Below are 244,703 nucleotides of genomic sequence, written 5' to 3'. Positions count from 1 at the left end.
CCACCAGGGTAGTCCCTCTTGCTCAAGCTTTTAAGTGATCATGATAAAGTGATTAACACAGAGTGGGCCACCACCAGTGATTACTTCTGATCGAGGCTGGGTGGCACATGGGCCAGCGGCAGTCAGGGAAACCCAGCTCAGTCTCGGCTTCACTGGACTTGGAAACGACAGTGGTTCTCAAACTCTGAAATGCATCTGAATCATGTAGGAGGCTGAGGGCCGATCTTGCCAGAACACAGGTTGCTGAGCCTCATACCCGGAGGTTCTGATTCAGCAGGTCTGGGCAGATGGAGGGGGTTAGCGGTGAGAATTTGCATTTCTCACAAGTTCCCAGGTGATGCTGGGAACACACATCGAAAGTCACTGATTTAGGAGATCGGTGGCCCCTGGAAGGAAGAGTAATCCAGTGTTAGTTTTTTTCTGCTTCCCTGAGGCCTTCACAGCAACAAAGACCTCTTGTCGTCTCCACAGTGTGTTGTGAACCCTTGGAAAAGCACAGAAGCGAAGATGTGAAACTATATAGAAAATGACATGCGATATCAACTTCATGCCCGTGGCATCTGGAGCTGTCACAGAGCACCTGCATGGCTGTCACATTGTCACAGCAGCCCTGAGGTGCAATTATCTTTGTTCTAGAGAATGAAATGGAAGTACCAGGCACCATGACTGTTGTCTAAACAGAAAACATATTGGAGGCAGTTTCTTTTTTTGGTCATGAAAATTTCCTAGTGTACACAAAAGTAGAGAATGTGGTGTCATGAATCCCCGAATGCTTCAGCTTTGGCAATGACTGGTTCTCAGACTTGAGCGTTCAGTAGAATCACCTGGCAGACTTGTCAAAGCAGAGATTTCATGAGTTATCTCTACGTTCTAGAATTATCAAAGGACTTCTCCAGTGGTCCTGTGGTTAAGATGCCAAGCTCCCACTTGGCAGGGGGCTTGGTAGGGGGCCTGGGATCTTAGTTGGGAACTAAGATTCTGCATACCACATGGTCCGACTGAAAAAAATTATCAGGACTTCACCACATTAACAGTTCTCTGATGACAGGATAGCGCTGGCATCCACTGATCTCATGAGGTAGGTTTTCGTGTTGTGTGGAAACATTTGGTGGTTTGATGAGTGATACCATCTCCTTTCAGTGATCCTGCTTGCTCATTTAAAAAATAACCCAGAACGCAGGAAACAGCATCTCTCTTGGATAGCGGTTTGACAGCTTCTTAAAGAGATAAACCTGTGCTCACTTTGTGACCCAGCAAACCCATTGATAGTTGCCCCCACACACAGAAATGAGAGCTTCTGTCCACCAAAAAAATTTCACCAGAATGTTCACAGCTTTATTGGGTCAAATGGGATTTATCTCGATGCATCCTGTCGAATGAAAGAAGCCAGAAACAAATGAAAATACTCTGTATTATGTCAAGTGTATCAAATCCGAGAAGAAGCAAAACGAATCTATAGCGACAGGAAGTGGGAAAGGAGCACGATGGAACTTTTCCCCCGTGGGCGGTGATTACACAGATGTACATTCACATACAGAACAATTAATAGAGCTGAACACGGAAGGTTTGGGCATTTCAGTGAGTGTAGTTTATACTTCAAGGGCCCTTAGCACACATCCGCAGCCTCGCCCACACCAGATCCCAGGAGGCTCAGACCAGCTGTGCCCGGCCTCGCCCACCTCGGAAAGGCTAATACTCGGGGCATCCGTTTCCTTCGCCCCCCTGCAGCCCAACTTCCGCGCCTCCCCGAGGGCGGAGGCTATAGCCGCCTTTCACTTGCTCACCGGCCAGTGCCGCCGAGGCTGGGTGGGCGTCCCCCGCGCGGACCCTGGGCGCGTGCGCCCCGCCCACCAAGGCCCCGCCCCTCCCCGAAAGGCCCCGCCCGCCCCACACAGGCCCCGCCCCTCTGGTACTGGCCCTTGCCCTCCGCCGGCGGAGGCGGCCCGCGGGCTAGGGCCGCGCGATGTCGCACGGAGCAGGTCTCGTCCGCACCACGTGCAGCAGCGGCAGCGCCCCGGGAGACGGGGTCGGCGCGGGGCCGCTGGGCTCGAGCTCCTCGGTGAGGCTGCTGGACCCCGTCTACCCCCGCACCCAGGCGGCGATGCTGAAGGTGGCGCAGATGGTAAGAGAGGCCAGGGCGCGGGCCAGGGTCCCGCGGGGTGACCGCGGAGGGCAGGGTCCGGGGAGGGGACGCGCCCGCGGCAGGAGCATCGCGCCCCGGGCGGGGTCGCGAGCCGCCCCAGTCAAGTTGGAGGGGGCTTCCTCCGGCGAGGAATTCGGCGCACCCCCCGGCCTGCTCCCCCGGCCCCTGCTCCGGGATCCCAAGTTTCTCCAGCCGCTCCGTGGTGTCGGCCTGCCTGGGACCGTAAGAAACCACGGCCAAAGTTCCGAGCGTCTTCCTTCCTCTTCTCTGGCCGCGCCGCTTCGGACCCGCGCAGGGGGTGGGGAGTGCCGGGGGGCGGCGCTCAGGCCGCGGAAGCCGACCTCTTCCAGCTCTCTGGCCGCCGCGTCTTCCTCGCAAACCCCGCACTGGGCTTCCTGCCATCGGAGCGGCCTCGCCCGAGCGCGGGGTCCACGGCCCGGCCTTCCCGGGGGCAAAAGGTGCGGGGACCCTTGGGGCAGCTGTCCCAGGCCCTGTGCCTCGACTCAAGGGAGGGCCGGCCCTCGGGGCCGCTGGACGGCAGTGGTCACTCGGGAGGCCTCTGCTCTGTGAGGAGCGGGCATCTCTGGAAAGGGAGCCTGGCGGGACGGAGGCCGGGGCCTCCAGCAGCGCAGACCTTGCTCCGCCTGTTCCCCATTCTTCTCTCTCTTCCCGTTTTTCTTCCTCACAATTTTTAAACCTGAAACACCTTTCCCATTTGTCTGATGTGTTTGGAAGCTCGGCCGGGCTCTTTGTGATTCCACTCCTGACAATGTTTGCAGCGAGAATGGTAGAGGGGAAAGTGGTAGTTTTGAAAGGAGGGAGGGATGGGGCTTATACACAAGGTCACAGACCCAGAGGCCGGGCTGCCTGGACACAGGGTGGGTGAGAGCCTCGCAGGCATCCACAGCTCGTTACTCCTGGGGCCAAGGGCGCGTGGAGGGGGCTCTGGCTTCCTGCTGAGGCCAGATCTGAAGGGAAGAGTTCCCTTTTCTCAAAGAAGAGCATCTAGATGGACTAAAAATTAGGAAGTGGAAGTATTTTAGCTACTAACCAAAATAAATCATGCACAGCTGTGTTGGCTTTGAGTAAGGCATTTTGGGGGATTCAGGCTAAGAGATCTGATCAGCCAAATAGAGGGGACCTACCTACCTCCCCATGCTTGAGAAAGATGAATGGGAGCCTTGGAAGGTGTATCAGGAGCTGAATGATGAGATTAGTGGACAAAGATTGGGGTCAGAGCCATCCATAAGTTTAATAGACACAGACAGTGGAGAAGAGAAACCACCCCTTCATTCTGCTCCTAAACTAGCCTCTTACCTTTGGCCCTTGGGCCAAGTTGCCGGTGACAGTGATGGCCCTATGCCCCAGAGAGAACAGAGATTTGGAGAATTGCATCTCTGTGTGCCCAGAGGGTTCTTACACCTTCTTCCTTCCCTGGGAACTGCCCTATGGATGCAGGCTGGTTTGAGCAGACCCCCTGGGCGTGAAGTTGCTGTTGCCATGGTCATATAACTACACAGAGACCATTTAGGGCTGATCTCCTCCTCCTTCTCCTCTTCTTTGGGCATCCCCCCAAATCCTCTACCCGAGGAAGGCTTTGTCCATCTGGATCCTCACAGAGTGTGAGCTAGAGCTGGGCCTCCTGGCATCATCTGTGTCCTTGAGGGGCCTGAGCTGGAAGGAGTGCCCTGGGCCCTGCAGGCATCCAGAGGGCCTTGCCTGGGGCTCCACCAGCACTCCTTATCATTTTGTTTGTTCATCAGACTTCGGTGAGTGCTGTGTTCACCTCTCTTTCTCCGGAAATAGATGGCTGTAACAAAGCCCTTGCCCTCAAGGATTCTGTGGTTTTGCTGAGAAGACAGACTTGTCCCCAAACTGCCTGGTTGAGGTGATGAAAGATCTGTGGTTGCCCGCATAAGGAAGGAAGGATGGAGGGAAGATTAAGGTGACATTTGAGTTGAATCTTGAGAGTTGAGTGTGGGTGTGTCGGGCTGGGCATGCCCTGTTGGCCTCCCAGTGACTTTATTCCGGTGATTCTAGGGAGGGGGGACACAGAAAGGAAGGAGACAGCGTGAGATGAGGGCCAGTGTTGGGCAGTTCTTCCTGACATTTAGAAATTGGTTTATCTCTCTTACTGAGCATCTGCTCTGTCCTTACTTCTGTGTAAGCCAAGCCTGTGGAGTACAGCCGTTCACAAGATAGAGCCTTTCAGCAGAGACTGTGACATTTGCAGAACCATAATAGGGAAGGAGAATCAGAATGTAGTTTAATAAGCAGTGAAGATGGAAATCTAAGTGTCTTCCAGAAGCTTCCTTTTTTTTTTTTAATTTTATTTTCAGTCACGCTGTGCAGCTTGTGGGATCTTAGTTCCTTAATCAGGGATTGAACCCAGGCACTCGGCAGTGAGAGCCCCGAGTTCTAACTACTGGACCACCAGAGAATTCCTAGAAGGTTCCTTTATTTACTCAGTAAATATAGAGCACCTGCTGTATGCTAGGACAGTGTGGAAGGCCCAGTGAACAAGGGGTCAGCCCCTGACCTCTTTATAGTGTAATTGGGAAAATAAACATTGAGTGGTTTTCAATATAAAATTGTACACGGGGACAAAAGTTACGAAGGAGAGGCCCATAGAGCAGCAGTCCCCAGCCTTTTGGCACCAGGCACCAGTTTCATGGAAGACAGTTTTTCCATGGACTGAAGGCGGGGGATGGTTCAGGATGATTCAAGTCCATTACATATATTGTGCACTTTATTTCTATTATTATTACATCAGCTCCATCTCAGATCATCAGGCATCAGATCCCAGAGGTTGGGGACCCCTGCCACAGGGAATTAACTGGGAGGCCTACCCTGTCGGGGAGGTAAGAAAGGGCTTTTCTGTGGAAGGGATATTTGGAGGATGAGGGAACAGCATAACCAGAAGAAGGAAGAGCACAGACAGGGGCTCAGTGACTAGAGGAAGGAGGAGTGATGATGGTTGGAGGGAAGGCAACAAGGCTGGGAATGGTGTGAGTGAGTCTGGAGAAATATGCCAGGACTAGCCCTTCCAGGGTCTGCCAGAGTGTGCTGAGAATACGGTGCTTGTTCTAAGATTATCCGGGAAGTAATCATCAGTATCAATCGAAGCGATGGTTCTCAACCTGGGACTGCACAGCCCTCTAGGGTCATTTTGGAACTTCATGGAAATTGTCTGTTGGCTGTCACTGGGATTAGGATCGTATTCAGGATGTGTTTCATTCATTTCAACAAAGTAACGAAGGCATTGCAAGTATTTAACTATCCTAAAGAGAGGTGTTATCAGGAATACTGTTGAAGGAGACTAAGTGGGTGTGAGAGTCTGGGGAGAGTGCCTGAGTTTTTCTGGCTTCCTAAAGACTTTCCAGGAGTTGGGGGCAAGTACAGGCTTCCCTTGGGTATTCACAGCCCACATCTCAGATGGAGTTAGACGGTGGGGGACCACAGCCTCTGATATAACCATGAAAAGACCTGTTAGTGGAGAATGAGCAAGCATAGCCCAGAATGGCTCACCCTTCATGTTCTGTCTCAGGTTTGTGTGGAAGGAGGAGCCCCAGTTAGGTTCCCAAATGCAGCCGGCACTCCCACGCCCTGTTTCGTGGCAGCTGGAGGGTTGAGGGCAGCAAAGAACCTCATGTCAAGAGTTTTTGACCCCTTGGGACTTCCCTGGTGGTCCAGTGGCTAATACTCCGAGTTCTCAGTGCAGGGGGCCTGGCTTCAATCCTTAGTCAGGGAACGAGATCCCATATGACACAACTAAGACCCGACCTAGCCAGAAAAAAGTCTTTCACCCCAGCCCAGTCCCAACCCAACAACAAGAAGCTGCTGTCCATCAATGGTCAAACAAGTAAAAATAATAAGACATCACTTACAGGCTTTATTCCTGATAACAGAAGTAATACTTGTTCATTGTAGAAACTTCGGGAAACCGAGAAAAAACTAGAGCCTCCCACTCCCTCTCCCCCTGGGTTTAATATTGAAAGTAAAATTTTACACTATTTCATAGGCGACATACAATTTGCAGTTGTTGGTTTTGTCTTATTTTTACAAAAGTAGGATGACACGCTAGAGTTTGTAAAGTGGTTTTATCTGCTTAACAGGTGATGGATGATTTCTCATGTCACCTAAGGTTTGCACGCAATGAGGTTTTCAACAGTGTGTTTGCAGCCAGTTATGAATGTACCATGGTTTGTGTGACCAGCCCCCTCCCCTTTTTTTGTGGCTCGAGGAGCTTTTGGTTCTGCCTGTTGATGAACAAGACAGTGATGAACTGCCCTGCAGAGAAGTTTTGGCGTGCAAAGCCATTAATACTTCCTTATGACCTTTCACAGAGAGAGAGATGGAGTGCGGCTTGCCCTGCTGAACGTGCGGGCCTTAAACAACTCTCTAGCCTTGTTAACGTCCAGAAATCAATGGTTGTCTCTGTATCATCCAGAAATTTCCAGGAGCCAAATGTTGTAGTAATAATTTTTTAAGTCACAGTCTTATTTTCAGTGTCTGATGGGTTAGAAAAGAAACAGGTGGACTAGAAGACTTTATAAGGGTTTTATTTTATTTTATTAAGAGCTTCATAAAAAAAGATTTATTTCTTCGGCGTTTTACATCAGTCATTGGTTGCTGGTATGAAAATATCTCTTTTTTAATTCTTTGGCTCAAGGGTGATACCGTTGGTCAGAGTAGTCACGTGTCCTTTTCAAAAGCAAGAGGTCTTGGAGAAATCTGTATGTCCAGAATGAAACAAGAACTGTGTCATGTCCACTGCAGCCTCTGTCTTTTATCACCTGCTTTTGACGTGGACCGTTTCTGAAGTCTTTATGGAATTTGTTACAGTGTTGCTTCTGTTTCTTATGTTTGGAGGCCTGTGGGATCTTAGTTCCCCGACCAGGGATCAAACCCACATCCCTCAATATTGGAAGGCAAAGTCTTAACCACTGACCCACCAGAGAAGTCCCTCTTTCCATCAAGTACTTTGAAAGGCAGATGTGTTTAAGCAATGGCAACAGCCTCCACGTACATCGGAAGGATGACAACACCCCATGGGTGTGAGGATTTGTTTATTCAGGCTGCAGATGATGTGGATTTCCTAACTACTGGCAAGAATTCCCCTTCAGGGCACCCCAAATAACTGTCCGCACCCCAATCAGGAGCCCCTGGCCAGAGGAGAGGGTCCTGATGAAAACAGCAGCTGAAAGGATCCACCAGGCTGGGGGATGAGGGTGGGGATTTGGGGGCTGTGCGTGTTCCCACGTGAGTCCAGACAGTCGCACAGGGTCCCTGGCATCACAGTGGATCCTGGAGACACTCCAGGACACCCTCCAGGACATTCCGAGACCGCCCTGTGTGGGTCAGCACATTCGTTTCAGTTCTTTCCTCCCTTCCTCCCAGGCTCATCCCCCGCTCTCCAGGCTGACGCTTCCTGCCTGGGGCCTCTGGCCGCCCATCTGTTTCCTCGCCCTGCCATCTGCCCGCGGCACCAGCCCAGGCCTGCTGCCCGGGAGCCTCCCGGTGACCCTCCGCCTGCCTCATGCTGTCCTCCTTTGTCACCAGTTTGGCTCAGAAGTTTCTTTGCCCGCTGCTCACTCCCAGGCATTCCTCTATCGGGTTCTTAGCAACCCCCTGGCACTGGGGGCCTGGCTCAGGGCCTGGCGCTGGCTGCCAGCCCTCCATCCCCTAGCCTTCCTGAGAGATGAGGGCTCGCAAGGAGAAGGGGACCTCTTCCCAGCACAGCCCCATCCTCTGGACCAGCAGCGGTCAACCTCCTGCTGAGAAAGCCTTTTACCTGGTCTGTGTTTTACTTGGCAGTGACAAGGCTCTTCCTTTCCCTGGGGCAGCCTTTTCCCTTTAAAGAAATAGGTGGACAGATTCATTGATAGAGAAAGAGAGAAATTGTCTGGAAAGTGGTTGCCACACATTACCCACAGAAAAGATTACTGTGAAATTTTCAGAGTAAAACGGGTGGAGGTAGAGACAGTGAAGGGAATTCAGAAGGGAATAGGAAAGGGAGAGGAGAAATTAAATAAATGCTTTTGGGCACAGAGTAAATTGGACCTTCTGAAATGCAGAGAGAGTAACTAAAGAGAGCATGACCTCCATACCTTTTTGCTCATTTCTTCCTTTTAGGTTCTCTTTATTCCCCTAGGGAGACGGCAACAATGCTAGTATTGTTTAAAGGGAAGTCTTTTTAAAACTTTTTCTCTCATATGATGAAAGTGATACTTAGCTAATAATAATAGAAATAATAGCGTTTATCATACAGTGAGTTCCTGTTAGGTGACAATGACTGGGCTAGGTGTTTTACATGTGTGGGCTTATTCAGTCCTCAAAATAGTTAGTTCCTATAATTATCTGCATCTTACAGATGAGGAAACGGAGAGAAATTTGGTAACTTGCCCAAAATCACAAAGCCATAAATAATGAAGCTGCATTTGGGGCAGTTTGAGTCTAGATCCTGAACTCGTAAAAGGACAACCTGGAGTCACTTTTTTTCATTATCAATATGCCATGAAGAGTTTCCCATGTCTTTAAACCTTTTTTTTTTTTCCTAATTACGTATTTATTTGGCCGTACTGGGTCTTAGTTGTAGCACACGCATCTTCAATCTTCTTTGCAGCATGCAAGATCTTTAGTTGCAGCATGGGGAGCTAGTTCCCAGACCGGGGATTGAACCCAGGCCCCCTGCCTTGGTAGTGCAGAGTCTTAGCCTCTAGACCACCTAGGAAGTCCCCTCATGTCATTACAGCTTACCTGGGGAGGATGCTGTGGTAACTACATACGAGTCCATTATTTGGTTAGAGGACCCCCCCCCCCCCCCCCCCCCCCCGCCCGGCTCCTCTTTGGTTGACAGGCAGTCGCAGATTTAGAAGGAGGTGCTCTGAGACGTGCCAGCAGGCGCTGGTGACAGTTTCACCTTTTGCCAGAAATGAACTCAGCCGAGTGGGGAAAATCCCTCCCTGGGGTATAGGGCAGACAGAGTGTGCCTACTTTAGAAAGCATTTCACGTTTTTCTCTCTGGGCCTCTGGAAGGCTTAAGAGGGAACCATTAGTAGGACTTCCCTGGCTCCCTGGTCAGAGAACTAAGATTCTGCGTGCCACACGGAGTGGCAAAAAAAAAAAAAGTTAAATCATTAGTATCATCCTTGTGTTATGTCCTAAGTTCCTCCCAAGAGAAGAACTAAAGTTCAGGTTTCTGCTTTGTCATGTCAGGCAATTTCACATGCAGTTTCCCTTTGGCTAATCCTTAATGACTATTCGTTAATTATTTCCCCCTTCTTTTGATTGAATGAAGGCTGAGAGATTTTGTCACTTGCACAAGGTTGGAAAATTCTATTAATTTCTGGAGCCAGCATGGGAACCTAAGTGCCATGGTCTAACCCTTTCCCCCACGGTGTACTGTCTCTCTGTGCGTGGCAGACAGGCTCCCGGGCTCCCACTCTGTGGCTGACACACCCTAGGGGGACCCCTCCCGTGAGTCACTTTGTTGTTCAGTCACTCAGTCACGTCTGACTCTTTGTGACCCCATGGGCTGCAGCACGCCAGGCTTCCCTGTCCATCACCAACTCCCGGAGCTTGCTTAAACTCATGTCCATCGAGTCGATGATGCCATCCAACCATCTCATCCTCTGTCATCCCCTTCTCCTCCTGCCTTCAATCTTTCCCAGCATCAGCATCTTTTCAAATGAGTCAGCTCTTCGAATCAAGTTGTCAAAGTTTTGGAGCTTCAGCTTCAGCATCAGTCCTTCAATGAATATTCAGGACTGATTTCCTTTAGGATGGACTGGTTGGATCTCCTTGCAGTCCAAGGGACTCTCAAGAGTCTTTTCCAACGCCACAGTTCTAAAGCATCAGTTCTTCGGCACTCAGCCTTCTTTACAGTCGAACTCTCACATCCATATATAACTACTGGAAAAACCATAGCTTTGATGAGATGGACTTTTGTTGGCAAAGTGATGTCTCATCCCATGAGTCACACCCAATGCAATTCCATCCTCTCAAGTGTGGACGGAACCTTCGACTTTTTCTAACCATTAAGGAATAGCAAAGGAGATGTGATGTCATTCCCATGGTTATGTCTTGTGCCTGGGCGAAGGGATGCTGCAGATGTAATTCAAGCTCCAAGTCAGTTGATTCTGAGTTGATCAAAAGGACGTTATATTCAGGTGAAAGTCCCTCAGTCACGTCCAACTCTTTTCGACCCCATGGACTGTAGCCCTCCAGGCTCCTCTGTCTATGAGATTCTCCAGGCAAGAATACTGCAATGGGTAGTCATTCCCTTCTCCAGGGGAGCTTTCCCATTCAGGGATTGAACCCGGGTCTTGTGCATTGCAGGTGGATTCTTTACCATCTGAGCCATCAGCCTGGCTTAATCAGGTGACAGTCCTTAAGAAAGATACTGGATCTTCCCAAAGGGACAGATTCTCTTGCTGACCCTGGAGAACTAACCTGCCTTGCTGGGCCCAGCAGAGGGCCACATGGGGCGCAGCTATGGGTCGTGTCTAGAAGCTGAGAGCAACTCTGAGCTGAAATCAACCAGAAAATAGGATCCCATAGTTGGAACAGCACGTGAGCGTGGTTGAAAACTCCAAGCCTCAAAGGAAACCCCAGGCAGGCCCCCACCTCGATTGCAGCCTCGTGAGACCCTGAGCAGAAGACTCTAGCCAGAGCTCCCAACTGCTGAAAACTGTGAGATTTTAAATGAATATCAGTTTAAGCTACCTACTTGGGGTAATTTGTTAGGCAGCAGGAGATATCTCATACACCCACAGAAACCCGTGTCTCCTGCATCAGATCTGGTGTTTTCATGGCTGCTCCTTAGCAAGAAAGGCTGGGGAGTAGAGGGTCAACAGCTGTGCAGGAGGCAGGAGGTACAGTGGCCATTTAAAAAATATATTTACTTTATTTGGCTGCATTGGATCTTGGTTATGGCTTGTGGGATCTCTGTTGTGGCACATGGGCTTACCCTACAGCATCTGGGATCTTAATTCCCAGACAGGGATCGAACCCATGTTCCCCACATTGCAAGGCAGATTCTTAACCACTTAGACCACCAAAAAAGTCCTTACAGTGGCCATAAGTTTTTATCTGGGCTGTGGTCATATGTCTTTTAATTCTTGTGCAGTCAATCTGTTGGTTGGAATCCTTGCTCTGGGCATTGTGCTAAATGCTTTAAAAGCCAAGAATTCACTCATCGTTAGGACCCGGGTTCAGATCTTCCTTGGTGGCTCAGACGGTAAAGCATCTGCCTATAATGCTGGTAGACCCCGGTTCAGTCCCTGGGTCGGGAAGATCCCCTGGAGAAGGAAATGGCAACCTACTCCAGTACTCTTGCCTGGGAAATCCCATGGACGGAGGCTGGCGGACTACAGTCCATGGGGTTGCAAAGAATCAGACTCGACTGAGGGATTTTCTCTTGAAGATAACATCCTTTTGATCAACTCAGAGTCAACTGATTTGGAGCTTTAATTACTTACCTCTGCAGCATCCCTTCACCCCCGAATGTGACATAACCATGGGAATGACATCACATCTCCTTTGCTATTTCTTACAGCGGTATTTCCACTTTACAGATGAGGAGACTGTGTGGGGAGTTTAAATACCTTCTGTGCAGAAGAATGGCCTCCACCGCCTGGCAGTCTCACTGTCCTCCAGGGTCTTTCCTAGAGCCATTCTAAAAAATGAAAATGCTGATGCTCACGGTAACTGTGGTTGTACAATTGTTAAAAATGTATTTCCTGTTTTTAAGTAAATAACATTCACATGATCAAGATTTTAAAAGTGCATAAACTCTTTCAGTTTCCACATTTCCTTCCTGGAGGCTCCCAGTGATAACTGTTTTCTTGTATGTCATTGCTACTGCTAAGTCACTTCAGTCGTGTCCGACTCTGTGTGACCTCATGGACGGCAGCCTACCAGACTCCCCCGTCCCTGGGATTCTCCAGGCAAGAACACTGGAGTGGGTTGCCATTTCCTTCTCCGATGCATGAAAGTGAAAAGTGAAAGTGAAGTCGCTCAGTCACGTCTGACTCTCGGTGACCCCATGGACTGCAGCCTACCAGGCTCTTCCATCCATGGGATTTTCCAGGCAAGAGTACTGGAGTGGGGTGCCATTGCCTTCTCCCTGCATGTCATTAGGAGTTATTAATATTTTATGTTTCTGTGTGTGTGTGTGTGTGTGTGTGTGTGTGTCTCTCTCCATTGGCTTTCCATCATTCTGTACGCATGCAGAATGTTCTCATTCTCCTCATGTTCCAATAACAGCTGCGTTGTGTCCCAGAGAATGGATTGACCATATTGTTTTTTAACCAATCCCCGACTGATGGGCACTTATGTTATTTCCCATCTTTTGTTATGTCGCAGTGCTGTAGTGGATACCATTTTACATATCATAGTTCTCTGTGTGTACAAGATTCTCAGAAGGAGAAATCCCTAAAGGTGGAATTCCTAGGCCCGCTAGCTGTTGCCTGCCCTTGGACATTTTTTCGTCTGTTCTGTAACTCAGAATCACAAACATCTCCTGTGATCTCCTCCCAGGGGGTGTCAGAGGTCTTCCGCATCCATTGTCATTGAGAGGCTCTACTTGGTGCTCAGGGTTCATAGTTCAAGCTCTCTAGACTCCTACTTGACTTGATTTAAGATGTTAAGGACCAGAAACATCTGGAGAACAAGCAGACCTGTGTGATCAGCATTGTTAGAATTTCCCAGAATCCATCACAGGGAGTGTTGAAGTCAAGCTTCTTAAAAATAGAGCTAGAAATGGGGATTCTTTTATTTATTTAATAATATTTCTTTCTACTGGAGTATAGTTGCTCTACAATGGTGCGCTAGTTTCTGCCGTATAGCAAGGTGAATCAGCTACATGTGTACATACACCCCTCTGTTTTTGATTTCCTTCCCATGTAGGTCACCACGGAGCACCGAGGTCATCAGTCATCTGTTGTATACACGCCAGTGTATATTTGTCGATCCCAGTCTCCCAGTCCATCCCACTCTCCCTTCCCCCTTGGTGTCCACGCTCTGGTTCTCTGCGTCTGTGTCTCCGTTTCTGCTTTGCAAATAAGATCACCTCTACCTTTTCTTTCTAGATTCCACATATATGCATTAACATACAGTATTTGTTTTTTGCTTTCTGATTTACTTCATTCACTCTGTTTGACCGTCTCTGGTTTCCTCCATGTGTCTGCATATGGCACAGTCTCGCGCCTTATTATGGCTAAGTAGTACTGCAGAAATTGCCTGAGTGAGGGCTGCAGTCAAGGGCAGGGGAGGACTAGACCATGGGTCTGAGAAGTCTAGCCTCAGCCTGATCTTGCCGGGAGCTCTGGAGAGTGAGCTGCCCCAAAGAGGTGCTCCCATTTGGGGCAGTGGACCTAGGCTTTTGTTCTGTTCATTGGCCACAGACCAGAGAAGGGGAGTCGATAAACTCGGGATGGGGGGCCTGTGAGCCAGACAGCTCCCACTGTGCAAGGAAAATCTTTAGAAGGTTGCGGGTGTGGTAGCTGGGATGTGTACACTGGCCTGATAAAGGGGAGCCCAGTGGAGTAGGGGGCTTCCTGGTGACTCAGTTGGTAAAGAATCTGCCTGCAACGCAGGAGACCCCCGTTTGACTCCTGAGTCAGGAAGATCCTCTGGAGAAGGGACAGGCTACCCACTCCAGTATTCTTGGGCTTCCCTGGGGTCTCAGCTGGTAAGGAATCTGCCTGCAGTGCTGGAGACCTGAGTTCGATCCCTGGGTTGGGAAGATCTCCTGGAGAAGGGAAAGGCTACCCACTCCAGTATTCTGGCCTGGAGAATTCCATGGACTGTGTAATCCATGAGGGGTCTAAAACAGTTGGACACGACTGAGCGATTTGGGAGTGACTTTCACTTTGACTTTTCACTCACTTTCAGTGGAGCAGGGAACCTGTGGAATAGCGCCTGCCTGTGTTTCTCAGGAGCCTTTGGAATGAATGGCCTTTCCTCTGGTTGATCTCTGCCGAGGCTCTAAGCTGGTGTGCTCTGGGGACAGGCAAATCTGACCGAAGCCTCCCTCCTCCTGCAGAACTGGTTTATCAGTATTCTTCCCTGGGGCACACCCTGGATCTGCAAGGCCAGTCTGCACCGAATTCGGATGTTACTTTCTGCTGTTCACTTAAGCAGTTTTATTATTTTTGTGTTCAACTCTCATTTGAAACAAGGGGAGATGAAAACAAATCAATATTTACTGAATGAAAAAATAAAATCAGTAGGAACCAAAATTATTTCTGTAACCTTTCAGGAAAGAATTGTGAGCAGTATCATGGTGGTATAAATAACTTGACCATATCTGTTTTAACTCCTTGGAGGGACCTAATGATTTCAGATTTGGGGGCCTTACTGCTATATCATGTTTGTTGTGAGTTTCACACGGGAAAGGTAAAAAGAAGCACCACTGACCTTGTTGTTGATAATGTGACATTGGTTTTCCAAGGGTCCTCAAGTGTCAGTCATTATGGAGAGTGTTTACTGACTGCCACTTTGAGGAGAGGAAAAACTGCAGTGTATACAGCAGGAATGAACACAACATTGTAACTCAAAGCAAAACTGCAGTGTAGGGACTTCCCTGGTGGTCCAGTGGTTAAGACTCCACCTGCCAATGCAGGGGGCATGAGTTCAATCCCTGACTGGGGAGTTAAGATCCCACGTGCCTCTGGGTGTGGCTGAAAAAAACACCCTGCATTGTAATATGCGTCCCCTAAACCTGATGGCGTCTTCTTGCTCATGGAAAGTCTGCTGTCACAGTTTGCTGTGTACGTTTGGTTCCAGGCCACCACGATAAAGTGAGTATCACAGTAAAATGAGACATATGAATTGTTTGGCTTCCCAGTGTTAAATAAAAATTATGTTTGTACTAATTGTAGTCTGTTACCTCTGCAATAGCATTATGTCTAAAAAATGTACACACCTTAATTGAAAAATATGCTATTGCTAAAAAAAATGCTAACCATCATCTGAGCCTTCATGTGTCTTTGTCTTTTTGCTACTAGAGGATCTGGCCTTGGTATTCGATGACTGCTGGCCGATCAGGGTGGTTATTGCTGAAGGTCGGGGCACCTATGGCAATTCCTTAAAATAGGACACTGGCAAAGTTTGCCGCATAGATTGGCTCTTCCTCGCGTGAACGACTTCTCTGCAGCCTGCAGTGCCGTTTGGCAGCACTTGATCAAACAGTGGAGAACTTCTTTCAAAATTGGAGTCAGTGCTTTCAAACCCTGCCACTGCGTTAGCACCTAAGTTTACCTAGTATTCTAAGTCCTTTGTTGTTATTTCAGCAAACTTCGTAACATTTTCACCAACAAACTTCACAACTCTGTCTCAAGACACCACTTCCTTGGCTCATCCGTAAGAAGCGACTTCTCATCCACTCAAGCTTTATCAGGAGAGGCAGCGATTCATTCCCATCTTCAGGGTCTTCTTCTAATTCTAGTTCTCTCGCTGTTTCTACCACATCTGCAGTTACTTCCTCTCCTGAAGTCTTGAAACCCCTCGAAATCATCTATGGGGGTTAAACTCAACTTCTTCAAAATTCCTGTTAATGTTGATATCTTGACCTCTTCATGTGAATTATGAATTTTCTTCACGGCAGCGACAATGGTGGATCCTTTCCAGAGGTTTTCAGTTAACTTTGTCCAGATCCATTAGAGGAACCCCTGTCTATGGCAACTATGTAGCGTTACAAAATGTATTTATTAAATAGTAAGACTTGGAAGTTGAAACGACTCCTTGATCCATGGGCTGCAGAATGAATGTTGTGTTGTGTGGTAAGTCGCTTCAGTCGTGTCCTAATATTTGTGACCCTATGGACTTAGCCCGCCAGGCTCCTCTGTCTGTGGGATTCTGTAGGCAAGAATACTGGAGTGGGTTGCCATGCCCTCCTCCAGGGGATCTTCCTGACCCAAGGATCAAACCATGTCTCTTATGTTTCCTGCATTGGCAGGCAGATTCTTTACCACCATAGCGCCCAGCTATGTAGCCTTACAAAATGAATTTATTAAATAATAAGACTTGAAAGTTGAAATGATCCGTGAGCTGCAGAATGACTGTTGTGTTAGCCAGCATGATAACATTGACTTTGTACATCTCCATCAGAGATCTTGGATGACCAGATGCCTTGTCAATGAGTGGTCAGATTTTGAAAGTAGTCCTTTTTCAGAGCAGTAGGTCTTAAAATATTTAATAAACAGTGTTGTAAACAGAATGTGCCGTCATCCAGGCTTTGTTGTTCCATTTTGAGAGTGTAGGCAGGGTAGATTTAGCATAATTCTTAAGGGCAGCAGGATTTTTGGAATGGTAAATAACCATTTAACATTGCAATAGCCCAAAACAAGAAAATCAGCCTGTCCTTTGAAGCCAGGCCTTGACTTTGTCTCCAGCTATGAAAGTCCTATAGAGCACCTTCTTCCCTTCATGCGTCCTCATTCACGTCCGACTTTTGCTACCCCATGGACTGTAGCCTGCCAGGCTCCTCGGTCCATGGGATTCTCCAGGCAAGAATACTGGAGTGGGTTGCCATTTCCTTCTCCAGGGATCTTTCCAACCCAGGGATCGAACCTGCATCTCCTGCATTGGCAGGTGGATTCTATACCACTGAGCCACCTGGGAAGCCTGCTATCTTATCTTCTTCCAGTAGAAGGGTATTTGTCTACACTGAGAACTTGTTTTATAGTGTTTTCCCCTTTGTGAAATTATCTTAACTAGTGAATTCTCTTAACTAGTTCTGGAGAACTTGCTGCAGCTCAGCATCTGCACTTTCTTCACCTTGCACTCTGATATTAAGGAGACGGCTTCTTTGCTTCAATTTCATGAACCAACCTCTGCCAACTTCAAACTTTTCTTCTGCAGCTTCCTCACCTCTCTCAGCCTTCCTGGAATGAGGAGAGTTAGGGCCTGGCTCTGGATTCGGTATTGGCTTAAGGGAATGCTGTGGCTGGTTTGGTCTGCTATCCAGGCCGCTGAAGCTTTCTCCACATCAGCAATAAGGCCATTTTGCTTTCTTATCATTACTTTTTTTTTTGCTGGAGCAGCACTTTTCATTTCCTTCAAGAATGTTCCCTTTGCATTCACAACTTGGCTAACTTTTGGCGCCAGAGGCCGAACTTTCAGTCTGCTTGGGCTTGACATGCCTTCCTCACTAAGCTTAATCATTTCTAGCTTTTGATTTAAAGTGAGAGACGTGCGACCCCTCCTTTCACTTGAACGAGTGGAGGCCATGGTAGGGTTATTGGTGGCCTAATTTCAGCATTGCTGTGTCTCAGGGAGCAGGGAGGCCTGCGGAGAGAGCGAATGACGCGAACGACTGGCCGGAAGACACAGTGCTCTTTGTCCCCACTGCTTGAGTGCACGTTTCCCAAGAAGGCCCTTCTCTTACAAAGCGCTGTGTAGTTCGCTCTTTCAAGAGGTCTGTGACATCAGTTCTGTGGCATCTAATCTCGCTGCCGTATTCAGGTTTCACCAGCTGACCACTAGCATCCTTTCTTTGGTCTAGCGTTGCCTTCAATGATTGTGTCTCCGCAGTCTCTTCAGTCTGGAATGGTCTGTCTTGTTTTGCATGACTTTGACATTCGTGAGGAGTCCAGGACAGAGCAGCCCTCTCACTGGATGTTCAAGTCTGTGTGGAAGGACCCTCTGACTCCCCGTGTTCCGTAGCCACCACGGAGGCAGGAGAGACAGAAAGGGAAGAACATGTATTTGGATCACGGTGACCTTACCTCCATTTTCCTACTTCTGTTTTCACAAAAGTCCCCTTTGCAGACTTCCTATGCAGAGTTAATAGTTCAGGTTGGACTTGATTGCATGTCCTATTAATAATAAAACACAACAGCTTAGCTCAAAGATAACATCCTTAGGGGACTTCCCTGGTGGTCCAGTGGTTAAGACTCTGTGCTTCCAATGCAGAGGGCACAGGTTCGATCCCTGGTTGGGGAACTTAAAGGTGGCATTCTTAGAAGAGTGGCTAAAATTGCTTGAGGGATTATCACCCACCACGTCCTGTTCTGTGAACTTGCCTGAATTACCTCACTTAACGCTCAGCAATGGCCCTATCCTCTACTACTACTACTACTACTAAGTCGCTTCAGTCGTGTCTGACTCTGTGCAACCCCACAGAGGGCAGCCCACCAGGCTCCCCAGTCCCTGGGATTCTCCAGGCAAGAACACTGGAGTGGGTTGCCATTTCCTTCTCCAATGCATGAAAGTGAAAAGTGAAAGTGAAGTCACTCAGTCGTGTCCGACTCTTCGCAACCCCATGGACTGCAGCCTACCAGGCTTCTCTGTCCATGGGATTTTCCAGACTATTATTTTTCATATTTTCAGCCAAGCACCCGAGTCCATAGTGATTACACCGTCAGATATGGAGTCCGGCACAGGTATTTAGCAGTTTCCCCAAACCCAGGCTGCTTCTCCCGGGCTGCAGGCTGGTTTCTGGTCGATAGCCGTGCAGAGGCAGCTCGTTGTCACCAATGGAGTGAGCGAGAAGGGCTGTTGGTTACTTCCTGTTTGAGGCTCTGCAGAGGCAGGATCCTCCACTCTTTTTTTCAAAGTCAGTTGAATGCAGGGGACTCCAAGCCCTAGATTGCATATTTAAAGATAAGGAATTGGAAACAATCCCGGGGCCTATAAATAGCCTGCTTCCCCTCCCTAAGGGCTTCCCCTCCCTAACCCCGCCCCCTCCAGCCTGGGAAGGATCTTTCCCAACACCCCCTCCAAGGTAGTCCCCCCACCCACCCCTGCCCGCTGATTCCACCCGACTGCTGCCCCCATCACCCTGTCCTGTAGCTCAGTTCTGCTTTCTTCCCAGCAGTTCTTCATCTGAAATCCCCTTTCTTACTTCTTCATCAGAAGTGGTGGTGGTCTTCTCCACCAGGACTCGACTGAACCGCAAGGGGGCAGTGGCCATCCTGCCTGGGTTGCCGCGGGTTGCCTGGGATTAGAAAGCACTCAAAATCTTTGTTGTTGCTGTTTGTTTTAGCTTTAAAAAAATTTTTTTTAATGAAAGTATAGTTGATTTGGGGCTTCCCGGGTAACTCAGTGGTAAAGACTCCACTTGTCAATGCAGGAGACGTGGGTTCGATCCCTTCATTGGGAAGATTCCCTGGGAAAGGAAATGGCAACCCTTTCCAGTATTCTTGGGCTGGAAAATCCCATGGATGGAGGAGCCTGGTGGGCCACAGTCTCTGGGGTCGCAAGAGTTGGACATGACTGAACGACCATACAACAGCTACAATAGTTGACTTACAATGTTGTATTCATTACTGCTGTACAACAGTTATACACATATATACGTTCTTTTTTAAAAAATGCTCTTTTCCTTGGGACTTCCCCAGAGGTCCATTGGTAAAGACCCTGTACTTCCAGTGCAGGAGGCCTGAGTTCTATCCCGAGTTGGGGATCTAAGATCCCATGTGCTATGGGGTGCAGTCACACAAAAACCTTTTTTTCCACTATGGTTTTTACAGGCTATGCATAGTTTCCTGTGCTATCCAGTAGGACCTTGTTGTTTATCCATCCTGTATATAGAAGCTTACACCTGCTAACCCCAGCCCCCCACTCCATCTCCCCCACCCCCTCCCCCCGGCATCCACAAATCTGTTCTCTTGTGTCCATTCAGAATCTTTTTTTTTTTTTTTTTCCTTGAATGAATGAAAGAAGATTTTCTTTACCAAAGCTTCTGTTAATAGCACTCGTTTCAGAAAAGTCAGCCTGGGTAAAGCGCTTGAGAGATATGGATCTTCTGAAGACCCAATACTAGTTATTAATTATGATCATGAACAGTGATAGCGAGGGCAGAGGGGTGACCTGGCTGTGGAAGGGCCCAAGGCAGTGGGGCCTGGAGGCCAGGAGGCAGAAGAGGGAGCCGGCGGGGAGAGGCTGAATGCCTGGCCTGGAGTTTCTGGTGGAGACACGGTTCTATGCTGGTGGCCAGTGTGGGAGAACCTTTCTTTTTTATTGAGTTGGGCTGACAGCTTTGCACTGACTCATACACTCAAAACAGGGGGTCCGATGCCAGAGCAAACAAAGATGAGCCGTGGGATAATAGAAGTGTCTGCCGGTCTGTCCAGCTGTCAGGACCGGGCTCCTAATTTAAAGCGTCACCAGCAAACACTGAACAGTTGCATTGCCATGGTGGATTAGAGACTGAGGGCACAGTGTGCCTGATGCGAGCACCTCACTCTCGACTTCGATTTCTGGCTTGAATGATGAGCCTGTGCGGTCCTGGTCGTGGCTCCTCACCCAGCAGAGGCTCAGCTTCAGGTCATGGTGTCAGAGGTTTATTTGGTGTCTCCTCTGTCCCAGCTGTTTGGGGGTACAGCAGTGAACAAGGCCGATCGTACCTTTCCCCGTGGGCAGAAGATGTAGAGGTGTTACACGTCATCACCCCCGAGGCCCCATTGTTTTAGGCACTGCTAGGAAAGGAAGCTGGTGTTAACTTTGTGAGGACACAAATCTCATATCACTTAGAAAATCTATGCTCATTGGAAGAATTCTTGTAGACTGAACTAAAGGGAAATTTTATATACTCTTGAAAGTAAAGTCACTCAGTTGTGTCCGACTCTTTGCAACCCCGTGGACTATACAGTCCATGGAATTCTCCAGGCCAGAATACTGGAGTGGGTAGCCTTTCCCTTCTTCAGGGGGTCTTCCCAACCCAGGGATGGAACCCAGGTCTCCCTCATTGCAGGCAGATTCTTTACCAGCTGAGCCACCAGGAAAGCCCAAGAACACTGGAGCCTATCCCGTCTCCAGAGGATCTTCCTGACTCAGGAATCGAACCAGGGTTTCCTGCATTGCAGACAAATTCTGTACCAGCTGAGCCACCAGGGAAGCCCTTTTACATACTCTTGTGAATACCTAAAAAGGAAAATTTTACTGCTCCAGGTCTTAGTTGCAGCACTCAGGCTCTTCAGTCTTTGAGGCAGTATGTGGGATCTAGTTCCCCGACCAGGGATCAAACTCAGGCTCCCTGCATCGGAGCACAGAATCTTAGCCACTGGCCCAGACCACCAGTGAAGTCCCTAAGGAGTCTTTTTTTTTTTTTTTAAGGAATCCTTTTTTAAGTATTTTCGCATACTCTGGTCCTCTGTGTCATCAAGAGTGTGAGCAGTGCAGCATTCCTTAGAAGAGTCCATGGAAGAAGTGATAGCCATCAGTGCTGGGCTCATAAGCCAGCTGGCTTTTGACTCCTGCTTCTGGGGATGATGCTACATGTGCCCGTCTCACCGTCTTGCCGTCTCCACCCCACAGCCTCTGGTTCCCAGGCTTTCAGAGAGCGCTGCGCTCTGGTCTCAGGGGTTTTTTTCTTATGCGTGCTATGACACCATTCCCAAGTTTTGAGTTGGCACATGGCAGGCAATGGTGGCTGCTCCACATCTGCTCTCTGCTCTCGCCAGCAGAAGGTGTAGACCCATCTCTGGCTGTAGGGAACTGGAAATGTGAGAGACAGAGCATCTCTGCATCAGTGAAGTGTGGTTAGTGTGAGGGCGGTGAGCCTGCTGCGGGAGGAGGCAGACAAGGACGTGATCTCAGGTACCCGGAGTCCTCCCAGCCTGCACTCACACCTGCTTGGGAGAGGAACCTGAGGCTGAGACCTGAGCCTGGGAAGAGAGTTCCGAAGGAGCCAACAGCCTGTGCAAAGGCGTAGAGTTGGAAAACATTCTTGGTCAGCTCCCAAGCTGGGCTGTAGGTAGTGGTGCGGTAAGGAAGCTCTGTTTGTTGTTGTTCTGTTGCTCAGTTGTGTCCGACTCTTTTTGACACCATGGACTGCCTGTCCTTCACTATCTTCCGGAGTTTGCTCAAACTCATCTCCTTTGAGTTGGTGATGCCATCCAACCATCTATCTTCTGTCGGCCCCTTCTCCTCCTAACCTTAAATCTTTCCCAACATCAGGGTCTTTCCCAATGAGTCGGCTTTTCACATCAGGTGGCCAAAGTAGTGGAGCTTCAGCATCAGTCCTTCCAAGGAAATCAGGACTGATTTCCTTTAGGATTGACTGGTTTGATCTCCTTGCAGATCAAGGGACTCTCGAGTCTTCTCTAACACCACAGTTCAAAAGCATCAGTTCTTTGGAGCTCATCCACCCAAAAAGCCTGCTGGGCTTTGATTGGGATTGTATTGAATCTATAAATCAATTTGGGGGATGGCATGTTAACTATATTGCATCTCCTTAGCCATCAAAATCGCTCCTTTTATTTAGGTGTTCTTTGATTTCTTTCATCAGTATTTTGTAGTTTTTAGCATACTATAAAGTTAGATTTATATCTATTTATATCTATTGGGGCTTATAAGTAATCTTGTTGTCAACAAAGAAAGCTGTTTGGGTGTTTTTTTTAATTATTTATTTATTTATTTGTCCATATGACATGTGGGATCTTAGTTCCCTGGCCAGGGATCAAAACTGTGCCCCCTGCACTGGAAGCACAGAGTCCCAAATAAAGTTTTATTTTTTCCTTTTCAATCTATATGCCTTTTATTTCTTTTTCTTACTGCAACCTCCAGAAGAACATGGACTATGAATGGTGAAAAAGGACATCTTTGTTGGCTTTCTTAGAGGGAAACCTGCAGTCTCTCACCATTAAGTATACTGATAGCTCTAGATTATTTTGATGTTGTTGTTCAGTCGCTCAGTCGTGTCCCATGAACTCTTTGCGACCCCATGAACTGCAACACACCAGGCCTCTCTGTCCTTCACCAGGTGATTTTGTAGATGGCCTTTATCTGGTCAAGGAAATTCCCTGCTATCCTGAAAGTTTTTATAATGAACAAATATTGAATTTTGTCAAATGCTTTTTCTGCGCCTACTGATAAGAATATTCAGGTTTTCTTCTGTCTGTTAATGGGCATACATTGATTTTCAAATGTTGAACCAGCTGTGGATTCCTGGGATAAACTTTAGTTAGTTGTTGAGCATTTATATTTTTATAGATTGTTGGAGTCAATATACCAATATATTTTTTAAAACATCTTCTATTTAAACTTTTTTTTCTAATTTGTGATGTATTTTTGGCTGAGTTGGGTCTTCAGTGCCGTCTGTGGGCTTTCCCTGGTTGCGGCAAGCAGGGGCTGTGCTTGGCTGCAGTCTGCAGGCTTGTCGTTGCAGGGGCTTCTCTTGTGGCTGGACGCAGGCTCTGGGTGCCCAGGCTTCGGCCGTTGCAGCTTGCAGGCCCCTTGGTGTGGCATTCAGGCCTTCGGGCACTAGGGCTTTAGTGATTGGGTGTGTGGGCTCAGATGTCCTGCAGCATGTGGAATCTTCCAGGGCCAGGGATCAAACCCATGTGCCCTGCACTGCAGGCAGATTCCTGTCCGCTGTACCACGTGGGAAGTCCTGTGTCCTTATTCTTTTGAGGGTTTTGACAGCCTGGAAGGAGTTGATCCAGCAGCTTCTAACGCTCCACCAAGACTTGGGCACACTGGTAGCCGAGCTCAGGTTCTTCTCTTTCCTCTTCTTGTGGCTGCAGCCCTTTGGGGTTTTGCCTGTGTCTCACTTCTGCACACACGTTAGAACAGGATAAAGTTGTGAAACTCAGTTCAGAAACAGGATGTAGGAGGAAGCACTTGACTCCCGTGGCTAGATCTAGGTTGACTCGCCTCACGTTGCTGAGGCTCTGCTAAGTGCCGCGCCTCAGGGCAGCCCTGGGGACCGTGTGTCCCTGCTGCATTCATCCCAGCGGGTCTCTTAGCAGGTGCTCAAGGGAGGCTTTGTTTAGCTGGAGCTTTTTGCTCCTGTCTCTGTCCTCCCGGTTTCTTCCAAAGGCATCGAGACCAGGGTGGAGGCAGGGCTGCTCCTTGGGGACAGAAAGGCTCTATGTCTTACCAGCAGGCAGCTTCCAGCAGCCAGGAGGCCTGGAGTGAGCCTGCAGGCCCAGGAAGGGGAAACGTAGGGAGGGGCTGGGCTGCAGCCTTACCGGAGTTGTTTTGTAAGCAGAGGCCAAGAGGGTGGGGAACTTTCTGAAGGAAAGTCTTTGTTTTCACCTGGCACACGGGTGATTTGAAAGTGAGTCAGGTAGAGTGAGGCATGGGAGAAAGGCCTGCTTTGGGGAGTGATGTCACTGAAGCTGGGGGCGCGGACCACAGTTAACTGTGCCTTTGAACCAAGGATGTGGTGGCTGGAGAGGGAAGTGGTCAGGGTCAAGGCATATACTTCTGCCCCGTGGTCTTATCCCCTCTGGGGAGTCATTTTCTAAAACCTGGCCAAAGAGCAGCAGAGGGGACGCTGACAGCGCGCTGGAGGCAGAGGGCCTGGCACATTTTTTTCTTTCATCCAGGGCTTTGTCTGTGCAAAGCTCTAGACAGACGGCTCTGCCAGCTGGTTTGGAGCCTGTGGTCAGCAGTCTGAGGAATCCGAGGCAGCCACCTCCCATTTGAGCTCACAGGGGGAGTTTCTCATCTGCCCCCGAGAGCTGTGATGCAGGAGGGGCTCCCCACATCACCCCAAAGCTCCCCCGAGACATCTGTGCCACCTGTCACCCTCCTCCCTTCCTCCCCGCCGCCTCTGCATTCCTCTGGCTGGATTCTGCTCCTTATCCCCCTGCCGGACCCAGGCTCCCCGCCTCTGAGCCTTGCTGCTTCTCCCCCATCTCCATGGCATGTGTTTTCCAAGCCTGAAGTGCCACTGTGGCTCTTCCTGCTCAGTGATCTTCACTGGCTCCCCACTGCCCGCCCCTGCCGTCTCCTTTCTCAGTCCAGGACCTGTTGCCCCCCTTTCCTGCACCAGCTTTTCCATAACACAGGGAGGGTTTGCTTACCGTGGACAGCTCACCTGCCCCCGAATACCTGCCCCATGCTTCTCCAGCCTCGCCTTCCCACCAGGTTCTTCTGCTGGAAGCCTTCTTCCCCTTCGTGTGCTCAAATCCTGCAGCCCCTGAGTCCACCCTGAACCAGTCCCACTCTTTACAGAGGACATGCCTGCCTTCCTGCGCTCCAGCAGCCCTCCTCACAGATGATACCTCCCTGATGTTATTGTCCTTTGTTTTCTTTTCTTAAAAAAAAAATTTATTTGAGCTGCGCTGGGGCTTAGTTGCAGCATGCGGGATCTTGAATCTTCATTTGGGCATGTGGGCTCTTTAGTTACGGCATGCAGGATCTAGTTCCCCGACCAGGGATCAAACCTGGGCCCCCTGCTCTGAGTCTTAACCACTGGGCCACCAGGGAAGCCCTCGTCCCCTTTTTCTTTTAACGTCTCCGTGTCTGGGTCTGAGGCCCCTTGTCCTTTGAGGCAGGGCCTGGGTATAAACTGTCCTTCTGGTGTGCTTACTGCCTGCTGACAACTCGCCGTGCTTAGATGAGCCACCGGTTAACCCTTGCTGTGTGCCAAGAGCTTCTCAAACATCATCCCGTGTGACTCTTCTCAGAATACACGTGCAGGGACTTTTAATACTTGCCCTTTGTCAAATGTTCACAAGAGCACTGCCAGCTGTTCTAAATGTTTTGCTCGAATCGTCTCATTTAATCTTCACATCAGCTCTTTGTGGTAGGTTTTCTTCTTACCCCATTTTAAAGATGAGGAGACTGAGGCCTAGCGAGGTTAACTGGCCCATTAGTACTTGTGTTAAGTGACTATTTGACCCACGGGGGTTGCTGGCATGCTTTACTGCTCCTTTCAGGCTCACTTGTTCCTACTGAAGACCAGCCTCTGGCTTACGCTCAGGCCTCCTTCTCCTCTCTCTGGGTGCCATACGACAATCGTGTACCCTTAATCACTGTGGCTTTCCATCAATGATACATGCTTAGAATCCGTCAGTGGCTCTTGTGTACTTGCTTTGTCATTTTTAATCCCAGACTAATTTCTTTTTCCCCCAGGCTGGCACTGAGTTGGCATCATGCTGCCTGGGTTTTTAATCAAGGCATCCCACACCCACATTGTCAAATCCAGCAGGCACTTACTTCTGGCAGGCGCCCAGGGCTGGATGCCAGGCCTCCTGCTGGGGCTGGGCCACACAGCTTCTCCAAATATTTACTTCACCAGGATCTGGGCAAAGCACTGAATGGCGTAACTCTCTCCCTCCTGAGTCAAGGTTTCCTCAGGATCACCCTTGGCAAAATGGAAACCAGCGTAACCTTGTGTTCCTAAGCAGGGCTGGGAACATCGTTAGGACTCAATAAATAATGACTGAATAAATAACTTTATTCTTCTTTCCACTGTAAAGACTGGGGTTGCCTGAATGGGAAACCAGGGAAGTTCTGAAAACAGATGCATCAGTTAGCTTATGCTGCATGACAAACGGTCCTAAAATCTTGGCGGCATCACCAGGTCTTCACTGCTCACGTGGTGGAGGTCAGCTGCGGTTGGCCCTGCTGATCATGACCCCGGCTTGCTTCTGTGTCTGGAGGCTGGCTTCTCGTCCGATCTGGACTGGGTTCATCTGGGGTAACTGAGTTTCAGCACTGTCTGAGTGTCTGCCACCAGACAGTTCCTTCTTAGATGCCACTGCAGGGGAGCCCAGACCTAGAGCTGGCGGAGGTAGCCTCTGAAACTGTCGGTGGCATTTTTTCATTTTTCTCAGCTGAGCCCAGAGCATCCAGACCCAGCAGTTGTCGCCCCAGCAGAGCCTCTCGTTGAGGTCCCTCCAGGTCAAGCATCTTTTTGGGGGTGTGACATGGGATGGAGGTGGGGATTTATGGAGCCGTCCTCAGCCATCCCCACTGCAGCCAGCGGCTATGCTGTGTAATCGTCGGCGACCGGGTTCTTGGAGGCAACAGCTGCCTTCTAGCTGAGCCGCCTGAGAGCCCTCGGCCAAGGGGCTGTGTCTACGCCAGGGTCCCAGGTGGGGACCCAGATGTGATCCCTCACCTGGGCCCCCCGCTGCCCTCTGAACGGACCTCAACTTCCCTTTGCACAAGAATCAAAACACGAAACCCAGAACAATGCATATGCAACTTTCAAAACAGGCCAGGCGGGACCTTTTTTTTTTTTTTTTTTCGGTTTAAGCGCCTGCTCCAGCTACTATGGTTGTACCGCAAATTACCGCTAAAGTTAGTGTGTGTAAAACAGCCATTGGCTAGGCTCACAGATTATTTGGGTCAGGAGTGTGGGCGGGACACGGTGAACAGGGCTTTGTCTTTGCTCCATGGTGACTGGGCAGCTGGGAGAACTTGAGAGCTGGTGCCTGAGGAGCGAAGGCTTTGCTTTCTCGTGTATTGAGCTAGGTGCTGACTGGTAACCCACCCTCAGCTGGGGCTTTGGCCAGACACCCACTCTCGGCCTCCCCAAGTGACCTGGTGGGAGAGCTCCAGGGGTGCATTCGCAGATGGGAGGGGGGCTCAGGGAAGTGGCATCAGGGTCCCTGACCCAGCCGTGGAAGGCCTGTGGTGTCACTTTGACCACCTGCCAGGAGGCCATTCAGGCAACCCAGGTTCAAGGCAGGGGATGCATTCTGCTTCTGGGTGAGGAGCGGCCAGGGTCTAGAAGAGCACAGGAGCCTGGAATTGTTGCTACGGCTATTCTCTGAAAGCGCAGTCAGCTGGCATGCAGCAAGGAGGGGTGAGATGTTCCTCCTACCCCTCACTGCTGAGGCCGAGGGCGTCAGAATATCTGGCTGCAGGGAGTTTAAGCTCTTGTGGAGTCCAGTCCCTCCTGTCTCCTACCCCAGACCACTGAGTCCTCAGGTAGAGCTTTATTAAAGCTTTGCCAGCGAGGTCATCTGCCCGGTCCCACATGCATGCGTGTTAAGTTGCTCCAGTCGTGTCTGACTCTTTCCAACCCCATGGACTGTAGCCACCGGGCTCCTGGGATTTTCCAGGCAAGAATACTGGAGTGGATTGCGATGCCCTCCTCCAGGGGATCTTCCAGACCCAGGGATCCAACCCACATCTCTTTCATCTCTTGCATTGGTAGGCAGGTTCTTTACCGCTGGGACCACCACCTGGGACCTCAGCCTGGGGAGGAAAAAAAAAAAAACATAAAAGGGGGCAGAAGCAGGGTTCTGTGATTAAGAACCAAACTGTGGAATTGGGTGGAAAAGACTGAATCCCGTCCTGGGCAAACAGTTCTATGGCCCGGGGCGGGCACTTCCCACATCTCCGTTTCCTCATCTGCCTAAGAGTACAACCTGGGGCCAGGCTCGTGGGCGGTACCTGATGAGCAGTAGGGATCCCTGAGAATAAGCTTCCTCATTTCAGCACTTTGTAGAAAGCTCACGTCCCAGCAAGGGCCGTTGACCCTGCCCCTGCACCCCCAGTCCTGGAGAAGATTCTCAGCAGTCTCTCTTATTTTCTTTTAATGATTCATCAGGGAACCTCTGAGAAACACTAGCTCCTACTCTTGAGTCAGACCCTGGGGGGGGGTCACACTGGGGGTGGGGGTCTTTTCATCCCATTCTCTAGGTTTTAGAATCTTTAAAAAAGAGAGAGAGAGCATTTCGTGTATTTTCTGTTTTCCCCCATTCTAAATTAATACTGTGGTTCCTCGGTTAAGGACTTCCTGTTTCAATAGGATAATTTAGTAAAAGTGACGTTACTGGATCAACAGATGTGCTAATTCTTTTTAGATACATGCCAGTTGGGTGTTAAATCTGGCAGTGCCTCCCAAGCGTGCTTAGTATTAATCCTCAGGCGTTAGTTCACTGCTAACTGTTACTTCTGGTTCACTGTGTGTATTTGGGGGTGAAGCACCAGGACGCTCTGTGTGTTACTGGAAGTTATTCTCATCGCATCTTTACCTGCGTTACCTGTGGCAGCAGTCACCACCAGCTCATGCCCAATCCTCCTTGATTTTTTTTTCCTGTACCTCGTGGCACATGGGATCTCAGTTTCCTGACCAGGGATGGAACCCTTGCCCCCTGCAGTGAAGCTTGGAGTCCTAACCTCTGCACCACCAGGGAATTCCTTCCATCCTCCTTGAACTATATCTTCACCTCCTTAGACTTCCCTTTGTGTTTTTAATAGCTTTGTTGATGTATCATGTACATACCGTAAAAGCTCCTCGTTTTAAGCGTACACTTCAGTAATTTTTAGTAAATTGACAGGGTTGTGCAACCATCACCGTAATCCCATTTTAGATTTTTTCCGTCATTCCCAAAATATCCCTCTTGCACACTTGCTCCCATATAATTCTTAAGAAGCCGCTGCTGTACTGCTGTGTTTATCTCATCCATAAATATTTCAGGGTGTGTGTGTGTGTCCTTTTTTTTTTTTTTTTGCTGCACCACATGGCATGCGGGATCTTATTTCCCCAGCTAGAGATTGAAACTGGGCCCCCTGCGTTGGAAAAGCAGAGTTTTAACCACTGGCCCACCGAGGAAGTCCCAGGGTGTGTCTCAGTCGCCCAGCACTCTACGTGCTTGCTGTGGTGGCCCCTACTAAGGCAGCACCCCTCCCGCTTGTGCCCCCAAAGCAAACCCCTGCGTTCAGTGCTAACTCCTGAAACCCAAGAGCTAAGGCCACGTGATTGCAGAGAAGAGGCTGCAGTCCACCCACAAGCCATGTTTACACTGGGGCGCTGGTGAGAATCCAGTTTTGCCCCAAATTCAGTCCTGCGCCCATCATCGAAGGCCCCCTCTGTGCTGGGCCCTGTGGGTGCAGCAAGGAATTGGTCCTGGGCCCTGCCCTTGTGCCCACCACTGAACTGCATACAGAGAAGAGTGCCCAGGGCGGGGGTGGCCGGCTGGTCACACACCACTGTGGCCTGATCCGCACCTGAATGTGTGTGTGTGTGTTTTGCAGAGCTTCCTGATGACCCCTTGTTTCTGGGGTCAGAGCCTGCACCTGTCTCAGAGGCACCAGAGAAGCCTGCACGCACCGGTCCCCTCCCATGTGTTAACAGTGGGGCCTGTCCCGGGCGATGCTTTCTCTCTCTCTCCCCTTCTCAGCATCAGGGAGCAAGAGCGTGGTCCTGCCGGGTGCCTGGAAGGTGGAAGGCCTCAGGAGTGGGTGGACTGTAAACTGTATTCATTCATTCCAACCAAAAACATTATCTGTGGAGAATCCACGTGCCATTCAAGGTCCTGACTTGGGAACACCGACAGTGAGCAAAACAGACCAAAACCCTCAGCATCATGGGGCTTACAGTCAGGGGTGACAGACGATAAAAACTAAACAGGTGAAAGATCTTGCTTGCTGGGGCTTGAAGCAGAATAAATGAGTGAGGAGAGACTACAAATGATAAAATACTCATCTTTTTAAAAAGCAGGGTATCAGGACTTCCCCGGTGGTCCAGTGGTCAGGATGCCGCTTTCCAGTGCAGGGGGCACAGGTTCCATCCCTGGTTAGGGAGTTAAGATCCCATAAGCCTCCTGGGCAAAAAAAAAAAAAAGACATAAAAAGAAACCAGAAGCGATATTGTAACAAATTCATTAAAGACTTTCAAGATGGTCCACATAAAAAAAAAAGCCTTCCAAAAAATGAAAAGTAGGGTATAAAACAAGGGGTCATCAGGAAGCTCTGCAAAACACACACACCAGGGTTTCCCTGGTGGCTCAGTGGTAAAAAAAATAAAAAAAAAAAAATCTGCCTGCCAGTGCAGGGGACACGGATTTGATCCCTGATCCTGGAAGATCCCACGTGCTGCAGAGCAACTCGGGCCATGTGCCACAGCTACTGAGCCTGCGCTCTAAAGCCACAGCTTCTGAAGCCTGCATGCCTAGAGCCCACGCTCTACAACAGGGAAGCCACTGCGATGAGAGGCCCGTGCACCACGTCTGGAGAGTAGCCCCCACTCACCGCAACTAGAGAAAAGCCCACGCGGCAACAATAAATAAGTAAAATTTATCTAGCGCAGCCAAAACTAAATAAAAATTATTTTAAACAACTGTATATAGCATGCAATCCAGTCTTTGAAAAGGAAAAATAATACTGCTGATGCTAAGTTACAGCAGTTGTGTCCGACTCTGTGTGACCCCATAGACGGCAGCCCACCAGGCTCCCCCGTCCCTGGGATTCTCCAGGCAAGAACACTGGAGTGGGTTGCCATTTCCTTCTCCAATGCATGAAAATGAAAGGTAGAAAGTGAAGTCGCTCAGTCATGTCCGACTCTTCGTGAGCCCATGGACTGTAGCCTACCAGGCTCCTCCGTCCATGGGATTTCCCAGGCAAGAGTACTGGAGTGGGTTGCCATTGCCTTCTCTGGAAAAATAATACATATGTGCTCAAAACATCCATATGTAGAAAGAAATACCCTAAACTCCAGAGGTGGTAGTTATCTCTGAGAAATGGGACTATGGGTGATTTTTTGTTTTTTTAGACACTTCATGAATTGATTTTCTATTCTGTGTATTTTAGAGTGACCCTATTATGTAAGCAGGATGCCTGACATGACTGTCATTTCTAAAGGGCCCCAACTTTCTGAGTCGGAGCCCCAGAGCCCTGCCTCCCAGTGTGAGAGCACTGGAGTCAAGGCAGGTTTCCTTTCTATTATCCAGGGTCCCACAGGTTGTTCTGTGCTTGCTCCCAGTGGGAAGCAGGCAGAGAGTTCAAGCCCTGGGCTGAAAACAGAGGCCAGGAGCCGGGAGAGGGGCCTGGAGAGACACAAGCAGGTCCCATGGGCTGGGCGGTGTGGTGGGGAGCAGGGGTGTGCAGCCATGTGCCGGGGCACAGCTGGCCCCACTGCCCTGCTGTGTGACGTTCAGCAAGTCGCTTAACCTCTCTGTGCCTTATTTTCCTTGTAAGAGGACAACAGGATTTGCCTCCTAGAGCACTTATCCCTGGGCCTGGGTAGAATGCCGTTAAAGATCTCCACGAGGTATCATAAAGCGCCTTTTACAACTTTGTATGGAATTTTTTTGGCGGGGGGGGGGGGGGGGGGAGGGGGCCAGTTCCATGCAGCTTGAGGGATCTTAGTTCCCTGACCAGGGATCGAACCTGTGCCCCCTGCAGTGGAAACGTGGAGTCCTAACCACTGGACTGCCAGGGAATTCCTCATATGTGATCTTTATAATACAAGAAAATAAAACAAATGAATTTTACCATGGAACAGTCCGTTGACACATGCCTTTCCATGAGCTGGCGCGGGCCCATTTTCTGGAGACTGGAGGAGGGGGTTTCACTGACAGGCAGGAGTGCGCATACGTGAGCCCAGGGCAGAGCTCAGCCGCAGCTGGAATATCGCAGTCTCCTGCTGTCCTCCCGCCCCCAGGCAGAGCCGCCGATGGGCCCGCTTACATCTACAGATACACTTCCCCATCACGGCATCATCAGCCACATCTCTGACTTTTTGAGCAAGCTCAGCTTTCATCTCCTGGGCTTTTCCAGAAAAGCCTCTTAGAGGGGGTCTGCGGCCTATTGATGTTGCCTTTCATCACTTACTTTCCCTCCTCCTGCCTGTGTCTCTCACTGAAACACTATTCCAAGGTCAGAAGGAAAGCCCTGCGAGAGGGTGGGGTGGTGACCTGCCGGCACCCAGCCCCGGCAGGCTCTCACACAAAGGTGCGTGGTGCCATCTGCAGCCAGACGTGAGCAGGGTGTTAGGGGACAGACCTGCTGGGGGGATGTCCCTGAGCAGTTCATCTCCTGAGCACCGCCTCTGGAAGCTTGTCCAGAAATTGTCTTAGACTTCAGATTTCCATTTGCTCTTTGAAGGAGACCCACCCAGCCTGAAAACCTGGGCCCACTGCCTGGCACAAGGCCATGGACCTCAGATCTGCCTGTATGAGTTTCCCAAGTTCTCAGAGGGTGACAGTCATTTCTCTCGGTGATGTTCAGTTGGTTTCATCTGCTGTGAAATTGAAACTCATGCTGCTTTCACAACACTCATCTCCTTTCTCATAGGAAGAATTCTGATAGCACGCAGTCAGAAAGAACTCCGTCTAGGGGAGAAGGAGTGGTTTCTCATCTGAGTGAAAGCCAGGCTGTCTCCAAACAGTGCCATGGCAGGTCCGAGAGACATGGCTTTGAGTTGAAGGTTCTTGCAACGTGACTTTTAAACCCCTGGACATTTATATTAGATGACTTATTTTCAACTTGCGTGACAGTTTGTTATAAAAGAACAGATTGGGAATTCCCTGATGGTTAAGACTCAGAGCCTTCACTGCCAGGACCTAGGTTCAGCCCACAAGCCGCATGGCACAGCCAAAAAAAAAGAAAAGACCTTTATGAGAGGATCTGGAGAATTCCCAGGGATGGGGGAGCTTGGTGGGCTGCCGTCTATGGGGTCGCACAGAGTCGGACACGACTGAAGCAACTTAGCAGCAGCAGCAGAGAATTCTATGAATAGAGGAGCCTGCTGAGCTACAGTCTGTGGGGTTGCAAAGAGTCGGATGTAACTGAGCAACTAACACACACACACACACACAGGAGGCTGCCAGAGAAACAAATGAGTCCTTTAGGTGGTATCACACTGATATTACTCTAAACAGAACCGATTGTGTCTTCCAGAAATTCTCCAGCCTGCTTCACTTCAGTTTCTCTGAGTTCAGACTTTTTTAACTGGGAACACGAACAGGTCCTAATAGATAAACAATAAGGACTTAACAGGGAACTATATTCAGTATCTTATAATAACCCATAATGGAAAAGAACCTGAAAAAGTATATATATATATAAAACTGGTATATATATCAGTTGTCCACATCCCAGCTCTTTTCTCTCCGCTGTCTGTTCTTTCTCTTGCTTCACCCTTCCGCATGCGCCCTGAGTGTCCGTCTGGAGGATTCAAGGCATTTGCAGAGGTTACTCACTGGCCCTGGAGGAGTTCCTGAAAAGCCTAGAATAAAGTACACTAGCTAAGATGCTGGCTGGCTAAAGTAGCAATGATGCCTCCTTGGGCAGAAAGGAAGCTTTTGGTAGCACGCACGAGTATACACCATCTGCCCTCTAAACGAGATTGGCCAGAATCGGGCTTTACGGAGAAGACTGCATGACTGGCGGCCTGAGACCCAGGGATGAGAATTCGGGAAGTCTTATTTCATAGTCAGGGTTCCCAGAGAAGATGGAGATGGGTTGGGGTCATAGAGCAATCGTGTGCTTCTCGGCTCAGCCCTGGGGCTCAGAGGGGAAAACCTGCCTGGGCCCCTTCTGTTGCTTGGGGAAACTTACCCGTGTGTCCGCAGACTCAGTCCCAGATAAAGACTGGTAAAAATGATTCTAATCTGTGCATTCAATGAGGTGCAAAATTGCTTCTCCACCTCGAAATCACACTGCATAATCCTGGGTTATTTGCATTTTAAGTGAATTAAACCACCCCAGCCTGTGTGAGAGGATCCATGCCAGGTGGAGGGACCCCCCACCTCACTCCCCAGATAGAAGAGGGCTGGAAATGGGGGGATGTTGATGGAGCAGCCGAGCTCTGACCATCAGGCACACTCCTAGGTGAAGCAAAGACTCCCTTTGGAGCTTTGAAACAGCCTCAAGGCGTGAATCATTATATCATCCGTGGCCAGTGGGCTGGAGAGGAACCGAAAAAATGAAAATCCTCAGGCTGCTCATTAGCGAAGGGAAATATGCAAACATTGAGGGTCTCCATGTGTCAGGGCCACATTCTTCTGCTTTGATCTGTTAAGTAGAACACTCTTCATGCCCACTTTAGGCCTCAAGCTGAACTGTTCTTTGCTGGCTGACGTCCCTGTAACCTAGGCCCCTGATAGAATGCTAGAATGAGGAGCTTTAGAAAACAGCGTTTTTAGCATTGGCCAGCCTTAGATTTCGTGATTGAATTCTCTTTATAGCTGCTCACTTTCTGCAGCGAGGTTTCCCCACGGCAGCACAGTAGCTTGAGGGCTACACTTGAAGCCAGATAGTTCTTTATTATGGGGACTGTCCTGTGCATGGAGGGGTGGCAGCATCCTCCCACCACACACACACACACACACACACACACACACACACACACACACACACACACACACACACACACACACACACACACACACACTGTGACCACCAGGAATGTCTGCAGACATCAACAACTGTCTCATAGAACACAACACGCCCTTGGACAGTCACTGTTCTGTAGGCCAGAGGCAGTAGGAAAGATTTAACCTTTGTCCTAAAGTGGTTGTGCTTTTAATATTGACCGAGACTTTACATACGTTTAACACCTGTGTGTTATCAGTTCATCCCCATTTGGGGTGAGCAAGACTTTGTTCTCTGTGAGTGGCCTTCACAGAAACTCAGCCTTCTCTTCCCTCTTCCAGTCTGCCCTCCCATGGTATTCTTTTTTTTTTGGCCATGCCGTGCAGCATGTGAGATCTTAGTTCCCCAACCAGGGATTGAACCTGGATCCCCTGCATGGGATGCATGTCGTCTTAACCGCTGGACCACCAGAGATGTCCCTCCCATAGTATTCTTATGTTGCTAATAATTGACCCAACCTGCTCATTCATTACTAGGTCACAAGTTTATTACTTCTGCACACTCATTCATTCAGGTAACAATATACTTAGTGAATTCTCATAGCAGGCCCCGGGATGCCGGGGGACGGGGCGTGGAGCAAGCAACACCTTGTAGCCGGGATCCCCACACGTTTGATGATGCGTCTGGCCTCCTCAGCTCATTTGTGGTCAGGGCTTACATTTTGGAGAGCAGAACTGCATCCAAAGTGGAGGTACATGATCCCTGGAATCAGACAGTCTTAGGATTCAGATCCCTCCTCCACTGCTTACAAACTGGGTGTTAGTCACTCAGTCGTGTCCAACTCTTTGCGACCCCATGGACTGTAGCTCACCAGGCTCCTCAGTCCATGGGATTCTCCAGGCAAGAATACTGGAGTGGGTAGCCATTTCCTTCTCCAGCGGATCTTCCCAACCCAGCTATTGAAACGGGTCTCCTGCATTGCAGGCAGATTGTTTACTGTCTGAGCCACCAGGAAAGCTCTAACTGGGTAGCCATGGGCTGATGATGGAGCCTGTCTGCCTGCATTTCCCCACAAGCAGACATGGGGGGGATTTTGCTGACTCGGCAGAGTTCTGGACCGTCGCAACGAGATCATGTACATCAGCCAGTCAGATCAGATCAGATCAGTCCCTTAGTTGTGTCCGACTCTTTGCGACGCCATGAATCACAGCACGCCAGGCCTCCCTGTCCATCACCAACTCCCAGAGTTCACTGAGACTCACGTCCATCGAGTCAGTGATGCCATCCAGCCATCTCATCCTCTGTCGTCCCCTTCTCCTCCTGCCCCCAATCCCTCCCAGCATCAGAGTCTTGTCCAATGAGTCAACTCTTCGCATGAGGTGGCCAAAGTACTGGAGTTTCAGCTTTAGCATCATCCCTTCCAAAGAAATCCCAGGGCTGATCTCCTTCAGAATGGACTGGTTGGATCTCCTTGCAGTCCAAGGGACTCTCAAGAGTCTTCTCTAACACCACAGTTCAAAAGCATCAATTCTTCGGGGCTCAGCCTTCTTCACAGTCCAACTCTCACATCCGTACATGACCACAGGAAAAACCATAGCCTTGACTAGACAAACCTTTGTTGGCAAAGTAATGTCTTTACTTTTGAATATGCTACCTAGGTTGGTCATAACTTTCCTTCCAAGGAGTAAGTGTCTTTTAATTTCACGGCTGCAGTCACCATCTGCAGTGATTTTGGAGCCCAGAAAAATAAAGTCTGACACTGTTTCCACTGTTTCCCCATCTATTTCCCATGAAGTGATGGGACCGGATGCCATGATCTTCGTTTTCTGAATGTTGAGCTTTAAGCCAACTTTTTCACTCTCGACTTTCACTTTCATCAAGAGGCTTTTGAGTTCCTCTTCACTTTCTGCCATAAGGGTGGTGTCATCTGCATATCTGAGGTTATTGCTATTTCTCCCAGCAATCTTGATTCCAGCTTGTGCTTCTTCCAGCCCAGGGTTTCTCATGATGTACTCTGCATATAAGTTAAATAAATAGGGTGACAATATATAGCCTTGACAAACTCCTTTTCCTATTAGGAACCAGTCTGTTGTTCCATGTCCAGTTCTAACTGTTGCTTCCTGACCTGCATACAGATTTCTCAAGAGGCAGATCAGGTGGTCTGGTATTCCCATCTCTTGAAGAATTTTCCACAGTTTATTGTGATCCACACAATCAAAGGCTTTGGCATAGTCAATAAAGCAGAAATAGATGCTTTTCTGGAACTCTCTTCCTTTTTCGATGATCCAGCGGATGTTGGCAACTTAATCTCTGGTTCCTCTGCCTTTTCTAAATCCAGCTTGAACATCAGAAAGTTCACGGTTCACATATTGCTGAAGCTTGGCTTGGGGAATTTTGAGCATTACTTTGCTAGCGTGTGAGATGAGTGCAATTGTGCAGTAGTTTGAGCATTCTTTAGCATTGCCTTTCTTTGGGATTGGAATGAAAAGTGACCTTTTCCAGTCCTGTGGCCACTGCTGAGTTTTCCAAATTTGCTGGCATATTGAGTGCAGCACTTTCACGGCATAATCTTTCAGGATTTGGAATAGCTCCACTGGAATTCCATCACCTCCACTAGCTTTGTTCGTAGTGATGCTTTCTAAGGCCCACTTGACTTCACATTCCAGGATGTCTGGCTCTAGGTCAGTGATCACACCATCGTGATTATCTGGGTCGTGAAGATCTTTTTTGTACAGTTCTTCTGTGTATTCTTGGCACCTCTTCTTAATATCTTCTGCTTCTGTTAGGTCCATACCATTTCTGTCCTTTAGCGAGCCCATCTTTGCATGAAATGTTCCCTTGGTATCTCTAATTTTCTTGAAGAGATCCCTAGTCTTTCCCATTCTGTTGTTTTCCTCTGTTTCTTTGCATTGATCGCTGAAGAAGGCTTTATCTCTTCTTGCTATTCTTTGGAACTCTGCATTCAGATGTTTATATCTTTCCTTTTCTCCTTTGCTTTTCGCTTCTCCTCTTTTCACAGCTATTTGTAAGGCCTCCCCGGACAGCCATTTTGCTTTTTTGCATTTCTTTTCCATGGGGATGGTCTTGATCCCTGTCTCCTATACAAGGTCACAAACCTCATTCCATAGTTCATCAGGCACTCTATCTGTCAGATCTAGGCCCTTAAATCTATTTCTCACTTCCACTGTATAATCATAAGGGATTTGATTTAGGTCATACCTGAATGGTCTAGTGGTTTTCCCTACTTTCTTCAATTTCAGTCAGAATTTGGTAATAAGGAGTTCATGATCTGAGCCACAGTCAGCTCCTGGTCTTGTTTTTGCTGACTGTATAGAGCTTCTCCATCTTTGGCTGCAAAGAATATAATCAATCTGATTTTGGTGTTGACCATCTGGTGATGTCCATGTGTAGACTCTTCTCTTGTGTTGTTGGAAGAAGGTGTTTGTTATGACCAGTGCATTTTCTTGTCAAAACTCTGTCAGTCTTTGCCCTGCTTCATTCCGTATCCCAAGGCCAAATTTGCCTGTTACTCCAGGTGTTTCTTGACTTCCTACTTTTGCATTCCAGTCCCCTGTAATGAAAAGGACATCTTTTTGGGGTGTTAGTTCTAAAAGGTCTTGTAAGTCTTCATAGAACCGTTCGACTTCAGCTTCTTCAGCGTTACTGGTTGGGACATAGGCTTGGATTACTTGGTCATGGTGGAGAGATCAACCAGTCAGTACACGATAACGATGGGGTAAATCTTCCATGGCAGAACAGTCAAACTGAGACAGAAGGAAAAAAAGCCAGCAGTAACTAAGGACATGGAGAAGGCAATGGCACCCGACTCCGGTACTTTTGCCTAGAAAATCCCGTGGATGGAGGAGCCTGGTGGGCTGCAGTCCATGGGGTTGCTAGAGTCAGACACGACTGAGCGACTTCACTTTCACGCATTGGAGAAGGAAATGGCAACCCACCCTAGTGTTCTTGCCTGGAGAATCCCAGGGATAGGGGAGCCTGGTGGGCTGCCATCTATGGGGTCGCACAGAGTCGGACACGACTGAAACCACGCAGCACTAGTAGCAGCGGCAACTAAGGACATGCCGCCTTCGTGGGCCTTTCCCAGAGTGCAGTGTGAGTCTATGTTATTCATTAACCAGACCTCCTCAAAGCAGAGAGATGGACTCAACCTTTGAGAAGAAGGCCTCTTTCTTCAGATTCTTTATAACTCTATGGTTAATATATTTCTTTTCCATCTCAAACAAGGGCCCACACTGACCAAAGGCTTATCTGTACATGCATAATTGAAAAAAACAAAAACACTTCAGCAAATTGTGTACTCAATGCTGACCTGTCAATATGATACATAATTTCTTTGTCTCAAAAATGTATGAAACCGCACCTCTGACTTCTGCTCAGTGGAGGAGTTCGCAGAGTTTCTGAGATTCTGTTTGCCAGGCTATCATCCTCAGCTTGACTCAAATAAAATTCTCTTATCTGTCTTCTTTGCTGGATTGTTATTTGATTTCCTGTCAACAGTAACTTACTGTCTGCCAGCTGGTAGGTTATTTGTATGAAGGGACATCTTGGTGGGTCAAAAATAGTCAAGTATTGGCAACTTTCTAGGTCAGCCTCACATGTAAACCTGGGGGCCACTATCTGACCGACTCTGGAGGTTGAGCAGATAAGAGGAGTGGTCCTGCCTGGCTCTCTCCAGAATTCCTGCCTTCTCTCTAAGGTTGCACCCTGCTGCTGCATAGACTCCTTAGAGCAGACATGCCACTCCCTCCCATCCTCAGTGTTCCCAGGGGCTTGTGCATCAAAGCCTTGTCCTGTGGGGAAACTGCTGTTCCTTGCCAATTTGTGAGGAAGTAACCTCAATTGTGGCAGCTCCTCAGTTCCCTGTGGTTGGTTGTGTTCCTGTTGTTTCGTTTTATAAATCTGTCTTATCCCTGTGTTCATTTTATCTTATTTTGTTTTTTTGGGCATGCGGGATGTTAGTTCCCTGACCAGGGATCGAACCCGAGCCCCCTGCAGTGGAAGTGCAGAGTCTTAACCATTGACCTCCAGGGAAGTCCCTGTTGTTTGGTCGTTCGTGCCCTGGGTGCCCATCTCGGGTGGGCGTTCCTCTGATGTCTCCGTGTTCCCACCCCAGGCCATGCTGCTGATCGCCTTCATCTGCGTGAGGAGCTCTCTGTGGACGAGCTACAGCGCCTACAGCTACTTTGAGGTGGTCACCATTTGCAACTTGATCATGATCCTCGCCTTCTACCTGGCGCACCTCTTCCGCCTGCCCCGCGTGCTCACCTGTATCAGCTGGCCCCTGTCGGTAAGGGAGTGGCCCGGCTGCGCTCCGCCCGCACGGGTCAGGACGCCGGCTGGGCGCTGGGGCCCGACGCCCTTCCAGCCTACCCGCCCCGCCTCCTTGGCTGCTTCAGCCCTGAATTTCCCACTGCTGGGTGGCCCTCTCTGCCTCCGGTCCTACTGGCCTCTAAAACTCACCTTCAAGCTGCAAGAAGGCTGTGCTTCTCATCTCAATGCTTCTTTTCTCAAATGACAGAAAATGGGCTGTGTGGCGGGTGGGGGGGTGATCTGGAGGCGGAACGTGGAAGGATAAAGCTGATAGAGGTGCTGGGTATTCACACTGTCGTACGTATAGGATCTGTCAGCTGAAGTGGACAGGCAGAGTCTGAAGAAAGATATCAGAAGTTGCTAAGGTTTCTTCTTCCCATTATATTATTTTTTAAACGGCTTTATTTACACCTTGGTGACATGTCATACAATTACCGATTGAAGTGTACAGTTCAGTGGATTTCCGTATGTTTTTAGACTTGTGCAACCGTCACCTCATTTTTAGAATATTTTCATCACCTCAAAAAGAAACCCTGTACCCTTTAGCTGTTACTTCCTACCCCGAATCTCCTCCAGTCCTGAGCTACTGCTAATTGACTTTCTGTCTCTATAACTTTTCCTGTTCTGGAGATTTCATGTAAGTAGACTCATATATGTGGTCTTCTGTAACTAGCTTCTTTCACTTAGTAGAGTGTGTATCGGTTTATCTATTTATAGCATATATCAGTACTTCATTGCTTTTTATAGCTAACAAATAATCCATGGAAAGGATATACCATATTTTGGTTTTTTGTTGATTTGTTTGTTTGCTGGGGGTGCACCATGTGGCATACGGGATCTTAGTTCCCTGACCAGGGATCGAACCCATGCCCCCTGCAGTGCAAGCACGGAGTCCTAACCACTCAATCACATTTTGTTTATCCATTTATCATTGATGGATATTTGGGTTGTTTCCACCTTTTGGCAATTGTGAATCCTGCTGCTGTGCACATTTGTATACAAGTTTTGTGTATGGACGTGTTTTTATTTCGCTTGGGAATATACCTAAGAGTGGGATTGCTGGGTCACATGGTAACTGTTTAATTGTTTGAGGAACTGCCCGGCTATTTTCCAAAGTGGATGTACCATGTTGTATTCCAGCAGTCTTCCCACTCGTTCTTTTTCAGGATTATTTTGAATTGTTGTAGTTCCACAAGAACTTTATAATCAGCTTTTCAGTTTCCACAAAGAAGTTAGCTGAGATTCTAATAAGAATGACATTGAATCTGTAGATAAATTTGGAGAGTCTTGCCATTTTAATAATAATATAAAGTCTTGTGATCCATGAGCATGGAAGGTTTTTCCATTTATTTAGATCTTCTAAAACTTCTTTCAACAATGTCAAGTAACTTTCAGAGTATGAGTTTTATACTATTTTTCTTCAGTGTGTTGCTAAGTGTCCTACCCTTTGTGATACTATTTCAAATGTAATTATTAATTTCATTTTCAGATTGTTCACTGCAAGTGGATAGAAATACAATTGATTTCTGTTTATTGATCTTGTATCCTCAATCGTGTTGAAATCATTTATTAGATCTAATAGACGGTTAGTGGACTCCTTAGCGTTTTCTATCTATGGGAGCATACTGTCTGTAAAGAGATAGTTTTACATTTGTTTGCAGTCTGGATGCTTTTTACTTCATTTTCTTGACTTATTGCAAGAAATTGAATGTTGAAGTGGCAAGAGCAGATATCATCTTGTTCCCAATCTTAGGAGGAGAGTATTAGGTTTTATCATTAAATGTAACATTAGCTGGGGTTTTTATAGATAAGTGTTAGTCACTCAGTCATGTCCAACTCTTTGCAACCCCATGGTTTGTAACCTGCCAGGCTCCTCTGTTCATGGAATTCCCCAGGCAAGAATACTGGAGTGGGTAGCCATTCCCCTCCTCCAGGGGATCTTCCTCATCCAGGGATCAAACCCAGGTCTCCTGCATTGCAGGCAAATTCTTTACTGTTTGAGCCACCAGAGATGATATTGATTTTCCAGGCAAGAGTACTGGAGTGGGGTGCCATTGCCTTCTCCCTCAAATAGAAGAAGTTACCTTTAATTCATTTGTCTATTAAGACAATCATGTAGGGTGATTAATCGCTTTAGGATTTTGTTATTGCACTGATTTTCATATGTGGAACTATCTTTGCATTCCTGGGGGAAATTCTGATTGGCTGTGATGTATAATTCAGTTTACATGTAGCTGGATTTGGTTTGCTAGTCTTTTGTTGAGCATTTTTGCATTGATATTCATAAGAAATATTATTGGTCTGTAGTTTTCTTGTGATGTCTTTGGTTTTGTTATCAAAAGTGTTTCCTTCTCTTATGTTTTTTAGAAAAGTCTGGGAAGAGTTGGTATTGATTCCTCTCCAAATGTTTGTAATTCTGCATGGAAGCCATCTGGTCTGGGCTTTTCCTGTGGGTAGTGTTTTTATTATTCATTCAGGTTCTACTATTTTAGATCTTATTCAGATTGAGTCATTTTCAGTAGCATGTCTTTCTAGGAATATCTCCATTTCATCTAACTTATCTAACTTATTGGTGTACAGCCTATCACAGTATTCTTTTAAAATCCTTTTTATTTCATCAGTAGTGATGTCTCCTCTTTCATTTCTGATTCTGGCCATTTGAATGTTTTTCCTCTCTTGTTTTTTTCCCCTTGGTCAGTCTAGCTAAAGTTTTCTTTATGTTGTTGATCGTTTCAAGGAACCAACTCTCGATTTCATGGCCTTTCTCTGTTGTTCTTTTCTCTGTATCATTCATTTCTGCAGTAATCTCTGTTTCCTTCTTTCTTCTTCTTGTGGGTTTTAGCTTGCTTTTCTTTCCCAGTGTCCTAAGGTGAAGGTTTAGCTTATTCGTTGGAAACCTCTCTTCACTTTTAATATATGCCCTAACAGCTACAAATGTCTCTGTAGAGCACAGTCCACTGTCGGTGGCCCTAAGCCCCAGTTCATCCTTCTGATCTGGTGTTGGTAGGGAAGGGGTGGCATGAGGAGAAGCATCCTCTTGTTGTCAAAAGACAGAGACCCCACCTCCTCCAGGACCTGCAAAGCCCGCATTTAATCGTGGAGAGTGAATGGGGCATAAAGAGATGGCCCTGTGGACCCAAGGGAAGCAAAGACGAGGTCAGCCCTTCCTGCTGACCCTCGGCAGTCTGGCCTGCAGGCATGTTTTCAACAGCCAAGAAGAGGGAAGAAAAAATGCGGGTAGAACTGGGAGGACTGTTGTCCACAGAATGGGGAGGCCCTCCAGGCAGCCATCAAAGCCAGCACGTTGCGAGCCCAGACCTTTCTCTGCAGCAGAAGCGAAGGCACACATCTCTCTAAGGAGCTTTGCTTCTCAGAGCTGGAACTGCACTGAAACACTCCAGCCTGGAAGTTGCAAGCAGCTCATTTGCTTGTTAGGAGCTTTAGCCAGAGGTCCAGGTAACCATGGACAGCCTGACCTCAGGAGTGCAGCCATCCTTAGGGGACCTGTCTGCTCACCTGAGAAGCATCTTTATCTTTGCCGCCTCTCTTCCTGCTTGCCTAGCGTCTTTTCTCTCCTGCTTGGCCTCATCCTGGCCAGCTGTCCTTTCTTGTTGCCTGTGAGCTCCACTGCTCCTGCTGGGGTGTTACCGGGAGAAGAAGTGTCTCCCTCTCCCCCCATCCTTCTCTTTTGAGAACCGGGAGTGGAGCTCCCTACCCACTGGTCTGCTTTGTTTCTGCCCCCAGGAACTCCTGCACTATTTAATTGGTACCCTGCTCCTCCTCATCGCCTCCATCGTGGCAGCTTCCAAGAGTTACAGCCAGAGCGGACTGGTGGCTGGAGCGGTGAGGACGTTTCCCAGGAGGCGGCAGGGAGGAATTCCTATTCTGAATGCCCACTTTCTTCCTCACAGGGCAGCAAAGGGATTGTTCTCTGGGGCCTTTCTTTCTCAGGATCAGTCTCCACCTTGATCCACCAGCAGCAGTCCCCAGAGAGCCTGAAACTTGGGCCCATGGCAGAGGGTTTCAGGTGGTGATGGGCAGGGCTGTGCAAACTCAAATGGCCCCAGTGGCCCAGACCTCTTTCTCTTACAGCCACTCCTTAAATCAGGGGATAAGTAGGTTTTAATTCTCATGCTTGCCCTGGTCATTCGCTCGGGGCTGCTTCAGCCCTGTGCAGGGAAGGGTTCTGAGGCACCTTTGGGGCCCAGGGAACAGTCCTGGGATCAGCTATCCACCAGGAGTCTCAGCTTTGCTATTCCTGACTATTCTCAGTATTCAGGCCAGGAAATAACACTCCTGTACCTTTCAGAGGTGAAGACTGCCCACTGGCTAACGTGAACAGAAGTAGCATGAAGTGGACAAAAATAGAGCACGGTGGGAGCTATGTGTATTTATCACCCAGAGACGCACAGATGTGTCTATGTGAGTGTGAGTCACTCAGTCATGTCTTGACTCTTTGCAACCCCATGACTGTAGCCTGCCAGGCTCCTCTGTCCATGGAATGAATTCTCCAGGCAAGAATACTGGAGTGGGTAGCCATTCCCTTCTCCAGGGTATCTTCCCAACCCAGGGACTGAACCCAGGTCTCCCACATTGTAGGCACATTCTTTACTGTCTGAGCCACCAGGGAACCCACATGTGTCTTAGAAGCCACATATGGGAAGCCTATTTTTTAAAAGATCTATAGGTTCCTGTCATCTGATTTCTGATTTAGCTTATTGTTTATAGTTTGGAAGCCTGTGGGTTACAACCGATTTGCCTCACTTTTCAAATGAGTTTGAGGAGAAGCTGTCTGTGTGATAGTCACTCACTTCCACATGGAACTCAAAATCTCTTGACTTCGGGCTGAGAGCCAGTGAGTGCCTGGGATCCACCAAGGGGTGGAGTCTGCAGGGGGCAGAAGGTCCCTGCAGAGGGGCAGCCAGACCTCTGAGCACTCACGCCACTTGAGCTTAGTCGTTCAGTCGTGGCCGACTCTTTGTGACCCCATGGACTGTAGCCTACAGGCTCCTCTGTCCATGGGTTTCTCAAGGCAAGAATACAGGAGTAGATTGCCATTTCCTGCTCCAGCGGATCTTCCTGACCCAGGGATGCAACCCTCGTCCCCTAAATTTGTGCCCCTTAAGCCCCTCCCATTCCCCTTCCCCACCGTGGAGGTTAGTTTCCAAGAGGAGGCATGTTTCCCACCTGCTCGCTGGCAGATGAAGCACAGAGGAGATTCGTGCCCACCGTGTTTCAAGACCACACGGGTAGAGTCCCACTGGGTTTTCTGATTCAGGTGGCACATGACAGTATTAGCCCTGGACTCCCAACAGCCCCCACTTGTCCTCCACCTGTCCTGTGGGAACCAGCATGGACCTGGAGAAGCCAGAAGAAGTGAAAAGATAAAGTCCGTGCTATATGAGAAAGTGATGCTCTTGCTTAGGAGGCCAGGGCTGTGAAACAATTAACACACAAGGCCCTGTCGTCCAGAAGCACATTATGTAGCCCTGTAATAAACTGTTCAATTATGCAGCGCGAACAGTTGGGGAGCAGGACAGTGTATAATGTGCTAATTGTGCAGAACAGACAATGAGAGGCTGGGACAGGCTGTAATAGGCTGATTATGTGGTGCAGACAATTGGTACAAAAGGAACCAGGGAGATGGACAAGGGGGAAGAGGAGGCTGACGGGGGCTGGGAGGGCAGCCACGTGTGGGAACCAGCAGGCAGGCAGGATAGTCCTGCGCGTGGGTTGGCTGCCCTGGGCCATTCCTGCTGGACCTCTGGGAGCCCCTGGCCATGCACTTTGGGGGGCCTGTGGACACCTGGGCAAGGTGAGCAGAGAGGAACCCTGGGCTCAGACCTCTGGTCTGGCCTGGCTGACTCCACTGCCCTGGCTTAAAGAGTTGACCTCCCGTTCCTGCTTTCTTGAACTGCAAAAACATGGGGGGGAAGGTAACAGCTGCGCTCCCATCTGGCAGAGCTGTGAGGCTAAAGGAAGCCATGCATCTGAAGGGCTTAGGACACTGCCTGGGATGAAGTAATGCTCCATCAGCATTAGCACTTGCTGCTGCAGTTGCTGTTAACCAGAGGTCCCCAACCTCTGAGATCTAATGGCTGATGACCTGAGGTGGAGCTGATGTAGTAATAATAGAAATAAATGTAATGTACTTGAATCATCCTGAAACCATCCCTCTTCCCTGGTTCGTGGAAAAATTGTCTTCTCTGAAGCCCAGCCCTGGTGCCAAAAAAGTTGGGGACCTCTGTGACAAGTCGCAAAAGGCTACAGGCTTCCAAGTTCCAGGCAGAGACACCTGAGTCTGTGTCTGCTTCTCACTCCATCATTTAATATTCCTCCGTGAGGTCCTTTAAAGTGTTAGTGAAATTGTTAGTCACTTGGTCATGTCCGCGGAGAAGGCAATGGCACCCCACTCCAGTACTCTTGCCTGGAAAATCCCATGGACAGAGGAGCCTGGTGGGCTGCAGTCCATGGGGTCGCTAAGAGTCAGACACGACTGAGCAACTTTACTTTCACTTCTCACTTTCATGTATTGGAGAAGGAAATGGCAACCCACTCCAATGTTCCTGCCTAGAGAATCCCAGGGACGGGGGAGCCTGGTAGGCTACCATCTATGGGGTCGCACAGAGTCGGACACGACTGAAGTGACTTAGCATAGCATAGCAAAGCATAGTCATGTCTGACTCTTTGTGACCCCATGGACTGTAGCCCTCCAGGCTCCTCTGTGAAATTCTCCAAGCAGGAATACGGGAGTGGGTAGCCATTTCTTTCTCCAGGGGATCTTGTGACCCCGGGATCGAACCTGGGTCTCCTGCATGGCAAGCAGATTCTTTACCATCTGGGATAGTGAAGAAGCTAAAGAACTTCCCCACCAGGGAAGCCCGGGAGGTCCTTTGCCTACCACAAATGAGAAGGCTGCACAGGGCTGGGTGCTCACAGCGGAACACAGGAAGGACAGGCACGCTGCTTGAACTTACTTCAGCCTAATGTTACTCAACTTCTGGCTCCAGGACAGCTGGGAAGCCAGACAGAACAGAAAGCCTTTGTGGATGAAGTGCATATGATGCTACCATACCAAGATCCATTTGAATACTGAATGTTAAGAACCCCAAATAAAATGTACTGTTCCTCCTTTTCCTCTCTTATTAGTCCAGGATAAAGAGCGGGGGCACGTAGTTGTCTGGAGAAGAGGTGAGGGGTGGTGCCCAGAGGCCTGGCTGCAACCCAGTTGCCGGCCTGACTGGGGCCAGGGCATCACCCCTCTGGCTGCGTGAGGACAGGTGGCCAGGTCAGATGAGTGCCTGGGCTCCCTCACGGCCACAGCCAGTACAGGAAGCAGGCACAGGGACGAGCCGCTGGAGGGGCTGCCTGCGTGACTGGCCCTTGCCCTGGGCACCTCCTGGCCCCTCTCTCTTGTGCAGGTCTTCGGCTTCCTGGCCACCTTCCTCTGCCTGGCGAGTGTGTGGCTGTCCTACAAGATCTCGTGCGTGACCCAGTCCACAGGTGAGTTCTGGTCTGAATACAGATGACCAAGAAGGTCCCTGTGCTCAGGAATGGGAGGACATGAGCTCAGGAGCTTGGCAGTAGGGGACCACTTACAGAGCACCATCCTGTCTCCATGGTGCCCAGGGTCACCCCAACATTCTCATTCTCTTGATGGCAAAGCATTTTCTTTAAATGAGTTTCCTAATGACAAAAATAAAAGGTAGTATATTTAGAAAATAGAAATAAGAAAAAAAAATTTTTTAATAAAAACCATTATCACACTACCGAGAAATAGCACCTGCTGGGTGTCTGTCCCTTCAGCATTTCCTTGCTCTGAATACACAAAGAGAGAGATGTGCCTCTGTTTTTTGGGCCATGCCATGCAGCTTACATGATCTTAGTTCCCTGACCTGGGATCAAAGCCAAGCCCCCTTCAGCGGGGGTGCAGAGTCCTAACCTCTGGACCGCCCGGAAAGTCCCAAGAGATGTGCATTTATTAAAGGATCAGACTTCGTGTATGATTTTGCAAACTGCTCCTCTGCTCCTACCCAGACCCTTATCGGTCACTTTCTCCACATTATTAAGTGTCCTGCTCTGGCATCCATCATGGCTCGGTGGTGTTGCACTGGCTCCTTTGCATGTCAGCATTGTAGTTTACTGAACTCGTCTCCTATTTGGGTACATTATATATATATTTTTTTTAATTAAAAATTCTTTCCTACTCAACAGTGCTGTAATGAACAAATGAACATCCTTGTAAATATACCCCCAGACACATAACCTAATGTTTTTTCACCTTTAGAATAAATTCCTAGAAATAGGATTGCTGGAAGTTGAACCAGTTATACTTTACTTCTTTCTTTGAATCAGCACTCTTTGCTCATTATTCTTTTCTTTGTTTTTAAAACATACATTAAAAATATCAAAGCACCTTAGAGAGTGCTTGCCACAGTAGAGCTGCAGTCTCCTTCTAATAGTCTGACTGGCAAAAAGCTAACAGAAGGCTGGGTGGACCGAGCCAGTCACCAAGGACCACGGGAGTAGGATTCCCTTTAGGGAAAATGTCCAGAATAGACAAATCCACAGACAGAGAGTGGAGTACCGGCTTAGGGCTGGGGGCAGGGGATACAGGAGTGACTGCGTATGTGTTTGGGGCTGCTTTTGGACACGATGAGACTGGCCTAAGATTGGATGGTTATACAATTCTGTGAATATAGTGAAAACCACGGAATTGCACACTTTAAATGAGTGAACTGTGTGGTAGATTAATTATATCCCTGTGAGGCTGTTTAAAGAAAGAATGAATGACGAAAAAAGAATGTGAGAAAGTTAATAGGTAATGTCTAAAAGTGATACATCAATCAACGTTGATATAAATATGTTAAATTTATGGAGGAAGACCCGAAAGAAATAGCTGAAGGAGCTAAAGTACCTCTGAGAAAGAAGCCTGGGGTGGGGAGGAGCGGGGAGGGGAATCTTTTATTTGGTTTTTACAAACGGACTAAAATAGCATAAAGTATTGGTGTGGGCAGAGGAACGCAGCGCATGCGCAGCCCTGGGGCAGCCCTGAGGACCCGGCCCCCTCAACCCTGCCCTTCCCTTCCCCCAGACGCCGCCTGACGCCCCCAGGGACCCCCAGCCCTGTAGGAGGCCCTGCAGGACGCGTGACCCCGCGGATGGAGGGTCATGAGCTGGCGACCCCAGAAGAAACCGGGGTCTCGGCCTCGCACCGGATCCCCCGGCTGGTAGGCGCGGGAAGGACTCTTCTTCCGGCTTCCAAGCGGGTCCAGCCTCTCTCTCCAGCCTTACACACTTCATCAGAGAATATTTCTCCCTGTCTGGGAAAGAAAAGCAACCGCCAGGAAAATCTGATCTCTTCCTCCAGCTTTAGAACTGCCTCAGGGACTGATGCCCGCCCCCCAACCCCACCCCCACAGCCGCACCCCCCCACCTTTAAGGTGATGGGGGGAGGGGATTCTGAATACTCCTGTGAAGCCTGTCCCTCTCTCCAGCCCTCGGGAGGAGCACTGCCTTAAATTCTCTTCGGACAACACAACCATCATCTAATTTATCTCGCTTGGAAATCCGGTCTTGAAGGCACCCTCTTCCTTGAAAGTGAAGCCTCGTGGTAGCACCATGCGGTCAGCCAGTCACCAGCTAGGAAGGTGTCACGGGCCCTTTCCCATTGTGTATGTGTGTTTTTAAATAAAATGTTGACTTGGCCAATTGCAGGAGTTCTTATTAAATTAGAAGAAGGCTGTCAAACCAGAGTGAAACACGTGCTACCTGGGGACCCACTAGGTTCTTATGCCCACCAGAGGGGAGAGGAGGAAAGAATGCATATCATCCTGGCCTCAGAAGACTTGTGTATCTTCAAAGTACACTGAGGGTGGAAACCAGCATAATTCACATAAGACTCAAAAGCAACTTGGGCAGCCTTAAGAAAGCAGGAAATTCTGACACATGGTACACCATGGATGAACCTTGAAGACATTATATTAAGTGAAGCGAGCCAGACATGAAAGGACAAAGACTGTATGATTTTAGTTACATGAGGTGCCTAGAGTAGGCAAAATTCACAGAGACAGAAAGTAAAATGGCGATTGGTTGCCTCCAGAGTCTGGAGGGCGGAATTGGGAGTATTTAATGGGTAGGTACAGTTTCTGTTTGGGAGGGTGAAAATATTCTGTTCTGGTTGGGTCTTCCTTGGTAGCCCAATGGGTAGGCTCTTTGCTTCCACTGCAGGGGCTGCAAGTTTGATTCCTGGTTGGGGAACTAAGAACTCACATGCCACCAAAAGAAAAAAAAATACATTCTGGAGATGGTGGTGACGGCTGCACATTAATCTGAATGTAATTAATGCCTAAAAATTGTTTAAATGGTTAGCTTTTCTGTTACGTATATCTCACCAAGAGTTTTTCTTCTCTTAAAGCAATGCAGGACCTTCTGTCTAAGGCTCCTAAGTAACTGACAAGCTTCTTGGGAAATGGAGAAAGACAGAGATGCCCACCTACAGCCCAGCAGAGGCAGCACCGTGTTCTAACAGCTAAGCCTTCTTGCAGGTCTAGAGAATACAGGTCTGTCATCTCAGGGGCAGTGCCCACAAGTAAGCCAAACTCTGCCCCCACCACCCCAGCTCCTAGTGCAGGGAGGTGACCCACCAAGCAGTCCCAGCCAGGCAGGACCAAGCGGAGATATGAGAGGAGGGACATTTGGACCCATAGTGGGAGGATGGTTAGGACTCCTCACTTCCACTTCAGGGGGCATGGGACCTGTGGGGACCTGCCCCAAGGACCAAGAGCCAGTTTTCACTCATCATGACCACTGCAGGCCTAGGAAAGGGTGTTGACACCAGGGACCCTGGGAGGTGAGACCAAAGTGGGTCGGCCCACATGGTCTCCCATGAACAAGCGGCAGAGCCCTGGGGAGGGACCTGGAAGGTGGGGTGGTGCCCTCCATTGGGCAGGCCTCTGCACAGACGTTTCTCACCATCCACAAGAAAAGACTTCTGCTCAGTGAGGCTCCCAGGTGTAGCCACAGAACTGGCCCTTCCTCCAGGGGCCCCATGAGGAAGCCCACCTGTCCCGAAGGCCGGGAGGAGGAGGGGGGAGACCCCAGGAGAAAGGCGAGGGCACATGAGGTCAGGGCTGGAGATGGGGTTTGAGTCCAGGTCCTCACCCTGGACCTGGAGGCTCAGCCTGGACTTGAAGGCTCTGTCCTCAGCCTGAGCCTTCAGTCAGGATACTCAGGTGACCCAAAGCTGGCCCACTCCCTGTGCCACCACCTCCCAAGCCTCGTCCCTAGCCTGGGTTGCTACCTTCTGTTGCCATGGAGATACTGCAGGCCTTTGGGTCCCACTTCTTCCCCACTGTAGGGTGGTTTCTGGACTGTAGCAGTGAACAGGGGCTCACAGAGGTCAATTTTTATTTTAAATTTTTTAAAGTTATCCTATTTTTTAAATTAACTCATTAATTTGGCTGGGTCAGGTCTTAGTTGAGGCACTAGGATCTTTTCCTTGTGCACTCGAACTCTATATTTGTGGCATCAAGGCTCAGTAGTTGCAGAACACAGGCTTAGTTGCCCAACCAGGGATTGAACCTACATTGCAAGGCAGAATGTTTACCACTGGGCCATCAACGAAGTCCCTGGATGTTGATGTTATGTGCAAAATATATATTAACATCTTAAGATGTACACTCCTCTGTTATTGATGACACTGACAGTGGGAACCCCGCCTCACACAGCCCTAGGAGAAGGCTGGCCTTACACCTTGGCTGGTCCAGGGAGACACCAGGAATGGGAGGTGAGCTTCTGAGAACCTTCCAGGATATCCTGGAAGAGCCAGGCTTCCTCCACCTCCAGCCACAAAAGCAGGTAGATGAATGAACAGAAGAGGCTACAGCCCCATTTAGCGCCTTCCTCCAATTGGCATGCTGTTCCAATTAACGTCATTACTCTTATAGACTGATTTCATTATAAGTGTTATAAATGTAAATGAATAATTTATATGGATGCCATATTTTCAGTTTTATATAATGGAATTTGATGTGGTTTCTATTGACAAGGGGGACTTCTCTGCTTTAAAAAAAAAGGCACCCCTGGAGCTGACGGGAGCTGCCAGGCTGCCCACTAGACACCAGACGAATGGACAGGGCGACCAGTCCAGGTTGGAGAAGGCAAAACAGCGGGAGAAACTTCCTCAGGAGGCCGTGGTGACCATACCTGATGCCTCTGAACCTTGTCCTAAGGAGACTGAGGCAACTGGTAGCTTGTTGGGGATTCACTGTCAAAAAGAGACCATGATTAACTCTATATAGAGTTGTACAGAAAAGGAAACGCTAGTATGAAGTGTTGCGCCGGATTCAGTTCTGAAGAGGGATTAAACAGTCAATAGCCAGAAAGCTATTGATCTGGTCGAAACTATCAAAAAAGGAAAAAGAAACACCAGGCCGGGGATGCACGTGGAGGGGCGGCCGCAAGCGCCGCCGGGGTCGCCAGAAGCCCCACGTGTCTGAGAGAAGCAGAAATCTGGATTTTCAGGCCAAACAAAACTTGCGTGGGCTGGCTGCAGCTGGTTTGCAGAGCACCCCCGACTCCTAGCGGCGGTCCTCGGGCAGGCAGGGGAGGGGCGGGGGCGCAGGAAGTCAGCGGCTTCCTGCGCCCGCTCGGGCGGAGCCCTCCCCGGGGAGCGCCTCTGGGCGTCGCCACTGCTCCCCGCGGGCTCGGTTTCCTTCTGCGGAGAAGCACCCGGCCCCGCCGGTGGCTGCTCGGCTCCCCGCGCCCGCAGCGCCGCCTTCTGGTGGCCGTGGGGAGCGCCGCTGCCAGGCCCGGAAAGCCGAGACATCCGAATCCAGGGTTCGGGATCAGAAAGAAGCACAACTTGCAGGTTTTCTTGGAACCTCAGGCACTCAGACGCATCATAATTCCCTAGTTAATGATGCTCACGCGCTGATCACCGGCTTCTGACCACATTTAACTACACGCCTCTCACCCCATCCCCGCTCCTAGTTCTCCTTTCTTTCGAAATCTCCATTCACCACACCTTTGCTTTTCTTACCGCATAATTCTAGTTTCACTCGATGTATTGCCTAAAAAGTGCAGATAAGTATGGCAGTTCTTTATAATTAAACGAAAAGGACCCCATGCCGTATGTCATCCTTTCATTGTGTTGCTGTAACAGACACACCACCCCCCGCCCCCACCTCCTTTCAGGCAACACTTAGCATCCTCTCGGCCCTTTTTCACACTATCTCTTAATCCAGACAAGGACCACGTGTCTGCCCCGCAAAGGCTGTGACCAGTTTCACTCCAGGGCAAGCAAACAGCTGGGCCGCAGGCTTCACTGACAGCTTTTGACTGCCACACCAGAGCTTTCCTGTGGACCCCGCCATGGGTGTGCAGCCCGCAGTTAGGAGAGTTCCTGCCCGTAGGGGGATGCTGGCTAATTGGACACAGCAGTCAGTGGGTACATTTGTCCTCCTCACCCGAGACAGACTGGCCTGTGTTTAGCTGCTCAGCCGACTCTTTGCGACCCTGTGGATTGTAGGCCGCCAGACTCCTCTATCCACGCCAGGCTCCTCTGTCCATGGGATTCTCCAGGCAAGAATACTGGAGTTGGTTGCCATGCCCTTCTCCAGGGGATCTTCCCAACCAGGCATGAAACCCAGGTCTCCTGCATTGCAGGTGGATTCTTTACCGTCTGAGCCACTAGGGAAGCCCAGACTGTCCTGAGGCAGATTTTATAGTGTCTCCCATGGGACCCTGCAAACGATCACACAGGGTGGTCCATTCGGCAGCTTCCTACTGGCTTCACTGCCCAGGTAGGTGGTCCATCTGGGTCTGTGAGTACAAGCCAAAAATAGGCCACAGCTGCACCAACTAACTGCCTTACTCAGGGGCGACCTTGGAAGACAGTAGGGAAGGTTGCTGACCCCAGTGGTTGGAGCTCGGAGCATCTGACTCTTCCAAGGAAAGAAAATAGCCTGGAGGGAGTGGTGAACGGCCAGGGACAACCCCCCAGGGCCCCTGCAAGAAGTGGGTGGGCGTAAAGCCACCAAGATTCTCAAACGAGCAAGTCGTTTGAACAAGAAGTGAGTCACCTTCCAAATAAAATTCCTGGGTAAGGAGGCCACTGAATGCCAGGAAGAAGGCAAACCCAGGAAAACTGCTACACAGATGAATCTATTTTACAATAGCCAAGACAGGTGATTGACAGAGTTAAAATGGGCGGGCAGAGCGGACCAGAGGAGTCGTGAGCCTGCCTGCGACACGAGAGCCTGGAGTGAGTCCTGCGTGCGAAGACCTACTCGGTGCGAGCTGACTCCCCTCAGACCAGGTGAACCAAAGCCATGGGACAAGCAGGGACAAAATTCAGGTATGGATCGTCTCTCCGGATTCACCCCACCCAGGGGGAAGCCCTGCATATTCCTGAACTTACGGAATACTAGCTGTAGTTTTGCGGGGGGTTCTTTGGTTGGCTTTGGTCTGGACTGTGCTTGCCTCTCTTTCGTAAGAACCTGCTAAGGGTCTTCTAAGGGTCACATGCAAGTTCCAGGATAGGCGTTTCCCTGTAAAGTTCGCCGAGCATAAATTTGAGACAGCGCCTTCTTCCTGGGAGAAGAAAGGGTGCACGGTCTTTTCACCTGAGGTTTTGGATGGCCAGGGGTGCAGCACGGAGTTTCCACGCTTCCTTGGGAGCTGCACCCCCTCTGTCAGGCCGATGAAAGCCGGGAGCTTTACTATGGACTCTGGGTGCTTAGGGAAGAAGGTGGCCTCGTTCATTTCTGCCACGCTCGACGCTTCCAACGTGGACGGAACTGCCACTTCCCTCATACCTGGCTCTTAGTCTTCAGTCTGAGGTATGGCCAACAGTTTATTTTTTAAGTGGGGGCGGGGGGTGGCGGCGAGTTTGCTTCTACCTGGCGTAGCGCACAATACACTCATGGCCCTGAATTCTCCAGTGAGAGAGCTTCAGTGTTTGGACACAACTTGTTATCATGTGAACTGTTGGTGGGTGTGCAGGCGTCTCTGTAACGGTTTCACAGGCCAAACGCTTTTGCTTAGTGACCCACGCTCCCCTCAGCTGCCTTCCAAGTAGCCATCTTAAGAGCTGCATCACAACTCAAAGAGACGTTTCACAATCAGTTAACAAGCAACTTGGTGGTAACCACAATTTATGGCAAAAATCCCAGCTCCACTGGCCCCTTTGCATATTGTCTAATTAGAGACAGTACATCCTACACCTGGGAATATTCCTGTAAGCTCCACCCCGAGACGTCAGACCTGTGGCCGTATTTGAATGAGGGCCCCGATACCCAATAATCTTGGAAGTGCTTTATGCACTGTACCCTAGCACCTCCTTCAGACCAGTGAGTAACAGGTGCCTGTTACTCATTGCACAGCTGATGGAGGCCTTTTACTATGACGGCTCCTCTGGTTCTCCTGGCCCTCTGAGCTGGTGGTGGTGTTTTAATAAAAAGTATAATAGACAATGGACGTGAGTCTCAGTGAACTCCAGAAGTTGGTGATGGACAGGGAGGCCTGGCGTGCTGCGATTCACGGGGTCAAAAAGAGTCGGACATGACCGAGCGGCTGATCTGATCTGACAAACCAGAAGAACATAGAGGTTGAAGAAATTTTGGCAAAAAATATAATAGACAAATAAAATGTTACATATTTAAAGGAGATAGTGTGGTGATTTGACATATGTCTACTGTGTGAATGATTACCACAGTCAGGTTAACACGTCCGTCACCTCACAGCTACCATTTTTTTTAACGTGTGTGGTTGAGCTTCTGATTTTGAGAATTTCCTCCTGCCATTGAGAAGCGACTGTGAACGTGACTAACCTCTGGTCAAAACAGCCTCCAACTTGACATCCTGCAAATCTGAGCTAAATTCCGTAGGTGGGATGAGCTCTAGGAAGTTCTGTCGTGAAAACACTATGGATCTTGCAATTAAGCCCAGTCCCTAAGCCTCTGACTTCACCCACAGGTGTCTTCCCTTATGGAGTACTAGTCTCATGAAAGCCAGCTGACAAGAATCAGTGAAGAAGCCCACCCTGCTCCAAGGTGAGCAGGTCCTCTATAATGCTAGAGCCTTTCAGTGAAGGCAAACGGTTGATGGCCTGCAGCAGTGGGTGTCCCATGTGATGAGCTGAATTTCACGTGGAACTTTCTAGTCAGTGCACTGCCCACCCCTGGTCTCCCAGGAATCAGTGAACAATATCTGTGTATCAGCTCATGGACTGTCACTTATGACCCAGCTTTAATGGTCAGGTCTTTGGGCCCCCCAGGACTGGACTCTTAAAGAGATCCCATATATTGGATGACCTCCCCTTGGAAACATAGCAGTTTTCAGATTCAACATTTACATTATATGTATAGTTATATGAAGTAACCACACCTAGAGAACAGTGTTGAGACAAACATATGTGGAAAAGCCAACACGTGTGGCCATTACCTCTTGCTGCTGTTTAGTCGCTAAGTTGCAAGCGACCCCATGGACTATAGCCTGCCAGGCTCCTCTGTCCATGGGTTTTCCCAGGCAAGAATACTGGAGTGGGTTGCCATTTCCTTCTCCAGGAGATCTTCCTGACCCAGGGATCAAACCCGGCTCTCCTGCATTGCAGGCGGAGCCATCACCTCTACTGCAGACCAGCGGACTGTGCTCAAGTCCACCATAGTTGTAATGGAACCACCATAAAGCTTGAGATGCCTAGTGAGGAATCGTGGAAGTAAGTCTTCACTGCAAAAACTTGTATCGTTGGTCCACTATCCTAGAGTCCTCAATGAGGACTCCCACAGGGCCACCTGGTCTGTCTTCACCTATTGGCAGCTTGCACAAGAGTGACTGGCCCCTCTGTCTACCTGAGCTCCTAGGCATTCAAGGGCTTTTGCACCTGCTTTGATCTCAGCAGGTGGATGGGTGGATGTTTCATTTTGTTCAAATCTACGTAGATAAACTTGACCACTTTGATCCAGATATTCTATGGTCACCCTCCCCTGCCCACTGTCTATGCCATTGAAAAGTAGCAATTCCTGGACCAGAAAGGAAGATGATTTGGATCATCCCTGATGTGGAGGTGACACATCTCAGCTGATCAGGTGTGAACATGGCTGACCCCAGAAGTGCACTGAGGTCCAGGGGAAATGAGTAACTCTTTTTTTCTCTTACAAACATGGACCAGCAGTTTCACATGTCCTTCCCCTAATATTCTAGTTCTCATGATGTTGAAAATCTCACCTTCACCTAACCTGCTGCAGGGTCCCAAGGGCCAGCGGCCAATCAAGACAAGCATGGAAGGTCCTGGAGGTTCATTTCTTCTTATTTTGGGAGCTTATTGGAGAAATGGCTCAAAAAGACTGCACAATAGAAAAATATACTGATTCTAGCTCCTGGGCTTTAAAAAATTTTTTTATTGGAGTATAGTTGCTTTACAATGTTGTATTAGTTTCTACTGTAAGCAAAGTGGATCAGCTATATACATATATACATATATTTTGTCTCTTTTTTTGCATTCCTTCCTATTTTAGGTCATCACATAGAATCGAGTAGAGTTCCATGAGCTATACAGTTCATTCTCATTCAGTTCAGTCGCTCAGTCGTGTCCAACTCTTTGTGACTCCATGAATTGCAGCATGCCAGGCCTCCCTGTCCATCACCAACTCCCGGAGTTCACTCAGACTCACGTCCATCGAGTCAGTGATGCCATCCAGCCATCTCATCCTCTGTCTTCCCCTTTTCCTCCTGCCCCCAATCCCTCCCAGCATCAGTCTTTTCCAATGAGTCAACTCTTTGCATGAGGTGGCCAAAGTACTGGAGTTTCAGCTTTAGCATCATTCCTTCCAAAGAACACCCAGGGCTGATCTCCTTTAGAATGGACTGGTTGGCTCTCCTTGCAGTCCAAGGGACTCTCAACAGTCTTCTCCAGCTACACAGTTCAAAAGCATCAATTCTTCGGCGCTCAGCTTTCTTCACAGTCCAACTCTCACATCCATACATGACCACTGGAAAAACCACAGCCTTGACTAGATGGACCTTTGTTGGCAAAGTAATGTCTCTGCTTTTCAATATGCTATCTAGGTTGGTCATAACTTTTCTTCCAAGGAGTAAGTGTCTTTTAATTTCATGGCTGCAGTCACCATCTGCAGTGATTTTGGAGCCCCCAAAAATAAAGTCTGACACTGTTTCCACTGTTTCCCCATCTATTTCCCATGAAGTGATGGGACCAGATGCCATGATCTTCGTTTTCTGAATGTTGAGCTTTAAGCCAACTTTTTCACTCTCCACTCACTTTCATCAGGAGGCTTTTGAGTTCCTCTTCACTTTCTGCCCTAAGGCTGGTGTCACCTGCATATCTGAGGTTATTGATATTTCTCCCAGCAATCTTGATTCCAGCTTGCGCTTCATCCAGCCCAGTGTTTCTCATGATGTACTCTGCATATAAGTTAAATAAGCGGGGTGACAATATACAGCCTTGACGGACTCCTTTTCCTATTTGGAACCAGTCTGTTGTTCCATGTCCAGTTCTAACTGTTGCTTCCTGACCTGCATATAGGTTTCTCAAGAGGCAGGTCAGGTGGTCTGGTATTCCCATCTCTTGAAGAATTTTCCACAGTTTCTTGTGATCCACACAGTCAAAGGCTTTGGCATAGTCAATAAAGCAGAAATAGATGTTTTTCTGGTACTCTCTTGCTTTTTCAATGATCCAGCAGATGTTGGCAATTTGATCTCTGGTTCCTCTGCCTTTTCTAAATCCACCTTGAACATCTGGAAGTTCACGGTTCACATATTGCTGAAGCCTGGCTTGGAGAATTTTGAGCATTACTTTACTAGCATGTGAGATGAGTGCAATTGTGCAGTAGTCTGAGCATTCTTTGGCATTGCCTTTCTTTGGGATTGGAATGAAAAGTGACCTTTTCCAGTCCTGTGGCCACTGCTGAGTTTTCCAAATTTGCTGGCATATTGAGTGCAGCACTTTCATAGCATCATCTTTCAGGATTTGAAATAGCTCCACTGGAATTCCATCACCTCCACTAGCTTTGTTCGTAGTGATGCTTTCTAAGGCCCACTTGACTTCACATTCCAGGCTGTCTGGCTCTAGATGAGTGATCACACCATCATGATTATCTTCGTCATGAAGATCTTTTTTGTACAGTTCTTCTCATTAGCTATCTGTTTTTTACCGAGTAGTGTGTATATGTTGACCCCAATCTCCCAATTCATCTCACCTCTTCCTCCCTTGGTAAAGATAAGTTTGTATTTTTACATTTGTGACTTTATTTCTGCTTTGCAAATAAGTTCATTTGTACCATTTTTTCTAGATTCCACAATATAAGCAGTATTATACATTTGTCTTTTTTGGACTTCACATTGTATGACAATCTTTTTTTTAATTTTATTTTAATTGGAGGCTAATTACTTTAAAATATTGTAGTGGTTTTTGTCATACATTGACATGAATCAGCCTTGGGTATACGTGTGTCCCCCATCCTGAACCTCCCTCCCCATCCCATCCCTCAGGGTCATCTCAGTGCACTGGCCCTGAGTGCCATCTCATGCATCAAACCTGAACTGGCAATCTATTTCACATATGGTAATACACATGTTTCAATGCTATTCTTTCAAATCATCCCACCCTCACCTTCTCCCACAGAGTCCAAAAGTCTGTTCTTTACATCTGTGTCTCTTCTACTGTCTCACATATAGGGTCATTGTTACCATCTTTCTAAATTCCATATATATGCATTAATATACTGTATTGGTGTTTTTCTTTCTGACTTATTTCACTCTGTATAATAGGCTCCAGTTTCATCCACCTCATTAGAACTGATTGGAATGCATTCTTTTTAATGGCTGAGTAATATTCCATTGTGTATATGTACGACAGCTTTCTTATCCACTCATCTGCTAATGGACATCTAGGTTGCTTCCATGTCCTGGCTATTGTAAACAGTGCTGCGATGAACATTGGGCTACACGTGTCTCTTTCAATTCTGGTTTCCTTGGTGTGTATGCCCAGCACTGGGATTGCTGGGTCGTATGGCAGTTCTATTTCCAGTTTTTTGAGGAATCTCCAGACTGTTCTCCATAGTGGCTGTACTAGTTTGCCTTCCCACCAACAGTATAAGAGTGTTGATTCCCTTTTCTCTGCACCCTCTCCAGCATTTATTCTTTGTAGACTTTTTGATAGCAGCCATTCTGACCAGCATGAGATGGTACCTCATTGTAGTTTTGATTTGCATTTCTCTGATAATGAGTGATGTTGAGCATCTTTTCATGTGTTTGTTAGCCATCTGTATGTCTTCTTTGGAGAAATGTCTGTTTAGTTCTTTGGCCCATTTTTTGATTGGGTAGTTTATTTTTCTGGAATTGAGCTGCAGGAGCTACTTGTATATTTTTGAGATTAATTCTTTGTCCATTGCTTCATTTGCTATTATTTTCTCCCATTCTGAACACTGTCTTTTCACAGCATTAGTTTCCTTCATTGTGCAAAAGTTTTAACTTTAATTAGGTCCGATTTGTTTATTTTACTTTTATTTCCATTACTCTGGGATGTGGGTCATAGAAGATGCTGCTGTGATTTATGTCAGAGAGTGTTTTGCCTATGTTTTCCTCTAGGAGTTTTTTAGTTTCTGGTCTTACATTTAGATCTTTAATCCATCTTGAGTTTATTTTTGTGTATGGTGTTAGAAAGTGTTCTAGTTTCATTCTTTTACAAGTGGTTGACCAGTTTTCCCAGCACCATTTGTTAAAGAGATTGTCTTTTCTCCATTGTATATTCTTGCCTCCTTTATCAAAGATAAGGTGTCCATAGGTGCATGGATTTATCTCTGGGCTTTCTATTTTGTTCCATTGATCTATATTTTTGTCTTTGTGCCAGTACCATACTGTCTTAATGACTGTAGTTTTGTAGTATAGTCTGAAGTTAGGCAGGTTGATTCCTCTAGTTCTATTCTTTCTCAAGATTGCTTTGGCTATTTGAGGTTTTTTGTATTTCCATACAAATTGTGAAATTATTTGTTCTAGTTCTCTGAAAAATACCATTGGTAGCTTGATAGGGATTGCATTGAATCTATACAGTGCTTTGGGTAGTATACTCATTTTCACTGTATTGATTCTTCCGATCCATGAACATGGTATATTTCTCCATCTATTTGTATCATCTTTGATTTCTTTCATCAGTGTTTTATGGTTTTCTATATGTCTTTGGTTTCTTTAAGTAGATTTATTGCTAAGTATTTTATTCTTTTCATTGCCATGGTGAATGGAATTGTTTCCTTAATTTCTCTTTCTGTTTTCTCATTGTTAGTGTATAGGAATCCAAGGGATTTCTGTGTGTTAATTTTATATCCTGCAACTTTACTATATTCATTGATTAGCTCTATTAATTTTCTGGTGGAGTCTTTAAGGTTTTCTATGTAGAGGATCATGTCATCTGCAAACAGAATTTTACCTCTTCTTTTTCCAATCTGGATTCCTTTTATTTCTTTTTCTTCTCTGATTGCTGTGGCTAAAACTTTCAAAACTATGTTGAATAGTAGTGGTGGGAGTGGGCACCCTTGTCTTGTTCCGGACTTTAGGGGAAATGCTTTTAATTTTTCACCATTGAGGATGTTTGCTGTGGGTTTATCATATATGGCTTTTATTATGTTGAGGTATGTTCCTTCTATGCCTGCTTTCTGGAGGGTTTTTATCATAAATGGATGTTGAATTTTGTCAAAGGCTTTCTCTGCATCTATTGAGATAATCATATGGGTTTTATCTTTCAATTTGTTAATGTGGTATATCACATTGATTGATTTGCAAATGTTGAAGAATCCTTGCATCCCTGGGATGAAGCCCACTTGGTCATGGTGTATGATCTTTTTAGTATGTTGTTGGATTCTGGTTGCTAGAATTTTGTTAAGGATTTTTGCATCTATGTTCATCAGTGATACTGGCCTGTAGTTTTCTTTTTTTGTGGCACCTTTGTCAGGTTTTGGTATTAGGGTGATGGTGGCCTCATAGAATGAGTTTGGCAGTTTACCTTCCTCTGCAATTTTCTGGAAGAGTTTGAGTAGGGTAGGTGTTAGCTCTTCTCTAAATTTTTGGTAGAATTCACCTCTGAAGCCATCTGGTCCTGGGCTTTTGTTCGTTGGAAGATCTCTGATATAGTTCCAATTTCTGTGCTTGTGATGGGTCTGTTAAGATTTTCTATTTCTTCCTGGTTCAGTTTTGGAAACTTATGCTTTTCTAAGAATTTGTCCAGTTCTTCCAAGTCATCCATTTTATTGGCATATAGTTGCTGATAGTATTCTCTTATGATCCTTTGTATTTCTGTGTTGTCTGTTGTGATTTCTCCATTTTCATTTCTAATTTTGTTGATTTGATTCTTCTCCCTTTTTTTCTTGATGAGTCTGGCTAATGGTCTGTCTATTCTATTTATCTTCTCAAAGAACCAGCTTTTAGTTTTGTTTATTTTTGCTATAGTCTCCTTTGTTTCTTTTTCATTTATTTCTTCCCTAATTTTTATGAGTTCTTTCCTTCTACTAACCCTGGGGTTCTTCATTTCTTCTTTTTCTAGTTGCTTTAGGTGTAAAGTTAGGTTATTTATTTGACGTTTCTCTTGTTTCTTGAGGTAAGCTTGTATTGCTATGAACCTTCCCCTTAGCTCTGCTTTTACTGAATCCCATAGGTTTTGGGTTGTTGTGTTTTCATTTTCATTTCTATGCATATTTTTGTTTCTTTTTGATTTCTTCTGTGATTTGTTGGTTATTCAGAAGCGTGTTGTTTAGCCTCTATATGTTTGTATTTTTAAGAGTTTTTTTTTCCTGTAGTTGACATCTAATCTTACTGCACTGTGATCAGAAAAGATGCTTGAAATGATTTCAATTTTTTTGAATTTACCAAAGCTAGATGTATGGCCCAGGATGTGATGTATCCTGGAGAATGTTCCGTGTGCACTTGAGAAAAAGGTGAAATTCATTGTTTTAGGGTGAAATGTCCTGTAGATATCAATTAGGTCTAAGTGGTCCATTGTATCATTTAAAATTTGTGTTTCCTTGCTGATTTTCTGTTTAGTTGATCTATCCACAGGTGTGAGTGGGGTATTAAAGTCTCCCACTATTATCGTGTTACTGTTAATTTCCCCTTTCATACTTGTTAGCATTTGCCTTGCATATTGTAGGGCTCCTATGTTGGGTGCATATATATTTATAATTGTTATATCTTCTTGGATTGACCCTTTGATCCTTATGTAGTGTCCTTTTTTGTCTCTTTTCATGGCCTTTATTTCAAAGTCTATTTTATCTGATATGAGTATTGCTACTCCTGCTTTCTTTTGGTTTCTATTTGCGTGAAATATCTTTTTCCAGCCCTTCACTTTCAGTCTGTGAGTGTCCCTTGTTTCGAGGTGGGTCTCTTGTAGACAGCATATATAGGGGTCTTGTTTTTGTATCCATTCAGCCAGTCTGTCTTTTGATTGGGGCATTCAACCCATTTACATTTAAGGTAATTTTTGAGAAGTATGATCCCGTTGCCATTTACTTTGTTGTTTTGGGTTCGAGTTTATACACCCTTTCTGTGTTTCGTGTCTAGAGAAGATCCTTTAGCATTTGTTGGAGAGCTGGTTTGGCGGTGCTGAATTCTCTCAGCTTTTGCTTGTCTGTGAAGCTTTTGATTTCTTCTTCATATTTGAATGAGATCCTTGCTGGATATAGTAATCAGGGTTGTAGGTTTTTCTCTTTCATCACTTTTAAGTGTGTCTGCCCATTCCCTTTTGGCCTGAGAGTGTCTGTTGAAAGATCAGCTGTTATCCTTATGGGAATCCCCTTGTGTGTTATTTGTTGCTTTGCTTTTCCCTTGATGCTTTTAATATTTGCTTTTTGTGTGTGTTCTTCATTAATTTGATTAATATGTGTCTTGGGGTGTTTCGCCTTGGGTTTATTCTGTTTGTAGCTGTCTGGGTTTCTTGGAACTCTCTGGGTTTCTTAAACTTGGGTGGCTATTTCCTTCCCCATTTTAGGGAATTTTTCAACTGTTATCTCCTCAAGTATTTTCTCATGGCCTTTCTTTTTGTCTTCTTCTGGGACTCCTATGATTCTAATGTTGCATTTAACATTGTCCCAAAGGTCTCTGAGGTTGTCCTCATTTATTTTAATTCTTTTTTCTTTTTTCCTCTCTGTTTCATTTATTTCCACCATTCTGTCTTCCACCTCACTTACCCTATCTTCTACCTCAGTTATTCTACTGTTGGTTCCCTCCAGAGTGCTTTTGATCTCAGTTATTGCATTATTCATTATTGATTTACTCTTTTTGTTTATATTTTATAGGTCCTTGTTAAACATTTCTTGCATCTTCTCCATCTTTGTCTCTAGTCTATTTATCTGTAACTCCATTTTGTTTTCAAGATTTTGGATCATCTTTACTATCACTAATCTGAATTCCTTTTCAGGTAGACACCCTATCTCCTCCTCTTTGGTTTGGTTTGGCAGGCATTTATCATGTTCCTTTACCTGCTGAGTATTTCTCTGTCTTTTTGTTTTGTTTATATTGCTGTGTTTGGGGTAGCCTTTCTGTAGGCTGGAAGTGTGTGGTTCCTCTTTATTGTGGAGCTTGCTCCCTTTGGGTGAGGTTGGATAAGTGGCTTGTCAGTGTTTCCTGATTAGGGGAGCTTGCATCTGTGTTCTGGTGGGTAGAGCTGTATCTCTTCTCTCTGGAGTGCAATGAAGTGTCCAGTAGTGAGTTTTTGGGTGTCTATGGGTTTGGCATGGCTTTGGGCAGCTTGTATTTTAATGCTCAGGGCTGTGTTCCTGGAGAATTAGCTGGAGAATTAGCATGGTATATCTTGCTCTGGAACTTGTTGGCTCTTGGGTGGAGCTTGGTTTCAGGGTAGGTATGGAGGCTTTTGGATGAGCTCTTGTCGATTAATATTCCCTGGAGTCAGGAGATTTCTGGTGACCTCAAGTTTTGGATTTAAGCCTCCTGCCTCTGGCTTTCAGTCTTATTCTTACAGTAGCCTCAAGACTTCTCCATCCATACAGCACCGATGACAAAACATCTAGGTTAATGATGAAAAGTTTCTCCACAGTGAGGGACACCCAGAGAGGTACACAGAGTTACATGGAGAAGAGAAGAGGGAGGAGGGAGATAGAGATGACCAGGAGGAGAAGAGGGGGAATCAAAGGGGAGAGAACAATCTAGCCAGTAATCAATTCCCTATGTGCTCTCCACAGTCTGGAACACTCAGAGACATTCACAGAGTTACACAGAGGAGAAAAGGGAGGAGAGAGAGAGAGAGAGGTGACCAGGAGAAGAGGGGAAGTCAAAAAGGGAGAGACCAATCTAACCAGCAATCAGTTCCCTAAGTGTTCTCCGCAGCCCAGAACACCCAGAGAGATTCACAGAGTTAAGTAGAGAAGCGAAGGGGGAGGGAGGAGATAGAGGTGACCTGGGGGAGAAAAAGAGTCAAAAGGGGGAGAGGGCAATCAAGCCAGTAATCACACTTCTAAGTAAAATTGGGTACTGAAGATTAGATTCTTAAAGGTACAAAACTGATAACAAATACCAAAAAGCAGAGATTACAAATCTAGGGTAGACGTTAGACTCTCAAAAATACAATATTAAAAAAACAAAACAAAATCAAAAAAATTATAAAATATATATATGAAGTTTGCTTTTAAAATAGGGTCTTTTTTTTTGCAAGGTAATAGGTTATAAAAATGAAAATTAAAGGAGTAATAGAGGACTTAATTAAAAAAAATTTTTTTAATGATAATAGTAAGAATATATCTAGGAATTTCTCTGGAGCTGTTGCAGGCAGTGTGGGGTCAGTTCAGTTTCAGATAGTTCCTTGTTCTACCTTATACGTCTCAAAATCTGTAGGCCTCTTCCATTGTAGTTGGTGCTAACTGCAGGGTTTTAATCTGTTGAACCTGTCACTTCCAAAGTGATTCCCTCTGTTTATTTCCTTCTGTTTGCTGGTCTCTTCAGTGTCTAATTTCTGCCCTGACACAAGGGGGCGGTGGTGGTCACTTATTTAGGCTCACTTGTTCAGTCGTGCTGTGGGGAGGGAGGAACGCGGCAAACAAACATCACTGGTGTGTGTGGGGAGAGCCCGCAGTGTCTCGGCCACAATGGGTTTGCCCCCGCTCACAGGTGTGTGTGCTTTCCCGGTCTACACTGCTCAGGCTCCAGGTTCCTCTGCAGGGGAACTGTCCAAAGCGGGCCCTGGGTTGCGTGCACTTCCCAGGTCTAAGCCACTCAGGTTCAGGTTCTTGGGTACTCCACAAAGGCGCAGACTCGGTTGGGCCTGCGTTTTGTGTCCTTCCCAGGTCCGAGCAGCTCAGGTGACCAGGTGCTTGGCAAGCGCACTCTCCCCAGGTCGGGGTGCGTCTTATCGCCTCCCCCATCCAGCCGCTCGGTTTCCTGCGTGCTCAGCGGGAGCGCCCTCTCAGGTGTGCCGTGTGTCTCTTCTGGGGATCCGATCTCTGACTGTGACCCTTCTGGTGGATGTCAACCATCCAGGATCCCAGGAAGACTTGGTTAGCAACTGGAGCCTGCTCACAGTTTGCCCTCTCTGGGGCTGAGATTGCCCCTTTACTGCTCTGGCTGCCCCCTGCCTGCCTCCCTGTCTCCAGTGGGGGATGGGCCGGTCGGCAGCCGGCCAGCTCTCCTGGTATTTGCTCAGTCCTGTGTTCTGTGAGCTGGCCAGCAGTGTCTTAGGTTAGGGCTTTTCGCAGGATAGTTCTCTCTCTTTTTTCTCTCTCTGGCCATCCCACAGTTTGGGTTGCTCCCTCAGATTGCCCTCAGGGCATTCAGTCCCTGTCCTTATCCTAAGCAATGCAGCCCACGCGCCTCCATGCGCATGCTCCCTGCGAGCGTCTAGGCTACTTCTCAGCTGGGAGTTGCCTAGGCTCATAATCTGTGGGTTTATTATCTATCCTCCCAGTTATGTTGCCCTCTGAGATTCCAAAACTCCCCACAGACCCACCGATGAGAGGGTTTCCTGGTATTTGGAAAGTTCTCCTCTTTTATGACTCCCTCCCCGAGATGGGTGTCTGTCCCTCTTTTGTCTCTCTTTTTACCTTTTATATTTTGTCCTACCTCCTTTCGAAGACAACAGGCTGCCTTTCTGGGTGCCTGGTGTCCTCTGGCCAGCGTTCAGAAGTTGTTTTGTGGAATTTGCTCAGCGTTCAAATGTTCTTTCAATGAATTTGTGGTGGAGAAAGTGGTCTCCCCATCCTGTTCCTCCGCCATCCTAGGAATGCCCCACTCTGTAACAATGTTTTTATGGTCTTTGATTTTTAGAAATTTTTATTTGGTATTAGCAAGGGATAGTAAAATTGTCACAGAAAGTCAGCAGCAGATCCATGCATACCCATAAATCTGGTATATGAGAAAAGCAACACTCTGTTAGAGGAGCAGAGTCGTTCATTGAAACAATCAATGAGAAGGTATGAGATACTCACACCACACGGAAAAATCAAGGCAGGACCAAAGTACTACATATAAGGTGTGAAAATCCTTAAATATTTTAGAAAATAGAGAACATCTCTGGCCTACGTAACTACAGAACCAAAGTTAAAATATATTTCACAGAATAGGAAAAGAGACGTCCAAGGCATGTTACAAAGGGTCATATCTATAAAATGTCAAGAACTCTCAGGATGTACATGTACACACTGCTATTTTAAAAAATAGGTAACCTACAAGGACCTACTGTATAGCACAGGGGACTCTGCTCAGTATTATGTAACAACCTGAATGGGAAAAGAATTTGTGAAAGAATAGATACATGTGTAACTGAATTACTTTGCTGCACACCTGAAACTAACACATTGTTAATCACCTTTACTCCAATATAAAATAGTTGTGTGTTTTTTTTTTTAAAGAACTTTCTAGACTTTGCTGGTGGTCCAGTGGTTAAGATTCTGCCCTCCCAATGTAGGGAGTGCAGGTTTGATTCCTGGTAAGGGAATCAAGATTCCACAGACAATAATAATAAAAGAACTCTCAAATGAGGAAGAAACAACTCAATATTTTAAAAAGGCGGCCAAGGTTATAAACAAACCACAGACCCATGGAAGCCTAAAAAGTAAACAAATGAAAAGCTCAGCCTCACACGTCTCTACTGAAGCTGTTTTAGGCAAATTTCTTTCAGAATGAATGACGGAATTTGTAATGGTTTTTTGTTTTCAAGGATGAGGATGTAGAGATTGTGGTTAATGAACTAGGGCATTGGGTCATTTATGATACCACTAACTCTGGGTTTTTCACAATGATGCTCTAGCAATTGCTGTGTTGTACAATTTTAGTACTTGATTAGTAATTGTTATTGGCTGATAACTGCTTATAGGTGTTGGAGTCATGATGGAGGTTACTCTGGTAACTAAATAGAATTATGCTCGGGAAGAGTAATGAGGAATGAGAGGAAACAGTTCCCTCAGGCATTTTTGGTCTGACACAGTGTAGAGGTTTTTCTTTGGCTAAGAGAGGTGGATTTTGGTAAAACATGTTGTAGTCAGAAGTGATGACACTGATTTTTAGCTATCTGAAAAATTTAATGATAGTAAGAGGCGGTGCAGGATCATTGGAAAATAGCCTAAGAGGTTAGAGAATTTGAAGAGGTTTGAACGATAATTCAACTTTAGATTTGGGGTAGTACGGTTGATTTCTAGGGCCAGAATAAAACCTAAAATAGTCACGGCCAGGGCAGCTCGTTTCCAATAACGAGGCATTGTTATTTGTGGAATTGTTGTGGGGGAGAATAGTGTTGGAGAGAAGGAATCCAGCGAAGATGCTTCCAGCTAATGGACATTTGATGGAATGGATTAGGAGCAGGTGATTTTCATTGAGAAGAGAGAGAAGCAAGGTCGTTCTGGGAGTGGGAGGAAAATTTGCATGCTGTAGACAGCTGGGAGCAGTGTGGTAAGGAGAGTGGTTAACAGGGCTCAGGCATCGGTTACAAGGAGTTAGCAGTTTTCATCATCAGGTCTTTGGAATAAGAACCGGTGAGGACGAGGCTTCCTGTTCTCGCAAGACTTCGGCGACGAGGGAGGTTGCGGTGAAAAGGTATGGCTTTCCATAAGCTTACTGTTTTTTGAATGTCTTGTTCACCATTTAAATTGTGGAGCATGGATCCGGAGCTTGCAAATGCTATGGCTTTGAAGAAGGCATGTGTACACGTGTGCAGGGAGCTCAGTAAGGTTGACTCATGCCATCGTTGCCTTAAAGAGGCCTAGTTGGCTCAAGTGGAGAAAGCAACCAGTTTTTGGATGTTATTTTGGATGAGTCCAGTCTGGTGGGTACATAGGGTTGCAGAGTCGGACAAGACACCAGCTACTGAGCACACATACATGCACACATGGCTGTAAGTAGTGTGGTGATGGCTCCAAAGCATATGTTCTTGTTTGAATGAACTTATTGTTTTCTATTAGGGCGTGAAAGTGGGTAAGTAGAAAAATTCCTGTGACACATCTTGCACTTGAGTGGAGCAGGGCTGAATGGGGGGGGTGGGGTTGGGGAAACCCTCTTGCTGGGGGAATTCACGGAGGGAGGCCAAATGGGGTGGATTTTCCAGTTGCGGCTGGAAAACAAGCCCTATGAAGGGAAGCTGGGGTAATTTAAGCATAAAAATGTGTTGTATATTTCATGTTAAGTTGAATAAGAGTCATGCTAATTGATACAAGAAATCCAGTATTTCCCATGCAGTTATATAAGATTACTTGAGGGAGGAGTTTCCTGATGGCCTAGTGGTTAGGATTCTGGGCTGTCATTGCTGGGGCCCAGATTTGAACCTTGGTCTGGGAACTAAAATCCCAGGAGCAGCCTAGTGGGATCAAAGGTGGGGGGAAAAAAAAAAAAGATTGCTTGCAGGGCAGCTGGATTGGCTTCTGCTTGGCCATGTCATCATACAGTCAGTAAAAAGGAATAATTCCATCTCCTTATCCAGTGAGAAATTGGAAAAGGTTGTTGGCAGTACCAAGAATTAGTATTGTAATTAGAAAGAAGAGGAAGTATTTGAAAAATCGTTTCACGTTAGGGTCTGTGTGTATATTAAGAATTCTATAATCATGTAACAAGTATAGCTACTAATGCAAATATTATTGACGTCATCTCTTTTGAAGTTAAATGATCATTTGAAGGTTTGGACAGTGATTCGTTGTCCGTTCGAAATCATTCTTGGCCTGCTGTGCCGTGCTTAGTCCCTCAGTCGTGTCTGTTTACAACCCCATGGACTGTAGCCCGCCAGGCTCCTCTGTCCATGGAGATTCTCCAGGCAAGAATACTGGAGTGGGTTGCCACGCCCTTTTCCAGGGGATCTTCCCAACCCAGGGATCGAACCCAGGTCTCTCACACAGCAGGCAGATTCTTTACCATCTGAGCCACCAGGGAAGCCCAAGAATACTGGAGTGGGTAGCCTATCACTTCTCCAGGGGATCTTCTCAACCCAGGAATCAAACCGGGGTATCCTGCATTGCAGGCGGAATGAATGAATATTACTATAGGGATTTGACCGGTAATAAAAACATATGAGATAATAGCTTTTATGTAGGTTGAATATATGTAACTTTATATGTTAGAGTTTGTTATAATAGGTAGTGCTAATATAAATAGTCTAATTGCTGTAAAAGAGGCAAATAAATGTATGCCTTTTATTTAGAGTTGCATGAGTGTTTGGCTCCTAAGACCAAGTGATGACTGTTGCCTTTTAAAAGTCTGGAAAAGACATCCTGTTAGGTCTGGAGGCCTGAATTAGCAGTTCTGGCATACTTTCCTGGTAAATAAGAGAGTTTGAGCACAATAAATCTAGTGGTTTTTTTTTAAACTATGTTGGCAGTAGAGGGGCCAGCACATAATTTTGGGGATTGAGTGATAGGGGTAATAGGTAAGAGTTGGAGAATTAAATAGCATTTTCTCATGTCAGTGATTTTTTTTTCCCCCCAAAACACATGCTTTATATTTAAATCTAAAATTCACGGGCTATAAAACACTTATTATAACAGTCAAGCTTATAAACTCCTAAGTAGTTTATAAATATAGTGACTTGATATTATGGTTTAGTACAAGGGCTAATATATTAAGATCCTAAAAATGAATTTTCCACCTTATGAATTAATAAAATTATTTGAATACAATGCATAAGTAGACCCAAACTCTCTTGACTAGTTTGGCCTATTGATTTCCTCTGTTGTTTTCTGCTTCCAGTGTTGTTGATTTCTGATCTTTGGTTTTAATTATTTCTCTCATTTTGGGTTTATTATATACTTCTTTTTCTAATGTCTTATTTAGTTCCATTTTATTTATTTTTTACTTGGAGTATAGTTGCTTCACATTGTCATGTTAGTTTCTGCTGTACACATGGTAACTCAGCTCTAGGTATGCATATCTCCTCTGTGTCTCTCTGTGTCTCTCTGTGTCTCTCTCTCTCTCCCTTGCCTCCCTCTGCCCGCAATCCCACCCCTCTAGGTCATCACAGCGCCAAGGTGGGCTCCCTGTGTTGTAAGCAGCTTCCTGCTAGCTCGCTGTTTACACATGGCAGTGTGTATATGTCAGGGCTGCTCCCTCTCCTTCCCTCCACTCCGTGTCCACAGTTCTGTTCTGTAGTCTCTGTTCTGCGTCTCTGATCCTGCCCTGCAAATAGGTTCATCAGTACCTTTTTTGTAGATTCTCTGTATATGCGTTAATACACGGTAATTGTGTTTCTGACTTCACTCAGTACGACAGACTCTGGGCTCATCACTGTCAGTGGTGGCTTCATGTTAGGGCGTGATGTTTACCTTTGTGCTATGATGAGCGCATATAGGAGTGTAAAGCAGTCATTACTACATTAATTTCTATGAGGATAATGGTGGTATTTGATCATGAGAGGTGATAATACTACACATAATTGTCCAGTTAGGTTGGTAGTTGGTGCAGGGCTAAATCTCTAAGACATGCTAGGAACTATCACGTTGCTGTGAATGAAGGTGTGTTCACAGGCCTTGTGCTGGGATGGTTGTTGGGCTGCGAATGCATTGTTGGTGTGAGTTTCCTAGGAGACGGGTATAGTCAATGTGACACTGGTGGAGATTATTCAGGCAGCAGCGGCCCTGAAATCTGTGTGTGGATCCGTAGCCTCCCACTGTTACTAGTATGGCTGCAAGGACTGTGGACTCTGTCCTGGGGGGCTTCTGTGTGGGCTTTGGGTGATCAGAGCTGAAGGCCATCACATGTTTTAACTGAGGTCTAGTCTGCCTTCTGAAAGTGAAAGTTAAAGCGAAAGTTAAGTCGCTCAGTCGTGTCCAACTCTTTGCCACCCTAGGGACTGTAGCCTGCAAGGATCCTCTGTCCATGGGATTCTCCAGGCAAGAAAACTGGAGGGGGTTGCCATGCCCTCCTCCAGGGGATCTTCCCGACCCAGGGATTGAACCCATGTCTCTTACGGCTCCTGTGTGTCAAGCTAGTTCCTTACCGCTAGTGCCAGCTGGGACGCCATACACATGCATATGCTCTCTTTTAGTGTTCTCTTCTGTTATGGTTTATCACAGGATATTTAATATCATTCTTTGTACTATACAGGTGGACCTTGTTTATCCATCCTGTGTATAAAAGCTTGCCTCTGCCAACCCCAGCCTCTCACTCCACCCCTCCTCCAAGCCCGCCCCCTTTCACATCCCCCAGCCTGTTCTGTGTCTGTGAATTACTCAGTTTAATGAGCCTGCAGTGTTGTGGATATATCCTAGTGCTACTAAGAGGGGGAGGGACCCACTAGTGTGTAGAATAAGAAAGTCCTGCCTGAAGTTGTTCTCTCTGATTACCCCCATTGAGTAATGACAAGTGTCGGAACACTAGTTGCTTCAAATAAAATATAAAATAGTGTTTGTTCCATGGCAGCCAATGTTAAGATCAGCAACATTTGTAATATGACTAGCATGGTGATGGAGAGTTTCTAGGGGGTGGTTCGGGATTCTTTGGACAGGCAGGATTGGCTGTCTAGAAGTGTGAGTGGCAAAGTCCTGTTGTTAAAACTGATTGTGCTGCTCAGAGGGAGTCACAGAAGAAACTAGTGAAGAGTTGAGATCATTCTCATTAAATTGAGAAGAAATAGGCTTATTCCACTAATCATTAAGCTCTGGGCTACAGGGTTAATTCAGCTGGTATTAATTTTTGTTATTAGAATCATGTTAGTGGTATTAATATAATTATAGAGTTAATTTTAACATTGGAAAAATTAAGATTTTGTACCTAGTTGATGCCATACATGTTTGATCTGTTACTAATGAGGATAGTTCAGGTGCTGTTTCACAGGCTGCAAATACCCGCAGAACAATGGGTATTCTGCTAGCTAGACTGAAACGTGTGTTTAGAATTATTAGCTTTGCTATCATGAATAGTGATAATATTATTCCTTCAAGACATCATATCTAGTAAGGATATTGATGTCAATATATTAATAATCCTACAAGAGATAACTGTACATGCCTTAGTAATATTTATGTATACTAAAAGGCACTAGATAATTATGAACTTAATCATACTGTAATGAGTCAATATTAATTTGTTAATGATCATATTCAGTTCATTCTAGTCCTTTTTGGGTGCATGCATAGACCAAACTAATTGCTGTTGGTGCAATTAGAAACAGGGGTTTAATGAGCATAGTTTGCTTTTTAAAAACATTTTTTGGAGTAGAGTTGATGTTAGTTTCAGGTGTACAGTGAAGTGATGCAGCAGATTCTTTACCGTCTGAGCCACCAGGGAAGCCCAGTGCTTATGCATATATTCATTCTTTTCCAGATTTTCTTTTTATATAAGTTATGGAAAATGGAGTGGAGTTCCCTGTGCTATACTGTAGGTCCTTGTTAGTTATCTGTCTTACACGTAGTAGTGTGTGTATGTTAATCCCAGGGTCCTGATTTTCCCCTCTGCTTACATTTCTCCTTTGGCTACCAGGAGTTTGCTTTCCACGTCTGTAAGTCTGTTGCTGTTTTGTAAATGAGTTCAATTGTGTCAGTTTTTCTTAAATTAGACTCACATGTGAGTGATGTCATATGACATCTGTCCCTGGCTGTCTGACTTACCTCACTTGGTATGATAATCTCTAGGTCCATCCATGTAGCTGCAGATGTCATTATTTCATTCTCTTTTATGGCTCAGTAATATTCCGTCATGTATATGTACCACATCTTCTTCCATTCCTCTGTTGATGGACATTTAGATTGCTTTCATGTCTTGCCTATTGTAAATAGTGCTGCAGTGGCCATTGGGATGCATGTATTCTTTCAGTTTATGATTTTCTCCAGATAAATGCCCAGGAGTGATATTGCTGGATAATATGGTAATTCTGTTTTTAGTTTTTAAAGGAACCTCTGTACTGTTCTCCATAGTGGCTGCATCAACTTGCACTCCCACCAGCAGTGTAGGAGGGTTCTCTTTTCTCCATACCCTCTCTAGCATTTATTGTTTCTAGACTTCTTGATGATGGCTGTTCTGGCAAGTGTAAGGTGAGACCTCATTGTACTTTTGTATCTCTCTGATAGTGACGTTCAGCATCCTTAGTAATAGATACGTAATAGTCATACCAAGTTTGCAAAATGTCAGTATCAGGCAGCAGCTACTGCAAAGTCAAAGTGGTGATTGGATGTGAAGTGAAATTTTAAATAGTCTAAGAAGCAGATGATCAGGAAAGTAGAATCAATCATTGCATGTTGGCTGGGGAATCCTGTAGCCATGAAGTAAGCTGATCCATATATCCTATCTGAAATTGCAAGAGGTGTTTCCTACTATTCTGAGGTTTGTGAAATGTGTAGTAAACACCCCAGACAGTTGTCACAGAGTTTGTTGCTCAGTTGCTCAGTCATATCTGACTCTTAGCAGCCCCATAGACTGTAGCCCACCAGGCTCCCACCAGATTTTTTTCCTGGCAAGAATATTGGAGTGGGTTCTCATTTCCTCCTCCAGGGGATCTTCCTGACCCAGGGATCAAACCTGTGTCTCCTGCATTTGTAGGCAGAGTCTTTACCACTGAGCCACCTGGGAAGCCCCAGACAGTCCTTGGAGGGTATGTCTTCTGTGAGTCTATGACAGGCACAGTGATGAGTGCCTCAGTGGCTAATGGACTGAGGTGTTGAGAAGTGCTCCTCTAGTGGACTTAGAGGCTGAATGCTTGGGGGGTCAGCATCCACCTAGCCCAGGTGTGGGGGCAAAGCTTGAATAATGGAAGACTCAGAAAATGGTGGTATTAAAGAGGACTTCTGAAATCATGAAAAGCATTAATCTAGATCATTGATTGTAGAAAGTGATAAACATCTTTTACTATTGTGATTGTATAACTATTACTCATTTAATACTATTGTATCATGATTGGTCAACAGACAAATAATAGAATTCTATATCACCAAAACTAGCATTTAGTAGAAAAACCTGTAATCACGTTTTAAGTCCAGATGCATATCAGAATTAACTTTGAATTTTTTGAAAAATACAAAAGCCAAGGTATTACTTTTTTTCTCCAAAGCTCCAGATATGTTTCTAATGAGCAGCCATGTTTAAAAACAACTGGACTATATGATAATCTTTTACTTTTATCTAGTTTATTTCACTTTTTCTATATCGTATTCAGTGCTCCCATTTCATTTAGTTTGTTTTCCAATTTCTCTGTCTCTTCTGTCTTTTTATTTTCTTTCTCAAGCTTAGTGGGGAAACTTTTGCATACATATATATTAAATAGTATGTGGGGGCTTCCCTGGTGACTCAGATGATAACGAATCCACCTGCAATGCAGGAGACCTGGGTTTGAACCCTGGGTTGGGACAATCCCCTGGAGGAGGGCATGGCAACCCACTCCAGTATTCTTGCCTGGAGAAACGCCATGGACAGAGAGGAGCCTGGTGGACTGCAGTCCATGGCGTCACAAAGAGTCAGACAAGACTGAGAGTCTAAACACATGTAAACAGTGTGTATAATACATATATTTTAGAAAACTTACAAACTTTTGCCTAACTAAAAAATTTAAGACATTTTGATTCTACTTGTTTGACTTAGTATGAATAGAATGCTATATTTCTAATTAAAAAAAAATTCAACAAGCAATAAAGTTTTACTGTATAACACAGGAAACTAATCAACAGCTTATAATAACCTTTAATAAATAAAAATAATCTGAAAAATAATATGTGTATGTGTATAACTGAATCACCTTGCTGTGCACCTGAAACATTGTAAGTCAACTATACTTCAATAAAATATGTTTATTAAACAAACAAACAAAAAAAAAATTAGTCCAGATCGAAGTCCTTTTTGAACAGTCGGTGTAGGATGGCCTTGGCAGGTGCTTTTTTGGACAGTGTCTCATCATCAATATGTTCTGAGTGTTAGTAGACTTTTGAGAATTCTCGTATTGAACTGAAATCCTATGACGAGGCCAGGTGTTGTTAGGAGAGCTGAAGGAGCTCCTGCAGGGAGTCAGGGACTGAGATTTACTCTGACATGCGTGGGTTTGATGGGTCATGACGTGTTGCCATGTCAGTAGAGACTTACTAGTAGGGTGACTACATAAGCTTGAACTAGCAGACAGCAAACTTGAGGATCATGAGTGGATGAGAATGGTCACTGCCGTAGGGCTGTGCTGGCCCTAATGTATAGCAGCGCTGGAGCGCCCCCCATTCAGGGAATTAACGAGCGCCCTGCTCCAATACTGGCTGTTAATCATATGGCTGAGGCTGTGGGTTCACTAAACAGGCTCACAGTTGTGATGAGGACTAGCGCAGGGATGAGATGACCTGGGGTTCCTTGTGGTACAAAGTGATCCAAGGATGCTTTTGTTATGTGGGGAAAAGCAGGCGTTACAGTTCCTGCTCCTGGAGGGCTCGCTGGACCTGAACGTGTTGAGGGTTGTGTGGTGGGTGAGCGAGGATGGGAGGAGCCTGGTAAACTTGTTGACCCAATAAACAGAGTGAGTGATTGAAATACTCGTGTTCAGGTCTGTCCTCTGAGATTGTAAATGGCTATTATTTGGGGGGTTTTTTGATTAATTGGGAGTATAGTTGCCTGACATCGTTGTGTTAGTGTCTACCAAACAGCAGAAACAATCAGCCATACATATACATGTATCCCCTCTTTGGGGGATTTCCTTCCCATTCAGGTCACCACAGAGCATTAAGCAGCGTGCCTTGTGCTACATAGTCAGTTCTCGTTAGTCATCTATTCTATATATAGTGTCAGTAGTGCAAGCTCCCGATTCATCCCACCTCTCTTGCCCCCAACTCGTATCCATACTGTTTGTTGTGCCTGTCTCTGTTTCTGCTTTGCAAATTAGATCATCTGTACTATTTTTCTAGATTCCACATATGCATTCATATACTATATTTTTCTCTTTCTGACTTCATTCCATAACGCAGTCTCTACGTCCAGCCACGTCTCTTCAAATGACCCAGTTTTCTTGCACCTTATGGCCGAGTGATATGAATGGCTGTTATTTATTTTGCTGTGAGTTGGAAGCATCATTGTTGAGTAGAAGTGATGTGGTTATGGACTTGTGGTGTAAGTGTGGGGAATACAGTTCTTGGGACTAGACCAATGAAGATAACAACAGAAGTCCTGTTATTGTTGGGGTAATGAATGAGGCCAATAAATTTTAGTGCATTTTCTTTCTCAAGGGATGGATTGTTTTTTGCATTTGAGTGAGTTTTAATTCTAGGTTTATGTGATAAATGTATTTTAAAATTATTCATTGGACTGTAATAAATAGGCCTAGAATGATTGAAATAGTAATGAATTGATGTCTCTAGTTGCAGCAAATCATTAAGGGGAGATTTTAACTCCCATCTTTAACTGAAGAGGTTCATGCTGTTTAGCTTCTTAGTGGATTTATGATATTTATGTGGACCATTTCTCAAAATATCCTAGTGGAACTAATTCCAGGACGATAGATATGAAGCTGTGATTTGATCTACAAATTCCTGAGCACTGACCATAGCATAGGCCTGGCTGTGTTGATACAAGGGTTGTTTGGTTTAAGATGCTCCTGGAAGAGCATCTATCTCTTTTTAGACCCGATGAAGGGCCGGCTCATGAGTATAAAACATCTTTAGAGGAGACTGAGATTCTCTTGTCATTTCTATGAGTAGAACCACTCGATTATCTCCTTCTAAGCAATCGCAGTTCTCCAGGCTTTAGGTCTGATGTAGGGATCATAGAGGGGTCAGAATTGAAAGCTTCATAATCAGTGTATTCGTGACTCCAGTCTCATTGTTGCTCTAGAGTTTTTAGGGTCAGAAAAGGATGAATCGGTAACAGTGGCAAGGCAATTAAGATGAGGATGATGACTGGTAAAATTGTTCAGACTGTTTCAACTTCTTATGCATCTCTTGTGTTTGTATGTGTGTGTTTAGTCATTAGCATGAGTGAAAGTGAAAATCTCTCAGTTGTGTCCGATTCTTTGTGACCCCATGGTCTATAGCCTGCCAGGCTCCTCTGTTCATGGAATTCTCCAGGCGAGAATACTGGAGTGGGTAGCTGTTCCCCTTCTGCAGGGGATCTTCCCGACCCAGGGTTCAAACCCAGGTCTACCACATTGCAGGTGGATTCTCTACTGTCTAAGCTTTAGTCACTAGCATGAGTGATATAAAAAACCAGAGAGCTAATGAAAAAAATGATGATTCATATGTGATCATGAAAATGTAGGAGCTCTTCTGTGATGGGTTATATTGCCTCTTGAAAGTCGAGTGGAAAAGGATATGCCATGGAGAGAGAGTTTTCACCTATATTTTAAGTTGAACAAAGTTATGTAATTTTTACTCTATCTCATTTATCGAGAAGTGCATAATTATTATGGTGTTTGCTTGAAACCAGTAGAAGAGGGTGTGATTCCTTCCTTTCCTAATTATCTTAAACTGATGTAAGTGGGTTCTTCAAATGTGTGATGTGGTGGAGGGCCTCGATGTAATTACTCTGTTTGGAAAGTTATTCTACTGTTGAGACCTCTTGTGATGCAAATGTTTCTCAGATTATGAAAATTATTAGTATGAGTGCTGTAAGTGGAAGGCAGGAACCTGTTGATGAAATGGTATTTTGTGTTGTGTGGGCACAAAAGTAGTAGGAATATCCTGGTGGTATTCCAGATAAACCAAGAAAATGTTTTTGGAAGGAGGTTTTATTTGCACCTATAAATAGCATTACAAAATGTATTTTTCTCCTGTTGGATTGAGTGTTTAACCCAGGAGTATCGGGAATCAATGCACAAAGCCTCCTATGATAGCAAAAACGCCTCTATTGACGATGATGTCATTTAGTCACCAAGTTATGTCTGACTCTGTCACCCCATGGATTATAGCCTGCCAGACTCCTCTGTCCATGGGATTTCCCAGTCAAGAAAACTGGAGTGAGGGTGGGGAAGAAAAAAAAAAAAGAAAACTGGAGTGGGTTGCCATTTCCTTCTCCAGGGGATCTTCTGCACCCAGGGATTGAACCTGCATCTCCTGCATTGGCAGGTGGATTCTTTACCAATGAACTACCAGGGAAGCACCTCTATGGTGATACATAGTGAAAAACTATAACTATGCAATGTGTATTGTGAAGGACAATATCTAGGGATGAGCTGGTGATAACAGTTCCTGTTAAACTGCTGCTGCTGCTGCTAAATCACATCAGTCGTGTCCGACCCTGTGCGACCCCGTAGACGGCAGCCCACCAGGCTCCCCCGTCCCTGGGATTCTCCAGGCAAGAACACTGGAGTGGGTTGCCATTTCCTTCTCCAATGCATGAAAGTGAAAAGTGAAAGTGAAGTCGCTCAGTCGTGTCCGACTCTTCGAGACCCCATGGACTGCAGCCCACCAGGCTCCTCCGTCCATGGGATTTTCCAGGCAAGAGTACTGGAGTGGGGTGCCATTGCCTTCTCTGAATAGTTGCTAGTCAGCTAAATACTTTTACTCTACGGTAGGAATAATTGTGGTAGCTGACATAAGATATGCTTGTGTATCAACATCTGTACCTACTGTGAATATATGATGGGCTCAAAGGATAAATTCTAGAAAGCTGATGGATATCATGGCTCAAACTCTGCCCATCTATCCTGAAGGATTTTTTTTCCCTGAGACTGTACTTGCAAGATTATTCCAAATCCTAGTAAAATAAGGATATAAACTTCAGGGTAATTCAAGAATCAGAATAAGTGTTGAATATAATTGGGTCTCCTTCTCCTCCTGCAGGACCAAAAAATATATTGTGTTTAGAATTTGGTCTGTTAATAAGAAGGTCATTCCAGCTGCTGATACCAGTAATGATGATGATAGGAATATAGCTGTCATCAGTACAGATGATACAGATAATAGTGTTATCTGTATTGAGATGGTATTGAGATGGTTTTGTATAGATGATTGCACTAATGATATTAGTCCGCCTAGGACTAAGGAAGCACCTGCCAAATGTAGCGGGGGAGTGGTAAGGTCACCAGAATCTCCTGTGTGAGCTTGATTTTCGGCTATAGGTGGACACACAGTTCAGCCTCTGCTGGCACCCACGTCAGCCACTGATGTTGTAAGAAAGAGTGTGGGCCTCTGGGTTTTGCCGGTCTTTTAACTTTTTTGAGGCTTTCAGTGGCTAAGTTGAAGATCTCACATGGTAAATGTCACACTGCACTTGAAAATATGTGGGTTACTTTCAAAATATCTTTTGATACCGATTTCTAACATAATTCCACAGTGGCAAGAGAAAAAACTCCATGATTTCAAAACCTTTAGACCATGAAAATTTTGTCCCTTGTTTTATGTCCCTGGATATGTTCCACTGTCTCCTGGTTTATAGTCTATGGGAACTTGAATAGAATTTGTTTCGTGCTGTTGTGTGAAAATTGTATACATCTTAACTATGTTGAAAAAATACACAATTAAAGGCTTTGTGGTCTAGACAATTGTATTTATGTCATGAATATAATACACAAGATATATTCAGTCTGTTGCTGCTGCTGCTAAGTCGCTTCAGTCGTGTCCGACTCTGTGTGACCCCATAGACGGCAGCCCACCAGGCTCCCCCATCCCTGGGATTCTCCAGGCAAGAGCACCAGAGTGGGTTGCCATTTCCTTCTCCAATGCAGGAAAGTGAAGAGTGAAAGTGAAGTTGCTCAATTGTGTCTGACTCTTAGCAACCTCGTGGACTGCAATACTTACTAGAGTTTCAGTATCTCTACATTTGGGCATTTAAGATTCTTTTGTATTTATTTGAAACAGCTAGATACTTCATTACTTAGTTGTCTAATTAGAAAAACTTGAGTTTATTAAAGACCTGGTCATTTAATGATCCTTAATACTGTAGTTAATACGTCAACTGATTTTCCTCAATGATATAAATTTGCACTAAAAGTATGATTCGAAAATGAAAAATAAATGGGAAGGCAACAGTTTTTGGATGTTGTTTTGGGTGAGAACACATACTGCTGTTAATAGTGTGGCGATTCTCCTCAGCATAATGTTGTTTGAATGAATGTATTCCTTTTTTACTGGGAGTAAAAGCAAATAAATAGAAAAATGCCTGCTTGCAAGTCTTGTGCTTGATTGGAGTAGGGCTGAGAGGAGGTAGTAGGGAGCTCTTGCTGAGGGAGTTCAAGCCGGGAAGCCAGATGGGGTGGGTTTTCCATTTGCGGCTGGAAAACAAGTCCTCTGAAGGTAAGTTTGGATAGTTTAGACGAAGGAAAAATTTGTTGTAAATCCTGTATGTTTAAGTTGAATAAGAATCATGCTATTGATAAAATAAATTGGATATCTCTGATGAGATTATATAAATTTACTTGCAAAGGAGCTGCATTTCAGTTACCTCCTGCTCAGCCATGCCATCATCCATCAGTAAAAAAAGATATAATTCCAACTCCTCCTCATCCAATAGAAAGTTGGAGAAGATTGTTGCAGTTCCAAGAATTAGCACTATCACTAGACAGAGGGGGAAGTATTTGAAAACTTGGTTCGTGTTCAGGTCTGTGTATGTATCATATTGAGAATTCTATAATAGATCATGTAACAAGGACAGCTACTGGGGTGAACATTATTGAAGTCATCTCTTATGAAGCTGAGTGATCATTCGGAAGTTTGATGATTCAGTGTCCGTTTGAAGTCATTATTTCTTGGCTTGAGTGAATGAATATTATTGTGGGGATTAAACTGGTGATAAAAGCATATGAGAGTGGTTTTTATGTAGGATGGGTGTATGTAGGGAGATGTTACAGTACGTGTTTATACTTGGTAGTGTTAATATAAATTGTGTAACTCGTGCGAAAGAGGCAAATAAGATTATTCCTTTTATTTGGAGTTGCATCAGTGTTTTGACTCCTGAGATTAATGGATGATGACTATGCTTTAAAAGCCTGAAAAGGCCATCCTGTTAGGCATGGGGGCTTGAATTAGCAGTTCTTGAATACTTTTTCAATAAATAAGAAGGTTTAAGCTTCTGTTACTAGATTAACAATCCTCATGGGTTCTTTAACATTGTATTTACAGTCAAAGGACCCCCAAATAATTATGGGGTTGAGTGACAGGAGTCAGAGAGGGAAGAGGTAGAGAGTTACATGGGCATTTTCTCATGTCTGTGATGGTTTAATGTTAGGAGTGTGATGTGTATAATTACCTCATTGTGTTATAATAGGGAGTGTAAAGCAGTCATTTCTATAGTAATTCCTATGATGATAATGGTGATGTTTGATCACGAGAGAGGTGATATTACAAATAATTCCCCAGTTGAGTTGGTAGTTGAGGATGGGGCTAAGTCTAGGGCTTGCTAGGAGTCCTCCTGTTGTGAATGGGAAGAGCATTTGTAGACCTCATGCTGGGGTGGTGAGCGTGGATGTGTTGATGTGAGATTGCTGGGAGAAGGGTATAGTTGGTGTGGTATGGGGGTGATTATCAGGGCAGCAGCTGCTCCATAGCTTCAGGGTGTTTGGATGAGAAAGGCTAGTGCTGCATGGCTGACAAGAATATGCAGTGAGTGGCTGTAAGTCTGTTTGGTGTAAACCCTTTGAGCGAGTGAGGTTTATTCCTCAGAAGGAAAGAATGAGAAAGGGATCTGCCCTGAAATCTGTACGTGGGTTTGAAATGGTTGTGACCGTACATGCTGTAGCCTCCCTGTAAAATCACTAGTATGGCTGCAGGCCTGTGGACCCTGCCGGGGGCTTCTGTGTGCGCTTTGGATGGTCAGGGCTGAAGGTCAGAGGTGTTTTTTTTCCTGAAGGCTGTTATGCATGTTAGTCCCATGAAAATGTTAGATTAGGAGTCCGGTATTAATTTGTATTCAATGTTGAATTATTAAGAAGTTTAAATTTAATTTATTTTTAATTGGAGGATAATTGCTTCACAGTGTGTTGGTTTCTGCTGTACAACAGTATGGATCAGCCATGAGTATACATACATTCCCCTCCCTCTTAACCCTTTCCCTCACCCCTCCCTCTCACCCCACCAGGTCATCACAGACCTAAGCTCTGTGTGTCACACATCACCTTCCTGCTGGCTATCTGTTTTACATATGGTAATGTATACAGTTGATGTACAATACTGTTTTAATTTCTGCTGCACAGCAGAGTTGATTCTTTTTTATCGGACTTCCCTGGTGGCTCAGCTGGTAAAGAATCCACCTGCAGTGCGGGAGACCTGGGTTCAATCCCTGGTTTGGGAAGATCCCCTGGAGAAGGGAAAGGCTCCCCACTCCACTGTTCTGGTCTGGAGGATTCCATGGACTATGCAGTCCACTTTCACTTTTGTACAGTCCACAGGGTCATAAAGAGCTGGACACGACGGAGTGACTTTCACGTCACTTTGCCATTGTGGTCTATCACAGGATACTGGATACAGTCCCCTCTGCTGTACAACAGGACTCTGTTCATTCACTCTGTATGTAATAGCTCACATCTGCTAACCCCAGCCTCCCGTACTGTCCCTCCCCCAGCCCTCACCCTTGGCAACCACCAGTCTCTTCTGTTTGTCCATGAATTATTAAGAAGTTTCATGAGCCTGTAGTCTTGTGGTTATATCCTAGGGCTATGTGGAGTGGGAGGGATCCTACCAGTGTGTCGAACAAAAAAGTATATATATTCAGATCCTGTCTTGAGTTGTTCTGTTTGGATACCCCATTGGGTAATGACAGTAAATGTTAGAACTAGTATTGTTTCAAATAAAATGTAAAATAGGATTTGTTCTATGGCAGCCAATGTTAAGATTAGGAATATTTGTAATATTACTAGTATGTTGATGGAGATTTGGGGGGAGGTTTAAGGACTGTTTGGACAGGTGGATTGGCTAGCTGGAAGTGTGAGTGGCAAAGTCCTGTTGTTAAAGCTGATGAGGGAGTCACAGAAAAAGCTCGGAAAAAGTTGAGGCTGTTCTTATTAAATTGACTGAAAATAAATAGGCTTATTCCACTAATCCGTAAGCTGTGGCCTGTAGTGTTAATTCAGATGATATTATTCTTTGAGAATCGTGTTAGTGGTACTAATGTTGGCATAATGATTTTTATCACTGGAGAAGGTTAAGATTTTGTACCTAGTTGGTGCCACACACGTTTGATGCTATTACTAATAGGAATAGTCCAAGTGCAGTTCACAAGCTGCAGATACTAGGACAATGGTATTTTGCTGGCTAGACTGAAATGTGTTTTTAGAACTATTAGGGTTGCTCTCATGAACAGTGATTGTATTATTCCTTCTTGGCATAATAGTGAGGCTATTAGGTGAGACCAGTATGGGAATAATCTTATAAGAGATACTGTACATGCTATGATAATATATATACTAAAGACATTTGATAATGATGAACTCAATCATAATCTACTGTGTGTGTGTATACATTTATACATTCATTCATTTTAGCTTAAACTAATGATCATATTCAGTTGATTCTAGTCCTTTTTGGGTTCATCCATCAGTTCAGTTCAGTTGCTCAGTTGTGTCTGACTCTTTGCAACCCCATGGACTGCAGCACGCCAGGCCTCCCTGTCTATCACCAACTCCCGGAGTTTACCCAAACTCATGTCCATTGAGTCAGTGATGCCATCCAACCGTCTCATCCTCTGTCATCCCCTTCTCTTCCCACCTTCAATCTTTCCCAGCATCAGGGTCTTTTCAAATGAGTCAGTTCTTCGCATCAGGTGGCCAGAGTATTGGAGTTTCAGCTTCAACATCAGTCCTTCCAATGAACACTCAGGACTGATCTCCTTTAGGATTGACTGGTTGGATCTCCTTGCTGTCCAAGGGACTCTCAAGAGTCTTCTCCAACATCACAGTTCAAAAGCATCAATTCTTCAGTGCTCAGCTTTCTTTATAGTCCAACTCTCATATCCATACATGCTGCTGCTGCTGCTAAGTTGCTTCTGTCCCGTCCAACTCTGTGCAACCCCATAGACGGCAACCCACCAGGCTCCCCCGTCCCTGGGATTCTCCAGGCAAGAACACTGGAGTGGGTTGCCATTTCCTTCTCCAATGCATGAAAATGAAAAGTGAAAATGAAGTCGCTCAGTTGTGTCCGACTTGTAGCAACCCCATGGACTACAGCCCACCAGGCTCCTCCGTCCATGGGATTTTCCAGGCAAGAGTACTGGAGTGGGTTGCCATTGCCTGCTCTGTATCCATACATGACTATTGGAAAAACCAAATTGTTGACTAGATGAACCTTTGTTGGCAAAGTAATGTCTCTGCTTTTTAATATGTTGTCTAGGTTGGTCATGACTTTTCTTCCAAGCAGCAAGCATCTTTTAATTTCATGGTTGCAGTCACCATCTGTAGGGATTTTGGAACCCCAAAAAAGAAAGTCTCTCACTGTTTCCATTGCTTCCCCATCTATTTGCCATGAAGTGATGGACCGGATGCCATGATCTTAGTTTTCTGAATGTTGAGCTTTAAGCCAACTTTTTCACTCACCTCTTTCACTTTCATCAAGAGGCTCTTTAGTTCTTCTTCACTTTCTGCCATAAGGGTGGTGTCATCTGCATATCTGAGGTTATTGATATTTCTCCTGGCAATCTTGATTCCAGCCTGTTCTTCCTCCAGTCCAGCGTTTCTCATAATGTATTCTGCATATAAGTTAAATAAGCAGGGTGACAATATACAGCCTTGAAGTACTCCTTTTCCTATTTGGAACCAGTCTGTTGTTCCATGTCCAGTTCTAACTGTTGCTTCTTGACCTGCATACAGACTTTTCAGGAGACAGGTCAGGTGGTCTGGTATTCCCGTCTCTTTAAGAATTTTCCAGAGTTTGTTGTGATCCACACAGTCAAAGACTTTGGCATAGTCAATAAAGCAGAAATAGATGTTTTTTCTGCAACTCTTTCACTTTTTCAATGATCCAGCGGATGTTGGCAATTTGATCTCTGGTTCCTCTGCCTTTTCTAAATCCACCTTGAACATCTGGAAGTTCATGGTTCATGTATTGTTGAAGCCTGGCTTGGAGAATTTTGAGCATTACTTTGCTAGCATGTGAGATGAGTGCAATCGTGTGGTAGTTTGAGCATTCTTTGACATTGCCTTTATTTAGGACTAGAATGAAAACTGATCTTTTCTAGTCCTGTGGCCACTGCTGAGTTTTCCAAATTTGCTGAAATATTGAGTGTAGCACTTTCACAGCATCATCTTTCAGGATTTGAAATAGCTCAGCTGTAATTCCATCACCTCCACTAGCTTTGTTAGTAGTGATGCTTCCTTAGGCCCACTTGACTTCACATTCTAGGCGTCTGGCTCTAGGTGAGTGATCACACCATCATGATTATCTGGGTCGTGAAGATCTTTTTTGTACAGTTCTTCTGTGTATTCTTGCCACCTCTCCTTAATATCTTCTGCTTCTGTTAGGTCCACACTATTTCTGTCCTTTATTGTGCCCATCTTTGCATGAAATGTTCCCTTGGTATCTAATTTTCTTGAAGAGATCTCTAGTCTTTCCCATTCTATTGTTTTCCTCCATTTCTTTGCATTGATCACTGAGGAAGGCTCTCTTATCTCTCCTTGCTATTCTTTGGAACTCTGCACTTAAATGGGCATATCTTTCCTTCTCCCCTTTTGCCTTTCATCTCTCTTCTTTTCACAGCTGTTTGTAAGATAGAATGTCTATCTAGTCAAAGCTATGGTTTTTCCAGTGGTCATGTATGGATGTGAGAGTTGGACCATAAAGAAAGCTGAGCGCCGAAGAATTGATGCTTTTGAACTGTGGTGTTGGAGAAGACTCTTGAGAGTCCCTTGGACTGCAAGGAGATCCAACCAGTCAATCCTAAAGGAGATCAGTCCTGAGTGTTCATTGGAAGGACTGATGCTGAAGCTGAAACTCCAATACTTTGGCCACCAGATGCGAACAGCTGATTCATTGGAAAAGACACTGATGCTAGGCAAGATTGAAAGCCGCAGGAGAAGGGAACGACAGAGGACGAGATGGTTGGATGGTATCACTGACTCGATGGACATGAGTTTGAGCAAGCTTTAGGAGTTGGTGATGGACAGGGAAGCCTGGGGTACTGCAGTCCATGGGGTCACAAAGAGTTGGCCATGACTGAGTGAGTGAACTGAACAAATTGTGAACTTTTTTGCTCTAGTTCTGTGAAGAATGCCGTTGGTAATTTGATAGGGATCACATTAAATCCGTAGTTGCATTTGGTAGTATAGTCATTTTCACAATATTGATTCTTCCAACCCAAGAACATGGACTCTCTCTCCGTCTGTTTATGTCTTTGATTTCTTTCATCAGTATTTTATAGTTTTCTGTCAACAGCTTTTTTGTTTCCTTAGGTAGTTTTATTCCTAGGTGTGTTATTCTTTTTGTTGCAGTGGTAAATGGGATTGATTGCTTATTTTCTCTTTCTGATTTTTCGTTGTTAGTATATAGGTATGCAAGTGATTTCTGTGTGTTGATTTTGTATCCTGCAACTTTATTAAATTCACTGATTAGCTCTAGGAATTTTCTGCTAGTATCTTTAGGGTTTTCTATGTATAGTATCACGTCTGCAAACAGTGAGAGTTTTACTTCTTATTTTCCAGTCTGGATTTGTTTTGTTTTGTTATTCTCTGATTGCTATAGCTAGGACTTCCAAAACTATGTTGAATAACAGTGGCAAGAGTGGGCACTCTTATCTTGTTCCTGATCTTAGAGGGAATGCTTTCAGTTTTTCTCCATTGAGAATCGTGTTTGCTGTGCGTTCATTATAGGTGGCCTTTATTACCTTGGGGGAGGTTGCTTCTGTGCCCATTTTTTGTAGAATTTTTAATCATAAATGGGTGCTAAATTTTGTCAGGTTTTTCTGCATCTATTGAGATTAGCATATGGTTTTTAATCTTTCATTTTGTTATTATGGTATATCGCATTGACTGATTTGCATATATTGAAGATAAACTTGGGATAAATCCTGGGATAAACTCAACTTGATCACGCTATATGATCTTTTTAATGCATTATTGATTTCTTTTTGCTAGAATTTTGTTGAAGATTTTTCCATCTATATTCATCAGTGATATTGGCCTATACTTTTCTTTTTTTGTGATGTTTTTGTCTGGTTTTGGTATCAGGGTGATGTTTGCCTCATGGAATGAGTTTGAAAGTGTTTCTTCACTTGAAATTTTTTGTAAGAGTTTCAGAAGGATAGGCATTAGCTGTTAAATTGAAGTATACTTATTTTTAATAGAAATAAATGACAAATAGTAAAAAGAATTTATAAGTTTCTGTTTGTCTTATTTCTGATGAATGTTGCTGTTTGTGAGGCAACATGAACTAGTGAAAAGGATGCAAATGTGTTCTAAAGTGACTCAGCTGTTATGGTGTGGTGGGGACTTGTGTGTATCGTGATACTGGAGGAAGGAAGCAAGAGTGGGGTCTAGAAAAACAAAATAACTGCCTCATGGGGTTGCTGGGCTTCCCAGGTGGCACTAGTGTGAAGAGCCTGCCTGCCAATGAGGAGACCTAAGAGGTGTGGGTTCCGTCCCTGGGTTGGGAAGATCCCCTGGAGGAGGGCATGGCAACCCACTCCAGTATTCTTGCCTGGAGAGTCCCCGTGGACAGAGGAGCCTAGTGGGCTACAGTCCATAGGGGTTGCAAAGGGTTGGACACAACTGAATCGACATAACACACACACACACACACACACAGGACTGCTGTTAGAATTCAGTGAAATATTGTACAGCAAAGTCTCTTAACAGCATGCTAGACAGCAGGCAGGCACTCAATACAGTTTACTTATACATTTTCTTATTCATACCCCGTGCCAAGATTTGAAGTCTGTTTGATTTCAACAAATGAAAGCAGTGAAAACAGGATTATAAATATGTCAAAACTGTGTCCTGAATTTGATTGTGATCAAACATAATTATCTGCTCCTGTCACTTCTTTTTGCACTTTCTGGCTAACTCTAGGCAAAAACAGTGGGCTAAATATTTATATTGATTCACTGTGATCAGATAGATAGGACCTTCTAAGGGATAGAATTTTAAGATGAAACGAAAAGAGCCAAAGAAGAGGTCAGCAAACTGGACACTTGTAACGTTACGATCCACAAAGCGCTCTATGCGTCCCACTGCTCCTTCACATCCGCTGATCCTTACACGGACGAGCCAAGCATGGATGATACCAGCCTCATTCATGGGCGAGAAGGAAACTGAGGCCCAGAGAGGTGAAGTGACTTGCCGACAGTCACGTTCTGGGCAAAGCCAGGTCTTACACCCAGGCAGTTTTTAATTCCTAATATTCCGCCAAGATCAGTGGCCTGTTCAAGAGCTGACAATGCAGAGGGAAAGTCTTCTTAGAAACAAGACAGCCTATTTTCCCAGCAATGGAATGTCAGTACTCCAAACGATCAGTGTATGTATTATATATATTATATATTTTGGTTTAACAGTATTCAGTTAAGAGGTGAATAAAAATCTTAAGTCTGCAAGTAGTCCAGTATCATTTTGGTAGATCTATTGGAGGGTGAGGAGTTATGCTTTGGTGTTAGCCTTTGTCCATTGTGAGTGAGGATTTGTTGAAGAAAATTGTGTTGATTTAATAAACCATGTATCAGCCTCTTAGTGGCACAATGGGCTACTTTGGGCTGTTGGCTGTTTATTCAGCAAAGAACAATCAGGAAAGCTCACTTGGAGGGCACGTGGGGACAAGAGAGGCAAGCACGTGAAGGGCCATGTGTGTGGGACTCTCATGGAAAATACACTTTGGTGATGATGAAGTATGGGAAGGGCAGCTATGCTGAAAGGAAAAATCGAGGGTAGGGGAAGATCAAGGGCAGTTGGCTTGGAAGCTTACCCAGCAAAAACATGCACTATTAAACCGATTACAAGGATTACAGTGTCTTAATTTTTAGGAAGGATTGATTGTTGAAGAAGCCAAATTCCAGTCTGCAGAAACACCAACTTAAATTTGAAAGAGAATTGACCAATAAATATTTAGGTATCTTTTCCATGTCTCTGAGAAAATTACGAAGCATCAAGAGGACACGTCCCACACCTCTTTCCAGCCTGTCAACATCCTGGCCCCAGGACGCAGGCTCTTTAAGTCGATTAGAGAGGTCCGGGGCCTGCAGTTGGGCTCCATCATGTTCTTTTCACTCCTTTTTTCCACCCACCTTTCCCTGATTAAAGAAACAGCTGGGTGTGCACGCCCAGTAGTGCACGCACGCCTGCTCAGTGGTGTCCAACTCTTTGCGACCCTCCTGTCCGTGGGATTCTCCAGATGGGAATACTGGAGTGGGTTGCTGTGCCCTGCTCCAGGGGATCTTCCCAACACAGGACTCGAACTTCCATCTTCTGCACTGGCGGGCGGATTCCTTACCAGTGCGGCCCCTGTCGAGATTGAGGTACAGTTGATGGACAGTGTGCCGGTCTCTGCTGCACAGCAGAGTGACTCGGTAATACACATAGAGACATTCTTTTTTTAAAAGATACTCTCTTCTATAATGGTTTATCCCAGGAGATTGAATATAGTTCCCTGTGCTTTACAGTAGGACCTTGTTGTTTTTCCATCCTGGTTTGCATCTACTAATCCCAGACTCCCAGTCCATGCCTCCCCCAGCCTCCTTGGCAACGACCAGTCTGCTCTCTGAGTGATGTCTGTCTCATAGATAGGGTCATTGGTGCCGTGTTTTAGGTTCCACACAGAAATGATAGCGTGTGATATTTGTCTTTTTCTTTCTGACTGACTTCACTTGGTTTGATAATCTCTAATTGTACCCATGTTGCTGCAGATGTCGTTATTTCATTCCTTTTTGTGGCTGAGTAATATTCCATCGCATGTATGTACCACATCTCCTTTATCCATTCATCTGTTGACAGACGTTAGATGGTTTCCATGTCGTGGCTGTTGTGAATAGTGCTGCTGTGAACATAGGGGTGCACTTCCTTTTTGAATTAAAAGAGCTTTCTCTGGGCACACGCCAGAGAAAGTGGGATTGCTGGATCATACGGCAACTCCAGCTTTATGAGGAACCTCCATATGAGGAGTCTCCATAGTGGCCGCTCCAGCGTCCATCCCCACCAGCAGTGCAGGAGAGTTCCCTTTCCTTCACACCTTCTCTGAAAGAAGGTTATCTTTACGAATACAGATGGAGTTTTGCTCCTTCGGAATTGAGTATATAGCCTGAGACAAGCAGGAATCAGTGCACAAAGCCTCCTGTCCTGGGGAAGGGCACTCGTGCTGATAATACGCAGTGGAAAAGTGCAGCTGCCCAGTGTGGGTCAGGAAGGCCCATAACTAGGGATGAGTTGGTTCTAATAATTCATGCTGAGTTCTTAAACTACTGTCAAAAGGGAAACCCCTAGGTCTCCTAAGATGGCAGAGGCTCATTGATGTTTGTTACCTCTGTTGTTGGTGGTTGTTCAGTCAGTAAATCGTGTCTGCCTCTTTGTGACCCCGTGGACTGCAGCATGCCAAGCTTCCCTGTCCTTCACTGTCTCCCAGAGTTGGCTCAAACTCATGTCTGTTGAGTTAGTGATGCCATCCAACCATCTCATCCTCTGTCATCCCCTTCTCCTGCACTCTGTCTTTCCCAACCATCAGGGTCTTTCCCAATGAGTTGGCTCTTTGCAGCTGGTGGCCAAAGTATTGGAGCTTCAGCATCAGTCCTTCCAATGAACACCCAAGACTGATCTCCTTTAGGGTCGACTGGATGGATCTCCTTGCAGTCCAAGGGACTCTTGAGTCTTCTCCAACACCACAGTTCAAAAGCATTAATTCTTTGGTGCTCAGCTTTCTTTGTAGTCCAACTCTCACATCCATACAGGATACTAGAAAAACCATAGCTTTGATTAGACAGACCTTTGTCAAAAAGTGATGTCTCTGCTTTTTAATACACTGTCTAGGTTTGCCATAGCTTTTCTTCCAGGGAAGAAGCATCTTTTAATTTCATGGCTGCAGTCACTGTCCATAGTGATTTTGGAGCCCAAGAAAATTAAATCTGTCATCGTTTCCACTTTTCCCCATTTGCATGAAGTGACAGGACCAGATGCCATGATCTTAGTTTTGTGAATGTTGAGTTTTAAGCCAGCTTTTTCACTCTTCTGTTTCACCTTCATCAAGAGGCTCTTTAGTTCCTCTTCACTTTCTGCCATTAGGATGGTGTCATATGCATATCTGAGGTTGATGTTTCTCAGTAATCTTGATTTCCACTTGTGATTCATCCAGTCTGGCATATCGCATGATGTACTCTACATATAAGTTAAATAAGCAGAGTGACAATATACAGCCTTGATGTATTTTTTCCCCAATTTTGAACCCGTCCATTGCTCCATGTCTGGTTCTAACTGTTGCTTCTTGACCTGCATACAGATTTCTCAGGGGGCTGGTAAGGTGGTCTGGTATTACCATCTCTTTAAGAATTTAAAGAGTTTGTTCTGATCCACACAGTCAGAGACTTTAGCATAGTCAATGAAGCAGAAGTAGATAGTTTTTTTGGAATTATCTTGTTTTTCCTATGATCCAGCAGATGTCTGCAATTTGATCTCTGCTTCCTCTGCCTTTTTTAAATCCAGCTCGAACATCTGGAAATTCACGGTTTATATACTGTTGAAGCCTTATTTGAGAATTTTGAGCATTACTTTGCTAATGTGAGAGGAGTGCAGTTGTGTGGTAGTTTGAACATTCTTTGGTATTGCCTTTCTTTGGGATTGGAATGAAAACTGACCTTTTCCAGTCCTGTGGCCACTGCTGAATTTTCCAAATTTGCTGGCATATTGAGTGCAGCACTTTAACATAATCATCTTTTAGGATTTGAAATAGCTCAGCTGGAATTCCATCACCTCCACCAGCTTTGTAGTAATGCTTCCTGAGGCCCACTTGACTTTGCAGTCCAGGATGTCTGGCTCTAGTTGAGTGACCACACTATTGTGGTTATCCGAGTCATTAAGACCTTTTTTTTTTTTTTCAGTTCTTCTGTGTATTATTGCCACGTCTTAATATCTTCTGCTTCTGTTAGGTCCATACCATTTCTGTCCTTTATCAAGCCCGTTTTGCATGAAATGTTCCCTTGGTATCTCTAATTTTCTTGAAAAGATCTCTAGTCTTCCCCATTCTGTTGTTTTCCTCTATTTCTTTGCACTGTTCATACAGTGTTACCTCTATTAAGAGTTACTAATCAGTGAAATAGTTTTACTCCTATAGGAATAGCAATAATTATAGCAGCCGATGCAAAGTATACTTGTGTATCAACATCTTTACCTACTGTAAATATATGATGGGCTCATAGGATAAATCCTGAAAGTAGATGGATATCATGGCCCACCTATCCTAAAGGTTCTTTTTTATTTTTTGGAATAAGAAGTTACAATGTGTGAGATTATTCCAAATCCAGGTAAAAGAAGGATATAAACTTCACAGGGTGACCAAAGAGTCAGAGTAAGTGTTGGCATAGAACTGGATCTCCTTCTGCAGGGTCAGAAAACATTGTGTTTAGATTTTGGTATGTGAAGAAGAGAGTCATTTTGGCTGGTGACACTGGTATGAATGGTAATAGTAATACAACTGTTATCAATACAGATCATACAAATAATGGTGTCTGGCATTGAGATCGATCAGTTGGCTTTACATTAATGATAGCACTAAGGAAATTAATAGCTCCTAGGATTGAAGAAACACCTACTAAATGTAGGGAACCGAACCGTAAGGGTGACGGAAGCTCCTCCATGAGCTCAGTTTCCTGGCAGTGGTCGTTACATAGTTCAGCCTGTTCCAGCCCCGGTTTGCAGCACTGATGCAAGTGAGAGTAAGAAAGAGGCGGGGAGGAACCTGAAGCTTCTTTTGTTAATACGGGTGAAGCTGTACTGGGTGCTCCGGTTATCAGTGAGACTAGTCAGCTTCCAAAACCTCCAGCTATGACAGGTATACTGTGAAGAAAAAGACTGACGAAGGCATGGGCCGTCACTGCTGCATTGTGGATTCGGGCATCTCAGAGCCGTGCTCCGGGGTGACCTAATTCAGCATGAATTAGTTGGCTTAAGGGAGAACCTACTGTTCCAGCCCAAGCACCAATTAATAAACATAAGGGGACTTCCCTGGTAGTCGAGTGGATAAGAATTTGCCCGCCAATGCATGGGAAATGGGTTCAATCCCTGGTCCAGGAACAAGAATGAAATAAACTGTACTTGCTTAGGGCTTTGAAGGCTCTTGGTAGGGGTAAGATTGGTATGAGGGGTAGAGTTTATGTGGACATTGCAGTTAACATTGGGAGGAAAGTCATTTGCTGTGTGTGCTCAAGTTATTGTTTATGGAGGGGAATATGCTTAATGATGTAGCGTGTGGAAGTTGTATGGGCTTTCCTAGTGGCTCAGACAGTAAAGAATCTGCCTGCAGTACAGGAGACCCTGGTTAGATCCCTGGGTGGGGAATATCGCCTGGAGAAGGAAATGGCAACCCACTCCAGTATTCATGCCTGGAGAATCCCACGGTCAGAGGAGCCTGGCGAGCTGCAGTCCATAGGGTCGCGAAGAGCTGGACATGACTGAGTGACTAACACACGCAATGCTGTAGTAATTATTAGTGTAGGTAAAATACTCTTGTCATTTCTTGACTTAATTCTTTTATTTTGTGGCCATGGTGCATGCGGGATCTTAGTTCCCTAACCTGGAATCAGACACACGCCCCCTGCAGTGGAAGTACAGAGTCTTAAACCCTGGACAGCCAGGGAAGTTGCTTGAATACTTACTCATTTGGGTATAAATCCTGATAATAGAATAGTGAGAGTGAGTGAGATGGGTATTTTGTTTCGTGTATATGATCATGCTAACGTAGTACTGGTTGAACTGTGAATGAATAACATAAATGTTGTGAGCGTTATTATATAAATGGGTAGGTTTAGGATTGTTCTTGTTACTTGTCCCAACAAGTAGGGGCAGTTGATGAATAAGCTATGGTTTTTTTGTTTGATTTAGTCTGCCTTATCCCCCAGTTATAATGGGGAGTGTGGACATAGGTAGTACTAAATTTAGGTTAATGGAGAGTGAAATTTGGTATAACCCTGACAGGTGGTTGCAATTTTTTGTCACATTAATAGGATTAAGCCTGCTGTTAGTGAAATGCCTTCTGTGACTTCAGGTACTCCAGTGTGGAATGGAGAGACTCCTCCTCTTATGACTAGGCCACTGTTAGGATTGATGATGTGTTCGATTAAAGATTTTTGTGATGGTTCATTGGCTGGTGTATAGGAGATTCATGATGGTGGCTAGGGACTTCGCTAGTGGCCCAGTGCTTGAGATTCCATGCTTCCACTGCAAGGGGCTCGGGTTCAATCCCCTTCGGGAAACAGGTCCTGCAGGTCCTGAGATGCAGCCAAAAATTAAAAAAAAAAAAAAAATTAAATAATGATGGCTTAAATTGTGAGTAATATTGATGCAGTGGCTTGTGTTAAGAAGCACTTAGTGGCTTCTTCTATAGCTCATGGGTTAAAGTTATTGTTAGGATGGGGAGGATACCTCGTATGTTTATGTTAAATCTGATGCAGATAAGTAATCAGTGTGCGCTAGTTGTTACAATTAAGGTGCCTGAAATAATAGTTGACACAAAGAAAATGGGGTTTCTTAGTACAGGAAGGCTAGAAACCATCATTTTCAGGGTCTGTATGGGCCTGATAGCTTATTTAGCTGGCCGTACTATGGGATGTAGTATAATGTGGTCGTACCAAGAGTTTTGGATTCTTAAGTGAAAAGGATATGAAAATATAGTTGCTCAGTTGTGTCTGACTCTTTGTGACCCCATGGACTGTAGCTCAGCAGGCTCCTCTGTCCATGGGGACTCCTCCAGGCAAGTATACTGGAGTGGGTTGCCATGCCCTTCTCCAGGGGATTTTCTCCACCCGGGATCAAACCCGGGTCCCCTGCATCGCAGGCAGATGCTTTACCACCTGAGCCACCAGGGAAGCCCCAAGGGTCAGTCCAGCTCCTATAATTTAGAAATAAGATGTAAACCTCTGTCACTTACTTTGTCAAAGTAACTTTTATCAAACATATTGTTTATGTTTGTGGGGATATGTTTGACAACACTTTGATAAGTAGTGAGATGTGTCATTCAGATGGGGCTAGTGGCCCCATCTGAAACTTTTTCAGAGTAGAGGTATGAGTGATCATATTGGAATTGTAGGTAGGATGCTCAAATTCATATGAAGAAAATTGTTAGAGACTTGTGTTTTTGTTGTTGTTTTTATTTTGCCATACCTCAAGGCAAGTGGGATCTTAATTCTCCAACTGGGGATTGAACACAATTCCCCTGCAGTGGAAGCGTGGAGTCTTAACCCTGGACAACCAGGGAAGTCCCTAGTAAAAGTGTTTGGATAATGAAGTTAGTTATATACAGTTCTGGTGTGTGGGGACCCTGGAATGCTCCTAGGAATAGGCTTGCAGTAAAGATATGATGATAGTGGTGTATTCTTCTGGGGAAAATATGGCGAATGGGCCTGCTGCATATTCCATGCTGAAGCCAGATATGAGTTTTTCTCCTTTTGTTAGATCCAAAGGGGCACAGTTAGATTCTGGTAGGGTAGAAGTAAACTGTGTGATCCAGTAGGGGATGTGATGAGAACATTATTCATAAACGTTCTTGTGTTGTGAGAAGGGTTGGAAGGGCAAAGGATTCATTTATTCCGTTCAGTCACTCAGTCGTGTCCAGCTCTTTGCGACCCTATGAACCGCAGCACGCCAGGCCTCCCTGTCCATCACCAACTCCCAGAGTTCACCCAAATTCATGTCCATTGAGTGATGCCATCCAGCCATCTCATCCTCTGTCGTCCCCTTCTCCTCCTGCCTTCAATCTTTCCCAACATCAGGGTCTTTTCAAATGAGTCAGCTCTTCACATCAGGTGGCCAAAGTATTAGAGTTTCAGCTTTAACATCAGTCCTTCCAATGAACGCCCAGGACCAATTTCCCTTAGGATGGACTGGTTGGATCTCCTTGCTGTCCAAGGGACTCTCAAGAGTCTTCTCCAACACCACCATTCACAAGCATCAATTCTTTGGTGCTCAGCCCTCGTTATAGTCCAACTCTCACATCCATACATGACCACTGGAAAAACCATAGCCTTGACTAGACGGACCTTTGTTGACAAAGTAATGTCTCTGCTTTTTAATATGCTATCTAGGTTGGTCATAACTTTCCTTCCAAGGAGTAAGTGCCTTTTCATGACTGCAGTCACCATCTGCATTGATTTTGATAAAAGGGGAATTTCCTCACAGTCCAGTGGTTACGACTAATACTCTAACTGCCGGGGCCCCAGGTTCAGTCCTTGGTGAGGGAACTAAGATTCTGCAAGCTGTGCAGTGGCTTGATGAAAAAAGAAAATGGTAAAAGGCTAATTGCTACTGATGCTTCCTGTGAAATTGTCTGTGTTTCTGCTTATAGGAATCTAGTTAGTGCATATTTTGAGTTTGAGGCTCATCTGGATGACATAGATGATATAGAGGGGCTTCCCAGGTGGCTCAATGGGTGGACAATCCACCTACAACAGGAGATGCAGGTTCGATCTCTGGGTCAGGGAGATCCCCTGGAGAAGGGCATGATAACCATTCCAGTATTCTTGCCTGGAGAATCCCCATAGACAGAGGACAGTCCATAGGGTCGCAATGAGTTGGACATAACTGAAGCGACTCAGCACACACACATTGGATAATAGAATGGAGTAGACTGCAGCCATGAAATTAAGACGCTTGCTCCCCTTGGAAGAAAAGCTATGACAAACCTAGACAGCATATTAAAAAGCAGAGACATTACTTCGCCAACAAAGGTCCGTCTAGTCAAGACTATGGTTTTCCCAGTAGTCATGTATGGATGTGAAAGTTCGACCATAAAGAAAGCTGAGCACCAAAGAATAGATGCTTTTGAACAGTAGTGGACTGGAAGAAACACAAGCTGGAATCAAGATTGCCGAGAGAAATATCAATAACCTCAGATATGCAGATGACACCACCCTTATGGCAGAAAGTGAAGAGGAACTCAAAAGCCTCTTGATGAAAGTGAAAGAGGAGAGTGAAAAAGTTGGCTTAAAGCTCAACATTCAGAAAACAAAGATTATGGCATCTGGTCCCACCACTTCATGGGAAATAGATGGGGAAACAGTGGAAACAGTGTCAGACTTTATTTTTGGGGGCTCCAAAATCACTGCAGATGGTGACTGTAGCCATGAAATTAAAAGACGCTTACTCCTTGGACGGAAAGTTATGACCAACCTAGATAGCATATTCAAAAGCAGAGACATTACTTTGCCAACAAAGGTTAGTCTAGTCAAGGCTGTGGTTTTTCCTGTGGTCATGTATGGATGTGAGAGTTGGACTGTGAAGAAGGCTGAGCACCGAAGAATTGATGCTTTTGAACTGTGGTGTTGGAGAAGACTCTTGAGAGTCCCTTGGACTGCAAGGAGATGCAACCAGTCCATTCTGAAGGAGATCAGTCCTGGGCATTCATTGGAAGGAATGATGCTAAAGCTGCAACTCCAGTACTTTGGCCACCTCATGCGACTTTGGAAAAGACTCTGATGCTGGGAGGGATTGGGGGCAGGAGGAGAAGGGGACGACAGAGGATGAGATGGCTGGATGGCATCGCTGACTTGATGGACATGAGTCTGAGTGAACTCCGGGAGTTGGTGATGGACAGGGAGGCCTGGCGTGCTGCGATTCATGGGGTCCCAAAGAGTCGGACGCGACTGAGCGACTGATCTGATCTGATCTGATTAGAGAAGACTCTTGAGAGTCCCTTGGACTGCAAGGAGATCCAATCAGTCCATCCTAAAGGAGATCAGTCCTGAGTATTCATTAGAAGGATGGACAGTGAAGCTGAAGCTCCAACGCTTTGGCTACCTGATGCAAAGAACTGACTCATTTGAAAAGACCCTGATGCTTTTGAAGACTGAAGGCAGGAGGAGAAGGGGACGACAGAGGATGAGATGGTTGGATGGCATCACTGACTCGATGGACATGAGTCTGCGCAAGCTCTGAGAGTTGGTGATGGACACGGATGCCTGGCGTGCTGCAGTCCATGAGGTCAGAAAGAGTCAGACACAATTGAGCGACTGAACTGAACTGACTCAAGGAATGCCATGTCTAGAAGAACTGGATTAAATATTAAGAAACATTTTATTAAGGGAGAGGAGTGCAACCTCTGATTATAAAAGTTTAAGTTTTATGAAATTACAGGGCTCTGTCACCCTAACAAACCCTTTTCTTGGGCAGAGTAATTATGAATTAATTACACTAAAATTATATCCTTAATTATTTTTAAAGCACTTTTGTAAGGTAGGCTTATTTCTCGTGTCCTTTCATACTGGGAGAAATCCAGCACAGATGGAGATCAACTTGGATGGCTCTATATGAACTCAGATCACATAGGACTTTAATCATTGAACAGATGATCATAGTGGTTGTATCACTGGGGTGTCCTGAGCTGACACTGGTCGTACACGCTGCTGTTGCTAGGAACTCTAGAATAAGGCTGTTTTGTTAGCCATAGGGCAGCCAGTTCTCTTGAGTTTTGGGATCAAAAGATGTTTCGTTATTCTGACCACTAGGTGTAGAGTTTAATCACTTGGAGGCTTTTTATTCTTCGAGGTCACCCCAACCAAAGTTGTTGACCCATATGAAATCGTTAGCCATTAATGGTTTAATTTTTGCAGTTAATTAAAACCACAGGGTCTTGTCTTATTTTGTCATTCCCGCCTCTTCACAGGAAGGTCAGTCTCACTGACTGAGAGTGAGAGGCAGGGAAGCCTTCCCGTGGCCATGCACACAAGTCCATATTAGAGAGCAGATTGGTCGCTGTCTCACACGGTGAGGGCACCGCCCGTCTTCCTGACGTCGGTGGCAGGCGGTGCCTCTCGCGCTCGTTATGCTAGAGGTAGTGTGAACAGGCCCAGCTTATGTTTGCCAAGTTCCTTTTATTTTTTAAAATCTTCCCATAGGTGCCTACCTGTGTTGGTTTAACAATATATTTGATAAATAGTTTACTATTGGTTTAGTGTTACTTACTATGATCAGTATAGTATTAGTCAGTGATGTAAGCTTATGCTCACACTGCTTCTTATTCATATTAACATTAGTGCTTCTATAAATTAATACATTAGTTCAGGGTTAAACTAGGAGTTGATTAATTTGCCGTTGGTATTAAGATAATGTTGAATGCTTTCTTAACTGACGGCTAGATACGGTTGTAGACTGTTTCTAAAAAGCTGTACCTTTTAGGATGAACATTTAAGTTATAGTTTTCTGAGTAATTTTTAAAGTTGAACTAAAGTTCTTTTCTGGACAGCCAGCTTTCACAGGCTTGTTTGGCTTACCATGACTACTTACAAATCTTCTATTTTGCCGCATAGATGAATCTGTTCTGGGAAACTGATTAGCTCATCTGGTTTTGGAGCATTTAACTTAAATTCTCTTTGTTAAATATTTACTAGTTAAATTATGCAAAAGTAAAAGGGATAAGCTCTGGTTTTTATTACTTTTACTATTTCTTTCATCACTCCCTTACAGTACATTTTTTGTTGTTTAGTTGCTCAGTCACGTCTGACTATTTTGCAGCCCCATGGACTGTAGCCCACCAGGCTCCTCTGTCCATGGAATTCTCCAGGCAAAAATACAGGAGTGGGTTGCCATTCTCTTCTCCAGCGGATCTTCCCGACCCAGGGATGGAACACGGGTCTCTTGCATTGCAGGCAAATTTTACTGCTGAGCCACTGAGGAAGCCTAATGCCAAAAACATTTTGAATTTCTGTCTCCTATACTTAACTTTTTAAAGTAATTTTTATTGGCGTATAGTTGCTTTGCAGTGTTGTGTTAATTTCTGCTACAGAGCAAAGTGAATCAGCTGTACGTATACACATATCCCCTTTTGTTTGGATGCCCTTCCCATTTAGGTCATCACGGAGCACTGGGTTTCCTGAGCTATGCAGTAGGTTGTCTTTAGTTATATACACTGTTGACGTTAGGCATAAGAGAGAGATCAACCTCAGTCTCCAGTTCGCCCCCACCCTCAGCCGGGCCCCCTTGGTGCCCACACATTTGTTCTGTGTCCTGTGTCTCTCTTTCTGTTTTGCAAATAAGATCATCTGTACCATTTTTTCTAGATCCCACGTAAGCGCATCAATGTGATGTTTTTCTCTGATTTACTTCGCTGTATGCCCGTCCCTAGGCCACGTCTCCGTCGGTAACCCAGTTCGGCTCCTTTCTGCCTAATGCCCCCTGTGCACGTCCCGTAGCTGCCTTGCCCACCACGTCGATGGACATTGTTCCCCTGTGCTGCTGTTCTACATAGTGCTGCAGTGAGTGTTGGGGTGCCTGTGTCTTTTTGAATTATGGTTTTTTCTGGGTATATGCCCAGGAGTGGGATTGCTGGGTCATTATCTCCTGTGCTTTAGGTACTGGGTGAATGTTTTCTATAACTGGTAGTAATTGAATGTGTGGGTGGTTGGGACTGGATTTAGTTCAGGGTATTTGTGAATCATGCATTCTCCTGGGTGTGAGCTAGGTGCTCTAAGCTATACTTTGATTTCTCCAAGCACCTTTTCTGGTCTGCTGGGCTTCCCTGCTGGCTCAGCTGGTAAAGAATGCGCCTGCAATGTGGGAGACCTGGGCTTGATCCCTGGGTTGGCGAGATCCCCTGGGGAAGGGAAAGGCTACCCACCCCAGAACTCTGGCCTGGAGAATTCCATGGGCTATGTATAGCCCATGGGGTCACAGAGTCGGACGCGACTGAGCGACTTTCACTTTCACTACTTTGTTACGACTTCCTTCCTCTCCTAGTCCGTTAAGTGGTTTATGGGTTAATGTAATACTTGAAGAGCGTGATGGGCAGTGTGTGTGTGTTTCATGGCCTGATTCAATTAAGCACTCGATTCTAAATTTACTACTAAATCGTTTGGTTTTCAGTTTCATGAAAACTTTTTTGTCATAGGAATTAAGTTCTTGAAATAGAAAATGTAGCCCATTTCTCCTCATCCTGTAACTTACACATCTGACCCTGTGTTTTTATGTACTCTGAATATGCTTGCTACAGTTCATTTTTAGGGTTTGCTGAAGATGGCAGCGTATGGACTGGATTAGCAAGCGCTGATGAGGTTTACCTGTGTTTATCGATTATAGAACAGACTCCTTTACATGTGTAAAGCTCTGCTAAGTCCTAAGTGTGAAGCTATTGCTAGTGGAATTCTGGTGAATACTTTTGTTACTGTAACTATTTGGGTTCAGGGCTTGGTGTAGCGGGGTATCTAGTTCTAGTTTGGGTTTCAGCTGTCCTGTACTCAGGAAACATTAAAGTCACTTTCAGTTTCTTTCTGCTATGGCTTTTTAAGGCTTAGAACGTGTTTGTTGTGGTGGTTATTCTGGTACACTTTATAGTGGTCTTTTCTATTAATTTGGATTACTTGTATGACTAATGGTGGCTGACAGGAAATTTAACACCCCTAGATAAATTTACTCAGACTTCATTTATGGCTTAATTTTGATTGCTGCTGTTTCCCTTGGGGCTGTGAGTAAGCCGGGCGTCGTGAGCTACTATCTTCATGTGCTTGATACTGGCTCCTTTTAATCTTCATGATGCTTGCGTGAACAATTTTATTAAAAACAAGCAGGCTGGGAGCAAACCCATGTTAATGGAATTCAGTGTCTTCCTTTTAAGTATTTTAGCTACATTAACAGGTGAGTTTGTATATTTTATGTAATAACATAGCTTATGTATGGTTGATCTATATAATTTATGTTGAATTGAGTGTTGATTTTTTAACTTACTTTGGTAAAACATACACTCGACAGACACTTCCCTAGAACTAAGTAATTCATTGGTATGTTTGGGGTTATTTTCTAGCTCTGTTTTCCTTTGAGCATTAAAATGTTTGTTAAATAGATCCACTAATAAAGTCTGTGTGTTTGTATTTTTTGCCTTGTTTTGGGGGTTTGGCATGATGCTATAGGCATACGGAGCATAGCGTTTAGTGGGGGTGGGAAGGGCAGTTTGTTTAGCGCGTTACTTACTGTTTAATGCATACATACGTGTACATGTCCACAGGGAATGTAAACTAAAACGAGGCTGTTTCAGTGCTAGACTGGCCGTAATAGACTGTCTGAGATTAAACGCGAGACAAGAGGGAGGAACCCAGTATGCACATTGCCAATGAGAATATAATCCAAGTGGTTCCACCACCTTGCAGACCCATTTGAAGTATTTAGCTATGTTGAACAGAGAAGGCAATGGCACCCCACTCCAGTACTCTTGCCTGGAAAATCCCATGGCCGGAGGAGCCTGGTAGGCTGCAGTCCATGGGGTCGAGAAGAGTCAGATACAACTGAGCAACTTCACTTTGACTTCTCACTTTTATGCATTGGAGAAGGAAATGGCACCCCACTCCAGCACTCTTGCCTGGAGAATCCCAGGGACGGGGGAGCCTGGTGGGCTGCCGTCTATGGGGTCGCACAGAGTCGGACACGACTGAAGTGACTTAGCAGCAGCAGCTATGTTGAAATTGCATATACCCCCGACCCAACAATTTCATTTCTAAATACACACCCAGCACATGCACACAGAATGTTCAAGTATGTTTATTCGGTGCTGTACTGGTTGACATGATCAAGAATTTAAAATGTTTCTATCAACAGAGAAATGACAAGTGAATTGCGGCATATACGTTCAATGAAATACCAAGTGGCAAAAATCAGCCAGCCAGTTACATGTATCAGATGGACTTCAGAATGCTATTGACGGAAAAAGCGACTACACATGTTGCACACTGTGGCTACATCTGTACACAGTGCAGACCAGAAAAACAGGAAGGGTGTCCACCAAATTCAAAATCGTGTTGACCTTTGGAAAAGCGAAGAGTAAGATGGTGGTGGTACTAAAAACGATAACTTCATTTTCTCTTTAAACGGGGACCCTTAAAGCAAAGAATGGCAAAATGTTATGCTCTACTAAAGCTGGGTGATATCTACAACAGGCATTATCCTGTACTGCCAGGGCCTGACATGTTTCAAAAATTAAAAATAAAAGTAGCCAGGGACTTCGTGGCAGTCCAGTGGTTAAAAAGATGGTATTTCCACTGCAGGACACAGGTTGCCTCTCTGGCTGGGGAACTAAGACCCCACATGCGGCATGGTGCGGCCAAACCAAGTTACCAAATCAGGGAAAGAATACTACTGCCCACCGTTTATTAAACCAATTTCCTGTGGTTCACATTTGTAGAACTGTAATTTAGTATAATTACAATTTTCTATTTTAAACTGCTGTCAGTTAGACAGGCCTCCCCCAATTTCTTAAACAGGAGGACAGATACTGTTGATCCCTAACCCATGGTCCTTTCTCTTGCTAACAGAACCAGTTTTGTTTAGCTATCAGAAGGCTATGTGCTTCACAGGGTATTCACAACCGAAGGGGAGGGATCTTGATGACTTTAAGCCAGTCGCAGAAATTCTGTCTCCATGTTAATAACTGATTTGGAAATAGGCATTTAATGGCTCCTAGTAAAACAGGTGAAGTCTACCAAGGGGCTTCTGTGGAAATCCTTGGAGAGACACAGACATCGTTGTACAAGCAGATGACGCCTGGACATGTCACCACTGTGGTTACACCACGGAGGGTCAAGTTCAGTTCAGTTCAGTCGCTCAGTCGTGTCCGACTCTTTGCGACCCCATGAATCGCAGCACGCCAGGCCTCCCTGTCCATCACCAACTCCCGGAGTTCACTCAAACTCACGTCCATCGAGTCAGTGATGCCATCCAGCCATCCCACCCTCTGTCATCCCCTTTTCCTCCTGTCCCCAATCCCTCCCAGCATCAGAGTCTTTTCCAATGAGTCAACTCTTCGCATGAGGTGGACAAAGTACTGGAGTTTCAGCTTTAGCATCATTCCTTCCAAAGAAATCCCAGGGCTGATCTCCTTTAGAATGGACTGGTTGCATCTCCTTGCAGTCCAAGGGACTCTCAAGAGTCTTCTCCAACACCACAGTTCAAAAGCATCAATTCTTCAGTGCTCAGCTTTCTTCACAGTCCAACTCTCACATCAATACATGACCACTGGAAAAACCATAGCCTTGACTAGATGGACCTTTGTTGGCAAAGTAATGAATGTCTCTGCTATTGAATATGCTATCTAGGTTGGTCATAACTTTTCTTCCAAGGACTAAGCGTCTTTTAATTTCATGGCTGCAGTCACCAACTGCAGTGATTTTGGAGCCCCCAAAAAATAAAGTCTGACACTGTTTCCACTGTTTCCCCATCTATTTCCCATGAAGTGATGGGACCAGATGCCATGTGAATGTTGAGCTTTAAGCCAACTTCTTCACTCTCCTCTTTCACTTTCATCAAGAGGCTTTTTAGTTCCTCTTCACTTTCTGCCATAAGGGTGGTGTCATCTGCATATCTGAGGTTATTGATATTTCTCCCAGCAATCTTGATTCCAGCTTGTGCTTCATCCAGCCCAATATTTCTCATGATGTACTCTGCATATAAGTTAAATAAGCAGGTAACAATATACAGCCTTGACAAACTCCTTTTCCTATTTGGAACCAGTCTGTTGTTCCATGTCCAGTTCTAACTGTTGCTTCCTGACCTGCATACAAATTTCTCAAGAGGCAGATCAGGTGGTCTGGTATTCCCATCTCTTTCAGAATTTTACACAGTTTATTGTGATCCACACAGTCAAAGGCTTTGACATAGTCAATAAAGCAGAAATAGATGTTTTTCTGGAACTCTCTTCCTTTTTCCATGATCCAGCAGATGTTGGCAACTTAATCTCTGGTTCCTCTGCCTTTTCTAAATCCAGCTTGAACATCTGGAAGTTCACGGTTCACGTATTGCTGAAGCGTGGCTTGGAGAATTTTGAGCATTACTTTACTAGCGTGTGAGATGAGTGCAATTGTGCGGTAGTTTGAGCATTCTTTGGCATTGCCTTTCTTTGGGATTGGAATGAAAAGTGACCTTTTCCAGTCCTGTGGCCACTGCTGAGTTTTCCAAATTTGCTGGCATATTGAGTGCAGCACTTTCACAGCATCATCTTTCAGGATTTGGAATAGCTCCACTGGAATTCCATCACCTCCACTAGCTTTGTTCGTAGTGATGCTTTCTAAGGCCCACTTGACTTCCCATTCCAGGATGTCTGGCTCTAGGTGAGTGATCACACCATTGTGGTTATCTGGGTCATGAAGATCTTTTTTGTACAGTTCTTCTGCATATTCTTGTCACCTCTCCTTAATATCTTCTGCTTCTGTTAAGTCCATACCATTTCTGTCCTTTATCGAGCCCATCTTTGCATGAAATGTTCCCTTGATATCTCTTATTTTCTTGAAGAGATCTCTAATCTTTCCCATTCTGTTGTTTTCCTCTATTTCTTTGCATTGATTGCCGAGGAAGGCTTTCTTATCTCTCCTTGCTGTTCTTTGGAACTCTGCATTCAGATGCTTGTATCTTTCCTTTTCTCCTTTTCTTTTCGCTTCTCTTCTTTTCACAGCTATTTGTAAGGCCTCCCCAGACAGCCATTTTGCTTTTTGCATTTCTTTTCCATGGGGATGGTCTTGATCCCTGTCTCCTGTACAATGTCACGAACCTTATTCCATAGTTCATCAGGCACTCTATCAGATCTAGTCCCTTAAATCTAGTTCTCACTTCCACTGTATAATCATAAGGGATTTGATTTAGGTCATACCTGAATGGTCTAGTGGTTTTCCCTACTTTCTTCAATTTAAGTCTGAATTTGGCAATAAGGAGCTCATGATCTAAGCCACAGTCAGCTCCCGGTCTTGTTTTTGCTGACTGTATAGAGCTTCTCCATCTTTGACTGCAAAGAATATAATCAATCTGATTTCGGTGTTAACCATCTGGTGATGTCCATGTGTAGAGTCTTCTCTTGTGTTGTTGAAAGAGGGTTTTTGCTATGACCAGTGTGTTCTCTTGGCAAAACTGTCTTAGCCTTTGCCGTTTCATTCCGTACTCCAAGGCCAAATTGCCTGTTGCTCCGGGCATTTCTTGACTTCCTACTTTTGCATTCCAGTCACCTATAATGAAAAGGACATCTTTTTTGGGTGTTAGTTCAAAAAGGTCTTGTTAGGTCTTCATAGAAGCGTTCAACTTCAGCTTCTTCAGTGTTACTGGTTGGGGCGTAGACTTGGATTACTGTGATATTAAATGGTTTGCCTTGGAAACGAACAGAGATTATTCTGTCGTTTTTGAGATTGCATCCAAGTACTGCATTTCAGACTCTCTTGTTGACCATGATGGCTACTCTATTTCTTCTGAGGGATTCCTGCCCTCAGTAGTAGATATAATGGTTGTCTGAGTTAAATTCACCCATTCCAGTCCATTTTAGTTCGCTGATTCCTAGAATGTCGACATTCACTCTTGCCATCTCGTTTGACCACTTCCAATTTGCCTTGATTCATGGACCTAACATTCCAGGTTCCTATGCAATATTGCTCTTTACAGCATCGGGCCTTGCTTCTATTATCAGTCACATCCACAACTGGGTGTTGTTTTTGCTTTGGCTCCATCCCTTCATTCTTTCTGGAGTGATTTGTTCCCTGATCTCCAGTAGTATATTGGGCACCTACTGACCTGGGGAGTTTCTCTTTCAGTATCCTATCATTTTGCCTTTTCATACTGTTCATGGGGTTCTCAAGGCAAGAATACTGAAGTGGTTTGCCATTCCCTTCTCCAGTGGACCACGTTCTGTAAGATCTCTCCATCATGACCCGCTCGTCTTGGGTGGCCCCACATGGCATGGCTTAGTTTCATTGAGTTAGACAAGGCTCTGGTCCGTGTGATCAGATTGACTAGTTTTCTGTGAGTATGGTTTCAGTGTGTCTGCCCTCTGATGCCCTTCCAACACCTACCGTCTTACTTGGGTTTCTCTTACCTTGGACGTGGGTTATCTCTTCACAGCTGCTCCAGCAAAGCGCAGCCTCTGCTCCTTTCCTTGGACGAGGGGTATCTCCTCACCGCTGCCCCTCCTGACCTTGAACATGGAGTAGCTCGTCTAGGCCCTCCTGCGCCCGGGCAGCCAGAGAGTCAACCCAGAGGACAGAAACAGAAGGATGGGCAGGAAAACATGGAAAGAGCACGGGTCCCTGGCGACACTCCTCGGCCACTCAGTTTATCACCTGTGGAACTGAACCACCCAGCCTTCTCGTGAAATAAATTTTCCTTAGTGCTGAAGTGTTTTAGGCCTTCCCTCGTAGCTCAGTCAGTAAAGAATCAGCCTGCAATGCAGGAGACCTGGGTTCAGTCCCTGGGTTGGGAAGATCCCCTGGAGAAGGGAAGGGCTATCCACTCCAGTATTCTGGCCTGGAGAATTCCACGGACTGTGTAGTCCATGGCGTCGCCAAGAGTTGGACACTCTTTTTGAGTGACTTTCACTTTCTAAGTGTTTTAAGACCCACCTAGTTAGATATTCTGCTCCTTGTAGTTGATTGTATGCTGATAAAATCATGCTCTTTATCAAAACACAGAGGTCTGAAGAATGTACAAATTCCAGTGAGTTCGTGATGACTCTAAAGATCTTGTTATTCTCATACGTCTGGAGGCAGGAATTTTGCAAACTACACGAATACCTGTAGCTTTACCAGAACCATCCTAGTTTTGCTTCACTTTCCCAGTCACTGAACAGCCTGAACGAGAATGAGCTTGTTTGGGGGACTGTTACCCATACTAGGAAACGGGACTGAGTCCAAATTTGCTGCTTTGGAAGTATTTGAAGGCCTTTAGTTCATAACATTCTTTTGTAACTCTTCACACGTGGTTCCCTAGAGATGTGGTTTGAATGTGTGTTCTAGCTCTCCAAGAGGGAGAGCCCACAGGTGGACATGGTTTTCCCTGCCCACGCCCCACGCCCTGGCAGATCCAAAGTCCAGTATTCTCTCCCAGGTTGTAAAACCAACTCCTAGAAGTCTGGAGAACACATTCATTTAAACACTATGCTTCTGTAATAAATAAACAACTACAAAGGTGTGAACAGTGAAGTTGATTTATTTAGAAAGACTATAAAATTTGACACAGAGACACAAAAGACCCACAGGATTTAAAATTATTAAATATAAACTGATTGGCTATAAACACTGTAAAAATACATTCCCCAGCCCCCATCAGAACATAATTTAAGTACAGCAATTATAAAATCTGCACTGTATGCACACTTCCCTTTTAAAAGAACTGTTCTCAAAGGTCTACTTACATAAATTTACCATAACCATTAATAAGAAATTAATTTACATTTGAGTTTGCCCTTTTCTGTAACAGTGGCTTTGGTTTCAAGTTCTCCTTGAATTTTTATTGACCACAAAGATCTTTTTACTTCTAACTCCTACCAAAGCAGATGGAGGCTAATTAGTCGTGGGTCCTGTTTAAAAAAAAAAAGTGAAGAAAGGTTCTAGGATGACCTGAAATACCCGTGAAAGTAGTATCTTTTGGTGGCCAGCCAGGAGCTCCATTCTGTGCCAGTGAAACAAGCGAAGTGAAACCTCGGGACAAGGAGAGCTTAAGCTCCGCACCGGCCCGCTGAGGCCATTCCCTCAACCTCCCAAGCGGGGACCCTGAGGGCGCCCAGATGGTCTGCCGCAAGTGCCAGCTGGGCAGAGGTGATACAAGGACCACGGCACCTACCTTCCACAAGCTGGTTCTCTGTGAACCTGGGTTAGACCTACACCAGTTCTCCTTCCTTATTTAGCACACCCTGTGAACACACACACAGCATCCTCGACTGGTTGCACGATCTCTCGAGCAGGCAGTGGTGACGTTGCCACTAGCAACCAAACTGCCACAAACGGATAAGGGTCTGCATCAGGAAGACAGCAGAGCTTGTGTCTGGGCATCTGTCTGAAACCATCCATGACACAGCGGCAGATGAGATTAAGGATGGGGTCATTAGCCTATCTCACCGGCAACGAGAGTCCACGCTGGAGTCAAGTGAAAACTCCCCACGAGAGGACAAGCAAGGTCTAGCCTGGGAAGCACTTGGTTAGAAAGGTCCCGTTATAAAAAGACCTCCCTTAAGAACGGTCTCATTCAAAGTGCCCTGGCTGGCTCTAAGTTAGCCTGCTGGCAGCAAACAGTTCTTCGATTACAGCTGGGTGTGAAGTTCCCCTGAGGGTGGGCTGGCACTCTCTTCCACCATCAACAGTAGTGAGCTGGGCAGGTGTCTCGGCACTCCCTTCCTTAAGGTCTCCTCTGAAGAGAAACTAGGGCAACATCTGTGTGGGAACAAGAACCCTAAAGATCCTGCTGTGAGTCTCTGCAATTGGACAGGCCTGGGAATCTGAAGAAGCTGCCATCGAGCAGCCAGAGCCCCAGGCCCACCTCTGCCGGCTGCTGGAGCAGTACCTGGCCCATCCTGGTAAGGAGAAAGAGCGGGGAAGCTCTCAAATCAAAAATCAAAGGTTGAGGTTTTAAAGTAAGATGGGCTCCCAAGAAAACACTGAACAGAACCTTAATTTCAGGAGAAATAATCATATGGCAAAAAGGAGTGAACCATCTTCTGTCTCATGGAATGAACTCATCTCTTCAGACACTGAACAGTGGTGAAGAACTGCACTGTGCAAACGCGGATCTTTGGTCCTTAGGGTAGCGGCTTCTTCCGTTTTTCTATGTGTACTTTTACATGGGGTTGCTGACATTGTTGCTTTTATAACATGTAAAATATCAGCATCTCCCATACATTTTCTATTAGGCTATAAAAGGTCTCAGAAAGAGTTAATAATTATATCCTAAAATGTTACAGTATAATTTTAAGGCAGAGTGAGATATGGTAAAAGCCTGGGTTTTACATGTGTAAGGGAAAAACGTAGACCAACATTTAAAATAATATCTCAAATATACATTAAACTGTATCTAGTCATCAAAAAGCAAAGTCACAGCTAAGCAAATTAAAAGTGAAACCATTTATAAATGGATGAACTTCATCACGCTGTTTATACAGCTATAAAGCATAATTTCAAACCTAACCCTAGTAACAATGATGGAATAATTTATCATCAGTTGAGCTATGTGATTTAAAGACACAGCTGCTCTTACCTCCAAACAAAACTTCATCTGACACAAGTTTCAACTGTTACAAAAAAAATTTTTTAAAGCCCTCTGGCCTTATTTATGGTGACTGATACACAGTCCAATCAATACTGATCAAACTGCCGTCCTGCCTTGCTCTCCAAAAATCAGCGGTTTAACACGGACCCAGGGTCTACAGGAGCTGCCGCGCCCCGCGGCAACCTCACGCACCCGTCCCCTCAAGCATTCAGAGGCTCGGTGAGGTGCTCTCTCCTCATGGTGGCCTCCCCTTTTCTCGGCCGGGGCTCTTTAAGTTTTTCACGGAGCATAAAGGAGAACTCAGCCAGGTATGTAAGACTTGCTAACATCCCAAACACCTGAGGAGGGAAAGGGGACAAAGATTACACGAGGAATTCTGGAGTATACTCTCACATTTCCTACTTGACTCTGGACCCATTTTATACAAATAAGACAAGCTGATTTATTCTATACACATCATTCTTAACATCATGTGTGTGTGCTCTTGTGCATCATGTGCGTCGTGTCTAACTCTCTGTGACCCCGTGGACTGGAGCCCACCAGGCTCCTCTGTCCATGGGATTTCCCAGGCAAGGATACTGGAGCAGATTGCCATTTCCTTTTCCAGGGATCGAACCCACGTCTCTCAAGTCTCCTGCATTAAGTAGGCACATTCTTTGCCACTGGTGCCACCTGGGAAGCCCCATTCTTAACATTAGTTAAAAAAATTTAAGATCAGGTCATCAAAAAATGCAAAGTTAAAAAAAAATTTCAGAATAATGCCCATTAGTCAAAGTCTCCCAAAATACTAATGTCCTGTCTTATGTGTGTGTGTGCGTGTGTTCAGTGCCAATCTCTGAAGCTAAGGTTAACAGATGAAAACCCAGTCCTACAACACGATGCAAAACAAGACTGCTAGCAAGGTTAGACCGACACAGATGAAAGGAGCAGGCAACCACGCCTAGGCAAAAATGGAAGGTTATTCACAGCAAAACATTCTACAGGGAAGGTGCTTTTCAATTAGCTACAAACTACTTTCCAGTTCACTGTCCCACCGCAGTGACACAGCACCGTGATGCCACTACCTACTTCCTCTTCCTTAAGCCACTTCCTCATTGCACTCATCTAACATCTGAGCAAACATTCTGAGAATTCTGTCAAGAGACAGAAGAACAGTTCAAATTTAGCTTCATCACTAACAAGACCCTTAAGGACGGGCCAGAAGAGTACTCTGCAGAAAGGGACATCACTGGGGGCCCGGCTGAATCCCTTGCGGGACTAGGGCTGCAGCTCCGTGGTGACACCCGGCTGGCGGCTGCCGCAGCCCCAGCCCTCCACCCTGCCGCGCTTCACGAGAAAGCAAACTGAACTTCCTCGTTCACCGGAGTGTCCCCGACACATCCAGCCCACATGCCACAAGCAAGTCCACCCCTCAAAAACCCAAGGCCCTCTTCCCCTCTGGAGTCTTCATCTGGCTGGCAAATATATTCCATACTTCAAAAGGCCAGACCAGATGTCACCTTGTCTGTGACGACTGCCTGAGAGAGCTCTGGTCTATACAGGACCCCCTCTGCATATCACCCAATGATCTTTTTTGCTTTTTCACTCACATCAGAATTTTTTTTTTTAATAGACTTCCTTACTCATTTAAATCTATATAATTTTCATACTTAAAAGGTAATTTTCAGCATTTATAAATACTGAGCTTTTAAACCACCACTCTTAAACATATTCAATGAGACTAAATACTGTAACATTCTAACACATCACCTAATTAAAACACACCAATAAGCTTTTAAATATCTGGGAATTTTGGGAATTTTAGGCTCCCTCCCACCCTCCATGAACTGAACATCTCCTCAACTTTATTTCACTTTTCACTTCCTCCACAGGATTTTTATAGTAATACACTTTTATACTAGAAATTACTGCTTCATTCTTCTGCAACAAAAATGACTATAAAGTGAAATTAACCATAAGACTTTCTCTTAAGTACTAAGATGTGTTCATGTAAGTAGGTAGATAATATTACAGCCAGCCAATTGTCTGAATGCCTTTTGAGTTGTTCTAAGCAGTGTGAATGATCTATATGCTGATGTTTCCATTAATTACAACTTCAGTTGTAATTGGAAATCGGCTGACTAGTGAGAAGACTTCTTTACTAATTGTTAATTGTTCATATTCACAGCACTGCTGCTGCAGCTAAACTGCTTCAGTCGTGTCTGACTCTGTGCGACCCCACAGACAGCAGCCCACCAGGCTCCCCTGTCCCTGGGATTCTCCAGGCAATAACACTGGAGTGGCTTGCCATTGCCTTCTCCTGGCCCCAATTAAATCCACGATCCTTGATCTGCAATTCTGAAATTCAGAAAGCTACAAAAAAAGTTTCATGATTTACTTGGCTCAAAATTGACACAAGACAAAACTATTTAGTCTTTCCCATCTCTTTTACTGTGAATATTCAGAATAATATTCAGAAATATTAATGTTAGATAATAAGGTGCTGCTCAGACTGTCCAAAGGTGTGTGATAATGTACCGTTATTGCCTTTCTAAAATCCAGAATATTCTGAATTCTAAAAAACACTTGGCCCCTCAACAGTTTCAGATAAAAAGATGTTTACTTATCTCTCTCTTATATTAGACTGAACTTTGAGGTCATACCTCCGTTAGTCCCTATACTTAACAGCACCTGGTATGTATAAGTGTGTTCTGTTGAACTGAAAAGGGGAGACATTTTAAGATATCAGTCAATCCTACCACTTCCATTAGCAATAATGTCCATAGGCAGAGTAAGTGGATTTTTGTTAACAGAACTCAAATTCTAAAGACAGGTTCTAGGTTTTTAAGGCTATCACATTTATTTGCTATTATTTATTAAAGGCTATCACATTTATTCTCTGTTGAAAATTACACTAAAAAATAAGTTAGAAAAACTACTCTCCCTTATTGTATAACCTGTTAAGTACTTCCAAATTCTGTATTTTTAAGCAGACAAAAACAAGCAGAGATAAAGGGTACTTACGATTGCAGCAATTTCAGCTATGGTATTGTCATGTGTCAAAGTGAAAGTGAGGGATGCCACAAAGAACACCAGTCCTGTGCCCAGAGTGATAAAAAAGTCCTACACACACGCAACACAGAAGGGACAGACGGCAGGGTTAGGCTGGTTGAAAACAGTGTGTTTTACTTGTTAACTTTTAAAAAACAGTGACTTCTTTCTTCTTTACTCAGACTTACATATTTCAACGAACTTTTCAGTAAGCTTGGTATTTCATAAATGCCCTGGAAAGGAACACCCTATGAATAGCATATGCTATAATCAGAAGATAATCTTTTAATAAAAATAGTTCTCCATTACCACCTATGTGTGGAGTCTAAGAACTAAAATCAATGTATGTAACTTTGAAACAGACCCTCAGACACAGAGAAACTAGTGCAGACCAGTGGGGGAAGGTGGGGGCCAGGTCGGGGGGACCAACTACCTTGTTTAAATAAGCAACAAGCTGTAAGTACCGTACACACAGGAAAATCTAGCCATTATTTTGTAACTGACTTTAACTGGAGTATAATCTACAAAAATATTGAACTGCTGGGTTTTACATCTGAAAGTAATTAAAAAAATCAACTATATACCATGACAAATAAATACGATGAAACACACGTGCATGTATGTTTACCTTTTCCTTTAGGACATAAAGATCAAAGCCGTAAGATTAAATACCATATTACTTCCAGCAAAACAAAAAAGGCATTTTTCTTTCCTTTCCAGGTAACCCAGCTAGGATGGCCTCTCTCATAGTACTTTGTTGCTTTTAAAGTACAAAGGACTGCCCATCATTAACACAATAAAATTAGACCAATAGTCTGTTTTTTAGACACTTAAGCTTTGTTGTTTTCAACTGTGCCCACCAGGTCATCCAGCACAAGCTTGTATTAATAGGATGAGATTATCTACCCTGTAAGAGCACGCAGAGCTCATCAGAATGCAGCCTACAGCACTGGAATAGCTTCCTGGTTTCCGAGAGCACGCTGTCTCTCAGAAGCCGAGTGCACACACTGCTAGACACACAGACCTGACTCAGGAGAGACTGGAGACATGACCGCCACGCCACAGGGCTTCCAGTCTGAGTGAGTTTACATTCGCCACTGAACCGAGCATCAATAAAACCACCCAAAATAGAATTGACTATTTTGTTAGTTCAGCATTTATAAAAAACACTTGATTTTTCTCTTTGCTTCTAAATGACATGTTTTTCTCCAAGTTACTTTTCTTTTTTTCTATCCCTTTGAATTATTTCAAACCTGTTACTTATAAAACTATTAATATTTGAAGTACACTCGAAGTATTTAAACAAGACACTCATTTTGAGACAGAACACAGTATTCAATAACATGGGTTCTGAAGCTAGACTACCTGAGTTCACATCCCAGTAATGTTCCTTCCTAGTGACATGACTGAGTTCGTTACCTCAGCGCTTCTTCATCTGCAAGATGAGTAGTACCAGTACTGTATTCACAGGCGACTCTATAGAGTTCTTTAATCCAGGAAAACTTCGCAGACCAGTGCCAGATACACAGTAAATGTTTCCTAAACACTGGCTGCTGCTGTTCTTGATGTAATGGGACAGAAAAGATTCTCTCTTCAAAAAGATTACTGTTCCACCCTAGGTACCACAACCACTATACACTCAAAAACATTTTCTCAAAAAGAAAACCTTACACAAAAAATTTAAGTATATTAGAAAGCAGACAGTAAGAGTAATTTTTAAATCAAAGAAACAGGACTTCCTTACAATGTTAGGCTGAAAAGTATATAAGACCCCAAAGAAATACTGTAAGGTATTTTACAAAAGCTATTTTAAGATGAAGTGACTAATTTTTTTTCGTCAATATTTTAAAATCAGTATTTACTCATAACTTTTTAAATGCTGGAGTTTGATGTAATAAGTGTTCTACATTTTGCTTATTTTGACCATAAAAGTAGAAAATGTATATTGTTTCTCGTCCAAAAGATCAATGTTCTTATGCACAACTAACCATTTCTAGGCTTCCCTGGTGGTCCAGGGTGCGTTCCCTGGTCTGGGAAGAGCCCGCCCGCCATGGGGGAGCGAAGCCTGTGCGCCCTGGAGTCTGTGCTCCAGCGGAAGTCCCCGCACTGACGCCCGAGCGCTGCATTAGAGGGCAGCCGCTGCCACAGCCCGAGAAGGCCGGCCTGCGGCAACGAAGGCCCAGTGCAGCCAGGAAGTAAACAGCACTCGAGAAGCACTAACCACTTCTAAAATACTTTTATGGGAAGTAAACTTTTATGGAAAGTAGTGCTATTTGGCTGTTGGATGAGAAACGCATGAATGTGGTCATCAGAGGCTTTGTGGATTTGATTCAGACTCTACCTGATTTTCAAAGTTATTTCTTAACTGTTCAGTACCAACTTTTTGCTGCTTCATTTTTCATATGTACTTTTTTATTGACGTACGGCTGATTTATCCTTTTGTGTTCACTTCAGGTGTAATACAAAGTGATTCAATTATGTTTTTTCAGAATATTTTATGTTTTCTTCAGATTATATTCCATTAGAAGCTATTATAAGATACTGAGGACTGTTCCCAGTGCTAGCAGTAATCCTTATTGCTCCTCTATTTTATGTATATAGTCTCTTAAGCCCACATCCCTCATTTGTCCCTGCTCTCTTCCCTCTCCTCTTTGGCAACCACAATCTTGCTTTCTGTGTCTGTAAGTCTGTTTCGTGTGTGTATGTGTATATATATATATCTTTTATATTATTTTTAAGAATCCACATAGTAAGTGCTATCATATAGTATTTGTCTTTCTCTGACATAGTAAAATATTCTCTAGGTCCAGTAACATGTTACTGGAAATGGCAATATTTCATGCTAAAAAGAATTATTTTAAAGGACAGTATCCAATCAAAATGGTTTAATAGAAGGACATGGAACTTGCTTCCTCCCACAAACACATGAAAAATACATCTACAGACGGAACAGTTCTCACAGAACACCTACTGAACACCAACCAGCAGGAGCCCTCAGACCCCTGAAAGGACAGGAATGGTCTCCAAGTGACAGGCAGGATGAAGGGGGGGAGGGAAGGCAGCAGGATGGGACCTGTCCCCCCGGGAGGAGCTGGAGAAAGGAAAGGTTCCCACGCTGTGGGAGGCCGCCTCACTGGCCAGGAGGTGAGCGCGGCAGCCGGTCAGGGGCAGGAGAGACAAACCGCACACGTGGTGCAGGCCACCACCCTGCGGCCCCAGCCTGAGAAACTTCTCGTACGGGCGGAGGCCGGGTGCTGAACCGCAGGGGTTTAGAGGACAGGCCCTCGGAGACGACCTGAAGGGGCTGGCGTGTGCTCCGGCCACAACTTCAGGGGCTCCTGCCCTGGCAGGCGCCTGGGAGCCGACGCCAGCAGGCTGCCCACGCACAGAGGCGGGGCTGGACCCAGGGGCCGTGCGGCTTAGGAGCAGGACTGCGGTCTCTCCCCACAGCTCTGGGAGCTGCCGGCGTCCATCTCTGCTGGCAGCCGTGTAAACTCAGCACCCAGAGAACATCGTGCGGACCACGGGTCCTCCCGTGGCTGGAACAGATGCAGCCTGAGCAGCGGGGGGCCTCCTGGACACGTGCACGCAGGACCTGGGCCGGGCCAGGGTCTGAACACCTCCAGAGCCCCACAGCAGGGGCACCACTCCTGTGGTCCTGGAGCCTGACGTCAGTGCAGCTGAGCTGGTGGCCTTGTGAACACCAGGCCAGAAGGACCCCAGGGCCAACTGATAGAAGTCCCAAGGCTGAGATGGAGGGAGGGCAGAGCTGACCACGGTATGTCTTCACAGGTGCCAGGTGAGCAGACTCACCTGAGAACCGCTCTGAGGAAGACTCAGTGGGGATGCTCCAATCCCCCCTACCTTGCACCACAACTCAGAAGCACGTCTGAGAACTTCTACTCCCAACAGCTAGGGCACAAACCGGGCCCCTGACAGGCCAATGACAACCACAGAGCAAGGAGGCCCCATCCAATGTCCGCTGTAGGTGCTGCTCACAACGTCAGCCACACGTCCCAGGGAGGGGAGGACAGCGAGCAGACGCTGAGGAAAGCGGTGGCAGGCATCCACGCTGCCAACAGCCCTCGCCCCCAAAAATATTAAACAGGGCTACACAGGGGTGCTCCCACATAAAAATAGCCCTCCAAAACCACAGCAGATAACTGCTTCTCCTAAATGCACACAGCAAGGGAAATGTAAATAAAATGAGGAAGCAGAGGAACCACTCTCAATTAAAAGATCAAGAGAATTCCCCTGAAAGAATGAACAACAAAACAGACCTCTTGAGTCTAATACATGGCAAGTTCAAAAAAGAGATAATGAAAACAGTGAAGAAATTGAGGACTACTGATAGAAATGCAGATTACTATAAAAAGGAAATAGAAACTAAAAAAGGAACCAAGAAAAATTAGTGAATTCATTTCTTGAGATGAAAGCTGAGCTAAAAGTAGTGGAATGAAAAATGAAGAACAATTAAGTGACCTAGAAGATAGAATAATGGAAATCACCCAATCAGAACAGCGGACAGAAAGCCAAATTAAAAAAAAAAAAAAAAAAAAAAGGCGATATAAGAGACCTACGGGATAATATAAACCGTGCCAATCTGTGCACAACTGGAATTCAAAAAAGGGAAGAAAGAAGAAGGGACTGAAAATGCATTTGAATAAATTATGGCTGAAAACGTCCCAAATCTAAAGAAGGAAACAGATATCCAGGCACAGGAAACACAGAAGGTCCCAAACAAGGTAAACCTGAACAGACCTACACAAGGCAAGGCCTGTTTCTCCACAGAAGCGCCGCAGGCCGGGAGGGAACGGCAAGATGTACTCAAAGTCCTGAAAGGCAGAAGTCCGCCACCTGAGACACTCTACTGAAACCAAGAATTCCCCAAACAACTAAAAACTAAAACAATACAGCACTACTAAACCCATCCTAAGGGGAGTATTGAAAGGTCATCTCTAAACATATACAAATTTTAAGCATCTACAGGAAAGAGAAAATCGTAATCTGAAAGTAAATCACTTAGGAAAGCTAGTATACAGATTAAAAAATCAAAAATTTCTGTGAAGTGGGAGGCTGGGCTTGACACACACACCACTGATACTGTGTATAACAGACCACCGGTGAGAACCCCCTGCACAGCATGCAGTGCTCTGTGGTGACCTGAGCTGGGAGAAGATCCAAAAGCGGGGCCACATGGATGCACACAGCTGACGCGCTTTGCTGTGCAGCAGAAACACTGTAAAGCAACTATGCTCCAACGAAAACTCAAACAAAAACAGACGTATATAGATCACGGAAACGGAGTAGGGAGGCCAGAAGTAAACCCTGACCCTGGTGGTAGGAATACAAATGGGCATAGCCACGATGTAGAACAGCAGGGAGGTTCCTCAAAAACTACAAACAGAGTTGCCGTAGATCCCGCGATCCCACCTCTAGGCATAAACCCAGACAAAACTGTAATTTGAAAATACATTATGTACCCCAGGGTGCATAGCATCACTGCTGTTGCCAAGACATGGAAACACAATAGATCAATAGATGAGCAGGCAAAGAAGATGTGGAGTGTGTGTGTGTGTGTATGTATGTATACACAATGAAATATGACTCCATAAAAAGAATGAAATTACACAATTAGCTGCAAAATAAATGGATTAATCTTACTAAGTCAAGTAAGTCAGAAAAAGAAGAACAAATACCATATCACTTATAGGTGGAATCTAAAACATGGCCAGATGAACCCACCTATGCAACAGACTCACAGAGAACAGACGGGCACTGCCCCGGGGGAGGGTGGGCTCAGCAGAGCAAACTGGTGTGTACAGGAGGGGTGGGCAGCACAGGGAGCCACGCCCAGTGTCCTGTGATAAACCACAGGAAAAGCATATGAAACCGAATGTGCGTGTGTGTGTGTGTGACTGAATCACTTTGTTGTACAGCAGAAATCAACACAACACTGTAAGTCAACTATACTTCAGTACAATTTTTAAAATGCAAAAAAAAAAAAGGTAATAGATTCTTATGGTACAAAAGGGTATACAGAAAAAAGGAAATCTTAGGTACATTATCAATACAGGACCCAAAGCTTGCTTCTCATTAAAACAATAAAATCTTAACTGGTTTATATTTACCCTATTATCTTGTTTTTAATAGTTAAAACTTAACTCTTTTATCTTTCTCCTCAAAACTGTGAATTTCATAAATCAACCCTGCTAGTTACAATTCCTCACAAACAACTCTTGAGAACCTGAATGCTACTGAAGTAAACTGTTCAATTTTTTCTTCCTTAAATGCAGGAACTCTATAAATTAGCTCATCTGTCATCTCACAAATCCATACTAAATGAAAAACTGAGGGGCAGACTAAGTCTTTAGAAAGTTATACATCTTAATTTTGTGAATATAAAATTGCCCCTCTACTTTTATTAAAAGGGTTACTTCTAAATAATGAATATAACAAATACCTTCTAAATTCACTTAGAGACAACTTTCTTTCATAATAAAATCAAAACAAAATAGCTAGAGTTACACGCTGTTTTGCTGAAAGGCTCCGAAACCTGTCCCATTAGTTCATTACTCCATCTCTCAGGTTCAGCACAGCGCCTGACCTACAACAGGCAGAGCGCAGAACTGCAGAACCCACACTCTGAAATGCGAGAAACCAAAGACGATAAAAACCCCAGTTTTTAAAAAATACCTAATGTGAATCAGATTAAACCATCAATACCTGTAAATTACTGGCAGTGTCTGTCACTATAATTTCACCCTCCCCAACCACCCCATTTGGCAGGAAAACCTAGCTGCTTGGAGGCAGACCTGAAACAATGGATAGTCTTTTCCTGTGAGAGTTGTGGAAGCGCTACTACCGTGAATAACACAACTACACAAGATCCAAAACCAGGTACGTTCCTGTCACAGGGATTGTGTTTTCTCGTGCTTACCGATGACTTGACTTTCGCGGGATCGACTCTGTCGTACACTGGTGTGCAGTACACAACCAAGATAAGCAGACTCAGCAGAAAGGCGCTGCAGCTGACAAACTCAAAGAAGTAGAGTCCTCCACACAAAGTGCACTGCGACACAACCTCCTCACAGATGAAGGCCAGGAGAGACAGCACCTACAAAAGAAGCAGAGCATCTGGCTTACTTGTTTCAGGGAAACCTACAGAATTCAGAGAATACCATCTTGCTCACTCAAGTATTTGTCGAGTGGAGACTTGGCAAACAAGCTTCCTCAATGAACCCGTTCTATCTACACGGGACTCAGTCCAGATGCCTTGAAGGGAATATAAGTACACAGAAGATTACCTACTATGTGCTGAATGCCAGAACAGGAGGAATTCAGGAACTGTCCTAAGAGCGCATGAACAGGCACCCAACCTGGGGTTCAGGAAAAGCTTGCTACAGGGAAGCTGAGACCAGGAGGGCTGCAGAGTCAGTCTGGTGGGTGGGGAGGCAAAGGATAGGGGCAGAGTTTCAGGCAGAGGAGCAGCGCACAGGAGGCCTGGATATGAGAGCGCATGCACCGCGCCACCCCCCGCCCACACAGAGCCCACACCCCCACTGAACTGAGAGGGGCTGGGCCAGGAGGACCTGGAGATGAGAGCGCATGCGCCACCCCACCCCCGCACTGAACTGAGGGGCTGGGCCAACACAGATGAGGGGATGCAGCACAGAGATGGCGACATGAAGCCAGCGAGGTAAGCAGAGGGACTCTCTAAGTGCCTCCATGGGCTTCCCTGGCGGTCCAAGGGGTAAGAATCTGCCTACCAGTGCAGGGGCACATGTTCGACCCCTGGTCTGGGAAGACCACCTGCTGCAGAGGAACTAAGCCCATGTGCCCCAAGTGCTGAAGCGCCTAGAGCCCGCGCTCTGCAATGAGAAGTGATGCCCCGCAGCCAGAGAGCAGCTCCCGCTCGCTGTAACGCTCGCTGTAACGAGAGCGAGCCACACCCAGCGGGGAAGACCCGCGCACTCAAAAATAAGTGTATGAATAAACAAACGCCTCCTTTTCCTAGTGTAAGGAATCTGAATCTTACGGGTTTTTTAAAGCAAAGGGTGACACGATCAGGTTTATGTTTTAGTAGTTCTAGCTACAAGATAGCGAAGGGATGTGGGAAAGGGCAAAACGGGGGGTAGCCATCCAGTCGGGAAGCTGATGCCAGAAATGAAGCGCAAGAGTTAACAGGGGAGTTGTAATGGAGGAGAGTCAAACCCCTGATGATGGAGTAGAAGCCCTCAGCTGACAGGATGACTACAGACAGAAGAGGAAACAAGCTAACACATATGTGCTTAAACACTTTAACCCAAAAAGGCACGTTTATTCATTCACCAGTCTTGCAAGTGGGCCTTTTCTTTGGGAGTGCGCCTGACTGGAATTCCCCTTCCGGTCTGCTGCATTAATCACCTCCATCATTTATGACTGCCACTTCCAGACTGATGTTATTTCAAGCAGGACAAGATCTGGGACACTCAAGAAGTAGCATGATGACTCCTAGAATCAGACTAGTTTTACTAGCCTTTCACAGTTGCCGCGCTCTTAATTCCACAGCAAGTATTTATTAACTTATTTTTTGGTCTTTCTAAAGCTTCCCATTTATTTTCATATAAACAATTCCTTTTCACATTCAATTTCAGTATTGAAGTATTTAATTGGCCACAAAAAATATTTGAATGCATTTCCACTGAATGGAGAAGTTATTTAGCTAATTCGACAACTCACTTAAATGCCGGTGGGTTTTAACAGCGCTCCCACTGTTGCGTGATGAGGTACTAACACACTGATGCCTCACTGCAGAAAGAAGAGTCTGTCTGCTTTTTAAGAGGCAAGAGTGTTGGAAAGAGGATAAATTCATTTTAAACATGCTGTAAATGAGAGGTCTGTGGATGAGTTATGTGCTGCCTGAGGCAAAAGGATATATGGGTCTGGAGCTCGAGGGACACATCTGAGGTGGAGCCCAACATGTGCGAGATCACCCAGAGTTAGAAACGCTGGCCCCCAGCAGAACTGTGATGAACCCCAAGACTGGATGGACCAACAGAGGGGGCTGCTGGTGGTGGTGACTCAGTTGCTCAGTCGTGTCCAACTCTTGGGACCCCACGGACTGTAGCCCACCAGGCTCCTCAGTCCATGGGATTCTCCAGGCAAGAGTACTGGAATGGGGTTGCCATTTCCTTCATCAGGGGATCTTCTTGATCCAGGGATTGAACGTGCAGGCAGATTCTTTTACAGCTTGAGTCACCAGGGAAGCCCCAAAGAGAGGAGGAGATACGAGCACAGGACAGTTAGGAGCAGCAGTCCAAAGGGTAGCAAATCAAGAAAAAGGATTTCTATGCAGAGCAAGTGATCAGAAGTGCTGACTGTGGACTTTCCTGGTGGTCTAGTGGTTGAGGCTCTGTGCTTCCAATGCAGGGGGCAGGGGATCTGAGGTCAGGGATCTGAGATCCCAGGCCTGCCGCGTGGCACAGCCAAACACAAGAACCACCACCAGAGTGCTGAATGCTACTCAGAGGTCAGGTAAGAACTACTGAAACGCTACGAGAGACTGAGTTTCGGGGCTGCTGCTGACACCAACAGGGCCAGCTCAGCGTGCTCGGTGAGGGCGGCTCACACTCCAGTGCCGTCCCCCGGCAGCGAGGGTGCGAGGCCGGCAACAGACACAGCCCAGCCGTCAGGTGCAGCCTCACGCGGCCAGGTGGCGGGAGGTGCTGGATGGGCTCAACAGGAAAGGCATTTCAAAACAGAGAACTCAGCATGTTTAAACGCTTAGAAACCTACGAGGAGTCTAGGAAGAAAAGAGCATCTCTAAAAGCAGGATTCAGGATGCAAGGTGTGGGCTAGCGCTGCTCTAGAGAAAGGAAGAGGGGGCAGAGACTCACCTGGGCAGCCTGTGTGGGTTTTGTGGAAGCTGAGGGAACTTCCTTCTGAGTGTTAAAACCTGACGGCTGATGAAATGACTGATGACCCAAGTCAAAGCCTACTGGGAAACGTCACCTTACTCAAGTCTGGCGCAGGTACAACCAGATACATGAGTGGCAGTAAGACTGCGACCAGAATCAACAGCGACATTTCAGAACAGCTTTATCCTACAAAACACTGTCATCCAAGCAGAGGTCCTTGGTACAGCCTTTCTGGAAAACGGGTTAGCAATTTCTTTAAAAACTAAGCAGGCAACTGCCATATGACCCAGAAACTGCATTCCTACAATCTGCTCATTTCTTGGTCCAGAAAATGAAATTGTACATTCCTGCAAAAACTGATACGTGAATGTTCTTAACATTTTATTCATCAGAGTCCCAAACTCTGAACACTCCAGATGTCCTTCAATGGTTAAGCAAACTGTGGTATCCATACCATGGACTACTACTCTTAGCAACAGAAAGGAAGAAACTTGATATATGCAACAATCTGGATGAATCCCCAGAGAATTCTATAAAGTGAAAACAGTCCAATCTCAAAACGTTACATACCGCAGGACTGCATTCACAGAAGAACACAACTTTCAGAGATGGAGAACTAATCAGCGGCGGCCAGGACATGTGGGAGCTACATGGTGACGGAGCAGTTCTGGTTCTTGGCTGTGGTGATTAAGGAGGCTACACTTGCTCCAAAAGCACAGAGGTAAACGAACACACACATGAGTGAACACAAACGACCTCCCTGCGCCTGTTTTTTTGCAAGTTCCTGTGGTACTATGATTATTTTCAACAAATTTAGAAACAAATCTAAATTAGCATGGAAGCCTCTAAGGGATTTCCCCCCTCATACTGGCCATACAAAATTCACATGTGCCCACAACTGAAAAGAACAGCGTGTAAGGGTGAAAATAGATCCTATTTTGCTGCGATTTCCTGTAAGTTAATGAGGCATAGAACAGTCCAGAAGATCCCAAACAACTTCCTCATATCAGACAGACGTTAGGTGAGGCGTCCCAGTCATGGCACCACAGACAAAGCGGCTCACCAAGACACGTCCCAGAAAGTCACTGTGCAAAGGAACTTCCTCTCCTGTAATTACAAGAAGGGTTTTTAATGTCTAGAGTGTACTAAGTGCCAAATGTCTACAACTCCACTGCCATGTTCCCTACTGTGTTAAATCTTACCTGAATGTTAGGAGTTTCTCTACAAGCAATCTTCAGGATGTATCTAAGTTGTATGGAATCAACTGTGAGAAGGTAAGAGCCTAGAACTCATTGAGGTGTGAGGACAGCAGCTCTTGAACCATTCTTATTACGAGAATGAGATTCTAAGTGTCCCTAAGACAAGAAAATCCTATCTGCAGTAGATACAGACCACTTATTTACTCTCCCCAAGAAAAGTGCAGCAGGAACCAGCTGGGCCAGAGCCCATCAGAGACAAGTCATTACAAGCCCTCTTCCAAACTCCTCAAAGGAGGCATTCTTACCGACCTTAAACCTTCGGGCTCTATCAGGAGGGGGGTTCAGTATGGACATCCTAAGTGAAGGAAGGGGTACTATGTCAAGTTTGGATATTTACTAGCTCCTATTCCCAGTTAAAGGCCAGGAAATTAGCACTGTAAGTTATATTCAGTATGAAAACTCCTGACTCCCCATCTCTGTTAATACTAAGCTTCCTTTAAAATCTCCCACAGCTCCATGTGCTTCCCTGGTGGTTTAGTAGTCAAGAATCTGCCTGCAATGAAGGAGATGTTGGTTCGATCCCAGGGTCGGGAAGATCCCCGAGGAAGGCATGGCAACCCACCCCAGTATTCTTGCCTGGAGAATCCCATGGACAGAGGAGTCTGATGGGCTACAGACCTTGGAGCCGCAAAGAGTTGGACAAGACTGAGCGACTGAACAGCAAGAGCAACAGCAGCTCTATACGGTCTCCAACACAAAACAAAGGGAACGTTTCCCAATCCATACAAATGTCACATCATTACGTTGTATACATGAAACTAACGTTACAAGTCAATTACATCTCAATTAAAAAAAATGTTTAAGTGTGTTGAGTATTATGTATCCAACACTGTAGTATGTGTAGGAACATGTAATAACAGAACAGTAAGACCTATGTATGGCTCAGCTGGTAAACAGTCCGCCCGCAATGCGAGAGACCTGGGTTAGGAAGATCCTCTAGAGAAGGGAAAGGCTACCCACTCCAGTATTCTGGCCTGGAGAATTCCATGAACTGTATATAGTCCATGGGGTCACAAAGAGTCGGACAGGACTGAGCAACTTGCACTTTTAAAACCTAAGTATAAGGGAAAAAAAATTTTTATATCTCATACTTGAGCACTTGGTATAAATTCAGGAAAATGTTCAGATCCACCTGGATTAATAGTAGCCACAGAAGGATATGTGAAAAGCAAGACCCAGGTTCAGGACAGACAGAGGGCACTCTGGGTGCGGCACAAAAGGAACAGAATCATACCAGTAAGGACTTGCAGGGCAGCCAAGAGGGCAAGAAGGCAACTGACCTAACTGGATGGGGAGTGATGAGGAAAATGATTAAGGAGTGGAGTGTGGTTATGTGATGATCCTGTCAGAGAGGATGGACTTTCCGAGACAGGAACTGCCTGCCTGGTTTTGCTGGTTAGCAGAAAGGAGGGGTGGAGGACTGGGAGAGGCTGAAGAAAGGCACAGTCCAAGCGGAGGAGGGACCAGGGCAACTGGCACCAGGAGAGCGAGGGACGGGAAGTGCGACATTTCTCAGGGAGAGTCCTTAAAAAGCAAGTAAACACACTCCCAAGTGTTAATCTAACAGTGACATAGCAGAGTGATTTTAATCTCATATATAATGTATATATTTATATTTGTAAGCAGACACTTTTTTGTAATGAAGAAGAAAAGTGAAAGTTAAGGGAAGAACATCAAGAAATGTGTGGTCACCAGCATTAAATACCTAAGTGGTTGAAGATAGGAAAAGAGATAAGGTCAGTGAATCAGGTCAGGATATAATGGTGAACTCAACTCCTAAGTTGAGAGGCTCAGTGATTACTTTCTGGTGAACAGTTTTGCTCTCAACAGCATGAAAGCATCGTACTAAGTACTGCGTCCTGAGTACTAGGCTAAGCACCTAACACAGTACACATGCCCAGTATGGCTCCTTCTAATGATACAAAATTGTACCCAAACGTAATTAAGGGCATTATCAAGCTGCTAACAGTTGGCAGGGCCCTTGGAGAACACGGTCTCCCACCCTTCTGTTTACAGCTGAGGGACTTAAATCTCTGACAGACTAACTCCCAAGTTAGCCACACACTCCTGACTCCCACTCTGTACTCATTTCCCCCTAAAGCACTGTTTAAGTCCTTCTTACGACTAGGTGTGTCTGTAGGATTTCCCTGTCAGCTGGGTTTCTGAAGTTAGAAGCAGAGTTGTGTGCATTTCCCTTTTTGCTCTTAAGTCATACATTAAAACCACCATGCTAGAGTCAACACATTTGGGAAGTCTCAGTGACTGAAGATGCACTTACCGTTCTGGTGACCTTAACATTCAGATAACGACTCCTCCGTGTCTCCATTTCAGTTTCACTACCCTTTCTGAAACTTCAGTCTTCCCTAAAATTAACAGTCACCACACTAAATACTAATTCTCTATCACTGAACAGTCTACTGCCAAAAAATTTCTCATAAAAGAACTTTTTAATGTTTGTATTAATTGTAAGGCTGCATCTACACAATTCTATTAGTCTGTGAATTACTAAACTCGCTTTAAAAAGCTTGTAGTGCTAGTAAGGTTCAAGTAAACAAATGTGTCAGCCTGTGGTCAGGCTAAGCCTCCCTTGCTTTCAGCAAACATTTACTCACAAACGTTCAAAGATACAATTTGCTGACATTATGGATCTTCTTAAAGGTAAAAACAGAGCACTTCAATTTAGAATGTATCAATTTTCACATTTAAGTCATGAAAAGAGCACCAATATAAGATAAACAGCTTCTAAGTGATTTGTTTCTTGGCACTTACAAAATAACACTACTCACAATTTAATACATGGTGAACTCTAAATCAACTGCTTGCCTGAAGAGTCATTAGAATCCTAGTACTGTGCAGCCTCAGGACACTCAGTGGGCACTATAAAGACAATGCTTGTTTGTGGCAGAGACTGTATCATACATACTTAGATCACTGACTGCACCAGTTTATTAGCAAGTCAATTCTCCCCGTAAGACCAAAAAAAAAAAAAACCTGCCTCAAAGAGTAACAACAAAAACCTCACCAAGTAGGTGCATAAGGACCAACCTAGGGGCAGGGTAACTACTAAAGTGACTGCATGGACTGAGAACTGCAGCGACGCCTGATGGTGCCCTCGCAGCCGAGTCTCCATTTCCTCTTCAGCTCTGCAAGGGTGGGTGGACAAGCCTTTGACAAAACTGAGGTCAGGCGTGAAGGGCAGATATGGCCCTCTAACTCCTGGGGTCTGTAACTCAAGTGCCGGTCAGGCCATTTCGCTCCAGCCTCCCCTCCTGTTCGCAGGTGCCCTCGCTCCCCCCGGATCTGTCCTGGCAGATCTGTCCTGGCACGCACATCCTGCAGAGCCTCAGAGACTGCAAAAACCTCAAGGATGGAAAGAACCTCAGAGGAGACCCAATTTCACCTCCTAGGACTCCATGAATTTCCTAAGCACAGTGTCTGGTTTGTTAAATTTCAGAATAAGACATTTCTCTTTTGGGCTTTTTGAGAATCTGGTGTGATTTATGGGTCTAGAATAATGAACACAGAAATGCACTGTATTTTGAATAAAATGTCCTCAGGCTTGCAGGTCCCTTGTTAAAGTACCTCCGCTTCTGACTACGGGTTTTTCCACTCCAGCTGTTCCTTATTAGAGCTTGCCAACTCTTTTTAATTAAAAATTAATTTATCTAAAGAAACCAACCTAAAGGCAGAGTTTGAGTTACGGCAAAGAAGACTTTGTCTGTTGCCCCTGGATGCATGAGTTTTCATTTACTCCATATAAAACTTTCTGGGGACTTTCTGGGTAAATCTATTGTTTTGAAGAGGTAAGACATTAAAACAGACGAAGTAGGAGCAAAAAGACAACCATCAGAATGAACGGCAATACTGAAGAAATATTCTTCTCAATCTACGTTATAGAAAATGTAATACGCTCCCTGTAAACCAGGGGATTCCCTGGCCGTCCAGGGATTAGACCTCCAGGCTTTCACTGCCAAGGACAAGGGTTCAATCCCCAGTCAGGAAACTAAGATCCTGAAGGCCATGAGGCGAGGCCAAACCAAGTGAAAAGGCCGCGACGGGTTCACCATAAACGAACAAATGGATTTCAAGGAGACGTTAATTTTCATTCTTCTGTTGTTTCTGCTTATGGATGATGGAGAACAAGCAGGAACAGTCGAACAGTCCCGGCAAGGTAAACTCATCCTCCCCTTCTCTCCAAGTAGAAAGTCCACCATCCAAACTTATAGCTGCATTCTATTCAGAAGATATGGAACTACAGTTTATTAAACTATAAATTAGGCAATCAGAAACTTGACTTTAGATTTGCCAGTTCTCACTGGAAAGAAAAAGGAAACTGAAAAGATATTTAATGGGCAAGAGACCGACACTGAGGACGTCTTCTGAACAGCGAGAGCGCTTCAAATGAGCATTAACTCTTACCTCTTCCAAAGAAGTCTTCTACTTGTATAAGAACATTTTAGCTCTGAGGCAGAGAAACACAGCTGACATCTAAAGTCACGCAAGAGCTGAGGACAGGAAGAGCAGAAGGAAGCCCTTCTTGGGTAGGAGGATCCGCTTCAAGAACAATGGCAGGAGCGGGCAGACGACTCGGTAGGAACAGAAGGGCTGCCAGCACGCAGACCCAGCCCGACCCTCCTGGGCCACAGTCACTTCCTTCCAAGTGACTTCCCAGTTATTCCCGGAAGTGATCATTTAGGGGGCTAAAAAGCTATGTTAGGCTTTTTACTGCAATTTTTCTTTTCAATGAAAGTAGGTCATCTGAGTTCTAAGAATGTAAGTTCTGGTTATCTGACTTCTAAGAACTTAAGATCTTCCAAAGAAAACCAATTGGCTCTTTTCACTGGGGATGATTGAAAAACCAAACCAACCCAGAAACATTCTAAATAAACAGTCTGATTTTTCCTCTTGCAGAAAATGTTACTCATTGTTGGTTAAAACAGCACAAAGGAGCTCAATGTGCACGTGATCTGAATGAAAATGTAAATCTCAAAGACGGTTTGATAAAGATCCTTAACCAACGCCTAAAGCAAACTGAAACTCAATGTCCCTGAGAGAATGCCCTCGCCCTGCTACCTTCACACAACTCACACAAAAAGCTGTCCTTTTGACTTTGTATTGGGTACACACTGCTCATTTAGAAATAATTCTTTTCCAGTTCGTATTAAAACTTAAGAGACAACTTTTTGGAGACATCTCTCTCTACGCCTTGCGTAGTATCGGAACACTCTGTCCAACAAATTTAACTGTCCCGTTGGGTGCGCACCAGGAAAAGCGAAAGAACCAGATAAACGATAAAAAAGCATTTTGTAGTCCAAACACGGGCACTTTGGGAGATAATGCAGGGTAATCGCAGGGAGAAGAGCCAAAGGTCGCTACACAGAAGCAGAGAACGGGTAAGCCGCTGGCTTGGCTCTCCGACGCATTTCCTGCGCCCGCCAAACACGCTGGGTGGTCCCGGAACACCGGGCGGGCGGGGGTGGGGGCCGGGCCTCGGGGAGGGGCCCTGGAGGAGGGGGCGCCGGCCGACCCCCGTGGGGGACGGCCCCTCCCCGGGCGGAGCGGGAAGGAACTGGGGATGTGGAAACGGCCGCCTCTCAGCAGCAGGCAGGGCGCCGCTCGCTGCCTCCTCTCCCGCCCCAGCCGCGGACTCACCAGCTCCAAGAGTTTGAGTCGCCGGAACCCCGTGAGCCGGCTCAGGGTGAAGTAGGCGGCGAGGCCGCTCCGGGGGCCTATGCCGGGGCCCGGGTGCGCCTCGGTGGTGGCTCTGTAGACCTGTCCGTTCTCCATCGCCCAGGGCCCCGGAACGCAAGGCCGCGGCTGGCGCCGACTCCACCGACTCGGCGGGCTAGGCCGTCACTTCCTGGGCCTCCGCCCCACTTCCGGCAGACTCCGCCCCGGCCCGCCCCCTGCGGCGAGGCCTTGCCTCTCTTCTCGTCAAGGTCTTCGGAGACTCGGGGAACATGAACGGCAAGTGCAACGTCCTGGGGATCGCAAACGTCCCGGCTCTCTCTGAAATGGCTGCTGTGGCCAGGCTGAGCAAGGGAGAAGAGGAGGAGGTGAGGCTGGAGAGGTAGGCAGAAGCCAGACAATGTAGGGGCCTTGCAGAGCAAGGGAAAAAATGAATTTCATTTTCATTGTTACGGGTTATCCCAAAGGACTTTCGGGATTGCTCCCTCAGCTTCTCTGAATTCCTTTCAGGCTTACGTGTCAAAACTGCTGCTATAGTCCTCCCGTATGTTAATTTTGTGTGAACTCATCAAGAAAGGTAATCATATTTAGCAACCACAGCTGATCGATTTACATGCCATGCACACATACTTTCTCCACAGCAATATAACGTAGGTACTGTCATTACATTAATTTGACAGATGAGAAAACTGAAGCTGGAATCCAGCCCTCCCAGGTACAGAAGCCCCCGCCACGTCCCCCAGTTCTTGTTTTCAGAAAAAGGCTGTAGGTCTCCCAGGCCTTCCCTGAGTTCCAAAGAGCAGATTCAAGCAATTACTAATGAAGGAAGTGAGGAATGCAAAAACAAAAGCAGTCAAGACAACAACAGTTCAGGGATGAAACAGTCCTAGCTCTTCCTCAGGCGATGCCTGCCCATAACAATCTGACCATGGATCCTGGAGGTGTTCTGCAGGAAGAACTAAGACCCCTGCGCAGGTGGAGGGTGGTGGCTACAGGCTGACCACCAGCACACAGACTCCAGACTGGCTGGAACCAGACAGCGATGATGAAGGTTCCTGAAATGCCACCCTTACCTCACCGCCAACCAACGAGAAGAAAGTTTCGCCCTCTGCATTCTCACCCCAAATGCTGCCTTTAAAACCTTCTAATGAAAACCATTGGGAGTTCAGGTCTTTTGAGCACAAGTGGTCCATTCTCCCTGCTGGGTCCTGTGATAAACGCTATCCTTTTCTTCACTGCAAGCCAGTGTCAAGTCCAGCTTTGCTGGACTGTAAGCAAGAAGACCCAAGTTCAGTTCAGAAACAAGGCCAAGAGGCTGAGTATCACATCCAAGGTCAAACACTCACAGGCAAGTGGAAGGTAAGCCCAGGCCATCTGACTCTCAGCCTTGCTGCTGACCACTAAGCCAGAAGCCCCAGCCTGCACCCCTTGAGGGCCTGGAAACCCACGTGAAAGGGAGGGGATGCTGCTTCCACATGGATCTTCTGTTCTACACAGCCCCAAACCTCCCTTTCTCCCATTCAAATGGAACAAAAAGAGTAGATCCTATGCTGGGAGTGAGGGGGTGGGGGTGGATAATCTACAGTCAGCCCAAACTATCCTACCGTCTTTGATAAAACACGTTCTTAACCTCTTGCCAAGGCCAAGCAGCCACCAATCCTAGCCAATAAAGCCTCTGTCTTTTCACAAGGGCTGTAAAAATTCATTGCCTTGTTATTCTTCAAGTCACTTTCATCCCAAACTAGACACTACCTGTGTCTGAAATTTACTTTGCAATTCATCCCTCACAAGGAGAGAGAGATGGGTTAATGAACAGAGAGATGGATGAAAGGAGAGACTCGTGATAAAGCAACTGCAGAACATGTTAATGGTGTAGCACACGGGTGTTTACCGTACAATCATTTCAACTTATGTGTTTGGATATTTTCAAAATAAAGTATTAAAGGAGGGACTTCCCTGGTGGTCCAGTGGTTAAGAATCCCCCTGCCAAAGCAGGGAACACCAATTTGACCCCCAGTCCAAGAAGATCCCACATGCCTAGGAGCAACTAAGACAGCAGACCACAAGCCCTGGGCCCAGGCTCTAGAGCCTCTGCAGCAACAGAAAGCACCCCGGTAATCAGTGCACTGCAGTCAAAGAACACCCCACACCGGCAGAGACTAGAGAAAGCCTGAGCACAGACGCGAAGACCCAGCACAGCCAAAAACCCAACAGATGAGGATGTGCATAGGTTATATACAAATACTACATAGTTTTAAAGGAAAGACTAGAGTCTCTGAGGATTCTGGTATCCAAAGGGGGATGAAGTGAAGTGAACTGAAAGTTGCTCAGTCATGTATGACTTTGCGACCCCATGGACTATTCATTCCATGGAATTCCACAGGCCAGAATACTGGAGTGGGTAGCTGTTTCCTTCTCCAGGGGATCATCCCAACCCAGGGATGGAACCCAGGTCTCCCACATCGCAGGCAGATTCTTTACCATCTGAGCCACCAGGGAGGCTCCCAAAGTGGGGTCGTAGAACCATTTCCCCCAGACACCAGAGGATGACTATAATTATTAGGGAGTCCTTTAGATGGGGGGCACCCACACAGAAAACTTTCCCTTCATTAATGAACAAACAACCCTGAATAAATGCTGGGACTGGGTACACTGAAATGAGAAATCTTATTTATGGAGAAAAGTTACACCAAATAAAAGGAAGATTAAATTTTGAAGATAACTCAGTTTTCTCCTTTAATAGCAGTATTTTTTTTTAAACGAAGGGAAAAAAACATTCAAAAAGAGTTTGGGAAAATATAATTTGAGATTTTCACTATTCAAAAAGTAATTTGGTGCTACTTTTTCATTAAAATTTTGTTTTCAGCAGCTCCTCCTGAAACAACTTCAGGGCTGTCTTAACTATATTAGCACTGTTAGGCAGGACCGTGGATACAACTCTGGATCACAGACACTGACTGTCCTACAGGGACGCCCGCAAACGACCATGGCACAGAACAGACAGTGCGGATGCCGTAAAAGGCAGAGGGTCCAAATTATAAAAAAGAGGAAAAAAAAGAGGTAATACAAATTAAATGTTTTGCGAATTCAGAGTCGAAGAAAATGACTTTCAGCTGAAAGGATCAGCGTGGTGGAGCTTCAAGCCGGGGGTTAAAGAATAGTGGACTTCGGACGCGCAGGAAGAGGACAGTGGGCACGACAGGCAGAGTGGCAACAGCGAGAGAAGCCAAGACGTGCTCAGGAGAGCAGAGGAGGAAGGGCAGCGTGGGGAGGGAGGGCAAAGCGACGGCCCTGTCTGGGAGGGCCTGAGGAGGCAAGCTAAGGAGGCACTTGCCTTGTGGTCTAGTGGTTAGGACTCCGTGCCGCCACTGCGTGGGGCACAGGTTCGATCCCGGGTCCAGGAACTAAGATCTCACATGCTTCTTGGCACAGCCGAAAAAAAAGAAATCAGGCTAAGGAACTAGAGCTTCCCTTTACTGCTGAACGATGAGCAACCACAGAGGAGGAAAGTGAATGACCAGCGCTCTTCCTTGGGGGTGTTTCTCTAGCACCGTTGAGTAGACCGGGTTGCTAACAGGCAGGCAGGGACTGTTGAAGATGTTCTGGAAATAGGAAAGAGAGGCTTGAACTCGGACAGTGGGCACAGAAATAGAGCAGAAGGGGTGGCCTGAAGAGACTCTGTGGGAGGGAAAACCAGTGCGATGTGGAGATTGATTTGCTTGAAAAGAGGAGGAACTGGAACAGATGCTAAACTTTCAAGCCATGTAACAGACTGACGAGAGACAGGGCGCACAGGAGGAACTACCTCTTGTCAGGATCAAAGCGTGCATTTCAAAACGTTAAAAGCATGACGGCCCTACAAGCAGAGTCAGCGTGCTTCAAAGATTTATTTAACTTACTGGCAATCAAAAGAATGCAAAAACACTTCAGAGGATGATATGAACAATCGTGGGATATGTGTGTCTATGCATGAAAAAAAATGGGATACGATTACTAGTTCCAAAACTAGCTGATGCTGTACAGGACATAAAATGGTTGCCTCTGTGATTAACTAAAGCAGAGAGAAATCATTTTCATCTCTATCAGGACAAAGTGAAGTCAGTCAGTCAAAGATAAATATCATATGATATCACTTACAGGTGGAATCTAAAAACTGAGACAAATTAATCCACAGAATAGAAAGAGACTCTCAGACTTAGAAAAATAAATTTATGGTTGCCCAAGGGGAAAGGGAAGAGGAAGCGGAGGGGTAAATTAGGTGGGGCTTGACACAGACACACAAATACATATAAAATACTCATCAAGGACCTGCTGGACAGCGCAAGGAACTCTACTCAATACTCTTTAATAACCTGCATGTACGGGGAAAGAATGTAAACAAGAATGGCTGTATGTATAACTGAGTCAAGTCAATGGACACCTACAACAAAAGTCACACTGTAAACCAACTATACTCCAGTGTGGAGGAGAAAAACGTCTCCATGCCTACCATACCCGCTCAGGCCCTGGTGACCCCGGCTGGTGTCACACCCCTGCAGCCGTGGGTCTCAGCGATGGACTGTCACGAGACTGCGGGAGCCGGGGCAGGTGTGCCAGCAAGTGAGCCCCGCTTGGGCACGGAGTGCACAGTCCTCTCTGGTGGGACCACAGTCTCCAGATTCAGGCGGGCCCTCCTCCAGCTATACCAAGCCAAGGACACCCTCCCAATGGTGGACGCTCTGGGCTGGAAGAGCTCTGAGCAGCCAACCTGTCTGCACGTGACCTGGTGCCAAGTCCCCACTCCAGCCCCCTTCCCTAGAGCAGCCCCCGCTATGGGCAACAGTGCCCTAGGTGTGGCAGCTTGGCAGGGGTTGGTTTGTCTACGGAAGGGTGAAAGGGGAAAAGGCAGAGACGCGTCCTTGGGGTTTTGTCCTGGCACATGCCACCCTAACTGACAACCCAGAAACTCGACTTTTCCTAAGGTCTGACTGCCCCAACTAGCCCGAGTGGGCAGGAAGAAATGCTTCAGCCTTGTGGCCATTTCCCATCAATGTTCAGTCACTCGGTTGTGTCCGACTCTGACCCCAGGGACTGCAGCACACCAGGCTTCCCTGGCCTTCACCATTGCCCAGAGCTTGCTCAAACTCATGTCCTTTGGGTCAGTGATGCCATCCAACCATCTCATCCTCTGTCGTCCCCTTCTCCTCCTGCCTTCTCTTTCCCAGCATCAGGGTTTTTTCCCTGATGAGAATGAGTCAGCGCTTCGAATCAGGTGGCCAAACTAGTGCTTAGGGGCACTTCCTATTCACAAGGCCTGTGGGGCTGGAAATGACACCTGCCCTCAAGAAATGTCCTACGGTAGGTCACGAAAAGCAACTCAAACCAGGGCTGACTTTCAGGAAGCCAACTTCAAGAAGTAAATTTCACTTATACTTATTGAAAAAAAAATTTAATGGAAAATATGCTGCACACAGCTATTATTAAGAGCCACGCAAATCAGAACGTCAAGGAGGTATCACACTGTGCCGGGTGAGAATGGCCATCTGCAAACGTCTACAGACAATGAATGCAGAGACGCCAAGGAGGGAAGGGAGCTCCCCTACCAGGCTGAGGAAGGTGGACACTGGTAACAGGCTCTGGAGAACAGTGTGTGGAGGTTCTTTACAAACTAAGAATAAAGCCAGTTGATGATCTAGCCACCCCAGTCCTGGACCTACCATCAGAGAAACACAGAATCTGAAAAGGCGCACCAACATTCAGTGCGGCCCTGTGTACAACATCCAAGATACGGGAGCCACCAGTGCCCACTGACAGAGGAACCAAAAAAGATGACGCACCACGTGTATCTCAGGAGGCGATGGCACCCCACTCCAGTGTTCTTGCCTGGAGAATCCCAGGGACGGGGGAGCCTGGTGGGCTGCCGTCTATGGGGTCGCACAGAGTCGGACAGGACAGAAGAGACTTAGCAGCAGCAGCAGCTACATGTATACCGTGGGATACTGGCCATAAAAAACAGATGAACTGATGCTGTTAGCAGCCACATGAATGGACCTAGACAAGATCATACTTAGTGAAGTAAATCAAACTGAGAAAGACAAGCATCATACAGGATCACCTACACTTGGAATCTAAAAATTGATACAAATGAATTAATTTATAAGGAGAAAAAGACTCACAGAGTTAGAAAACAAATGTGTAATTCCCAAAGGGGAAATCAGGGGCGGGAGGGATGAGTTAGGAGGTTAGGGTTAACAGATACACTGTCCTATATATAGAAGAGATAATCAAGAAGGACCTACTATATAGAACAGGGAACTCGAACAGGGAGCTCAACTAAACACTCCCGTAATAACCTATATGGGAACAGGATCCAAAAAACGAGACATCTATGTGTGTGCATAAGTGATCAAGTTGCAGTGGACCTAAAACAAACAGCATTGTAAATCAGCTCTACTTCATATAAAATAAAAATTAAGAAAAGCAGAGCCAACCATACTCCCCACAGGCCTCAGGGACCCAGGTGGGTGTCACGTCCCTGGGGCCTGAGCAGGCCTGCGTCTGGAGGCTGGACTCGCATGGCACTGACGGAGGATGTGCAAGCAAATGAGCCCCCTTGGACCTGTACTGCCCACTCCCCCCTTGATGGGACCATAATCTCCAGAGCCAGGCAGGCCCACAAAAAGCCACAAGAAGCCTACTTCACCCAGAGATCTGTAGATCCTCCTGGGCTGGAAGAGCTTCGTGAAGTCACCGGGTCTCCCCTCCTCGCGTCCTGGTGCTGGGCTCCCACCTCCACCCTCCTTCCTGAGAGTCCCCACACCTACAGATCACAGCACCCTTAGCACAGCAGTTTTGCAAGGATGGCCATTTCTCCATGGGGTGAAAGGTAACAGGAAGGAGGAATGACACACAAGCCCCTGGGCGTTTCTTCTCAGGCATTCCGCTCTCCTGGACAACCCAGGAACATGACTTTGCCAATCATCTGGCTGCCCAGGTAACCAGATCTGTATGTGGCAAAGTGCTGCCGCCTTGTGGCCCTTTCCTGTAACAGCACTTTAAAACCTGCAGCTCACGGGCACTTGATATTCACAAACCCTGGGACGCTGGAATCGGCACCCACTCTCAAGAAATGTCCTGTGGAAGATCTTGGAAGAATAATGCAAAACAGGGCTGACTTTCAAGAAGCCAATTTCAACAGGTAAATTTCATTCACACAGTTTGAAAAGAAAAAAAAAAGTAGTGGAAAAGAGAACCCATTGGCTATTAATGTGCTGTGCTTCGTCGCCCAGTTGTCTCAGATTCTTTGCAACTCCACAGATTGTCGCTCACCAGGCTCCTCTGTCCGTGGGGAGTCTCCAGGCCAGAATACTGCAGGGGGGTGCCATGCCCTCCTCACAGCTGTTAATAGAGAAACGCAAATGAAAACCGCAAGGCCAGGCCTTCCCTGGCGGCTCATGGGTAAAGAATCCGCCTTCCAATGCAGGAGACATGGGTTCAATTCCTGACCTGGGATCCCACATGCCACGGAACTCAGCCCATGAGCCACAACTACCGAGCCCACGCGCCCCAGAGCCCGCGCTCTGCAATGAGAGAAGCCCCTGCAATGAGAAGCCCATGCACCACAGCTAGAAAGTAGCCTCCGCTCTCCACAACTAGAGAAAGCCCTCGCATCAATGAAGACCAGAACAGCCAAAAATAAGTACATTTTTAAAAAAGAGCTACAAAGATGTATCACCTCACATTTGTCCCAACAGTCATCAGTAAAACATCTAAAAACATCAAAGGTGGAGACAGCGTGGAGCAAAGGGAGCCCTCCCATGCTGCTGGCAGGGATGTAAACTGGTAACGGCCACTATGGGGAAATCTGCGAAGGTCCCTTAAAATCTAAAAATAAACCTAGCATATGGTCCAGCAATCCCACACCCACACATATATCCAGAGAAAACTGTAATTTTGGAAGATATATGCAGCCCAGTGCTCACTGCTGCACTATTTACAGCAGCCAAGACATGGAGGCAGCTTAGATGCCATCAACAGATGGATGGACGGACACACACACACACACACACACACACACACAGTGGAATATTACTCAGCCATAAAAAGGAACGAATTTGAGGAGTTAGATGAATCTAGAGCCTGTTATCGGAGAAGGCAATGGCACCCTACTCCAGTACTCTTCCCTGGAAAATCCCATGGACGGAGAAGCCTGGTGGGCTGCAGTCCATGGAGTCGCTAAGAGTCGGACACGACTGAGCGACTTCACTTTCACTTTTCACTTTGATGCATTGGAGAAGGAAATGGCAACCCACTACAGTGTTCTTAACTGGAGAATCCCAGGGACGGGTAGCCTGGTGGGCTGCCGCTATGGGGTCGCACAGAGTCGGACACGACTGAGCGACTTCACTTTCACTTTTCACTTTCATGCGTTGGAGAAGGAAATGGCAACCCACTCCAGTGTTCTTGCCTGGAGAATCCCACGGACAGGGGAGCCTGGTGGGCTGCCGTCTATGGGGTCACACAGAGTTGGACACGACTGAAGCGACTTAGCAGCAGCAGAGCCTGTTATACAGAGTGAAGTTAGAGAAAAATAAATATCATATATTAATGCATACATATGACATCTAGAAAGATGATACTGATGAACCTATTTGCAGCAACAGAGATGCTGACAGAGAACAGACTTCTGCACATACTGGAGGAGAGCACGGGATGGATTGAGAGAACAGCACTGAAACATATATATACATACACACATATATAACCATATGTAAAATAGCCAGCTAGTGGGAATCTGCAGTCTGACACAGGGAGCTCAACCCTGTGCCCTGTGACAACCAAGAGGGACACGATGGGGGACGGGAGGGAGGCTTTAGTGGGAGGGGATATAATTATGACTGATCTGTGCTGTTGTACAGCTGAAACCATCACAATACTGCAAAGCAATTTCCTCCAATTAAAACAAAATCAAAAACTAGACTAGAAGCTAAGCAAATCATACTGTCAATCTCATTTCATTTACACCAGCAGAGGGCTGCAACGGCCAAGGAATGCTGCTGCTGCTGCTAAGTCGCTTCAGTCGTGTCCGACTTTGTGCCACCCCATAGACGGCAGCCCACCAGGCCCTGCTGTCCCTGGGATTCTCCAGGCAAGAACACTGGAGTGGGTTGCCATTTCCTCCTCCAATGCATGAAAGTGAAAAGTGAAAGTGAAGTCACTCAGTCGTGTCCAACTCTTAGCAACCCCGTGGACTGCAGCCCACCAGGCTCCTCCATCCATGGGATTTTCCAGGCAAGAGTACTGGAGTGGGTTGCCATTGCCTTCTCCGAATTAAATCCTAGCTTTTGAAAATGGGAAGCATTAACAGGGGTTCCCGAAGCAAAGACGTAACCGAAAGATACTCACTCTCTGCAGGCCACATTTTGTTTCATCTTCCCTGTGTTTCTGTCGTCGAAAGAGACATACGCTCTCCTGGAGCTGCTGCATGTCAGTTTATAGAAATCAGCTTCATTTTGTTTTTTTAATAATTACATTGAGTGGCCATACCTCAGTTTATCTACCCAATTTCCCATGAAGAGGCCTTTAGGTTGTTCCCAACGTTTTGCAATTAGCAACAATGTCGCAGAGAATAACTGTGTGAATTTTACTTTTGTATCCTCAGATATGTACCTTTGGGGTAAGTTCCTAGGTTAGGTGGTTACTGAGTTTGCACAGTTTTGTTAACTAGTGCAAATTTCCCTCACCAGAGGTTGTACTGTTTTGCACTCCCAGAAATAGTGCACACACCTGTTTCTCCAACATCGCCCACAAAGTGCATTCTCAAGCTTTGAATTTTTTTCATTCAGATAGGGAGAAATAATATTTAGTGTGATTTTAATTTGCATTTCTTCCTGAGAAAAATGGAATGCATTTACATATGTTCAAGAGCTACTTTTATATTATGTTTTACTTGTCTGTCCATGTTTTTTGCCTATTTACATCCTATAGGGATTCTGGTTCCCCTACCTCTATTTTAAGAATTCTTCAAATATTAGGTATATCAGCTCTTTGTCTGTGGTACAACTTTTTTCTCTCAAACTTTTTGCCTGCCTTTTGCTTCTGTTTATGGTGTTTTTTGCCATCGTGGTTTTTTTTCCAGATTACTTTTAGATAGTTGAGTATACAATTTTTAATTGCATGTATACTGAGTTAAAGTTAGAAAGCCTGTCCCCATTTGGATACAAAGGCATTTTAAGTCTTCTTTTAGTACCTGTATGGGTTCATATTTTACATTTAGGTCTGACACACCTGGCAGTTGATTCTTGTGACTGACGTCAGGGATGGGTCTAATTTGACCCTTACAAACAGCCAGCACTTGATCTAATACCATTTTATACATGTGTATGTACGCATACATATTTATATATATGCATATGCGTATATTTATATATGTAAATACACATGTGTATATATGTATACACACATACATAAAACTGTTTTCTTGTAGAAACAAGCACACGAGGCAGTGGGCTTTTCAGAAATGGTCACTTACACTAATACATTTAGAGCAGAGAGCTCAAAGTGCTTGCATAATCATGGGACTATTATTTAACGAATTTATGCAAATTAAAATTCCTTCCCTGGTGGCTACTAAAATTTAATTTGTGTAACACTTTACAGTTTAGAAAAGTACCCCCACATCCTCAGTCTGGTTTACCCCATCGTAACTCTAATCCCAAGCAGGCTGTCCTCAACACACCGAGGGGGACTAAGGCCACAGAAGAACAGATGACTCAGAGAGGCATGCGGAGTGAGTGCAGTGACCCAGCTCTTCTGCCTCTTGCCATGGTTCTCCACAGAACGGGCCCCACAGTTCTTTCACATTAAGACAGCTGTGGCTTTACAAAGTCCATTACGAAGAAGGTGGTGGCTAAGACGCTCAATTATCTCTTGCAAGCCAGAGTTGGGTTAAGACTTTACTTGAAGGTTAAAGCTCTCAAAATACTGAGCATCTCCGGCAGCTAAAGAGCAGGAAAGTATCTGGGAGTATGGCAAAAGATGTGGCTGTCCAGCAATTCCACTCCTGGGTATGTATCCAAAAAACCCAAACCACTCATTTGGAAGGACACATGCACCCCAGTGTTCAGAGCAGCAGTCCTTACAACTGCCAGGTAAGCAGGCAACCTCAGGATCCGTCAACAGGTGAATGGATAAATGAGATGTGGTACCTAAATACAATGGAATATTAATCATACAAAAGACTGAAATCTTGTCATTTGCAGCAATACGGATGGAGTTGGAGGGCATCAAGCTAAGTGAAATAAGTCAGACAAAGATAAATACTGTATGATATCACATATATGGAATTTTTAAATTACAATGAACTAGATACAGAGAAGCTAGAACCACTGGAGAAGCTAGTGGTTACAGCAGTGGGGGAGTGGGAGGTAGAAACTAGCGGGCCTAAGACAGGCCCCAGGATGCACCGCACAACATGGGGAACACGGCCAGCATGTGGTAATAACTTAGTGGGGAGTAATCATTAAACCTGTATTAACATTTTTTTAAACTAAATAGTACTTAATAGTACTTCCTTAATAGTACTTCCACGTGCACAGAATCTGAAACGTGCACACATACACAAAACAGAGTGGGAGCCCAACCCGGGGAACGACAGTGAAGCTGTAGCAGTAAAGACAGAACATACCTTAATAAAAAATGCTTGGAGAGTCACATCCTACACGATGTCAACTCAGATTTCTGAACCAAAACCTGGCTTGAAATTCTAAGGCAACATGGGGCAACATCAAATGACTAGTTTGGCTACTGAGTTGTAACAGCAGCTCTCAGAGTGATCAGAGGAGCCTTGGAGGTCCTGAGAACTTCACAGGGATTCCGTGAGGTCAGACTGTTCTCCTCCTCCCAAGAGGTCACTTGCATTTTTCACTGGTGAATACTGGTTTGCACTGCAGCTGGAGTAAAACCAGGAGCCCTCTAGCACAAGGCAAGGCAGTGGAAGCAAACTGAATCTGTAGTCCTCTTCTTCACCACTCTGGGAAAATACAAAGCAAATCCACTGAAGAATTCCCTTGATGAAGTGAAATTTTATTACCTTGCACCAACTGGCACCAGTTCTTCCACAGTTCTGTGAGGAAATGGAAAGACACATGTACATTTCTGCTGCCTCCTGAAGTGTTTCTGTACTACTGAGTGATCAGCTGATGTAGCCACTTCTTTCACCTACCTAAAAGACTTACTTACAGACCAACTGGTTCTTCAGGCGTATTTGGGAGACACTTTTTCAGTAATGAATGAAGTGGTCCTATCAGTACAAGCAATATACACTGACAGTATCTGTCGCACTGATAGAATCTGAACTTACCAGAAAAAAATTAGAATCTTGGAAAATATGTATTGGCCACTGAGCCTGACCGTTTCCCACCACTTTAAACTTTTCTAATGAGATTTAATAATAACTAAAAATATGTTATTTGGGGAGAAGACATTTTATAATGGGACATGTTAGAATTTGGAAGAACCTGGAGTTCAGCAAACTGATATTTTCTAAATCCAATGAATAATGTTACAGAGTCAAACAGGGGTAAAAATCTACTCCAGGTGAAAGACAGACCAATGGTTTTCTCCACTGTAGTTAGCCTGCAAAAAACACTTGTCAAGTCTTAGCACCGAAAGAAAAACTCACAATTCTCTGGGAAAGCTATTAAAATACTCCTACCTTTTTCCACCTATGTATTTCTGAGGCTGCATTTTCTTCCTGGAATTCAGACAGCATTTCAGATCAGACGGAATACAGCAGATGGGAGAACCCAGCTGTCTTCCATTAAGCCAGACACTAAAGAGTTTATAAAAATGTAACACAACGGCACCCTTCACAGACTTTTTTTAGTTTCACAGAGCTGTTTTCTATAAAGTTATGCTAACATGAAATGGATTTACTATCGCTACTTATAAATGAATATTTTTAAATTTTCAGCTTTTATTTACCACATGGCAAATATAGATAAATGACCACATTAAAAATAATTCTTTGGGGTTCTTAGTAAGTACAAATATAAAGGAACCTGGGAATTCCCTGCCGATCTAGTGGTTAGGACTCCACGCTTTCACTGCTGAGTGCCCAGGTTGGGAAACTAAGATCCCACAAGCTGCGAGCAAAAAATAAGTAAAATAGAAGAGGAATCTTGTGACCAAAAATTTTGAAAATCACTGTATCTAAATTTTAGAAAAGTAAATTTTACCCCAAGACAAGACAGAAAAGAATTGTCACCAACTAATTTAAAAAGTTTCGGTAATACAATGAGTTCAAGGTACAGCTCTCCCCAAACCTGTGTGGTAGTGTGTGTGTGGGTGTGTATTATTCTCCCTCCAACTATATATAATCGTATTTTGAGGAACTGGAGGCATCATTATTTTATTGTTTCTTAAAAATATAACCATCTCCATATATGCTCTATCTGAAAAATATCTTTTAAAATATCCTTGAATTTCATGGACCTCCTCACATTACTCACTTCATGTATTTTTTTATTTTATGTATATATTATAGTTCTTCCTATAATTCTCTAAAGTGACCATGATCACAGGATAAATCTTACAGTGAGAATTCCCTATCACTGTCTACAGTCCTATTTCAGCATCAGATCAGATCAGATCAGTTGCTCAGTCGTGTCCGACTCTTTGCAACCCCATGAATCGCAGCACGCCAGGCCTCCCTGTCCATCACCAACTCCTGGAGTTCACTCAGACTCACGTACATCGAGTCAGCAATGCCATCCAGCCATCTCATCCTCTGTCGTCCCCTTCTCCTCCTGCCCCCAATCCCTCCCAGCATCAGAGTCTTTTCCAAGGAGTCAACTCTTCGCATGAGGTGGGGATCCACTATTGATAAAGACATTAATAAAGGTGTTACATGAAGGAGGAATTCCCATATTCTGGCATTTTGCCAATTTAAGCAGCAAGTACTTTCTGTAAAGCAAAAGCCCACATAAAAAATCGTAAAGGATACTACCATTTGGGCTACTGTTAGGTTCCATAATGGGCCTTATAAATTGATATCTGATAGCTTTAAAGAAGCAAAAACAACAAGTTCTACATCAATCTTGGGATTCCCTGGTGGCTCAGTGCTAAAGAATCCGTGCCTGCCAACACAGGAGACATGGGTTCGATGCTTGAGTTGGGAAAATCCTCCGGAAAAGGAAGTGGCAACCCATTCCAGTATTCTTACCTGGGAAATCCCAGGGACAGAGGAGCCTGACGGGCTGTTATAGTCCATGGGGTTGCAAGAGTTGGACTCAGTTTAGTGACTAACCACCACCACCAATTTTACATAAACTCTTTACAATGAATACAAAGAGGGAATACTTCAAAACTTGATTCATAAAAAAAAATAAAAATAAAAAAACTTGATTCATGATGTCAAACATAAACTTGATATCAAATACTGACAAGTCCATGAAAAGTACAGGCCAGTTTTTCTCAGAAGCATGATGTAAAATCCTAACATGATATGAGCAAACCAAATTCAGTTTTATTAAGATCAAGTTAAATCTACTTCAGAGACACAAAGTTGGCTTAATATTTCTAAGAGGTAATGTAACTGATAATCATTAACAGAAAAATTATCTCAATATATAAAAAATTTTTTATAAAATTTAATACCTATTTATGATAAAATTTTATAATATAGACCATGGAGTCACTAAGAGTCGGACACAACTGAGCGACTTCACTTTCCCTTTTCACTTTCTTGCATTGGAGAAGGAAATGGCAACCCACTCCAGTGACCTTGCCTGGAGAATCCCGGGGACGGGGGAGCCTGGTGGGCTGCTGTCTATGGGGTCGCACAGAGTCAGACACGACTGAAGCGACTTAGCAGCAGCAGCAGGAAAGAAGAGAACTTTCTGATAGAGGATCTACAAAAAGCACGCAACAAATAAACTCAACAGTGAAATATTTAAAGCTTTCACTCAGGAAACAAGATAAAGATACTTCCACTCATTGGTTCCAGAGAATCCTACATTGGAGCGTGGGTGTCACAAAGTAAGACAACATTAGAAAAGAAGAAATAAAACTCATTATTTACAGATGACATAATTGTACTAGAAAAATATAAACTGCAGATGGTGCGCCTTTCCATAACCCAATTTGTAAAGCAGAGGACTGCAGACCAGATGTGTGTATAATAAACTACAGATGAACTATTACATTAATAAATGGATTTTAGTAAGGTTGCTGGATAAGATCAATATAAAAAAAAAAGTGTATTTCTACATACCAGCAACAAAGTAACATTTTAAAAGGATGCCGTTTAAAATACCATCAAAGAGAGAATTCTCCGGCAGTCCAATGGTTAGAACCCCTCACTTTCACTGCTGAGGACCCAGGAGTCTGGGAACTAAGATCCCACAAGCTGCACAATGCAGCCAAAATAAACAAACAAGTAATAAAATAGCATTAAAAAATAGCTGGAAAAACATCTACCAAAAGAAGATGCAACCTGAAATACACGTACACCTGACACTACAAACACTGCGAGGAGAGACTGCAGCCCTACACAAACAAAGATCTTCCTCTGCATAGTTCTGGAGGACATAAAAATTATAATTATCCCCAAAAGGATCTATAAATTCAACGCAATCTCAATCAAAATGCCACTTTTTTTTGGTGTGGCAATGGACCAGTTGACTCTAAAGTTTATATGGAAATGTAAAACATCAAGAATAGCTAAAATAATCTTTTGGAAATACATCAGAGGAGGGCTTAGGCTGCCAGATAAAGGCTTCTTTTTTTAACTACAGAAATTGAGAAGGTAGTACTAGTACAGGATAGACAAACCAGCATTATGGATAAGACAGAAAGCCCAGAAACAGACGCATGCATCGACAGACAGTCCAATTATGACCAAGGTGACACTGCAGTTCAGAAGGACGATACCCTCCCCCGCAATTACTGGAAGAAAAGCTATGACCAACCTAGACAGCATATTCAAAAGCAGAGACATTACTTTGCCAGCAAAGGTCCATCTGGTCAAAGCTATGTTTTTTCCAGTAGTCAGGTATGGATGTGAGAGTTGGGACTATAAATAACACTGAGCACCGAAGAATTAATGTTTTTGAACTGTGGTGTTGGAGAAGACTCTTGAGAGTCCCTTGGACTGCAAGGAGATCCAACCAGTCCATCCTAAAGGAAATCAGTCCTGAATATTCATTGGAAGGACTGATGCTGAAGCTGAAACTCCAGTACTTTGGCCACCTGACGCAAAGAACTGACTCATTGGAAAAGACCCTGATGCCAGGAAAGACTGAAAGTGAGAGGAGAAGGGGACAACAAAGGAGGAGATGGCTGGATGGCATCATCAACTTGACGGACATGAGTTTGAGCAAGCTCCGGAAATTGGTGATGGACAGGGAAGCCTGGTGTGCTGCAGTCCATGGGGTTGCCAAGAGTCGGACATGACTGAGCGACTGAAGTGAACTGAACGATAATGAATTAACTGAACACATTAAAAAAAAAAACCCTTATCCCTAGTTCACACCACGTACAGAAATCAATCCCAGGTGAATTGATGAATTGTAGAAAAGTAAAACAATAAAGCTTCTTGGGGGAAAAAAAACTTAAAAGACTATCCTCACAATCTTTAAAAGTGAAGCTGCTCAGTCGAGTCTGACTCTTTTGAGACCCCACGGACCGTAACCTACCAGGCTCCTCTGTCCATGGGATTTCCCAGGCAAGAGTACTGGAGTGTGTTGCCATTTCCTTCTCCAGGGTATCTTCCCAAGCCAGGGATCAAACCCAGGCCTCCCTCATTGCAAGCAGATGCTTTACCATCAGAGCAACATCTGAGGACAAGCAAACACATCTTCAGAACAGGTTAAAAAAAAAAGTACAAGGGCCAAACCACAGAACGAGAGAAGATATTTGCAATGCGTATCGGACAAAGACGAGTATTCTGAATATGTGAAGAATGAGTCAGAAAGAAGTCGAATATTTCCCTGTTTTTCTGAGGAGGGGAAAAAAGAGAAGATTCTTAAGACTCTCAAACAGGTACATTACAAATGAGGATAACCAAATGGCCAATAAACATGAAATGTGCTTAGTTTCATTAGCCATCAAGGAAATAAAATTAAAATCACAATGAGATTCTACTGTGTAAACAAAAGTCCTGCCAGAATGAGCGACAACAGCAAGTGTGTACAAAGATGTAGAGCAACTGGAACTCTTGAGTATTGCTGGAAGTAATGCAAATTCCTTTTAGAAAACGGATACGTAATTCACGCGAGATAATCCACCCTTCTGAAGTGACAAGTCTTCAGTATATTCACAGGACTGGGGACTGCATCATTTCAGAACTACTTGTATATCCCTCAGCAGAAACCCTATACCTATTAGCAGTCAACCTCAGTGCCCTCTCCTCTCGCAACCACTAATATGTCTCAGAGAACTGGCCTGTTCTGGACATTTCATATAAACGGAATCACACATTTTGATTTTTTGTGACTGGCTTCTTTCACTTAACATGTTTCCAAAGTTCATCCATGTTGTAGTAGATATCAATACTTCATTCCTTTTTTTTTGTTTTTCTGGCCATACCACCTGACTTGTAGGATCCTAGGTCCTGGACCAGGGACCGAGCCTGGGCCCTCGGCAGCCAAAGCACAGAGTCCTAACCACTGGACCACCAATTCCGCATTCCTTCTCATAGTTGAAAAATACTCCATCGTATGAACAGGCCACACTTTGTTTATCCATTTGTGCACTGATGGATGTCCGGGTTATTGTCACCTTCTAGCTATTATTCCTAGCTGTAATAGCTGTACTGTTATACATAATGCTGCTGTAAACATCTGTATACAAATGTTTCTAGGAGGACATCATTCTCATTTCTGTTGGGTATATATCCAGGAGCGGAAGTGCTAGGTCTTATGGTAACTATATGCTTAACCTTTTGAAGAACCACCACGCTGCTATCCAGAGTAGCTGTGCCACTTTACATTCCCAACAGCAACATACAGGTGTTCTAATGTCTTCACGTATCTGCCACTTCTTATTTCTTATTTCTGGCTGTGAGGTGGGATCTCGTTGTGGCTTTGTTTTGCATTCCCCCAGTCAATACTAACGACATCAAGCATCTTTTTATGTGCTTGTTGTTTGTGTATCTTCTCTGAAGAAGTACCTACTCAAGTATTTTGTCCATTTTAACACTAGGTTGATTTCCTATGAAGTTTTAGAGTTTTCCGATATTCTGAATACTAAACTCTTATCAGATATATAATTTGCAAACATTTGCTCCCAGAAATGTGACCTCCTATAACTTTGGAAAAACTGTTTGGCTAAACATTTCATATCTGCTAATGTTGAAAATACACACAGCTTACGAATCCAGCAATCCAGGTTGACATATACACCCAACAGAAAGGAGGACACATTTTCCACAAGACTCGCTGAAGACTGTTCATGACAGCACAAGTCATAACAGCAAGAAGAAAGCTGAATAAGCACCCAGGGATCTGGCAGGAAGCTGAATACCGGTCCCCCAGGGATGCCCTGTCCTAATCCCTGGCGCCCGTGTACATTACTTCTCTTGGTAAAGGAACTCCACAGGTGCAATCAGGATTCTGAGAGGGGAATCAGACTTCCATATTCTTGGAAGTCATCCCTTCATCCCAGTAAGTAAAAAAGCCGAACACACTGAGAAAAAGAAACATGTCTCCTTGGATCTGTCAGAAGCGAGGTGATAGGGCCAACTGTACTCCCCCAAACTGGAGAGACAGGTGGGCGGACACAGAGAATCACAACTTACTGAAGCAGAAACTTCCAGGCAGAAACCTTCTAAGGGAGACAGCGCTGGGGTGAGAGGGCCTGGACGCTGACTAACAGATTGCGGCAGCTCAGCATGGACAGGTCTCATTAAACACTATGGGGATCATAAGGGGATCCCCACAGTTCTGTGAGTTTTAGGTCCAGGAATTCTACTAGAGTCTCAGAGGGAAATTCAGAGAAAAATCCCCTGGTGCTTCTGGCAGGGGAAGGAAGAAAGTAACCATTTTGAAATAAGTCAAAGTCATCTATTCTTAACAAGGCCTGCCCTCAGCAGAAATTATTTTATTAGAGACTGAACATACTGGTAGGGAAATCCCCAACTCCAGCTCCCCCTAGAGAAGCATTCGTGAAGTTCAGAGCCCAGGGACATAGGCTTACTGAAAATTGATCACAGGACTATGGAAAGATTTCCTCCCCAACCCCTCACCATCACAGCACTAAAGGGTCCATTCACTGATGCGCCTTTTACCCAGTACATCATGTTCAGCTGTCAACAGAAAATTACAAGGCAGAGTAAAAGGCCAAAAAAAACCCAAACCACATCACAGTCTGAAGAGACACAGCAAGCATCAGAATCACATTCAGACTCAGCAGAAATATTAGAACTGTTAGACCATGAATTTAGAACAACTGTGATTAACACATTAAGGGCTTTAACAGTAAAAGTAGACAACACACCAAAACAAATGGGTAATATAAGTAGAGAGATGGAAATTCTAAGAAATAACCTTTTTAAAAAACAGAAAACTGTAACAGAAATGAAGAATGTTTTCCATGGGCTCATCAGTTGACTGGACTTGGCTGAGGAAGAATCTCTGAGCTGGACGATAGGGTAACAGAAACTTCGAAAACTAAAAAGCAAAGGTAAAAAAAGACTGGGGGTGGGGGAGGGTTGGGAAAAAAAGAGGAAACAGAATACCCCAAAACTACGGGACAACTACAAGAGATGTAACATATACATGAGAACGTAAGAGAGAAAAGGACGGAAAAAATATCTGAAGCAATAGTGACTAAGAATTTCCCCCAAGTTAATATTATTGAGAATTTCCCCCCAATTAATGTCAGATACTAAACCACAGATCCAGGAAGTTCAGAGAATACTAAAGATAACCACTCCTCCACCCCCACCCCTAGGCACCTAGGCATATTATATTCAAGCTGCATAAAATCAAAGATTTTTAAAATCTCAAAAGAAGTCAAAGGGAAAACACCGCCTATGGAGGACCCAAGGCAATAAAACAACATTCAGTTGCTCTTCAGAAACCATGCACGCAAGGAGAGTGAAGCGCTGGGGGCGCTTACAGTGGATTACTCACGTGGGCCAGATTTAATCCCATGGATCCTGATATGCAGAAGCAGCAGGGTCAGGGTGAAGCGGTGTGCTGGGAGCAGAGACTAGAAGATGCAACGCTGTTGCCTTTGAAGATGGACAGGGGGCCAGGAACCAAGGAAATCAGGCAGCCTCTAGAAGCTGGAAAGGAAGGAAACAGACGCTCCCTGGAGCCTCCAAAAGAAACCAGACCTGCTGCCACGTTAACCTAGCACAGCTGATTCTGGGCTTCTGCCCGCCAGAACAGCATGGTAACACATCTGTATTAAACCACTGAATTCTGTCAGTGTGCTACAGCAGCAAGAGGAAACTGACATCCCCGTCAACAGCACACTAGAGACATCAGTGTTTTTGCACAAGAAATACTGTGATGCAATGAGAATTAGTAACTATCACTACAGGCAACGAAATGCAGGCTCCCCAGAAAACTGAAAGAAGCCTGACGCAAAGAAACAGAGATGTTAAGAGCCCATTTATACACAGCTTAAATACAAGTAAGACTGATCTATGGCTTTAGAGGAAAGGGCAGGAGTTACTTGGTGGGCGGGAGGACGGGGCGGGGGGTCACGCAGGAAATACCAGTAACGTTGTCTTTCTTGATGCTGGTGCTGGTTATATGTGGTCACTTTGTGGTATTTCAAACCATACACCTGTAAGTTGTCTACTTTTCTGTACTGTGTACTTCAATTAAAAAGAGCTAAAAAACAAAAAAATTTAAGTAGTTTAAAAACAAATTTCCTTGCTAAAATTGGGACCAAAAAAGGTTTAAAGTCCAACCACAGTAAACAAAAGATTTTCAATTAGTTAAAACTGAACCTCATATAAAGTGAACAGTTATCATTAATTCAGGTAACAAAGCAATTCTGAGGGTTTTCTAGTATATCTCCAATGTACACAGGAAAAAAAAAAAAACAACCATGAGTTAGTCTAGACATGCAACACAGCAGACATGCCACAGTATACCACGAAGCACGGTCTGCAATTCTCTTCAGCGGCTTCACTTACTTCAAGTACAACTAGTTTAGGCAAACCGGCCTTCACAACACCAGAACTGCAGAATCGTTAAGATTTTATCAACGGCATTTGCCCCCCCATTTTATCAAAAACCGGCCTTCACAACACCAGAACTGCAGAATCGTTAAGATTTTATCAACGGCATTTGCCCCCCCATTTTATCAAACAAAATGCTTTTGCAAACTAATTTTTCCATGCCCACAAACACCCTAAGTTTTTCCCACACTGAAACAAATTATAACCCTCTCATATATTTTAGTATTTACATTCAACCATTAGGAGCCAAACACTACTATAAAACTAAACTAAACAGATTTTAAAGTTATAATGAAAGAATTACGTTTGAAAGTAGAAGAACTGCCCTCAAATATTTTGTGGAAAAAACATCTTAGGAATATATATTATAAAGTTATAACAAAGACCAATGTAAATAGTAGTAACCGTTTTCCCTCAATTATCTGAAATTAAGCAATAGGTCAAATGTACGTATGTTCTTTAGTTGACATCAGTATGAAAATCTAACTGTTGTTACAAATGTTCCAAAGCTGAGTATCAAAAGGTGAAACCACCACCAGGTGATCTGACCTGGAAGGACCGGTAAGAGCAGCCGTGTGAATGTGCCAAACTCTTAAAACAGTTTCTGCCCATTAAATAATGACTAAAAAAAGGCTTTATTTTTTTCTGTGAGGAATGCTGACATTAGATTTGATAGTTCAAGACATGCTGATAGGGAAGATGTACTGATCAAGGTAAATTCCTAATTTAAGGAGACTTACAGGGTAGTAATCTCAGGTACTTACTTGTCTCTTAGAAGAGTTGAAAGCTTAATAATCCTATGAAGTTAAATAAAATACTGACAGATCTTATTCATTGTATGATAAATATAGATATACATATAAGAGAATGCAACAAGTTATCTGAACCCGAATGCAGAGAATAAATACTTTATTAACTGATTACAGTTGAAAGTCACAAACAAAAAAGGGGTATATTAAGGCAGAGTCATATATATATATATATATATGGGTAAATATATATATATATATATATAGATAGATATAGACAAATCCAGACTGTTATACCTCTTTACATTTTAACCTCTGCATTTTTCTTTTATCCATTCAGGCAGTGTGCTTTCTTTTTCTTCTCAGTTAAAGAAACAAATCTTGACCAATGTTTCTAAATCACATTTTGATAACGTATAGGACCATGGATTAAGACAGTGACTAGTGTACCCAACGCTACCTGACAGGCTTCTCAGCACATTCCATGTGTGGTGGTATAGTTACGGTGGGGTGGAAAATCTGACAACTGATCATCTCCTCTTTTCCAGCAAAACTAATACATAATTCTTTAAAAGATTTCTTAACAGTCTTAACTAAAATAAGCTTGGACTTCCAAGTCAGTCAAATGCCCAAAGCATTATTTTTCTGCCCTTCCCAAACCCTCCTAGATGTTTTAAGTAGCCTTCAGAATATGATCCCATGGCTGTATTTCAGATCTATAAATTTGAGCTTTTCAAAATCCAAAATTACTTTCTTACGCAAAGTGGCGATGCAAATAGCAATCCTACATAGTGTAGAATAATTTTTTCTGTATAGTTCCCTTTTATTAAAAAATAGGCAACCACACACACAAAAGGAGGACATAAATTTAGTCCATCTGAAAAAGCACTCCAGCTCCCTAATTCCACTTCTGAAGGAGAAGGCAGAGGCAAGTTTACATTATCCCAGAAAATGAATAAATGGCTTTATTTGGTATCTTCAAGAAGCTTCTCCTTCTGCAGGAGATGTAGGTGTGGTAGTGGAGACCGTCACTGGTTTCCGTGCGATTCTGTCCAGCTCCGCATGAACGTCTGACAGGACAGGCTTCTGGCCTACAGTGAAGGAAAGAGGCTACGATTTAGACATAAGGCAAGGGATCTCTGACACCAGTGCATCTTCATTTAACAACTGCCAATGGTTTCACTTAACACACGTATAACAAACATATATGTAAACATATATTTTTCTAAAACACATATATGTATCTAAAACTTTACACATATATATCTAAGCACATATATATCTAAAACTTTATCTAAAGCACATATATGTATACATAAACGTCCTAATTGAAACATAAATTCCCTCATTTTCATTTTTTTTTTAAATTTTTGGGGGGGGGTCACATGGCATGTGGGATCTTAGTTCCCTGACCAGGGATCAAACTCACACCCCTGACAGCAGAAGCAGAGAGTCTAAACCACTGGACTGCCAGGGAAGTCCTTACAGTCCCTCATGTTAAACTGCAGGGTCTGTTACCAAACAGAAGTAAAACTAGCACCTACCATTTCATCTCATAAAGGTTTTTTTTTTTTTTTAAATAAGAAGGCACAGAACAAACATTAGAAAATAGCCAGAAAACAGCTAGAAAATAGCCAACAAAATTTTGTAATCTGGAAAGATGAGTGAGTGGTAATTAAATTAGCAGTCCTGAGACAGGTCATCTTTTCTACACTGAGGGTGACAGAAGCCAGAAACTAATTCAATTTATACTCAGAAATCTATAAGATTAAAAACAGTAGCAGCAGGTACTTGAGAAAAGGGTGGCAAGAAGGTGTGACTAAAAAAGGAGAATAAGTTAAAGTCTGAAGAGCACTTATACAAACAACAAAAGGAAAAAACACTTCATCAAAATTTTAAAATTCTGTGTTTCATAGGACACTCTTAACAAAGTGAAGGGACGAGCGACTCAAGAATACTTGCAAATTCTGTCTTTTATGTAGGGAAGACAATACTTGAAATTCTACATTCGAAAAATGCCCAATAAACAGAATATATAAAAAACACTTAGACCTCAATAATAAAAAGAAAGCAACCCCATTTTAAATGGGAAACGAATTTGAATAGACATTTCACCAAAGAATAGATAAAAATGGTTATTAAACACGTGAAAAAATTTTCAAAATCATTAGCTATCAAAGCAATTCAAATCAAAACCACAATGAGATACAACTTCACAGCTGAAATGATGTCTCTAACCAAAAAGATGGACAAGTGGTGACCATTTTGTAATGTATAAAAGTATCAAATCAGGACCTCCCGGGCAGTCCAGTGGTCAGGACTCTGAGCCTCCACTGCACAGGGCACGGGTTTGATCCCTTGACGGGGAACTAAGATCCCACATGCTGTGCGGTGTGGCCAAAACAAAAAATCAAATCACTAGGTTTTATACTTGAAATATAGTACTGTTCATCAATTATATTTCACTCTAAAATACAGACATACACGCAAAAATGTCTCTAACAAAGAGACATTCTGGACTTGGATAAGCAAAACCAAAAGAAAAAACAACAAAAGCCCACAATAACACCTGTTGGAAAGGATGTGGAGAAACTAAGGTCCTCAAACTGCTGGTGGGAATGTAAAGTGGTGCAGCGTTTTGGAAACTTTAAACACAGAGGTGCTACATGACCCACCAATGCTACACCTAGATACGTACCCAAGAGAAATGGAAACATGTGCGTGTCAACTGAAGAATGGATAAATAAAAGATGTGTGCAGACCCACACAATGGGATTTTTTTCAACAGTAAAAAAATGTTGATAGATATGCTACAACATGGATGAAACTCAAAAACACTACTTTAAGTAGGCATATACTCTATGACTGCCATTTTCTATGAAATCTCCAGACAGGCAAATACGAAGAGAAAGCAAGCAAATCACTGCCTAGAAGGACTGCAGGGGACGGAAGGGTAACTGCTAATAGGTTGGATTTTTTAATTTTTAAAAAAAAATTTTTTACAATGTTGTGTTGGTTTCTGATACAACAACTCAAATCGTCCGTAATTATACATCCATCCCCTCCCTCCCTTACCTCCCTCTCCTCCCCCATCCCATCCTTCCAGGCCATCATAGGGCACCAGACTGGGCTCCCTGTGCTCCCAGCAGCTTCTCCCCAGGATCCCTCCGACCTGGTAGTGTATATATATTGCCAGTGTATATGCACGGCTGCTTCCTCCATTTGTCCTACTCCCTTCCTCCCCCACTGTGTACACAGGTCCATGCCCTGCATCTCTTTTCCTTCTCTGCAAGTACGTTCCTCAGTGTCACTTTATTCTAGATTCCATATATATGCGCTAATAGTGTATTGGTTTTTTCTGACTTTCTGCACTCTATTATTAGGCTCTAGGTTTAACCCTCTCACTAGAACTGTCTCAAATTCCTTCTTTTTGATGCGCACGTTTTTAAGGAGATGAAACTGTTCTAAAATTAGATTATGGTAATGTTGTGCGTGGATTCCCTGGTGGCTCAGCAGTGTAGAAGAATCCACCTGCCAGTGCAGGAGAAATGGGTTCGATCCCTGGGTTGGGAAGATCCCCTGGAAAAGGGAATGGCAACCCACTCCAGTATTCTTGCCCAGAGAAGCCCATGGACAGAGGAGCCTGGTGGGCTACAGTCCATGGGTATCTAAGAATCAGGCGTGACTGAGCAACTAAATAACAAAAACAAAATGGTTTGTGTAAGTCTGTAAATACATTAAAACACTGAAATGCACACTTTAAATGTGCAATACAGCTGTTAAGAAAGGAAAGGTCCAGTAAGTACCTGACTTTTTGGCAGATGGTGGTAAACCGCTGCCTCCGCCTGCAGCCCCACCTCCAGGGCTACCACCACCAACACCAGGGCCTCCTGGGGAGCCAGTCTTTTTACTCAGCAAACTGTTAAAGAAATTTGCCAGGACACCTTCACTTGTAGCTCCAGCTATTAAAAAAAAAAAAAAAGGATAAAAAACGTACTCAAAGCATTCAACTTTTCTGTAAATTATTATAGTAATGATACACAGAAAATGAATCACACACAGATGTTCCACATCCAGGCCAACTTTAATCTTTTGAGGCTGGGTAACTTCTCTAATCAATCATATATAAAACAAAATATGAGTAAGTGTTAAGAATGCAAGATAATTATTAAAAACTTAGAGTGTTATTTTTTTCTTTACATTTTATTTCTTTTTTGCTGTGCTGGGTTCATTGCTGAAAGAGGGTAGGGTGTTATTTTTAAAAAGCCAAAAGCATTTAAAACAGATGCTACTTGTGAATATATATCCCCTTTGAAAGGGGTTCTTCAAAAATAAAAATAGTTGCTTCAAGTATTACACAAAGCTGTCCAATCTGATATGAAAATCAGTAGAAGCTCTAAGAGATTAATGGACAAATAAGCAATTCACAGAAGAAAAATAAACAATTCACAGAAGAAAAATACAAACAGGAAGGAAATACTAGGGGCGGTGGGAGCTCTTACTAGTTAATATTTACAGAATGCTGATTAGGTTTAGGCAAACTGCAAGGCTCCATGTTGATGACAGGTAACCTGAACTGAGAAACATCAGGAAAGGGCATAAAAAGACAGGAAGTCTCACCCACCCACATAGGGCAATCATTCCTATAGAAATAACTATAATGCATACAGTTTTGTTCTGCTTGTTAACTGCAAATAATCCATTTCAAGTAAAACATGAATTTTTCCAATGACCTATAGGTATAGTTCAGTCGCTCAGTCATGTCCGACTCTTTGCGACCTCATGAACCACAGCACGCCAGGCCTCCCTGTCCGTCACCAACTCCTGGAGTCCACCCAAACCCATGTCCATTAAGTCGGTGATGCCATCCAACCATCTCATCCTCTGTCGTCCCCTTCTCCTCCCACATTCAATCTTTCCCAGCATCAGGGTCTTTTCAAACAAGTCAGTTCTTCGCATCAGGTGGCCAAAGTATTAGAGTTGCAGCTTCAAAATCAGTCCTACCAATTAACACCCAGGACTTATCTCCTTTAGGATTGACTGGTTAGATCTCCTTGCAATCCAGGGGACTCTCAAGAGTCTTCTCCAGCACCACAGTTCAAAAGCAACAATTCTTCGGCACTCAGCTTTCTTTATAATCCAACTCTCACATCCATACATGACCACTGGAAAAACCATAGCCTTGTCTAGACGGACCTTTGTGGACAAAGTAATGTCTCTGCTTTTTAAATATGCTAAGTTGGTCATAGCTTTCTTTTCAAGGAGTAAGCATCTTTTAATTTCATGGCTGCAATCACCACCTGCAGTGATTTTGGAGCCCAGAAAAATAAAGTCAGCCACTCTCCCCATCTTTTGCCATGAAATGATGGGACCAGATGCCATGATCTTCGTTTTCTGAATGTTGAGCTTAAAGCCAACTTTTTCACTCTCCTCTTTCACTTTCATCAAGAGGCTCTTTAGTTCTTCTTCACTTTCTGCCATAAGGGTGGTATCATCTGCATATCTGAGGTTACTGATATTTCTCCTGGTAATCTTGATTCCAGCTTGTGCTTCCTCCAGCCCAGCGTTTCTCATGATGTACTCTGCATATAAGTTAAATAAGCAGGGTGACAATATACAGCCTTGATGTATTCCTTTTCCTATTTGGAACCAGTCTGTTGTTCTAGGTCCAGTTCTGACTGTTGCTTCCTGACCTGCATACAGGTTTCTCAAGAGGCAGGTCAGGTGGTCTGGTATTCCCATCTCTTTCAGAATTTTCCACAGTTTATTGTGATCCACACAGTCAAAGGCTTTGGCATAGTCAATAAAGCAGAAATAGATATTTTTCTGGAACTCTCTTGCTTTTTCGATGATCCAGCGTGAGTAAATGTAACACAAAGCTTTTATAAAGTGCACACCATAGAGTGTATGTTAAAACTACACTGTAAGATGTTTCACAGTCTGATTCACTCTGAGTTTCTATCTCTATAGATACAGATAGACAAGACACTACCGCATAAAAAAGAAAATAGCTAAGGCAAGAGGTGGGATGACACTGGGTAGATTTCTATTGTGAAATACATTGTGTTGTTTACTCTTAAAAAGAGAGAAATGTACCTTTCATGTTTGGATCGATCTTTTTTGACCCAGCAGGGATGGGTGATACGCTAGCAACGTTGGATGACACAGATCTGTTTGGTGTTCGAGGGGAGCCTCCTGGGACTCTTGGTGAGGCATCCTAAGTAAAAAGGTGAAAGCCACATGTATAAAACCCTGAAAGCTCAACTTCACAAAAATTATCACATAAACAAGTCCTCTACAACTGCTCCCCAACTCTTCTACTGTCCCTTTATGCTGCAAGCCCTGGACAAAAGTGTTTAGCAATCGTGTCCTCATTCTTAGAATACCAGGGACCCCTCACATTTTAGCATATTAATTTTCCCTTCAATGGAAAAAGGGAAACACACAGAATAATGAAGCATGGTTAGGAAAAGAAGCGTGGGAGTCAGATCCAGACTCCAATGTGGACTTGCATCCTATCCCACCAACTTAATCTCAGACAAGCCATGATGTCCTAGAAAGCCTCCATTTCGCCACCTGCAAAATGGGGATAAGGATAGGACTTGCCTCATCCGGCTGTTGTGAGCATTTATAAAACAACATACAAAAATGGTTCAGCCTAGTAACGGATACGGGGCAAACGGTACAAAATAGATCTCTATGATTTCAATATTCTAAAAGGGAATCAAAGTTTATCTTTTAAAATCTCACAAATTCCAGGGGAATTCTTAATTCAACTTTATATCCAAGTACACCCATAAGAGACAGATATACAATTAAAGAAACTAAGAACTAAAACAATATGCACTGCATTTTCATCATTTAGTCAGGATCTGTAATACTGACCACAGGCCTTCCAGCTGCAGTTGGTGGTTGCTTTGCTAAAAGGGACTGGAAAACACACAAAAAGTCTAGGTTAGAAATTCAGTCATGTACTGCTGTTTTTAAAGAAAATGTGTACAAGAACTGTTTAACCATTAACCATACTAAGTCTGCTTCTGATGTAATTTCATACCTGTAGCTTCATAAGAAACACTTGGTCATCTTCCGCCATAATTTCTTTCTCATGCACAAACTGAAATGAGCAATGCATAAATGAACAGGTCATTATGCTAAAGTCAGTCATAACTCACTGTCTAGATTAGCACAATTTTTTAAAAACACTAAGAATATGAATATTACCTGTATCACATATACATGGGTGGACTGCCCTCCCCAGGGCCCTTCAGCAGAGCCGTCCAATGCTGATCTGCACTAATATAAATGTCCGTATCTGTGCTGTCCAACCTGCCAGCCAGTGGCTACTGAGGAGCTGCAATAACGGCTAGCATGACTGAGGAACTGAATTTCTCATTTAGTTGTACTTAATTTACACTTAAGAGCCATATGTAACTAGTTCCTACTGCACTGGACAGCACAATCCAAGAGCCACACGCATACAGACTCTTATAAGACTTATACATGCTTATAAAATCTGCGCAACTCAGTGGTAAAGAATATAATGCAGGAGACACAGGTTCAATCCCTGGGTCAGGAAGACCCCCTGGATAACGGAATGGCAACCCACTTCAGTATGCTTGCCTGGAGAGTCCCACCGACAGGGGAGTCTGGTGAGCAGCCCATGGGGTTGCGAAAGAGTCAGACAAAACTTGGCGACTAAACAACAACAACAAAACAACAGTTAGGTGTTTTAAAAGGGCCAATAATATCCCAGTTGAGAGAAGAGCAACTTGCTCCTCGTTTCCTGAAATAAAAATATAATATCTCTTCCATCTGCTGAATAATTAGAAAATAAAGGCGGGGGGGGGCGGTGCTGCCAATGCCTCCTGCTCCTCTTGTTTCTGTGCAAGGCAGGCCGTGTCTTGTTTGTCAACCAGCAGCCAGGGCGATCCTTTGGAAAGGTTAAGGCAGGCTGGATCCCAGCTCCACTGCAGCTTGCCTGCCTGTCACTTTCCACCCCACTGAGCATGAAATCCAAAGTCCTGCCTGCAGCCTAATGCTGAGGCCCTGCAAGACCCTCACTCTGCCTTTCTTCCCTCTGCTCTGGCCCTCCCAGGGGCTCTTTCCCAGCTCCTCCAGCCGCCTTACACACTCCTGCCTCAGGGCGCGTGCACGTTCTCTTTCTGTGCCTCCATATCCTCCCCTCTCATCAGACCTGCCCTCCCCATTCCCGACTGTAACCTCCCACCCACGCACTCTCCCTCCCTGACTGGGCTTCCTTTCCAGAGCACAGATCACCACCTGAGTGATGGCATCTACAGATTCACTACCTCATGGTCCTGTTTAGCACCTAATGCCTAAACGACAGCTCAATAAATATTTGTGGAATGAATAAAAAACAATTTGAAGCACAATTTCGTTGGTAAAAGAGAGAATGGGAAAAAATTGTTTTTAAAGTGTGCATTTCTTTTAATAGACATTCAAACTGAATAACACACCAACTGAGTTTTCATTTGATGCTGTTTCTTATTTCTAACTGCTCTGTAAATGTTTGGACTTTTAATTAAGAACCTTATTATATGCTGAATCAACATTACTTTTTCCTGAAGCACGTTCAAATTAAAAGTCAGTGAGAACTTACTAAATGCGAACACTCAACTTTATACAGCTTTTCAGAAGTGTCTATACTATCTAACCATAAAACACCATCCTTAGCGAAATCAAGACATATGAAAGCAGAGTATCATCCAGAATCAGATTTAAAAATCTTAAGAATGACATGCAACAATACAGAATAAAATGGAGCCTGGCAGCCCCTGGACCTGCTGGGCTCGTGTGAACAACTCATGACCATGAAGAAGATGCGAGATCTGTCTCAAGAGCCAAAAGCGAATACAATTTTTCCACCAAGGTGTTCTTGGCTTTGATTGAGCCCCAGGTTGTAAAGTTCACAACTTGACAGAAATGAAACCCCTTACCTTTCTACCTACAATCTTAAAATTATAGGCTTCCCCCTCAGTTTAAAAGACTATTAAGACTATACACTAAAATTTACCTTTCGGACAGGTGGTTTAGTTATGATGTCTTCAAAATTATCTTCTGCTTTTAACGTTTGAAAGTTTTCATGTAATATTCCTATTTTCTTATCATTATCCCACCCTGCTGGACTAGAAAGAAACACAGATGATAAATTCTCAACCATTTATACAGTCATTCTTTCATTCCATCCATGATCAGATTAAGGAGAACAGTTTTTATGAAGTTAAATTTGACCAATTATAGAAAATTAATCTATTACAATACTCAAGTTAAAGTTTACTAATTTCTACTTAAATTTATTAACTTTCTTGATTCTAGAACTGACATTACAGGTTTTTTGAGAGGAACTAATCATTAGTGTTACCTCCCAATTTATTCAGGTAACTTTTCAAACCATATCTAGGTTATTATACATTGGGTCCTTTACGTACCGTTACTCAATTAAAGAACAGATACACTGACTGATACATGCACCCAATACATAGGTTAGCTATAATAGCAGCCTTTCAAAAAGGCTCAGGCCAGTAGTAAATCTAAAAGGCAACCATAATAGATCAAAGCATGTTATAAATAAAATAATCTAGGAACAGATTCTCACCAACTCATCATGGAAAAGTTTACTAGTCTCACTTCAAAACCGAAAATGATACAGCATCAAACTGCAGCAACAGTATATGACAGAACAATATACTTAGGAGTACAGTAGGACCTTCCTGATGGTCCAGTGGTTAAGACTGAGCACTTCCAATGCAGGGGGCAAGGGTTCGACCCTTGGTTGGGGAACTAAGATCCCATGTGCTGCATGGCACAGCCAAAAAAATTTAAAAAAGCATACTTACATAAATACTGCATCTTTTTCCACAACAACAGCAGGAATCTTATAAGGAAATCCATAGAGTTTCTGGACGATGTACTTATATACTAAATCTATATTTTTATTTTCTTTTACTGAAGCGTATATAAGTGCTGCACCATCTGAATTATACCGTTAAAGAAATTTTTGGACAAACTCCATGAAGAGGTACTGTAAAAGTCTGTGTTCTCAGCTTAACATTTATAGCATATTAGTTTCAAAAACAATTTCCATGGATATAATTACATGGTAATCAAGAATTTCAAAATCATAAAGTATTTCACACACGTTAAATTCAAATGAAACAATCTCTACATAATTGATTTAACTCAGGAGGGCAAAAATCTCGTTAGCCAAGAAAGTAAAGGTAATTAACTGCGTCCACTACCTCTGTATTTACAGCACATGAAGACAAGATTTGTTTTTGCTTTTTACCTTCTTAAACTTCATGAAGGAGGGATATTATTTATCAAAACCGTCTTGCCTTTTCAACAAAGGTAGTCAGCACTAGCATGTCTTATAGTTTTTACTAGTCTCAGGAATCAGGACTTTGGGGAGAAAGCTCAGGAAAGCCACTGAACAGAGAAGATGAACCATCAAGAAACATCAAGGAGCTTTCAGGAACAATCCACAGCAACTGTGACCAAAATGTGATATAACACAAGCCTACATGAACACGCAGTAACGAACACAGATTCTAACTGTGACCTTTATCCACATGACCTGGTGGACCAAAAGATCAAGAGACACCTGTAGAAAAAGGGGCCATGTGACTACCAGTAGATGATGTGGTGGGAGTGGCTAACAGAAATCTGACCACTGCTCAGGGGGATCTGCTAGTACTTGATGCTGGGTCCCAAGAGAGATGGTGACTCAGGCCAGGAGGAAGTGATGAGACTGCTGTAACCTCTGAACCGGGATATTTGTATTTTCTAGGACACGAACCAAAGCTTGAGAACCTTAAAGTAGTTTTGCTAAATATACTTAACTTGTCATAATACTTAATTTGGTAGAAACAAACTTCACAATCTTAAGTAAAAGCTTAACTGTGTGAACTTAGCAACCATCTTTCTCACAATGAGAACCAATTTATGATAATTTGGAAGATTTATACAGCTGGAAAATTTGCATTATAATGAAACATCTTTTAATTTTAAAGGAAACATGATTTTGAATTGTTGCCCTCACTCCCTGGTGGCTTGGACAGTAAAGCGTCTGCCTGCAATGCAGGAGACCGGGGTTCAATCCCTGGGTCGGGAAGATCCCCTGGAGAAGCAAATGGCAACCCTCTCCAGTATTATTGCCTGGAAAATCCCATGGACGGAGGAGGCTGGCAGCTCACAGTCCTTGGGGTCGCAAAGAGTCAGACATGACTAAGCGACTTCACTTTTCACTTCAGTTCACTCACTCACACATACACACACACGCACACACAACTCACTCTCCTGAAGTGATATGTTTTGTATTCTTTTAAAATCAGCCGGCTTTACTACAGGCCTGTAATTATTTTAGTGGACACTCTTCTTCCTGATTACATCTCTCTATATACATTTTCAAGTGTAGTTTTAAATAATCATTTAAAGAGAGTGCTTGTTCTCAAATTTTCTAATCTGCAAAGATAATTAAAAAGGCCATAAACACCTGACTTCAATTACTCCCACTTTTTGTTTTCTTTGGCAGATGAACGCCCTTTAATTCAACCCAACTAACCGTTATGTGGCATGAGAAGAGAAAGGGCAGCAGAGGACAAAGTCCTGAAGGAAAAGGGGGAAAGGGAGGCTCCCAGGGTCAAGCGATCTTATTCACTATTCGGCCAGGCTTTCTCCACGTGGTCAACGTGCACTAATGACGATGAAAACCTTTGGACACTCTAAGCACATGTCTGTCACTTACTCTTCCTATCTAGTCCTAATACCTATCATTTAGTCACTTTTCAGACCCACAAGCTTTGGTTCGGGAATGCAACTGCACCAAATCTGATCCAGGAGGGGCGAGTTGAGCACACTTCTCCTTCAGTGCTCTCAAGCCATCTGAAGTTTTCAACAGGAAATTCTAAAAGCATTCACTCACTGATTCATTTTATCCTCTGCTTAGCTGTATATTCATTGGCTCATCTAATCCTTGCAACCTAGACTACACAAGATTCCTATGATTGATTTTCTAACCTTGTGATCATCAAAATTAACCCAGAAAGCTTTTTCAGAATTTAGCACAGATTTCTCCAGCCTTCCTTTTGAATGTTCCAATTCAGTTAACTTTTAGATGGGCAGAGCCAGATTTAAAAACCATTTAAAACCATTGCATCAGACTATGCAATGGAGATGAATGCATACTCTGGAGATGATTAACATACCAAACATATTAAAAATAAGAACACACAAACCCAAACACTGATCTTGCCCTACCCCCCACCCCCAAGTAATGAACACCAGTTTTAAATGAGAATATTTACAATGCTAACTTGTTAGAATTTTCTGCATAAGTCTGAGAATTATTTTTCTTAATCATAGTACTTTAAACACATCAAATCAAAGTTACATATTTCAGTACTTGCTTTTGTATCTCAAAATACCAAGACACTTGGGAATTAAAATGAAATTTCTAACCAGAGGTAGGAAGATAAAAGTTTATAGAATTTCTAAGTTCATCAATTTACTCCTCAACTTAAATAAACAAACAGCTTAGAAATATTGCACCAACCAATGTATTAAAAGGATACACTGTAAACAAAACTTCCGGATATGTGACTGAATAAAATCAAAATGCTCATCTCTGTAGTCATGTTCTTTCTCCAACACACTAATGGCATCACACTAATGAGTTAAAATAATTTTAAAAAGAACAATATTAACTTTAAATAATAATATAATGATTTAAATTCAATTTTGGGTGGGAGAATATCACAAAATTACAACTCTGATATGGACCTAGAGTATCAATTACTCCTATCTGTCTAGAGACTTTTAGTCAGAGTCTTGAGACTAATGAATGCTTTCATTACTTAAAGAAGTACTGACTTCTATGATACACTGATCTCTCTGGTGATAAGAACACCAAAGAGAAAGTTTTGGTACATAAAGGAAGAGTAACAGGACAAGCTTATAAACGGCGGTTATACTTGTTAACTCAATGACTTACATTCTAGAACAAGTTCTCTAAAACACTCCGTATCTCCAGGGAGTCTGTACCACACACCATTTCCCCTTTGTTCCTCTGATTATCTGACAACTCTAAACTGACCTTCATTACTTTTCTGGTGCTTTTATTCACTCTCACTTCAATTTTACCAACAACAGAAAAGAGAAATTACAGGGTATTTCTGAAATGTCACCAGTTCAATCAAAGAAACAAATCTGATTTCTACTTGCAACAAAAAAATGTTAGGAAAAAAATTAAAGCATGTTCCAAACATGACATCCAAGTAACGTCACCAAAACTTCTGAATTGGAAGCTTATGAAATCTAAAAATGAACAAGTATTAATTTAGGGTCCAATCTGTCATTTTTTGTCATGCATATGTTTATCATAGAACGGTTTCCTTTATAAACAGCATATAAAATGTGGCATATTTGTCCATTCTATAGAACTGAGAGCATTTCAAATTATTAAAGATACATATAATTACTATAATGTCACTTGGCAAAACATGACAGTTTACTAAAGATATTTTTAACTGAACTATGAGGATGTGGCAAGTAACAGGCTGAACCTCAATGTCCAGGGTCTGTAAAATGAGCTGAGTAACCCATCTAATCTGAGACACACATTCTCCCACATCCACATATTGTAAAACCTCTTAAACTCAAGTAGAACTGATGGTGCCTTAGATTCTATGAAATACTATAAATGATCTCTTCTGGCTTGAAAATTTTATGAATCTATGACTCATCTGATACTGATTCAGGTCCCTTTTAAACTCAACATTTTTTTCATTAGAAAATAAGATCTTTTATGAGGCAATCTGCAGTGTAAAAACAGGAAAATAGCTGCCGATAAGCAGCTGTTTGCCAAACAAAATCAAAACAAGCCATACGCGAAAGGACTCTACTGGGAGAGCTTAGGCACAGGTTTACAGAAAAGGTACGAGCAACACTTCCACCTACACCAGAATTACCATCTGAAAAGCAGGCAACAAATTTTGACTTAATTATTTTCAATCGTACCCCCATTCCTTTGTTATTGATAAGTTTTACTTTAAACTCTTCAAAAATTAAATATTTTAAAATTTATCATTTTTATCCGAAAGATGAATTCCATACCCTCTTTCAATTATATGCACAAATTTCACATTACTTTTTGATAATAATTTTAGATAGCAAAAGCGTTTATATGTTCTATCATTTTCTTAACTAGTTCGTGGCTTACTAAAGTAAAAACACACTACTTAAGACCAAATAGGTAGAAGATGAAGTATAAATTATTTTTTAAAGGAAATCTGATTTTATTATAAAGTGTATATATACAGTGACAGAATGAAATTAACAGAATTTTTATAATAGCAACCCTACCAGAATCTCTTTAATAAAAGGCTTTTGATAGATGCATATCAACTTTACATAACAAGCACTGATAAAAGTCTTTAAAATCAAGTCCATTCTACATACAAAATCTCCTAATATATCAAAATATCGGCATATATAACTCAATGCAGGAAAATATTTTACAAACTTGATAATCATCATCTTACCTGTAATTCTTTCTAATAAACTGACAATTTGAACTCTAATCAGAATTAGGAAAATGAAATTCAATCACAATAGAACATCTGAAGTAACACTTTCTTTCAAAGGAAACTACGATTTAGATCACAAGGTGAACATGTGAACAGCATTCAATATTTTTAACTATTATTTCTAGTCTGGAAGTTACCTAGAAAAACTAATGCGTCAACACCACAAGGAGCCTAGAAAATAAACAGCTGTTCATCCTGGGCCAACATCAGTAGCAGAACCTACAGGAAGCAGACTGACCTTTGTGCACACCACTAGTACTGGGACGCCCAAGTTCTGTGTAAGCGTGTCCGCACCCAGAGGCAAGAGCACGCTGTCATCTCTGTCTTCCTGTGACGCGGTACTTCTTCTCTGAGGGGAAGCTGGGAAATCTTCTCCTGGTTCTACATATTCTTGAAAATCTCTCACCACTGAAAATCAAAGGAAGGTAATTTAATACATAGTTTAGAAACAGCTTTTCATTTCACTAGGTAGTTTTTCTGCCATAATCTAGACATGTTTTTTTTTTTTTTCACTAGAGTTCGTACTTGGTCTTATAAGCAACAAAAAGGGTTTGAGAAATCTGCTTCAAAGACAGTACATAAACACTGGATGCTAGACCCACATTAATTATCAGGAGGCAGAACAAACGCTGAGTGGTTCCAAAGAGCGGGGTTCAATGCAGGCCTGGCTCATCTGGGCAAATTACTGTGGGCAAGTCACAACCGAGCTTTGTCCCTCTTCCTCTCTAACTCACAAAGGGCACTTGACAGATAAAGGAAAAGATAAATGTGTGTTGGGGGGGTCCACAATTTAAAAGACGGTTCCAGATGACTTTCTAATAGTAACTTCTCTCTAAACGTTTTATTCAGGTCTTTTTATCTAGGTCCAATCTTGAGCCATATTTATTCTATCACTCCCATAAGAACTAATGAGGTATTACCAAAACTGATAAATTTTTAGAACTCATCTGCAAAACTATCAAAACCTTCACTTAAAAAAAAGCTACTGTGAGTATACCAAGGGCCTTAACAAAGTATACTCTGATTTAGTAATTCCTCGTCAAAGAATTCTTAAGGAACCAATGATAGATACACACAGGGATTTCTACAGGACTGATTTTCATGTTTAAAGGCAAAACGACAGCACAGGATAATAAGTGCATGAGGGAATATTATACAGAATCACAGAGGAGGAAAACTCTCCTAACCGACATGGGGTCGGGAAGAGGGTGCCCTGGACAGCTGGCCGCGGCCCCTGCAGTACACAGGGGCACGGGCACACCTTTGCGCACGCGCGCTCAGTCGCTTCAGTCAGGTCCGACTCTGTGCAACCCCATGGACTGCGGCCTGACAGGCTCCTCCATCCACCGGGATTCTCCCAGGCAAGAATACTGGAGTGGGTTACCATGCCCTCCCCCAGGGGATCCTCCCGACCCAGGGATCAAATCCGTGGTATCTTCTGCATCACAGGTGAATTCTTTACCGCTGAGCTACCCGGGAAGCCCATGCACACCTCTACTGCCCTTCAAATAGGAGGCTGAAACCTCACAGTGGTTCTCAAATTTGAGCACGCACCACAAGTTTCTCACTCAGCAGTCTACGGCAGGGCCTGAGAATATGTATTTCTAACAAACTCCCAGCTGTACTGTTGCCGGTCGTGGGACCACAGACTGAGAACCACCTTATGGCAGAAACTTAGAGAGGCAGGAAAAAGCTCCATAGGCAATGGCCAAAAAGAAAAGAAAGTTATAGATTAAAAGCAGTTAGATATCTTTTTTAATGATTTAGGACATACATTCTCTTACGTTTCTACTGTTTCCATGCACATAAATTTCAGTAAGCTGTCAAATTTCCCCTAAAAGTTATTAGCTAACGACAGCAAAGAACAGCAGCATGCCATCTGTATATTTCCTTAAACGAAGTGCAACACCGACATATGAAGAGCTCTCAGTGAAATAAAGAATTGTGACGACTGGCTTACAACTTGTCAGAAACAACCCATATTATTTTCATAATTTCCATGAAAATTTCCAACTTACATGGGCACATACAAAATACATTATGTACTTCATAAACCATAAAACCAGCTTCACATCTTTATGTTATAGTGTTAACATCCTTATGGACATACTTCATTTTGACAAGGTTAATAAGATTGCTCCACTTATCAAGAAACTAAACTACTGAAAATGAGCAGCTGTAGAAAGATTCAGAATTTTTTATCCTGAAATACCGCTCTCCAAATGAACACATACGGCCTTTTGGCAAACAAGAAAGGGCATCTCTTCAGAAGAGTCTGCCATTATGCGTATGCTTCCAGTGTAAAGCTATATTAAAACTTAGCACGTCATCCAAACTGAATTTCAAAGGCAGTATTCACATTATGTTTCCATCATCAAATCTTTTTCAAACTCAAAAATTCCTAACAATTATGAAAGTCAACTAGGAAATTTTGTCTTCGAAATCTGTATTGTCTAGACTACTCACACTTTTGTTCCATTTCTTTCATTTCTTCAGGAGGAATTTTCAATTTGTCAATATGTTCTCTAACAACACTTGCCCATTTCTGTAAAGAATCCAAAGCAGTCCAAGGCTTTGACATGTCAACAACCAGCATAACTAGAGTGTCCTTCAGAGAAATGGCATCCAGTGAAAATTTAAGGAGGCCTTTGTGATATGGGTCTCCATCCAAGATCCATACATTGCATCTTGTTTGATCTGCAAAAGACAAAGAAGGTTACCACGGCAACAAGATAAAGTCATCTCATCATCCAACTCACAATACTACTTGGTATTCTAGGGCAGCTCCACAGGAGAGGTTTCCTTTGGCAAGGTTCAACTACTTAGGTGACGTCTACCAATTCAGTATATTCCTAATGAATATTCAAGAAAATGATTTAACTGCCAACACAGAAAATGAGCATCCTCTACTTCGAACTTCTCAATCCCAAACCACAGACTGAATCACTTGTTTCTATTCTTACCATCAGAAGATAGAGCCATGCATATTCAAGATATTATATACAAAAATGAGAAAGCAAGTGATCTACAGAAGATAAAAATGGCTGATCAGATGAAAAAAGCTGGGAAGTGTATGACATTTTCTTGTTAAAAAATGAGAAGACAGAAAAACGAGGGCAAAATATTCACAAAACACTCTTATTTCACTAAACAGGAGAGAAATGGAACTTAAAAACTGAGATTCTTCAAGGTCAGCGAGAAAGCTGAAGTTCACATACCAATACCTTAAGATGTTTAAAAATACCACCATATGAATCCCAATCCCAAACCCTAAACTATTCACTGACTGGCATGAGATAGTACGAATCCTGGTAAAATAAATGACACTAAGCAAAGTCAAAGACCAATATTCATATGGACAGCAGCGCAACTTGAAGAAAGACACCAGGAAAATTAATTACAAGTGAACGACACTCACCGTCCCTGTCTTCATCATGAACATTTAAATACAGATATTCCAATCCTCTTCCTTTCTTGTACTCCTCTATTCCCTGAATTTTTCTTATTAAGCTTGTTTTTCCAGCCCCATCTTCACCTGTAAAAAGGACAGATCTTTAAAATTATAATATGGACTATTTAAGGATGCTTTCTAGTGTGCTGAGTGAAAAACCCAATTGGAACTAGCTTCAACCAAGAGGGTAATTTGCCAGATGAGTAGGTAACTGTACAGGAGAAGATGCAGACTTCACCTCCATGATTCTCTCTCCATTATCTCCACTCCTCTTGTTAAGCCTCTATTTCTTCTATTACGAATGATCTCCTCTGTGGCTATCTTTTAAGAAGCTCAACTTTTACACCATCCTCATTCAAGCTACAAGGAATAAAAGACTCTCTCTGTCATTTTCCAGTCTGAAGACTCTCAGGTAAAGACTTTTAGTTGGTCCAGTTGGCATCACGTGCACACACCCAAGGGCCACTCATGAAGGAAGGGTCATAGGTAAAAACTGACCAGGGCAGGGACCTGTGACTGACCTCACCCAAATCAGGAAGCCATAAGAAATACGTAGCAAAGGAGAGGGGTGAGTAACTTAGGGGTAGTGAGTTGAGTAAGAACAAGGGTAGAGAGAATGTAGAATAGACAAAAACTGTAGGCTTAAAAAATATTAATAGCAAGAAATCATGTGACTTAAACCTGGCACAAATTTCACAAGCTTAAAACTAGGCCAGCTATTTGATGGTTTGGTGGGAGGTTTTTTTAAAAAGCTTTTTTTTTTAATATTGGGGCTTCCCTGGTGGCTCAGATGGTAAAGTGTCTGCCTGCAGTGTGGGAGAGCCAGGTTTGATCCCTGGGTCAGGAAGATCCCCTGGAAAAGGAAATGGCAACCCACTCCAGGACACTTGCCTGGAAAATCCCATGGTTGGACACAACTGAGCAACTTTACTTACACTTTCTTTAAATACTACATGTTACTATTTCATGGACTTCTTTTGTTATTGGCAATATCATGTTATTAGTACTTAATAAAAGTGAGTTTCTTGGATCTAAGGACTTATTTCTACAGATTCATGAGTTCTCTGAGAATTTCAAAATTATTTTTAACTTTCATGTTGAGCATTTAAGAAACTATATATATATATCCTGGATTTTCTAGCTATCCTTAGCTGTCAAAGCTGTCAAGAAACTGCAGTAGCCACCTGTGCACTGGTGTTTATCATTCTACTGGTGCCAAGCTAAGGCCAAGGGACGCAGACAGAACAGAGCAGAGAGTGGCCACAGGGGCAAGCCAAACTCACAACAAAGTGTCCCAGGGAAGTCAATGCTGTTCTCAATCGCACTGCTCCTATTGGTTTTAAACCATTTCTCAACACTTCACAGCAGTAAGTGCAGCCTTTGCTATTGTTCAGTCGCTTCAGTCGCGTTCCGCTCTTTGGGACCCCGTGGACTGTAGCCCGCCAGGCTCCTCTGTCCATAGGATTTTCCAGGCAAGAATACTGGAGTGAGTTGCCATTTCCTACTCTAGGGCATCTTCCCCACGCAGGAACCGAACCTGTGTCTCCTGCATTTCAAGTGGATTCTTTACTGCTGAGCCACCAGGGAAGCCAGTATTTAAACAGGTGCTTGGGGAAAAAACCTGTATTTAAATAGATGCATGGAAGAAAACTATTTTCAGGAGACCAGTAAGTGTAGCCTTAACTAAGCAATAAAGAACTTGTCATTAAAAAGAGTACTTATTTTTCAGCACTATTTTTGCAGTAAACTATTAAAGATCCACCAAGGGAATTTGCTGGTGGTCCACTGTTTAGGACTCAGTGCTTCCCTCCTGAAGCTGGATTCAATCCCTGGTCAGGGAACTAAGATCCCACAAGCCACGTGGTGCAGAAAACAACAAAATAAAGAGTCCATCAAAATAACAAACTGGGTTGAAAACAGTAATAACTATGATAATGACATGCATTCTGTGATAATTACACTTAAAATAGAAATCACAAATTCAACCAGTGAAAATGAAAACACAGACTTCAGTTTACTATTAAACTTATTTAATTTCAGCAAAACATCATTTGTTATACTGATTACTAATTTGAATGTTATCAGTTTTACAGTTCTTATGGCATTTACTTTATAATTTTTTTTGTTTGTTTGCATCATGCAGCACGTGGGATTTTATCCCATCAGGGATCAAACCCACACCCTCTGCACTGAAAGTGTAGTCTTAACCACTGGACCGCCAGGGAAGTCTCTATATAATTTGCTTCTGTAGTTCAAGAACTATAAAACAAAACTTAAGAATTTATATCTAGTCAACTAAGTGGGCATGAGCAACAGACATAAAACAGTCTAAATCATAGTGATATCTAGGAAAACTTGCTTTTAAAGAGGGTCCTTGGCAAGATCAGAGGATTTTTAAGGCTGTGAGACTATTCTGTGCGGCACTATAATAGTAGATACAAGTCATCAGGCACTATATTTTCAAAGTACATAAAAACAGGCAGTAAGTAGTCAGGTAAAACTTCACTTAATATGACCCAGGATTTAGCTTATCTCTTTAATTTCCATTTTAGATGTTAGAAAGTGAAAGGGTATGTTTAGAAGAGTCAAAAAACTTGAGTTAGTTTCAACTTTTTTTAAACGTTTCAAATATATATTTTCTATATAAACATTTCTGAATAAAAAGTACATATACTTGTAGATGATCTTAAGCATAAACAAAAAGAATAAAACCACAGCAACATCAGTTAGAAACAATCACTGATAATTTGGTCATCTACGGTGAGATGACGAGTGTTTCCTTAAGCTGTAAGTTTCTGTCTCCTTTTAGTTTATCTAATTCTAACTGTAAAGGCTTGTAAGTAGTATCAGGTCAGAACTCCAAATTCATGACACTGTTAGGTAGTTAGAATAGGAAAACGGACTCCAAAATGGCGGTGGCTAAAAGACAAAGAAAGGAAAAGCCCAAGAAAATGAACGAAAGAAAATCCGAGGACCAGAGTGAGACCTCGGGTGGAACAAACAGCCCTCCTGGCTAGCCCATTTTACACACAGCAGGCTTGGGTGAGAAGAAGGAACATATAAAAAGAGGAGCCAAACTGAGCCCCTCTCTTCTTTTGGGTCGGCCCGCCTCACACCTCAAGGATGTATGTTCCTTTGCTTACCAAATAAAACTGAGCTGTAACCAAGCCGTAACACCAGTCAGTCATTTCACATTTTTGGTGCAGTGAGACAGAACCAAGGAAATTACACACTCCCCTGACATATCAACAAATATTATCAATTGTGGGATTTTCCCTAGCAGTCTAGTGGTTAAGAGGACAGTGAAGATACCAAGAATCGACTCAGTGGAAAAGACCCTGATGCTGGGAAAGATTGAAGGCAAAAGGAGAAGGGGACGACAGAGGATGAGATGGTTGGATGGCATCACCGACTCAACAGACAGGAGTCTGAGCAAGCTCTGGAAGACAGAGGAGGACAGAGGAGCTTGGCATGCTGCAGTGCATGGGGTTGCAAAGAGTCAGACACGACTTAGCCAGCGAACAGCAACAACTAGTGGTTAAGACTGCACTTCCGATACAGGGGGCACAGGTTCAATCCCTGGTCAGGGTACTGAGATTCCACATGCCGTGCGGAGAAGTCAAATAAATGAATTAAAAACACACACACACACACATATATACTGTCAATCATAAGGACATAGGCTTACGATTCTAAGTTCTTGCAGCCATCACTATAGCGTGGCTGTTTCCTTTTTCTGAGGTCTGTAGACAAGTGGAAGGGCTCTCCCTCACTTTCGTGAGATGAGAGTTTGTTTACCATCATTCACTTCACTGGATTAATGATTCTCAAAAATGCATCAGACTCCCCTGGGGGGCTTGTTAAAACACACTGCTGGGCCTCGCCTCCTGGCTTCCTGATTCAGTAAGCCTGGGGTGGGGCCCACACATCTGCATTTCTAACAAGCTCCCAGTGTTGCTGATGCTGCTGGTCCAAGGACTACACTTTGAGAACCGCTGCATAGACATTTACTACACTAAAGCCAAGCACTAGAAATACAGAGATCCACGGTCAAAGATGCTGTCCTACGAGCTCATAAACTGGAGAGGGGAAAACAAGCAGAAGAGGAGTTCAAGATGCTGTCATCAGGACTACAGCAGAGATGGGCAACAACCAGGAAGCCAGCCCAAAGGAAGACTCTGGTTTTGCCTGGAAGTCAAAAAGGGTTTTGAAGAGAAGGTAATATTTCAGTCAAACCTTGTTGTGTTCATGAACCATACTGAGTTACTCTCTCCAAGAAGTAGGAAAACACATCCAGAACCTGGAGGCAAAGAAGTGTCCTTCTAGAAAAGACAGATAATTTGAATGCAAGAAATGTAGGATGTGAGGAAGAAAGGGGCCAGAAAGTGAGCACAAAGAGGGAATGCAAGATTATGAAGGGCATCCTACACCAGTCTGAGATAGACATTATCCTGGTGGTATTTAGGCATTTTAGAAAGACTGCTATCGCAAAAGTGTGGCAGGGTGACTGAAAAGCTAAGTTTGAGAGTAAGAAGACTAGATACAGTAAGCCCCCTACATACAAACCTGCAAGTTGCAAACTTTCAAAAACGTGAGTGTGCCTTCCATCAACATCAGGCATGAGTGAAACTGCAGCTTGCTCTGTCTCCCGTCGCTAACATCCTTCAGGTCTACCTACCATCTCCCACGTCCTTTCCCTCCTCCAGTCAGTAACTCTTATTGCCTCCTCACTCAATGCCAGACCCTGCGTGCCAGCTGCTGCACTGCACTACTGTACAAGGTGGCAAGGATTAGTCGCTCGGTCGTGTCCGACTCTCTTCGACCCCATGGACTGTAGCCTGCCAGGCTCCTCTGTCCATGGGATTTTTCCAGGCAAGAATACTGGAGTGGGGTGCTATTTCCTTCTCCAGGGCATCTTCCCAACCCAGGGATTGAACCTGGGTCTCCTGCACTGCAGGCAAGGTACTGTACTATAAGATTAAACGTTTTATTTTTTGTGTTTATTTTTTCCATACATATAGTTTGTGTGAAAAGTATTATAAACCTGTTACAGCGCAGTACTCTATAGACAATTTTGTTAGTTGGGTACCTAGGCTAACTCTGTTGGACTTAGGAACAAACTGAACTTATAAACGAGCTCTCAGAACAGAACTTGTTCATACGTAGGGGATTTAACCATACTAGGCTATTAGTGGAATGCTGGCGAGAGGCAGAGTCACGACTGATGCGACTCGGCAGCAGCAGCAGCAGCAAGAGGCAGGCCTGAACTAGCGTATTACGGTCAGGGGTGGAGGCGGGGGTGGCAGCTGGACTCAAAGGCTGCACTGCTGGGAGTTGGCAGAGAGGGAAAGGAGACACAGAAGGCAGAGAAGCCTGTCCCTTGCCCCACCCTCTGCTGTGCTCCCACCTGCCTTCAGTGGTCGGCCCTACATCTTCCTGGAAGGTTTCCAAACCACCCAATGTTTGTGTTCCCCAGGGTTCCTTCCTCAGACCCCTGCTCTCCTCACTCTACACACAATTCCAACAGAATCTCCACACAAGACTTCAGTACCACCTATAATCTAGTGACTCTCAGATTTCCTTCCAGTCTCAGCTGCTCAACCACTTATTGTTCAAACCCATTTAGAGGTCCCATGAATAACTCACGGGGCAATATGCATAAAAGCAGTACTGTTATCTTGCCACCTAATTATTCATGTAACATTCCAACCTCAAGGCTTTGATCCGCTGTTCCCTCCCATTTAGAACATACTCTCTTCAGAAATTTATGTTACGTTTGTTACCTAAGCTTCCTCCCAACCTCCCTCAAATATCATGTCCTCAGGTAAATTGTTCGTAACCACTGTATTTAAACTCACAAGCTTAGAGAAAAAAATAAGTCACAACCTCCCAACACTCCTGCTGTGTGTTTTATTTTTCTCCACTGAACTTACTAACAGAACATAGGTTTGTCTGTTTTTTTTGCTTAGTCACTCTATCACCCAAAACTCCGGAGGACCAGGCATTTTTGTGTGCTGATGACTGCTACATCCCGGTGCTTACTAACTCTTCACAATGGAAGGTATATTCCTAAGCTGCCTACAAAGCAGCCACTGATAAATTGTCACAAACAAGAAAAAATGTGGCAAAATAGTAATACAACTTTCACAAACCCCTGAGTGAAAGACACAAATTTTGTCCCCTTAACCAGGTACGGAGGGTTTTTAAACTTTATTATGTATTGAAAGTGAAAGTACCTCAGTCGTGTCTAACTCTTTTGCGACCCGATGGCCTATACAATCCGTGGAATTCTCCAGGCCAGAATATTGGAGTGGAGAGCTCTCCCCTTCTTCAGGGGATCTTGCCAACCCAGGGATCAAACGTCAGTCTCCCACGCTGTAGGCAGATTCATTACCAGCTGAGCTACCAGGGAAGCCCATGTATTACTATTTATTGTGTATTAATGGCTTTGAAATGCAAAAGCCTCAGAAGTTAGGATAGAAAAAGGATGAAATTTCAAGTTCATCACCATGTTTCTACGTAAGAAAAATTAAGACTGTCATCTACCTTTGTTCACCCACACTCTGAGCAGTCAGGACCACCGTAACTGCTGCTCCCATCTCTATGGAAGCAGCAGTGGCAGCAAACACCGATGGCCGATCTCATGCCGCTCGGTCAGTCCAGTCATCAGTCGTGTCCGACTCTCTGCAACCCGTGGACCGCAGCACACCAGGCCTCCCTGTCCTTCACCCACTCCCGGAGTTCACTCAGACTCATGTCCATCTCGGCGGTGATGCCATCCAGCCATCTCATCCTCTGTCGTCCCCTTCTCCTCCTGCTCCCAATCCCTCCCAGCATCAGGGTCTCTTCCAATGAGTCAGTTCTTCGCATCAGGTGGCCAAAGTACTGGAGTTTCAGCTTCAGCATCAGTCCTTCCAATGAATATTCAGTATTGATTTCCTTTAGGATTGACTGGTTTGATCTCCTTGCAGTCCAAGGGACTCTCAAGAGTCTTCTCCAACACCACAGTTCAACAGCATCAATTCTTCAGCGCTCCACTCACATTATGGTCCATCTCTCACATCCATCATATGCATTTAACCAACAGTCTAATTCCAATATAACCACATCTCTGGGAGCATGATGATTACCTCCCATTTGAGGATACTAGGGTTCAGAACTGTTAAAATGTCTTATCCAAAGTCTCAAATAGTTAGGAAATGACAAGGTCAGGATCTGAAGTGATAAAAAAAACTTGAACTCCAAAACACCCTCTTTCCTTGGGACTTCCCTGGTGGTCCAGTGGCTACGACTCTGCGCTCCCAATACAGGGGATCTGCGTTCCATCCTTGGTTGGGAACCAGATCCCACATACTGCAACCAAGAGCTCACATGCCGTAACTAAAGATTCCAAGCATCACAACTAAGACCCAGTGCAGCCAAATAGATATTTTAAGTGTCCACTTTCCAATATACTACACACACACACACACACACACTAAATCTTCAGAAAACAAACATACTGCTTATTATTTCTGTCTTATGACAAAATAATAAAGTATTCCTGTTTCAGGGGCCATTTACTTTCAGAAGAAAGGCAATTTAAGGATTCCTCTCTCTCAACTGCCTTTGAGTGATGGGTGGTTCTGTTCCCACTCTCCTGATTCTACTCTAAGGACCACAAATGACGTTTGTTTTACTATACTGGTAATTTCTTCTCTCCTGGAATTTTAGACCTTGGGGATCCATTTTATGAAAAATTTTACAACATTAAATTTGAAAAAGAGTATACTGTCAAATAAATGTAATATGATAAATATGGTAGAGATTTCCCCCCCACGGCCCCACCCTGGATTCTGAAATTTCTCATTTCTGGTAACAAATTACAAACGTTCACAATGAGAATAAGGAACATTAAATAAACACACACAGGCTATAAGGAACTCCAATGACACCCTCTCTACTTACATGAGGGAACAGGCCAGGGCACACCCACAGACACTGTGGGGCAGAGTGACAGCCGTCCCAGCCCCCCAGAGAAGGCAAGTCAACCTTCTCACAAGTGCGCTCCTGGGACTTCCCTGGCAGGATGGTACTTAGGAGTCCACCTGCCAACGCGGGGGTCACTAGAACTGAGCCTGCGTGCCACAAATGCTAAAGCCCGAGCACCCAGAGCCCAGGCTCTACAAGAACCACCACCACGACGAGCGCCTCCACCAGAGAACAGCCCCCGCCCGCCGTCACGGGAGAAAGCCCTCTCACAGCTACGAAGGCCCAGGACAACAAAAAGAACCTTTAAAAACAAGAATACTCTAAATCTAAGAGAGAAGATTCTCAGGATGTTTGAGGATGCACTTTGCTTGCTGAAATAAAATCTTTTCAGGAACAAGATTTCTCCCCTCATCAACATTAATGACATTTAGAAGTTAAACAGTTGGCTGAATAAGTAAATATTGATATTTTATACATTTTAAAATAAATCTTAAGCCTCAATTATAATGATCATTTTCTGCTGCTGTCCCTTTTGTTTAAAAAAAACAACACCTAAATGAACTCTGATATGATCTGTCTTGATGACAAATGTGGACAACTGAAAACAGATTTCCTAAAAAGAGCAATAAAGGCACATTGTAAACAAAACCTCATTTGTTCCCTAGTATTTCCAGAAAGCTCAACTGAGCCATTAGCAAACAGTCAGTCTTGTTCTAGGCTTATACCCATTTTCCAATCACATCCCATGCCAGACTGCTTTTTCTCTGTCTTAACCCACAGCCACCTCCCAGCTCTCTTCTCTCACTATATAAACCTACCACTCAAAAGTGAACATTCACCAAGTCATACCACACTCTAACCCATTCCACATCCTACAGCTGAGTAATCTTCCCAAAACAATTAGGCCACTCACTCTCTTAAGACCCTGAAAGGGATTCTAGTTAATAGCACTTAGAGGGAAATAAGGAGAAGGCAATGGCACCCCACTCCAGTACTCGAGTGGAGTAGCCTGGAAACACCCATGGACGGAGGAGCCTGGTAGGCTGCAGTCCATGGGGTCACTAAGAGTCGGACACGACTGAGTTGACTTCACTTTCACTTTTCACTTTCATGCCTTGGAGAAGGAAATGGCAACCCACTCCAGTGTTCTTGCCTGGAGAATCCCAGGGACAGGGGAGCCTGGTGGGCTGCCGTCTGTGGGGTCGCACAGGGTCAGACGCAACTGAAGTGACTTAGCAGCAGCAGAGGGAAATAAGCCAATGTGTGCGATTTACTCTGAAGTGAGTTTTTTCTTCATGGTTGCACGGTTATATGAAAAGGCAAAAACAGTTCAATACTAATAGCAGACTCTGGTTTGGGTACATGAGCACTAACCGTAAACTTCCTTCACCTTTTCTGTTAAGTTTGGAATTCTCGTTAAGATGTCAGAAGAAAACCCTAAGGGTCTCCTGCCATCCTCACAGTACAGAGCCAAGAGTAGAGGTCACTGTCCCTTACAAAGCCCCCTGGCCTTTCCCGCCTCTCTCTCATCATGTCCTACCACGCACTCACGAGGCTCCAGCCACTCACAACTTCTTTCAGGGCAGCAGAGAGGTCTCACTCTCTAAAGCCCCACACGTGCTGTCACTTCTTTCTGGAACCCCCCTCACCACACCTGGAGAGCCCTACCTTACCTGTCTGGTTTCAGCTCAGTGTCCTCTAGAGCCCCGCCTCCAGAAGTCGGGTTTAAGCAGCCTTCTTCATACTTCCAACAACACTCGCTCATTTCATTGCAGTGCGTCGGCTTATCTGTGTGTTTCTTTCCGTGTGTCACATCTGTCCCCTTCTTTCAACATCCTCTGAGCAAGTTCTCCTAACAGCAGCAGGTATGAACTCCTTGCGTTTAAGATGCTTACAGGAAAGAAATTATCCCATTCTTAGCAGGCACTGTCCTTGCTGGCTCATCGAAACCAGGACTTCCCTGGTGGCACAGTAGACAAAAATTCGCCTGCCACTGTAGGTGACACAAGTTCGATCCCTGGTCCAGAAAGACTCCAGGTGCTGCAGAGTAACTAAGTCCATGCTCCACAACCCCTGAGCCCACGCTCTAGAGCCTGCAAGTTGGTACTGTTGAGCCTGTGTGTCGCAACTACTGAACCCACTGTGCCCAGAGACTGCACTCCACAACCAGAGAAGCCACTGCAACGAGAAGCCTGCACGCAACCAAGACTGGACCCCACTCTCTGCACCCAGAGAAGGCCTACACAGAGCAACGAAGATCCGGCACAGACACACATAAATACGTAACACACACCAGGAACCGTGTCCCCGTCTCTTCAGGCTGGTCTAACAAAAAAAAACATAGGCTGGGTGACTTTTCAACAAAAGACATTTCTTTTTAACAGTTCTGGAGGCTGGGAAGTCCAGGGTCACGATGTTGGCATGTCTGTCTAGAAAGCCTGGCTTCCTGGGTCAGGAACTGTCTTCTCGCTGTGTCCCCTCATAGCAGGAAGGGTGAGACAGCTCTCTAGCATTTCTTTCGTAAGCATGCCAATCCCATTCAAAGACCCCCATCTCCTAATGCCATCACACTGGGGTTAGAATCTCAACAAGAATTTGGGGGACACATTCACTCCACAGCATCGGTCCTGGTCACAGAAGATCCTTTACCAGCATCATCCTTTTTTGATTGTGCTGCATCTCCCCGCTACACATGGGCTCCCTCTAGCTGTGCAGAGCAGCGGCTGCCCTCCAGTGGCGGGAGACGGGCTGCTCGCTGCGGTGGTGCTTCTGCTGAGGAGCACCGCTCTAGGCGCACGGGCTGCAGTAACGGCAGCCCGCAGGCTCCGGAGCTCGCAACAACGTTCTTATCTTACAACCACGTGGAATCTCTATTTTCATAACTATACCTCATCTGTCATCGCTTATCTTGAGCCTTTACCACAATCTACTATGATGATTTACTATTACCTATAAAATTCTCATCAATAACAGATCATAAAAAATACCTCCTTTGCTAAACTTAGGAAAACTTTCCAGTCACTGTACGGAGTCATCAGTATTCAACTGCCTGGCTACAGCCAAGCTGAAATAAGTTTGAAGATACTAAGTCCATCATAAAACTTTCTCTCTTTATTATGCAATTAGAAGGATCAAAGTGTTAAAATTCAGGGTGCCTATCAGAATTGATAAGACATTTTAAAATCATCTTTAATGGCCAAACTATTCAAGAAACAAGTCACTAACTTCCAAGTTATTTTTGGAAAACAAAACACAGAGCCTAAAAGAGTAAAATAAACGAAAAACTACACACACACTTCATTTTATACAATTAGCATCTTTAAAGTGGCAAGTAGGAGAATGGGGCCTGTGTGGCTTCAAACAATGCTGAAAGAACGCACCCACCTGTCATCTATGAACTTCAAGAAAGCCTTATCTTTACTTTCTTGGCCTTCAACTGGCGGCAAAACAGACACACCAGCATTAAGTGTGCCAGCCAAACAGGTTATGATCTGTAAATACACGCTTGTACAAGAGAGTTCCTCTTAAAACAGACTAAGATGAAAGTCCTTCTATAAAGCACTCCTTAGTGACGATGTAAAAATTATTCTCTAAATAGTTTATCTAAACTTGCATTTACATACTAGATTTTCTTAGGGGTCATATTTTAAAAGAGGTCTGAAAACAAACCAGGAAATTCCCTGGCAGGCCAGTGGTTAGGACTCCACGCTTTCACTGCCAGGCTCAATCCCTGGTCAGAGAAATAAAATCCCACAAGCCACAGGGCATGGCCAAAAAAAAAAAACTCCAAAAAAACAAAACATAACTGGAACTTCCAAGAAAAGATGGCAGAGATGAAGGACATGAGTTCATCTTTTCTTACGAGAACACCAAAATCACAACAGCTGAAAAACCATTGACAAAAAAAGCCTGGAACCTACCTAAAAAGATAATTCTGCATCCATACACAAAGCGGCAGCCACGATGACACAGCAGGAAGGGATACCATCATAATAACATCAGATCATATACCCGCAGGTGGGCAACCCACAAAATAGAAAACAATTAAAACCTGAGGTTCTCCCACAGGAGTGGAAGTTCTGAGCCCCACGTCGGGCTCACCAGCCTGGGGATCTGAAAATGGGAGGAGGAGCCCCCAGGGAATCTGGCTTTGAAGGCCAGCAGACGCTGACGGCTGCAACTTCACAGGGCTGAAGGAAACAGAAACTCTACTGTTAGCAGGCGCACGCAAAGTCTAGGCGCACCAGGACACAGGGCGAAAAGCACTGGCCTCAAAAACCCTGGGCGAGACACATGCGCTGGCATCAGAAGGTCTCCTGCAGAGGCGAGGGAGCGGCTGCAGCTCACGGCAGGGACAGACACTGGTGGAGGCAGTTCTGGGGAGTACTTAGTGGCAGGACGCGTCGTAGAAGCCACCATTTTTTCACCAGGACCTGGCCCCTCCCAACAGCTTGTAAGCTCCAATGCTGGAGACCAACAGCGTGGGCACATAGTCCAACCTATTAGCAAAAACACAACTTAAAGTCTTCTCGAAAGCTGCCCACTAAACATATCCCCTGACACAGCCCTGCTCACCAAAGGACAAGATCCAGCTCCACCCACCAGTGGGTAGGAACAAGTCCCTCCCACCGGGAAACCTGCATAAGTCTCTTAGTCTCATCCACCACGGGGCAGACAGCAGAAGCAAGAACTACCACTCTGCAGCCTGCAGGACAGAAACTGCAATCACAGATAGTCAGATAAAATGAGAGAGCAGAGTATTTCCCAGATGAAGAAACAACATAAAATCCCAGAAGAACAACTAAGGGAAACAGAGACAGGCAATCTGAGAAATAATTCAGAGTAATGGTAGTAAAGATGATCCTAAGTCTCAGAAAAAGAATGGAAACAGGACATCCCTGGTGGCACAGTGGAGAGGAATCCACCTGCCAATACACGGGACACAAGTTTGATCCCTGGTCTGGGAAGACTCCATATGCCACAGAGCAGCTAAGCCTGTGTGCCACAGCTACTGAGCTCCCCAGCAGCCACCAAGCCCACGCTGCAACCACTGAAGCCCGAGCACCGGGAGCCTGCGCTCCGCAGAGAGGCCACTGCAGGGGAGGCCCACACACGGCAGTAAGAGCAGCTCCCACGCGCTGCAGAGAACGCGCCTGCAGAGCAATGAAGATGCGCATAGCCAAACACAAACTGATTCTCTTTCAAAAGAGAATGAAGGCACAGACCGAGACACAAGAAATATTTAACAAAGACCTAGAAAAACTAAAGAACAAACAGAGACAAACAGTAACTAGATAGAAAATACACTAGAAGGAGCCAAGTGCAGCATAAGGGGAGGCGCAAGAATGGAGAAGACGGCAGAATGCGGAACACACTACCTCAGAACAGAGGGAAGACAAAGAAAAAGAACAGAGTCCAAGAGACCTCTGGGACAACTTTGGATGCACCAACGTTCGCATTTTAAGGGTCCCAGAAGGAGAAGGAGAGAGAGAAAGGACCTGAGAAATATCTGAAGAGACAATAACTGAAAATTTTCCTAACGTGAGGAGGGAAACTGTCACCTGAGTTAAGGAAGCACAGACAGTCCCAGGCAGGATAATCCCAAGGAGGAATATGGCGAGACACATAGTAATCCAACTGACAAAAAGTAAAGACAAAGAAGAAATATTAAAAGCAACAAGAAAAGAGCAATAGTTAACAAAGAAGGAAAGTCCCATAAGGTTATCACCCAATTTCTCAGCAGAAACTCTGCAGGCCAGCAGGGAGTGGTGAGTTATATTTAATGAGATGAAAGGGAAAAATGTACAACCAAGAATACTCTACCCAGCAAGGTTCTCATTTAGATTTGAAGGAAAAATCAAAGTCTTGACAGACAAGCAAAAGCGAAGAGAATTCAGCACCACTAGACCAGCTTTACAACAAATGCTAAAGGAACTTCTCTAGGCAGAAAAGAAAAGGCCACAACTAGAAACAAGAAAATTACAAGTGCAAAATAACAAGTGGTAAAGTCTAACATACAGTAAAAGTAGGAAATAACCCGCATACAAATATGATATCAAAACTAGCAATCGTGGGCCGTCCCTGAGTCCAGTGGTTAAGACGCGGCACTTCCAATGCAGGGGGCACGGGATCCATCCCTGGTCAGGGACCTAAGATACCACATGCTGCACGGCAATTGTGACAAGAGGAGAGTACACACGCAGGATAATGGAAATGCAGTTATAATTAAAAGACCAGCAACCTTAAACAATCTTGTTTATATACAGACTGCTCTATCAAAACCTCAAGGTACGGCTTTGCTGGTGGCTCAGTGGTAAAGAATCTGCCTGACAATGCAGGAGACACGGTTCGATCCCTGATCTGGAAAGATCCCACGTGCCCTGAAGCAACTAAGCCCATGTGGCCCAACCACTGCGCCCTCAGCCCTGAACTACTGAAGCCTGTGCACCCTAGAGCCTGTGCTCTGCAACACGAGACCCACCGTAATGAGGAGCCTGCAGGCCACAACTAGAGTAGCTCCCACTCACAGCTACTAGAGAAAAGCCCGTGTGGCAACAAAGACCCAGCACAGCCAAAAATAAACAAATATACTTTAAAAAGCAACTTCAAGGTAACCACAAACCCCAAATCTGCAACAGATACACTCACACAAAAGAAAACCAAATCCAAACGCAATGCCAGAGTCAGTCATCAAATCACAAGGGAACAAAAGGGAAGCGAAGGAAAAACACCTACAAAAACCCAAAGGAACTAAGAAAATGGTAATAGAAACAGACGTATCAGTAATTACCTTAACTGGAAATGGATTGAAACCAATGAAAAGAGACTGGCTAAATGAACACAAAAACAAATAAGACGTGTATATATGCCGCTACAAGAGGCCACTTCAGATTTAGGGACACATACAAACTGAAAGGGAGGAGATGGAAAAGGTACTCCATGCAAATAGAAATCAACAGAAAACCAGAGAAGCAATACTCATACCAGACAAACAGGCTTTAAAATAAAGACTGCTACAGGAGACAAAGAAGGACACTACATAACGATCAAGGTATCAATCCAAGAAGAAGATACAACAATTGTAAATATATACACATCCAACATAGGATCACATCAATATAAGGCAAATACTAACAGCCATTAAAGCAGAAATTGCCAGTGACACAGTAATAGTAGGGGATTTAACATCCCACTTTCATCAATGGACAGATCATCCAGACAGAAAAATCAATAAGGAAACACAGACCTTAAATGACATACCAGATCAGATGGACTTAATATTTACAGAGCATTCCATCCAAAACCAGCAGAATACCCATTCTTCCAAGTGCACATGGAATATTCTCCAGAAATGATCACATGTTGAGCCACAAAGCAAGCCTCAGTGAATTTAAGAAAACTGAAATCACATCAAGCATCTTTTCTGGTCATAATGCTATGAGATTGGAAATCAACTGCAAGACAAAAAGACTACCAAAACACAAACATGGAGAGGCTAAATAATATGCTACTAAACAACCAATGGATCACTGAAGGAATCAAAAAGGAAATCAAAAAATACCCAGAATAAAATTAAAATGAAAGCATGAATATCCAAAAACCTAAGAGATGTAGCAAAACCAGTTCTAAGAGGGAAGTTTGTAGCAATACAGTCTTACCTCAAGAAATAAGAAAAAAATCTCAAAAGCTTTTACATATATATATAAGTAATACGTACTATACATTTGACAAAACTTATGAATTTTTGTCTACCTGAAAAATTTGAGATTTTGATTTCACTCGTTTGACTTAGAATGACCAGAATGCTAGATTTCTAATTAAAAAAACAGATATGCAACAAGCAACAAAGGTTTCCTGTATAGCACAGAGAACTATAGTCAGTATCTTGTAATAACCTATAATGGAAAACAATTTCAAAAAATATGCGCATATATGTATCGCTGAGTCACCTGCTGTGCACCCGAAACACTGTGAGTCAACTCTATGTAATAAAATATACATATTAAATTTTAAAAAATTTTTTAAGAAATAATAAAAATCTCAAACAACCTAACCCTTATACCTAAAGCAACCAGAGAAAGAAGAACAAACAAAACCCAAACTTAGTGGAAAGAAGGAAATCATAAAGATCAGAGCAGAAATAAATGAAACAGAGATCGAGACCACCGAGACTAAATGCTGGTTCCCTGAAATGACAAGCAAAATTGATAAACTTTATCCAGACTCACCAAGAAAAAAAGGAAGAGGGCCAAATCAATAAAATCGCAAAGAAGAAGATACAACAGACACCACAGAAGTGCAAAGGTTTGGGACTTCCCTGGTGGTCCAGCAGCTAAGAATCTACCTTGCAATGCAGGGCACATGGGTTCAATCCATGCTGGATAACTGAGGTCCCACAAGCCACAGGGAAAATAAGCCTGCCTGTCACAACTCCCGCGCCTGTGCGCCACAGCTAGAGCGCTCACGTGCTGCAGTGAGACCTCAAGGGACACAGCCGAGGCCCGACGCAGAGCGAGTAAAATATTTAAAGAAGAGATCATCATACAATACAAAGGATCATAAAAGCCACAGGTACAAGCAACCACATGCCATTAAAATGGACAACCTAGAAGAAGTGCACAAATTCTTCCAAAGGTACAATTGCCCAAGACCGAACCAGGAAGAAACTGAAAATATGAACCAACAAATCACAAGTACTGAAAAGTGAAACTTGAGATTAAAAAAGGCCCAACAAATGAAGTCCAGGATCAGATGGTTATCTGATCCTGAATTATCACAGGATAATGCTTGATAGAATTATCACAGGATAATTCTATCAAGCATTTAAAGAATAGAGAATACCTCTCCTAAAACTCTTTCAAAATCTGCAAAGGAAGGAACACTCCCAAATTCATTCTAGGAGGCCACCATCCCTGATACCAAAACCCAACAAAGATAACACAAAGGAAAGAAAATTACTGGCCAGTATCACTGATGAACACAGACGCAAAATTCCTCAACAAAATACTAGCAAACTAAATCAAACAATGCATTAAAAATAAAACCATACACCATAGTCAAGTGGGATATAACCCAGAGATGCAAGATCTTTCAATATCTACAAATCAGTGTGATACACCATACCACATCATTAAACTGAATAAAAACCATATGATCACCTCAATAGATGCAAAAAAGCTTCTGACAAAATTCAGCACTCACTCATGATTTAAAAAAAAAAAAAACCTCCAGAAAGTAGGCATAGAGGGAATATACCTCAGCATAATAAAAGCCATCTACAACAAACAAGGCTGTATATTGTCACCCTGCTTATTTAACTTATACGCAGAGTACATCATGAGAAACGCTGGACTGGAAGAAACACAAGCTGGAATCAAGATTGCCAGGAGAAATATCAATAACCTCAGATATGCTGATGACACCACCCTTATGGCAAAAAGTGAAGAGGAACTCAAAAGCCTCTTGATGAAAGTGAAAGAGGAGAGTGAAAAAGTTGGCTTAAAGCTCAACACTCAGAAAACGAAGATCATGGCATCCGGTCCCATCACTTCATGGCAAATAGATGGGCAAACAGTGTCAGACTTTATTTTTCTGGGCTCCAAAATCACTGCAGATGGTGACTGCAGCCATGAAATTAAAAGATGCTTACTCCTTGGAAGAAAAGTTATGACCAACCTAGATAGCATATTCAAAAGCAAAGACATTACTTTGCCAACAAAGGTCCGTCTAGTCAAGGCTATGGTTTTTCCAGTGGTCATGTATGGATGTGAGAGTTGGACTGTGAAGAAGGCTGAGCACCGAAGAATTGATGCTTTTGAACTGTGGTGTTGGAGAAGACTGTTGAGAGTCCCTTGGACTGCAAGGAGATCCAACCAGTCCATTCTGAAGGAGATCAGCCCTGGGATTTCTTTGGAAGGAATGATGCTAAAGCTGAAACTCCAGTACTTTGGCCACCTCATGCGAAGAGTTGACTCACTGGAAAATACCCTGATGCTGGGAGGGATTGGGGGCAGGAGGAGAAGGGGACGACAGAGGATGAGATGGCTGGATGGCATCGCTGACTTGATGGACATGAGTCTGAGTGAACTCCAGGAGTTGGTGATGGACAGGCAGGCCTGGCGTGCTGCAACTCACAGGGTCGCAAAGAGTCAGACACGACTGAGCGACTAAACTGATCTGACTGACAACAAACCTATAGCTAACATGATACTCAATGGTGAAAAGCTGAAAGCACTTCCTTTAAGATCAGGAATAAGACAATGATGTCCACTCTCTCCAATTCTATTCAACATAGTTTTGGAAGTCTCAGCCACGGCAGTCAAACAAATGAAAGCAATGCAAATTGGGAAAGTAGTGGTAAAACTGTCACTGTTCGCAGATTAGACTATACACAGAAAATCCTCAAGATACTGCCAGAGAACTACTGGTGCTAGTCAAGGAATTTAGCAAAGCTGCAGGATACAAAATTAATGCACAGAAATCTCTTGCATTCCTATACACTAACAATGAAAGATCAGAAAGAGAAATTAAGGAAACTATCCCATTTACCACTGCAACAAAAAGAACAAAATAACTAGGAATAAACCTACCTAGGGAGGCAGAAGAGCTGTACTCAGAAAACCGCAAGGTAGTGATGAAAGAAATCAAAGACAACACAAACGGATGGAGAGATGTATCAATGTTCTTGGATTGAAACAATCAACATGGTGAATATGTCTGTACTACCCAAAAAGTGAAAGTGTTAGTCGCTCAGTCGTGTCTGACTCTTTGCAACCCCATGTACTATAGCCCACCAGGCTCCTCTGTGCATGGAATTCTTCAGGCAAGAATACTGAACTGAGTAGCCATCCCCTTCTCCAGGGGATCTTCCCAACCTGGGGATCGAACTCAGGTCTCCCACAATGCAGGCAAATTCTTTACCACTGAGCCAGCAGGAAAGCCCAAAGCAACCTACAAACTCAATGCAATCCCTATTACCAATGGTATTTTTCACAGAATTAGAACAAAAATATTTTAAATTTGTATAAAAGTACAAAAGACCTCAAATAGCCAAAGCAATCCTGAGAAAGAAAAACAAAGCTGGAGGAATCAGGCTCCCTGACTTCAGACTAAACTACAAAGCTTCAGTAATCAAAACAGAATGGTCTGACACAAAACCAGAAATACAGATTGATGAATCCAGAAATGAACCCATGCACCTGCAGGCATCTCATCTATGACAAAGGAGGCAAGAATACACAATGGAGGAAAGACAGTCTCTTCAGTAAGTGGTGCTGGGACCACTGGACAGCTACATGTAAAAGACTGGAATCAGAACACTCCCTAACACCATACACAAAAATAAACCCAAAATGGATAAAGACCTAAATATAAGGTCAGACACTATAAAACTCTAAAAAGAAAATATGGGCAGAACAAACTCCAACAAGATCTTTTTCAACCCACCTCCTAGAGTACTGAAAATAAAAACAAAGATAAACAAGTGGGACCAAATTAAACTTAAAAGTGTTTGCACAGCAAAGGAAACCATAAACAAGATGAAAGGACAACTCTCAGAATGGCAGAAAATATTTACAAACCAATCAACTGGCAAAAGATTAATCTCCAAATATACAAACAGCTCAGAACTTCCCTGGTGGCCCAGTGACTAAGACTCCACATCACCAATGCAGGGGACCCGGGTTCGATTCCTGGTCAGGGAACTAGACTCCACGTGTCATAACTAAAGATCCCAAATCCCCAGTGAAGATCAAAGATGCCATTAAGATCCAGTGCAGCCAAATAAACAAATACATGTTAATATATATACATATTTATATACATATGTATACGTGTGTATACACACACACAAGACACAAACAGCTAATCCAGACCAAAAAACAAAGTCAACGAAAAAATGGGCAGAATACCTAACAGACATTTCTCCAAAAAAGACATACAGATGGCCAAACACATGAAAAGATGCTCAACATCACTAATTATTAGAGAAATTCAAAACTACAATGAGGTAACACCTCATACCAGTCAAAATGGCCATCATCAAAACAATCTAAAAAAGTAAATGATGGAGGGACTTCCCTGGTGGTCCAGTGGTTAAGAAGCTGCCCGCCAATGCAGGGGACAGATCTGATTCGTGGTCAGGGAACTAAGATCCCACGTGCTACAGGGCAACTGAGCCTGTGCACCACCACTACTGAGCCCACGCCCCGGAACCCGTGTGCCACGACTGCTGAAGCCCACACGCCATAAAGCCCATGCTCCGCAACAAGAGGAGCCACCACAATGCGGAGTCGGTACAAGGCAGCTACAGAGGAGCTCCCCGCTCGCCACGACTAGAGAAAGCCAGCGTACAGCAATGAAGACCCAGAAGAGTCAAAATAAATACATTACTACTTTTAAAAATTAAAAACTAAATAAATGCTAGAGAGAGTGTGGAGTAAAGGAACTCTCTTACACTGCCGGTAGGAATGCATACTGATACAGCCCGTAGGAAGAACAGTGACATTTCTTAAAACACTAAAAACGTTAACTACTCCATGATCCAATCATCTCATTCCTGAGCATATACCTGGAGAAAACCATAACTCAAAAAGAAACATGCTCTTCAATGCTCACTACAGCTCACTTTACAATAGCCAGGATATGGAAGCAACCTAAATATTCATCAACAGAGAAATGGGTAAAGAAGATGTGGTACATACATACAATGGAATATTACTCAGCTACAGAAAGAAATGAAATTGTGCCATTTGCAGAGACATGGATGGACCTAGAGACGCTCATACAGAGTGAAGTCAGAAAAATAAATATCACATTAACATATATGTGGAATCCAGAAAAATGGTACAGATGAACCTATTTGCAAAACAGAAATAGAGACAGACATAGAGAACAAACACAGGGACACCGAGGGGGAAGCAAGGGTGGGGTGAATGGGAAACAGGGATGGACACACGTACACTGCTGTGTACTGAACAGGGAGCTAATGAGAAACCCACCGTGCAGCCCAGGGGACTCTACTCAGTGCTACGTGGTGACTAAAGGAGAAGGAAAGCCAACAGCATATACGGACAGCTGTGCATGTATAGCTGGTTCACTTCGCTGTACAGCAGAGATTAACACCTGACCTGCCTCCTGCGTGCAGGTCAAGAGGCACCAGTTAGAAGTGGACATGGAACAACAGACTGGCTCCAAATCAGGAAAGGAGTACACCAAGGCTGTATACTGTCACCCCGCTGATTTAACTTATATGCAGAGTATACAATGAGAAACGCTGGGCTGGATGAAGCACAAGCTAGAATCAAGATTGCTGGGAGAAATATCAGTAACCTCAGATATGCAGATGACCCACCCTTATGGCAGAAAGCGAAGAAGAACTAAAGAGCCTTTTGATGAAAGTGAAAGTGGAGAGTGAAGAAGTTGGCTTAAAGCTCAACATTCAGAAAACTAAGATAATGGCATCCAGTCCCATCACTTCATGGCGAATAGACGGGAAAACAGTGGCAACAGTGACAGACTTTATTTTCTTGAGCTCCAAAATCACTGCAGATGGTGACTGTAACCGTGAAATTAAAAATGTTTGCTCCTTGGGAGAAAAGCTATGACCTACCTACAGAGCATATTAAAAAGCAGAGACATTACTTTGCTAACAAAGGTCCGTCTAGTCAAGGCTATGGTTTTTCCAGTGGTCATGGATGGATGTGAGAGTTGGACTATAAAGAAAGCTGAGTGCTAAAGAATTGAAGCTTTTGAACTGTGTTGTTGGAGAAGACTCTTGAGAGTCCCTTGGACTGCAAGGAGATCCAGCCAGTCCATCCTGAAGGAGAGCAGTCCTGGGTATTCACTGGAAGGATTAACGCTGAAACTGAACCTCCAAAACTTTGGCCACCTGATGTGAAGAACTGACTCATTGAAAAAGACCCTGATGCTGGGAAAGATTGAAGGTGGGAGAAGGGGACGACAGAGGATCAGATGGTTGGATGGCATCACCAACCCGATGGACATGAGTTTGAGTAAGCTCCAGGAGTTGGTGATGGAGAGAGAAGCCTGGCATGCTGCAGTCCACGGGGTTGCAAAGAGTTGGACATGACTGAACGACTGAACTGAAACTGAAAAATTAACACATTATAAATCAATTATACCCAAATAAAATTTTTAAAATAGAAACAAATAGATAACCAACAGGGACCTAGTGTATAGCACAGGGGCCTCTGTTCAATATTCTGTAATAACCTAAATGGTAAAAGAATTTGAAAAACAACACACACATGTACGTGCATAGCCGACTCACTCTGCTGCACACCTGAAACTAACACAACCCTGTCAATCAACTACACCCCAAATATAAAATAAAAATTTTAAACCCCTAACATACTTGGGCCACCTGATGCGAAGAACAGACTCCCGGGAAAAGATCCTGACGCTGGGCCAAACTGAAGGCAGGAAGAGAAGGGGACGACAGAGGATGAGATGGCTGGATGGCATCACCGACTCAATGGACGTGAGTTTGAGTGCACTCTGGGAGTTGGTGATGGACAGGAGGCCTGGCGTGCTGCAGTCCATGGGGTCACAGAGTCCGACACAACTGAGCAACTGAACTGAACATTTCTTTAGATCAAACTATATCATAATGAAGTTATTTTCATGTCCTCATCCAGGCACTGGGCAACTTTTTCTGGAAGGGACTAGACAGCAATACTTCAGCTTTTGCAGGTCACATAAGGTCTCTGTCACATATTTATCTTTGGGTTCTGCCTCCCCAACTCTTCAAAAACATAAAAAACAAACCCATTCTTAGCTTGCTAGCCACAGAACAAGAGTCTATAGGCCAAATCCTGTCCTGGCGGATGGACCAAAAGGAGGAATTTGTTAATCCAATTACAGTGAAATTCTCCACAGCAAAGAAGCCTGTATTTCAAATTATTCATCTGAACCTATTCAAGTAAATCACTCTCTGTGAGCCAAGTACAGGATCCAAGCACTTAAAAGAACTTCAGTTTTACCATAAACCACCAACAGTCATCAGTTCTCACTTCGAAGCTCAAATCTGAACACCAAATTAGGAAAAACAACTCCACATAAGGTAACCAAAACAGCATCAACATAAACATGTGCTTATGATGTTGTTTTATCTCAACAGATCTCTAGTTTAACACCAGGATGTAATGCCCATCAACTTTATAATATTTTGATGAATGAATTAAAAACATAAAGATCTAGAAGATGGGACTTCTAGTTAACTATAACCTTGTCACCATTAGTTGTATGAACCAGGACAGGTCAGATAACTTCCATTTGCTCCCTTGTCTTCTAAATGGAGGTAGTGAAGTGAAGTTGTTCAGTCGTATCTGACTCTTTGCAATCCCATGGACTGTAGCCTATCAGGCTCCTCCATCCACAGAATTTTCCAGGCAAGAGTATTGGAGTGGGTTACCATTTCCTTCTCCAGGGGATCTTCCCAACCCAGGGATCGAACCCAGATCTTCCGCATTATGGGCAGACGCTTTACCGTCTGAGCTACCAGCTGCTGCTGCCAAGTCGCTTCAGTCGTGTCTGACTGTTTGACCCCAGAGACAGCAGCCCACCAGGCTCCCCGTCCCTGGGATTCTCCAGGCAAGGACACTGGAGTGGGTTGCCATTTCCTTCTCCAATGCATCAAAGTGAAAAGCGAAAGTGAAGTCGCTCAGTCATGTCCGACTCTTTGGCAACCCCATGGACTGTAGCCTTCTAGGCTCCTCTGTCCATGGGATTTTCCAGGCAAGAGTACTGGAGTGGGTTGCCATTTCCTTCTCCAGGGGATCTTCCCACCCCAGGGATCGAACCCAGGTTGTCCGCATTGTGGGCAGACGCTTTACCGTCTGACCCACCAGGGAAGCCCCTAAATGGAGGTAGGGTGGGGTATAAAACCAGACAATCTCAATCTTTAAAGTGACAGATTTAAAGTTCTAGGACTATTACAATCCATACCTTCTTGATCAGTGATATGATGCACTGGGGTTTTTCCTAGACATTGGTGTTTTAAAAAGAAAACAAAAGCATGAATTGTGAAACTGAGCGGTTGAAACACTAAGTACACACTGTACTAGGTTAGTCACACCTTGAACACTTCCCATGTATGCCAATGTTTGAAGCGTTTTACAAACAATATCATATAATCCTTACAATAATCCTCAAAGGTGAACAGTATAATCTGAAAGATTAAGCAACTTGCTGAGGAAGGGTCAGGATTTAAAATCCAGCAATGCTCCTCCACGCTATTATCTCTGTCACTGTTAGGGAGCAGATTCTAGCATTCTCCCCTCAGCTCAAGACAGACAGGGATGACAAGGGAAACGTAAGCGGTGCTCTGCCTCCCTCTCCTCCCAGCTTCCTCTCCTGCTGCCGCGGAAGGCTGAAGCACAGCACACTCCCTGCTGGGCAGAGGTGTGTGTCTCTGGCACCTGCTTTCTGCACAGAGCTTTGGTTCACACTGCCACACACGTCTGTTGGAAACTTTACGGTCCACCGCATCATGACACTAACCATAACAGAATTCTAGCCTGCCATATTCCTTCTGTATCCGAGTAAGATACCAACATTGTAAAATGAACACCTCTGATTTGGCTTTGCGTGATGTAAAGTGAATTACTGGGCTTTCCCGGTGGTCCAGTGGTTAAAAATCCGTCTGCCAATGCAAGGAGCATGGGTTCAACCCCTGGTCCGGGAAGACTCCACACGCTGCGGAGCAACTAAGCCCACCACCACAGCTACTAAGCCTAGAGCTGGGGTCCACAAGAGAAGACGCCTCGACGAGAAGCCCGTGTGCAGCAACAGAGACTCAGCACAGCCAAAAATACATTCTTATTAAAAACAAATGAAAAGTAAAGCATCCTATTTCATCTGAAAGCTCTGGTGACAAGAGCCATGCGCAGTCACCACCAGAACTACTGGGCTTGGACGTTTCGCATGGCTTTCCGTAAGTTATCTGGATGACCCAAGCAGGGTTGGGGGTTGGTCTGCTCTTTGTACCGCAAAGAGCATCTCTCTCCCTTGCCTCAGCCGGCAAAGGCAGGAAGAAGCTACTAACCAGCCACAGGATCTGCGGCCACTGCTTCAAGACTACCTCCCTCCAGTGTGTCAAGGAGTGCGTGTGGTGGAAAGCCAACCCTGAATCCCAGCTCAGCTGTGCACCCTGGGGTTCAAAGCCCTCTTCTACAAGACAGGGAACATGCTCCAGAGTAAAGCACCCAGCAGAAGACTCGAGTAATAGGCACAACACACACCCGTCAGTGGGTCCTAGCCCTACCTCTGAATGTCATTCAGCCATCTACGGGACAGTAAAAGCAAAACCTACCCTTTATCATTTCTCTCACTAGGCCTGAACTGAACAACACTGAGTGTAATTCAATAAACATTCACCAAGGCCAATAAATACCGATCCCAATGGTTATTAACAGTTCCTAGGCTCCAGAGGGTCAAGGTCACCCTAATGCAACAGTTCCTAATGAACAAGCATAGTATATATTCTACAATTAAACTGCCTTTAAATTAATATGCCAGTTTTTAACCTCCCTACCAGACAGGCAAAGATTGACATGAACAGTCCCTCGTGTCACCAATGGTGTTAGACAAACAAGTACTTTCACACTCATGGTGGGACATGTAGAGCAGGACAACTTTCTGAGACTACTGTTTAATAATATTTAAGAAGACTTTGAAGATATATTCTTTAGACCTAGCAACTCAACCTGTGGGAATTTATCCCAAAGATAATACCTGGTAAGTGGAAAATGGGGTGTAACAAGAATAATCTGTTTACCCATCAAGTATAATTTTATGAGAGAACCATATGTATTATTCAGTCACTAAAAGGGAAATCCATATCCATTACCATACCAAAAAAAAAAACCTTCTGATACATAAAGATAAAAATAATCTGATTTCAAAATACGAGGTATGAGCCTATTTTGTTAAAAAAAAACAAACATATACATAGAGAAAATGAAGACTGATTACCTCCAGGTGGTGAGATCACTTGTTATGGTCATTTTTCTAACTCATAAGTATTTTTTCTCTCTGGCAAGAAACATGTATCACTTCTATCATCTAAAATAAGCAGAAGGTGTGCTACACATTATTTTGGTTCTCTGAATCCCAGGAAATACGAAAGACTCTTCCCTGAAAGGCCAGGAGGCTGCACGCCGCGCCCACAAGCCCACAGACGGCGGGAGGGCTGACTCCGACACCGGGGCCTCTGGGTGAGGGCCCCACACCTGAGCAGCTCGGGACCCTCTCACCAGGCCTTCAGCTACAGCCACACGTCCCCTCCTCCGTCCTGCAGCGCTCCCCTCCCAACCCGACTCGCAGAAGTTTACACAGATACCACCTTTTCCATAAAAAGCTTACGTAATCTGTTTAGCAATTACTTCAGACTGACACATATGACTTTTTACTATACGCTGTGAGTCTTTCCCCACTGGAGTTATAAGCTCCTGGAGGGCAGGGACCAAGTCCTAGCGAGCCTTGTTTTCTCCAGATGACCCAGCAGAGCATTTTGTGCACAGCACACTCTAATAAATGCTTGATGAACTAATGAATAAAGAGGGTACCTGTGAGGTTTTTCTAACAGCCACTGCCCTTACTTTACAAACAAAATAAGGACCCCAAAAGGTTAGCCCATGGTCACTTTTTTTTTCTTTTTGGCCTCCCCACAAAGCATGTTGGATATAGTTCCCCAACTAGGGACTGAACCCATGCCCCCTGCACTGGAGCACAGTCTTAACCTCTGGACCACCAGGAAGTTCCTTGGTCACTCACTCAGTACTACCACAGTCCCATGCTCAACTTGGGTCTTTCCTTTTTCCTAACTCAAAGCTTCTGTTCTGCATTTTCAAAGGGTTTTTGTTGATCTTCCTTCATGTCTTATCGCCTGACATGTGTACTTCACCCAGCTCTGTTTTCTGTTTTTGACAGTAGCTCTAGAAGGAAATAGATGAGCTTCTCTTGACAATTCTTAAACCTGTGTTCAGACTATACCTTTAGCTGGTATAACAATGAACCTTTAAGCAAAAGATGGTCAACATTCATCCAACAGTTATTTACTGAGCATTATTTGGTAACTAGAAAGCTCTATTTACTGGCACCTGGCATTTATTGATAAAACTGACGCCCCTAACATTCTAATCCCATGGATGGAGGAGCCTGGTAGGCTGCAGTCCATGGGGTCACGAAGAGTCAGACACGACTGCGCGACTTCACTTTCCCTTTTCACTTTCATGCATTGGAGAAGGAAATGGCAACCCACTCCAGTGTTCTTGCCTGGAGAATCCCAGGGACGGAGGAGCCTGGTGGGCTGCCATCTATGGGGTCGCACAGAGTCGGACACGACTGAAGCGACACAGCAGCAGCAGCAACATTCTAAAAAGAGGGGGCTACAAACTTCTGCCCAAAGGCCACATCTGGTCTGCTGCCTCTTTCGGTAAATCAAATTTTACTAAATACTGCCACCCCCATCCACGAATGTATTCTCTATGGCTGTCTGGGGGCTACAAGGGCAGAGCTGAATAGTTACAATGGAGACCATATGGCTCACAGAGCCTAAACTATTTACTATGTGGCCTTGATAGCTTGCTGACCATCGTAAAATATCAATATGCCACTGGACTCTCAAAACACCTTATATTTGGTATATTTTACAGCAACAGTAACAAATAGTAGGCAATAGTTTGTTAATCCTTTGAAAATTACCAGTCCAGCAGCACAGCTGTGACAGCGCTATTCCTTCTATCACACTCCTGTAAGAATCATCCTGAAAACAGCGCCACCTGGTAAACATCTGTTTCTCACAACTCATACAACTTTGGGGATCTTTAATCTCAGTTTCTCTCAGTTTCTAACTGAACAATTTCATTCTTTTCAGAGACAGTCCTTATACAGAAAACCACTCACTTCTTTGACAAATTACTTCCCTGAAAAGATCTCTAGTCCAATGTGTATCTTGAGGTCTCCTACTTGCAATAATTCAAACATAAAAGAAATGAATTTTATTCCCGATGATGCTCAGTATTTCGTGAGACTTTTTTTTGCTGCACACTATCCTGAACTAGTAACGTCTTCAGGGGTAAAAAATGCAGACTCCAGATTTCTTCCCTGAGCGGAATCAAACCGTCCACATATACAAAGAAATACTTTATTAGTTTAAACCCAGTTACAGCATGTTTTCAAAATATTTCTTCAAAAATATACAACTCACAAGCTTTACAATCAGAAATAATTATAGAATGTCAGAGGAGGTACTTCAGAGATCACTAAGTCCAAGTCTCTTAATTTTCAGAGGAGAAAGGTGAGGCTTACATGGGCCAACCAACCAGCTTTCATTAATTCACAATGGCCTCAGAACAGGAAGTGATACTAATGTCTCATCTATCAGCCAGGAACCGTGCTAGCGTCCAAGGCTACGTATGTATCTTCAGACAATTAATTCAATTAATCTTTATCAATGAGATGTTTTGCAAATGAGGCAGATTACATCAGGAGAACCAAAGAAAAGTCCTTAATAACTGCTCAGCATCTTTTACTTTTCCTACAAAGAAAGCTCTCTTTTCTTAGAGAGAGACTGCCCGGTATAGATTAAGAATACTGGCTCTGGAGCCAGGCTGCACAATTCAGAATCCTGACATTGCCCCTTTCTGGCTATGTAACCTCAGGGCAATTTACCTAACAGCTCTTTCTTTCCTGATCTTTACGGGGATAATCTCGGTATGTCAACAATCCTAATGTGCCTGGTACATGTAACTGCCTATAAATTTGTTGCTGTTGTTATTTTCCTTAGCTGGTCTTATCAAAACATGGTTAAGTAACCCAAGGTATGGAGAAAGTGCCCTCAACAGCGGCTATTAAAATTCATATAACTACAATCACTGTAGTAAAGTTTGATTAAATAGTAAGGGTAAAGAGGAAAAAAGTTCTTAAAAGGACCGTTTGTAAGCTAAATCCCACTAAAAACACACGCACAAGAAGTTCTGCCTTTTAATATCAAGAACAAACAAGTTCACTCTCCAAATCCTTCAAGCAAGAATGACTGAATGCTAATGCCAGAATGTTTCCAGGTTTCACCAGGGCTCAGACACAAGAAAATGACTTCTTCAGCACAAACACCATGACAACAGACGCTACAGCCCAGAATCCAACAAATATTTTGATTTTACTTTAAAATAATTATTAGTATTTTCACTTAAAGATAGCCTTTTTAAAAAGTTATGTGGTAGGAAGAGTAGGTGGCACTTTCTCCCTTGAAGGAATTTCTATCAAAAGTCCAAAATCCTCACAAACATTAGAGGGCAGGGTCTTTACACCTGTGTGGCCTTGGAAATCTCACTGAACAGCTCTCTAAAATTCAGCATCTTATCTACAAATCAGCATTAACATCTACATCCCAAATTTGGGGAAGTCGGGAGGAACAGGGGCAGAGGAGGCAAACTAAGATTTGTATGTAAATGCTCTGAGATATGACCCAGAATCCCAACAGACTCCTGGGCCTGTATCAGAAAAAACATAATTCAAAATGATACATGCATTCCAGTGTTCACTGCAGCACTATTTACAACAGCCAGGACACGGAAGCAACCTAAATGTCTATCAACAGAGCAACGGTTAAAGAAGATGCGGTACACGTATACAGCGAAATGCCAGTCAAGTGAAGTCACTCAGTCGTGTCCGACTCTTTGTGACCCCGTGGACTATACAAATAGCTGTGAAAAGACAGGAAGCAAAAAGCAAAGGAGAAAAGGAAAGATACACCCATTTGAATGCAGAGTTCCAAAGAATACCAAGGAGAGATAAGAAAGCCTTCCTCAGTGATCAATGCAAAGAAATAGAGGAAAACAACAGAATGGAAAAGACTAGAGATCTCTTCAAGAAATTTTAAGATACCAAGGGAACATTTCATGCAAAGATGGGCTCGATAAAGGACAGAAATGGTATGGACCTAACAGAAGCAGAAGATATTAAGAAGAGGTGGCAAGAATACACAGAAGAACTGTACAAAAAAGAACTTCATGACCCAGATAATCACGATGGTGTGATCACTCACCTAGAGCCAGACATCCTGGAATGGGAAGTCAAGTGGGCCTTAGAAAGCATCACTACAAACAAAGCTAGTGGAGGTGATAGAATTCCAGTTGAGCTATTTCAAATCCTGAAAGATGACACTGTGAAAGTGCTGCCCTCAATATGTCAGCAAATATGGGAAACTCAGCAGTGGCCACAGGACTGGAAAAGGTCAGTTTTCATTCCAATCCCAAAGAAAAGCAACACCAAAGAATGCTCAAACTACTGCACAATTGCACTCATCTCACACACTAGTAAAGTAATGCTCAAAATTCTCCAAGCCAGGCTTTAGCAATACGTGAACCATAAAATTCCAGATGTTCAAGCTGGTTTTAGAAAAGGCAGAGGAACCAGAGATCAAATTGCCAACATCCGCTGGATCATGGAAAAAGCAAAAGAGTTCCAGAAAAACATCTATTTCTGCTTTACTGACTATGCCAAAGCCTTTGACTGTGTGGATCACAATAAACTGTGGAAAATTCTGAAAGAGATGGGAATACCAGACCACCTGACCTGCCTCTTGAGAAACCAGTATGCAGGTCAGGAAACAACAGTTAGAAATGGACATGGAACAACAGACTGGTTCCAACAGGAAAAGGAGTATGCCAAGGCTGTATACTGTCACCCTCCTTATTTAACTTATATGCAGAGTACATCATGAGAAACGCTGGGCTGGAGGAAGCACAAGCTGGAATCAAGATTACCAGGAGAAATATCAATAACCTCAGATATGCAGATGACACCACCCTTATGGCAGAAAGTGAAGAAGAACTAAAGAGCCTCTTGATGAAAGTGAAAGAGGAGAGTGAAAAAGTTGGCTTTAAGCTCAATATTCAGAAAACTAAGATCATGGCATCCGGTCCCATCTCTTCATGGGAAATAGATGGGGCAACAGTGGAAACAGTGGCTGACTTTATTTTTCTGGGCTCCAAAATCACTGCAGACGGTGATTGCAGCCATGAAATTAAAAGACACTTACTCCTTGGAAGGAAAGGAATGACCAACCTAGATAGCATGTTCAAAAGCAGAGACATTACTTTGCCAACAAAGGTCTGTCTAGTCAAGGCTATGGTTTTTCCAGTGGTCATCTATAGTTGTGAGAGTTGGACTATAAAGAAAGCTGAGCGCCGAAGAATTGATGCTTTTGAACTGTGGTGTTGGAGAAGACTCTTGAGAGTCCCTTGGATTGCAAGGAGATCCAACCAGTCCTTCCTAAAGGAGATCAGTCCTGGGTGTTCATTGGAAGGACTGATGTTGAGGCTGAAACTCCAGTACTTTGGCCACCTGATGCAAAGAGCTGACTCACTGGAAAAGACCCTGATGCTGGGAAAGATTGAATGTGGGAGGAGAAGGGGATGACAGAGGATGAGATGGTTGGATGGCATCACCCACTTGATGGACATGGGTTTGGGTGAACTCCGGGAGTTGGTTATGGACAGGGAGGCCTGGCGTGCTGCGGTTCATGGGGTCGCAAAGAGTCGGACACTACTGAGCAACTGAATTGGACTATAGCCTGCCCAGCTCCTCCGTCCATGGGATTTTCCAAGCAAGAATACTGGAATCGGCTGCCATTTCCTTCTCTAGGAGATCTTCCCAACCCAGGGATTGAACCCACGTCTCCCACACTGCAGGCAGGCTCTTTACCATCTGAGCCATCGGGGAAGCCCCTGATGAACTACTACTCAGCCATTAAAAGGAGTGAAATAGCGTCATCTGCAGAGACATGGATAAGCCTAGAGACTCATACAAAGTGAAGTCAGAAAGAGAAAAAAACATGTAATACTGCTTATATGTGTAATCTAGAAATGATACAGATGAATTTATCTGCAAAGCAGAAATCGACACAGATGTAGAGAACAAACCAATGGATACCAAGGTGGGGAGGGGAGGCTGCAATGAGCTGGGAGATTGGGACTGACATACACATACTACAAATTACACATACATACATACATTTGTACATACACATATATACAAATTATATAACTAATGGGAACCTACTGTATAGCCCAGGGAACTCTACTCAATGGTCTGCGGTGACCTAAATGGGAAGGAAATCTAAAAGACAGAGGGGTATATGTACAGCTGGTTCACTTTGCTGTACAACAGAAACGAACAACAATGTAAAGCAACTATACTCCAATAAAAAGTTTTAAAATAAGAAAGAAAAGGAAAGGTGTTGAGGATGGCTCACACACAGGCAAATACTGCCAGTTTTGAGTCCTTCCACCCCAGGCAGTGGGAAGGGGAGGCTGCAGAGCAAGGTAAAGCTAAACAGCCATTTGTGTTCGGGATATATAATGTTTGATCACTGTTCCGTTTTACATAGTAGTTGGAAATGTAACATCTTTTTAGTCTCAGATTTGGTTTTTTTAAATATGGGACTCCAGAGATCACCATGATTCATATTATGAAAGACACACTAGAGCCAAGCATCCTTTGCCTAGCACCTCCAAACTTATAACAAAGAAAACCACAATCCCCCTTTATACATTCTTCCCTTCCACCAGCATAAACTGAAGGCAGTCATAATACACGACGGTGAAATGTGCTTACGAAATCTTTAAGAGGTATTCCAGAAAATTAAACCTGGTTATGTAATCAGTATAAAAATCTGTTGTCAGCTTTTTCCCAAAGCTGAAAAGGACTTTGATGAAATCCCAGTAGAAATAGTACCCCCCCCCAAAATTTTTTTAATTATAAACTTGTATAACCTGGTATCAGGTGGAGCTGGAAAAGATCATATAAAAGGAATCTATTTTACAGCAGAGAAGATATAGAACAATCTATTCTAAGTTTGGAGGGATGGAAGTCTAGGGCCTCTAAGTATATTCAGTCTTTGACCCAAAGACCAGTTTAAAAAAGGGTTTAAAAAGCATAGTGCAACCTCAGTGCAAATTAGACACATCAAGAAATGAACAAAGCTGTCACTTTTGTTTCACTAGAAACAGAACCATGTAAGTAACATCTAATGCACTAAGGATTAGTTGGGAAGAACTTCTAAAATAAAAACAAAAATCAGGATCTTATCTTAACAGCGGCAGCATCTGAAAAGAAGTCTTGAGAGTATTTAAAAATAAAACCAAAAAAATAAAAATACAACCCACCTTAATGAGGTCAAGCTGTGTGAGGTACATTTTAGTTTAAGCACTTAATAGAAATTTGTTTAAGCTAGTAGATTGAAAACATTTTCTGGATTTTTTCTTTTTTTTTTTTTGCTTTTGGATTCTGTCTCTGGCCTATATTACCATTTATGTAGATACTAACTCAATTTTTAAAATAAAAATATTTTCTAATCCACTTAAAAGAGATTCACAAACAGTCACTGTGCTGTTTTCAGTTCACAAACATTACCTCACTCAGTTGTCCCCATAATAATAAGTAGGTATTATTTCTATAATGTCAATTTTAAGAAAGAAGAAACTAAGGGTCATAGAAATCAAAGAACCTGCTTCAGATCATAGGACTAGTATGTGATAGGGTCATAAGGGAACCCAGGTGAATCCGCAGTAGATAGTTTCAATCATATTAAAAACAAAAGTAACACTAATTTTTCAAATAGCTTCATTAACTTCAATTAACGTCAAGAATCACACTGCAGACTGGCAGCAGTTCATGAAAAATGATTTGTTTTTATTTAAACATTCCCACTAAAAGCAGACCCTGACAAATAGATTTGAATTGTGTTTCCTTTCCTGTTTTTAAATGCACATAAAAAGTCTTGAGGCATCAATACCAAAGTTTTAAAATTTAACCGTCATCTTATGAGCCAAACTTCAAATTTTCACATCGCAAGAGTATGAAAGAAATCTCTCCTCTAAATGACTTTGGAGCTAAGCCTGCAAAAATGTGAACCTGTGAATTGTTCTCCACGTCCACCCGCAGACTCAGTCAAGAAACAAATACCTAACTCCCGGAGAGCAGAGGGGATATAGAACAATCAGGACACTCGACACATTAGACCATTTCTCCTTATTACACCCATCTGGCCAAAGGGGCTGAACGAGAAAGCTGTTTACTGCCCTATAGGTGTCAGTGAAAAAGGCAGCTGCAACACGAGCCCATTGTACCTATAAAAGCTGACTCAAATAAGAACATTTATCACAACTACCAGCTCTCCTTTCTAGCTTCTGTCAATTACACAAAGAGCTTGCTATTAAATATTGATGGCATGCTATATGCAACAGAACTCTGGCGAAGAGCCTCCTGCTACCAATTTTTGTTATGAAAGAAAAACCGTCCTTATTTTCGACGTAAAGCCCAAGCCACGAGCTCTGTCCAATGGGTTATCGCATTGTCCTTCCCAGAGGAGGGTGTCAGGGCCACCCCCACACACACCCAGGGGTGGAGACAGGTTCTGGGGAGGGCGGGTCCCTGAAGGTCCCGGGGCAGGGGTCCCAGTCTCTCTTCTCCCCAGCTGTCAGCGACAGGTCGGAAGGCGGGGTGGGGCCCGGCCAGGCTGTCCGCACAAAGCCAGCCAGAGCGCGGCGGGCGGACCCGGACCCAGGCCCGGGAGGACGCCGCGCAGGGCGGAGCAGGTTGGGGCACTTACCCAGCAGCAGCACGTTCTTCCCCGCGGGGAGTTTGGAGCGCGAGCGGGTGGAGACCTCACTGAGGATGCAGGACCTGGCGGGAACAAGGCGCACGCTCAGGCCGGGGCCCCGCGCCGGAGGGGCTGCCCCGGCCTCCACGCCCGGACGGGGGCGGCCGAGAACGCGGCGGCCTGGGCCGGGCGCCGAGCCCCGGCGGGCACGCGACCCTGGACCATCCCCGGGCCGGCGTTGCCGGCGGGGACCAGGGAGGGCTGCGATCCTTACCAAAGGTTCTGTCCGTCCTCGTCGTCGCCTGCCGCGGCCGCGCCGTTGCCCGACGCTAGCTCGTTGGCCAAGGGGCCGCCTGTGTAAGTCGCGGTTAATCCTGGCGGACAGGAACCGAAGGAGCCGACTCGCCCCACAGCCGCCATCTTGGTAGGGAATCACACCGCTCCCGGCAAAGCTGAATGAGCGCAGCGGCGGCGGCGGGAACCCGGATATGGAGCGTTCGGCTCACGGGAGCGAGGCGGGGCATGCGGGGGTGGGACCCAAGCTCTGCAGGGACTGACGGAGTAAGAGAGGGCGAACTGCGCGTGCGCTGCAGGCTGGCCGGCGCGGCGGGGGTGCGCGTGCGCAGATTGCCCGGCCGGCCGCCCTGCCGCAGCGCCAGTCCTAAGCTCTGCGGGTTGATTGCCGCCACCCCCACCCCTCCTGCAGTCCTGGGCTGCAGCCGGGCGCCTTGGGGTGTGTCAGGGGAACGATGCTCGCTCTCTCTCTTCCCCCCCATTTTCCCCTTCGGGTCCACAAACCTCGTAGCGGGTGTGAAATTCCTGCACTGTCACTGCTATCCCGGCTGCTGCAATTAGAATTGGTTTTTCTGTTTACCTGAGACACAGCTGTCATCCTGCAATCTTCTTTCACCATTGTTGTGCGGGTTCTGTTTGCCTCATTCCTGTGTCTTCTTTCGTTATTTTAGTGGAGAACTTCCTCCGTTGGTTTTATGAGAGAAAAAAAGTAGGGTATGGCTACGTTTTGGGAGACCTGTATTCAATCAAGGTCCAGGTGAAAGCTTAATGAAGGAATAATTGATAAAGGTGTTAATGATCTTAAGAGATCTTGCTAAGGGGTTAGCAAGAGCAGGAAGATTTAGGGCTGAAGGGAAAAAGAAAGGAATGTTCACTAGAATCCAGAGAGCTGTAGCTATAAGAAAAGTGTTGATGAGCAAGATCTGTGGCTTTGAGTAAATGAACACAGCACTGACCTCTCTCATTCTGCCCTGAGGTATCCCACCTGTGTCACATTCGCCAAAGCCATCAGAAGCCAAAACGCAAGAGAACTCGAGCAAAGGAATCCATGCAGGTTTACCTATCTGAGCACAAAAAGGGATCGGGAAGAGCAAACAGAAGAGACCCAGCTCACTTTGTCTGTTTGAAAATGCAGTCTATACTCATTGATAGTTTGGCTGGGTATAGAATTCTTAGGATGCAAATTATCTTCCCTTATGTTTTTTTAAGGCCTTTACCCCTTGTCTGCTAGATTTTAGTGCTGTCATTGAGAAATCCAAAGCCATTTTGATTCCTACTCCTTTGTTATGTAGTCTTTTTTTTTTTTTTTTTTTTACTACTTGGAGGCCTTTAGAACTTGCACAGATTTCCACTAACACACATACCACTTCCAGTTTCTGCACTGTCATACTAATTATCCTGCCAAGTACCATAGACAAATAATTCATACTCTTACTCTAAACCAACAGCCACTTCTGCACTAGATTCCATCTCCTCTCCACCACTCCAGGGCATTGCTCCAACAATTCTCCCCGCCTTTCTCTAGATAATCATTTATTGATTTCAACTGGATCATTTTCTCTTGGCCCTCCCTACTCTTTCACCAGCTACTGCTACATTTCTTGCCTCCCTTTTACAGCAAAACTCTTTAAAATAGTTGTCTTTACATGCTATCTTCAATTCCTCTTCCCCTTTGGTCTTAGAACTCATTTCAGTCAGATTTTTACCCCATGACTCCACAGAAACTGCTCTTATCCTTGTAGTCAGTGATCTCCTTATTACTAAATCCAATGGTGAATTCTACTTCCTTGTCTTTTTAGCCTTTCAGCAACATATTCTATAGCTGATCATCCTTGCTTGATATTCTTCTTTACATGGCTTCCTGGTCACCATGTTCTCTTGCAGTTTTTTTCCTGTGTCACTAGCTGCTGCTCCTCAGTCTCCTCCAGCATTTCCTCATTTTCTTGACCACTTAATGGCTCAGGGCTCAGTATTTGTTCCTCTTCTCTATCTATACCCAATCCTTTGGTGATCTCATATAGTCTCAATAAATTCCATCTGTATGATAAATCTCCCAGATTTTTCTCTCCAGCCTAGAGCTCCATCTAGAACTCCAGATTAATACATGCCAACTGTTTCTTCCACATCTTCACTTGGATATTGAACAGCAGTCTCAAACTCAGCATGCTTTAAACTGAGTATCTGACCTCTCCCCCCAAATTCTGTTTCACCCATCACCTACCCTAGTGATCCCCAACCTTTTTGGCACCAGGGACCAGTTTCATAGAAGACAATTTTTCCATGGATAAGGAGGGGGATTTAAGTGATGGGGAGCAGTTGTATATACAGATAAAGCTTCACTTGCTTGCCTGCCACTCACCTCCTGCTGTGTGGCCTAGTTCCTAACAGGCTACAGACAAGTACTGGGGGTTGGGGACCCCTGACCTAACCCACTAGGTAGCAGTTCCTTATTGCCTAAGTTATTCTTGACTCCTCCTTTCCCTTCACATAGCACAATTGAATACATCAGGAATCCAAAAGTCTTTACCTTCAAAATATACCCACAATCCAACTTCTTAACACTCACCCTCTGATGCTACTGTGAGCTATCTTCTCTTGCCTGAATTGCTATAAAAGGCTCTTCAATACAGCAGCTGGAGGGATCTTTTAGAAATATGAGCCAGGAGTACCCTGGTGGTCCAGTGGTTAGGACTCAGGGCTTTCACTGCTGTGGCCTGGGTTCAATCCCTGGTCAGGGAACTAAGACCTCACAAGCTGGCTTTAAATATATATATATAGATATATATATATATACATATATATATATATATACATATAAAATTTTACTCTTTTACTCAAAATCCTATAGTGGTTTCTCATTTCAATCAGTAAACTCCAAACTCCTTCAATGACCCACAAAGTCTACAGAAGCTGGCCCCCATTGCCTCTCTGGACTTTTCTGCTCTAATTGGTCCCTCAGTTTCCCTGCTCAGTCATACTGGTCCCACTGCTGTTCTTTAAACATATTGTGTATCCCTTTGATTTAGCTGTTTCCTCTGCCAGGAAGGAGGTATTGAAAGTGAAAATGTCAGTCACTCAGTCATTCCCAACTCTTTGTGATCCCATGAGACTGTAGCCCACAAGGCTCCTCTGTCCATGGGATTTTCCAGGCAACAATACTGAAAAGGGTTGCCATTTCCTCATCCATGATATCTTTCCCAACCCAGGGCTCAAACTCTGGTCTCCCACACTGCAGGCAGAGTCTTTACCATCTGAACCACCAGGGAAGCCCATGAAGGAGATAAGGAGCTGCCAAAACAATATCTTCCCCCAAATAGCCACCTGGCTACCTTCCTCTCCACCTTCAATGTCTTCGTTCAGTTCTCAGCTTCTAGATGAAGTCTACCCTGACTACCCTATTCAACGCTGAAATTTAAATCTTCACCTCTGCAATTCCAGGTTCTTCTTATCTTACCTGTCTTTTTGTTTTCCATAACACTACCTTCTGATATAATATAAGATGTACAGATTATTACTTCGTAACCTACTACCATCATCCTCTATATCTGCAGGGGATTGGTTCTAGGACCCCCAAACAGATACCAAAATCGATGGATGCTCAAGTATATGAAATGGGGTAGTTTTGCATTACACCTTCACACACCTTCCATATACTTTAATCATCTCTTTGTTGTTTAATGACTAAGTTGTGTCTGACCCTTTTGCAACCCCATGGACTGTAACCCACCAGACTCCTCTGTCCATGAGATTCCCTAGGCAAGAATCCTGGAATGGGTTGACATTTTATTATCCAGGAGATCTTCCTGACTCAGGGATCAAATTTGTGTCTCCTGCATTGGCAGACAGATTCTTTATTGCTGAGCCACCAGTTCAGCTCAGTTACTCAGTCGTGTCCAACTCTTCGTGACCCCATGGACTGCAGCACGCCAGGCCTCCCTGTCCATCACCAACTCCTGGAGTTTACTCAAACTCATCTCCACTGAGTTGGTGATGCCATCCAGCCATCTCATCCTCTGTCGTCCCCTTCTCCCGCCTTCAGTTTTCCCCAGCATCAGAGTCTTTTCAAATGAATCAGCACTTCGCATCAGGTGGCCAAAGTATTGGAGTTTCAGTTTCAACATCAGTTCTTCCAATGAACACTCAGGACTGATATCCTTTAGGATGGACTGGTTGGATCTCCTTGCAATCCAAGGGACTCTCAAGAGTCTTCTCCAACACCACACACAGTTCAAAAGCATCAATTCTTCGGTGCTCAGCTTTCTTTATAGTCCAACTCTCACATCCATACATGACTACTGGAAAAATCATAGCCTTGACTAGACAGACCTTTATTGGCAAAGTAATGTCTCTACTTTTTAATATGCTGTCTAGGTTGGTCATAACTTTCCTTCCAAGGAGTAAGCGTCTTTTAATTTCATAGCTACAGTCACCATCTGCAGTGATTTTGAAGCCCCAAAAAATAGTCAGCCACTGTTTCCACTGTTGCCCCATCTATTTGCTATGAAGTGATGGGACTGGATGCCATGATCTTAGTTTTCTGAATGTTGAGTTTTAAGCCAACTTTTTCACTCTCCTCTTTCACTTTCATCAAGAGGCTCTTTAATTCTTCTTCACTTTCTGCCGTAAGGGTGGTGTCATCTGCATATCTGAGGTTATTGATATTTCTCCTGGCAATCTTAATTCCAGTTTGTGCTTCCTCCAGCCCAGCGTTTCTCATGATGTACTCTGCATAGAAGTTAAATAAGCACGGTGACAATATACAGCCTTGACGTACTCCTTTTCCTATTTGGAACCAGTCTGTTGTTCCATGTCCAGTTCTAACTGTGGCTTCCTGACCTGCATACAGGTTTCTCAAGAGGCAGGTGAAGTGGTCTGGTATTCCCATCTCTTTTAGAATTTTCCACAGTTTATTGTGATACACACAGTCAAAGGCTTTGGCATGGCCTTTATATAAAGCAGAAATAGATGTTTTTCTGGGACCCTTTTGCTTTTTTGAAGATCCAGCGGATGTTGGCAATTTGATCTCTGGTTTCTTTGCCTTTTCTAAAACCAACTTGAACATCTAGCTGAGCCACCAAGGAAGCCCTTAATCATCTCTCAATTTCTTATAATACCTCATAAGTAAGTGTTAGTCACTTAGTCGTGTCCAACTCTTTGTGACCCATGGACTGTAGCCTACCAGGCTCCTCAGTCCACAGGATTTTCCAGGTAAGCGTACTGGAGTGAGTCGCCACTTCCTTCTCCAGAGGATCTTCCTGACCCAGGGATCTAACTCAGGTCTCCCGCATTGTAGGCAGACACTTTACAACTGAGCCACCAGGGAAGCCCTTAATATAATGTAAATACTATGTAAATAGCTTCCCTGGTGGCTCAGATGGTAAAAGCATCTGCCTGCAATGCAGGAGACCGGGGTTTGATTCCTGGGTCGGGAAGATCCCCTGGAGAAGGAAATGGCAATCCACTCCAGCACTCGTACCTGGAAAATCCCATAGACGGAGGAGCCTGATAGGCTACAGTCCATGGGGTCGCAAAGAGTCGGACACAACTGAGCGACTTCACTTTCACTTTCACTATGTAAATAGTTGTAAATACAATGTAACTGTTATATAAATAGTTGTAAATGCTATTTAAATAGTTGCCTGAACAAGGCAAATTCAGGTTTTCCTTTCTGGAACTTTCTGGAGCTTTTTTCCCAAATATTTTTCTCTTGGCCATACCAATTGGCATATGGGATCCTAGTTCCCAGACTAGGCATCGAACAGGCAAAGAAGAAAAGGAAAGATATACCCATCTGAATGCAGAATTCCAAAGAATAGCAAGGGGAGAGAAGAAAGCCTTCCTCAGTGACCAATGCAAAGAAATAGGAAGAAACAATAGAATGGGAAAGACTAGAGATCTCTTCAAGAAAATTAGAGATACCAAGGGAACATTTCATACAAAGATGGGCACAATAAAGGACAGAAATGGTATGGACCTAACAGAAACAGAAGATATTAAGAAGAGGTGGTAAGAATACACAGAAAAACCATACAAAAAAGATCTTAATGACCCAGATAACCACAATGGTGTGATCACTCACCTAGAGCCAGACATCCTGGAATGGGAAGTCAAGTGGGTCTTAGGAAGCATCACTACAAACAAAGCTAGTATTGGTGATGGAATTCCAGCTGAACTATTTCAAATCCTGAAAAATGATGCTGTGAAAGTGCTGCACTCAATATGCCAGCAAATTTGGAAAACTCAGCAGTGGCCACAGGACTGGAAAAGGTCAGTTTTCATTCCAATCCCAAAGAAAGGCAATGCCAAAGAATGCTCAAACTGCTGCACAATTGCATTCATCTCACACGCTAGCAAAGTAATGCTCAAAATTCTCTAAGCCAGGCTTCAACAGTACGTGAACCGTGAACTTCCAGATGTTCAAGCTAGATTTAGAAAACGCAAAGGAACCAGAGATCAAATTGCCAACATCTACTGGATCATCGAAAAAGCAAAAGAGTTCCAGAAAATAAATCTACTTCTGCTTTATTGACTACAGCAAAGCCTTGACTGTGTGGATCACAACAAACTCTGGAAAATTTTTAAAGAGATGGGAATACCAGACCACCTTACCTGCCTCCTGAGAAAGCTGTATGCAGCTTTCAAGAAGCAACAGTTAGAACAGGACATGGAACAACAGATTGGTTCCAAATTGGGAAAGGAGTACGCCAAGGCTGTATATTGTCACCCTGCTTATTTTACTTATATGTAGAATACATCATACAAAATGCTGGGCTGGATGAAACACAAGCTGGAATCAAGATTGCTGGGAGAATTATCAATAACCTCAGATATGCAGATGATACCACCCTTATGGCAGAAAGCAAAGAAGAACTAAAGAGCCTCTTGATGAAAGTGAAAGAGGAAAGTGAAGAAGCTGGTTTAAAACTAAACATTCAAAAAAACTAAGATCACGGCATCCAGTCCCATCACTTCATGACAGATAGATGGGGAAACAGTGGAAACAGTGAGAGACTATTTTTCTTGGGCTCCAGAATCACTGCAGATGGTGACTGCAGCCATGAAATTGAAAGATGCTTGATCCTTGAAAGAAAAGTTGTGACCAATCTAGACAGCATATTAAAAAGCAGAGATATTACTTTGCCAACAAAGGTCATCTAGTCAAAGCTATGGTTTTTCCAGTAGTGATGTATGGCTGTGTGAGTTGGACTATAAAGAAAGCTGAGTGCTGAAGAATTGATGTTATTGAACTGTGGTGTTGGAGAAGACTCTTGAGAATCCCTTGGACTGCAAGGATATCCAACCAGTCCATCCTAAAGGATATCAGTCCTGAGTGTTCATTGGAAAGACTGATGTTGAAGCTGAATCTCCAGTACTTTGGCCACTTGATGATGCAAAGTGCTGATTCATTTGAAAAGACTCTGATGCTGGGAAAGATTGAAGGCGGGAGTAGAAGGAGACAACAGAGGAGATGGTTGGATGGCAACACTGACTCAATGGACGTAAGTTTGAGCAAGCTCTGGGAGTTTTGATAGACAGGGAAGCCTGGTCTGCTGCAGTCCCTGGGGTTGCAAAGAGTTGGACAGGACTGAGCGACTGAACTGAACCGTGCCCTTGGTAGTCCTGTAGTAGAAGTGTGGTGTCCTAACGTCTGGACCACTCGGGAATTCCCTTTCCAAATACTTTTAATCTGAGGTTGGTTCAATCTGTGGATGTGGACCCTACAGATACAAAGGGTGGACTGTATAGAATTTACTTATTTATTACAACTTAATCTCTGTGGGGGCTTCACTAATGTAGCACTTTGTGCCTAGAACACAGCACAGTATTTGTTGAAGGTATGAATAAAGGAACAGATTTACTCTTTGTCACCAGGTTTCTAAAATTTCAGGATAATGATGGCCTGGATAATGGATAATGATCACGATGATGGTGTTTGTGCATTTCAAGAGGAAAAAGGAATAAAAAAAAATTCTTTAATACTTGAAAGCAGGAGCTCTCTTTTACAATATGATAGCCACTTTTTGATATGTGTGTGTGTGCACATGAGCGTTCAGTTGTCTGACTTTTTGTGATCTCATGGACTGTAGCCCACCAGGCTCCTCTGTCCTTGGGATTTTCCAAGCCAGAATACTGGAGTGGGTCTCCACTTGCTACACCAGGGGATCTTCCTGACCCAGGGATGGAACCTGCAGCTCTTGAGTCTTCTGCATTGGCAGGTGGATTCTTTACCAGTGAACCAAAATCCTTCTAAAATGTATTCCACTTCCTCTTGCTACTTTAAGATGCTGCCTGAATATTGATTTACCTTTTCTTAAGAGGCTCTGGGCCTCTCTAGGTTTCTCAATAATAGTATCCTGCTGTTGTATGAGGAAGTCTTAGATCCTGCTGCGATACCCCGGGGTGTACCCAAATATCCTTTTTAGCTTGGCTTCTAATTCAGCTGAGCCGCGGAGCCAGGAAGTGGGAAATGGAGCCCTAGTTAGAGGGGACACAGCTCCTCTCTCCGACTTTCCATCACTGAGGAGCTGTGTCTCCTCTCTGTCAACCATCATCCCCTGCTTACTCATCAGCTTCCTCAAGGCCATATGCTGCTGCTGCTGCTAAGGCACCTTAGTCATGTCCTACTCTGTGCGACCCCAGAAACGGCAGCCCACCAGGCTCCCCTGTCCCTGGAATTCTCCAGGCAAGAACACTGGAGTGGGTTGCCATTTCCTTCTCCGATGCATGAAAGTGAAAAGTGAAAGTGAAGTCGCTCAGTCGTGTCCGACTCTTCAAGACCCCATGTACTGCAGCCTACCAGGCTCTTCCATCCATAGGATTTTCCAGGCAAGACTACTGGAGTGGGGGTGCCATTACCTTCTCCGCAAGGCTATATAGTTAGGGATTCTTTTTCTCAAGAAAAGTGATCATTTGCAGGCACAAGAGCTCTGCAGAAAACTGGTTAGTGGGGAGAACCTTCTGGAGGGCTGAGGGAGGGCGGGCTATGGTGGGGGGTGGGGCTGGTGCAGGCCACTTCCTCTTTCTGCCAGGGGTGGCTCCCTCTGTGTTTGAGAACTGGGACAAAGCAGCCACCCCTCGGGCTGCTTCCTCTTGCACCAGCTCCCACCGGCTATCTCTGGCAGATTTTCAAATAAGACTTGCTTCACCCACTGTGCCAAATGCTGGCAATCACAGTGGACACAAATGCCAGCTGAAAAGCCAAAAGAAAAAGGAAATGAGCAAGGCCAGGAGTGACCCCTTAGAGGCTGACTCTATGAACAATTCAAACAATAAAAGAAGTTCAAGAGTCCCCTACATAATATATGATTTTTTTTTTTTGTAACACCCCGATGTTTGAGAAAAAGCAGTAATTCTAGAATTGGCAGAGTCTCTGCTTACAAACTTTCCCAGCAGGAGATCCAGGGACCCAATTAGAGGGAAAATATGCCTAATCTTGCTTTTTTTGCTTTCCTTTGAGTTGTGTTTATCTGATTCTAAGTACCTCCATAGAATGAATGCAATGATGGGTATTCAGTTCACATTTCAGTCACCAGTCCCTCTAAATGACACACCTACCCTCTCTCCTACCACTCACCTAGGACTTTTACAGGTGAGCCCTGAAAGAACTTCATGTCTTAGACAAAGAAAGAGAGGGGGAAACAGCCTGAGAGGAGAAAACAGGAACAGACTTTCTTAGGCGTTTTTCTCCCTGCATGGAAAACACCTGAAAAATAATCTCTTCTATTTCTGGGTCGAAATTGAAATCCATGCCCTTCTTTCTTTAACAACAAAAAAAATATGCTTGTGTATGCACATGTGTGTGTATAAGCGTACCTGAGGATCACAGTTTACAAAGAAAAAACACTTCATTTGCTTTGAAATATATCATTGAAAAATACTATGCTCTGAATATTTTTAAAACTCCAGAATAAAGCAATTATTAGACTTGTCTTTTCATTTCAGGCTGAGCTCCTCAGAACAATACCCATGTTCATTCCTGGAAAAATGGGTGATGAATGAAAGGGTAAAAACCTGTAAATCAATCCATATTCACATGGAGTAGATGCTCGGTGACACACAGGGAAGACAAAGGGGCTTATCTTTCAGGCTAGAGGAATGTTTATCTAAGCATTTTAATTATCTACTTATATGTTTTTAATACCGAATAAATGGGATTTTTAGAATGCTTAGTTGTCACTGTTATTTTAATCTGTTCTTTACCACCAAAAAGAAGAAAAAGAGAGGTCCACTGATTAATGTACTGCTAGCTGGATACTTATTACATATGTTTTTGGAGGATCTCATTTCCTTGTAATCAGATGCTCTCAAGTTCAAGTCCATTACCTCTTTAAAGGAATAGTGATTTCACTGCGGCTTACTTCTTAGATTTCCAGAATTACACTCTTGCCACCCTAACTCCCTAAAGGAGGATATATTTAATAACTGACTTTATAGATTGAGATCTGTCAACATTAGATCATCAAGGTCCTTACATTTTTCTACTCTGGGGGCTCTACCTGAGGCAAAAAATAGGAAATTCCATGGCATTCCCCCCCTTTTTTATTCCATGGCGCTTTTAGAAATGTGCTGTCTTTTGGGGCTGCAGGTGATTTCATATTCATAACAATTTAGTCTAGTTTAGTCTAGAGCTAATTATGGTTTCTTATTGCTTTGACTAAAAGTAATCCTAGGAGTATAACCTATTATCTTCTGCACCAACAAAAACATTATGTTCATTTCTTTTTTCCCTACATGGGAAAGAGGATGAAAGAGGTGCCCAGTGGGAAGTTTCTAATAAGCAAAATGAATCAGTTATTTTACACCATGTAAAATTAAAGAGTTGTTTATTTGGAGGTTTTTGAGATTCTTAATCGATTCAGTGCATGCTAAATCGATTCAGTCATGTCCTACTCTTTGCGACTGTAGCCCATCAGGCTCCTCTGTCCATGGGATTCTCCAGGCAAGAATACTGGAGTGGGTTGCCATGCCCTCCTCCGGGGGATCTTCCCAACTCAGGGATCAAACTCACATTTCCTGCATTGGCAGGCGGGTTCTTTACTACTAGCACCACCTGGGACACCCTTAAGGAGATGCTGCTGCTGCTGCTGCTAAGTCACTTCAGTCGTGTCCGACTCTGTGCGACCCCAGAGACGGCAGCCCACCAGGCTCCCCTGTCCCTGGGATTCTCCAGGCAAGAACACTGGAGTGGGTTGCCATTTCCTTCTCCAATGCATGAAAGTGAAAAGTGAAAGTGAAGTTGCTCAGTCATGTCCGACTCTTAGCAACCCCATGGACTTCAGCCTACCAGGCTCCTGCGTCCATGGGATTTGCCAGGCAAGAATACTGGAGAGGGCTGCCATTGCCTTCTTTGTAAGGAGATTCTTCTGCTGCTGCTGCTAAGTCGCTTCAGTCGTGTCCGACTCTGTGCGACCCCATAGACGGCAGCCCACCAGGCTCCACCGTCCCTAGGATTCTCCAGGCAAGAACACTGGAGTGGGTTGCCATTTCCTTCTCCAATGCATGAAAGTGAAAAGTGAAAGTGAAGTCTCTCAGTCGTGCCCGACTCTTAGCGACCCCATGGACTGCAGCCTACCAGGCTCCTCCATCCATGGGATTTGCCAGGCAAGAATACTGGAGTGGGCTGCCATTGCCTTCTCTGTAAGGAGATTCTAATGATCTTCAAATTTTTACTATTAGAAAACAAAGGGACTTCCCTGGAGGTCCAGAGGTTAGGACTCAGCGCTTTCATTGCTGGGGGTGCGGCTCTGATCCATGGTCAGGGAACTAAGATCCTGCATGCTGCACAACTTAAAGAAATAAAGGAAACAGAAAATTAGCGTTCCTAAGTAGGTGACATCAGGAAGTAGAGTGTCCTATCCAATTCTTCCTCTGTAAATCTCAGGATTGCTTCAACGAATCAAACTTATCTTATATTTCAGTTCATTAGTAAATGGAATAGCCAGATAACCTACTAGAATTTTTACTCTGGTATACACATATATATATTTTAATATACTGGCTTTAGTCTAAGAAGTACATTGACCACATGATCTCTGGTTTAAAATTTTGCTTTAAATAGCAGCAATATTATAATGAATCTGACATTTTAGATTACTGTCCACATGATTCAACCTAAGTATTTGATTAAACAATGTTAATGAAAAATTGAATGAACTAGATAGCAGATCTGCATCATTTAGATGAAATAAAGTGTTTGGATTAGGTGTTCAGAGTGACGTTGGTGGGGTCATGGGTTACAGTCCAGGCTCCAGAGTCAGACCAATTTCACTTCAAATCTAGACTCCACCACTTACTAATTGTGCAACCTTGGAATTGTTTCAAATCTAAAGCCTCTAATAGAGTTATGAGTGGTAAACAAACGAAATCTGACATATAGTGAGGATTCAATAAACATCAGAGATATTTACTATTATTTGAAATAAATTTATCAGGTGTTTTGTACAGCAGGGTTTCTCAATGTTGGAATGGTTTAAATGTGCACATGAATTCCTCGGGAACCTTGTTAAAAAGCAGATTCTGATTTAGTAGGACTGGGATGGGGTCTGAGTATCTACATCCCTAACAAGCTTCCAGATGGGTATCTCTACCACCACACATCAAGGATATGTGGCAAAGAAGAACACATACTTTGGATTTATTCATCTGCAGACTAGAATCCTGACTCCAAACATGTCAGCAATATGACCTGGGCAAGGTCAAGCTTTCTCATTTCTACCATGGAGATGATAACATGTCTTTCTAGTTAAATCAACTTTTTGAAAATAAAAACCGTGAATTCAGGGACTTCCCTGGTGGTCCAGTGGCTAAGACTCGGAACTCCCAATGCAGGGGGCCCAGGTCTGATCCCTGGTCAGGGAGCTAGATCCCACAAATGCCACAACTAAGAGTTTGCGTGCTGCAACTAAAAAAGATCCCAGCTTTCTTTTCGGCCAGAACCGCCATCTTCCAGTGATTCACCAAGATGACCAACACCAAGGGAAAGAGGCGGGGTACCTGCTACATGTTCTCCAGGCCTTTCAGAAAACATGGAGTTGTTCCTTTGGCCACATACATGCGAATCTACAGGAAGGGTGATATTGTAGATATCAAGGGAATGGGTACTGTTCAAAAAGGAATGCCCCACAAATGTTACCATGGCAAAACTGGGAGAGTCTACAATGTTACCCAGCATGCTGTTGGCATCGTTGTAAACAAACAAGTTAAGGGCAAGATTCTTGCCAAGAGAATTAATGTGCGTATCGAGCATATTAAGCACTCTAAGAGCCGAGATAGCTTCCTGAAACGTGTGGAGGAAGATGATCAGAAAAAGAAGGAAGCCAAAGAGAAAGGGACTTGGGTTCAGCTGAAGCACCAGCCTGCCCCACCCAGAGAAGCACACTTTGTGAGGACCAATGGAAAGGAACCCGAACTGTTGGAGCCCATTCCCTATGAATTCATGGCCTGATGGGTGTAAAAATAAAGACCTGGACTGTAAAAAAATAAAAATAAAAAAATAAAAAAGATCCCATGTACCACAACTAAAGACCCCGCATGCTACAACTGAAAAAATATATATGTATCCAGCATGCCGCAACAAAGACTGGAAATCCTGAGTGCTTTAACAAAGACACATTGCAGCCAAATAAGCAAATAAACATGTTTCAAAAATAGTGAAACTCAAGCAGTACCTGCCATCTTATAGGTACTGAACAAATCTGAGTTCATTTTTTTCCATAAGACATGTTCTACTGGTTCATCCAATATGAAAGGCTATGATAAGCCTTCCTTCCTGGCAAGGCTGAAAATTCCAATCTTCTTTGAAAACATCTTAGAATTTGATGATTATAAAATCAACTTCAATGCTGATTTAAAAAGTTGTCATTGCATGGCAAGCAGATCAATTCAGACCAGATGTTGTGGTAACAGATCAGGAAAATGCCCCAGGCAAGTGGTGGTCAGCTTCACTAAGTACCAACACATGGCCAGTCTTATTTTAGTTTGACTCTCACCCACTTCTTCCATCTCTGAACCACGTTAAATCAAATCCAAGACATAATATTATTTCACCCATAAATATTTCAATACATATCTTTAAAAATTAAGGGTTTTTTCCTTTAAAGACATGACCATGATACCATTATAAGAATCATTTCTAACAAAATTGCAACTATTGAATTTATGCATGTGCGCATGCTCAGTCACTCAATCATTCCTGACTCTCTGTGACCACATGCACTGTAGCCCACCAGGCTCTTCTGTCCGTGGGATTCTCCAGGCAAGCATACTGAAGTGGGTACCCATTTCCTTCTCCAGGGGTTCTTCCCAACCCAGGGATCAAACCTGCGTCTCCTGCATTGGCAGGCAGATACTTTACCACTGAGCCATCTGGAAAGCCCATTGAATTTAGAGCATATGTAATATCACCATCCAATTTTTACTATAGTTAATGAGATTGGAATGCATGTTAAAGTAGAATTCAAAACAGCCCCACACTTAAGAACAAAGGGAATATGCCTGTTCCCTAGATGCTGAGCTTGTCAAAGAGGATGGGGCAGTCATCGTCTTACCTGCAGAACTCACATCCTTGGCGTCCCTCTCCTCATGGCCAGTTTGAATCGCTCTGCCAAGTCTAAGTGTGGATTTCCTCTGCACACTGTCCTCTGTACTCTGAGCAGTCCCTGCTTCATTCTCTCCATCTGACAGAAAGACTGCTTTTAACCTTTGCCAGGAGCATGCCCCTCTGCGCAAGCTGATCTGAGTTCTAAGCTCACACAAAGAGCTTAGGGTTCTAGGAGCTCATAAATATTAGACCTGGAAAGGCTAACCAGGTCTAACATCCTAGTTCAGCCACGAGATCTGAAAACTGAGGTGCAGGAGTGTTAAGTCGACTTGCCCTGTTTCAGGATTCTCTCAGAAGCTCTCAAAATAAGGGCAAATCGTTGCACATGTGATCTGATCTTTCCATGATGATAAAATTTCAATTGGGGAGTTTGATCTCTTATTTTATAACATATTTTTTGTCTTGGAGATTAAGAAATATATATGATTAGAGCAAAAACATGTCATTAAAGAAGATGAAAGGTTTTTCATCATTGTCTGAAAACCCATGGGTTCTTTTTGAACCCATATAAAATTTCTATTCCAATTTATAATTATAAAATATTTAAAACATATAAATATAAAAATCAATATATATATATATGTTATATTAATATGCATTGCTTCTGCTGCTGCTGCTGCTAAGTCGCTTCAGTCGTGTCTGACTCTGTGTTACCCCATAGATGGCAGCCCACCAGGCTCCCCCATCCCTGGGATTCTCCAGGCAAGAACACTGGAGTGGGTTGCCATTTCCTTCTCCAATGCATGAAAGTGAAAAGTGAAAGTGAAGTCACTCAGTCGTGCCCGACTCTTAGCGACCCCATGGACTGCAGCCTACCAGGCTCCTCCATCCATGGGATTTTCCAGGCAGGAGTACTGGAGCGGGCTGCCATTGCCTTCGCCGTAATATGCATTAATAATATGCATATTATATAAAAGTAACATATCACCATAGATATCCTTCCTGCTTAGAATTTTTATTGAATATATTTAACATACAAGACTATAAATTTAAGGTATATAACCTTAGAATTTTTTAAAGAAAGTCCACTCTACTCTCATCCTTTTCAAATTCTTTCTTTAGAGGTAGTCTCATCTTAAAAACAGGTGAATTTCATTCTCATGCAGATACATATTTATATATTCAACTGTATGTTTTAAATTTTTACATGAAGGCTATATACTATGTGTACATTTTACAAATTGCTTTTTTCATTCAACATTATTCTTTCAAGATTGAGTCATATAGATATATAGGAGGGTCTTTAATCATTCATTTTAATTGCTATACTATAGAATTCTACTGTATGAATAATCCAGTTTATTTAATCCATTCTCCCTCAAAAGAAGACCTAAATTGATCTGCTAGGTATCTTTTATTAGATTTATCACGAGGTACCCTATCCCTTGGAGGAGGACGTGGCAACCCACTCCAGTATTCTTGCCCGGAGTATCCCATGGACAGAGGAGCCTGGCGGGCTACAGTCCACAGGGTCGCAAAGAGGTAGACATGACTGAAGCAGCTCAATATGCTCGATGGCATTGATTCGTTTGTTATTATTTATTATTTATTAATGGAATAATAATAAAGGTTATGTCCTTGTTGGTTGCAGATAAATCAGCATGCTATTGCTGCTAGTATATTAATCCCATATCCACCAATTTTGCTGACTATTTTATTCATTTTGAGATTTTCTTGTGGGAGGATGATATCGTAGCCCACCGCTTTCCTCAATACTTCTTACTGTAACAGGATGGGCTTCCCTGGTGGCTCCGTGGTAAAGAATCCGCCTGCCAATGCAGGAGACTCAAGTTCAATCCCTGGGTTGGGAAGATCCCCTAGAGAAAAAAATGGCAACCCACTCCAGTATTCTTGCCTGGAGAATTCCATGGACGGAGGAGCCTGAGGGACTAGAGTTCATGAAGTCACAGAGTCGGACACGACTGAGCAACTAACCAACAACTGTAATAAGATAGAGAAATTGGATTTATCAGAATTTTAGGGGAGAGAGTGACTGAAAGCTAGAGAAACAGATGGCTTGGTGGGCCTATTCCTCTTGCAAGAAGCAGCCAGAGCTGGGGACTGCCCATCCAAGGCTTCATGTACAGAGGGTGTCGTGGGTTTGAAAAGGGGGGTGACCTGTGGCACCACTCGGGGACCTCATGAGATAGTGGGGGTTGCATTCTTAGTGATGTGATCCCCTCCTCTGTGTCTTAACACGTCTTCAGTAAAAAAAAGAAAACAATCACATCCTTCATCTCACTGATATTTTTGCAGGAACCACCGAGAAGGTGGAATTTTGTATCTGGACACGATGCAGGGTCACTGGAACCGAAGCTGCCAGTATCCAAACAAGCAGGAGGAGGTGGAGCCACGGTCCCGGGGAGGCAGTGGCAGGAGGGCCCCCACTCCACCACTCGGGTGTGCAGTAATGGGGGGGGGGGCACACGGTCCAAAAATAGGATTCACTTACCTTTTTTGCCAAAATTTCTTCTTTTAAAGTCTGAGTTTGCTAATTCTTTGGCTCCTTAAAATTAAAGTGTGATCTATGGGGCATGAGAAAAAATTATCACCTTTACATTATCTCCCTAGTGACTTGTCACAGGGCAAAATTCCATCCTTAGCTTCATTTCTTCAAGGCCATCTACACACATAATGAGTTATGGCCTTCTGGTATCTGAGGAGGCAATAAACCAATTCTGCATGACTAATGTTAATGTAGATTTGTTGATTCATTTAATCCACCAATGAAAAGGAAAAAGACAATAGGAAAATCTTGGAATGTTGGGTCAAACTACCAGGGTTAAATCCTCAGTGTTTTATGATTAATCCTGTGCTGTTTGGGGCCATCACTTAGATTCTGTTGCCTCAGTTTCTTCACCTATAAAATGGAAATGAATAAATAGTGCCTACCACATAGGATGGCTGTGAAAATTAAGTGAGTTCAACTTAATCAAGCACTTAGAACATTGTCTACCTCATAGAAAGCACTATTTAGGACTTTCCTGGTGGTACAGCAGATAGGAATCCGCCTGGCAATGCAGGGGACATAGGTTCTATCCCTGATCCAGGAAGATCCAACATGCTGCAGACCAACTAAGCCTGCTGGCCACAACTACTGAAGCCCATGAACCTAAAGCCTGTGCTCCACAAGAGAAGTCACTGCTATGAAAACCCCACGCACTGAAATGAGAGAGTAGCCTCTGCTCACTGCAAATGGAGAAAGCCCACGCACAGCAATGAAGCCTCAGAACAGCCAAAATATATAAATAAATAAATAAAAATTATCCAAAAGAGAAAGCACTATTATTATTAGCTTTGATTACTAGCATCATTAGAGAGGAAGCAAACCTCTGCTTTTTTGACGAATGGCCCAAAGAGCAGCTCATTTTGAGGAAATAAAAAGATGGGAAAATCTACCCACATACTATGATTGACATAGTATGATCTTCTGACAACACAAGAGAAGACAACACAAGGACATCACCAGATGGTCAACACCGAAATCAGATTGATTGTATTCTTTGCAGCCAAAGATGGAGAAGCTCTATACAGTCAGCAAAAACAAGACCAGAAGCTACCTGTGGCTCAGATCGTGAAATCCACAAATTCAGACTTAAATTGAAGAAAGTAGGGAAAACCGCTAGACCATTCAGGTATGACCTAAATCAAATCCCTTATGATTATACAGTGGAAGTGAGAAATAGATTTAAGGGACTAGATCTGATAGAGTACCTGATGAACTATGGACAGAGGTTCATGACATTGTACAGAAGACAGGGATAAAGACCATCCCCATGGAAAAGAAATGTAAAAAAGCAAAATGGCTGTCTGGGGAGACCTTAAAATAGCTGTGAAAGGAAGAGAAGCAAAAAGCAAAGGAGAAAAGGAAAGATATAAGCATCTGAATGCAGAATTCCAAAGAATAGCAAGGAGAGATAAGAAAGCCTTCTTCAGCAATCAATGCAAAGAAATAGAGGAAAACAACAGAATGGGAAAGACTAGAGATCTCTTCAAGAAAATTAGAGATACCAAGGGAACATTTCATGCAAACATGGGCTCGATAAAGGACAGAAATGGTATGGACCTAACAGAAGCAGAAGATATTAAGAAGAGGTGGCAGGAATACACAGAACTGTACAAAAAGATCTTCATGACTCAGATAATCACGGTGGTGTGATCACTCACCTAGAGCCAGACATCCTGTAATGGGAAGTCAAGTGGGCCTTAGGAAGCATCACTACGAACAAAGCTAGTGGAGGTGATGGAATTCCAGTTGAGCTATTTCAAATCCTAAAAGATGATGTTGTGAAAGTGCTGCACTCAATATGCCAGCAAATTTGGAAAACTCAGCAGTGGCCACAGGACTGGAAAAGGTCACTTTTCATTCCAATCCCAAAGAAAGGCAATGCTAAAGAATGCTCAAACTACCGCACAATTGCACTCATCTCACACGCTAGTAAAGTAATGCTCAAAATTCTCCAAGTCAGGTTTCAGCAGTATGTGAACCGTGAACTTCCAGATGTTCAAGCTGGTTTTAGAAAAGGCAGAGGAACCAGAGATCATTGCCAACATCTGCTGGATCATGGAGAAAGCAAGAGAGTTCCAGAAAAACATCTATTTCTGCTTTATCGACTATGCCAAAGTCTTTGGCTGTGTGGATCACAATAAACTGTGGAAAATTCTGAAAGAGATGGGAATACCAGACCACCTGACCTGCCTCTTGAGAAACCTATATGCAGGTCAGGAAGCAACAGTTAGAACTGGACATGGAACAACAGACTGGTTGCAGATAGGAAAAGGAGTACGTCAAGGCTGTATATTGTCACCCTGCTTATTTAACTTCTATGAAGAGTACATCATGACATACGCTGGGCTGGATAAAGCACAAGCTGGAATCAAGATTGCCGGGAGAAATATCAATAACCTCAGATATGCAGATGACACCACCCTTATGGCAGAAAGTGAAGAGGAACTAAAAAGCCTTTAATGAAAGTGAAAGAGGAGAGTGAAAAAGTTGGCTTAAAGCTCAACATTCAGAAAACTAAGATCATGGCATCTGGTCCCTACACTTCATGGGAAATAGATGGGGAAACAGTGGAAACAGTGTCAGACTTTATGTTTTGGGCTCCAAAATCACTACAGATGGTGACTGCAGCCATGAAATTAAAAGACGCTTACTCCTTGGAAGGAAAGTTATGACCAACCTAGATAGCATATTCAAAAGCAGAGACATTACTTTGCCAACAAAGGTCCATCTAGTCAAGGCTATGGTTTTTCCTGTGGTCATGTATGGATGTGAGAGTTGGACTGTGAAGAAAGCTGAGCGCCGAAGAATGGATGCTTTTGAACTGTGGTGTTGGAGAAGACTCTTGAGAGTCCCTTGGACTGCAAGGAGATCCAACCAGTCCATTCTGAAGGAGATCATTCCTGGGTGTTCATTGGAAGGACTGATGCTAAAGCTGAAACTCCAATACTTTGGCCACCTCATGTGAAGAGTTGACTCATTGGAAAAGACTCTGATGGTTGGAGGGATTGGGGGCAGGAGGAAAAGGAGAGGACAGAGGATGAGATGGCTGGATGGCAACACTACTCGATGGACATGAGTCTGGGTGAACTCCGGGAGTTGGTGATGGACACGGAGGCCTGGCATGCTGGGATTCATGGGGTTGCAAAGAGTTGGACACGATTGAGCAACTGAACTGAACTAAGTATGATAGAAAACAAAGAATCGGGAGCAACGGAGAGCAGGGACATTGAGAGTGAAAGGAGGCTTTAAAGAAGAGGGACTCAGGACTTCCCTGGTGGTCCAATGGTCAAGATTCCAGGCTCCCAAGGCGGGCGCAGTGGGGGGGCACACTGCGGGTTGGGGAATATGATTCTGTGTGCCACACAGTGTGGCCAAAATAAAAAAAAGATGTGGGACCAGGTAGAAATGGTTTCTCCTTTGAAGTTTCCCATAGAACAATGTCTAGATGCCTGGTCCTGGCATTGGGGGAATTATAAACGTTTTTCGCCATCTGTACCCTCCAGAGCGATCAGCTTTTGTTGCATAATGCTGCATGAAAAGGCAGCCTGTAACTCAGCGCAAACGACACCAAGTATGCATTTATGGGTCTGCAGGTCAGCTGGAATTGGTTCCAGACTGTGGGTCTGCTCCACAGGGCTCATTCTGTGGTACAGGCTGAGGTTCCTGTTCTTCTCCTGGTGGAGGTCAGAAGCTTCCAGAGGCCTCGGAGCAGAACTCACACACACACACACATACACACACACACACACGCAGTTGATGGTATATAGCTCTGCCCCCACTCCATTGACCAAAACAAACCACATGGCCAAGCCCAGCATCCATGGGATGGGGAGGTTCTGTTTTCCCATCCGTGGAGGTAGGTCAGAGGCAGTAGAAATATATCCTGAACAAATTCTCACTTTTCACACCTTCTGTCTAAGATCTTATGGTTTCAGTTGTGTCTCCGCTCAGCCTTTGGTTTCTTTCTGCAGTGTGCAGGGTCTTAGTTTCCCAACTAGGGGTCAAACCTATGCCCCTTGCAATGGAAGCGTGGAGTCTTAACCACTGGGTAAGTCCCAGCCTTTTCTCAGACTGAAGAATTTAAATCTTCTTCTTCTCTCCTGATAAAGACATCACTCCCTTCTGGCTTTCCTTTCACCCTTGGTCTCCTCATCTTGATAGACACGACCCATTTTGTTGGTCTTCTTCATTATATGTCCACATTGAACTGTTGGGCTTTTGAGTAAAGCTGGAAATATTGGGTTGGCCAAAAAGTTCATTCAGGTTTTTCCATACTGTCTTACAGAAAAACCCAAAAGAACTTTTTGGCCAACCCAATAAATGCCAGTGTTCTTTTCTGGGATCAGGATAAATAAACAAAACTAACATTTTTAGACTCAATTACATGCCAGGTACCAAGCTAGACACTCTTCATTCCATGTTAGCAACACTCATACACTGTTTCTCTCAATCCTCACAGATCAAGCACCTCTAGGGATGAGACAGGCACCCAGGTGAAGTGAGTGGGATACTGTAGTTTTCTCACATCAGATTAACTGCCTTGCATGGCAGTATCATTTACTTCATTCACAATCGAAAGGAACTCCTGTTGAAATGTAAGCACCATTCTTTACTTAATAACTTCTGCAGCAGGCAGCTTGCTCTACACCCATCATAACTCTTCCTATGGGTCACTTTGGAGTAACATGTTACATTGTCTTCTTTCGACACAGACACACTTTATTCTCTTTTTAACTTTCCCTCTTTTTTGGCCATGCTACCTAGCTTGCAGGATCTTAGTTCCCCTACCAGGGATCAAACCAGGGGCCCCAGCAGAGAAGTGCCATCCTAAACACTGGACCTCCAGGGATTTCCTGACTATACACGTGTGCTCAGTTGCTTCAGTCATGTCCAACTCTTTGCGACCCTATGGACTGTGGCCCACCAGGCTTCTCTGGATTCTCCAGGCAAGAATACTGGAGTGGGCTGCCATTTCCTCCTCCAGAGGATCTTATCCACCCAGGGATCAAATCCCTCTTATGTCTCCTGCATTGGCAGGCGGGTTCTTTACCACTAGCGTCACCTTGGGAACCCTGACTATGTACATAGTTTACAATTCAACATTTAGACTTCTCTTCCACAAATCTGGAGAAGGAAATGACAACCCACTCCAGTATTCTTGCCTGGAGAATCCCATGGAGGGAGGAGCCTGGTAGGCTACAGTCCCTGGGGTCACAAAGAGCTGGACACCACTGAGCAACTTCACTTCCCTTCACTTCACTCCCACAAAGAGAACAACTCTTTTATAATTTTCCTTAAATATACAGCTCTCATATATTTAATTTTCCTGTTTCTGTTAGGGATATACACTCAGAGATAGTTCACTTCCCTCTTAGGTATAAGACAATGACTACACAAGAGTGATGTCAAGTGGCAGCTGACATTCAGCCGTGTCATCAGGGTTTCTTTCAGGAAATGGTGAGGACTGAGGTGAAACAGAGAGTGTGTGCCCTCCCATGCACCATCCCTCAGCTCTGAACAATTACTGCCATTTAGGAATTCAAGCCCCCCCCCCTCAAATCCAGATTTTTCATATAAAAATTCCCAATTTTTAAGTGTCACTAACCATATTAGTCAGGATAGATTAAGTTATGTTGTAGTAACAAACAAACCCTCAAATGTCATTGGCTTAGCACAAACTCAGATGCAGGTCAAGAGGAGTCTCTTATCTGGTGACTCAGGGAGCCAGGATCTCTTTATTTGTGATCCTGCCACCTCCATAGATGGTTTCCAAGACTGCCACTGCCAGGAAGAAAGAGATGCAAAGTGCACACCAGCTCCCAAGTGCCGTGGTCAGGCGATGACACACATCATTTCAGTTCACAGTCCATTGATCCCATGGAGTTGCTTGAGTCCAAAGAAGACAGGGAAATTAAGGGGAGCAGTTGGATATTTGATGACCACTCATTGCCCCTATCATAGCAAGTAATTCAAAACAAATGAACAAACAAGAAAAATCCCTGGGCATATCAAACAAAATACAAATGCAGTCTAGGATCCAATCCAGGGACTAAGAATTATTTTGCAGTTGTAAACAACTAGGGCTTGGAACTTCCCTGGTGATCCAGTGGCTAAGACTCCATGTTCCCAGCACAGGGGGCCTGGATTCAATCCCTGGTCGGGGAACTAGATACCACATGCCACAGCTAAAGATCCTACATGTTCCAACTAAGACCCAAAGCAGTCGAATAAATGAATAAACATTAAAAAAAAAAAAAACTAACTAGAGCGCAAAGAGATTGTGTCTTGCCCAAGCTACATAGTTAATAAATGGCTGAACTAAGTCCATATTCTTTTTCCACACCATGCTACTATTATTGATCGAATAGTATAGATGGATATCCAGGCTTCCTAAATAACCCTTAAAACTCTTCTCTCTCTGGCCCTAAATAGAATTTCACAATTAACAAGAACCTTATTGACTCTAAGATGTGATTTGTAGGCTTTGCATAGTCCAGTGGTTTCCAACCTTCAGTGAGCAGAGGAACAGGCTGGAAAGCCTGTTCAGACACAGAGTGCTGAGCCTGACCCCAGAGTTTCTGATCCAGGAGGTGTACATTATATACCTTAAAAAAAATTGTTTGACAACTTATGTATTTATGTATTTTTGGCTGTGCAGGTCTTCTTTGCTGTGTGGGCTTTCTCTAGTTGCGGTGAATGGGGACTACTCTCTAACTGTGGTCTGTGGGCTTCTCATTGCGATGGCGTCTCTGCTTGTGGAGCATGGGCTCAGGAGTTGTGGAGCATGGGCCGAGCCCGTGTCCCCTGCAATGGCAGGTGGATTCTTCACCACTGGACTACCAGGGAAGCCCCACATTATACACTTTAATATATGTATACTGGCCTCGGTAAAAAGTTCTACAACATACTTCTTGCCAAAAAAAATTTTTAATGGTTTTACAGTAATTCTAATTTTTATTTTTAGTGGGACACAGCTACCATAATTTTTTTTATTACCTTGCATAAAAAATACCCACCAAAATAACAAAAGTGATGGAAAATAAAGTTTCAACATCCACAGGTTTGTGCATGTAGGGGATATTAAAGTTGCTGCCAGAGACTTCCCTGGCAGTTCAGTGGTTAGGACTCCATGCTTTCACTGCAGAAGGCATGGGGTCAATCCCTGGTCAGGGAACTAAGATCCCGAAAGCTGCAAAGCACAGCCAATAAATAAATAAATACTACTTCCTGGCTGTGTGACATTGGGCACATTGCTTAACCCCTCTGAATCTTAGTTCTCTCCTCTATAATGAATGAGTTGAATGGGGCTCATAGGGCTATTGAGGATTAAATAAAACCAAGTATGTATAGGGGATTCCTTATCTAGAAAGCATAAAACAAATAACTATTATCATTCATCAGCGTAATCTGGAAAATACTTTTAAGAGGGACTTCCCTGGTGGTCCAGTGGCTAAGACTGCGGTTCCAATGCAAGGGGGCCTGAGTTCAATTCCTGGGCAAGGAACTAGATCCTGCATGCCTCAACTAAAGATTTCCCATGCTGCAAGGAAGATGGAAGGGCCTGCGTGCCAGAGCTAAGACCCAGAGCAGCCAAATAAATAAAAATATTAAAAATAAGTAAAGAAATAAGACAGAAGTTTTTCATAAAAGAAGTCTGGACATACACAATATATGGTAAAGTATATGATACTTTATCAGTATATCCAAGCTGATATAGTAATCATACTATATCTTCTAGGACACACTCGTAGTAAAGAATCCACCTGCAAATGCAGCAGACACAAGGACTCAGGTTTGACCCCTGGGTTGGGAAGATCCCCTGGAGTAGGAAATGGCATCTGACTCCAGTATTCTGACCCGGAGAATTCCATGGACAGAGAAGCCTGGCGGGTTACACTCCAGAGAGTTGCAAAGAGTCAGACATGACTGAGCACATCAACCCTAGGACATAAGCTTTCATCTTTCTGTTCTACCGTTCTCAGCCTATGACCTCCATTCTCAAGGTCACCTCATGTCCCAAGATGACTTCCAAAGGCCAATCGTGACGTCCATGTCACAGGCACCAGTTAGGAGGAAAGAGGAAAGAAGGATATACCGCCTGGTTTTCAGAGCCCTCCCTTTAGTCCCATAGACATTTCCTCCTACATGTCATTGATGAGAATCTCACAGCCTCATCTAGCTACAAGGATACTTGGAAAATGTGGTCTTTCAGGCAGGTGTATTGTTTCCCCAAACAAAATTACAGTCTGTTATCAGGAAGGCAAGGAAGGCACTTCCAAGATGCTCCAGTGGATAAGACTCTGTGCTCCCAATGCAGGGGCCCAGGTTCAATCCCTGGTCAGGGAACTAAAACATACATGTTGCAACTAACAGTTCACATGCCACAACTAAGACCCAACACAGCCAAATAAATAAATAACAAACAAGGAAGGCAAGGAAAAGGATGTTGGGGCAGGCATTTCTGCTGCAGCAGCCAAATTATTATCATTAGGCAGCTGGATGAATGAACAAAGAGAGCAAGACTTATAATTCATGATTTAAGATAATAGTTAAGGCTGAGCTTCCAAACTTCTATGTGTATTGAATCACCAGGGATTGTGTGAACATGCAGATTCTCATTCAGAATCTCAGAGGTCAGGATGGAAATTTTATATTTCCAACAAGCTCCCAGATGATGGTCTGTGGACCACACTTTGAGTGAAAGTGAAAGTTACTCAATCATGTCCGACTCTTTGCGACCCCATGGACTGTAGCCTGCCAGGCTCCTCTGTCCATGGAATTCTCCAGGCAAGAATACTGGTGTGGGTAGCTGTTTCCTTCTCCAGGGGATCTTCCCAACCCAGTGACTGAAACCAGGCCTCCCACATTGCAGGCGGAGTCTTTACTGTCTGAGCCACCAGGGAAGGGCCTAACACATTGTTCCTAACATTATTGGCACTTTCTCCAACAACTGGAGGAAAACAGCTGACTCAGTCGGAGTATTACATGGGGACCCAAGGGCTAGGGGTGTTTTGGTTCCTGGATTTGGAGTGAGTAGAAACTGGCTAAAGCAGAATTCACAGTTTGCTTCAACTGAACTTACTATGGCAACTTTTCCCAGTCTCTGCCCTGTCAGCAGACAGACTGAAATCCCCTTTAGATCTGGGTTCCTAGGGCACTGTGATACGCTTGAATGACCTACCTCTGAACTTCTCGATATATGAGAAAAATAGGTCTTTATTTGGGACTTACAGTCGCTTTCCATGGAGGTGTTGGGCTGGGCTGGTGCTCCAGTCATGATAATCAGCAGTGACGTCGGTATAATCCTCACTAAAGCAGCTCTCTGTGTAAATTGAGCTGTAATCGTGTGTGGCCTCAGTGACTTCTCCCAGGAAGCTGGGAGTGTTTGATGCCACTGGAAAGCCTGTGTCTTCTCCAAGGACCAGTCAGGGGCAGAGTTTAAATCAGTAGTGAACCCTACAGCAGTGGTCAAGTCCAGGGCTGGTGTGGGGAAGGTCATAGCCAGGGTAGACAAGGCAGAGAGGATCAGGGCTTTCCTGGGCATGGTGCAGAGAGTGAGTGTGGAGTGCTCTCCAAGGTAAGCGGGAAGGCCAGCAGGCCCTCCGTGTGATCCCCTTTCCAATCCTCTCTTCATTTTCCCCACTCTTCACCCCTTTCTCTCCCTCCTTGCATGGCTCCCCATGTGTCCTCTTGCATCACCATGAAAGCCATCACTGAGCTGTGATTTGCTTTGCCAGGCGAAAGACTGCACCAAGTCATTGCATAATCCCCTCTGACATTTTGAGCAGTTGCTCTAGAAGTAGATGAAAATACCCCCCGCCCTTTCAGTTTTTATAACCCATTCAGGACTGAAAATGCTATTTTTAGGGCACAATCATCTTCAGAGCTCTTGCTGGCCTCAAGGAAATGTCTCCAATGCTTTAGGGAAATGAAGTCGGTTCTCTTTTTCTCTTTCAGCTGGTATCCAAAATGGGTTCTTTCTTTGTAGCAACAGGAAACAATTCATTGTTCACATCCAGCTGAGAGAGTTTCAAATCACTGGAACTTAGGGTACTTTCCTGCTTTATGGCCTATGCAGTAAATGAACTTGATATCCCCAATTCCACCTTGGTGTGGGAGGGTAAAGGTGATTATTTTGTTCCAAATGACTCAGAGCGTTGTCAGGTATGCATGGAGTGAGGTTGTCATAGCGAGGCAAGGGTTTTGGTGCATGAGTTTTATTGAGGACCAGAAGGCGAGAGTGGAAAAGAGAAGATGAGGAGACAGTGGAGCAGATGCTCATCAGCAAGTCTCTATTGCGGCTCCTGGGGCTTCATCCTCCAAGGACTCTGAAGGTCTGCTGGAACATGTCTCAAAGACATCCCACTGAGGGCAGAGACGTGGGCTGTGTAGACACTCACTCCCATCCCTCAGGGACTTAGGGCTTAGCCTGGGGCATTAACCATCTGATGCCCCTGGCCTGCCCTAGGGTGGACTAAGAGCCCCACTTCCCAGGACCAGAGACCATCTCAGCCAGAGAGATGAGGAAGCCCTCTAAGGCCGCAAAGGATGTGTGGATGGGACCCTGACAGCCCCTACGACAAGGGTCAGAGTCTGAGTCGTAAATGAACCACGTGACCCACATTTAAAACATACAGTACGGGGGTACTTCTCGGTGGTCCAGTGGCTAAGGTTCCACATTCCCAATGCAGGGACCCCAGTTCCATCCTCACCCAGGGAACTAGATCCCACGAACTACTAAGAGTTCACACGCCATAACTAAAGGTTTGCATACCACAACTAGATCTCATGTGCAGCAACCAAGACCTGGCACAGCCCAATAAATAAATAATTGGTATATATACATACATATACATATGTATATATACACACACACAGTATGGGGATGTCCCTGGCAGTCCAGTGTTTGGGACTTGGCGATTTCACTGCTGAGGGCCTGGGTTTAATCCCTGGTTGGGGCACTAAGACCCTGCAAACCTCTTGGCCAAATTAAAAAACAACAACAACAACAAAAACACAGTTTGAACTTCTGAATGACCATTTTTGCCTTGCAAGGCCTATTTGCTTTTGAGTAAAGAAGCAGAGAATCCTGCTGTAGGTATTGGCTATGCAGCAAAAGCACATTGGAACTGAAGCCTTCACCACATACAGTTCCCAGCCCTCTTCTCCAGCTCCACCCAAAGTAAATGAGGTCACCCTCTCCCTGTGGAGTCAGCACAAGTCCGGGCAGAAGGCGACGGCTGGTCGACACTCAGCTGAAAACCCAGACAGCAGCATTTGCAAGAGACAGGAAGGAACGGGGGCTTGGACTCCATCATCGCTATCTAGACAATTCAGGGAAGGATGCTCAGTACCTGAGATGGCCATGACAATGAAGCCCAGTGCATCAAAGAGGTCCCGCGGATGTCTATGCCTACACCAGAGCTCTCACAGACAAATCAGAAGGCCCACCGAGGCACTGTTTGAAATCCGTCTGTTTTCTCTTGTTCATAAAAATAACACACGCTTCTGGTAATTGGAAAAAACTTAGAAAATACGAGATAGGGACTTCCCTGGTGGTTCAGCGGCTTAGACGCCAAATGCCCAATGCAGAGGGCTTTGGTTTGACCCAAGTATGGGAACTAGATCCCACATGCTGCAACTAAGACCCAGTTCAGCCAAATACATAAATATTAAAAAAGGAAATGCAGAATAAGGTAAAGAAGGGGAAAAAATCAACTGTAATTCATGTTCTGACCCTGTACAAATATATAAACAAAATAGATAAATTTATCAACATACAAAGAAAATCAGATATTTTATAATATAATCATATATTGTCAGGATGTCCTCTCGGGTGTATGACTACAGAATCAAAGGGAATGAGGCCAAAAGTCTGGGGACTGAGCGAAGGAGCAGCCTCCATACAGCCGTCCCTGGAGAGGATCTGTGACGTACAGAGACAACTCCCCTGGCCATGGAGTTGCAAGCCAGGCAGGGTCCTCGAGCTTGCAGGTACCCTAGAGATGGCCCCCTCCCACACCCTATTTCTTATTTTTCAGATCGGAAACTGAGTCCCCAAGGGGTTAAGGCACTTGCAATTCTTGACCACTTGATAATAGCCAAGAATTGCAAGTGACTTAACCACTTCTGGCACTTTGGCCACTTCTGGCATATGTTTAAGCCCTCAACAAGCCTCTCTGAGAACAGCCCAGATGGACCAGACTTGGCCAGGCCATCAGGCTCCGGACTTGGGTTGTTTATAGAAATTAAATTACATCATGACACGGAAGATGGAATGGCCAGGTGGCTGACTGCCCAGCTAGAAGGAAGGCTATGTTCTTCTGTTGTTCAAGAGCCTGAAAGGGTACCTCCTTCCCCATCAGCTGACGACACATAATAGGATAAAATATCTCTGCCTTCATTTGGAAGAACCACAAGGTTTGGTGGAGTGCCTAGGAGCCAGAATAAATCAGAAGGAACACTAGGCATTGGGTCAGACTGAGTCAGTGAAACCACGCTGGGAAAGGCAAGTGCTTTCATGACCGCAGCTCATTCTTTCCTTGTTTGCTGAATGAAGACTTGAACTCCAGGTCTGGTGTGTACGGCAGACACTGTCAGAGTCCTGCTCATATTCCCTCCACACACACAGTCCCTAAGTATATTAACCACTTCCTACTACAAGCACCTGAGAAGTGTACCCAGAGGACTTTATCTAGCTACAGGAGTCTGACTCAGACCCACCTGGACAGGCAGGATACAAGCGCAAGAAGCCGTCTCCCAGAGCAACCCTCAACCAATGACCAGTGGGAGTTGGTGCTTAAAAATCCCTGTTTCCAGGACTTCCCTGGTGGTCCAGTGGCTAAGACCTTGTGTTCCTAATGCAGGAGGTCCAAGTTCAATCCCTGGCCAGGGAACTAGATGCTACATAATACAATTAAAGATCCCACATGCTGCAACTAAGATCCGGTGCAACCAAATAAATACTTTTAATAAAACTGAATGAAGAAAGTGATGATGTTTGATTTCTGGATGTATACAATAAAAGGCACTAGGGTTTTCTCCTTCTCTAATATCACACTTTCTGGGGGAAGTCAGCTGCCATGTTATAAGGATGCTGAAGGAAATCAATGGAGAGGTCTTTGTTTTGTGAAAATGAGGTTTCCTGTCAACAGCCAGCAGGGAACTAAGAACCTTCTGCTAAACAGCCATGTGGGCTACCCCTCTTGGAAGTGAATCCACCAGGAGCCCTACACAATGTCTTCACTGCCACCTCATGAGAAACTTCAAGCCATAACTACCCATCTGAACCACTCTTGAATCTCTAACCAACAAAAATCAAGATAATAAATGCATGTTGTTTTAAGCTGCCAAATTTTGAAGAAATTTTCTACACAGCAATAGACAACTAATAAAAACATTTCACCAACAGTGTGCAAACATATTTTTTTCCTAAAATCCCAAGTAATATCAATTCTTATTATTATGTTGTAAGTTTAGTAAGAAAAGTGGAACCTAAATAAACATGATTCCTGCTTAAAAAAAATTGGAGACAAAATCCTAAAAAAAATTTTTTTTTAATCTCTGTTGCCTTGCAGGTAGGATATCTTTGTTCTGTACCATCTCACACAGGTCCCAGTGGGAGTGGGTCCCAGACACCCACAGCAGTAACCTGCTCGTTAACACATCCTCCATGGGTTTGCTTTCCTTCTGGCTTACTTTCCTAATCCCCTACCAGATCTCCTGTCATTACCTCCAACTCAAACCCTTGAGTCTGAATCTCCTGCTAGGGGAATCCAATCTAAGACAATGTAGCCCTTTGAGAATAAACTGTAGGAAACCCTGATATGAGAAACTTCAATCAGTGGAGTAGACACAAACTGATACAGATGTTAAAACTGGCAGACAGGGACATTAAGATCAGGATTATAACTGTCCTCTACATTTTCAAGAAGCTAGAGGAAAGATGGAACATAATAAGATAAGACATGGGAGATGTTTTAAAGCCCAGTGGAACTTCTAGATATGAATTAGAGAGAGGAAGGCAACCCAAGATAAATATAGGTAATGGACGAGGAACCCAGGGTCCTCATCAAATTATAATAGTAGGATTTGGTTCAGATACATAAAACAGGTGGAGAGTGGTAATTAGTAGCACCTTAAACAAGAGAGAAGCTTATTCCTCTCTCAACTAAGAGAAATCTGGAGGTAGCCACTGCATAGCTGAAAGGGGAGTTCCACTATGCCGTCAGATTCAATCTGGTCTGTCTTCCTTCCTTCCTTTTCTTTCTTTTGGCTGTGCCAAAGAAAGTTCCCTGACTAGACCCGTGCTCCCTGCACTGGGAACATGAAGTCTTAACCACTGGACTGGCAGGGAAGTCCCCATCAGCCTGATCTTTCCACCCTACTCTCCTGTGTACATAGTTTCCATCCTCTCACGGCCCAGGGTGGCAACCAGAGCTCCAGCCACTACATCCATCTAGGCAGCAGAAAGAAGGAAGAGCAGGCGAGCAGACAGGAACCTTTCCTAGTAGGTCAATTCCCTTTAAGCAGTGTGTCTGGAAATGACACAGAACTCTTCCATTTAGATTTCATTGTCTAGAACTTCTTCATGTGGCAGCCTGGAGCTGCAAGGGAACCTTACAATTATAAATCTTAGCTGCTAAAATCAAAGTTGTGTTACTAAGTGGAGAGGAAAGAACAGCTGTTGCATCAGATAACCAGTATTCTCTGACTTACCAAGAAAGATCTGGACTTCCCTGGTGGTCTAGTGGTGGTTAAGACTGTGCTTCTTAACACAGGGACTGCAGGTTCCATCCCTGTTCAGGGATCTAAGATCCCACATGCTGTATAGTGTGGCCAATGAAAAACCTCCAAAAATCCAAGACTTAGAGATGTTTGATGTAGAGGGCTGCAATGGGAAGGACAGAAATCAGAGGTTTGATGAATGTTTTAGAATCACCAAACCAGTTAGATCTCCACTTTGCATCTGCCTCATACATGGGGAACCTAGGCAATCCAGACCAAAAATGGTTTAAAACCCTCCATTAGCTATCATGGCTGTACAACAAACCAGTCAATTCAGTCGCTCAGTTGTGTCCAACTCTTTGCAACCCCATGAATCGCAGCACGCCAGGCCTCCCTGACCATCACCAACTCCCAGAGTTCACTCAGACTCAAGTCCATCGAGTCAGTGATGCCATCCAGCCATCTCATCCTCTGTCATCCCCTTCTCCTCCTGCCCCCAATCCCTCCCAGCATCAGAGTCTTTTCCAATGAGTCAACTCTTCGCATCAGGTGGCCAAAGTACTGGAGTTTCAGCTTTAGCATTATTCCCTCCAAAGAAATCCCAGGGCTAATCTCCTTCAGAATGGACTGGTTGGATCTTCTTGCAGTCCAAGGGACTCTCAAGAGTCTTTTCCAACACCACAGTTCAAAAGCATCAATTCTTCGGCGCTCAGCCTTCCTCACAGTCCAACTCTCACATCCATACATGACCACTGGGAAAACCATAGCCTTGACTAGAGGGACCTTTGTTGGCAAAGTAAGGTCTCTGCTTTTGAATATGCTATCTAGGTTGGTCATAACTTTCCTTCCAAGGAGTAAGCATCTTTTAATTTCATGGCTGCAATCACCATCTGCATTGATTTTGGAGCCCAAAAAAATAAAGTCTGACACTGTTTCTACTGTTTCCCCATCTTTTTCCCATGAAGTGTAGGGACCAGATGCCATGATCTTCGTTTTCTGAATGTTGAGGTTTAAGCCAACTTTTTCACTCTCCACTTTCACTTTCATCAAGAGGCTTTTTTTTCAGTTCCTCTTCACTTTCTGCCATAAGGGTGGTGTCATCTGCATATCTGAGGTTATTGATATTTCTCCCAGCAATCTTGATTCCAACTTGTGTTTCTTCCAGTCCAGCGTTTCTCATGATGTACTCTGCATATAAGTTAAATAAACAGGGTGACAATATACAACCTTGACGTACTCCTTTTCCTATTTGGAACCAGTCTGTTGTTCCATGTCCAGTTCTAACTGTTGCTTCCTGACCTACATACAGATTTCTCAAGAGGCAGATCAGGTGGTCTGGTATTCCCATCTCTTTCAGAATTTTCCACAGTTTCTTGTGATCCACACAGTCAAAGGCTTTGGCATAGTCAATAAAGCAGAAATAGATGTTTTTCTGGAACTCTCTTGCTTTTTCCATGATCCAGCGGATGTTGGCTATTTGATCTCTGGTTCCTCTGCCTCTTCTAAAACCAGCTTGAACATCAGGAAGTTCACGGTTCATGTATTGCTGAAGCCTGACTTGGAGAATTTTGAGCATTACTTTACTAGTGTGTGAGATGAGTGCAATTGTGCGGTAGTTTGCGCATTCTTTGGCATGGCCTTTCTTTGGGATTGGAATGAAAACTGACCTTTTCCAGTCCTGTGGCCACTGCTGAGTTTTCCAAATTTGCTGGCATATTGAGTGCAGCACTTTTACAACATCATCTTTCAGGATTTGAAATAGCTCAACTGGAATTCCATCACCTCCACTAGCTTTGTTCATAGTGATGCTTTCTAAGGCCCACTTGACTTCCCATTCCAGGTTGTCTGGCTCTAGGTGAGTGATCACACCATCGTGATTATCTGGGTCGTGAAGACCTTTTTTGTATAGTTCTTCTGTGTATTCCTGCCACCTCTTCTTAATATCTTTTGTTTCTGTTAGGTCCATACCATTTCTGTCCTTTATCGAGCCCATGTTTGCGTGAAATGTTCCCGTGGTATCTCTAATTTTCTTGAAGAGATCTCTAGTCTTTCCCATTCTGTTGCTTTCCTCTGTTTCTTTGCATTGATCGCTGAGGAAGGCTTTCTTATCTCTTCTTGCTATTCTTTGGAACTCTGCATTCAGATGCTTATATCTTTCCTTTTCTCCTTTTCTTTTCGCTTCTCTTCTTTTCACAGCTATTTGTAAGGCCTCCCCAGACAGCCATTTTGCTTTTCTGCATTTCTTTTCCATGGGGATGGTCTTGATCCCTGTCTCCTGTACAATGTCACAAGTGGCATAAAATAACAATCATTTCTTATTTCTCACAGTTTTATGGATTGGCTGCAGTCAGTTGGCAACTCCCTGGGTCTGAGGAGGTCCAAGATGGCCTGTGGCCTTGGATTGGCTGTCACTGTGACCCCCCTCCATATGGTCTGTCATCACTCAATAGTCCAGCCCATGCTTCCAAGAAAGGGAAGGTGAAAGCTGCAAGGCTTCTTGAGATGAAGGCCCCAGAATGTGCAAAATATCACTTCCATGGCATCAATTAGCCAAAGCAACTCACGAGGCCAAACCAGGTCTAACAGGCAGAAAACAGACTTCATCTTTAGATGGAGGAGCTGCAAAGCCAATGTTAAAGCGGCATAGACACCGGGAGATTTGATTCATTGAGAACCAGCCTGTTAACAAGCTACTGTAGACTCTAAAGAAACCGAATAAACTGCCTGAAGCACTCTCAGAGTGGAGCCATCCCCATTCCGGAATCTTGAGATCTTATCATTTCAAGGCCTACTCCTTTCTTGCTCACTCTAGAGCAAAATCTATCAATAAACAAGCCCTTCCCACCTCACTTCCCAGCTGAGGACGAGACCAAAAGCAAGAGCATGACATTTACATCAGCAGAGGGAACCAGGACCCACTACCTTGAAAAAGCTATCCAGGCTCTTGGGTATGTACAGTTAACAAATGAAAAATAAAATCACCAAGTCAAAGGAAGAATTAATCCCAGAGGAAATGGAGATAAATCAGAAAATACAAGAGAGTGTAATCTAAAAAACAAACACAGGAGCTCAAATCAGTGCTCGGTAATAACCTAGAGGGGTGGGTGGGGTAGGAGTTGGAAGGGAGGTTCAAGAGAGAGGGACGCATGTACACCTATGGCTGCTTCATGCTGATGTATGGCAGAAACCAGCACAATATTGCAAAGCAATGATCTTTCAATTAAAAACAAATTGAAACAAATGTAAAAAACAAAAAACTTTAGTGACTTCAAAGAGATTTAAGAAGCTATTATATTTATAAAACAAGAACACAGTACCGTGGGGAAAAATAACAGTCAACAGCACAAGAAAAATCTTTGGAATTATAATGGGAGATATAAAAAATTCAACAGAGAGTCTGAAAGAAAAGGAAACATCCCAGGAAATGGAAGAAACAAATCAAAGAAATGAAAAAATAGAAGATATAATGAAGATAGAAAACCAGGAAGTTCAACATCTAAACAGTAAGAAGTCAGTAAAGAGAGAAGGTGGAAACCAAAGGAAGGAATTTATTAAAGAACTATGGAATAAAATTTCCTGCAAAGATAAATGCCCCTACTTTGAAAAAGCCTTCTGAGTTCCTGACATAGTAAGTTGAAAAAAAAAAAAGAAGTCTAGATACCAAAGGGAAACTTTAGAGAATCATGGAGTAAGAGAAGACTCTAAATCCTCCTGGGAGGGTAAGAAACAACAGGTCACCAATAAAGGAATAGTTGAAGCATCCAACTTATTACCAAATATGAAAGGTTTAGAAATTTTCTCTCTCAAGTATCCTTTCTGCCAAAGGAAGATGTGGTATATAGGACACAAGGATTGCTATGAAAAGAAACTCCAGCTTATCAGCTGTTTAAGCAGCCTGAACGCAACGAGTTCACCTCAGATCAAAGACTCAGTGAGCTCTCACAAGAATATTTTTAAGAAAAGTGGAATACATTTCAAACAACAGGAAAAGGAAGAAGAAGCTAAATGATATGTCATGTAGTTGAGAAAGCAAATGTTTGATCTGTCAGTGGCAAAAGAGAACCAATTAGAAACACTAGAAAATAAATGTATAAGATGTGTGAAGCAAAGAAAAATCACAGCGTGATTCTGCAGAACTGGGAATATAAGTGTAGTAGACATTCCATTGATGTTATTCCACTGTAGGATTATATGTCTATGCATTTTTCTGTTGATGGACTTTTGGTCTGTTTCCAGTTTGGGGCTATTTTGAATAAAGTTGCTGTGAAAATTCTTGTCTTTGTCCATGGTGTGAACCTCACTTCTCTGTGTGTGTGTGAGTCTCATTCTTAACTCGGGTCTTTTTCACTTGCTGTTTTCTCTGTCTGGACCATTTACTTTTATATGTTTACAAGAGTGGCTCTTTGCCACAGTTAGCTGTCAGATGGTGGCCGGAGGGGACAGGCTAGTGGCCGGAACACTTGGGGGCTGGCCGAGCACTTCTTTCTCTTATAGTTTCAGGGTCTTTCTGTGAGTGAGGTTTCTCTTCGTGTGCTGGTTTTGTTAGGGGAGCCACTGACTGAAACCGCCAGCCCTGGCCAGGCACCATAGTAACCACTCGCATGAGTTATCTTAAACAGGAGGTCCTGGTAAGGAATGTGGAACTAACAAGCTACCCCCAACTGGAAGAATTGAAGAAGGGTCAAAAGGAGAGGGGAGACTCCAGTCCACATGTCCTACCAATCTCCCAGAATCCTTCTGTCTGGAATCTATCTTGGATCAGTATGTGACACCAGGAAGGCCCCTGAGTCAGAGTGATTGGCCAGAGACAACCTGGAAACTAATTCCATCACCATAAAACCTGAGATTGTGAGCCACATGGCAGAGCCGCTCTCCTGGGATCCCTTACCCTGCTGCTCCCTGCCTGGGGCACGGCTTCCCAATAAAGTCTCTTGCTTGGTTAGCACCTACGTCTCCTTGGACAGCTCATTTCTAAGTGTTTGACAAGGGCCCACTCTTGGGCCCTGGAAAGGGTCCCCCTTCCTGCAACTGTTTGAGCTTCTTTCCAGCATGGCAGCCTCAGGGCAACTGGACTGCTTTTCCATGGCAGCTTTATCACCTTTTATGATCTGGCCTTGGAATCATACAGCATTGTTTCTGCTGTGTTCTGGTTACAAGCAAATCACCCACCCACTCAATGTACGGGTAAGGAAAATACATTCTATGTCTTGACAGATGAGTGATAAGACTCTAGGTCTTGATAGATGAGCACGTGGAATGGGAGTTTTGTTTTGTTTTTGGTCTTGCAGCATGTGGGATCTTAGTGCCCGGACCAGGGATTGAACCTGCTCCTCCTGGTTCAATGGAGCCACTGGACCACCAGGGAGGTTCCCTGGAATGGGACGTATTATTACAGCCAATTTTTGGAAAATGCACTCAGCCATACATCCATACTCTATGTGGTTTTTTCATAGAACTTATTATTTTCAGATATTATTGTATTTCTGTCTTTGCTTGTGATCAACCACCTCCCTTTACCAAAATATATGCTCTAAAAGGTCAGGAACCCTCTCTTCATTATTCTCTATCCTCTCATCAGTCCCTGAATGCTGCCTGTAAAACTGAATCCTCCTAACATCAAATTCCCCTGCTGAGTTTATAATTAATCCATCTAAAACTTCATTCCCTTTCTTGTCCTGTCCCTGTTCCCCTCAGGATTAAAGAGTAGCAAACAAAGGGGAGGACTGAAACCAGGCAGGATCCTGTAGGGCCTTCCCATGCAAAAATGTCCCTCCATGGCCCCCACTTCTTGTTTGGGGAAGAAAAAAAAAAAAAGACTTTAGTCTCCTGGGCCTTCCCTGAGTTCCAAAGAGCATGCTCAGGCAGTCAATGACTACAACAAGAGTCACAGGACTCGTAGTTCCTCCAGAAGGGATAGACACAGCAATCTGGTGCATATCTCACAGTTCTTCTGCAAAAGCTAAGACTCCCACAGAGGTGGAGGATGGTGACTGCATGCTGACCACAAGCACACAGACCCCAGAGTAGTTGGAAGCAGAAGACTGAGATTCCTGAAACATCACCCTGTTACCTCACCACCAACCAATCGGAAGAAGGTCCATGAGTTGCTCACACATCCTCCCACCCTTAACACTGTCTTAAAAAACCCTTGCCTGGTGTCTTCCCTGGTGGTTCAGTGGTTAGGGGTCTGCCTCGTGATGCAGGAGACACGGGTTCAATCACTGGTCCAGGAAAATTCCACATACTGCAGAGCAACTAAGTCCGTGTGCTATAAGTACTGAGGCCACGTGCTCCAGAGCCGGTGCTCCACGATGAAGAGTAGCCCCCAGTCACCACGACTAGAGAAGGCCCACATGCAGCAGTGAAGACGTGGAGATTCCGTAGTGTAGTGGTTATCACATTCACCTCACACGTAAAAGGTCCCCAGTCCGAAACTAGGCAGAAACAAGGTCCGAAGACACAGCACAGCCAAAAAATAAATAACTAAATAAATACAATTATCA

The 244,703-nt window shown here is 44.3% G+C and overlaps 4 protein-coding genes, 1 long non-coding RNA gene and 1 other non-coding gene across 8 annotated transcripts; 4 read left to right on the top strand and 2 right to left on the bottom strand.

Moving 5' to 3' along the window:
- The first annotated feature begins 1,912 nt into the window (after positions 1 to 1,912).
- On the top strand, positions 1,913 to 126,291 carry CMTM7 (CKLF like MARVEL transmembrane domain containing 7). 3 transcript variants are annotated; one of them, XM_027522269.1, is made up of 6 exons: positions 1,913 to 2,122; positions 40,017 to 40,190; positions 43,958 to 44,056; positions 47,635 to 47,716; positions 121,434 to 121,544; positions 126,255 to 126,291. In XM_027522269.1, exons 1-6 carry the CDS (start codon positions 1,964 to 1,966, stop codon positions 126,278 to 126,280), a joined length of 651 nt encoding a protein of 216 aa, XP_027378070.1. In that variant the 5' UTR covers positions 1,913 to 1,963; the 3' UTR covers positions 126,281 to 126,291. The 3 variants fall into 3 exon arrangements, 2 of the variants coding, with proteins under 2 accessions (XP_027378070.1, XP_027378071.1); XM_027522270.1 differs by lacking the exons at positions 121,434 to 121,544; positions 126,255 to 126,291 and adding an exon at positions 49,308 to 49,924 and having other exon boundaries at positions 1,914 to 2,122; XR_003507716.1 differs by lacking the exons at positions 121,434 to 121,544; positions 126,255 to 126,291 and adding an exon at positions 44,523 to 44,635 and having other exon boundaries at positions 1,915 to 2,122.
- On the top strand, positions 18,022 to 18,094 carry TRNAG-UCC. The gene has a single exon. It is a non-coding gene; the product is annotated as a tRNA-Gly (tRNA).
- Positions 109,545 to 132,172, bottom strand: CMTM6 (CKLF like MARVEL transmembrane domain containing 6). The gene is made up of 4 exons (XM_027522271.1): positions 131,455 to 132,172; positions 121,585 to 121,761; positions 114,618 to 114,716; positions 109,545 to 111,952 (listed from the first exon to the last, which is right to left on the bottom strand). Exons 1-4 carry the CDS (start codon positions 131,587 to 131,589, stop codon positions 111,815 to 111,817), a joined length of 549 nt encoding a protein of 182 aa, XP_027378072.1. The 5' UTR covers positions 131,590 to 132,172; the 3' UTR covers positions 109,545 to 111,814.
- LOC113880318 lies at positions 131,999 to 133,181 on the top strand. Its single transcript, XR_003507717.1, has 2 exons — positions 131,999 to 132,067; positions 132,171 to 133,181. It is a non-coding gene; the product is annotated as an uncharacterized LOC113880318 (long non-coding RNA).
- A 20,103-nt stretch (positions 133,182 to 153,284) lies between these two features.
- On the bottom strand, positions 153,285 to 206,608 carry DYNC1LI1 (dynein cytoplasmic 1 light intermediate chain 1). The gene is made up of 13 exons (XM_027522268.1): positions 206,346 to 206,608; positions 206,081 to 206,154; positions 171,439 to 171,555; positions 170,487 to 170,717; positions 168,259 to 168,428; positions 166,008 to 166,101; positions 163,275 to 163,410; positions 162,452 to 162,563; positions 160,472 to 160,531; positions 160,303 to 160,347; positions 159,514 to 159,634; positions 157,224 to 157,379; positions 153,285 to 154,508 (listed from the first exon to the last, which is right to left on the bottom strand). Exons 1-13 carry the CDS (start codon positions 206,489 to 206,491, stop codon positions 154,396 to 154,398), a joined length of 1,575 nt encoding a protein of 524 aa, XP_027378069.1. The 5' UTR covers positions 206,492 to 206,608; the 3' UTR covers positions 153,285 to 154,395.
- Positions 206,609 to 219,306: 12,698 nt separating this feature from the next.
- LOC113880425 (60S ribosomal protein L21-like) lies at positions 219,307 to 219,837 on the top strand. The gene has a single exon (XM_027522590.1). It carries the CDS (start codon positions 219,327 to 219,329, stop codon positions 219,807 to 219,809), a length of 483 nt encoding a protein of 160 aa, XP_027378391.1. The 5' UTR covers positions 219,307 to 219,326; the 3' UTR covers positions 219,810 to 219,837.
- Positions 219,838 to 244,703: the final 24,866 nt, after the last annotated feature.

This window comes from Bos indicus x Bos taurus, chromosome 22 (genome assembly GCF_003369695.1).
Source record: "Bos indicus x Bos taurus breed Angus x Brahman F1 hybrid chromosome 22, Bos_hybrid_MaternalHap_v2.0, whole genome shotgun sequence".
Classification (NCBI taxonomy): domain Eukaryota; kingdom Metazoa; phylum Chordata; class Mammalia; order Artiodactyla; family Bovidae; genus Bos; species Bos indicus x Bos taurus.
Note: the sequence above shows the minus strand (reverse complement) of the source record. Positions and strands in the feature narration are given on the sequence as shown.

What these genes read in the sequence shown, in the direction of transcription:
- LOC113880425 (XM_027522590.1), top strand. Translation starts at nt 219,327, where the DNA reads ATGACCAACACCAAGGGAAAGAGGCGGGGTACCTGCTACATGTTCTCC.
- CMTM7 (XM_027522269.1), top strand. Translation starts at nt 1,964, where the DNA reads ATGTCGCACGGAGCAGGTCTCGTCCGCACCACGTGCAGCAGCGGCAGC. An exon ending in TGCTGAAGGTGGCGCAGATG is followed by an intron (nt 2,123 to 40,016) that starts GTAAGAGAGGCC and finishes TTCCCACCCCAG; the next exon opens with GCCATGCTGCTGATCGCCTT. An exon ending in TACACAAGATCCAAAACCAG is followed by an intron (nt 121,545 to 126,254) that starts GTACGTTCCTGT and finishes AATCTCCCACAG; the next exon opens with CTCCATGTGCTTCCCTGGTG.
- CMTM6 (XM_027522271.1), bottom strand. Translation starts at nt 131,589, where the DNA reads ATGGAGAACGGACAGGTCTACAGAGCCACCACCGAGGCGCACCCGGGC. An exon ending in GACTCAAACTCTTGGAGCTG is followed by an intron (nt 121,762 to 131,454) that starts GTGAGTCCGCGG and finishes CTTCTTTTGTAG; the next exon opens with GTGCTGTCTCTCCTGGCCTT. An exon ending in TAGCTGAAATTGCTGCAATC is followed by an intron (nt 111,953 to 114,617) that starts GTAAGTACCCTT and finishes TTCCCTCCTCAG; the next exon opens with GTGTTTGGGATGTTAGCAAG.
- DYNC1LI1 (XM_027522268.1), bottom strand. Translation starts at nt 206,491, where the DNA reads ATGGCGGCTGTGGGGCGAGTCGGCTCCTTCGGTTCCTGTCCGCCAGGA. An exon ending in GAAAGAAATGGAACAAAAGT is followed by an intron (nt 168,429 to 170,486) that starts GTGAGTAGTCTA and finishes TTTGATTTTCAG; the next exon opens with TGGTGAGAGATTTTCAAGAA. An exon ending in CTGCAGCTGGAAGGCCTGTG is followed by an intron (nt 159,635 to 160,302) that starts GTCAGTATTACA and finishes CTTTTTACTTAG; the next exon opens with GATGCCTCACCAAGAGTCCC.